The 240824-nt window shown below is 44.7% G+C and overlaps 1 protein-coding gene across 1 annotated transcript; it reads left to right on the forward strand.

Moving 5' to 3' along the window:
- EGFLAM (EGF like, fibronectin type III and laminin G domains) lies at positions 17531-220828 on the forward strand. The gene is given in 24 exon segments (XM_021076641.1): positions 17531-18258; positions 88657-88765; positions 90062-90144; positions 103903-104020; positions 105294-105429; positions 124085-124179; positions 124182-124250; positions 158864-158979; positions 159552-159870; positions 160550-160650; positions 162154-162254; positions 164537-164681; positions 167662-167851; positions 178221-178346; positions 179435-179678; positions 183576-183687; positions 188289-188405; positions 191357-191537; positions 199921-199999; positions 203479-203622; positions 212884-212912; positions 212915-212966; positions 219251-219354; positions 220346-220828. Coding segments are annotated over 21 exon segments (2667 nt in total). The 5' UTR covers positions 17531-18258; positions 88657-88765; positions 90062-90144; positions 103903-103968; the 3' UTR covers positions 220501-220828.

Below are 240824 nucleotides of genomic sequence, written 5' to 3' on the forward strand. Positions count from 1 at the left end.
AATTCTGTAATTTTTTTTTTTTAATTTCACTCCACTGTGTATTGGGGCAAATTACTTAATCATCCTGAGCCTCATTCTGCACCTCAAAATGAAGATAATAATGTATCTACCTTAAAGAGTTATAGGAAGTGTTAGGTTAAATCATATGAAACAGCTGATACTTGATCATCTTTTGACTTATGGACATGGCACACTGAATTGGTTCAGTGTCGTATGAAACTTCAGCATTGCGCCTGACAATACCAAGCACTCAGGAAATGCTTGCTCTGAAAGAATGTTAAGGAAATACAGAGAGAACAAATTTAAAAATGGGAAGGACATAATATGCAATTTTTTTAAAGCTAGGTTTCTGGAGCTATAATTTGCATATAGTACACAGTTCCAGAAAAGCTAACAAACATGTACAATGGGGTAACAGTAGTCAAGATACAGAAAAATTCCATCATATCCGAAAACGCATCCTGCCTCTTGTAGCCAGCCCCTCCCCCCACAGCCTTGGCACCTGCTGATATTTTTCTCTCTCTATAGTTTTGCCTTTTATGTGAGTTTTCCCTCCTTACTTTAATTACATCAATGTGCCATTTGGTCCTTCCTTTGTGGACACTTTCAGTGGCAGAAGGAAAATCCCCTCCCTCTGGCCAGCCATGAAAGAAGTTACTTGAGCAAAGCCCCTTTTAATTTGCTCGGAAAGGTGAAGGATGCTGGGGTTTAATTTGCTTGGAAAGGTGAAGGATGCTGGGGTTCAGGGTGGAGAGGCAGGACAGGCATCTGTTGAGGCTCTACTTCCAGAGAAGTTCATTCCTCATGAAAGGAGGCAAGAACATGCTCAGCCAGCCCATTTTTGGCTCCTTTTCCTGGGATCCAGAGTTTTGACCTCTGATTTTTTTGTTGATTAAAACATGTACACATGCTTGTCAGAGGTCTCAGGACCTAAGGGTCAATTTAAATTCCATATCTCCAAACAGCATTTAGCCAAGAGCCCTCCTCTGTCAGGTTCTACTTTTAGAAATGTGCCCAACCTGTGGCTGTAGGCGAAGTCCTTCTTTTCTGGATTCTGGGTACTTTTAGCAGGATCAAGCTCATGCTCATGCTCTTTGAGGTATTTTTTCTTGCCTTCTTAGCATCTCTTCATCATGATGTCACTTGGCTGAATATAATTGCCAAGCATCCAACTGACTGATCGTCATCATCTTGAAAATAAAATGTCACCCCCTTGTTATGAGTCTACAGTGGCTCACCAGATGAAAACTGAATTCCTTTGCCTGGCACGTAAACCCTTCACAATCTGACCCCATCTGGATTTGAACAGCAACATTATGCAGTTTTGATTTTTCGAGGACTTTGGACAACTGCAAGCATAGGTCACTTGTTCCCCAGAAAACAAATTACAACAAATAAATTTTAAAATGTTGGTAATGGAGTTCTGTTGTGGCACAGTGGGTTAAGAATCGGACATAGGTCCGTGAGAATGTGGGTTTGATCCCTGGCCTCACTCAGTGGGTCAAGGATCCAGCATTGCCGCAAGCTGCAACATAGGTCACAGATGCAGCTTGGATCCCATGTTGCCACGGCTGTGGAGTAGCCCTCAGCTGCAGCCCTGATTGATTTGACCCCTGGCTTGGGAACTTCCGTAAGACACAGGTGCAGCCATAAAAAGAAAAAATAAGTCCAAATGCAGCAGTTTGAGTTACTGTGGAGGTGTGGGTTTGATCCCCAGCCCAGAACAGTGGGTTAAAGGCATTGTTGCAGCTGTGGCTTAGATTCAATCCCTGGCTGGGAAATTTCCATATGCTGGGGGTGCGGCCATTAAAAACAAATGTTGGTGTCAAGGCTGCTTCATGCAGTGGAAAAGTTAAGTGCTCAGACTTGAGAGTCACCCCCCTTTCTTTGGATCCTGACTACCTCCTACTAGCTCTGTGACCTTGGGCCAGTTACTTAAACTCTCTGTGCCTCAGCCTCGTCTGTGAAGCTCAAAGGCTTGTGGGGAAGAAAACGGTAGTTCCTTCATCATGTCACACTCTCCCAGGATTCTCCACCTTTGCACCTGCTGTTTCTGCCTTTTCAAACACACAGGGAGTCTTCTGGGCAGCTTTATTGAATGGAAGTTGTTGAGATCCCACCTCCTTACCGATCTGAACTCTCTCTGAAGTAGGAATTGCAACCAAACTTAATGGCTCTTTACTCAATACCAGTATTTACTGAGTTCTTATTACAGGTAAGGCATTATTCACCTTTTACATATATTAATTCCTGTATGTCCTTAAATACTCTATGAGTTAGGTACTGTTATTTCCCCTGCTTACAAATTGGGAAACTGAGCCGATGTAATTTGTCAGACTTCACCTAGCTAGGGAGAGGTTGAGATGGATTCAAAGAATTCATGTTTGTGGAGTTCCCCTTATGGCACAGTGGAAACTAATCCGACTAGTGTCCATGGGGATGCAGGTTCGATCCCTAGCCTCGATCAGTGGATTATGGTTCCGGCATTGCTGTGAACTGTGGTGTAGGTCGCAGGCATGGCTTAGATCCTGTGCTGCTGTGGCTGTGGTATAGGCAGGCAGCTGTAGTTTTGATTCGGTCCCTAGCCTGGGAACCTCCATATGCCGCAGGTGTGGCCCTAAAAAGCAAAAAATAAAAAACTAAATAAAAAAGAATCCATGTTTGTAATCATTGTGCTATATTGAGATGTGGATCAACTAACTAAATAAAAATGATAGTTCAGTGCTTCTTAGATAATTGTGCCCAGGAGTCACCTGGGGACCTTGTGAAAATGCAGATTCTGATTCCATAGGTGTGAAGCAGCACCAAGATTCTGCCTTCCAACAGGTCCCAGCCAATGCTGCTGGTCCGTGGACCATACTTTGAGAAACAGAACTTAGACTAGTGATTTGAAGATTTTTTTTTGGTCTTAGGGCCCTTTTACACCATTAAATATTATTGAAGACACCAGGGAACTTTGTTTACATGGGTTATACCTTTTAATATTCACTGTAATAAAAATTAAAACTAAGAAATTGAAAAAATATTTTAAAAATATTGAAACATTACACATTAATATAAATGACACATTTTAATTAAAAATGACTATTTTTCAAAATAAAAGTTAGCACAACATTTTAAATCAACTATACTTTGCTAAAAGAATTAAAAATAAATAAAAATTGGAAAAATCAGTGAGAAAAATGGCCTTGTTGCACATTTCTGCAAATCTCTTTAACATCCAATTTAATAGAAGAGGGTTGCATGCTCACATCTGCTTCTGTGTTCAGTCTGTGGTGTTATAATGTGACAGGCAGCCTCTGAAAAACCCCACCATACTCTCATGAGAGAATTCAAATCAAAAAAGGCAGATGGTGAGTTCCCATTGCAGTTCAGTGGGTTAAGAACCCGACTAGTATCCATGAGGATGCAGATTCGATCCCTTTCTTCACTCAGTGGGTTAAGGATTTTGCATTGCCAAAAGTTGTGGCATAGGTCACAGATGAGGCTCGGATCCAGCATTGCTGTGGCTGTGGTGTAGGCCTGCAGTTGCGCCTCCCATTCGACCCCTAGCCTGGGAACCTCCACATGCCACAGGTGGGTCATAAATAGGAAAAAAAAACTACCAAAAACACAAAAAACCCTGTTGCTCTAAACAACTCTTAAGAATACTAGAAAACTCTGAAAATCATTACATTCATTGTGGAATTGGGCTTTTCGTAAAATTTCTGATTTCTAGAATTCTGTGAGGATACTCTTTCGAATCTAAAAAGTTCCAAGTTTATAGCAGGTCTTCTCAGGTGAGTATTTGAGTAGGCTCCTGGGTTCTTCGGTCTGAGTTCCCCTTTGAGCTCTGAAATGTTTCCTTAGCTCATGCACCTCTCCACTGGGTCTGGATCAAGCTGACTCCTCCAACTGTATGTCAAAGGACTATGCTCATTGGCAAATTTGTTCACCATCAGGTCATGGCTCGGGAAGTGGGATCCTGCAAGTTCTCCCTGGAAGAATAGCTCCTCCAGCCTTTATGCTCTCAATTTAGAGAATCATAGAATCTTAGCATGAGCAGGGATCTTCAGGTCATCTAGACCTTTGTCACTCAAGAGTCAAGGCACAGGTACCAACCTGAGAACTTGTTAGAAATGCAGAATCTCAGGAGCCATTCAGATCTACTGAATCAGAATCTTCCTTCTAACAAGATCCCAAGAGATGAGCATGCATCTTTTTTTAAATTACTCAATGCATTTATTACATTTATAGTTGTACAATGATTATCACAATCCAATTTCATATCATTTCCATCCCACACCCCCAGGTCTGACAAGTGCTGCTTCAGGCCAGCCCCTCATCAGATGAAGAAATCCTATCTGCAGCATCTCCCCCCCGCCCCCCGCCACCAGCTGCCCTCCAGTGCTCATAAGTTTTCACCGTCAGCCTTTGGGACACAGATCGATGATCCTAAATCAATGATTCCCAGCTTTGATCGCACATTAAAATCACTTGGGGAGCTTTTAAAAATCCCAAAGTTGAGGCTTCACCCCTGACGAATAAAAATTGAACCATTGGTATTTTATGACGTTCTTTGCCATATTCTAATGTGTAACGAAGTATGGACCACTGGTCAAGAGCTATGCATTTGCATCTTAGGCCATTTAGTTCATTCCTTGCTTTGATTGTCCGTGAAAATGCAAATATCCCCTCAGAAAGGAAAAACTTTATTAATATCTCACTTACACCTTGCCTGGAAATATTTTTTTTAAATCGGTATAATAATTTACGGCAAACTCTTTAATATCATACACTAGGAGGCTTGACAATTCACACAGCCACTCTCCTTTGGCCAGCTCACTCCAGTCCATCCTCTTGCTTTCACTTTCGTGGTCCTCTGGGGTAAGGGATGAACAGGAAGGCAAGAAGCTCTATAGCTGCCAGGCTAGTGGGCTCCATAGCTGCGCATGGGGTTCCCAGTCTCGTCCTTGGCCTGATATGTCTAAGAGAAATTTTGCTAATGTCATTCTCTTGCTGGCCTCAAAAGTGGCTGCTTATTTTTCTCCACTCAGTACCCCTCTTGATTAATAAACCCTTTTGCTTGTGATGTGACAGTTTAAAAAACTGACATCTGTAAATTTTTTTTTTTTGCAAGATTTAAGGAGAATGATTTTGCTGACATCAGCTTTTAAACTATCTAGTTTTATTTTGATAGTAGTGCATTAGGCTAATTGTTGCTTGGAAATATATAAACTATGTTAAGAGTAATTCTAAACAGACTAAATATGTGATCAAATCAAAGATTTGAGGAGTACGGAGAGAGTGTTAACTTAAAAGGAAATTCAAAATGCTACCCATAGTCATATTAATTTACTATAAATAAAATATAACATAAAATAGAGTTCCCATTGTGGCACAGCAGAAACAAATCCGATTAGGAATCTTGAGGTTTAGGGTTCAATCCCTTGCCTCGCTCAGTGGGTTAAGGATCTGGCATTGCCTGAGCTGTAGTGTAGGTTGCAGACGTGACTCAGAGCCTGCATTACTGTGGCTGTGGCGTAGGCCGGCAGCTGTGGCTCCGATCTGACTCCTAACCTGGGAACCTCCATATGCCACAGGTATGGCCCTAAAAAGTAAGTAAATAAATACATAAAATATATATATAGCATAAAATAAACTCAATAATAAATTTGGAAGCTCTCACATTCTGAGTATCAGTCACATATGAGAATCAAATTTGGAAATGTACAGCTTACAAACTTTCCTTTATACACATTTATTTTGAAAACTAATATTATATTATATTATAGTTGAATTATTGGATATTTGAGGATAAAATACCATTACATCTTCTCCCTCCCATCCCCTGCTTACCTAACCTTCAAATCTGGCTCAACGTCTTCAAGTGTTGTTTCGTCATGAATCTGACCCATTAGACAGATGTATAGAGTGTTAGTGTTTTCAAAATTTGATTCCCATTTCTTTAAACATCCCAGCCAGTAGTCTTTGAGATAGCTTGTTATTAATGTTCACTCTGTAGACTAAGCAAGTATCGTAGGAAGAGAGGATTGTGTTTGGGGTGCCTGAAAGATAAGAGAATTTTGAACATTTCTGCTGTCCATTAAGGAACAAGTGGTTTTGCTTCCCATGAAAATGTGAGTGAGGAAGATGAATATTTCAAGAAGGATATTTTTTCTAAGCATAATTCTTTTCTTCTAATATTATAATACTTGCATTTAGAAATTTTAAATGGAATCTCAAGTTTGGTACATATGTTCTACTTTTTCACTGTAGAAAACGCTATATTTTTATATTCGAACACATATAAACTGAAATTGAAGCTAACACTTTAGCTTAATTATCTACTCTATTCTCCATTAAAACATTTGGGAAATCTCCCTGTAGTGACTACTTTCTAAATTTTTTTTTTAATCATGAAAAAAAATCCCAATCATCCCCTCAAACAAATCTTTTTTTTCTTCTTCTTCTTTATAGGGCCACACTTGTGGCATATAGAAGTTCTCAGGCTAGGGGTTGAATCAGAGCTAGAGCTGCCAGCCTACGCCTACACCACAGCCACAGCAACACAGGATCTGAGCCATGTCTGCAACCTACGCCACAACTCACGGCAATGCCAGATCCTTAACCCACTGAACCCAAGTTCTGAACCTGCATCCTCATGGATACTCATCGGGTTCTTTACCTGCTGAGCCACAGTGGGAACTCCCGCCCCAATGAATATTTTACATGTATTCAGATTTCTTAAACCTGAGTGCACCTATAAAGAGCTACCTATTTGAACTGGCAATTTTGTTTATCTTCTTGACTTGTTAAAATGTTGGAATTTGAAATGGTGTTATCTAACCTGTGAGCGAATTCTGTGGACGTTTGGAACATAGGTGAGAATGTTCTTCCTGTTCTCTGTACTTTCCACTTCTGTTCATTTCTCCCAATTTGTTTCCTTGACTTCAGGGTTTCTTCTTTATCCTAACTTCCTTCCACAACTTCTCTACTGATTGAGAAAGCCCAGGTGTGCACCTGCATAGGTGGGGATCCACAGGGACACTTTCTTACATATTCAGAACAAGGTCATTCTATTGCTATAGTCTGCTGGTCACCCCTGGTGAAAGTGAATAGCTCATATTGTGTGTTGTTATTATTTTTGTTTCAACTAAACTTCTGATCATAATAGAGCCTGAGACCAAAGAGCAGTTAAAGCCCTCCCTTCTCTTCACCACACAAATGCTTTCTGGACTGCCTTCTTCAGGCACATCAGCATCTTCATATTCTCTGCTTCTTGGGTTTTTCCACCATCTGGACTCAGCAACCACTCTGTATCTATTCCTTTGGCTCAGATACCAGAGTCACAGTAGCATTTCCCAGGATAAACCGCTGGGATCTGGACATCATTGAGGAGGATGTGCCTGGGGCCACCATGTCCAAACATGGATGCAAGAATGTCTGAGCTGGGAAGGATCTTGTACTCCATCCAGTTCAGCCCAGGAAACAAAAGTCAGGCAGCCACTGTGACTCATCCAGGGACATATAATAAGTAATAAACAGAGAAGGAAACAGGGAACATGGAAAGCACACATACTGGATCAATTAAGAGGTGCTAAAGCTAAAAGAAAATATGAATGGGGCTGGATGTTCCCAGGAGCAGTGAGAATTGGTGTCCTACCAGTTGTAGGTATAAACTGCGTGTATCTTTATTTATTTTGATGGCTCAGTGTTTTGATTCTTTCCTGGAAGAATCCCTAAGGAGTATTTCATTATCTTCTGGGAGATCTTTCATTGTCCCCAAATTCAAACCTTGATTTTCCATTGTTTCCAGTTTACATTGAAAGTGTCTGGAGCAAAGCTTTATCTTTGGCCTCAAGTCTTCTTTGCCATCCCAGCAATAATCCACTAGTGCTTCTGGACTTTCACTCCAGAGAGGATTTAGCCTGTCTCCGTGATAAACACGAGAGGGATGGAATGGAATAAAGCCAATATTCAGTGAATGTCAAGGGTACAGTATGGCCAGTGCCCTGGGTTACCCCATCTGATGGGCACAGCCTTTAAAGTGGGTGGTCATCCCATCATACAGGGAGGAAACCTAGGCCAATGTCTCCCTCATCCTTCACTGCTGATCTTTCTTTATTGACAATTAACTTCAAAACCTGGATCTAGGCCATCCCCTCTCACCTTTGGGCATTTCCTTTGAAGCTATACTATTCCTCCTTCTTCCCATCGTAACTGTCATCCTTATAGACCACACAACTTCTGCTTCAACTTTTCCTTCTCACACCTCGCCTCCCTGGGGCTGGGTATAAACCCAGTCTCCCCTTGCTCAGCTATTTTCACCTCCTTGACACCTCCCACTTAGTGACATTAGACGATACCTTCAAATCTCCCAGTCCCTGCCTCCTTAACTTCCACTAAGAAACACCCAAATACAAATATAATCATACTCAGATGGAGGAACTGGCTGTTTGCTTCTTTTCACAGGTTTTCTCTTGGCATCAGAAAGTCAGTATGTATTTGCACTGTCATGAAATAACCTCGAAACTGAGCCAGCATTCCTCTGCCTCCTCCGCCCACCTCCCCAGGCTGGTCTCCCCTGCCCCTCCCTTTCACACCTCCCCATTTCCTCTGTCTGGGTGGACTGGATGTGGCCAGCTTGGAAACTGTGAGTCTGCTTCCTACAGCCTTGTCAGTGCACACGTGCATGCGTGCATGCATGCATGTGTGTGTGTGTGTGTTAAATGTTGCATTTTATGTTGTCGCTTTTTCATTTGTTCCTTTCTTTCTTTCTTTCTTTTTTTTGGTAGAGGGGAAAGGCAAGAGATCAATGCTTTCCAACTTCAAAGTTTTTCTAAGAAAAAACCTCTTACAAGTGTTCTTGTTGTTTTTAAGTAATGACATCTGTTTGTCCTAGGGAAAGTAAGAGGTCTTTCCATGGAAGCTGAGACCATAAGCTGTAGGACAAGGGCAGACCACATCTCATCAACACCCTCATTTGATAGAGGAGGAAAAAGGGTCTAAAGCTGTCCGTTGAATCACTCAAGTCCCATTGACTGTTTGAAACAGGGCTAGAGCCAGAGGGCAGGGCTCCTGACTGCTAACCCACTGAGATTTCTTGAGATCATGGTCATTGCACAAGCAAGCCCTGCATTTTTTTCATATATCTTTTTAAAAATTTTAATTTGTTTGGCGTATAGTTGACTTACAATGTATCAATTTCAGGTGTACAGCAAAGTGAATCAGTCACATATATAAATATATCCATTTTCTTTGCCCATACAGGTTATCACGAACTATTGAGTAGATTTTCCTGTGCTGTACAGCAGGTTCTCATCAATTTCTCCTTTTGAAGGTGCAAGTTGGCTCTCGAAATGGACGCCTGTTAATATGCTGAGCAGTAGCCTGTGGCCACTATAGGGCACCTGCATTTTTGTTGTGTTGTGTGTGTTCACAGGTTGCTGGCGACCACACAGCCCTGGAGATCCCTCCATCTTCAGGGTCTCCCTGCATTTCCAGGAAAATGGTAGCTCTGGCTCCCTTTCTTACATTAAATCTGGCAGCACCAGACAGAACCACATCATCTGTGAGGTCTGCGTTCCTGCCCCCCTCCCCTTTGTGAATGCCTGTCTCAAACTTCTTTTCTTCTTCTAAGATGTCTGGGACTTGCATCTCTTTTCTTGGTTTCTTAGTCCCTGGCATGCCTCCTGTCCCACCAAGTACTCTACCCAGGCTGCCCCATAGTCTTTAAAATGCCTTCATACTTTCTTTTTAGTCCAAATAAAGACATTCCCATGATTAAAAATATAAGTGGCAGGAGTTCCTGTCATGGTGCGGCGGAAACAAATCCGACTAGGAACCATGAGGTTGCGGGTTTGATCCCTGGCCTCTCTCAGTGGGTTAAGGCTCCGGCGTTGCCATGAGCTGGGGTGTAGGTGGCAGACATGGATCGGATCTGGAGTTGCTGTGGCTGTGGTGTAGGCCAGCAGCTGTAGCTCTGATCAGACCCCTAGCCTGGGAACCTCCACATGCCTCAGGTGCAGCCCTAAAAATTAAAAAAAAAAAATTAAAAATAAAATAAAAAATATATAAGCAGTGAAAATACTAATAATGCTAACGTCCCCCCCATTCATCCAGACCTCCCAGTCCCCTTTCCACATTGAATTAACACCTGCACTCTGTTCTGCATCTTGCTTGGTCCACTTTGTTCCTTTTAGGCACATAAAGCCCTGATTGTTTTATTTGTTTGTTTATTTTATTTATTTACTTATTTATGTGGCATATGGAAGTCCCAGGCCAGAGGTCAAATGGGAGCTGCAGCTCCCCTGCTGGCCTACACCACAGCCATGGCAATACCAGTTTTGAGCTGCATCTGCAACTACACTGCAGCTTGTGGCGACACTGGAACCTTAACTGACTGAGTGAGGTGAGGGATGGAACCTGCATCCTCACAGACACTATGTTGGGTTTTTAACCTGCTGAGCCACCGTGGAAACTCCTGATTGTTTTGTTTTGTTTTGTTTTTAGATGGCTATAGTACTCCATTATATTCCATAAAGTATTTTACCAGTTTTTCCTCTAGTAATGGATATGTTTATTGCTTCCGGGGTTTTGCTATTAAAAACAATCCATTTTCCACATCCTGAACCTTATTGCCACCAATTCTCCCTTTCCAAATCACTATCAAACTTGTATATTCTATCTGGTGTAGACGCCAGAACTGATATCCTAGGTGTCAGCTAAATTAGCTAATAAATTAGTATGTACAAAACAGGCACAGTATTAGTGAGCTCTTCCTTCCTCTGCAAGAAGAATACATCCATTTTAAAAGGGACCAGTTGGGTAAAATTCTTAAAACATCTCTCTTCCACTTCTCTCCAATGCTCTTTGGATTAGAAGGGATGTACGTTACAAACACAAGTCATGCCTTTAACCCAGGAGTATTTCAAATAGTAGAAATTCAAGGAAACCAAGAAACCAGTAAGTGAGACACTTGGGGTGGGGGTGGGGACGGGGCGGGGGGATGGGTTTTGTTTATGCTCCAAAACGTGTAATGCAGGATGGCTCTCTGCCCAGCTTATTCCAGGTGAGAAGTACAGTTGCAGTTTTAGTCTTGAACATCAGCTTGGCTGATGCTTGCCGAGGAAAAGACACACTACAGGGGCTCCATCCTGGAAGCCATAACTCTTCCCTGTGGAGATGCAGCAGCCCAGATCTAAATCAGGAGAGAGCATCTAGCCAAAAAGGCTGTGAGCACTAGCCACAACATACGCAAAAACCTACTGCAGAGCTAAATGTGGAAGGTAAGCAATGAAGCTTTGAGAAGAGAACATGGGCTAGTATCTTTGTGATCTTGGGGTGAGTACAGATTTCTTAAATAAGACATAAAAAGTTAACCATTAATGAAAAAAATCCATCAATTGTACTAGGGATTTTGTTCATTAAAAGTCATCATCAAGGAGTTCCTGTCATGGCGCAGGGGAAACAAATCCGACTAGGAACCTTGAGGTTGCAGGTTTGATCCCTGGCCTTGCTCCGTGGGTTTGGGATCCAGCCTCGTGGTGAACCGTGGTGTAGGTTGCAGACGTGGCTCGGATCCTGCATTGCTGTGGCTGTGGTATATGCTGGCAGCTGTGGCTCCAATTTGACCCCTAGCCTGGGAACTTCCATATGCTGTGAATGTGGCCCTAAAAAAAAAAAAAGAAAAAAAGTCATCGTTAAGAGAGTTAAAAGACAGAGTAGGAAAAATATTTTAAATATAAATATCCAACTACAACAAAAGGACTCCTAGGACATATCCAGAATATATAAAGAACTTCTACAAATCAACAAGAAATAGTTAGATAATCCAGTAGTAAAATGGGCAAAACACATGGATAGGCCCTTTGCAAAATAGGATATATATAATTGCTAATAAACAAGTGAAAGGTATTGACTTTATAGTTTTCTCAAGGAAACACAAATTAAAATCATAGTGTGATATTATTGCATACTCATCAAAATGACTAAAATGGAAAAGACAAACAATGTCAAGTGTTGGTGAGATTATGGAATGGTTAGACCTCTCATATGCTGTCAGTGGGAGTATAAACTGATATAGCTGCTTTGGAAAACTGCTTGACATCATCTTCTGAATCTAATGCCTACCACATCAGTAATTCTGCCCACAGGGATACATAGTAGTATACATGCTTGTATTTACCAAAGAAACGTATTGGAATGATCACAGAAGCATTTTAGGTTGTAGCTCTAAATCAGAATCAACCCAAATATCTATCAGTAAGAGAATATAAACAAATTATAATATACATGTGTATATAAATAAATAATACATACATAAATAAAATGGAATGCTATTATATACCAATGAAAAGGAATAACCATGCAACTTGGATAAAAATCTTGAACATAACATTGAGTAAAAAAGGCTAGACATCATAGAAATCACAGAAACTGAATAAGAAAATATGAAAAAGTAGTGTATGTAAAATGAAAACCTAAGTTGATGTTCCTAGAACTTTTGCTTTTTTATTGTACTTGGAATTGTAAATCAAAGAGCAAAATTAAAGATGGTTTACAAAATATTTTTTGAAAGGTGAGATATAAATGATTACACTACTGGATTAAATTACTGGATTCTGTTATATAAGGTTCAAAACCAGGGAAAATTAATCTAGATGTTAGAAATCAGGAAATGTTTTCCCATTTGGTTGTGGGGTAGATTATGATTACTAATGCTTTTAGGATCTGGCCTTGTTCTGTTTCATGATTTGGGGACATATTCCATGGGTGTATTCATTTTGTGACAATCCATTGCATTATTTTCTTAGGTTTTTTGCATTTTTATACTACATTAAAAAGTTGACATTTCAATGTAAGGATGAAGAATTATCAGATTGCCCAACTTAACTATAATACTCCAGTCTTTTTTTTTTTTTTTTTTTTGGCCATGCTTGTGGCATATGGAAGTTTCCAGGCCAGGGATGGAACCTGAGCCACAACAGTGACAATACTAAATCCTTAACTGCTAGGCCAACAGCGAACTCCTTCCCAGACTTTTTGTTGTTGTTGGTCTTTTTGTCTTTTTAGGGCCACACCTGCAGCACATGGAGGTTCCCAAGCTAGGGGTCCAATCGGAACTGTAGCCTCCAGCCTATGCCACAGCCAAAGCAATGGGGGATCCCAGCCATATCTTCGACCTACACTGCAGCTCATGGCAATGCTGGATCCCTAACCCACTCAGTGAGGCCAGGGATTGAGCCTGTGTCCTCATAGATGCTAGTTGGGTTCCCTAACTGCTGAGCCACGACGAGAACTCCCCAGACAGTTTTAACTGATTCTGCTAGAAGTGTATGCAAAAGGAATGACAGATTTGGAAATACCAGATGATACACCCGGGTAATTCCAGTTCCGTCCCTGGTGAATCCTATTATGTGTATAAACATGATTTAAGCACTCATGATGCTAATGGCTGTATATTAGAGTAGCTGATTACACAGTTTATCAATTATAACATAGGGCCTTCCTCTCCTGACACACCAACAGTATACTGCTTGAACTCTGATCTGGTGTTTCCTTTGTTCTGCTTTGTAAAACAGTTGGCTGTGCAACTGTCTTCTCTCAACAAAATTGTGGTCTTCTTGAGTGCACCAGACAGTGTTGTCTTTTCTCTCCTATTGTTGTTCTATTCTCAGCACAGAGCCTTGCACATAATGAGATCGCATCTCAATGAATGTTTGTTTCGCATTGAAGATGGAGAGTTTTTACATTTTTGCTGATCCAACTGTGTGTATTTTAATTAAAAGTGAATGGGAGGTTTGAACTCTCCTTATTCTTCTTCAAAAATATATACACCTGGGGGGAAGCATGAGGAGGGATCACTGGGGGTGCTGGTGATGTTCTAATTCTTGGTCTGGGTGGTAATTATACACGAGTGCTCTCTTTCCTATAACTCATCGAATGGCACACTTATTTGTGTATATTTCTTTATATGCTGTCTATTAAAATATATAATATATAGTTCTAGTTTGATAAGACACTGCTGGTGAGGGTTTATGGAAATAGGCTCACATATTTCTTGTGGGAGGATTGCACACAGGCATTGTACAATCTCCTTGGGAGAAAATTTGGCCAAACTATCAAAAGGAAAAGGTGTTACCCTTTGGTTGAGCAGTGGCTAGGCTAGAAATATACCCTAGATCTATTCTAACATCTGCAAACTGGTATACATTCAAGATTATTCACTGCAATGATGTTTATAATAATAAAATTGGAAACAACAGAAGAGCAAATAGATTGTTGCACATCATACAACAGAATTTTATTCAGCAGTTAGTAATAGGGAGGCAGATCTGTACCTGCTGATTTGAAAGGCTCCTCAGGTTCCAAAGCCTGCACAAGATGCTCTGTTTGTGTTAAGTATATGTATATATATTTGCTTGTATGTTCACAGAATAGCTCTAGAAGGATACACAAGAAAATAATAATAGCCATTGTTTCTGAGACAGAAAGGGGTGAAAGGAAACTTAATTCTTTCACTATATACTCTGCTTGATGCACATTTCAAATTTTATATGTACATATAACCTACTCAAAAATTAATTAAACCCAAAGCTGCTTCTTTGCTGCTCTTTTCCGCTCTAATTTAGGGACTTTCTAAACATTCTATAGTTGGTAAATTTGCCTTTACTTTCTTCTAACAGCCTCCAAATCCACCCCGTGGAGGCAAGGTCATACTCTTCTTCCCTGATATTGAGCAAAGCAGGCAGGTCACTCTTATGCTGGTGACCTTATTAATTGAGTTTAGATCTCAAGTGACTTCGAACAGATTTTTTTTTTTAATGAAACAATCAAAGCCTCTTTGCCCTCTTTAGTTCCCCTCCTCCCCAAAGGCAGGAAGACAGTGAAAGACAAGTGTTCCGTTTGTTTTTAATCAGATTTACAAGTGCAATCAGATTTACAAGTGCCCTAAACTGGTTGTCAAACTGGAAGAAGAGAGAACCTTGGGGGATGTGATCTGACTAGTGAAGGAAGGGAATAAACAAGGAATAAGTCCTGTCTAACCTGTGCCCTAGATTTGTAACAAGCAGAGGGCGAGAAGTAAGGTTTTATCTCAATGGCCTAAGGATCAAGAGTGCTTGGAGGCACTCAAAAGTAAAACGTAACAATTTAATCAAAGGTAATCCTTGCAAAGAAGAAACAAAAGGCCTCTGAAGAAACTAAGCAGCTTCCAAAACGCCCATGGCCCTCTGCAGAGGGAGGGAGGCAGGGTAGGGGCCAGGGCTGAGGAGGTGGTATGGACACATGTTGAGAATATCAGCAAGAAGCCTGAATCTCAGGCTTGCAAAATTCACAATGGACAACTTGTACAGGTTTTTGAAAAGGCACATTCAGAGCAAAAATGGCCTGGATTGGATGGTGCTGTTTTATTAGATAACAAAGAGAATGCAAACCCTGGAATTTAGCAATGATTTCATTCAGCCCCTTCATGGTGCCAAGATACACTATAGGCAGGGCCTTGTATTAAACACGCAGATCTCATGATTCTTGGTGCACTGTTCTAATCTGCTCTCCACCTGTCTTTTTAAAAGTCTGGACTCTGGAATCAGACCACCTGGATTCGGCGGAAGCTCTGTCTCTCAGGAGCTGCATGATTTGGTGCAGGTTACTTAACTTTTACCCACTTCAGTTTCCTCATCTGTTATATGGGGATAATAACAATAACTACCTCGTATGGTTGTTATTGGGATTATATAGTACTTCAAAGAGGGTCTGGTACATGGCAGGAGCTATATAAATGGGAGCCATAACATTAATGGTTATTACTTCTGATTTCTACATCAGGGAGAATCTTTTTTTTTTTTTTTTTGTCTGTCTTTTTGCCATTTCTTGGGCCGCTACCGCGGCATATGGAGGTTCCCAGGATAGGGGTCGAATCAGAGCTGTAGCCACGGGCCTACACCAGGGCCACAGCAACATGGGATCCGAGCCGCATCTGCGACCTACACCACAGCTCATGGCAACGCTGGATCCATAGCCCACTGAGCAAGGGCAGGGATCGAACCCACAACCTCATGGTTCCTAGTCGGATTCGTTAACCACTGCGCCACGACGGGAACTCCCAGGGAGAATCATTTTTAAGTGGGAATGAGCAGAACCAACCTGGGAAGTATCTTTATGGTAGCAATTGCTTGGTTCCAGGTGCCACTTTAGGTCCGCTCTAAGAAATGCCTTTCTCATAAAAAGAGCGATCCGACAAGTTTGGCCTGGTGGTGATGTAGATGTTCCTTGTCACAGGTGGAATTCGGGCCAGGGATGATGAAGGGCAGATTCCTGTGTGGAATAGTGGCAGGGCCTAGATGATCCTAGGGGTCTAGGATTCTGCTACCCTTGAAACTAGCAGCCTTGAGGGCAGTCACATTATTGGCTCCCAGACATGAGTTTGTCATCGCTTTGGAAGTGAAAAAGCACGGTCTGTACAACTTTTCCCCTCCAGCTCCATGTAAAAGGCTAGCCCTGGTGTCACATCTAAGATTCCAAGACTTCAGTGGGAGTGGATTCTGAATTTCTTTAAGGACAGATGCACATCTGAGAACGCCAACACATAAGGGAGCGCATTCTCAGCGCTGCTAACGAACCAGATCTGGCTCACCACAAACCCTCAAGCCAGGGGATACTTCCTTCCAAAGGAGGAGCAGAAATCTTATGGGGGGTGGGGAGTGGAGGGAGATACTCGAGTCAACATCATTTCCTACAGCGCTCTCAAACCAGGATAACAATGGAGGGCCCAGGACGCCGGGAGCCTCCGCTGCGCGCTAAGGTGGGGACGGGGCGGGGCGGGCGCGAAGTTCCCTCCGCGAGCGGCCGCGGCTCCCTCTGCGGGGTACTTCCTAGGGCCTTTGATCTTTCCCCAGCAATTGGCGAGGGCTGCGTTTTCCTCCAGGTTTTTTCCCTCTTGGTTTATTTATTCTGCGTTCTCTTCTCTCTGGCTTGAAGACCAGCACGCCAATGTGCAACCGGACTTGAGTCCCGGGGTCTCCTCTCTCGCAGCGCCACCGGGAAACCCGACAACAGGCACGTTTTATTGAGTCCTCGGCAGCAAATCCGGAGAAGGGCCTTTTCCGGGCCAGGAAGCCGATCGGCCACAGGGATCAATGGCCAGGGCACCTTGTTGGTCTCCAGCCCCAACCCCGTCGGCGTGCGCCCCTTCCCAGCCGGGTCTTCCAGGTCAGCCCGGGGGCTCGAGTTTGCTTCTTCACCCGACGCCAGGTTAACCTGGAGCTTCGTCTCCTCCCTGGAGGGTCTCAAGTTGCTTTCCTGCGTCGGAAGGGCACCCCACTCTCCCGCGCCAGGCCCTAATCTCCATTGGGCGTTTCCAACAGGGGGCAGACTTCAGCTCTCCATCTGCGCGCCTTAAATCCCATTTATCTTCTTAGCGCCTAGGTCCCGGCCGGCCCCGCCCCCTCTTCCTCCTACCCTCCTCCACTAGCAAATCATAGACCCTTCCCCCTCGCCCTGTTATTCCCCTTCCTCCAAATGCAGAGGTCTGGCTGGGAGCAACCTTTGGAGGTGTCGGGGAAAGTACTCAAGGACGGTGGTAGCGACCTAGAGGGGCGCGGCCAGAGGAGAGTATAGAAGGGGAGGAGGCGGCGCCGCAAGATTTGCGGATCAGGACCAAGACCGAGGGTCCTGGACTCGCAGTCACCTCAATCCTGCCCTGCATCCCTAGTGGTTGAAGTTGGCCCCTCCTAGCGCCCCAATCTAGGTCACCAGCGGGGGAGGGCTGCGCTGGGGGTCGCTAGAGAGGTGATAGGCGGGCTCTCTGCCCCAGGGGTAGGCGAAGAGTAAATTGCCTCAGGGCCTGCCCCTCTCACTTCCACTCGATTGTAATTCCATCCCCGGGCCGGTCTAGCTTCCCTCCCTCCCTCGGCCAGCAGGTCCCTCCCCGTCGGCTTCTTTCGCCGCCCCCGCCCCTCCCGCCCGAGAAGCCCGGCCGCTCGCTGCCGGCTTCACTCCCGCACGCCGACCTCCTGCCTCCTTGTTCTCTCCAACGTTCCTGGTCCAGCTCCCTCAGTCTTTCGCCTTCTACGAGAGTCAGAGGATCCGCAGTGGCCGCGTCCCCCCACGTCTCCCAGGAGACGCCCTTTCCCTGTGCGCCCCGGACTTGGTGAAACTTTGCCGGCGCCCGTGGTGAAATGGATTTAATCCCAGGCGTCTTGCTCCAGCTCTTGCTCCTGGTTTCCAGCCTCGGACCCGGCGTGGTGCCGCTCAGAGCAGCTCTCAGAAAACCAGGTAATGCGCGCAGTGCTTCGGGGGGCACCAAGCTCGGAGCTCCCAGGTCCCGGTCCATAGCGAGAACGCAGAGCGGCAACTCTCCGCTTAACCGGGTTCGTCTCTGCCCAGAGCTGGGGAAAGAGGCGAACCTCGCCTCCCCCTCCCAAGCCCAGGCGGTTCCAGGGATATTTGTTTGTTTAAGGAATGATCTATTTTCCAGACACCGTAGAGGTGGAGGGCTCCGTGTTTGACCACAGAGAACTGGGAGTGGGGGCAGCGATCATGCTGTCTCAATTACAGAGGATTGCAACTGTGCAGGAAAAGTCAAACAGCTCCTCCTGTGTTTCCAAACAGCTTATTGAATTCATATTGTCCAGAGCCTCGTCGTTTCCTGTTAAGTGTCTTGAAGATTTGCCTGGTGTACCCTGTGCCCATCTCCGGTCCTTCCCACGCACTTTGTAGGGATGTGGCCTCTGCCGTTGGGACCCTCTTCCACTCTAGGGTCGGTTTCTCAAAAAGGAGCGCCCGGGGGCGTTAATTTTTTATCGTGTTTTGGGCTCCAGTCTTTGCTCTGCGATTTAAACAAAGATGTATGGCGTTGCAGGCTATAACAATGGAGGGAGAGAACTTGAAACACAGTAACTTGAATTTCCTCTAGTTACACAGGTGAAAAGTCTTGGTGTGTTTTTGTCGACTTTTGGCCTGTGTTGTGAGATGGTTGAAAGCAGAACATTCTAAGCAAGAAAAGTTCTAAACATTTGTTTCTCAAATCATGATTTTTATTCTTCTTTGCTGAGACTATATTTAGAATTCAGAAAAATCTGTTTTTTCTTAGTTTACTTTGTAAGCAGGGTTGTCTTATGGGATTAATTATATTTTAAGAACAATGGAAAACAATATAACTTTATTTGAATGCAGTGTGCAAAACTTTGCAGAAAGCGCAGTTTGTCTTCCAAATAATGTTTCTCTAACAAAGAGACAAACCGGAGGGAATTTATCAGAGGGCAAAGAGAATAATCTTGGCAGGTTCCCATATAGCTGCTTAAATATCTTCCCTGCTCAAGGATCTCTCCCTTTGGAAATGTGACTTGTTGCCTCTCAGCTCTGGAAGACACCCTTTACCCTTCAAGTTGTATCTGTTATCACCTGCGCCTTACTACCTGCCTTCAGATTTATAGTCATTATCATAATCTGAAGCACACCTAAATTATGAGCTGTTGTATTTCCACTGTTTATTCGTTTTGAAGAAAATAGCAGCAGTCCAAAGTGATATTTTATTGTTTCTTTGCCTACATGCACACAGACACACATGTTCAAGGATTTCAGTGAAGGACTTCTTTCTAACTCTCCTCCTTAAAATAACCGCACAGTGATCAGTTGCATTCTGTGGGTTTATTCGCATAAAACCAGCTAATCGTAATTTTTAAGCCATGCACAGTAATATCTATAGTTCTTAAGCACCATCAGTGTATGTAATGTTCTTTTAAGGATAGATTTCAATTCATGCAAGCAGAGTTTTTTTTTTTTTTTAAGTATTTCACAAAAGCTTGCTGTATAAAACTCATGCTCATATGGTTCACCATATTTCCTTTCTTATTTTTTGTAGTTCTTCTCCTAAAAATATTTCCTACCTGGTTCATCCAGGGTCTTATTCAGTTCTTCATGCTATGAATATGTAATGTTGGCCTCATTGGTTTTATTTGAAGCATAGATAGAGTTTTCATAGTGGGAACTCTACCTTTTAAATATTTTGGCACATTAAATATATCAAATCTGAGGTAGAAGGAGTGTTTGGACTAGGTTCAGCCTAGAAGAGTTTCTCATTACTTTATAATATAATTTTATCCAGACACCAGCTTTCGGGTTGGAAGGCCGCTCAGATTAAAATGACAGCTACTTCATAAACTTCAGGGGGAAAATTTCCTCCTGGGCTCATTTACATCCCTTGGAAAGACTAGTTTTTGATCGGGAAAATTGGTCCAGATTAAAAACGGAATGTGCCCCACTTGGCTCTGATGTGAACAGCAGCCAGCTAATTTATAATCTTCCCCAGACACCAGCAAATCCTGCTAGTATCCAGATGGGAGTTTCTTTGTACCTTGTTTCCTCAATAGAAATAGGTTTGTGTGCAGTGCTTTGAAGGTAGCATGGCTACCACCTAAGGCATACTGAAACAGTCCTGTTTTATTTGGATGACCCTGTCTTTCTCCTCACACTCCTAAGCCTACCTTTGACAAATACAGCTTTGTTGGAGAAGCCTTGGATTCAAAATCCACCTGAAAATTCCCCATCCTCACCTCTGGAGAAAAAAAAAACAAGTAGCAGCTTCAACTACTAGTCTCATTCGCCTCCACTGTAGGCAACCTTTCCTTCCACCCCAAAAGAACTACTCCTCTGTCACTGAGCATTAATATAGAAAACTCTGCATTTGCTGAGACTCATAAGAAATGATAGTTTTCAAGTTAGGTCAAATTAATAATAGTCGTTTAGGAGTTCTGTTGTGGTGCAGAGGAAGTGAATCTGACTAGGACCCATGAGGTTGCAGGTTCGATCCCTGGCCTCACTCAGTGGGTTAAGGATCCGGTGTTGCCGTGAGCTGTGGTGTAGGTTGCAGACACCCGTCGGATCTGGCGTTGCTGTGGCTCTGGCGTAGGCCGGTGGCTACAGCTCCGATTTAGCCCCTATCCTGGGAACCTCCATATTCCGCGGGTATGGCCCTAAAAAGACAAAAGACAAAATAAATAAAAAGTCATTTAAATGTATTTCACAAAACAGAAATAGGCTTATAGACACACAAAACAAATTTATGTTTACCAACGGGGGAAAAGGGGGAGGGAGGGATAAATTAGGAGTTAGGATTAATAGATACACACTACTATACATAAAGCAGATAAACACAAGGACCTTTTGTATAGCACAGGAACTATATTTAATACCTTGTAATAATGAATAATGCAAAAGAATCTGAAAAAGAATATATCTGAATCATTCTGCTGTACACCTGAAACTAACACAGCATTGTAAATCAACTTTAAGTTAAAAAAAATAAACCAGTAATAATGAACACGAGTTAAGTACTTGCTACCCTGGTCTAAGAACTCGACACATACTGATTCAATCAACCTAACAGGTCTGTGAGATGGGTGCTGCTACTAGTGTGAGGCTGGAGAGGAACTTGTGTCTTAGAGAAGTGAAATATCTCCCCCAGGGTCACACAACTAAGTAATGGGGGGAATGGGAATGTGGGCTCGATATCCAGGACCAGGAAGGAGTCCACGGCAGCCCAGTTCCAGAGGTGTTCAGCCCTTCAGGGACGGCATCTTCCTCCTGCATGAACGAGGGAGCTCCCACAGGGCTCCCAAATTCAAGTCACAGACCTGGCAGGAAGGGAAACACCCGAGTTTTATAGCCAGGCTGAGTGTGACCAAGTTAGCCTTAAAAGCTGAGCTGGGACTAGGACCCAGATCCTCCTGAGTGATCTCCAGCACTTCTTTCACCCAGAGTCTCACCAGGACATGCAGGCAGGACTGTTGTTGTTCTGATGTGGGGCAGGAGGAAGGGAAAAGGAAATCTGCTTATGTGGAGCCACGTGTGCCCCCCTAGGCAGGTTGGGAACACCTGGTGCTCGCTTAACTCTCTGGCTCAGAGAGAGGGGCTGGAAGGGTGCTGGAGGGCTCTGCCTTTCCAGCTGCCTGAGGTCCCAGGATCAGTGGTACAAGGTCAGCCCTGGAGGGGGTTAGCCTTTGAGGGGAGAGGCAAGTCTCTTATCTTTGCCTTTCCACTTTTCCCTGCACATTTCCCTACCTGAAAAGGTGGACCAAATCGAAGCTCTAGGGCAATTCAGAAAGAAAAGACAAAAGCCTGGGGGAGCAGAGCAGAGTTAGCTCAGGGGCAACGTGCCTTGTTCATTGATGCTGGCCAAGACCTGCGTCTCCAGGTGGTTTCTTTCTTTTCTTTTTTCTTTTTGCATTTTAGTAGTGCACCTGCGGCATATGGAGGTTCCCAGGCTAGGGGTCTAATCAGAGTTTCAGCTGCCGGCTTACACTACAGCCACAGCAACTTGGGATCCTTAACCCACTGACCGAGGCCAGGGGTTGAACCCTTGACCTCATGGTTCCTAGTTGGATTCGCTTCCTCTGTGCCACTACAGGTGCTCCTCCAGCTGGTTTCTGCTGCTACTAGTGTGAGGCTGAATGGCTCATATTCAGGGGTCATCTGGTTCAGTAACCTCCCCACCTCAGCATCAGGAATAACCTGATATTCACAAGAGACTGGTTATGCCCTTGCTGCAAGCTCTTATCCAAATCCTTTTCCCAAAGCATGTAATTTGGGGTGCTCAGATCTTACGGATGCCACCCAACTCCCTTTCCAACCAACCCTGCTCCTCCACGAGGCTGATCCAGATTATCATGCTTGAAAACTGGACCACACAAACACCATGGGGGGGGGTGGCCTGCCTCTCTATCTGTCTATCATCTCTATGTCATCCATCTGTCTGTCTGTCTGTCTGTCTATCTATCTCCCCTCCACCTAGCTCCTAGTATCCCATGCAGTTCAGGCACTATAACAGATATATTTCCACCTGATCCTTCCGTCCATCAGCCTTCCTACCTTCCCATTTGTTTCTATGTCACACATAATCCCTATAAATAAGCCCCTGCTTCTTTCTCTTTCCTTCGATTCTCCATGAGTTAAAGGGACAGAGAGGTCACAGTGAAGAGTAAATACACATAATTCTTTCTCATGAAAGAGTGACTTGACCAGAAAGGAACTGAGTGGTGCTTTTTGTTTCTTATCCTGAGCCCAGGGCTTTAAGAACTTTATAATTCTTTTGGGAGTAGTTGTCTACCTGTTCATGGGTTACTGTAGCTCAGAAGTGGTCCAGTGACCCAGAGATGGATTTCTGGAAAACAGGGACACAGGTGTCTGAGGCAGAGGTGGGATATCAGCTCCTGCAAGGCTATCCTGGGAAGACCCTGCTTCACCTATTCAGCAAGCAGGACTGTTGTTTCTCCTAATGGACTAAATGAGTGATGTGATATCCTGATTGCAGTAGAGAATCATTTGAGCTGGTCAAGACCCCTGCCACTTGTTTTGGTCACAGCCTGACAAGCTACAGGTATTTGACATGCACCTGCTTTTTCAGGGCTAGAAGAAAGGAAAAGGTGAGATGCTTCAGAGTTTAAATGGCAGTTCGTAGGGGAAACCCCCCAAACTCACTTTGATTCCATTTGGTGTGGACTGCCGCTTTGAAGAAGAACCCCAGCGTGTGGTTTCAGCCTCCTGAAATGAACTGGAAGACTTTTGCCTCCTTGAGGAACCCCTGATTTCATGGGATGGCGTGGCTGGGCTTGGGGAGCAGGAAGAGACTCAGGTGAAAGTCAAATCAAAGTGATGCCAGCAGAGGGCGCACTTTCCAGAGCTGACCCAGGCAAGTCGTTCCTGAACTTCCGTGTGAATAAGAATTCTTGGAGTGCCTCCCAGACATCTGGTTTTTTAACCAGAACCTCGGGTCACTTGGTTCGTGTGGTTCACAGTCCACACTGAGGGACAGGACAGAAGAGAACTTGGGCTCCTCCCACTGCCTCCCTTCCCACAGTACCTCCACCGCAGGCACTCACCAGTACCTAAGGTCTCCACTTCCACAACACGCATCTGTATTTTAACCAGAACAACCTAGGGCTCAGACTTTCTGCAGGGTTTTTGAAGATAGGAGTTGGGACTTGAGGGCTTCTGAAAGCCCCTGAAGGACACAGGAGGGACACCCTGCAGTGGAATCAACAAGAAGCCAGGCAGGACTGTATGTGACCAGCCCCTCAGTCCCATCTCTCCCAGATTCACCCCCCCACCCCACCCCACGCAGTTCCTTCCTTCAGCCTGGTTTCTCCTGGCCAAGCAGGAAGGCTTGGGTGAAAGTACAGTCTGTTCTTCCACAAATTTGGGTTCAAGTTCTGACATTGTTTTCTTCTCTTTTTTTTTTTTTTTTGCTTTTATAATTTTTTTGAAATTTTTTATTACTCAAATGAATTTAATGACATTGTTTTCTTAATTAGTTACAGGGTGACATGGGGCTAGTTATATTAGCTCTCTAAGCCTGGGCTTCCTTGTCTGTAAAAATAAGATAAGGAAAGAACCTACCATTTAAGGATTAAATGAGGTAATGCATTTACCAAGACATTAAAAAGGATTAGAAACCTGAAGCTTGAAGGCAATGTTTATGAAATTGGGATGATTTAATCTGGATTGGTGGGGGGGATATGTCTGTTTCTAGGTATCGGAATAATTAACACAGGCACCTATGATTGATAACACGATTTGTCCTGAGTTGTGCAATTTTTTAGATATATTGACAAATCAGAAAGACTCTGCGGTCAACCACATGCCTTGATTGGGGTTTGGAAATGTGGCCGTGAGGTTTGTGGTCTTGCTTGAGTGGATTCTTCTGAGAAACAGTAACTCCAAGGGTGATGGACAATTTTTGTCTGGAAATTGTCATGTGGCGGGTTTTGCCGCGTGTGATGGGGAGAGCAGCTGTTCCTGAAAGAGAATTATCCAGACTGACCTGTGACTGGGTGTCCTTGAAAATCTCAGTGAAGCTAGGAAATGGTCAGGTTTTGCTCATTGATTAGATTTGGAGTAATTTATAAGCCACTGCTTATGAAAGAGAAGGATAGAGACGAGGCTCCAGTGGGCTCTTCCTTTTTCTACTAATGATTCTGGCATTTCCAGAAAAAAAGAAAAGAAAACCCCACTTACCCAAGATAACCCCACCAGCTTATTTTAAGAATCAAAGGAAATAAAGCAGACTAGTGCTTTGAAAGAACTGAAGTGCTACACAACGATAGGATATTATTATCTACCAGTAATCACAGTAATTATTATTACCTTGACCAGCCAAGGATATACTTTCTGAAGCTTTGATCTCTTTTTCAGTCTCTTCCTCCCCATTCCCCTAAAGACATTTGAAGATTTTTCTTTGTCTGACTCTGCAAATCCTGAGCAAAATCTTAACACTTGTGTTTGCTGACAGGGCACCCAGAACCCCGAATCAAATTTAATGCAATGTTAATGCTATTTATTTTTCTTGGTGCAACAAGTTTATATGAACCAGTTAATGGTTTACATTTTGCAAAAGGAGTTGTATCAGCAGGCAGTTTTCTGTAACATCTGGGCAGTTGGAAACATAATACTTAAATACAACCTGAGTTTAAAGCCTTTCTTGGACAGATGGCTAATTTTATTGATCTAATCTTACACTTACGAATAAGTCCCATGATCCTTTGCTGGTAATTCTTAGAGTGAGCAGAGACATAAATAAACTGCATGACGGCTGTGAATTAGATGCCTGTTTGTAATTTATTTTTTATTTTTTTGTCTTTTGTCTTTTTAGGGCTGCACCCGTGGCATATGGAGGTTCCCAGGCCAGGGGTCGAATCCGAGCTGTAGCCGCCAGCCTACACCACAGCCACAGCCATGCCAGATCTGAGCCATCTTCAACTTACACCACAGCTCAAGGCAACGCTGGATCCTTAACCCACTGAGTGGGGCCAGGGATCGAACCTAAAACCACATGGTTCTTAGTCGGATTCATTTCCGCTGCACCATGACAGGAACTCCTAATTTATTTTTTAAATACTTCAGTATAAACAGTCATGGTGTGAATTACTTTAATCTCTAGTCTATGGGTGCTTAAGTAACATTTGATGTAATCCAGGATAGAAGGTACCACTCCAGCATTAGAGTTTACATTTATTTTAATTGATTGTTGACTGTGCATACCAGTGGTTACATATTTTGAACTTCACCTCTGTACTGGCCAGGAATCTACACTCCAGGGCTGATTGGTTACCACTTGAAGAACTTTCCTACAAAGTCCACTCTCAAAGGTGGGTGGGAAAATACTTCAAATGATGTTAACAAAAATCCAGGCTAGGAGTTCCTGTCGTGGCTCAGTGGTTAACAAATCCGACTAGGAACCATGAGGTTGCGGGTTTGATCCCTGGCCTCACTCAGTGACTTAAGGATCCGGCGTTGCCGTGAGCTATGGTGTAGGTCGCAGACACGGCTCGGATCTGGAGTTGCTGTGGCTGTGGTGTAGGCCAGCGGCTACAGCTCTAATTAGACCCCTAGCCTGGGAACCTCCATATGCTGCAGGACAACCCAAGAAATAGCAAAAAAGACAAAAAAAAATTAATTAAAAAAAAAATCCAGGCTAGAGGGTTTGTTAATTGGCACAAATTGTGTTAGAAATAATGTCTTCATTGGTGAAATAAAGGATTGGCTAGAAAGACTGTGCACGTCCCTCTATTTTTCCATGGACAAAGAGTAACAATCCAGCAAGCCCGAGAGTGGAACTGCTTTGGTGCTAGGCTGCAACTGAGCTCCATTCAATCCTGAATCTTTCTCACTGAACAGTAGACTCATTTGCCTGGTGCCCTTCGATGATTTCCTTATCCTGCCTGATGTATCTGCCTCGGCAAGTTGCTTGCTGCTGTAACAAACAACTCCACATCTCAGTAGCTTGACATAAAAGTCATTTACACCAAGTGCAAAGTGAATGTTCCTCGTTGGGCAGTTCTCCTGGGTTGTCCTCCTCTGAATGGTGACTGGAAAACCTGAGTCATTCTATTTTTAATAACTCTCTCTTTAAAATGGATCATAGAAGGTAAAGAAAAAGGAGACTTGTGTGGGAGATGTTTATGACCGGGCCAGAATATGGTCACAGCCCCCTCCCCACCCCCAGCTGTAAGGAGCCTGGGAAATGTAAGTCAGCTGACACCCAGGAAGACAATGACCAGAGGTGGTGGTGGATTGTCTCTGATGTAGTGCTTTGGAGATCCTAAAAGGACAAACAAGAATGTTAAAAGAATAAGTTATTTGAGAATTTTTGTGACTTCGTACATATATGGCAGAATTTGGCCTAGAATTTGCTTTCCTTGTAGTGTATAACCTTGTTGAAAAGCAGGATAGGAGTTTCTACTGTGGTTCAGAGGATTAAGAACCCGACATGGTGTCCTTTGATCCCTGGCCTCGCTCAGTAGGTTAAGGATCTGGTGTTGCCATGAGCTGTGGTGTAGGTTGCAGACATAGCTCCAGATTCTGCATTGCTGTGGCTGTGGCATAGGGCCGAAGCTGCAGCTCTGATTCAGCCCCTAGCCCGGGGACTTCCATAGGCAGCCCTAAAAAGAAAAAAAAAAAAGCTGAAAGAAAAGGAAAGGATAGGTACTACTTATATTACTTGTTGGAGACTACCACGATTTAATAAAAGAATCTAAAAGCCAAGCGGTCAAATTGACTTGCATCAGTTTGCAATAATGTCCAAAATTTGGTGTATGTTCTACATGCTATTTGTAGCTACATATTTCCTACAAAAAAGTAAAATTAACCCATTTAAAAAGTAAAGTAACTATCCAGTGGGTTAAATAGAGTGAGTTTCTAAGGCACATTGACTAGAACTCCAGTTTTTGCCACAGTTTTCTCGAAGCTCCTTCTATTTGTGTCCCATAACAAAAAGGACTATTCATGGTAGAATAATTTATTCAGTGAGAGATGCATCTTAAAATATAAAAATCATTTTTTAGACACCGCAGCCTGCTTTGATGGGGATGAAGATGGTGTGGACTGAGCCCCCCAAAATAAATCGATACGTTGTGTTGAACACTGCACTTTTCAGAGCACTTTCATAGAAATGCTCTCACGTGATCTTGTACCCCTTCCTCCACTGGGAAGTCAAGAGCAAATGACTTAGCAAAGGAGAAACAGGCCCAGCGAGGACATTGAATCCAGGTCGATCACCTCTAGCTCCTGATGCTTCCCGTCAATCCAAGGGGTGTTCCTGCAGCTAATGGCCAAGAGCGTGGTTGTTGTGACGTGCCAGAGTCCAGCTCTGCAGCCAGGAAGGGACCTCGCCCCTTTTACTTGCAGAGGCTCCGTGTATATCTGGGAGCCTCTGCAGAATGAACTGGTAGTGTGCTCAGTCATGCTTCAGACTGGTTGATGTGTCTTTTGCAAAATATGCGATGACCGAGGGGCTGTTTGCAAAGGGGAAAGAAGCAGCTGTAGTGGCTGGAGGAGTGCTCCAGAATCCTCATGTGTCTCCTATGGAAGATCCTTTCGGGGTCTTAGGGACACTCAGGAAACAGCCTGGCTTTGTACTTCCTCCACTGTTCCTCCAAGCTTTCCATTCCTCCACTCTTTAGACATCTTCTTTAGGGAGGTGATATTTGCTAGACCTCCAATGCAGCATTTTCCAAGATTTATCATTCAAGTCTCAAGGTTTTCTGTCTTAAACATCTCTGTGATGCTCTAAGGGTTCCTAGTGGGTGTAGTTCAACCAGCAAACTATTAGGTTAGAAAAAGAAGCCTTCCTTTGACAGCTGTTTTAAAGTAATTGGTAGGCTTTGACCACAACCTGCACACATAATGCACATCCCTGTAGCTTGGAGGAATTGTAACAGGAAGCCAATCAAACAGACTTGGGTTTGAGTCCTAGCTTTAAAAGTTATGACTGTTGATCCCCAATAGAGTACTTAATCTCTTTATGCCTTAGACTTCTATCTGAAATTTAGGATTCATAATACCTACCATGTTGGTTTTATCTGATAAGTCAGTGAAATAGTATAATGACTGGAAGTGCGCTAGGGAGATACTCATACATTTGGTACATAATGGGCACTCCAAAGTTAGTCCATTTTAATTAGGTTCATTATAGTCCATGGAGTTTACATAGTAGGAGAGATGGTAGTTTTTCCATATTTACTATAACCCCAAATATTACCAACATTAACCCAAAAGTGTAATTGAGCTTAGGCTCCCATGAGAATGGAATTGAAAGGAATTTCATTTCTTTAATTTCATATTCTAGAGTCTTGGAGTTTGTGTCATCAGATGATGATGACTTTTGATGTCTAGATCAGTCATAAAGTTCATGTTATTGATGACAGATCAGGAGTCAGCTTAGAGTTTAATAAAAAAAAAAGAGCTAATATTCATTTTGGGCTTTGGATAAAACCAAGAAGAAAGAATCAAGATCCTGTATGAAGATTATATATAGCTGCAGTAGTAGTGATAGATTTTCATGTATCAGCTGTATGGCTCCATACCCAAAGAGAGGTTCTTTGCAGTTAGAGCATTAAGAAAAATTTCCTTAGCTCCCTTTCTCACTGTGGCGTTAAGAGAATAAATATAAAAGATGCTATTTCTATGATAGCTGCTCTCTCCCCATTTTTGAATCAACCATCCTCTCTGCCAGAATAATCCTTCTAAAATGCAGTTCTAATCCTGTCCCTTTTGTGTTTCATATTCTTTTCTGACTCCCTACTGCCTTCCAAACTCAAAAGCTGAGCATCCGAAGTCTATCACAGTATGGTCCCCCCCTTACTTTTCCTGTCTTCTCACTGAATAGATCATCTGTATTCTAGTGAAGCGTAGACTTCCTCTTTGCTTTCCTGATGCTGAACATGTCCACATGTTGATCTCCCACCCCCTGGAATATCCTTCCCTCATCGCTGCCCAAAGAAATGCAATGACCATTCCAAGCATGGCTTGGTGGCCCCTATTCTGTGAGGTCTCCATGTATCCTCCCAGCCAGAAGCCATTTCTGGTTTGTTTTATGTTTGGGGTGTACCTGGCCCAGGTCCTCTCTTAGATCTGTAGCTTTGGCAAGGAAAGCACTATGTCACCTCTGTGTCCCCCCCCATCGCCTGGTGGAGTGTCTTGCTTGCAGTTTGGCCTTTCCCAGTGGATGGACTCGATCTGGGCAAATACATTTGAACACAGTGTGATTAATTTGATTGGGCTCCCAGCTCCCAAATTCATTCCGTTCCTCCATCACAATACAGAAAAGGTGTCACTTCTCTGTGCCAACATTTTTTTCTCAACCTGAGCAGACATTTGAAAACCCACACTGCCGTATGATTTAGAGAAGGAAATAGCCCAGGAGTCAATCTGCAGCCCTATGTAATTTAAGTCCTACCTCCATGCTGCCAGAGGCTATTGGAGTTGTGGATTTTTAAGAGCGTCTGATTGAGTCCATACTGGGAAATACGCCATTTTTGATCCCGGGGGCAGAGGTAGAGTTTGAAGTAACCTGGGGGTCTGGCTCAGACCTGCCTTTTGGTCATGTTTTGGGAGGATAAGAAGAAAAGGCCACAATGCTGTTTACTCGTACATCCAAAGATAGTGGGGGAGGTGGCGTTAAAGCAGTCCAGTGCTCAGTCCCCCTCCTTCTTCCATCCGACTCTGAAACCAAAGGAACATGAGACTTGTGTGGGAATGGCATTGGCAGTGTGATCGAAAGGTCAGGTTGCAGGAGAAGGGATAAAGCCCGTCCATCTCTCGTAATGAGATCTGACTGCCAGGTCGGGAGGAAAAACAGTCCTCAAGTTCTTCAACAGTCTCTTCAGTTTTATTGTGCTGACCCTGGCTTGCTTACGGAGATCGATTCTGTCATCCCTGGAAACTAAAGCAGCCAAAAGCTAGAGTGTTTGCAAAGGTTTTTCTGGTCTTTGTTTTCTAAGGACTATCACGCCTTATATATATAATATATAATGTGTAATATATAAATATATAAATATATATATGTATGTATATGTAAATGCAGCTGGAAAATAAGCCACATTGTAGTAGCAATTAAAAATGAACAAAGTAGGAGTTCCTGTCATGGCTCAGTGGTTAACGAATCCGACTAGGAACCATGAGGTTGCAGGTTCGATCCCTGACCTTGCTCAGTGACTTAAGGCTCCAGCGTTGCCATGAGCTGTGGTGTAGGTCTCAGACTCGGCTCGGATCTGGCGTTGCTGTGGCTGTGGTGTAGGCTGGCGGCTACAGCTCCGATTCGACCCCTAGCCTGGGAATCTCCACATGCCGCAGCTGCGGCCCTAAAAAGACAGAAAGACAAAAAAAAAAAAAAAAGAGCAAAGTAGGTGCTCCTGCTGTGCCACAATGGGATTGGTGGTGTCTCTGGAGCGCTGGGATGCAGGTTCGATCCCTGGCACAGCACAGTGGGTTAAGGATCTGCCATTGCTGCAGCTGCAGTGATGTAGGTCAAAACTTTGGCTTGGATCTGATCCCTAGCTGGGCAACTCCATGTGCCAGGGAGGGTGGCCAAAAAGAAAAAAAAAAAGAACAAAGTAAATGAGGGAGTTCCCTTGTAGCTCAGTGGGTTAAGGATCCAGTGTTGTCACTGCTGTGGCCTGGATCATTACTGTGATGTGGGTTCGATCCCTGGCCTGGGAGCTTCCATGTGCCGTGGGCACGGCCAAAAAGAAAAAAAAAAAAATGAGCAAAGTAAATGACATGATGCTAAAGTATGTAAGGGGAAGTGTCCTGATGTCTGACATTTACTTTGAAATACATCAAAAATCAGATTCACTGATGGAGAGAGGGGTCGGGTGTTGATTCCTGTGCGATGAAGCAGGTGTAATAAAATGTTCCTGGTAGCATCCGTGTGGTGATTATACACATGTTCATCTAAAACTCTTGCACTTTTCTGTGCTGTTTGGTTATTTTCATAATAAACTGACAGAAAGGGGTGAAATAAGTATTAAGGAAACAAAAGAAATGGCTACATTGTTTATCCCACAAAGAGTGAGGATCTAGCGTATTCTGCTCTGCCCCCAGATTGCGGTGGGTTTTCTACTCTCGTCCTGCTCCTCCCTCCATGTTTACCCGCTGCCCTGCTCCTTGCTCCCTGGGGCTGGCCTGGCAGTATCACCCAGACAGCATCGTCCTTTGGCTTTTCTGGGGTTCAGCTGATGGGAGGCATGAGAAGGGGTTCAGAGAAAAGCAGGGGAGAGACTCTGTTGTACTTTATCCCTGGTTCCTCCCTGCTTTGGTCCTGCTCTTCCGGCAGCAGCTGCTTGTCTCTAAAACCACGTGGCCCTCCATGGCTTCCAGCTCCAGCTGGCTCCGTATTTTTCTCCACTTGCATCTTCTGCCCTGGTGCTGGTCTCTGGGTGCATCCCTACCCCTAATTGTTCCTCAAAGCTGTTCACACCCCTGTAAATAGTCTTTTTTTTTTTTTTTAAACCTAGGATTGCCACATTTTTTTTTTAATTTATTAAAGTGTCGTTGATTTACAGTGTTGTGCCAATTTCTGCTGGACAGCAAAGTGACCCAGTTGTACATATAAAATATGGAACGCTTCACGAATTTGCACGTCAGGCCATGCTGATCTTCTTCTCTGTATCGTTCCAAAGTTAGTACATGTGCTGCCAAATTGAGCACTGTAGGTAGGCTTTTCATTACAATCTTTTAAAATTAAGTAAATTCTTCTTCCTCGGGGACCCTAATTGCTACCCTTGGTACCACTGCTTTGTGATAAATGCACTGTTTTTACTATTTTCCTCCTTAGTTGTAGCCATGAGGTTTTGATTAGTGTTTAGCTTGCATTCAGAACCCTCTGAGATCAGGTCTGATTTAGCCTAAGGATGCCTGCTGTAAATCACAGAGGAGCTATGAGAGCAATAGAAACCTTGATCTTTTGAGAATGGGCCCAGATCTGCTGGCTTCTTGGCTAAGAGCACATTGAGCTTGACCTATCCATTGCTGTGTGGTGTTGAGAAATGATTGCGGTCATTCTAGGACTCTTAATAGAAATTCTAGGAACTCAGGAGTTTCTGGAACACATATGAAATGAATGGAAGATAATTCTTCATCTCTTGAGAGAGTCACCATGAACCCAAACTTACCTCTTGTAACTCCAGGGAATTTGACCTCAAGGGACCACATCAAACTAGGGCTTTCTCCCACTTCCGTTAGGTTTGTGGCTGGTTTTGATGCCAGTGGTATTTTTTCAACTCTGTTGTGATTTCTTCATTATAAATATCTTGTACCCAGTATTCTCCTGATCTGTAGAGTTGAAAATGCTTAGTATTCAAACTTTAAAGAATTCATTAGGTTACATCCATGGCCATTACTTGGATTGACCAGTAACAGACCATAGGATAAGGATTTGATTTTTCTTCTTTTTTTTAAATTACTCAATGCATCTATTACATTTATATTTGTACAATCATCATCACAATCCAATTTTATAGGATTTCCATCCCACAACCCCAGTGCATCCCCCAACCCCCTGTCTCCTTTGGAGACCATAGGATTTTTCAAAGTCTGTGAGTCAGTATCTGTTCTGCAGAGAAGTTCAGTCTGTCCTTTTTTCAGATCCCACATGTCAGTGAAAGCATTTGATGTTGGTGTCTCATTGTATGACTGACTTCACTTAGCATGATAATTTCTAGGTCCATCCATGTTGCTAAACATGCCGGTATTTCGTTCCTTTTTATGGCTGAGTAATAGTTCATTGTGTATATGTACCACCTCTTCTGGATCCACTCCTCTGTCGATGGATATTTAGGTTGTTTCCATGTCTTGCCTATTGATAATAGTGCTGCAATGAACATTGGAGTACATGTGTCTTTGCAAGTCATGGTTTTCTCCGGATAGATGGCCCAGGAGTGGGATTGAAGGATTTGATTTAAAGTGGTTTGTTTGAGGATTCCCGTCGTGGCGCAGTGGTTAACGAATCCAACTAGGAACCATGAGGTTGCGGGTTCCATCCCTGCCTTTGCTCAGTGGGTTAACGATCTGGCGTTGCCTTGAGATGTGGTGTAGGCTGCAGACGCGGCTCGGATCCCGCATTGCTGTGGCTGTGGCGTAGGCTGGCAGCTACAGCTCCGATTAGACCCCTAGCTATGGGGAACCTCCATATGCCATGGGAGCGGCCAAGAAATGGCAAAAAGACAAAAAATAAATAAATAAATAAATAAAGTGGTTTATTTGAAAAGTAAAACAAAGCCAAGCAAAACAGAACAACATGGATAAGTGAGACAGGGAGTCCACTGAGAAGACAGATAGTGAAGGTTTTCTCCTCAGGCAGGTTACTCTGTGGATGATGAGAGCTTAGACTCATGGAAGAGTCTAACTCTAGGAGATGGTGTAGAACACATGGCTCAGGGTTATCCTATCTAAGGGCCAGAGAACTGGGGTGTTTATATCAATTCTGTCCTTCTCCAGGGGAGGGCGGCTTCCAGGGTGGGTCTTAATCCCCTAGCACCTCCTGCCTGTCAGGCTTATGGGCAGAGCAGTTTTCTCTGTCTTCTGAGAAACCTCTCAAGCCAAGAGTTGTAGAGGTTAGTAGCTGGAAGTGGGCTGGCCAACATTGAAGGGCAAAGCCTGAGGGATTATGGTGGCTACTAACAGTTCTTCGCACCCATAACTGACTACTTTTATTTGGAAATGCAAGACTGAATGTCACTTACCATTTTGATGGACAACTTCCCACCCCCCAAGGAGTTTATCATGAAAAGAAGGAATGTTTGAAAACTCCAAGGAAGCCTCTTTCTTAGTCTCAACCTATATCAAGATTTTTGGGGGTGGGGCGGGACTTTTTCCATTGCAGTACAAAATAAAGACTTTTGATTGAACCAGTTCTCCAGTTGGAGATATTCAGGAAGGGTGACTGCTTGGGTTTTATTTATTTTTTATTTTTTTATTTTTTTGTCTTTTTTTGCTATTTCTTTGGGCCGCTCCCACGGCATATGGAGGTTCCCAGGCTAGGGGTCCAATCGGAGCTGTAGCCACAGGCCTACGCCAGAGCCACAGCAATGCGGGATCCAAGCCGCCTCTGCAACCTACACCACAGCTCACGGCAATGCTGGATTGTTAACCCACTGAGCAAGGGCAGGGACCAAACCCGCAACCTCATGGTTCCTAGTCGGATTCGTTAACCACTGCGCCACGACGGGAACTCCTGCTTGGGTTTTAGATTCAAGACCACCATCAGCACTGACCCTCTCAACCCCACTCCCCCCAAAAGCTTTATTTGTTAGTGCTAATTAGAAGGCCAATAGAAATTGCAGTCTTCATGGCTTAAGGTTATGCTTTGTTGTTTAGAACTTGAGTTCAGGCTGTTGATTATTACAACAGGGAAGAACCCACTTTTACATGTAAAGGCATGACCTCACAAAGCGGTAATGAGAGCTAGCATTTACATAGTGCTTGCTATGTGCCAGGCACTGGTAGTAACTGCACAGCCTCCTAAGACTGGCATCAGAGAATCCTAGAATTTTAGCACTAGAAGGGACCTGAGGGGTAACTGTGTAACCCTGTACAGTCTAGAGAAGTTAAGTCACTGGAGAAACAAATGACCTGTGCAAAGGCAGCCCAAGCTACCATCTCTGCTCCTCATGGTTTGCTCCAAAATACAGGGTCTGTGAGAAGCACCATCTTTTAAGCCGCAGAGATCCACAGGTAGGCAGACAGGGCAGAGAAAGGAGTACATTTGTAGAGCATCAGAATTCCCTTCTGAAATGATCTCCACAGCATTAAATGAATCCTTCCAGGAGGCACCCTTGAAGGGGAAATTGAGGGGAAATTTGTGTCATAAGACTGTGTCAGTGGCTTAGTTAATCACTTGGCTTGCTTCTCTTTGTTGGGGATAACCTTGAGGAATTAATCCACTATGGCAGAGTTCCAGAACATTTAAAAAAAAAAAGCCCCACAATTATAGTCATACCTTGTAGAGTAGTGCCTTGTACAGAATTGATCCTTTAGAGCAGAGGTTAGCAATCTTTTTCTGAAAAGGGCCAGATGGTAAATGTTCTTCTTTTGTTTTTATTTATTGGGTCTATATTGCAACTATTCAGCTCTGCCATGGCAAAGCAAAAATAGCCATAGGCAATACGTAAGTAGGCAATGTTTCGATAGGACGGTGTTTCAATAAAACTTTATTACAAAACAGGCTGAGGGCCACATTTTGCTGGAACCCTAGTCAGCCTAAGCTTTCGGATAATATACTTCAGCAGGCCTGCTGCTTTCTTTTGTTTGCTCCCTCTGTGGTGTCTGTATTCATTATTTACGTAATTGATATCCTTTTTTTCCTGCTGAAAGTTTGTCTTGTCTTGGCAAATAGCTTGACCAGTTCCCAAGTTCCAACAAGGAATTTTAGAGCAAGTCCAGGGGAGTTAGGCTTAGATAAATGTCAAGTTATCACTCAAGCTCTCACTTGATGTAGATAGTGGGCCATATATGACTATGTCTAAAATACACACACATAGAAAGCATTATAGACCTGACCCATATCCTAGAAGCCCCATTCTGCTCATATTTTAATATAATGACAGTAGAGGGTTCCCCTTTGGCTCAGCAGGTTAAGAACCCGATTAGTATCCTCAAGGATGCAGATTTGATCCCTGGCCTCACTCAGTGGGTTAAGGATCCAGTGTTTCTGTGGCTGTGGTGTAGGCTAGCAGCTGCAATTCAACCCCTAGTCTGGGAACTTTCATATGCCACAGGCATGGCCCTAAAAAGCAAAGCTAAATAAATAAATAAAGTAGGGAGTTCCCATCGTGGCACAGTGGTTAACGAATCCAACTAGGAACCATGAGGTTGCGGGTTGGTCCCTGCCCTTGCTCAGTGGGTTAAGGATCCAGCGTTGCCGTGAGCTGTGGTGTAGGTTGCAGACGCAGCTCGGATCCTGCATTGCTGTGGCTGTGGTGTAGGCTGGCAGCTACAGCTCCGATTAGACCCCTAGCCTGGGAACCTCCATATGCCGCGGGAGCGGCCCAAGAAATAGCAACAACAACAACAACAACAACAACAACAACAGCAACAACAGCAACAACAAAAAAATAAATAAATTAAGTAATGACAATGGGTCTGTTTTAAAGGAAAAATAAGACTCAGTTGTCATCAAGACTGACTATCATATCATTGCAGTAGAAACTCTCCTCTCCACTTTAATTTGGATTGGTCAGTTAATTAAAAGAGTCAGTTAAGGGGACAATTTAAGTATAGATACTTTTTTTTTTTTTTTTTTTTTTGTCTTTTTGCCATTTCTTGGGCCGCTCCCGCGGCATATGGGATGTTCCCAAGCTAGGGGTCTAATCAGAGCTGTAGCCACCAGCCTACGCCAGAGCCACAGCAACGCGGGATCCGAGCCGTGTCTGCAACCTACACCACAGCTAACGGCAACGCCGGATCATTAACCCACTGAGCAAGGGCAGGGACCGAACCCGCAACCTCATGGTTCCTAGTCGGATTCGTTAACCACTGCGCCACGACAGGAACTCCCTAGATACATTTTATTTTCAGTTGAGAGATAGCAATGGGGGGTTTATTTGACAATGTTGGGATGTAGGTGTAATGCTTCTTTTTTTAATCCTGGGCCCACTGATGGGAATTCTTTTTTGTTGTTGTTGTTGTTTAAATATAACATCTTTTTATTATCAGAGACAGTATCTACAGTGATAAATAATAAAGAAAATTAACATTTATTTGAATCTAGAAAAAAAATGGTTGTCTGATTACATATAGTATATGGATGTCTTCCAAACAAGTTGAAGACATCCATATACTATGGGGAAGTTCTTGATCATCCTTTAAGCATAAATGCCCTGCCACAGGAGGGTGTTATCTGAGTGCAGAAACCTCCCAGAAGTTTCAGAGTTGCTGCAGTTGTTGCTTAGAAAACCCCTTTATTGAGTCAACCTAGTCAAGTTATTTTTATAGAAACAACTTTTTCTTGTGTTTGTATTTCATTCTTTACAGAATGAAAGATTGTGTCATTAAAATAACAACTGGGAACAACACAGCCGACCCTTGGTAAGCAAACCATCAACTGTGAGGGGAATGGATGACCAAGGGCCATACAGAGAGAGGAGCCTGCTGACCCAAGCCTTGCAGGGACACTGGTGGCGGTCACCTTGAGTACACTTTAGAAGGAATGGAGGATGCTGGTTAATACAGGAAATAAGTAGACTTTCTTCTTCTCCCAGTGCTTTAAAAAGTCGTTTTGTTTGGGTTTGTTACAAGTTTCCTGCCCTCTTTTCCAGACTCCTGTTTTGCACAGGTGATTTCTTCACAGTAGACCATACACAGGCTTCTGCCAAACCCTGATGAAATTGTCCACTAATTTTGCCTTGGTGGAGTTCAAATGGATGAAATGCCTTCCAGTTGTCCATGAACCTGTGTCTTCTGTAATGACATGTGTACGTTAAAAAAAAAAAAACATGATTAGTAAACTATTTCAGAATTTTTAAAAACTTAAATGTTCATCCAGTTTTGCTGCATGCAACTATTCTTTCAAGTGCTTAGAAATAATATACTTTTATTCCTTTTAACATCCCTTAGATGTAGGTCTTATCCTGGGACCATTTTGCAGATGAAGAGACTGAGGCAGAAAGTTGAGTGGCAGAGCTGGGTTTTGAGCAAGGCAGGCTGGGCTTTCTTCTTAGCCATTTCTTTCTGTCTCTCCAGGGCTGAGGTTGACCCGCAAAGATGGGTTGACCCCAGTGAGTACTCTGACACCGAAATATTTTACATCTTACAGTCCACTCCACTAAGCACCCAGGGTATCATGAGGTCTCCGCCTGGGGGGTGTATAGCAAGTACAACTTCCCGAGTCTCCAGTTCCTCAAGGACGACATGCTTGTCTTGGTGGCCGTGGTAGACTTCTAGTCCAAAGGAGATCTTTCCAGGGCATGAGCAGCCTGGAAGAGGTGTTGACCAAACCTCTTTAATCCTCAGCTATGGACCCTGAAACACCAGCATTCTTAGCTTTTATAGATATGAAATTGCCATTAGAAAGCAGTATCACTGCACTGAGTATCTGAGTTCAGGGTACTTTGCTATAGCACCAGCTTGCTGCACTTTCCCCAAATTATAAAATTATGAGCAGACGTCACTCCTGAATAGTGACTTGGTGCCTATGAAATGATGACAGCACACGAATATGCTCAGACAGTTGTGTCTGAACTAAACACCCTGGGAAGGAGTAGAGCCCAGCAGGCCTGGCCAGAGCCTACCACAGAGATCCAGCAAAGTTAGGCCTCCGCCAGTGTATTAAGTGGTTTTTGCTGCCTTCAGACAAGAATTATGTATGGAGACAACAATAGAAATATAGGAGACTGAGATTGTGAGGTTGATAGTTCTTATGTATCTGATGCTTCAGAGTCTGATGTATCAGACAAAACTCTTGTCTATATCTATTGCTATTATATCTGTATCTATATCTATATATAGTCTATATCTAATTGCATTGCTATCAGTGATAGATTTTGGAATCAGAGCTGTCTTACAGTCCTGCCTCTTAGATTTTGGGTCCAGTTCCTTAATTTTTTGGAACTTCTTTTTGTTTTTTTCCCACATATGAAATGAGGATAAATCCTTTCTTTTTAGAGTTTCATGCATTAAATCCTATAATGTCTATGATGTGCCTAGCACAGAGCCTAGTTTGCAGTCGGTTCAACGATTCTCTTTATGTGGAGAGTCATGGGAGCGGCAGGACCTGACCCACATCTTCCGACTCTTACTTAGATCGGTCGCCTTTGCCCTTTATCACACATTCTCGGGAGGCAGGTACATGTCTCTTTAACAAACTATAAGGCAAAGGAACCATCTAGTCAGAATGGACACCTAACTGATCAGAAGAAAATGGACCAGTGCTCTCAGTTAAGTCACAGAAGTGAGTATCATTCGTGCCCTGAGTAGGGCAGGGGTGGGAGTAGGGCAGAAAGCAATGACAAATAGACATGCTTTTGCTAATCACTTATTTATGATTTCGTATTCATTATTTATTCAGCAATTATTTATTTAGCAAGGACCATATACCAGGTATTGTGCTACCTGCTGGGAATAAAAGTGAATAAGAAATATAATCATTTCTCTAAAACTCATTAATGCTCTGCAAAATTCCAAAGGTATAATGATTCTTGTTGGAAATAGAAATTACTTAGTTTGTAATTTAACTATATTAGATTTAAATCATCTGATCACAGATTACAGAACTAATTATAAAGCTGAAAGGTACATTATGAACTGCGTTTTCAGTGTAATTTCTTAATATAGACCTTTATTAATGTATTTTTATATAAATGGAAATTCAGTGCATGGGTTAGATGGTCTGCAGATTTAAAAAGAAGCTTTTAAAGATAAAAAGCCTTAAATATACGGTGAGGCTGTTTTATTGTATTACTCCATTTTCTTGACATCTTCTAGCACTTTTAATATAATTAGTTAAATAGCTGTAACTTCTGGGGTTATGAAAGATTAGAAAATGAAGAAAACATATTACTGGGAATGAAAGCACCTCCACTTTGATATTATTTATTATTCATAGTATTATTTTCATCTTCTGGTCAAATAGAAAGCCCTCATTTTGCAATGGTATTTTAACTAGAGAAACTAAATAATTTCATAAAATTTAATAATTGCAAAGAGTCTGAGGGAGCAGTCCACATCTAAGGTTGAGAGTGGGGTTTTGAGTTCCTGAGATGTTGGTCCACAAGTTGAGAAAATACAGGGCTCCCATCATTTCTTAGAAGTGGTATTTGTTTCATTACGTAATGAAGCTTAGGACAGCCTACAATGTAATTTTTCTTGTGGTAAAACACTCTCAGACTGGAAGAAGGAAAAAGATGACAAGTGTTTGCTTTATTTTCCTTACAATTATATAACTCAGTTGTCTAGACAATATCAAATTAACCGCATTGTTGAGCAACCCTTCCTCTGGTTTTGTAGACCAGATATGTGTCATTTCTTCAACATTGTCCCAGTTTGGGGGTTGGAAGAGTACTGGCTTATAAGGCAAGGACCTTAATACAGGGTATTCCATCATTTTATGTGATAATTGATTCTCTTATCACCACACATTTTTATGAGGAAAATACTAGGGAAACCCTGTGGCTGATCCCATTATTAACCCCCAATTCCTTCCTCGTTTGGGAGGGGGCATAGAAAGTCCTCTTTTGATGGTATGAGGTAGAACATCCTTAAACTAATGTCTTATATCAAACCAGCCTCTTTAGGATAGACTCGTCCTTTAGACTTGCCTTTTTCTTTCAAGATATCATGTTCCTTCCAATTTTCCAAACTTGAATCCATAGAGTCATCTTTAAGTCCTTTTCTCCCCTACTTGCTGATTCTTCATCCTTGGAAATTCCTCTTTTATTTCCCTCTCTCCCACATTCCAGTTTCTAGATCTTATCTCAAACTCTTTTTACTCGAGATTTGCAATAAACCCCTAACTAACTTGCTTTCTGTCATTCTGCTTAATTTCCCTTTGTATTAGTCAGGGTCAGCTAGGTTATGCTACAGTAACAATCAGAAAAATCTCCGTGGCCTTAAGCCACAAAATTTACCTTTGGTTTATGTTACGTGCTCATCATAGATGCTAGGGGTTGATTTTCATAGCATCTTCAGTCAGTGACCCAAGCTCCACTCTTCAGAATTTCATCAGTTTTCCAAGAAGGGGGTGCTGGATGGTCTCGCACTGACAATTAAGTGTTCTGTCACAGAAGTGAGACACTAACTTCTATTCACAGTCATGCAGAAATGTGGGGTCCTTTCGTGCGCTTGCAACAAGTGGAGAAATGGACATTGGGGAGCATGAGGAGGCTACGATGTTCCATCCCAGAGTGAAGGCCAGAATCTCCGTTAAAGACCAGGTTCTCCAACGAAGGCCACTGGAGTCTCCTCAAACCTCTCCTTTACTTAAAATCTTTATCGGTTCCCCCCCATCTCTAACATGTATTGAATAAACAGTATTTCTTAAGCCCTTGCTATGTCAGGTAACCTGCTACATTTTTTAATCCATTTCTTAGCTGTCTCTCCCAACAACTCTTCAAGGTAGGCGTTATTATCCCCAGATGACACATGAAGAAATGGAGGCTTAAAGAATGTCCCAGTTTGGGTTTCTCCAAAATCAGACCATGTAGCAAGGACTTGGATACTGGGACGCCCAGTGAGGGAGGGGGGTGTGATAACAGCAAAACAGGAGTGTCATGGGACAGTGGGATTATAGGATAATGAGTGGGTTCCCACAGCGGGGGCAGCCGCAGATCCTCTGAGATACTGCAGAACAGAGCTCTCCACTGTGGGCCAAGGGACTGGGCTTGTTTCCCACCAACTCCTATCCGCCATTGTTTGAGGGTTGCTCTTGAGATGGTAAGTTCCCTGGTGCCTTTGCCCTGCCCTGCCCACAGCCAACCACATGGGCCCTCCTGCAGAGGCAAGCCAGCTGACAGTCTTCTGGAACAGTGTTGATTACCTGAGGGAAATTGGCAGCTTCTGCTACAGAGAGATGGAATTACTTGCACGAGGAATACAGTGAATAAGATTTAAACCCAAATGCTCTTGTTCCTGAACCTACTGTCTGCATCCACCTCTCGCTACTTACTAACCAGCCCTGGAGATGGGTCTGGGCTCCACACAACACGAATCACCGGCCATTCTTCAAACCATCTTGTCCTTTTTCTTTCTAGTCCTGTGTTTGTACCATTTCTTCTGCTAGGAGTTCTCTTTGCTCTGTGCTTCCTGTTTAACTGCTACCCCTGTTCTCTGTTTAACTCATTCAGTGCCTTCTCCATGAACCCTTATTTGATTATCCAAAGTTCTCCCTCTCATCTCTCAACCCTACCATAGTCAGCAGGGTTACACTCTTTTAGCCCCTTCCTGTCCTGTCTTGCATGGCCAAGATGTATGGACAGGTCTTTCTCTGGATTAGACTATAGGCTCATGAGGCTGTGAAATTTTTTTTTTTTTTTTCCACATCTGCTGCATTCGTAAGTTCCCAGGCCAGGGATAGAAGCTGCTCCATAGCAGTGACAACCCTGGATCCTTAACCCACTGAGCCATCAGGAAACTCTGGTATTTTATTCAGTCTCTTCAAATGCTGGGTGGAATAAGGCAGATAATATGACCGTACAGTAATATGACAGTACACGTGCACGCATCCATATGCACATTCATTTCACTTCAGTTCCGTTTGACTGGCTTTGCCAAACACCACACTGAAATCTGAATTTTGGGGGGAGGTGGTTTTCTGCTTTTCTGCTTAATGTGCCACCGTGAGCATCTCTACTCACCTGATGTCTGACGTCTGTGTTGCCACTTGCAGTGTCCCTCCTGAGAAGTTCAGGAAGAGGAGTTGCCTGATGAGGGCAGGGCAGTTTCCAGCAGCCTATGGCAGGGTCCCCAGAGCTGTCATTTCCGGGAGATGCATACCTGTCCTTATTCCCATTTGGAATGGCAGTGGAATGAAGATGTTTTGTCTATTCAGGTGACACGGCCAGGAGCATGCAGTTGACCTTCAAGGGACACACCGTATCACCACAAACCATATGCCAAGGGCTCCTCATGGTTAGGCAGCCACCAAAACCTTCAGTTTTGTGTGACTCAGAACTAGGAAGAGGAGGCGACGCAAGTATCTTCACCGTCACTCTTTGTGGTGTGGCCTGAAGGAGGAAATCCACCTGGCTCCCCCTCGCTTCCAAAGATATGCTCTCAGGGAGTTCCCTGGTGGCCTCGTGGTTAGGACTCAGTCAGAGCTCTCCCTGCTGGGGCTTGGATTCAATCCCCAATCTGGGATCTGAGATCCCACATGGAGCTGTTGCATGCCGAGGCCAGAAAACAAACCAAAAAACAAACAAACCCCAAAAGCAAAAAAAACCAAGGAGACACCTTCGTGTTACTGAAGACTGGCTTTCAGGTTTCCATGGCAGCCCAGGGCTCTATGACCGGAAGTTACAGCAGAGTCAATGGCCCTGGTCTCATGCACAGGGTCCCTGTCCTTGGTTGTACATCGTGCGGTTTCCTCACATGGCAACCCCAACCCCTCCATTTAGTTTGGTTTTTGGTTTTTTGTTTGTTTGTTTTTTGTCATTTTAGGGCCACACCTGCGGCATGTGGAGGTTCCCAGGCTAAGGGTCTAATCGGAGCTGTAGCTGCGGGCCTACACCAGAGCCACAGCAATGCCAGATCCGAGCCGAGTCTGCGACCTACACCATAGCTCACAGCAACACCAGATCCTTAACCCACTGAACGAGGCCAGGGACTGAACCCTCAACCTCATGGTTCCTAGTCGGATTTGTTAACTACTGTGCCACAATGGGTACTCCCGCCATTTAGTTTTGAAATGCTAAGCCCAAAGAGAAACTTTGGCAACTGGTGGAAATTCATTCTAAACAAAGATGGGTGACCTTGCCCATCTTTTTAAACTCCCCACAAGTGTAGAAACAGATTATCTTCTTAGTCAAATCCTTTTTGAAAAAATTATATCTAATAACTCACCTTAACAGTTTCCTGCACAACAAATTCTTAAGTTAGTTACATGATGCACCAAAAAAAAAAAAAAAAAGAAGGCACTTTCTTTTATCCGTTTTAAATGGGTTGCCTTTCGATTTCATTGACTGCTCCTTTATTCTTACAGGGCTAAGGCTTTGAAGAATGGCTTTGTCATATTTCTTGTAACTATCTCCACGGCCTAAATAAAAGTCTAAGGAAAACATTGAGAAAAAAAAGAAAAATCAGCTTTTAGTTGTGAATTTCTCTTGCAAGAGCAGATAACCTAAAAGTTTGCTTTTATCTTTCTGATTCGGAAATCCGTCGCATTTATAAGTCACTCATGTTCTCTTATTTGCTGATGGACACTCACTAGGTACCCCGAGTCAAAGAGTTAACGATTATCCCTATATCAAAATCATATACAGATTACAGATATGCAGAGGGGCCAGTGCTCACAGGTACATGTATAGGCAATTCAAGTCTGCTTTGCAAAGGTTTGTGTTGCTATTAGGAGAATTTTCTATGTACATGTATAAGTACACTGGCTGGGGCTGGGAGGGCTGGCAGTGATTAATCAAGGAGAACTTTCTGGAGGAGTCGAGGTCTGTGTCAGTGTTAGCAGAAACGGACATAATTCTATAGTGGGTCATTTAAGCATTTATTATTATTATTATATATTATTATATTGGTGAAATACTTGATATTTCTGTGGAGAACCATTAACAATTGTAAAAAAAAAAATCAATTCTTGCTCTCTATCTATTCCTTTCTCTATGAGGTTTGTCCTTGTGAAATACTGCTCTGTCGGAAAGCACCTTTCCTGTGTTCTTTGTTTTTAGGTGGCAGCTTTTATTTCTGCCTTTAAGGCTCTGATTACATATGTTTTTCATTTCTACTCAGAGGAGTTTGAACTGCTCGTCCCTGAGAACTTCTAGTCTAATTAAACTTTTAAATTTTTTATTTATTTTTGTTTTATTTATTTATTTTTTTGTCTTTTGTCTTTTTAAGGCCACACCCATGGCATATGGAGGTTCCAGGCTAGGGGTCTAATCAGAACTACAGCTGCCGGCCTATGCCACAGCAATGCCAGATTCTTAACCCATTGAGTGAGGCCAGGGATCGAACCCACAACCTCATGGTTCCTAGTTGGATTCGTTTCCACTGTGCCATGACAGGAACTCCTTTATTTTTGACCTTTTAGTTTGTTTAGTGTTCCAAAGTATGAACCCTTTGCTTTCTAATCTGGGCTGTGTTGCTGTTGTCTTCATATGTGATGTGGTGGGAAGAACATGAGATCTGAAAACAGAAGACCTGGGTTTGACCTGGTTTGAGTCTCAGTCTCTGCTGTGTGACTTTAGACAAGGCCTTCAACCTCTCTGAACTTCTGTCTCCTTGTTCGCAAAATAAATATGGAGAACAATACATATTGCCCCCAGAATAACAGTAAGGATTAAGTTTAGTCATATGTCTGATATAAATTTTAAATGTATTATTTTAAATGATTAGTGCTGTAATTGTACAGGTACCAAATAGAGACTTGGCTGCCAAGAATTTCCTCCTTAGTGTCTTATTCCATTCCTGAAACACTTTAATCATAAAGTTATCCACACTGAAAGCATACTTTTCCTTAGCAGTTACCCTTTACCAGTCCCCAAAGGTGGAAACTTTATGTGTGGTTCCTCAAGATATTAATGATGGAGTTACAGGTTTTATGGGTTTATTTCCTATTATCAGTGCATTATATCAGAATTGCACAATGGAGTTCCTGTTGGGTTCTAGTGAGGACCCGGCTAGTTTCCATGAGGATTCAGGTTCCATCCCTGGCCTCGCTCAGTGGCTCGGTGGGTTAAGGATCCGGCCTTACCATGAGCTGCCATGTAGGTCACAGACAAGGCTCAGATCCTGAGTTGCTGTGGCTGTGGCGTAGTCTGCCTGCTGCAGCTCCGATTTGACCCCTAGCCTGGGAACGTCCTTATGCCAAAGGTGTGACCCTAAAAAGAAAAAAAAAAAAAAGAATTGTACAAGAAGTCAGCGTTATTCTTGAAAGTCTTTATTATTATCATTCATCAAATAGAGTATGTGTGCTTTGACGTCTACACATGTGACTCTCCTTTAGGGAGCTATTTGCAGGAAAAGTATTTCTCTTCAAACATTCTGTGGGGTTGATACTCACCCTGGGAGATGCCAGGGAAAGTAGATTCCAGAATCCCATCTCAAGCTCATCCAGGTGCTCACTCATTAAGCACCCTTTATATTGATGTTTCTTTCTTTTCGTTTTCTTTATTATGCCATCTGTCAGCTATTACTGGATAGCAAACCACTCCAAAACTCAGTGATTTATGAGCTATCATTTATTCTCACTCCTATCTCTGCAGGTTGGCTGCACCCAGCTGGGCAGTGCTCTTTCAAGGTACAGGTTCTTCTGGGCTTGATTTCTTGTAGCAGGTTAGGCTCAGGTCTGCCCCACATACGTCTTATTTCTATTCTGAGAACCCAGACTGAAGGGACTGTCATGGCAGTGACAGAGGCATGAGAGGCAAACCCAAATGCACAGAACATACCAAACCTCTTATGGCATCATGCCTGCTAACATCTCATTGGTCAAAATAAGTAACATTGCTAAGCTTAAAGACAAGAAGTGGGGAAATAGATATACCCTGATGACCATGAAGCTAAAGCAAAGCACATGGCCATGCCCAGTTCAAAGGGGCAAGGATGTATTCTCTTTCCATGTTGGAGTGCGGGGAGGTTAAATGTTTTTTGTGAATAATTTAATTGTTCTAGTTCCATGTGTGTAAGTTGAATTCCTATAAATAAAACGCATATGTAAAGGGCATTATTTTATTCTTTTTATGGCTGAGTAGTATTCCATTGTATATGTACCACATCTTATTAATCCATTCATCTGTTGATAGACATTTAGGTTGTTTCCATGTCTTGGCTATTGTGAATAGTGCTGCAGTGAATATAGGGATGCATGTATCTTTTTCAATGAAAGCTTTGTCTGGATATGTGCCCAGGAATGGGATTGCTGGATCGTATGGCTACTCTATATTTAGTTTTCTGAGGTACCTCCATGCTGTTTTTCATAGTGATTGTACCAACTTACATTCCCACCAACAGTGCAGGGGGGTTCCCTTTTCTGCATACCCTCTCCAGCATTTGTTATTTGTAGACTTACTAATGACGGCCATTCTGACTGGTGAGAGGTGGTACCTCATTATAGTTTTGATTTGCATTTCTCTGATAATTAGTGATATTGAACATTTTTTCATGTGCCTGTTGGCCATCCTTATGTCTTCTTTGGAGAAATGTCTATTTAGGTCTAATGCCCATTTTTCAATTGGGTTGGGTTTGTTTTTGTTTTTTTGCTGTGGATTCGTATGGGTTGTTTGTATATTTTGGAGATTGCACTAAGTGGAGTGAGTCAGAAAGAGAAAGACAAATACCATATGATATCACTTATATCTGGAATCTAATTACGACACAAATGAACCTATGTGTAGAAAAGAAACAAACTCATGGACATGGAGAACAGACTTGTGGTTGCCAAGGGGGAGGGGGAGGAAGTGGGATGGACTGGGAGTTTAGAGTTAGTGGATGCAAACTATTGCGTTTGGAGTAGATAAGCAATGAGATTCACTGTATAGCACAGGGAACTATATCCAGTCACTTGTGATGGAACATGATGGAGGATAATGTGAAAAAAAAAAATGTATCTATGTGTATAACTGGGTTACTTTGCTGTACAGCAGAAATTGACAGAACATTGTAAATCAACTATAATAAAAATGAAAAAAAGGAAACATAATGAGATTATATGGCTGGCAGGCACCTTATAGGGAAGTTAGTAAATATCTAGTCAATAAATAAATAAATATTTGTTGAGTAAATGAATTTTAAAAATGCACATGTATATTGAGACTTACAGTATAAATATAGAAGGTCTAATGTCCCTTTACAGTGGCCAGCCTGATGCATAGAAGATGGTTTCCCATTGCCACTGTTAAAAAATATAAGAAAGGCTGCAGGTTTTACAGGTCTGTCTTGGGTCTAGCTATAATTCTACCATTCCAATCCCTTTCAAGGAAGTATATCTACCTTGACATGTTAAAAATCAAATCATTCTTAAACTTTCATATTTTAGGTATGATTCATCATTAATTGCTCTCAGTAAAGCTCATATTGATGGCAGCATACCATGACTAAGAACCAAGCTAGGAGTTCCCACTGTGGCTCAGGGGGTTAAGAACCTGATGTAGTTTCCATGAGGATGTGGATTTGATCCCTGGCCTCACCCAGTGGGTTAAGGATCCAGTGTTACCACCAGCTGCGGTGTAGGTCATAGATGTGGCTCAGATCCAGTGTTGCTGTGGCTCTGGTGTAGGCCTTCAGCTATAGCTCCGATTCGACCCCTAGCCTGGGAACTTTATGCTGCAAGTACAGTCGTTAAAAACAAAACAAAACAAAGCAACGAACAAACAAAACCCCACAGCTAGATTCACTAACCATTAACCATGACACCTGGATAGCTGATTACAGAATGAGGCCCATGGAACATTGTAGGGATCTGGGCTCTTTTGATAAACTTTTTATTAGTTTATGCTTGAAAGAAAAGCATGTTTGTGGTAGTAATTGAAACAGAGAGAGGATCATGTTTGATCTTTGAATAAATAGGTATTTTAATATAACGTATTTGAAAAAAATATGTCTAATGGGAGTTCCCATTGTGGCTCAGTGGTAATGAACCTGACCAATATCCATGAGGACATGGGTTCAATCCCTGGCCTTGCTCAGTGGGTTAAGGATATGGAGTTGCCATGAGCTGTGGTGTAGGTCACAGACAAGGCTCGGATCTGGCATTGCTGTGGCTGTGGCATAGGCCGGCAGCTGCATCTCCAGTTGGTGTGGCCCTAAATAGACAAAAAAAAAAAAAAAAAAGTCTGATGAATAAGGTACCGATGGACAAACTATCAAATAGGTTTGACCAAATATGTCATCCTTCTCTTCTTCCATTTGCGTGTTAGAAGAGTTCCTATATTTCACATGGAAAAAGTTAGAAAAGAATCCATGGCAAATATGAATTTAGTTGATTTTTTATAACTTTAGTCTGGAACTGAGAGGTGGATCCCGATTTGACTGTATAACTGATAGAACTGTATTCCTTTCTCCTACCCAAAGTGCACCTAGGCAATAAATAAGATTATGGTGACAGTTATCATACAACTAGTAAAAGCTCCCTTCTGAATTTCTAGTAGGAAAAAATGCCTATGTAAAGGAGAATGTATTCCATTGCCAAGCTAACCTCCTTTTTCAGTTGATAGTGGGTTGAAACACCATAGTTTTATACTTCACCATTGTGAAGGCCGGGATCACAGTATAGGTAGTACAAGTAGTAATTCCTAAATAGAGAGGAATACGTGGTGTGTATTTGGGGTTAATGCAGTTTAAATCAGAAGCAAGCCCATGAATAATTGTTAAGACACTTTAGGGAGTTTACCATGTCTACTTCTAGTTATACCCGGCACTCCTGGCCATGCAATTCTTTCTTTCTTTCTTTCTTTCTTTCTTTTAGGGCCCCAGTTGTGGCATATGGAAGTTCCCAGGCTAGGGGTCAAATCAGAGCTGCAGCTGCCAGCCTATGCCACAGCCATAGCAATGCCAGATCTGAGCCTCGTCTGCGGCCTATACTGCACCTTTCGGCAATGCCAGATCCTTAAGCCATTGAGCAGGGCCAGGGATCGAACCCATATCCTCATGATTTGTTTCCGTTGAGCCACACCAGGAACTCCTGGACATGCAATCATTTAAAAGTGATGGGTGGGTAAGAAAATAGTGTCTGTGGGGTGTTGATAGAATTGGGTTAGAGTGAAGAATAGTCTCCATCCAGTTCCTTTTTAGGAGAAGCCAAGGCAGAAAGATAAAAAGAAAATCTCTCAACTCTTAATTGCTTTAACTATTCTAAACCAAGCTAAAGAATTGTCCTGCAGGAGGCAGGTTTTAATTTTGGATGATGGTGGTGATGATGGCGATGAGAGAATCAACTTACCGAAAATGTACCCTCGTAAATTAAATAGTTCCGATACAGGTCAGTTTAACTTCAGTTTAACTCTAAAGGCCATTTCATCTAGATTTAGCAGCCTCACAGTGTACTGGGCTGCATCTTACTTAAAGAGAGTCGCATCTTTCTTACAAAAGAATTCCAGTTAATAAATGTCAAAGGAATGAGAGAAATAGAAAATCATTATTAGTCAAATACTGCAATAATAATGAATCGAGGTAGGCTCCATCAATAGACTCTTCATAAGTTTGAAGAGAAGCAGGATAACTCCTAATAACAAAGTATCTCCCTTCCTAAAGATATTGATTAATTGCAAAGGGAAAATAGTAACTTTACAGTGGAAAAAGTTGGCACCATACCCAAATGAACAAGGTTAATTAACACCACATATCGACATAAGACATATCGACATTCTCTACCTCTCGATAGGAGGCATTAAGAAGAGCCTTGCTTCTGTGCAATTCTTGCCCAAAGTGTATAACCTCGTCTGACCATGAAAAAACATCACAAAGCCAAACTGAGGGATACTCTACAGAAGCTGACCAATATTCTTCAAATGTGTCAAAGTCACAACAGACAAGGAAAGATTTAGGTAGAATTGTTGCCGGTTTGGAGGAGATTAAGGAGATAGGACAACTTAACACAATATTGGATTGGATCCTAAAACAGAAAAGGACATGTGTGGACAAAAGGGCAAAGCGTGAATAAAGGCTACAGTTTAGTTATTGAACTGACATTAATTTCCTGGATTGTACCCCTTGTGCTAAGGTTATAGAAAATGTTGATATTAGGAGAAGCTTGGTGAAGGGTTTCCAGGAACTCTGTACTATTTAGCAAATTTTCTGTAACTCTGAAATTAAATAAATACAATGTTTAGAACAATAAAGATAATGCCATAGGTTCATTAACAGTCTAAGGATCTTTTTTTTTGTGGTGGGGGGGAGTGCCCACCTGTGGCATATGGAAGTTCCTAGTCTAGGTATTGAATGGGAGCTGCAGCCGCTGACCTACACCACAGCCACAGCAACTCCAGATCTGAGCCACATCTGTGACCTATACCACAGATCCCTGTAATGCCAGATCCTTAACCCACTGAGCAAGGCCAGGGATTGAACCTGCATGTCATGGATACTAGTCAGGTTCGTTACTGCTGATCCACAATGGGAACTCGAGTCTGGGGTCTTGTTGTATTATTAAAGAGTTATCCTTTTACCAAGGAAAGACCTTCATTGTCTATTATTTACTTGTTCAGAAACAGAAATTCCAAGGATTTTTAAAATATCTCGTCTCTTGGCAATGAACTTCAAATTGCCCAATTTTGTTTTAGCATTAAACCGTCAGGTAATTTATTCCTTTTGACTTTGCCCTGTGAATTTTGGACTCTTTTTCAAAACTTGGCTATATGAACTGTAAATCACATCAGAAATGGAAGGAAGCCTTTTAAGGAACACTTCTGTCCTACCCCAAATTTGCTTGGGTCTCTGAGGTCTCTCCTGCCTTAGTAGTCATTCCCTGGGGTTTAAAGTCACTTCTCAAGCAAAAGAGCCAGCGAGAACCATTCATTAGTAAGTGAGATTAGTACTCCAGGGCTGCGTGTATTGTTCCTGGGCACCAGGAGGTGTTCCAATAACTTCTGGGCACTGGAAGCCTCAGACCAAAGAGTCAGAGCTCTATCTGGGCACCCCCCTGCCCCGGGTGTCAGGTAGAGAGGAGCAGCCAAGGAGGAGACAGCCTGCAGGTGAGATCCAGTCTCCATCAGCGTCCAAAGGCAATGTTTGTTCAGTGATTTCTGTCTGGATCCAGTGCCATTCAGCCTAAATCCCCACTGCGTGTAAATGACGCCGCTGGAAGAATGGCCTCAAGAAAACTTAAGTCATTGAGGGCTTATGAAGATTCAGGCAGAAAACATCTCCAATCTTGATAAGGTAGATTATAGAGGAGAAGGAGCCAGGCGATTTTCTAACATGCTCTACCTAAGAATCTTCTCTGGTGGTGCGTCTGTCTTTGATGTTTTCTTCGTGCAGACATCGGCATTATTTAAAGGCTTTGGTTTTAACTGACTGTGGCTCCAGCTGTATCTGGACACTGTCTGAGTTATCTTTGGAGATAACTTCCCAGCTACTCTCTTCCAGGGCTGTCTGATTAGGAGAGATGTAAAACATCTCAGCTCTTTTAAAAAGAAGCCCTCCTCCAACACTGTTAGTAGAAATGTAAATTGACAAAGCCACTATGGAAAACAGTATGGAGGTTCCTTAAAAACTTAAAATAGAGTTACCATATGATCCAGCCTTCCCACTCCTGGGCATATATCTGGATAAAACTATTATTCAAAAAGATACATGCACCTCTTATGTTTAGAGCAGCACTATTCACAATAACCAAGACAACAAAACAATCTGTATCCATCTACAGATGAATGGATAAAGAAGATGTGGTACATATATACAATGGAATACTACTCAGCCGTAAAGAGAATAATATAATGTCATTTGTAGCAACACGGATGGACCTAGAAATTATTGTCCTAAGTGCAATAAGTCAGAAAGAGAAAGACAAATACAACGTAATATCACTTATGTGTGGAATCTAAAGTATGACACAGATGAACTTATCTGCAAAACAGAAACAGACTCATAGATGTAGAGAACAGGCTTGTGATTGCCAAGGGAGAGGGATAATGGGGGAGGGATGGGTTGGGAGTGTGGGATTAGCACATGCAAACTACTATATACAGAATGGATAAACAACAATATAGCACAAGAACTGTATTCAATATCCTGTAATAAATCATAATGGAAAAGAATATGGAAATGAATATGTGTATACACATATATAACTGAATCACTTTGCTGTACAACAGAGATAACACAACATTGTAAATCAATTATACTTCAAAAAAATAAATTAAAAAAATCCATATCAGCTCCTTGTATTTCTCTGTTGCTCCTTTGTAAGGCAGCACCCTATAGATAACTCACTTTCTCAATCCTAGTGAGTCCACGCCTTACCAAGACCCTAGCTTTGGATAATTTCTGGGGCTATCAAACACTTACAGAAGCTCTTGTGTTGGGTTTTAAGTACTTTAAGACATTAGGTACTCCACTATATAGCTATTTGAATGCCTGTGAATATGAAAGTTAATACTTCTATTATTCAAATTATAAATATGAAACCTACATGTATTTTTACCAAATATTAATCAATTATTAAATGTTTATTATAGATTAAACGTTGTTTTCAGTACCTCACACTAGCTAATTTAACCCTTATACAAGCCTGGATAGAGGTACAATATTTATCCCCATTTGATAGTTGAGAAAACGGAGGCACAGACAGGAAATTGCCCTTAGTCATTATAGCTGGTGAATGATTGAGGCAGGTTGTGCATCCAGGCTCGCACGGCCCAGGGGTTGTGTTCTGGGTCACTACAGTGGACTGCCCCTGAGGGGCTCTGGCTTGTGTTCAGCAACACAAAAGATGAGTGCAAGCCAGACTGTGGTTCTTCAAATGCCCATTACCATGAAAAAAAAAAAAAACCCACAGAAAACTCACAACTTTTTCTATAGTGTTCCCTTGTCTACTTGTTTTTCTTGACATATAAAGCATCCGTGTACTATGTGTCTTACATAAAGAAGCTTACCTAAACCCCAGTGAGTTGGAACAGAATTCCAGATACCATGGCAAGACATGTGCGTGAGGCTTAGCTATGACCAGTCCTCCTAACCAGGTGATAGACAGGATTCACTTGACATGTATTTATTGAGCATATGTTATGTGCTGGGTACTGTTTGAGGTGCAGGAGATGCCTTAAAGAACAAATGAAGACACTGACCTCTGCTGTCATGGAGCTTCTATTCTAGAGGGAAGAGAGAGACAATAAGTAAATCATAGATGGATACTAGCAGTGCCATAGAAAAACTAGAGATACTGCGGAGCCAGGGGATACGAGGGACTAGGCAGGAACAAATAGGAGCTGTGATCTTAAACAGGGTGGTCAGGTTGGTCTCACGGAAAAGATCAAAAGACTCCAAGGAGGCCAGGGAGTTAGCAAGATAAAGAACAGCCAGTAAAAATGTCCTAAGATGGGAGTGTGCCCAACAGCTCCCAGGAGCATCGGGGAGGCCAGAGCGGCTGGAGCTGAGTGGTGAGAGGTAGGAGGACGTGGCTATAATCAGGGGTCAGATCAGGCAAGAGCTCCAGTGTCAACATGCTGCATAAATAAGGAGCCACTACAGGGTTTCGGACAGAGGGAAAACCTGGTTGGATTCTCTTTGTAAAATAACACTCTGGCTGCTGTGTGGAGACTAGATATGTGACAGTTAAACTAGCAACAGGGAAACCTGTTAGGAGGCCATTGCAGTAATCCAGGAGGGAGAAGGTGGTGACTCAGCCTGGGGTGTGGCAGCAGAGGTGGTGAGGAGTGCTGGAGTTGGGGCTTTAGTTTGAAGATAAAGCCAAGAGGATTTTCTGATGCATGGGATGTGGGTGTGAGTAAAAAAGAGGAGGCAAGAATGATGCCAAGATTTTTAGCCTGAGCAACTGGAAGGAAAGACTTCACATCAATTTGGATGAAGAAGACTATGGGTGGAGCGGGTTTGATGGTGGTTGGCAGACGAGGAGTTCTCTTTTGGGTGTGTTACGTTCCACGTGCTTGATAGACATCCACGTGCCAGGAAAGCAGTTGAATGTGAGTCTGGAATTCAGAGGAGAGGTTGAGGGCCAAACAGTGGTATTTAAAGCCAAGTGTGGAAGAGATCAGCAAGAAATGGAATGCAGGTACTAAAACATCAAGAAATCAGAGAAATAAGGAAGAACCAACAGAAGATGCTGAGAGGGAGTGAGGTGAAACCAAGAGGAAGCTAGGAAAGGGTGGTGGCCTGGAGGCCAAGTGAGTGAAGTGTGTCAGGAGGACAAGTGATCAGCTGGCAAACTCTGCTGAAGGTCAGATGAGGTGGGACAGAGAACTGACCACTGCCTTAGCAGAGATTGAGGACACTGGTGACTTTGAAGAAAGGCACTTCAGTGGCAGGGTAAGGGGAAGTCCTGACTGAGGTGGGCTTAAGGGGAAAATGAGAGGAGGGGAGACAGTGAGTATGGACCGCTCTTTTGGGGGAATGGTGTTGGCAAGGAAGGAAAAATGGATGATAGTTACCAGAAAAAATTGAGTCAGGAGAATTTTTTTAAGATGGGAGAAATAACAGTAAGTTTAATTGGCTTATAGCTCAAATCCTTTAAATAGCATTATGACATCTAGAATTCACATATATTACTGCTGGTGTCATGTGGGGATTGGAATTGGGGGAGGATGGAACAAGATGGAAATGATAATGGGAAGGGAGAGAGCGAGCTGAGGATTGACACTTGCTAAATTCTGTGAGTTTGGGGAGAACTGGTTTCCAGCAGTGTCTATGTCAACCCAGTGTCTTCTGCTGGGCAAGTTGTCCGGTCCCTGGTGTGCAGTTGATGTCAGTCTTCCCAGACTCTCCTGACAGTCCCAATGGTGCAGCTTAATCCTGTGATAGAGAGAGAGCACTCTCAACTAGATGTATAGACCTCAAAAGATACACCTGAATTCCAAAGCCAGGATTCCTCTTAGATGGTAGTGATGGAGCTGGCATAGACTAGGGAGTCAGGCAAGCTAACATTCCAGTCTCAGCTGGACCCTCCCCTGCTGTGTGTACTTGGACACAGCTCTGCACCTTCATTTTCTTTTCTGTATTATGGGAAGAATAGTAATGACCACCTTATAAGTTGATTAAAAAATTTAACGAAAGAATAAATATGCCTGGGAATTCCTGTCGTGATGCAGTGGTTAATGAATCCGACTAGGAACCATGAGGTTGTGAGTTCAATCCCTGGCCTTGCTCAGTGGGTTAAGGATCCGGCGTTGCCGTGAGCTGTGGTGTAGGTTGCAGACGCAACTCGGATCCCCCATTGCTGTGGCTGTGGTGTCGGCTGGCGGCTACAGTCCGATTAGACCCCTAGCCTGGGAACCTCCTTATGCTGCGGGAAGCGGCCCTAGAAAAGGAAAAAAAAAAAAAGACAAAGACTAATATGACCATAAATATTGGCACACAAAAAAGAGCCAATAAATTAATTTCCTGCTCCCTTCTAAAATATGAATTAATTATATTTCCATTGCTTAGGTTCATTTTCTCCCAGCAATTCAGAGGCACTTCTTCACTCAGACTCTTAAAATTTCAGACTCTATTTCTTTAAGAGATTTGCTTTTGGATTGTCTGAGAATCAAAAAAAAAAAAAAAAAAAAAAAAAAAAAGCCTTCTCTCTCTGTCTCTATGTTCAAATAACTGTAAAATGGACTGTATGGATTTTTCAAAAGCTTTGCTCACACCTGGTAAGAGACAAAGCCTCAGTTATTTCCACTCCAGGGTAATTTTCTGATCAGGAAAATTATGCCTAAAGAGAGAATTCATGAGTAATCTCTACTCTTGCTATCCCCTAGCTGTCCTCATGCCCCAGTAGCCCACATTCAACGGTGAGCTCTCTGTAGACTCTTAGAATCCCAAGGTTTGGCAGGAATCATCTCAGAATGCACAGCTGTTCATGAGGAAAGATCAGGGGAGGGTTTTCATTCCCATTTCATAGAGGAAGTAAGAAGAACACTAGCAAGTTGTGGATTTGCAGAAAACATACCCGTTGTCCTTGAGATTTACCCAGAACACTTCTGGGATATCTTTAAAGACTTCTTAAAGAGAAAAACATTTCCCACATCTAATTGCCCTTCTCAGTCTGCTGTCGTATTCTCATTAATCTTCAGTCAGTGAGCAGGTAAGGGGAGGAGGCAGCTGAGCAGTGGCCTGAAGAGTGCTAGGGAAGTAAAAATTTCACTGGAAATATAAGATGAAGGCAATTGTAGTTATCAGAACAGCTCTCACAGAGAGAACTTTATAATTGGGAAGCTTCATTTTGATAAAGACACTTTGGGATGGGGTGGATGGTGAAAACCCTCAAGGAGAATTCTTACCAGCAAAAGAATTCTTGAAATACCCTTTAAGGAGAAGGGTTCATTTATCCACAGGGCTTCTAAGTTTTGCTGACTGAGCTGTGCAAGTTTGGGGCCAGAGCTTAATTGTTGGGAAGACAGCTGAAGCCAAAGCCTATGGATCACTCACTCTTCTTCATCCCTCCTCCCAACCCCTCAGGCAGTGAACAGCTTGTCCTAAATAAGTGTTGATCATAAATGTAAAGTTTGAGCTTCTGCTCAAATGTTGGGAGCAATGATAGAGGTTAAACACACAACACAGCTACTTTTACTCCTCCTCAAAGCCTACTAAGATGATTGCAAAAGGATTTAAAGGCTCATCAGAACTGGAATAGGGACAACATTCACAAAATTCTTGAAGCTGAAACATATATAGAAGAGTAATAAATGATTTAGTAGACTTAAGAAACTCGAATCCTAGTAAGGAAAGCTGAAAACCTACCAAATTTACAACTTGAAATCTCCTGAATTCTCAGAGGTTGGTAGCACCAGGTATTCCTGAAAGTGGGAGGTAAAGAGGAAGCTAAAATAAAGAAGACTGACTGGAAGTGTGATTAAGAAGTAGTGGGAGTCCCAGATCTCTTTTTAATACCTGCACCTGGCAATTCCAACCTCTTCCTTCCCAGAAGACTTGTAAAGCAAAAGTTCTGTGGACTGGGGCCACTCATCACACTTGGGGAATGGGCACCATATACAAAAGTGTATGTACAGGATGCTGAGACCTCATAGTCTTCTTCCTTAAGCAGCTCCCATATTTTTGGCAGACAGACTTCCTCCTTTAGGTAGAATATTGGAGGATCCTTCTCTGGGATTTAACTAGACTAAAAGGAAGGAATTAATGAAAACTCTTGAAACAGCCATAGTAAAGTTCATAGTCAAAAAGTGCACTAACACACAAAGTTTACTATGAGCTTTGAATTTCTGAACATTTAAATATGGGCAGATAATCAGGGCTTCCCAGGCATCTAAAAAATGCCTCTAACATGGAAGATAGAAACCAAAATTACAAAAACAGAAATAAGCAACTTGGAAGAAATAGAGATTGTGAGAAGACAATGTAAAAGATACTCATCGAAGAATTATTCACCCAGATCCCTAAAGAGATAAGATGTTGCAACCATGAAACATGAGCAGGATAGTATATATAAAAGGAAATAATAAGCAGAGGGCAAAAAGAGCTCTGGGATGTTAATAATATGATAACAGAAATCAGAAATTCACTATAAGGCAGATTAAAAAGAGAAATCTTTTGCAAAGTAACAGAGATGGCAAAAAGGAAGCAAAAAAAAAAAAAAAAAAATAGTGCCCTGTCCAGGACATCAAATGTACAAATAGCAGGCATTCTACAAAGGAAGGACCGGGGGGTGTGGGGGGGGAAGGGACAGCAAAAAACCAGAGGAGATGTTACAAATGAAGTAGTTTAGAAATATTTCCCAGAACTGAAGGACATGAATTTATAGATCAAAAAGGCCTACATACACAATGGATGGAAATAGACCCAAACCAGGGAGTGAAGAGAAAATGATACAAAAAAATTCCAGGGCAGAAAAACAAAAGCACCGAAAAATTCAAGGCTTAGAATAGATTGGGACTTCAGCAATACTGACAGCAAGAAGACTGTGGAGCAATTACTTCACAAACTTCTGAAGGAAAATGATTTCTAACTCAGAATTCCATACCCAGCTAAATGATAAATACTCACTAGATGAAGAGGACAACCAGTCCAAACTAGAACAGGTCAGGAGGCTCTGGATAATATTTCTTCAGCAAAATAAAATTGATAAAGTATCCGACATGTCTTACTGTCTTGAGATTTAAAAGACTGTTGTTTGGAGCTCCCACTGGTACAACGGGATTGGTGGTGACTTGGGAGTGCTGAGATGCAGGTTCAATCCCTGGCCCAGCAGAGTATGTTAAGGATCTGGTGTTGCTGCAGCTTCATATTAGGTCTTGACTGTGGCTCAGATCTGATACCTGGTCCAGGAGCTGCATGTGCCATGGGGTGGCCAAAAAATAAAAATAAATAAAATAGGAGTTCCCATTGTGGTGCAGCAGAAACGAATCTGACTAGGAACTATGAGGTTGTGGGTTCGATCCCTGGCCTCGCTTAGTGGGTTAAGGATCTGGCGTTGCCATGAGCTGTGGTGTAGGTTGCAGATGTGGCTTGGATCTGGCGTGGCTGTGGTGTAGGCCGGTAGCTGTAGCTCCAATTTGACCCCTAGCCTGGGGACCTCCATATACTGTGGGTGTGGCCCTAAAAAGCAAAAAAGAAAAGAAAAGACTGTTGAGTTAAGTACTAACAAACAAACAAACAAAAACAACAACCTACTAACAGTAAAAATTGTGCATTTCTCCAGAGAATCCAAATGAGGGATATTGAAATACTAGGTTTTCTCATATAAGACTTTCACACTGTGACCCTAGAAAGGTTTCCTTCACCAAGGCAGTGAGGAAAACATTCATTAGGTGAGCCCTGGCATCCTTGAAGGGCTCTTATGTGTAAGCCAGAAATGACAGTGGGAACTGCTGCCATCAAACCAGGCCCTTGAATTCAGGGATGATGGGATTTCAGGGCTACAGGAGCCAAGAAGCAGTACTTAGTCACAGAGACTTGATGGGCGAGGTTATCATAACTGACCGCAAGCGAGCAGTCGTCAGAACTGTCTTCCTACTTGCAGAGATCTTGGTGTTGGCTAGTTCATCATGGCCATAGATGGGAGCCTACTAAATTATCAACTTGATTTGTAAAAGTCTAGGTTTCGTGAACAGACATCTTATTAGAATCACCATAATTTTTTTTTTTTTTGAAAAATAGTCTTGCTTAGAAGGGGCACCAAATTATTATTCAATCCACAAGTCTAAGTTCAACATTCAGTCACTTGGTAGTATCTGTTCTAAGACAAAGGGACCCAGCAAAGCATACATTTTAGGCCCAGTGGCTGCTTGGTTTAGGCTGACATTCTGGTTGTTTGTGGCTTGGCCTCTGGGCTCACAGGGAAACTATAGCTCCTCCCCAACATTGGCTATTAAAGTTCAATGTCTTATATTTAGGGTCACTTCACTGAATTACAGTTGGTGCTATTGTTGCTGTTCTGTAATTTATATTCTTTTTGCTTTCATGTAACTCTAATTTTATTTATTCTGTTTATATATGCACTGAAGTTATGCTGCTAAGCATATGACATTTCTCAGACTAGTGGGAAAAGTCACCTTGTGCTGGTCAGTTGACATTGGCAACCCCCAATGAACCATGCCTCCCTGTGAATATTCATGCACTTCTACTGCCCTCTCCTAGAACCTAGGCTGGCCCTATGATTTGCTTTAACCAACAAAATGCAGAGAACCAAAAGTTCAGCCAAGAAGTCCTGAAAGCACCTGCTTTTTTGCACTTTGGGGAAACTCAGCTGCATGTAGGAAGTCTCACTGCACCAAGAGCACCATGTAGTGGGGAAGCCCAATGAAAGTACCACATGAGGGGCTGCGTGTAGGGGAATCAATAAGCCCAGCTGGCAGTGAAAATCAAGAACCAAGACCATAGGTTGCCAAACCCAGCTGAGCTCTGATCCAACAGCAAGACCAGTGAGCCACCATGCGAGTAAGCCAACTTGGCTTCGAGGCCAGGCCAGTTGACACTGGGGTGAAGACAAGCGTGTCTTAGAGAACCATGAATGAATAACTAGTAAGCTTAGTTTAAGCCATCGAGTTTGGAGGTCGCTATTCAGTAACAGATAGCTATATTACTGTTTTTGTTTGTTTTATGTCTGTTTTACTTGGCACCTGATGTAGCCTGTGAATCTGTGTTTTTCTCAAGTAGCTATGAAAAAAATTGCTAGTTGTAGTTCTTTTTGTTGCTCTTTACATATAATTCTCTTGGCAAAGATCTTTTGTCCAACTAAAGAAAGATCTCCTACTGCTTAGATATTCAAGGGAACATATGCCTAAGAGTCTATGAACTCACTAGTCAGAATTTTCTAGTATTTCGGACCGCCAGAGACACACTGCCCTCTGGCTTTATAGCCCAGTCTGGCCTGAAGGCTGGACATGGCTCCCTTGACTTGGACTGCTCTCTTGGCATTTCTCTGGTCTGCTCATACTCTTGGTTCTGTTTGCTCTCAGCTTCTGGGGAAGGTCTACTTCTTCCATCCCCCCAGTTTTGTGTGGGAAAGAATAGTTTTCCAGAAAAAAAAAATGTTAGATGTCTTCTTAGGAATAAACGGATTTCTTCCTCCATGTTCTTTTTAAAGTACTCCCTTTGAAAAACCTCTCCCTTCTCACAACTGCTAAATAAAAGACAGAAGGGTAGCTTTTATTATATAAAAGTGGCACAACCAACACACTCTTTTGAACATTTGAAAATCACCTGCCACATGCCAGCCCCTTTTATTCCATCCTCCTCACCACCACTGTGGCCCCTGTCAGCACCCTCACAACTCTCTCTTTTCTCTTGGTAAAGGCTTGACTGGTGCCTTCTGCTCCTAAGACCCTCCACGTGCTGAGAGCTGGGTTGGTCCAAGAGAAAGGAAGCTTGGCAACTGGGTGCGTGGAAAGAGCCCTAGTTTGGGAACCAGATAGATCTGCATCAGGATCCTCACTCTGGCATTTCTCTAGTTGTGTGACCTTAAGCAGTTACCCAAACTCTCTGGAGTTTCCTTATCTCAAAAGTATCCAATTTTGTTGTTGTTGTTGTTTCTTTTTGCTTTTTAGGGCTGCACCTGCAGTACATGGAGGTTCCCAGGCCAGGGGTCAAATCAGAGCTGCAGCCACGAGCCTACGCCAGAGCCACAGCAACCCCAGATCTGAGCCGTATCTGCGACCTACACCACAGCTCATGGCAACACCAGGTCCCCAACCCACGGAGCGAAGCCAGGGATTGAACTCACATCCTCATGGATCCTAGTCAGATTCGTTGACCACTGAGCCATGAAGGGAACTCCAAAACGATCCGATTTAGTGCTTACTTTATAGAGTTTCTCTGAGGTTTAAAAGTAAATTGTGTTAAGAACCCAGAGTGGATGGTTGGTGAAAGGTGGTGATAATGAAGATGGTGGTGATGATTGGCTCTAGAGAAAGAAGTAAGGGCCAGAGAGCTCTTAAATGCTTCTTTCTAGCAGAGGATCAAAGAGGACTGGAGAAGAAGAAAGGATCTGGAAGGAAGAACCAAGATGTGCTGTGGTTTGCCTCTCACCCACAGGTCTGCTGTATCTTGTTAAGCAGGTTGGTCAGTGCATGGCCTACTGTACAGTGACTACCTGGGGATCCAAATGCAGTGGTGGCAGCTGGGTGAGATTAAGAACAGTGGTGTGCTGGGGCCAGCTCCTGCCAGCTCCTCAGAGCCAAGTGCTAAATTTTCAGGAATTTTGCCAGCTGTCAAGCACAGCTATTATATCCAATTTAAATTAAATGAACTTAACAATCAAACCTTCAGAACTTATCTCTGTCTCATTATATATGGCACTTTGGATTGTCTCTGTTCTTGAGATTATTTCTATTGAGTACTGGTACTGTGGAAATACTGCATAATGATGTGCTCCTGCAACATCTCTTTCCAAGTCCATGTTTGACAACATTTCATTGGCGACTTAGATTTGGCCATGGTGTGAGTATTTACACTACGGTAGTTGGCAAGCGCTGCAAATGAAGGCATTTTTAAAAAGCTTTAGACATGTTAAGGTAAGAAATAGGACTAAAAGCCTTTCATTCTTCTGGAGACCACAGTGTGTTGATTATCCTTAAGCCAGTCACTAACACTAGTGAAAAGAAAGGAAGAAGAAGAAAAGAAGGAAGGGGGAAAGAAAGAAAGAAACACAGGGGTGAAAAGAAGTGAGATTTTGCTCCATCCCCAGGAGCCTGAAGTGTAGATTGCTCTGCCCTCTGGCCACCTGACAAGCCCAATGTACCCTGTCCACTGACAAGCCCACCACCACCGACGGGTATATTCAGCAGCGGTGGAGGAACTACTTGGGAAATGTCATTGAAGCCTTGAGTGGAGCACACTGTGTTTGAACCCCAGCTGAACCTGCCTGGTGGGTGGCCTGGGGGTGCTCTTTCTCAGCTTTGATCCTCGCTGGCACTTGGTTAATCCCTCTCCCTCCTCTGATACAACGTGTAAAGGCAATGGACCATCCACTGCAGGACAGAAAATTCATTTCTTTGGGGGCAGCGAAAGTCCAACTTGCCTCTCACCGCAATGCATGATGATAAGCTAACACTACACAATGACACCAGGGGCCACCACCACAGCACCAGGCGTGGGCTGTGACAGAGCAATGGCTTAAATAAGCCATGATGGGTAATACCAAGTTGATGATACAATTCTGAATCTCAAGGGCCGCCAATTGCTTGAGGAATACACAAAGCACAGACACGTGGTGGTACTGCTTCCCAGAACAAAGAGGGTGATAATTTTCAAGGCCTTAAACAGATCTGGATGACCTTTCACCTATGCTTTTCCAGTTCATAGTTCTCCAGATTCTCTCACAAGCTAATCTTCCCTTCTCTCCACTTATTTAAACCATTGATCTGCTCTGCGGTTGCTTTCTTTAGATTAGCGAAGTGGTTAAGAGCTATGGGCTCGGGGATCAGGCAGAATTTGCCGTCACATACCAGCTGCCCAACTTTGTATCACATTTTCCTCATCTGTGAAATGGGGATGATAACACCCACGGCGTGAGATTATTGTGAGATTCAATTAGGCGTATGTATTAGCTCACTGAGTTAAATCACTCAGACCCTGCGTGACACACAGAGCTCAGAAAGTGTCCACTTTTCTTTATTTTCCTTTGAAGCCATTCACCCTTCACTGCTGTAAAATTTTAACCTTCCTGCCTGCCTCCTTCATACCTTTTGCACCTTCTCTAGGAATCTCTTTGTTTGAATGTTATAACGTAACCACTGAGAAGAGGAAAAAAAAAAAGAGGTATCAATTTTTTCCTAATGCCTTAGCATATATATTCAGGCTATTATCATCTCCCTTTCTGGTCTAAATTGGCAGACAGTTTTCAAAGGTAACACAAAGTTGCAAATGTAGTGACGGACATTGATCTTCCTTAAGGTTTTAATCTCGTAGGCATTTTATCTGACATGCCACTATTGCAGCCAGTTTGGCCAGTAACCTCTCCAGCTCACAAAGAGCTGCTCACAGGTGAAAACTGCTGAAGAATGGTCTCAGGGGGCCTCGTGATGGTGCCAGCCCTGGGACACTGCTTCCGGAGGTGCCCAGATGTAGGGATAAGCATCTCCCCTTTGTTCAGTCTCCTTCTGCACCCCCCACCCTCACTCTGCCTGCCCCTTGCCTTTCTCCCTCCTACTTAGAACCATGCGGTGTGGGTGATGGGAAGATGGGAAGGTCACTAATGGCATTGTGTAGGCAGCAGCCAACTGTCCCTTTTTGTTTTCGTATTTTCTGTTTTAATGGAAGCAAGAATGGAAATCAAGACATTTATGAAACATTGTAAAGTGCTTACACTTTTCCTCCCTACCAAGGTCTTGATCAACTCATGAACTTGGAGCAACATTGGCAAGCCTAGAATTGCAAATGCTGAGAAAGGAAAGCAAAAAAGACAGACAAATGGAAGGAAGCAATGACTCTTAAAGGTCTTGGACAATTCACACCCTGAGCAACTGAGAGTGTAGTTTTGTACCTAAGGGAAAGGGGACCACAGAGGGAAAAAGAGAAAAGCATGGGAGCTGTATGTACTGGTTATTTAAGGCAGCATTGTGTCCAGTGGCCAGGATAGGGATTTAGGGGTTGGGGGGAGAGGGATACCAGAGTCAGAATGCTCACGTTCACATATGAGCTCCTTTCTTGCTAGTCTTGTAACCACAGTCACTTAACATACTCAAAGCCTTAGTTTTCTCATCTGTAAAATTGTATCCCTCAGGTTGTTGCAATGAGAAATGCAGTAGTCACTGTATAGTTTACAAGAGCTGTCTTTGGAGCCAGTCTGTCTTGGTTCAAACCTTGGCTCCATCATATATTCCCAGCTGTGTGATTTTGGAGAAGTGGCTCGATCTCTCTGTGTCTCAGGTTCTTATCTGTAAAATAGGGATCCCAATAAACTTGATGATAGGATATTTGGGGCCAGAGAGTATCTGGCATCTAATGCGTGTGAGATGTTCTTCCGCTGCCTTTAGCTATACCTGCTTCGGCCTTAATGTACCCCGTATGGCACCTGACACAGTCCACACTCAGTTATTACCGTCAGTTAATTAAGATGCTTATTTTTCTCTCATAAAAGTATACATGGTCTTTAGAGAAAATATAAATATGTGGGAAAGTAGAAAACATTAATCACTTTCAGGCAACTTAAGTGAACTTTCGGATGATTTTTTTTCCTCAGGGTTTTCTTTTGCATGACTTAGTGTGTGCATTCATTTCATGGACTGCCTTGTTTACATAACATCGTAACAGAAGTATTTCCTCCTATTATTATAAATGTCATTTTTATTTACTTTTTTTACAGTCGCACTAGTGGCCTATGGAAGTTCCTGGGCTGGGGGTCATGTCAGAACTGCAGCTGCAACCTATGCCACAGCTTGCAGCAGCGCCAGATCCTTAACCCACTGAGCAAGGCCAGGGGTCGAACCCACATCCTCTCAGAGACAATGTTGGGTTCTTAACCTGCTGAGACACAATGGGAATTCCAAAACATCATTTTTTTTTTTTTTTTTTTGTCTTTTTGCCATTTCTTTGGCCGCTTCCGTGGCATATGGAGTTCCCAAGGCTAGGGGTCCAATCAGAGCTGTAGCTGCCAGCCTACGCCAGAGCCACAGCAACGTAGGATCCAAGCCGCATCTGTGACCTACACCACAGCTCACAGCAATGCCGGATCATCAACCCACTGAGCAAGGGCAGGATCAAACCCGCAACCCCGTGGTTCCTAGTCGGATTCGTTAACCACTGCGCCATGACGGGAACTCCCTAAACATCATTTTTATGTTAGACCATCAGTTATATATGTTACTATAATTAAATTTTTTTGGGGGGGGGGTTTGCCTTTCGTCTTTTTAGGGCCGCACCTGTGTCATATGGAAGTTTCCAGGCTAGGGGTCAAATTGGAGCCACAGCTGCCAGCCTATGCTACAGACACAGCAACACCAGATCCAAGCTGTGTCTGTGACCTACACCACAACTCACAGCAACGTGGGATCCTTTAACCCACGAGCGAGGCCAGGGATGGAACCCACATCCTCATGGATGCTAGTTGGGTTCATTAACAACTGAGCCACAACGGGAACTTCTGAGATTATTTTTTTATGATGGACTACAGAAGTATAAATACTAGGTTACATTTGTATATATTTAAGAATCCTCAGACATTGTCCAATGACTTTCTAAAAGCGTTATACCGAGTAAACTACAGTCAAAATGTACAAAAATACATCTTTGCAGAACTGGGTTTTACCATTTAGAAAAATCAGTTTCATTTATAGGTGAGCCACTTACAGTGGCCCTCAGTATTGCTGTAAGTTTTACTTTTGCAATTACTCATGTGTTTTGAATATTTTTCTGTATGTATGTTTTCAAAGTTTATCTTTTTTCAGCAACTTATCTGTTCATGCTTTTTGTCCATTTTTCTCTATGAACCGTAAAATGTTGCCACTGTGTTTTGTATAAGTTTTTTATATATTAAGTAATATTAATCTTTTTTTTCTGTCTGTAAATATTTGTCCCCAGGCTGTATTGTAACTTTAGTTGTTGTTCTAACAGAAAAATTGTTTTAAAATGTTTGTTCTAGGGAGTTCCTGTTGTGACTCAGAGGTTTATAAACCCAAATAGTATCCATGAGGATGTGAGTTCAATCCCTGGCCTCCCTCAGTGGGTTAAGGATCTGGTGCTGCTGTGGCTGTGGTGCAGGCCAGCAGCTGTAGCTTCGATTTGACCCCTAGCCTGGGAACTTCCATATGCCACAAATGTGGCCCTAAAAAAAAAAAAAAAGTTACATAGTCTGTTTATTTTGAGTATGATTTCTTCTAGATAAATAAATATGCTTGGGTAGATGGGGGTGAATGGGGATAATCTTGTTTTATGGCTTTACAAATGTAAATTTCTCTAATTCTTTAGTCCATCTCAAGTTAAAGTTATGTTGGTGTATAGTATGAATTAAGGCTAGAAATTGATTTTCTCTTCTAATTTGCCAACCAACTGTACTCATGTCATCCTTTGAATAATTCTTTCATTTCCCATTGATCCAAGATTCCTTTCTTATCATAAATTAAGTTTTTATACATTCCAGGGCTATCTGTTCTGTTCTATTGATCTGCCTGTCCGTTTCTATGCCAATACCATGGTCTTTTAATTATGTTTGAAGGGTATTTTAAGTCCACTATTTTAAGAGAGAACCCTGCAGAGCCAGAACAATTATGTAAATGTGAGGATATGGGCAATAGATACTTATAAATGCCTAATAGCTTTGTTTTTCTTGCTGTCTTTGGGCTCTGAGCAGGTCACAGAGTAATTGGTATTTGTTGAAAGGAGATACTCAGGGATGCAGATGTCACTAGAAGGCCTCCAGACACTAGCTCCCCTGGACAGGGCCTACTTGTGTACCCTTGTCATTTGCCTCTCTGACTCTGCTTTTTCTCTGTTCCATATAAATCCCCACTCCTCCACCAAAGGATAGCATCTTTCTTCACCTCTTGATACAATGCTGTTGTTCATCTGTGAAGGTGACTTGTTGAACTCAGGTGGGGCCATGTGACTGGCTCCAGTCAATGAAAGTAGTGACCTGGATCACCTCTGAGAAGAAGCTCATGAGTCAGAATATGGTTCACCAGCTCCAGATAAAGTTACTCCAGTAGCCTGGACCCCACAGTGGGGATAGTGTGATTTTGCAGGATGAGTGATAATTATATGCTTGTTGTTGTAAGCCAGTGTATTTGGGGGTTTGTTTATTATAGCAGCATGACCTAGCCCATCCTGATTAGTTGCAGGAATCAAAGCAGTTAACAAATGGTATGACACGAGCATGGACTAATCAAAACAAATACCAGCCAGGGCATGTGGAGGTTCATGCAGCAGGATTGTTAGCCTTGTACTTTATTCAAGTCTTATTGTTCCATCTCTTTAAGGTGACTTTGCATATCTCAAGCTCATTTACTGGGTATTGATTTTCAACTTGGATTTTATTGTCCTTAGCGATTCCAGCCCTGCTTCTCTGTTACCTATGACATGATTTGCTGGACGAGACAATAGACAGCTCTTCGTATTTTATTGTTTCAGTTATGTTTTTCTTTTCTCCCCATTCAGATCATAAGTCCTGATAAGCATGGTCAATGTTTATGTCACTTTTGTCCCTTCATAGACTGTAGTGCCAAATTGGACCTTCCTTCCTTCATTCCATGAATATGTGTTCTGTGCATGCTATGTTTCCAAAGTCTATGTGTGACATGCTCCTGTTCGACTTTCTTAATTAATCATGCAACCTATTGCCCCTCACTAAACGGACCTGCACAGATGGTCTGAAACTAGAAGCCTTAGAGGGGAAGGAGAACATTGACATCATCTGCAACAAGAGGGACTCCTGTAAAATACAGTGATTGAAAGGCTTGGTGTCTGTCTAGCTGACCTGGGTTCCTAGCTGCCACTTGCAGGGTGTGTGATTGGGGCAAGTTATTTTATCTCTGTCATTCTCAGTTTCCTCATCCATGAAAGAGGATTCTTTTTGCAGATTAGATGAGAAAATATGTACAAATTGCTTAAGTGCAGAATCTAGTCCTTAAAGCAGTTACTGTATTTTTGCTTTTATTACTAGTATAGCCCAGATGTCTTTGTTCCCCCCTCCCTGTTCCTTGGTTGGTCTGTCAAATTTGGCACCAGGCTCCACGTGTTTCTTATTCCCCAAGGCTCTGGAGTTGTCCTTGGCTCTGGTCTGTCTCCATCACTTTGGAATAGCTACTTAGCCTCTCTCATTCTCAAATTCCTCACCCCCCAAACTAGACAGTAGTCATGCCTCCTGGAGCCACAGAATTGTTATGAGGATTAATGACTTAATACATCCAAAGCTTATATAACTGTACCTGACATATATGAGGTGATCAACAAAATTCCACTGTTGTTATTCTCCACTTCCACATTTTTGTCAGTTTAGAATTTTTTTTAATTTTTATTTTTATTTATTTATTTATTTATTATTTTTTTTGGCTGTACTCGTGGCATATGGAATTTCCTGGACTGGGGATCAAACCTACACCTCAATAGCGACCTGGGCTGCTGCAGAGACAATGCCAGATCCTTAACCCACTGCACCACAAGGAAACTCCATGTTCAGCATATTCATTGGTGATTTGGCATCCCCTCCATCTTGCAGTCTTTTGTGTGTGTGTGTGTGTGTGTGTGTGTGTCTTTTTGCCTTTTCTAGGGCCACTTCCCAGGCTAGGGGTCTAATCGGAGCTGTAGCTGCCAGCCTATGCCAGAGCCACAGCAACGCCAGATCCGAGCCACGTCTGCAACCTGCACCACAGCTCACAGCAACACTGGATCCTCAACCCACTGAGCAAGGGCAGGGATCGAACCCGCAACCTCATGGTTCCTAGTTGGATTCGTTAACCACTGAGCCACAACGGGAACTCCATCTTGCAGTCTTAATTCCTTACACTCTCTTGCCTTCCAAACCCCACATCCTGCAACATGACCCTCATTTCCTCATGAAGCTCCTTGAGACTTGAGGTCCAATTCAGCTGCTCCCATTATTTTTCTTTCGGGGAATAACCTTGCCAGTCAGTTTGCCTCCCAACCCCAAATCAGGGGAAATACATTTTTCCCATTTTCTTATATTACCTTTTAAGTAGCTGCTAGGAAAGAGTGGAGGGTCAGGGCAGACTTGCTGCTTTGGCCCAAAGGCAAAATAAGCAGGATATGATTTTTGCCAGCAGTTACTGCCCATGCAGTAAATCTCAGTTTGTTCCTATCAACACTCCAATGGTTCTTCCATCACGTAATCCTGAAAGTAATTGGAAACGTCTATTTAGGAATCAGAGAAGCCTGAGGTCAAATCCTGGCTTACTCCATTTTCTATGATCTTGACTATGTCAAATAATTGTCTGTCCTCAGTTTCCTCATTCAGAAATAGTGTAATGACATCCACCTTGTAGAGCTGTTGAAAGAATTAAAAAGAGTGACTTACATAATGTTGGGCCAATTGTTTGCAGCCAAGAGTTGCAGAGATCTAGAATCCAGTTTGGGATTGCCTTGTTAATTCAGGAGGGGTTGAAGATGCAACTGCCTGGGGGCAGAAATTCCATCCTCTTTCCAGGCCTTGTGCCTGACTTGGGGGCAGGGTCTGTGTGTGCTAAAGGGGGAATCTTTTTCCTCATTTCTTAAACATGTTCTATAGGTTTGAAGTGGTGAAAGGGACTCTTTGTCTTTAATTTTGGTTAGTTTGATTAATAGGTGTCTTGGTGTATTCCTCCTTGGGTTTATTTTATATGGTACTCATTGTGCTTCCTGGATTTGAGTGAATGGTTCCTTTTCCATGTTAGGGAAGTTTTCAGCTATTATCTCTTGGAATATTTTTTCTGTCTCCTTCTCTCTCTCTTCTCCTTCTGACACCCCTATAATACGGATGTTGGTGTGTTTCACGTTGTCCCAGAGTTCTCTGAGACTCTCTTTCAATCTTTTTTCTCTTTTCTGTTCTGCATCCATAATTTCCACTAATCTGTCCTCCACCTCGCATATTTGTTCTTCTGCCTCCTGTATTCTGCTGTTAGCTGCTTCTAGTGAATTTTTTATTTCAGTTATTGTATTTTGCATCTCTTCTTGTTTAAATTTTATATCTTGAATCTCTTTGGTCAGTGTTTCCTGTAAGTTATGCATCTTTCCCTCCAGTTTATTTCCGATGTCTTGCATCACCTTCAGCAACAACAATCTAAAGTCTTTTTCCTGGAGGCTAAGAATCTCTTCACCACTTAGCTGATTTTCTGGGGTTTTTCCTTTCTCCCTCATCTGAGTTATAGTTCTCTGTCTTTTTATTTTTATAGGTTTTTGGTGTGGTGACCTTTTTATAGATAATAGAGTTGTAGCCTCTCTTACTTCTGGTGTCTGCCCCCCTTGTGGCTGAAGTCAGTATGGGGGCTTGCTGTAGGCTTCCTGATGCAAGAGACTGATGCCTGCCCACTGGTAGGCATTCTAATCCCTCTGGTGGGTGGGGCTTTGTCTCTGGATGGGATTAGAGGTGGCTATGTGCCTGAGGGGTCTTTAGGCAGCCTATTTACTGAGGGGTGGGGCTGTGATCCCTCCTGTATTGTTGTTTGCCCTGGGGCTTCTCAGCCTGACTGCTGGGTGAGGCCAGATTTTCCCAAAATGGCCCCCTCCAGAGAAAGGCAGCTGCTGAATATTCCCCAGAGCTTTACTTTCAATGTCCTTCCCTCACAACAAGCCACGTTCACCCCTGTTTTCCCAGGATGTCCTCCAAGAACTGCAGTCAGGATTGACCTAATTCCTGTGGAGACTTTGCTTTGCCCTGGGACCCAGTGGACGTGAAAGTCTGTGCAACCTTTTAAGAATGGGGTCTCCTTTTCCCCCAGTCCTGTGGAGCTCCTGCGCACAAGCCCTGCTGGCCTTTAATGCCAGATGCTTCAGGGGCTCTTTCTCCCACTGCTGGATCCCCGCAAGTGAGGTTTTGATATGGGGCTCAGAACTCTCACTCCTGTAGGTGAGTCTCTGTGAACCAGTTAGTTTTCAATCTGTGGACTTCCCACCCAGGAGGTATGGGGTTGTTTATATCGTGAAATCGTCCCTCCTACCTCTTGATGTGGCCTCTTCTTTTTCTTCTGGAGTAGGGTATCTTTTTTAAGGTTTCCTGTCCATTTGGGTGGAGATCGCTCAGTCTTTAGTTGTGAATTTTGTTGTTTTTAGGAGAGAAGTTGAGCTCCAGTCCTTCTACTCCACCATCTTAATCCTGTCTCCTGAAAAGGACTCTTTACAAAATGCCGATGAGTGCCAGCTTGGAGATGGTGGTCAGCAAATGATAGCCGTTGTCATTCTTAGCAAATTCATACGCCAAAACTATGAACCTAGTGAATTTAAGTTTTCTAGTATTTGGGGAAAAGGGAAGTGATTGGTTTTATTTCCATTTTAAAGGACTGTTAATCTCCATTCCCTGAAGGACCAGACGTTTTAAGCCTTTTGTGATCACGTACAAGCTAATGCAGTGTATGATCCTTAAGCTTCAAGTTCTGCAAACCCAAGAGCCACAGGTGAATTTTTGGCAAGATGCTTCTTGCTGCCACCCTGAAAATCGCAGAGGCCAGATTCTGATCAAACACTAGGTATAGCCTGGGCACCCTGACTGGGTGTGCTGTGCTGCTATATGGTGCAGGACCCCTGCTGGAGGAGGAAACAGGAGAGAAACCCCATCCTTGAAATGAGAAAGAGCCAATGCTGTTCTCACCAGCGTCACTACGGCTGCACGGATGTTGCCAGTGGGCAGGGATGGGTGATACCAGCTTTCTGTTGCTGATTTTCAGGGCTTGGCACAGTTGTGCTCCAGGAGGGAGACAGCTTTGCCTGGGAAGGGGCCCCTGCCGGAAAGAAAAGGGTCTTCTTTCTGGGATTATAGTGAAAAAAAGGAAGGATCTACGTTTTTCTATAGTATTTTATTTTTGGATTCGCTTTAGATTTATAGAAGAGTTGTGGTGATGTATGGAGTTTCTATATGTCTTTCACTCAGCTTCTCTGGATGTGAATGTGTTACACGGCTGTGGCACATTTATCAAAGCTAAGATGTTAACACGGTTTCAATGCTATTAGTGAATGAGGAGTCCTTTTTCAAATTCGATCAGCTTTTCACTAATGCCTTTTTCTGTAGCCTGGGATCTAATCCAGTGTACCACACTGCATTTTGTGGTCCAGTCTCCTTGGTCTCACCTAATCTGTGACCTATTCTCTGTCTTTCTTTAATGACCTTTATGCTTTTGAGGAAGGTTGGTCTATTATTTGGTTGCGTGTCATTTGATTTGGGTTTGTCTTGTATTTTCTAATGATCAGACTAGGGCTGTGCATTTGGGGTAGGAATACCAGAGATATGAGTCATCCTTCATATCCCATCCCGTCTGGATGAATGATGCCAACGTGGTTTCTCACTGGTGGTGGTAAGCTTGATCACGTTAACCACATGTTGCCTGCCAGGTCTGTCTCCACAGTAAAGCTACCATTTCTTCCTTTTCATATTCTGTTTATTAGATATGAATCACTAACTCCAGTCCACACTCAAGGGGGGGGGAGAGGTAATTTCCACCTCCTGGAGGAAGAACGTTAAAGAATTTGTGGACACATGTTAAAACCACCACAGTAATTAGTAGTAGGTTTTTTGTTTTTTGTTTTTTTCTGTCTTTTTGCCTTTCCTAGGGCCGCTCCGCGGCATATGGAGGTTCCCAGGCTAGGGGTCAAATCGGAGCTGTAGCCACCGGCCTACACCAGAGCCACAGCAGTGCGGGATCCGAGCTGTGTCTGCAACCTACACCACAGCTCACGGCAACGCCAGATCCTTAACCCACTGAGCAAGGGCAGGGACCGAACCTGCAACCTCATGGTTCCTAGTCGGATTCGTTAACCACTGCGCCACAACGGGAACTCCAAGTAGATGTTTTTGATGAGATATTTGAGGCTCTGTAAATATTCTCTTTATCAAAGTTTCACCCACTAAAATTTGCTTTCGTGGATTTTGCCTGCAGCAGTGATCACTGTAGTGATCTAATGGTGATTCTTTTCTTATGAGGACCCTCGCCATAGTTACAGTAACCCCAAGAGTCCATTCATCTAGCAGTGGGGCCTGGGGGATTACAGGGAGGGCTGCCCTCTGTGAGCACAGGTCATTTTCTCTAAGGTCATCTCAGAGAACTTTATAGGAGGCTTGTTGTAGACATCGTAACCCTTAGCCTTTGCAAGGACCTCTGCATGGTTGTGACTTCAGCCCTATGAAGTGGGAAGAATTAATAATAGGAACACATATCACCCTGACCCTTCCCCCATGCCCCTTCCATGCCCTCTTTGGAAAGATGACCCTGTTTCCTGCAGCAGATCTCTCTGCATAGGGGTCTCTGGAATGAAGCTTTCTCTTGAGCCCTCTCACTGGGAATGACCTATAGGTCTCAGCAGGTCTCTGACTTGGAGCAAATAGCCTCTGGTCCCAACCAAGACAGTGGCGAGGAAGTGACTCACTCTTGTCCCCCATGGTTTCTTCTTTCTAGCGATCATTGTGATACCTGGGGCACCCAGGAGAGCAAATTCAGGTTTGTGGCTAATTTGGGATGTTAGTAGTTTGATAGAAGGTGGAACCAAGATCATGGCAGTAGCAGTAAAAGGAAGATATGGATTTATTTGGCGAGTCATTTAGTCAATCAGGTAGCAAATATTTATGAAATGCCTGTTACATTCTAGAGACTATTATAAATACGAAGAATAAAGAATGATCACAGTCCCGCCCTCATGGAGCTTACATTCTGTGGGCTATTGGAAGTAGCAGGTGGGTGCATTGTATTTGGAACATAAGAGAGAAGGAAGAGTTGAAGATGCACCCAGATTGTTAGACCCTGCGAAACATGAGAGAGGAGATTTGGAGACTGAAGGTGATTTGGGTCTGGAACATTTGGAGTGTGGGGTGTTTATGAGCCATCAAGGCTGAGATGCCCAGTTAAATATGCAGAGCTTACTTGAGATCTGGGAGTTCTGTTGTGGCTCGGAGGGTTATGAAACCAACTAGTATCTGTGAGCATGTAGGTTTGATCCCTGGCCTTGCTCAGTGGGTTAAGGATCTGACACCAGAGCTGCGGTGTAGGTCACAGACATGGCTCAGCTCTTGCATTGCTGCGGCTGTGGCGTAGGCTGGCGGCTACAGCTCAGATTCAACCCCTGGGCCGGGAATTTCCATAAACCATGGGAGTAGCCCTAAAAAAAGACCAAAACAAAGGGAAAGAGACATCGGGCACGTACTTGGGGACACTGTGGGGATGGATGAGTCCACCTGGAGAAATGGGACTCCCAGAGGAGCTCAGCCAGGGCCAACTGTACATCAGCACCACCTGAAGGGTGTCTTCACCCTCCATGCGTCAGTGTCCTTGACCCAGACTTTGAAATACCCCTTAGGGGCATCCCCCTAAATTCCCACATTGAGATGTCCTCTAAGGGGCATATGACCATGTGGAAGCCAACAAAAAGGGTTGAGAGTTACTGATACAAGCTGAGAGGAGGCCAGGGTTCAACTGAAAGCCAGTGCAGCTTCGTGAAAGTCAGAGACATGTGCCAGGTTCTTCAAAGCTGCTGGCTGGGGACTGAACACATCAAAATCTTAGTGTTAGTCTTCACTAGCTCTGTGATCTCACTTAGCTTCTCTGAGTGTTGATTTCCCCATCATTCAAATGAAAGGGTAGGCCACTCCAGTGGGTCTCACACTGTGTTAGGGACCAGCCGCATCAGCACCTCCAGGGAGCATGTTGGAAATGCAATTTCTTGGAACCCACCCCTCACCTGCTGAAGCAGAACTCCAGGTGGGGCCTTTTGGGTGATTCGGATGCTCCCAGACATTAGAGAACCCCTGGATTTGAGAAATTTGGAGCTCCTTTCTTTTCTTCCTTGCTTCCTTCCTTCCTTTCTCTTTCTTTCTTTTGTCCTTTTAGGGCTGCACCTGCAGCATTTGGAGGTTCCCAGGCTAGGGGTCGAAATGGAGCTGTAGCTGCTGGCCTACACCAGAGCCAACAGATCCGAGCCGCGTCTGTGACCTACACCACAGCTCACAGCAATACTGGATCCTTAACCCACTGAGCGAGGCCAGGGATTGAACCTGCATCCTTATGGATGCTAGTCATATTCGTTTCCATTGCCACAGTGGAAACTCCTGGAGCTCCTTTCCAGTTTAGACCTCTGCTCCATGTTCTTGTCCAGATGCTTTTGTCAAGTTTCACAGTCTAATCTTCTTTGTCCTCCCCTGTGTTAAATGATCTTAAGCATTTAATCGTTGTTAATAATGAATCATTGTGAAAGGATTTAAGTGATTTCTGCTTGGGAAGAGGACATGCGTGTGTGTGTGTGTGTATGTGTGTCTGTATGTACACGCATGTGCACGTGTGTGTGTGTGTGGCAACAGGAGGTTGGCGAATGGAGACTCACAGCCTTCCTGAGCGCTTTCTTGGATGACGTGGTTGGAAGGGAGATCTCACTAGTGACAGCAAAGGGTCACAGTGGATGATCCTGTACACAGTAATCATGCAAAAGCTGGTTTTTGCCTTAACCCTCGCTAACACAACTGGAATTAGGGTAGAATTGTACCTACGCATCTGTTGTCTAATTGTTACTCTAGAAGGTTGTCAACACTCTGATGCCACCTCCCTCTCCAGCATCCTTCTCCGTTTCTGGCATCTGTCCTCTGTTCAGCTGGCTGACTGATTCTTTTTTTTTTTTTAATTAATTAATTTTATTACATTTGTAGGTATACACCAATCATCACAACCAAATTTTATAGCATTTCCATCCCAAACCCTCAGTGCATCCCCCCACCTCCCAACCTGTCTCCATTGGAAACCATAAGTTTTTCAAAGTCTGTGAGTCAGTATCTGTTCTGCAAAGAAGTTCATTGTGTCCTTTTTTTTAAAGTCCACATGTAAGTGATAGCATGAGATGTTGGTGTCTCATTGTCTGACTGACCTCACTTGGCTGACGGATTCTTAGCAGGAACTGTGGTTAGAGGCTCTCAGTCTAGAATTCCCTCTGCTGGAAGTCCCCAGCTGGGCTGGAAGGAGTCCTTTGCAAGATCTCTCTCAGCCCAGTTGCACCCCACTTATGAAGCAGTCAGATGTTCCCGCCCCCAGGGCAAGTGCATCCAGCACAAAAGTTCGAATGGACACATACCTACCACTTGTAAAAACTTACAGTTTGTTCATTAAACACACTCTGAGATACATTGTTATCTCTCTGCCCTGGCAAATATACTTTCATAATGGCCTGGAAGACTAGGTTCAAACTGAGATTGCTCAGACACCTTGAATTTGTACTTTGAAAGGGGCGGTATGGACAGAACTGGTCCCCGAGCCCTGGTCTGCTGCTCCTCTTCTGGTCCCTCTCTCAAGGGTGCTCTGTGCACACACATGGGCGGCCCAGACACCACCCCAGCTCTGTCCTCTGCCTGTCCTGGCCAACAGCGACCTATTGGTCACCCCCTCTCTGAGGGTGCACACATCATCAGCAGGGCCACCCTGAGAAGGACAGACTCAGGGGAGAGACCACTGAGGACCAGGCAACAGGCTCAGGACTATCCGCCAGGCAGGGAATCCAGGGTCTTGGGTGCTCAGGGAGTGGTCTGTGATTGGAGGGGCCCCAGGCTCTTATAGGCATGTCCTCATGGACTGGGACAGTACTCTATAGCCACGAGGCATGGTGTGGCCAAAAGAGGATGAAACCCAGGTCTTCTAAAACAGGGCCCATGTTGGTCTGGGTCTAATTGTGCCAGGAACTGCTCCCAGTGATTCTCTTTCCTCTTACCTTTAGAGCTCTATGGATGCTCCTCCTTGTGATACTAGAGAGCATCATAGAATGTCAGAGTAGGAGGGACATTAGAAATTAGCTAGTCCAGGAGTTCCCTTTGTGACTCAGTGGGTTATGAACCTAACTGATATCCATGAGGATGCGGGTTCAATCCCTGCCCTTGCTCAGTGGGTTAAGGATCTGGCGTTGCTGTGAGCTGTTGTGTGGGTCATAGACATGTCTTGCATCTTGAGTTGCTGTGGCTGTGGCCTCGGCTGGCAGCTACAGCTCTGATTGGACCCTAGCCTGGGAACTTCCACATGTCACAGGTGCAGCCCTAAAAAGTAAAAAAAAAAAAAAAAAAAAAAAAAAAGGAAGAAGAAGAAGTCAGGTAAGGTGGGTTCGGTTCTGGGCTTATACTCTGCAGGGGCTGCTTACATTCTGAAATTACACACTGGAATGGGGGTTTCGGAGGAAAGCATGATTGGGATATGAACCATAAGCCCCTCAACAAAGAGAAGCGAGAGGGCTCTGAAAAACACTTTATGCTGCTCCTCAGTGTCTGAGAATTTTTTGAATCCCCAGGTAACTAGAACAAACACTGTTCTGTGTCTTAAACCCACTTTTTACTGTCGCCTTGAAGGCGTCACCTTGAAAGCGGCTCTAGTGGCAGATTCTGATTATATATTCATAGTGCTGCTTTAGTAATAATAGTTGGAGCAAGCTTCAAAAAGATGGAAATGGGTTTTTTTCCTACTCAGACTTTCCTGATTATTTTTAGTTAGTCTGGGCATTTTCCATTTCATCAGTGAAGGTAACTTGGTTCCTTCTGTGAAAATCAAATAACTAAAAAGCTAGCAATGTATTTCTGTCACAGATGATATTTTTGTTTGCATTTTGGAGTGTTTTTATGAATTGGATTACCAAACTAATTGAATCAGAGATGAATTTTGCTCAGGAAGTCGAAGTATTTTATGAAATGAAGTTACCATAAGAAATGGACCTAATCATTCAGAAGTTTCTAATGCAGCAACTTAACACAGTTTTGAAAGCTCTCCAAAGAAAGCCCAAGCATACAGCTCCCTTATGACAAAGAAATACACTTTTTATTTATTTATCTCTTAGGAAATGTAGCTTTTGGCTTACAAGAACACAGCTTTAGGACTTGCTGTATCAATGCATCATACTAGTTTTAAAGGCTCCAGTTCTTAAAACCAGTTTGCTGTTGCATAATATATTTTCCAACATTGTAACCATTGTTGGTTAAATATGAGTGTTATTTTTGTATTTAACAGCTTGAATTTTGTTTAGTCCACATATAAGCGGCCTATACTTACTTTTTTTTTTTAATATCGAGGAAGCACCAGTATGTTTTTATATCACCGTAGATAAAATCCCAGAAGACCTCAGTGGTATAACCATTATCAAAACTGTTTTGTTTCCTTAAGAGTTTTTTGAGCCAGTAGCTTGGGCTTGACTTGCCCTGTCCAAAGATCGGACTTTCTCCTGATGACTCAGAAGTTGTAGGGATGTTAGGAAAGTCTCTTTAGTATCACGCCTAATCTTTTACTCCTCTAGCTGGAAGAGATTTAGAGAAATTCTTTGGCTCACTTGAGTTTGGACCACGCTCTACTGTCCCCTTATCTCTAAAGCCAATACCGGGCCAAGCCTCAGGCTGGGTTCTCAGGTGTTTCTGGGTCTGTCACCACCTACCTGGAATCTGTCTCCAGCCCAGAGGGGGCTCTACTGGGTGCTTTGCTCCTGCCTTCAGCCACCGCCACCCCCCTGCTCATGTATAGTCCAGTAACCATACAATCTCTGTATATATTGCGTTTCCTCTGTGAATACAGCTTCAGGCAGCCCCGTCTGGAGACCTGCCCTTCCTTCAAGGACAATTCAAAAAAACACAGAGAAAAATGCTGTGCTCACAATGCAAATGTGTCTTCAGACAAGGCTCTGATGCTTCCTTCCAACCAGATGGCCTTTCGTCCGCCCCTCCTCATAAGTTTTAGAGTCACCGATTCTATGGCCTTTGACTGCTTTGCAGAAAAAAAATTCCATTTAGTTTATTAACACACACTCTTCAGAAGAGGGTGCAGACTGTGGGAGCTATGGGAGGGAAACTGTATTCCTTAGGGTCTAGAAAGATCAGAGAAACCTGGGTGGGGGGAAATCTTAACAAATGGAAAATAAGTTCCATTACAGGCACAGCTCTGAAAAATTGGTGGTGGGAGTTCCCGTTGTGGTTCAGCAGTAACGAATCTGACTAGTTCCATGAGGATGAGGGTTTGATCCCTGGCCTTGCTCAGTGGGTTAAAGATCCGGTGTTGGAGTTCCCGTTGGGCTTAGTGGAGATGAAGCTGACATCCATGAGGATGCAGGTTCAATCCCTGGCCTCACTTAGCAGGTTAAGGATCCGGTGTTGCCATGAGCTGTGGTGTAGGTGGCAGACGTGGCTTGGATCTGGCATTGCTATGGCTGTGGCGTAGGCCGGCAGCTGTAGCTCCGATTCGGCCCCTAGCCTGGAAACCTCCATATGCCGTGGGTGCGGCCCTAAAAAGACCAAATAAATAAATAAATTGGTGATGCTGCTCCAGGCTGCTGGATTGAGGAGGATTCTGAGGCCTCCATGATTAGGAGGATTGGACACTGTGATCAATTTGATGCCGAGCTTGACTTCTAGGTTTCTGGCGGTCATGGTGGATGGGGATGCTGTTTACCAGGACGGGGAGTCCTGGAGGGGCTCAGGTTAAAGAGAAAGATGAGGAATTCAGTTTTGACGTGTTGAATTCGAGAGGCCCATGTGACATCTGGGTCCGGCGGCAGTTGGGTACATAGACCTGCCCTCTGGAAGAGGGGGCTGGCTGGGAAATGGACTTGTTGGGGGGGGGTACATGCGGTAGTGACTGGAGAGGATGAGAACTCCCAGGAGAGAGTATGGTGGAGCTGAGAAGAGGAGGTTGGGCAGAACCCCTGAGAACACAAATTTAATCTTCTTCGTTACTCACTGTCTCTGTCTCCTGCCCCATGGATATGATCTTATCAATAGACACTAGACCTCAGTTTCTTCATCTGGTAAATGAGAGTAACGTCTTCTACCTCTATTGCATAGTGTGATGAAGATCAATTGATTTCTGGTGAAACATGGTGGATTGAACAAACATATTTACTACTCATTCTTCTGAAGCCCCAGGAAGATGCTTGTAAATTGGGACAAAGAGTTTTGACCAGTAGGACAAAAGGAAACAGACGGAAGATGGCAGTGATGAAGTTTTGTAAAATGATGGCAGTGGTGAAACTGAAATGCCTGTGGACAAGTGGCAATGAATTTATTTTTATTTACTTACTTATTTGATGCCTGCACCCACAGCATATGGAAGTTCCCAGGCCAGGGACTGAATCCAGCCACAGCTGCAGCCTACATGGCAACTGCGGCAATGCCAAATCCTTTAGCTATATACGCTCTATATAGCATTATACATTAGGGGTTAAATTTTTTTTTCTTCTTTTTTTGTCTGTGCCCTTGGCGTGAAAAAGTTCCAGTCCAGGGACTGAACCTCCACCACAGCAGTACCCAAGCCACAGCAGTGACGCCGGATCCTTAACCTGATGCACCACTGGGAACTCCTGTGTGTTAGTTATTTTGAGAAAGGAGAAAAAAATCTTCCAAATCAGTATTCAGGAACATGTGAGTGGGTACAGTGAAGGCAGCCTGCTTGGAGCACTGGGCTTCCCCACCAGCTCTAGTTTAGAATCTTCATGGTCATGAGCCCATCTCTCCTCCCTGCACACTGTTTTTGATTTTTAGGGCTGCACCTGCAGCATATGAAAGTTCCCAGGCTAGAGGTCAAATCAGAGCTGCAGCTGCTGGCCTACACCACACCCACAGCAATGCCAGTCCGAGCTGTGTCTTCAGCCTACACCACAGCTCTCAGCAATGCCGGATCTTTGATCCACTGAGCAGGGCCAGGGATCAAATCTGCATCCTCGCGTATACTAGTTGGGTTCGTACCGCTGAGCCACAATGGTAGCACATTGTGAGATCCAGCTGGACATGATTGTGACACATAATTTAGGATCAGAACTGCCCTAGAGAACCCAGAACACAGAGAACGAAAAATTGGGGGACATCCCGTTATAGATTATGGCCAGCCACGAAAGCAGGGTGGAGCAAGACAGTGCCTGTTCTGTGACCTTCACAATATCAGGACCCCCATGAGCTCTTCATTTGCGGATGATTGACAAGTCTGTGTGGCATTGTTTACTGCAGCAATAGCCTCCTTCCTGGACATCTTCGTTTTGCTATGATAGTTGACTTCTGATACGTATACTGTTTTACACAGGTACATTACCTTTGGCTAAGAGCTAATAAATCTTCGTTATGAAACAATTTTTGGCCTTGCGGTTAAATGGAGAGAGAGACGGCGAACCTGAGACAATGCCACCTGCCCTCACCTGACTGACCCACGCATTTTGAAGATTTCCTTCAGTTACAAGGGGAGCCTCGTCATACCAGCACCCATGCACCACTTGGTCTTTGAATATCAAAATACATTGCAGAGTAATTTTTTCAAATCATGGAAAACAATATAATAACATTCTGCAAAGCTTACCAAAGAGAATAAAACAGGGAGAAAATCATCCTTAATCTCAGCTACCCTAACATAATGACTAGCCTTTTACTCTCGCCTTCCAGTTATTTTACAAATAAGTATTTCGTATGATTCTAATAACAGTATTGATGGCAGTTGGGTAAACTTTTTATGTAACCCCACATCATAATTGTTGTACAGAGTGATATAAACCTAATTATTATTATTATTTGGGGGGGGGGCTGTGCCTGCAGCATGTGGATCAAACAGGCAAGGGATCAAACCTGTGCCAGAGCAGAGACCCTGGCCATTTCAGTGACAATGTGATCCTTAACCCACTGTGCCACAAGAGAACTCCAAACCCCATTTTTTAAATAAACTTTTAAGTTTGTTTGTGTTTTTGTTTTTGTTTTGTCTTTTTGTCTTTTTTCTAGGGCCGCACCCACGGCATATGGAGGTTCCCAGGCTAGGGGTCCAGTCGGAGCCATAGCTACCGGCCTACGCCAGAGCCACAGCAACGCCAGATCCGAGGGGCGTCTGCAACCTACACCACAGATCACGGCAACGCTGGATCCTTAACCCGCTGAGTGAGGCCAGGGATCGAACCCACAACCTCATGGTTCCTAGTTGGATTTGGTAACCACTGAACCACGATGTGAACTCCTTTTTTTTCGTTTTAAATTACTCAATTTTATTGCATTTATAGTTGTACAGTGATGATCATCACAACCCGATTTTATAGCATTTCCATCCCAAACCCCCAGCCCATCCCCCCACCCCCCAACCTGCCTCATTTGGAAACCATAAATTTTTCACTCTGTGAGTCAGTATCTGTTCTGCAAAGAAGTTCATTGTGTCCTTTTTTTTAGATTCCACATGTAAGTGATAGCATGTGATGTTGGTGTCTCATTGTATGACTGACTTCACTTAGCATGATCATTTCTATGTCCATCCATGTTGCTAAAAATGCCGGTATTTCGTTCCTTTTTATGTCTGAGTAATAGTCCATTATGTATATGTACCACATCTTCTTGATCTACTCCTCTGTTGATGGACATGCAGGTTGTTTCCATGTCTTAGCTATTGTATAAAGTGCTGCAATGAACAATGGAGTGCATCTGTCTTTTCAAGTCATGGTTTTCTGTGGATAGATGCCCAGGAGTGGGATTGCTGGATCAAATGGTAATTCTATTTTTAGTTTTCTGAGGAATCTCCATACTGTTTTCCATAGTGGTTGCACCAAATTACATTCCCGCCAACAATGTAATAGGGTTCTCTTTTCTCCACACCCTCTCCAGCATTTATTGTTTGCAGACTTTTTGATAAGGGCCATTCTGTGAGGTGGTACCTCATAGTTGTTTTGATTTGCATTTCTCTAATAATGAGTGATGTTGAACATCTTTTCATGTGTTTTTTGGCCATCCGTATGTCTTCTTTGGAGAATTGTCTGTTTAGATCTTCTGCCCATTTTTTGACGGGGTTGTTTGTTTTTTTTGGTATTGAGCTGCAGAAGGTGTTATAAATTTTGGAGATTACTCCCTTGTCAGTCACTTCGTTTGCATATATTTTCTGCTATTCTGTGGGTTGTCTTTTCATTTTGTTTAGGGTTTCCTTTGCTCTGCAGAAACTTTAATTAAGAATAAACTTTTAATTTTGAAATTAGTTTCAATTTATAGAGAGTTGCAAAGATAATAGAATTCTTGAATACCTCTCACCCAGTTTCTCCTCATGTTAACATCTTATATAACCATGATACATTTGTCAAATCTAAAAAAAATTTAGCTAGTGCTAGTACTAAGTAGTAGAAGTATGATATGATCCAATAAATTATGGGCTGTTTGGATTTCACTTGTTTTCCCACTAATGTCCTTTTCCTGTTCCAGATCCCAAGACACCACATGTGTTTAGTCAAGTCTCATTTTTAATGTGTGTATACCGGTCCATCCCAGTAATGTGCTGTTACTGACCTAGTCCACTGTTTCTAAATATTTATATTGTCTATGACTTTTCCATGTCACAAGCGATTCTCTCTCTGAAGAACATCTTCATGTGAACAGGCTTCTCTTCTTTTAAGACTTTTTTCCTCATGACAGACTGTAATCCCACGTCTGAGAGTCCAGGAGAAGGAACGTGCTTATGACTCTGGATATTGCTGCTCTTAGCCAAATTGTCTTCCAAAATGCCTGTGCTCATTTATACTGCCATAAGTAATTTTTTGAAAGTAGCATATTTATGTACCCCTGTCAGCATTAGTTACTATCACTTAAATATTTTGGCTAATTTAATAGGTGAAAATGAGATCTCAATTTGAAGAATTTGTATTTATTTGATAACTAGCAAATATGAATATTTTGCCATGTGTGTTTACCAGCTATACTTTCTCTTTTGTGAGTTGTCTGTTTGTATTTTATTTATTAGGGTCTGAATATATTTTTTCTCAATATGTATGAGTTTTATAATAAAGTTACCCCTTGGCCGGTCATTTTGCTGCAAATTATTTCCCCTTTGATCTGTCATTTTGATTTTTTTCTTTTGTAGTTTTTGAGGAGCATCATGAAGGTTTTATGATGTAGAATCTATCACTTCTCTTTTGATTTCTTTTCTCTACCTCTTTTAGGCTAAGAAAGGTTTATCTTCAAAAAAATCAGATTTTAAAATTCAGTTCATTTCCAGAGTTTGATTTTCCATCTTTAACCATTTGACTCATCTGGGATAGTTTTGGTATTTGGCCCAAATGTCTGACCTGGCCACCTCTCCCTCACCAGCTGCAAATGACCACACCTCCTACATCAGCAGCAGGAGCAGCTGCCTCAGTGGCCCTAGATGAGTAGAAGGCACACAGCCCCTTCCCTGTGCTGCCAAAGGCAGAATCCTTGGGGCTTTCCTTCCTCTTATTCACCACCCACATCCACTCAGCCATGGTGCCCTAGTGTTCTATTATGTGGTCCTTCCCCAGGCTATGAGGAAGCAAGTGTACCACTTCCTCTGCTTGGGTTGCTTCTCCAGCCCCACTTTACCTCTTTCCTACTAGTCTGTCAGGTGGAGTCAGGGTGTGTCCTTGCCACCAGAGTGTTCCATACTTCTTAAGCTCATCACACCCAGTTGTAATTTCCTGCTCACCTGTTTGCAGTCCCTGTCTCTCTGCATTATTAATGTAGTTTCACCACTAAGCCAATGTCTGATAAACATAGGAGCTCAATAAATATTTGTTAGGGCTGTGAAAGATTGAATAAATGAATTAATATAGACATGAAATAGAAGTCACACCCAGCTGTGTCCCAGCAGGAGTTGATTTGAATACCTTCCTAGAGAATATGAACGTTAAAGGCCATAGTTTATTGGAATTCAGGCTTTTTATGGTACCAGGATATCATGGATACTGTGGATTGATTTGTTCACCAACATCCAGTCATGCAAAGACTGGAGAAATAAAAACATCTCCCCAGTTGCCTTGCAGTCAGTCTTCTGGAGGTAATTAGGTTCCAACAATTAGATGGTACTTATGGAAGCCAGGAGCGGGATGAAGGCCACTTTCTGGCTGCTCTGTCTCCTGCCATCAAAGCAAGAGATATAAAAAGGCCATCAAAACATGAGAACTCATCATTCCAAGTGGTTCACTGTCACTTTTGTGTGGTCTGGAGGCAGTTGTGGTGGCAGTAACGGCAGGATTGAGTGTGAAGGCAGAGACTTCTTAGTTTTGAATCACCACTATAGCTAGTAGCTAGTTATCATCTGTCTACCTATTATCTCTTGCCCTCATCTCTTAATGTATCTATAAAATAGAGTATGGAGACTCCTGAATTCCATTCCCCTGGTCTTTCCACCAATTTCAGAACCACCTTTCTGCTTAAAATACCTAGACTGTTTTCTGTACTGAACCACAGCAGATACACGCGGTAGGACTGGTTCCCAGTCATTGACCCAAGTTGCTTGCCTTGATCAGTAGTATTTTTCCCAAAATAAAGAGAGTGTTGCTCTTCCTAAAACGGGATTGTGCCTACTGGTTATTCTACGATTCTGTGAGGGTTCTGTAAGTCATTTCTACTATCTTCCTCCCATTCCCGGCTTCCTTAGTGAGTTTGTTAACACAGGCCTCTACTCAGCATTTAAGCTGGTCAGTAATAAATAATCGTACAGTTGGACCCAAAGGTAAAACTTCACAGGAAAAAATATATGTAAATGATTCAGATCTTTAACATATTAAGAGATTTTTTAAATCAGTGAGAAAAAAATTAACCCATATGAAAAATGTCCAAACACATGAATGGAGGAAGACACATAGCCAAAGAAGATATGAAACTATTCATCTTTTTTTTTCTTATCAATTTAGCAAAAAATTTAAAAGAATACTCAGATCTGATAAAGATGTATTCCTATACTGGGCATTCTTATATACCTCTGTAAGCTTCTAAATTGATTCATTCTCTAGATGTAAGTTTGGTTACACTTATAAAGCACTTTAAAATATTCATTTTCTTGGATCAGTTGTTTTCAGCTGGAGTCAGTTTTGGCCCCAGGGGACATGTGTCAGTGTCTAAAGATGGTTTTGTTTTTCACAACTAAGGTTGGGGGGTGATACTAGCATCTAGTGGGTAGAGATCAGGGATGCTTTTAACACCTTTTGTTTTGGGGGGGGGCTGCACCAGAAGCATATGGAGGTTCCCAGGCTAGAGGTCTAATCGGAGCTACAGCTGCCGGCCTACGCCTCAGCCACAGCCATGCCAGATCTTAACCCACTGAGTGAGGCCAGGGATTGAACCCCCAACCTCATGGTTCCTAGTCGGATTTATTTCCGCTGTGCCACGACGGGAACTCCTGCTTCTTAACATCTTACAGTGCACAGGAGAGCCTGCACAAAAGCTATATAGCCCCAAACATCAGTAGTGGGAGTTGAGAAATTCTGTCTTAGACGTATGAGTAAGTGGAAAATCAAAATAGTCTTCCATTTGTTAGACTATGTGCTCTGAACAGGACAAACCTAGTTTCTGCCTTCCTGAAGAATTATTTAAAATAACACAATATTGGAAATAAATTGTGTCCAACAGTAGTGAAATGTGATACACTGTAAATTTTAGTCCATGCATTATGTGAAAGAGCTAACAGACATTAAAAATAATTTTTTTGTCTTCTGTCATTTTTTAGGGCCACACCCACGGCATATGGAGTTTCCCAGGCTAGGGGTCAAATCGGCGCTGTAGCCGTGAGCCTACACCACAGCCACAGCAGCGTGGGATCGGAGCCACATCTGCAACCTACACCACAGCTCACGGCAATGCCGGATCCTTAACCCACTGAGCAAGGCTAGGGATCGAACCCGCATCCTCATAGGTACTAGTTGGGTTCTTTAACTGATGAGCCATGGCAAGAACTCCAAAAATAATTGTTTCCATCAGTAAATGCATACTGTCAATTTATGTATGTATAATATATGTTAAGTGGAAAAAGATTTAGAATCATTTTATAAATGTATATATATATTTATTATATATATTAACACAATAAATAAAAATTATAGTTACATATGCATTATATAAATAAAAATATGTACATATGCGAGTATATATATCTTTCAAAAATTTGCATGTAACCAAAAGGAGGTATACTCTATTAAAATATTGCCAGGACTTATTTCTGAATGATGGAAATTTTCATGTGAATTTTTTCAATTTTGAAATCTGAGTATGTTGTTTTTATAAAGATGTAGTTTATTATTTATAACCATAAAATTATTAAAGGTAATGATAGAGCAAAACCTTAGAGATTCCCTAACCCCATTTTACACCAAACCACATTTTTGAAACATTCTGCAATAAGAATATACAAGCCATATAAACACTTATGTCTATATAACATATGTATATAAAACATATATATATATATATGTTACTGAGTTTAAAATCACTATCTTGCTTTGATATGTTCCAAGCTCCTAGAGTCAAGCCTGGGTGTTTGGTCTCTGCTACTTTGAACCTCCCTTTGCTGGACCTTGAGGTTTTAGGGGTTATGGAAGGGACTGTGGGCCGTAGCTGGGCTGATTCCCTCCCACTGGCTGGTTGGGAGGTGATAGCAGAGGTCTGGTGAGGTCAGCTGATGCAGATGTGGCAAACTGGAGAGAGGTCTGCAGTTTTGGCCTGACATCATCTCTAAGTATGCTCTCCATCTGTAAGTGCACTCTCTTCTATCTTTTGGAAGTATACTCTAGGGGATGCATGGAGCTTCTAACACCATCTCTTTTGTTTTGGGGCAGGCAAGGTGGGGCCACCTCTCGATATCATACTGGATGCATTGAACTGCACAGCTTTCAGCATCCAGTGGAAAATGCCAAGACATGCTGGAGCTCCATCATGGGCTATACTGTGAGTACCTGGGCACAGGGGTTTTAGTGGGTGTGTTGGGGTAACCATACCTCCTTTCCTTTTTTTTTTTTTTTTTTTGGTCTTTTTTAGGGCCACACCCGTGGCATATGGAAAATTCCCAGAATAGGGGTGAATCAGAGCTGTAGCTGCCAGCCTACGCCACAGCAACTCCAGATCCGACCTACGTCTGCAACCTACGCCACAGCTCACAGCCATGCCAGATCCTTAACCCACTGAGTGAGGCCAGGGGGCAAACCTGCATCTTCACTGGTACTAGTCGGGTTCCTTAATGCTGAGCCATGATGGGAACTCCTTCCTTGCCATATTTGCTCCTTCTGTATATGGCTTCCTGACATCACCCCTCCCATGTTAGGCTGTGAAATGAGAGATGTTTCCCTTTTAAGGGCATTTGTAAGGGCCCCGAAAGGCAGTTGGCTCTATTGTTCAGGGATGGGAAAATATAAACTCAATAGAAGACATGCTTCCTGCTTTCCAATGGCCTGTAGTCACATTTGGAGACCAAAGAGAAACATGGGAAATAGTAGGGAGCTACTGTGGAATGTTGTCAATAAGGACAAAACATTGTCGCATCCTAGTGAGAGTAGACAGGCAAAGTGGACAAGGGAACAGAGAAGTCATTCCTACCTGTCAGAGGTTACACATCAGCCTGATTTCCGTTCACTGAAATGTTGTCTTTGAAGAGTGTTTTTAAAAATGAGCCACCTTTTTAAAAAGAAAGAAAAAAAAACGTGAGTTCCCCCTGTGGCAACAGAATTGAATCTCTGGAGTGCTAGGACACAGGTTCAATCCCTGGCCTGGCACAGTGGGTTAAGGATCCTGTGTTGCTGCCACTGTGGCATGGGTAGCAACGGCAGCTTGCATCTCATCCCTGGCCTGGGAACTCCATGTGCCATGGGGCAGGCAGGAAAAAAAAAAAAAGAGTCAATTCTTACAATTTAAGAGACTTGTGGTAAATATTTGGGAATATCCAGAGAGGGCAGGCCCACCTTTCTCTGGGCCCCAAGCCCACTCGAGCTGAGCTGTCTGCCAGGATGTAAACCCCTCATAACACCTCAGACCCATCACTCCTTCCCGTCTCACCTTCACCAAGGGAGAGCAGCTGTTTATCGTGGCCCTTGTCCTGTTGTCATCTTGAAGTAGAGAAATGTTTTTCTGGACTCAGGTACAATCAACTGTGGGAAACTGAAAGATTACCTAAGAAAGCTGTGGTTTGGGGAAAAATACTAGGATGGGGTCCCGCCCTCTCCGTCACACTTTACTCTGCATCTTTCCCAGGTCTTTTACTCTGAGGTCGGTGAGAGAAAGCCCTGCAGGAGTGGTCCCACACTGTGCCACTGAGCCTGGATGCCCCGACCACTGTGAGTACCTCCATCCTGGTGGCACCCCCAAAAGCGCACCCCCAGCTGGCATGTCCCTGATATTCAGAAGGATTTCTGATTTGGTGTATATGTGCGCCGCTGTATGTATAACCTAATAACAACCACTGGCGTTTGTATAGTCCTTTGGAATTTAGAACATCTTTCGTGTCTGTAACCCCATCTCATGCATCCGTATCCCCAGAAAGGCAGCCGTGTAGGAAAGACTTCTGGCATAAGCGCTTCCATCCTGGTCTAGCCAACCCCTTTTATCCTGCAGAGAAACAGCCATCTTACAGCTGTTTTTCTCCCCTTTTTTCCTCCACAAAATTCAATTCTGATTTTTTTTGAAATCCCAATAAAGCTTTATAATTAAATATGACACATTCGTATCTTCTCAACTGCCTGGAGACACAATGCAAAAGAAAATGATGCAATTTGAAATGTATACTCAACCGATGCAAGTTGTTTATTTTTCTTCTGCAGCCGGCATCCTGTCCTTCCACTAACCAAGTGTGGGCTCTTCATCTATTTCTTTTCTGTTTCCTGTCAAGGTCTCTTGGGGTGAATTTCTCTGCCTTAGGCATGTTCTTTTTTCTTTTCTTTCACTTGCCTCCTCCTTCCCCACTCTCCTACAATTCTTCTACAGGCTAGAGCCTTTTTAATTGCTCTGCAAGGAGTCGGCACCAGTGCCCCGAGTACCCTAGCCGTAACGGTAGTGGTGGTGGAGTTGGTGTTTGTAGCTCCCATTTAGTAATTGCCTGCTGGGCTGGTGCACCTAGAAACTTGCTTGTCATCTGTGATGAGTACCTGTCACTTATTAAGAGTCTGTTACCTGCCAGGCACTGTCCCTCATGCTTTACTTATGTTTTTCCATTTAATCTTCACAACTATCCTGTGACCTCATTTAACTGACAAGGATGCTGAGACTCAGGGAGGTGAAGTAAGAGTCACTGTAAACCCAGGGCAGACTGGATTCTGCACTCTGCTCTGGCTATTTTTACCAAAGCTCTCATGACTCGAAAAGAAGAGCTGCACATCCTCAGCTTGTCTGTATTTTGAATGCCACACATGTATTCTCAGCCTTTTGCTTAAGCACCCCTCATGTGCCTCAGGGGTCCTCAGCCCCAGCCTCTGTGCTTTTACTCTATCCAAAGAGGGGGACATTGGCTTGGCCCCATGACGCCATTCCTGGTAGAGGTTCCATCTCCGCTTGACATCACTGGAACTTTCCACTAGCCCCTGGACCTCACCAAGGGGCTGGCACCATCCCCAGCAGTGTCCCTCAGCTGCCCAGCCTCCTGTCCTGCAGGGAGTGTGGGTCACAGCTCGCACTAGAGCAGCCTGGGCAGAAAGGGCACAGTGCTGGTGACAGGGGTCGTGGAATCCGCACAGCGCCTTTGAGATCAAGGTCCTGCCCGTCACATGACCCGGGGGCTGACCTGACATCTCTGGGAAGGGCCAGAGCAGTGCAAACAGAAAGCAGAGGCCCAGGCTGGGCAGCCCCCGTGGCTTCCAGACCACCTTCCTCCACTTACAGGTTGGGTAACTTTGGCCAAAGCTACTTAAACTGCCAAAGCTTCAACTTTCTCCCATGCAAGGGGTATGATAATTATGGTCTTGTGAGCCGCACATAAAATTATTCATGTAGGAAGTTCCCGTTAAGGCTCAGCGGTCACGAATCTGACTCGTACCCATGAGGATGCACGTTCAATCCCTGGCCTTGCTCAGTGGGTTAAGGATCCAGTGTTGCTGTGAGCTGTGTTGTAGGTTGTAGATGTGGCTCAGAGCCTGCATTGCTGTGGCTGTGGTGTAGGCTGGAAGCTATAGCTCTGATTTGACCCCTGGCCTGGGAACCTCCATGTGCCATAGGTATGGCCCTAAAAAAAAAAAAAAAAGAAAAATTGTACACATAAAAAAGCATTTGGTAAAATGTAAAGAAGCTGTGTAGATGTTAGGTGTTACTCCTTGAAGATCAGTGCCTTTATGTTAAATATATTCTCTCCATTAATTACACCAAGCTACTAGAATATGCTACCAAATTATGCCATCATTTGATTACCTCGCTGATTTCAACAAACCTTCATAGTTGCTGCTGTTTGCTCAGCACAAGATAACCCATGGTCGCTGTTCCTGGGCAACTTTTGGTCTTCCTGGGCAAACCGTGTTCACACTGATAAAGCAATTAGAGACCAAATGCCAATTACAGGCCACTTCATAGACAGACTAAGGTTTTTGAAGAGGGGGAGATTGGTGTAGGAATGAGTGGGCAAGGGGTAAAATTTGGGGCTGAGAGTTGAAGCAGGGGCAGTTTCTGAAAAGGCAGAGAGGGAGGGGAATTCAAATCTTTTGACCCAAAGGAATGAATGCGCGTGCGCTTGTGTGTGTGTGTGTGTGTGTGTACATGCGCGTGTACATGTGTGTTTGGGCGGGGGTGGGAGGAGGTGCAGAACACACAGGAGAGAGAGCAAATGATGACTAGACATAAAGGCGGTGAGCCACAAAGAGGGGAGGGGAGGGATCTGGTGTAGCAGAGTAGGCTCTGCATTCAGACGACTCACGTTCGATTCCTAGATGACAGCCACCCATTGGGGAACCTTACTGGGTCTCAGGTCCTGTATTGAAAAAACAGATTTGAATAGACCCTATGGGAGGAGCATACCTGTAGTTCCCAGCCTGTGTGCCCGGTGCTCTAGGCTCTGCAGGAAACTCTCAGGGGCCTCGTGGAATATTTGAACTTTTCATGGGAAACAGCAACCTCTGTGTCAAATCTTGGGCATAGAGCTATTGAATAAATGGAACTAGGCGTTTCTTTTGGATGAGAGGTTCCACAAAGGTATTACTGAGATGCTAATGGTGCTGTGAACGGAGAAAGTTTGGGGATCTCTGTGCCTTATCACATCATCCTATAGCATAAGATGCTGTGGGTGTTAAACAAGGTTTTGGGGGGCAGTGGTAGAGCCCCCAGCACCATACCTGGCCCAGAGTAAGAGCTGAGTGAGCGCTCAAGAGGATTCACGTTGCCAAGGTGTGTGTTTGCTGCCCCAGGCTGTACCTGGCGGAAGGGCACCTACTCTGCAGGTTCATTTTGTTTCTGCAAGCTTCCCTTTCTTTTCATACTGTTTTGTTTTTTTCTCCTCTCCAGGGACGATTGGATCATCAGGTGATTTTTGTAAGTATGCTTTAGAAAAGCGCACCCCTTGCCCCAGCCCAGGACTCAGGAGGTCTCTTTTCATCAAAATGTTGATTTTCCTGCCTCCGCTCATACTGACTAAAGCCCACGGAGCTGGCTTGGTTCTGATCGAAGCAGGGATGGTGGACCATACCAGGTGAATTTTTAATCATTGAGAAGGAAACTGCTTTTATCTCATTTGGCAGAGTAAGGTGAAGAACACTATTTTTAAAGGTTGAAGTCATTGAAGCTCTGTTCCAAGCCAGGTGGAAAAGATTGAAAAGGAGAGAAAATATTTATACTAGCGAGCACTACTGTGGGGGGAGCTTCCCCACTCCCCCCCACCTTTCTTTTTTCTTTCCTCACTTTTTTTTTTTTTTTTTTGAAACAATTCCAGACCTTCTCAGTGAGGCAGGACCAGGTCACCTAAAGCTGGTTGATTGACTTTCTGGATTGAATGCCAACCAGAAGATTGGGTTGACACATGGCTCATCTGAGTCCAGCGAAGAAATGACCAAAATAACCTGGCAGATTATGTGGAATGTTCTGATGCAGTCTTTGATAATCTGCCGATAGAAAGGCTTCTGATTGGATTTGCGTTTGACACTTAGCCTTTGCTTAGAAGAACAACCTGCAGGTTTCATCTTGGGAAAATCAATAATAAAACATATCAGGACTGTTTGGTACATTTTTAGAGTTAGAGATAGAAATGGATATTTTATTTTATTTTATTTTTTTAGGTCATCATTTCCTTTTAATTGAATGGTAGTGGAATGAGGAATAGTTTCCATTGGAATTAGCAAGATTTTCCTAGATTTTATGAAAAAATAGGAAGTAATGCTTTAATGTAATGTAAAATCTTTAAAGAAATGTGATGTTTTTTTTTTTTTTTTTTTTTTTTTTTGTCTTTGTGCTATTTCTTGGGCCGCTCCTGTGGCATATGGAGGTTCCCAGGCAAGGGGTCGAATCGGAGCTGTAGCCAGAGCCACAGCAACATGGGATCCAAGCCGCGTCTGCAACCTACACCACAGCTCACGGCAACGCCGGATCCTTAACCCACTGAGCAAGGGCAGAGATCGAACCCACAACCTCATGGTTCCTAGTCGGATTCATCAACCACTGCGCCACGACGGGGACTCCTTTTTTTTTTTTAATTTTTTTTTTAATTTTATTTTCCTACTGTACAGCAAGGGGATCAAGTTAAGAAATGGATATATAAACTGGTGGTCTCCACACTTTTGGATCAGGCATATCCTTGGTGAAGAAATGTTTGAACATGTACCAGTATATGTATATTTATGTATTTATTAATTTTACATATGCTGCTCTACTAATACATTATGCACATTAGAAAATCCCACAGAATTTTAAAGGCGGGGGAAACATAGAAACAGCAAGTTCTGGAGTTCCTGTCGTGGCGCAGTGGTTAACGAATCCGACTAGGAACCATGGGGTTGCGGGTTCGGTCCCTGCCCTTGCTCAGTGGGTTAACGATCCGGCGTTGCCGTGAGCTGTGGTGTAGGTTGCAGACACAGCTCGGATCCCGCGTTGCTGTGGCTCTGGTGTAGGCCAGTGGCTGCGGCTCCGATTCAACCCCTAGCCTGGGAACCTCCATATGCCGCAGGACGGCCCAAAGAAATAGCAAAAAGACAAAAAAAAAAAAAAAAAAAAAAAAAAAGAAAGAAAGAAAGAAACAGCAAATTCTTCTGTTTTCTTCTGCCATCCAATAGATTGTCTGGGCCATCTAGTCCCACCACCATGCTTTGGAGGCCACTGGTCTGGCTGACCCAGAAGAGTGATTCTCTTTGGCTCTTATCCAAGGTCAGAGAGAGAAAACAGCCAGGAATCGTGAGGTTTGCATCTAGTCCCAGCTCTGTCCCTAGAGCAAGAGGAACCTGCTTGGCCAAGTCACTGAACTCCTGTGAGGCACTTTTTGACTATATAATGAAGGGGCTGATTGTAATGGTTCTCAACTGGTGCTTCCCTTGTTCCCTGTGGGCATATGCAGATATGTGTGGGTATTTGAGTGAACAAGCTTCAGGGATACTGACTCTCCTGCAATATGCAAGGTAGACCCATACGAGGAAGATTTGTCCAGCCCCAAAGCCAATGCTCCCTCTCTTGCAAAACCCCGGATGATATTCTCTAACTTTCCATGACCACTCAGGGAATGGAAATGCCTCCAACGCCTCCCTCCACTCTGGCCTGCATGGCCTTCCTTAGGACCTTTGGGAGAAGTCTGTTTGGAAGATGTTCCTTTTCTGTTTCCCTGTGCCTTCTATCTAACAATGCTAAACAGTCCCAACTTTGACTAAGGCAACTAAGACCCAGCCTTGACTTGTAGCATCAACTGTGAAGTTGAATCCAAGGTTACTAGCTACCAGTGAAGGGTATTTTAGAAGAATTACAGAATTTCTACATTGAAACTTTGGCCCAGAGAAGTTTAAATGGCATCCCCAAGACCACACAGCTACTGTGGCTCCTAGTCCAGTGCTCTCTCCCCCTTCGTGCCTCCCCTCAGCTCTGCTCACTGAATTCTAACCCCAGCCCACCTCACCCCTGCCCAACCCCATATAGGAGCTGAATGTCAAGACTAGTGAACAAGACACCGTCCAGCTTCATTTCTGGAAACAATGACCAACCTGGGTTTCCAGCTGTAGGAGTAAAGTAAGGCGTAGAAGCGGGTAAAGGTGAGGTCTGATTCAAAGTCAGAGATTTAAGTTCAGAACCTTACAACACGGTTTCATCATCACAAGGTGAACAGGGATTCAGTTAAGAATAGCCCCGTCTTTGCAGAGGCTCCTCAGCTATCCAGGTTGTTTTAGTGATCAGGTCAAGTACTAATTAGGATGAAAGTTTAGAAGTCCCCAAACTCAAAGTAACAGTGATCCTAATAAGATATGCATTCATGTTTCCCCCATGTAACCATGTAGATATAACCACTTTAAGGTGCTTTTGGTGGCTTCCCTGTGCCAGGATTCTTCCATTGTTCTGCCAGCCCTTTTGGCCTGCCTCACCAGGGTCCCAAATAGCTCACTGCCACATCCACATTCTAGCCAATAGATGAGGAAAAGAGGAAAGCGAACACATCACTTACTATTAAGGGATAGTTCAGAAATTTCCCTCAGCATTTTTGCTCTCATCTTGTTGGACGGAATGTAGTCACATGGACACACACAGATGCTAGGCATTCTGGGAAATGTAGTCTTTGAGTAGCCATGGGCCAACTGAAATATACAGGGACCTATTAGAAGAAAGGAGAGAATGGCTACTAGAGGACCAAGAATCATTCTTATCACAGACCATGAATGGAGGGAATGTGTCTGCAGACACAGAAGAGGCAGTTGGACATCTGAAAAACAAGGTGCCAGCCTGAGACTTAGATGTGCTCTGTCTGGGAATCAGGCAATTGAATGCATGTTAAGTTGTGCTTTTCATGAGGGAAACCAGACCCACTGTTGCTCCTGAGAGTAGTAGTTCTATAAACTCTTTGGGTCCAGTTTCATCGTCCGTAAAATGGGGACAAGACTGACATCTCAGGGCTGTTGTGAGAATTAAATGTGGCATGGGTGTGCAAGTGTTTTATAAATTCAAAGTAGAGTGTAAATGCAAAGTATTGTTTGGTGATACAATCATAAGATGAAAGTTTGGTGTTTCTGGTGGTCTCTGAGGGAGGCAAGCGTCCTGGGGAATAGCTCACTTGGTTGTAAAGTGGTTTGAGCTTTCTTCTCGGGCTCAATGAACTAACTAGCTAGCGTTCCTTTTTTCTTCTATAGATATAAATTCTCTGATCATGTGACAGCCACCGGTTTTGTTAAAAGACAAAGAAGGCAACTTTTGGAAGGGGTTTTGTATTTCGGAAAGGGATAGATAAATACAAAGTAGGGTTATTTTGCAGCAATGCACCTAGGTTTGCTCTCCCCACCAAAAAAAAAAAAAATTATGGGAGGGGCCAAAGAAGACTGGAATTCACTTGGGCCTCTACTCCAAGAAAGCAATTTCTCTTACTTTGCTTATCACCGTCTTGTGCAGAAAGACATCCAAGAGAGATATGTATTTTGGCTTGTTTTCAGACTTCCACAAGGCAACAAAACACTTTGTTTTTCTACTTTGAAAAGCCTGTATTTAGCACTTTATCTAGTTTGATGCAAGGCTGAAGTAGTGGCCATCAGACATTTAAGGACAGAAATAGAAAAATTGTGCAGCATTTTACTAAAGAATTCGAGGGTTATCACAAGTCACACTATTCTGAGGGATTTCATTTGGGAGGCGTGATGTCAGAGGAAGAAGTGACAGTTAAATCATTGAATCCAGCCCCTCTTTTTTTTCCCTCTTTTCTTTTTATGGCTGCACCTATGACCTATGGATGTTCCCAGGCTAGGGGTCGAATTGGAACTGCAGCTTCCGGCCTACACCACGGCCACAGCCACACTGGATCTATCCCAGCCGCATCTGTAACCTATGCCACAGCTTGTGGCAACACTCTATCCATTACCCACTGAGCCAGGCCAGGGATTGAACCCGCATCCTTATGGAGACTATGTCAGGTTCTTAACCTGCTGAGCCACACAGGGAACTCCCCAATCCCTCTCTTTACGACCCCATTTGCTCAGTCCCTTGACTCCCTTATGCTAACCTACCAGCCCCTCAGCTCAGGAGAAGAAGAAATAGTTAGCTTCCCACAGGGTGACCCTCTACCCCTTGGAATATCCCTGGGCTAAAGCTAGCAGTGATTTTCCATATGTAACAAAAAGTTTAGTTATTTTTTAATCTACCTTAAGAACTTCATTGATCACTTTTAAGTTTCTGATATATAAATTTCAATATTTTATAGATAAAATAATCCAATCTTCAGTGTTCAGGATAAGTATTTCTTGTTGACTTAAATATTACTTAATTTTTTCATATATGTATTATTCATTTAGTCCCTGGGAATTCCTATTGTGGCTCAGCAGTAACGATCCCAACTAGTATCCATGAGGACCCGGGTTCGATCGCTGGCCTCACTCAGTGGGTTAAGGATCCGGTGTTGCTGTGAGTGGTGGTATAGATTTCAGATGCAGCTTGGATGTGGCATTGATTTAGCCCCTGGCCTGGGAACTTCCATATGCCATAGTTGCAACCCTAAAAAGAAAAAAAAAAAAAGAAAGAAAGAACTTGGTCCCCGGAGTCTATCCCACCTTGCCACTTAACACGTAAATTACCTTGAGCAAATCATTAACTTCAGAGGTTAAATTTTCTCCTCTGTAAGCACAAATAAGAGTGATACCTACCTCATAGGACTGAGAAAGAATTAAATCAGGGCTGTATGTTCCTGGAACAGAGGAAACAATAAATGGTTACTAATGGTAGTTGTATTCGGTATTGGCTTATAGCTAATATCTGCAATAATCCATGAAACCACATCACCACCGCCATACTTTATGCTGCTTAATGACTTCACAAGAGGAAAGAATCCTAAAGCAAAGGCGTGTGAGAGCATTGGGTGGATTCGAAAGTGTCTTTCTGCTGCCACCAGAAAAGCCTGGGAGTGGCAGTTGGGAGAGGGGTAATACACCCACTACTTCCAGCCCCTTAACCACCCAACTTGACATGAAACCAGGGGACAGATGGTAGACCTAGGATGCACAGATGCAGAGAATTAGACCAGGGATAAAGGGCAGGGGTCAGGGAGCTGTGAAAGCAGGTCCATCTGTTCAGCCAAGACCCCTTGTGCAGTTACATGTAGGATGGAACCAGGGGAGAGAGGAAGGAAGGAAAGCTAGGAGACAGACACCTTCTTGGAGGCTGGAGAAATAGCTCAGGCAAGGAGTCAAGGGAAGTGGAAGAAGGGGCAGGTCTGAAGAAGATGTGGAAGTGGCTGAGGGGGAGGTGGGGAAGAGGACATCAGCCTTGTCTATGGGGTGATGAACTCCACATCTGGGACAGAGATACAGATGCTCTTCATCCAGTAGGAGGGGTCAGGAGGAGAAGCTGGTTCATGATGAGGCTCTCTGTTTATATCAGACATCTTGGCTTGATTTCTTTCTTTCATTCGTTCCCTGGTTCATCTAATCATTCATCCAAAAGCATTGTGTGAGCATTTGCTACATGTCTGATAATGCTATGCTAAGCTTCTGGATGCCAGAGGAATAAGAACTTGCTTCCTGTTCTCGAGTGGGTGGGAAGAAGGTGACCAATAAACAGACAATTACAGTAAAAGGTGAGTGTTGCTGTGATCGAGGGACACCAAGGAAGCATCGAGGGGCGCCTAACCAGACTGGGGGCTGCAGGTCAGAGGCATGATGTAATGTCTCAGCTGAACTGAGTCATGAAGGATGAGCAGGGTGATCCAGGCAGGAGTGGGGAGAAGGGCATTTCATGTAGAGGGGGCAGCAGGTTCAAAGGCCCAGAGGCAAGGAATTGAATGGCATAAATTTGAGCCCTGCCAAGTCCTTAAGTATGACTGGAATGTAGATTGCAGGAAAGGAGGTGGCACGAGACGATGCTGGAAGGATAAACAGGGGGACGCAAAGATGCTATTGTAAGGGGCAAGGGACACGATCAGATTTGGGGTTTTCCAAGATAACTCAGCAGTGGAGTCCAGACTGGATGTGTAGGAGGTATTGGTGGCCAGGAGAGTCAGAGCCGTTGTTATTATGAGGACTTGACTTGAATGGCTGTGAGGATAAAAATGACATAAACAGATTCAAGTGTTATGAAAGAGTATTGATGGAATGATGGTTAGGGAAGAGGGGTGAACACAAAGAGGAAAAAGCCCAGAATTTCTGGTTTGGGTGATGAGACAGAACACACAGGTGAAGCACTTTTTTGGTTCTGTTTTTGGTAGTTGAAGGAGGCATGATTAGTTGAGTTTTGGTTATGCCGAACTCGAGGTGCATGGTAGTTGTGGGTAGAGAAGCTCAAGAGGCAGCCACAAACCCATGTCTGGAGATGAAGAGACAGGTTAGAGCTGGAGATGGTGGGAGCTGTCACATGAAGATGCCAGAAGCTAAGAGAATAGTCGACGAACCCACCTAATCAAGGCTACAGAGTAAGGGAAGATGGTGAGGGGTGAACTTCTGGGACAGACCAACACCTAAGGAGCCAGCAGAGAATGGGGAGTGGGTGGAGGATTGGGGAAGGAGCAATAAGAGAAATAGAAGGGGACCAAGGAGGAGCAGTCTCCGTTTCTAAGGGAACCAGAGATTTAAGAAGCAAGGGGAGGGATAAATTAGGACTTTGGGGTTAACATATACATGCTGCTGTATATAATATCGATAACCAACAAGGACCTACTGTATACACAGGGAGCTCTACTCAATATTTTATTTTATTTTATTTTATTTTATTTTTGTCTTTTTGCTATTTCTTGGGCTGCTCCCCAGCATAAGGAGGTTCCCAGGCTAGGGGTCGAATGGAGCTGTAGCCACCGGCCTACGCCAGAGCCACAGCAACGGTATCCGAGCCGCGTCTGCAACCTACACCACAGCTCACGGCAACGCGGATCGTTAACCCGCTGAGCAAGGGCAGGGACCGAACCCGCAACCTCATGGTTCCTAGTCGGATTCGTTAACCACTGTGCCACAAAGGGAACTCCTACTCAATATTTTATAATAACCTCTAAGAAGGAAAAAAAGAAAAACTCTGAAAGGAATCTGTACATGTTACTGAATTGCTGTGTGGTACACCTGAAACTAACACAACATTGTCAATCAACTGTACATCAGTTTAAAAACAAAAAGAGGAAGAAGTAAGAGTGAGCAACAGGATGGAAAGCTGCAAACAGTCAGGTAAAGATGGAGCTATTTCCATTGGGTTGACTGCAGCGTGGTTGTGATGACTTTCGTAAGAACATCTCAATTGTGTGTAGTGAGGAGAGGCCACAGGGCAGGCAGAGTGAATAGGAGCAAAGGAAGTGGAGACGACGGCTTCCAGAAGGGGGTCTCTGTGCTGTGGAGGCAGGGGCGCATGCGCAGTGGGGGCATTATTGATTGTTTTTTAAGCTGAGGGTGACTTGAGCACAGGAAAGACTTACAGAAGAATCAGGCAGATAAGGATGAGGATGGAGGACAGGAGAAAGAGAGAGGATGGGGAACAGACGGCATTCAGAGGCCAGGAGGGGAGCCACGCTCTAAACCAGTGGTTCACAAACCTGGCTGCCCACATCAGCATCCCCTGGAGAGCTCTAGACAAACTGACGCGTGGACCCTGCCCCCCAGAGATGCTGATGTGAGTGGTCTGGGGTGGAGTCTGGGCGTTGCTATTATTGTCAATCTTCAGAGGATTCTAATACGCTTTCATTGTTACAGTATTCGATAATTATTGGTTGAATCCTTTTAAAAGGTTTTGTTGACCAGTGGATTAGTTCTCCTTAGCAACAGTGCATGTTTAATCATTTGCTGAGGATGTTGTGAAGAAATGCAAGACAGGAGCCCTGCTCTCAGGTGGCTTGCAATCCCATAGGAAAAATAGAAATAATTTGTAATATATGTCAGTGCTAAATTAGTAGTGCAATACCTGTTAGGGCAAGATCAGGTCCAGTGTCACAGGGAAGATTTGGGCCTCAGAGAGGAGGTGGAACCTAAATAAGCAGGGACAAGGAGGGCTTTCACATACCTAAGGCAATACTCATTACAACCCTGTTTCTCGAGGACATCCTTGGTATCAGCTACTTTATGTACACTATCCCAAATATTATAATGATGCCAGATAGTTCTATATCATCGCCATTTTATAGACAAAGAAAAACTGAGGCTCAGGCAATTTAATATTGGGGCTGCAAGTGGCCAAGTCAGGATTCAAGCCCAGGACTGATTTTTTTTAAAAAAATGTTTGAAGTATAGTTAATTTACAATGTTGTGTTAGTTTCTGCTGTATAGCAAAGTAATTCAGTTACACATATACACATATCCATTCCCATATGAGTTATCACAGGGTAGAGTTCCTAGTGCTATACGGCAGGTCCCTGTTGACTTTCCATTCTATATACCATTGTGTGCAAATGCCATCCCAATCCTTCTCTCCCCCACCCTGCTCTTCCCTTTGATAATCATAGGTTTGTTTTCAAAATCTGTGAGTTTGCTTCTGTTTTGTAAATAAGTTTATTTGTATCATTTTTTAAGATGCCTCATATAAGTATTATCATATGGTCTTTGTCTTTCTCTATCTGACTTCACTTAGTATGATAATCTCTAGGTCCATCCATGTTGCTCCAAATGGCATTGTTTCATTCCTTTTTATGGCTGACTAATACTCCATTGTATATAAAGCCCGAACTGATTGATTCCAAAGACGGTATCCTTTCCACCACAGTGTCCTGGGACCGATGGGACCTAGGCTCCCACTGTATTTAACACTGTAGCCTCAAGATGGAGCAGTCCTCTTCAGCTGGGGCTTTCTGGTCGGGACCTTTATGCAGGTGAAGTTCACACACACACATCCATCATCAGTCCTATGGTTCCAGCAGCAGCAACACTTGGGAACTTCTTAGGAATGGAAATTATCAGGCCCCTTCCCAGATTTACTGAATCAGAAATGTTGGGGGCCAGGTTCAGCAGTTTGTTTCAGGAAGCCTTCCTGGTAATTCTGATAAAATTTAAAATTTGGAAATCAGGAGTTCCCATGGTGGCTTAGCAGAAACGAATCTGACTAGCGTCCATGAGGATGCAAGTTCCATCCCTGGCCTCACTCAGTGGGTTAAGAATCCGGCATTACCAAGAGCTGTGGTGTAGGTTGCAGACGAGGCTCGGATCTGATATGGCTGCGGCGCAGGCCAGTGGCTGCAGCTCTGATTCTACCCCTAGCCTGGGAACCTCCATGTGCTGCAGATTTGGCCCTAAAAAGACAAAATGAATGAATGAATGAATGGATAAATAAATAAATAAAATAAAATTTGGAAATCAGGAGTTCCCATGGTGGCTTTGCAGAAACGAATCTGACTAGCGTCCGTGAGGATGCAAGTTCCATCCCTGGCCTTGTTCAGTGGGTAAAGGGATCTGGTGTTGCTGTGAACTGTGGTGTAGGTTGCAGATGAGGCTCAGATCTGACGTGGCTGTGCTATGGCTGTGGCGCAGGCCAGCAGCTGTAGCTCCAATTCGCCCTGCAGCCTGGGAACCTCCATATGCCACAGGTGCAGCCTGAAAAAGACCAAAAATAAATAAATAAATGTTGGAAATCAAAGTTTGAGTCTCTATAGATATAAATCAAGACCTCAGTTTGCTGTTGTGGTTAGTCCCCAGGATCTTGATGTGTAAATGGAAAGGAAGAGCTGGAGGAATTCAGCCCTAGAAAAATTGTCAGCTGAATTTCAGCAGCCTGGTACTCTGATCAAAGAACTCAGATGTTAAGAGCAACATCTGATACGGTGAATGAGTCCAATCTTAGGGCAGTGTATCGATTACAATGAAAGGGTAAGTCTGGAGTCTTGGGAAATATGTCCTGGTGCTTTCCTCTTTGCAAATTAAAAAATGTGACCAATCCTAGAAGAAGCAAGACAATCTCCTAAGCAATTCTGCAGGGGCCTCGAGATGCAACCCTCATGTAAATTGTCTGGTTTGCCTCAAAAGCACTTCTGATTCTTGACACATTTCCTGTTTGGTCGTTGACAGGAGGAAGTGATTGGAAATTTGAAACCAGGCACTGAATACCGAGTGAGTGTGGCAGCTTACAGCCAGATGGGCAAAGGGCGGCTTAGCTCGCCTCAGCATGTTACCACTTTGCCCCAAGGTAAAATGCGTTTAACTCATTAGTCCTAGGAAAGTGATGGGTGTTATTCATTCTTTCCTTTACTCCACATATATCACTGAGGACCTGCTAGGTACCAGGCACTGTGCTAGGCTCTGGGAGTTCAATGGTGAACCCAAACAAGCAGTCTCTGCCCTCTCAGAACGTAGCGGGGTGAGTCAAGACATTATCTAATTCATGTGCAGCCACAGATAGTGATAAGCGCTTCCTGTGTTGCTGTACGATTTTGCCTGTAAGATCAGATGTAGGAATGTGGTAAAGATTCTCTGAGGAGATGTCTGGGTGGAGAGCTGATGAGTAAGTGGGTAATAAGAAGGTGAGGAAGGGGAGTGGGAGAAGAGATTGTATAGGCGGCCGGGGGGATCCGACAAAGGCTCATTGAGGTGGTGGCTGCCCTGGACACTGGGGACAGAGGTGTCTGGAAGACATCGTTGCTCACAGGAGCTCATTGTGGAGGGAGAGGCAAGTGGTAGGCAAGCAGCTGCAGTGCACCTGAGGTCTGCCCGGCTGGCTCTGGTGCACTCAGAGGATCGCTCCCTCCATCCCAAGACTCAGGGAGGGTTTCAGGAAGAATTGTATCTTTGGCTCGAGTTGAAAACTGCGTAGGATTTTGCTAGGAAGAAAAGGCAGGGAAAAATGCTTCTGGCCAAAGCAATAAGTAAAGACAGGCTGGAAGATGTGAGAGTCTGGGTATGAAATAGTGACAGTAGTTCCCTTCAGGTGGGGTCATCTTACATCTTTACACAGGAGGGCATTGTCCAGATATCCTGCCATTGTCTGTACTCTGATGATGGGAGGAGGTGGGGAGACAAACACACACACACACACGAGAATTGAAAGCTAAGCGACAGTAAGGCTAAGCGTTTAATTTGCCTTGTAGGTAAATATCAATTCCAACATGCAAACAGAGATGAAAGGTTGTTAGGAAGTGGGACGTGATTGAATGTTTTAAAGGGTACGCATCAGTGTGCATCCCAGGGTCAGTGATCCGGATATAAATTCTTTGGGTTTCCAGCCAAGGGTGCTTGGGGAGGGAGAGAAGCCCAGCTCTCATTGACTCAAACCTTACATGAATCCAGTTGTGATTATTTGTGCGTGTTTATTTTGTTCGGGGTTTGAGGCTGTTCTGCACAGAAATGTTTAGGCTATAGAAAGAACACTTGTTTATATATTTTATACACACACACACACATATATAAAACCTCTCCAGCAGCAAAGACCAGAGCCAACTGTAGTTATTTGCTATCCTGCCTAGATTCCTGCCTGCCACCAGCAGCACCCCAGCAGCCGCATGTCACTGTTGTTTCTGATTCCGAGGTGGCCCTATCTTGGAAACCTGGAGAAAGTGAAGGAAGCTCCCCTATTCAGTACTATTCTGTGGAATTCATCAGGTAAGTTTGTGGGTCACATTCTAAAGCCAACAGTATTGACCTCAGGTATTCAAGCATGAAAGAAGTCTCTACTGCGTGCGTATTTAGGAGACGGCAAAGGCTTGGAGACCTGTGTTTGTATTCTGCCTTGGGCCAGCACCTGTCCCCACTCCCCTTTGGTGGTGGGTCATCTGGTAAACCTGTCCATCCTCATCTTACCTTTTCCCCATTTCCTTGTCACAGTCAGACTTTCCTAGGCTCTGAAAACTCCCAAGGCACTGCTACCCACAAGCCTGCCTGCCTGCCTTTCAAACTTGAAACTTGCTTCCCTGGCTTTGAAACATTATATTTGAAGTAAATATTTGATGGTGACTTTTCTCAAGGGAGGGGGAAAAAAAATACTTTAAAAACCAGTATGATTCACTGTTTCTTTTGCGTCCATACTGCCGTGGGGCAGTTGTCTTGGTTGGATTTCAGCTTTTTTCTCTCCTCTACTCCTCCAGTTCTTGTTTCCAGCTTATCAGAGGGTAGGAGAGTGATTAGTTCTTAGAAGTTCTTCTAAGAATTTACAGATGTAAAAACATGGATTCTTTAAAAAAAAAAAAAAAAAAAAAAAAAGAGGTTTCTCAATGCCACTGTGTAACTTTAAGCAAAAACAAAAACCAACCAACCAAACAAAAAAACCCAACCACCCGAACAATAAGCAAAAGTAATTCCCAATCTAGGACCTTTACTGTGAACTCTAGTTGCAGGTGAATTTCGAATTGAAGCACCTAGCTGATGAAAACAATGTTTGTGGAGTTAGTGTTCTCTACATTAAAGCGGGTAGCGTTTGTCTGAGGCCAGTCGCCTCATGGATTCATAAAGAGACTTGCTCAGCATCTCATTCCTGAGGCTCTCTGAAGCTGGGACGAAGGGTTCTGCCAAGATTTGATTAGCTCTGCTTCTGTTTCTTGACTTCCTAGCCTATTCCTTGGTCGTAGAAAGCAGATATTTGTTTCTTCAGAGAAGTACTGCACTGAGTCTCTTTAATGCTTGCTTACAGAGCTTGTTTCAGGCAGGACTTTATTGAATTGCAAGTGGCAGATGCTTGAAGGAAGATAAGGCCATGATATATTCACCCTCATGACTGGAAACTCCAGTGGCAAATCGAAATTCGAGGAAGACTAGCTCTGAGTCACATCCACAGTCTGTCTCCAGCCCTCTCTCTGTTATTCTCCCCCTTTACTGGCTTCATTTTTAAGCATGTTTTGTGTGTGGTGGCAAGATGGCCACCAGGCGCTGATGGCTTGGTATCTATGCTTAGCTTCCCAACAGAAAGAGGGGCTTTTTCTCAGTGGACCCATTAGAGTCTCAGTATTCATTCTCATTGGCCAGGCTTCATTCTCTGAGCCAATCACGGTGGCCAAGAAGAAGAGTACACTGATTGGCCAGGCACTTGTCATATTCTAAGCTCTGGAACTAAGGATGGCTGCATCATTCAGACCTTGAAGAACACAGATTGAGGGTTCAAGAGGGCTGGTTCCTCAAAGGAAAGTTGTGGTGACATTAATGGAAGAGAGAGGCACAGATTGTGGGAAAATTAAAAAAGAAATGAATAAAAGATGCCCACTGCAAAGCACCAGACCAGTGCTCTCCATTGAAGATAATCTACAGTCTCACTGTTGGAGAGATTTGGTAGGCAACGCCTGGGACGTGTCTGGAGTAGAAAAGATTCTAAGCCTGGTTCTAAGAGTAATTAAACATAGAACAATGGAAAGTCCTAAAACTTCAGCTTTTTCATTTGTTAAACTTGGAGTGAAATTTAACATTTCTCATTGACTTGTCTAACACCAGCAAAGCAAAGCATGATACTTTAAAATTGTGAAAAATGTGCAGTTTTTCATAGTAGCCTAGCAGATCATTTTATAACCCCAACAATGATGATGGTTATCATTTACTATTTTGTACTAAAACATGTAGTTTTATTTTATTTATTTATTTATTTTTGTTTTTTATTTTTGCTTTTTAGGGCCACACGTCTGCGGCATATGGAAGTTCCCAGGCTAGGGGTCGAACTGGAGCTACAGCTGCTGGCCTACACCACAGCCACAGCCACGCCAGATCCAAGCCATGTCTGTGACCTACACCACAGCTCATGGCATTGCTGGATCCTTTAACCCACTGAGCAAGGCCAGGGATCAAACCCCCATCCTCATGAATACTAGTCGGATTTGTTTCTGCTGTGCCACAATGGGAACTCCCAAAATATGTATTTTTAAAACTTAAGTCTGGAATATTGGGAAAAGGTGGAAATTGCAGTTTCTAACCTTTGTGCACCACTGAAAGTAGATGAAAGGGATCTGTTGGATTTAAAACTAGAAGAACTAGAAGGGAGTGCCTGCTGTCTCTTTTACTGCAGAAGGGGGCGCTGTACAAGTTACTTTCCATCCTCAAGACTCAGTGCCTCTCATAGTTTGAGGTTCCCCAAAGAAGAGCATTTTACAAGGACTTGGGTGCAAGTAGTTTATTTTATTTGCAAGCAAGAATGAGAAAGAAGGAGAGGAAAGAAAGACAGATGACTGTGTGCTACTCATGGCATCTCTATAGGCAATGGCACTTCCGTGGGTGCTTGATTGCATGGAGATCTCTCTGGAGCATGCAGAATTCCTCTCGAGTTTGCCTATCAAAAAGACACAGCCATTTATTTACACACTGACTTCTGTCCTCTTTTTGTTGTTTGATGGTCCCCCAGGGGTATGACAGCAGGTCCTAGGATGGACGGAGTGAGGTAAGCACAGCGTGTGCTTGAGGTTCAAGGCTGGCCTTGCAAGGCAAGGTGGGCTCATGTGAAACTCCACATCACAGCTGCTGCTGAAATCAGAAGTGGGACAAGGTGCCCAGAGGCATTGACTCAATGTCCTTATCTGCCAAATACGGGTGATAACTTCTGCCAGCCTAAGAGTGCATTGGTAGGAGGATCAAGTGAAATCACAAGTGAGAGAGCTTTGTAGATATCAAAAAACTATACTAGTTAAAGGTGTACGTGTGTGTTTTTATATGTATGTATGTATATATATCTATATTTAATAATTATAATCCAACAAAAAGGAGTTTCTGTTGTGGCTCAGTGAGTTAAGGATCTGATGTATTTCTCTGAGGATGTGGGTTCAATCCCTGGCCTCGATCAGTGGGTTATGGATCTGGCATTGCCTCAGGCTGTAGCATAGGTCACAGATACAGCTTGGTTCCTATGTTGCTGTGGCTGTGGCATAGGCTGGCAGCTGCAGCTGCAATTCAACCTCTAGCCCAGGAAATTCCATGTGCCCAGGTGTAGCCATAAAAAGGAAAAAAAAATTAGAATTCTTCTCCAACAAAAATACATCTTAACATTCAGAACTACCTCTAACATTTGAGGGGCTCAGGCCCCAAATTCTTGTGTATAAACATTTGGCAGATACCATTCTAACAAAAGTGTATACCATTCTTACAAACTGTTAAGTATTTTAAAACTCTGTTATCTTAACAAATATACTTTTACAATGTCCTAGAAAACTAGCTTCAAATTTAGAACTCTTGGATCTCTCAATGTTCCAAATGGAACATGGTAGAATGGGGAAAACCAGCTCCTGGTTCCAGCCCTTGTACTAGGAATTCTGCTTCTGTTATCACTTCCAGAATATGTAACCTTGGTCAAGTTAGTTTATCTCAGGACTCCCATTTCCTCATGTAGAATATCAAGCTCATGCCACCCTCACTGCAGGCTTGTTGCTCATAGTTCTTCATAAAGTGTTTATACATAGTAGACATTCAGTATCTGTTTGTTTCTTTCCCCCCATAGCACTGTTTCCCTTTTACAAAGAAAGAAATTGAGGTCAATGGCTTCAGTTGCTTTGCCAAGGTAAAATGATACATTAGGGACAGAAAGAAACTTAGAACTGAAGTCTCCTGACTTCCAGCCCAGAGCTTTTTCCAAAACTCCACGTCCCCTTCATGCCTGTGGTCCACCTTCAGAGATGGAAGCACGGACTCAGCCTGCCCGGAGACCTGCTGGCCGAGGAAATGGGTAGCCTCACTTTAGGCTGCTGGTGGCTGTTATTCCAAAAAGAGAGCTCTCCTAGCTTGTCATGGCATTTCATGGCTGGCTGCAAAAATAAATCCCCACATGTATTTGTAAACATCTCAGAGTCTACCCCATTTCAGTTGAGAGCCCGAGGGTGTGTGTTTAGAGAGAACTTTCCTGGGCTCTAAATCAGAAACTGCAGTTAGTGTGAAAACCTTTGAGGGGGTCGTCAGTTATCTCTTTTTCCCAGAGAGGTCTGTTTAATGTTTAACTCTTTGCCCAGATACCTCCTGTGGACAGAAACACCTGTGACAGGTCTCTGTGTGAACCCAAAGTTTCTCTTTAGATCCAAGAGGCAGGCCAAGGCTAGGAAATTGTAGAAATCAGCAATGATCCCCAGATGTCACCCATCATACTGGGAAGTTCTTGCCTGAGTTCCATCACTGGAAGATGAGATTCCAGTTCTTTCTCTGTCTTGGTGGGCGCTTATACGTCGGTTGCTCTTCTTGGTCAATGAGGATTATGATAGCAAAGACATTGTTAGGAAGTAGTCTAAAAACACTTGTATGGACATATTTAACTGGCTAATAAGAGATTAACCTGAAAAATTACACTAGACCTGGGTATGGGGTACTGACTGCTTATTTGCTAGGGTTTTTTTTTGGCGTTTTTTGTTTTTTGTTTTTTGTTTTTTGTCTATTTGCTGTTTCTTGGGCTGCTCCTGCGGCATATGGAGGTTCCCAGGCTAGGGGTCGAATCGGAGCTGTAGCCACCGGCCTACGCCAGAGCCACAGCAACGCGGGATCTGAGCCGCATCTGCAACCTACACCACAGCTCACAGCAACGCCAGATCGTTAACCCATTGAGCAAGGGCAGGGACCAAACCCGCAACCTCATGGTTCCTAGTCGGATTCATTAACCACTGCACCACGACGGGAACTCCTTATTTGCTAGTTTTGATTATATTTCAGGTGCACATTCCATGTGTTTTTTTAATTTCATTTTATTTATTTATTTATTTATTTTGTCTTTATGCCATTTCTTGGGCCTCTCCCTCAGCATATGGAGGTTCCCAGACTAGGGGTCCAGTCAGAGCTGTAGTTTCCAGCCTACACCAGAGCCACAGCAGTGTGGGATCCGAGCCACATCTGCAACCTACACCACAGCTCACAGCAAGGTCGGATCCTTAACCCACTGAGCTAGGCCGGGGATCGAACCTGCAACCTCATGGTTCCTAGTCGGATTCATTAACCACTGAGCTACGACGGGAACTCCCATTCCACGTGTTTATGATGCTCTCATGGGTTCATGGGCTTAGAACCAAGCAAATTTTTGTTCCTCGTCCAGCTTCTACCAGCCATACACAAGGATACCCGTGGGGTGAGCACCTTGAGGGGGTGTTCTTGGTGATCGCATCAGAGGGGTGGCTTGGTCTCTGGCTCAGGCAGGATGAGGCTTTTTGATGACAGTAATCTTCATAATCGCTCCCAAAGTTAGCCTGGGGGCTATTCATCCGCTTCCTTATTTACAATAGACTTTAAATTTTTAATCAGCATAGAAAAGGCTTGAAGAGGCAAATTCTAAGTAAGCCTGCAGGCTGTAACATATTTTGCAATGTTTTTGAATCTTTTTCCTCCTGCTTTTCTAAAACAGAAAAACCATGCGTTTGAGGTGAAGAATATTTTATTTCTAAAGTGATACGGAACATGTCTTTATGGGCAGCAATCTTAGTGTTCATTAAAATAAGAACCAAGCATAAATATAGCTACCTATGTTTTGAAATATTTCGGTTATAAATATCTAAGACACATTCCTCCTTCTGCCTAAGAATTTCCCCAGGGTAAGTGCTTTTCTCATAAGTGAAAAATACATACTTTGGTGACAGTGAAAACCCAAAGGCCTGGAAAAATATCCTTTACCTCTGATGTTCCATTCGAGGTACCATGTTCCATATATGTTATCTTGCAGCTTGGTTAAAGGTGAAATAGCTTTCATTTAACTTGCCTAGAGTTGGTTTTTTTTTCTTGGTTTTTTGTTTTGTTTTGTTTTTTGGCCCCCTCAGGTCATATGAAAGTTCCCAGGCTAGGGGTCAAATCAGAGCTACAGCTGCCACAGCCACAGCAATGCAGGATCCAAGCCACATTTGCAACCTACACCACAGCTCACAGCAACAGTGGATCCCTAACTCACTGAGTGGGGCCAGGCATCGAACCCGCATCCTCATGGATACTGGTCAGATTTATTTCCTCTGCACTACAACAGGAACTCCTGCCTATGGTTTTTTTTGAAAGTGTAACCTGATTGGTTAAAATTGCTTCAGAGCTTTGCATTGTTGGAAAGGGCAAATTAAAGCTTTCGCTGGTTATTTTCAGTAAAAAGTGCACCACTGGCCCATTTTGGGGCACATCTGGAAGTTCAGACTATTTCTGTGTATGTTTTACGGTCAAGAAATGTTGATCTCTCTATCTCAGCCTGAGACATTATACCAATAAATGGAAAAGGGCAATGCTTCCTCTCTTTTCCCTTTCACACCTCTCTGCCTAAATAATTCCTTGGTCCTTTGCAGATGCCTTCTGTAATAAGACTTGCAAAATTCCTCTTCACGCAGAGCTGCTTTTAAGCTGATTGCAGTGTCTACATATCAGTTTTACTTGAGAATTTCAAGGTCATGCACACCTGGATGGGCTTTTAAAATTATTTTACAAATTGGTATTTTTGTCAAAAGGCGTCTGTCTTCCCATCCCATCATAAACTTCCTCAGTCTACAAATAACGAATGCATTTAATTAGTTTCCTCCTAGGAAGTGACCCTGCAAAGGCTGTTACTGAAATGCAGATCAAGTCTGGGATTCAAAGAGGAAGCTGAATGGATTATGGATTTTCCTTGAATAGTTTTAAGGGATGATGTGATTTGACTCATGGTCAGGGTCACAGGCTGTGAAAGTTAAAGTTTTTCATTCATGATCGAGGCTTACAGTCCAATGAATGGTATCATCTCTCGGGTTTAAGTTTGTCCAAATGTGGAATCGGAAGACACAGCTCTGAGCTGACTCTAATCCGGGGGACAAGTGGCTTGATTCCAACTCTAAGCTCCCTTATGTATGAAATAAAGCTGTACGGTTTGACCTCTAAAATCTGGTGACTGATTTTCTGCTCTCATGACAAAGGTGAGGCAGTATGCATGCTTTACTTCCCAGGCTGTGGACCTAGCTCCCTGGTCCAACCCTTGCCTCCACCACTCTTAAACAGTCTTAGTTGATTCTCTGTGCCTCAGACGGAAGAATGGCAATAACAATTTACTTACCTCGTAGAGTTATTATGAGATTGAACAAGTTTATGCACATGAAATGTACAGAACAGTGCCTGGCACACAGTAGGTGCTCAAGCAATGCAGCTATTCCTATTAAGGCTTTTGTGATGAGTCTTTTGTGCTTTCTTTAGAGCCATGTTCTTTCTTGGCTAGAGGTCTGTTCTCTGCCAGGTTAGTTCTACTTCTTTACCTAGCTAAGTCTTGTTCACCTTTCAGGACCCCTGCTTAAGTGCCACTTCCTCCAGGAAGCCTTCCCTGAACCCATGCCCCCTCCTCAGACTAAGTTAGGTATACCTGCAATATTTACTTGCAGCACTCGGCACACTTGTAGTTAATCACTTGTTCAAGTTCTGTCTTCGTTACCAGGACATGAGGGCAGTGTCTTGACCTGTTCCCTCTGTGGAATATGTGTAAATACCATGTGTCAAATGGGTGCGGTGGATACGTGCACGCAGGCAGTCAGGGGATGGAATCTAGAGGAAAACAATAGCTCCTTGCACCTTGCACGAGATCCTTAACCTAAGCTTACTCCCCTTGGCTGTAAAGTAGGGATGATAATAGTGGTTGCCTTGGGAAGGTTGTAAAGATAAATAGATGTCTGTACAGTACTCAGAAGAGTAGCCTATGGAGGATTTTGTTTTGTTGTTTTTGGTTGCACCTGCAGCATGTGGAAGTTCCTGAGCCAGAGATCCAATCTCAGCCACAGCTACGACCTATACAGCAGCTGCAGCAATGTCTTAACCTATTGTGCCAGGCTGGGGATTAAACCCGCACCTCTGCAGCAACCTGAGTCACTGAAGTTGGATCCTTAACCCTGTGTGCCATAGCAGAAACTCTGGAATTTTTTTTTTTTTTTTTTTTTTTTTTTGGCTTTTTAGGGCCGCACTTGCAGCATATGGCAGTTCCCAGGCTAGGGGTTGAATCGGATCTGCAGCTGCTGGCCACGCCCACACCCACACAGGATCCGAGCTGCATCTGCAACCTACACAACAGCTCACAGCAATGCGGATCCTTAACCCACTGAGCGAGGCCAGGGATCCAACCTGAGTCCTTGTGGATACTAGTCAGGTTTGTTATCGCTGAGCCAGATGGAAACTCCGAAGATTTTTTTTTTTAATGTCTATTCTTTCCCTTACCCTGAGCTGCATGGCAATGTATTGCCTTATTAGTCACAGGAGAGTCAATGAATCCTTTATCACTAATCTCCGGGGCCACAACAGTAACCACCATCCTTCCTTACCAACTGCAGAATTAAAAGCCAGGCAAAACCCAATATAGATTTGTATGCATGTTCCTTTTCCCTACCGCAACCCAAAGTTATTTATTGCCTTTATTTCCTCATCATAAAAGGGATATTGCTATGAGGTAAAGCTCCAAATAACACCTCATGTATAAGACGAACTTGAAAGCTCCCATTGTGATTTTATTTCATATTGATAACTTGTGTTTTGGAGCTCTCCATAACATGCAAGTGAATTGCCAACTGTTTTCATAGCAATTTACTAGAATTTATAGTAATAATCAGGCAAATGGATGCCCTGTTTAACAGTGATGTAGCCCTGTGTTGGTTTTCCTGCCCTCCAAAGTATAGAGCTTAACATAAAGAACTATATACAATTAATTAATTTGGAGGGCGAACCTTTCTTTTCGAGAAAATCTTTAGGAAGTTGTGCTGTTTAAGAATGTGCCTTCTGAGAGTTCTGGTTGTGGTGCAGCAGAAATGAACCTGCTAACAACCGTGAGGATTCGGCTTTGATCCTTGACCTTGCTCAGTGGGTTGGGGATCCAGCGTTGCTGTGAGCTGTGGTATAGGTCACAGACCAGGCTCAGGTCCTGTGTTGCTGTGATTGTGGTATAGGCTGGCAGCTACAGCTCTGATTCAACCCCTAGCCTGGGAACGTCGATATGCTGCAGATGTGGCCCTAAAAAAAAAAAAAAAAAAAAAAAGGTAAAAGAAAAATGTGCCTTCCTTGCCACCAACAATAGAAATGGAAAACAGTATGAGTGGGCTTGTTGGATGTCAGCTGACATTTCATGTTAATGAGTGAAAATTCCTTTTTGTCACCTTCAGTTTCTAAATTAAGAGTCTCAGAACCACCTTCTGGACTGGTGCCTCCTCCCAGAAGTTCTGGTAGCCATCTCGTTCCTCCACTCAGGCATAAATGGAAGGGCGATTCTGATTGTTTTTGTAGAAGTTTGACCTACAGTTCTACAAATTGATCCCTTACAGCTTCCATCCCTCCTACCGTGAGCTTTCCTGATGTAATCCCTGGTCAGATTGATGGGAGCTGACACAAATTGAATTCTTGTGTACCGGCGTTGGGAGCCATTTGTAAGCGGTAAATGAAAGTGTGCTCTCCAGTTACCCCGCCAGGGACAAATTGCCAGCTGAGTTTATCATTACCCCATTCTATCCATCTGTTTGTCATTTGGTTCGGTCAAATGAATTCATAAAGAAAGAAAGAAGGCTGAGAGCTGAAGGTCAAATAATAGGTCTTTTTTTTTTTTTTTTTTTAACTGTGACTGCTTAGTGGTGTTGGACTTTCCTCTGCAATTCATTCCAGTGTAGAGCAAATCTTGCATAAAAGCGAGTCTGTAAAATGGAGAGAGACTTGGAGGCTTTTCCGAGCCTGAGGTTTGCTTTTACTCTTGTTGCGATCACCCCGGATAATCTGTGGGATCACATGTTTTTCCTACTTAAGCCACAGTCTGCAGATCCCCTGGGGGTTCATGGATAGAAGCCAAAGGGTCCCTGAACTTTGGGTGGACAAAAATTACATTCTTAGTTGTATACACTGAAATTGAAGGTTTTCTTCAAATATGAATGTAATCAAGTAACCACAGTGGCATTAGCAATTCCTGTGACTTGGTCTCCGATAGAATCATAGATATGTGTTTATCCCATTATAGTTATCACCTATACCTCAAGATACCATTTATGCTTATCACTACTATGAAATGATTGTAGCTATTAAATCCATTGCAAGATATGGTTACTTAATGTGTTAACGACAAAGTATATATATATATCATAATGTTTTATTGTTTTGGAGACGGTATTCAGTGTAACTCGTTTCCTTTGTTGGCCTATGCATTTTATATTAGGCATTTAAAAATATTAATCTGAGAAGGGATTCAGGCTTCTACAGAATGTCAGAGTGGCAAAACAAGATTCAAGACGGTTGTCTGAGACGAGGAGTAGCAGACTTTTTCTACAGGGTCAGTTGGTAAATATTTTGTGCTTTGCCAGCCACATGGTCTCTGTATTTAACTATTGAACTCTGCCACTGTAGCAGGAAAGCTGCCATAGGCAGTACCTAAACAAAAGGGTGTGGTTGTGTTCCAATAAAACTTTATTTACAAAAACGAGCAGACAGCTGAAATTTGCCACCTCTTGGTGTAGGGCATTGTGTTATTCCTAATCAAATTCTGAGGATAGTTCAACTGAGCTCAATTCACCCTTTATTAGATACTTACTACGTGCATACATTCATCCAAATGTGTACATATTGAGTATCTTCCATGTGCAAATCATGTGCAAGAGATTTGGGAGCAAATTGGCTATTGCCCCTGCTTGGGTAGTCCAGTGGAGAAGGCGGACAAGCAGAGAGTCCAAAGCAGTGAGTGTTGCAGGCAGGGGTGGGGACCAGGGGCCTTGAGGAACAGATCCTTGACATCTGATCCAGTTTTGAAGGAGTCTGGAAAGGCTTCTTGCAGGAGCTAAGGAGGACACATCAAGATAACCAGGCAGAAGGGAAGAGAGGAAGCAGCATGAAAAGGCTTAGGCCAGAAGAAGCTACTTGAGCAGTGGCTTGGAGGTTTAAAAAAAAAAAAAAGTTCCTGGAATTGCTTAGAAGCCTGGAGCTTTGTGTGGCTAGAGATAAGGCTGGGTAGGAATGCAAAGGTTGGGCAGGAAAGGTATTATAAGGGAGCTCGGGTTTGTTCTGAAGGGAATAGGGCGCTAGGGGAATTGTCTAGCAGGAAAGGGACTGATAGTATCTGCCTTTTGAAAGATCGTGCAGCCATTCCAAGGACCACAGAGATAAATAAGACAATCAGCATGTTAATGAGCTCACAGCCTAGTAGGGAAGGCAGAAATACAAACTTACATTAAAACGTGATCTATCCAGTGAAATAGTAGAATCAGACTTAAGGGATGGGGGAGTCCAGAGAAGAATCAATTTTGTCTCTGAAAGGATGCTTGGAAGGAATAATATAAAGGGGAATATTGAAGGAAGGTGCTTCCAAATAACTCAGGGTCCTTCAGAAGCCATTAAAGCATGGAATGGTCCCATATTGAGGGAAGGAGAACAGGCATACCTCTGGTTGTGCTGCAGTTAGGCTTTTGGTGCACTTGGTCTCAGCCACATAGAGTGGCCGCCACAGTCGAGGCCATCCTAGATGTTCTGTGGATTCCCTAGAGGGCTGTTTCTGCTCCAACAAATTCCACTCTTAACAGTATTTTCTCAGCAGAATTTAACCATCCCTAGCCCAGTTTCCTAGTTAGTGTCTATAACATGCTTGAACTTCACTCCTCACCTCAGCTTGAACTTTCCACAAAAGAAAGTCTCAACCTGTGGGTTGTGACACATTAGAAGGCACTGAAATTCAGCTGAGAGGGTCCTGACCAATAGCTTTTCAAAAACAAAATGGAACAGGAATTCCTGTTGTGGTGCAATGAAAATCAATCCGACTAGTAACCATGAGGATATGGGTTCGATCTCTGGCCTCGCTCAGTGGGTTAAGGATCCAGTGTTGGTGTGAGCTGTGGTGTAGATCACAGATGCGGCTCAGATCTGGTGTTGCTGTGGCTGTGGTGTAGACTGGCAGCTGCAGGTCTGATTTGACCCCTAGCCTGGGAACTTCCATATGCCACAGGTATGGCCCTAAAAAGAAGAAAAAAAAATCAAAATAGAACAGAAAAGAAAAATATCAGAGGGTATCACACATAACATAAATAAGAATTATTTTGTGAAACTTGTTTCAATTCCTGGGTGGGTGGAGTGTTTAAGGCTTATGATACTGTGTCACCTGCAAACAGAGACAATTTAACTTCCTCCTTTCCAATTTGGATGGACTTTTATTTATTTTTCTTGTGTGATTGCCTTGGCTAGGACTTCTAGTACTACTTTGTATAGAAGGTGGTCAGAGCGGATACCTGTGTTCACCCTTTTTCCTGCCCTTAGAGGGGAAAAAAAAAAAAAAAAAGCAAAAAAACCTGTTGAGTATGTTAGTTGTGGGCTTGTCATCTACGGCCTTTATTATTTTGAGGTAAATTCCTTCTATACCTAATTTGCTGAGAATTTTTATCATGAAGGGATGCAGAATTTTATCAAATGCTTTTTCTTCATTTATTAAGATACCCTTCTATTTTTTATCCTTCATTCTGTTAATGTGGTGTATTAGATTTATTGCTTTGCTTATGTTAAACCATTCTTGCATCCAGGGATAAAATCTACTTGATCATGTGAGATTATTTTAATGTGCTGCTGAATTTGGTTTGCTAGTATTTTTCTATTTCTGTGAAAAGTACCATTAGAATTTTAATAGGGATTGCATTGAATATATACATTCCTTTGGGTAATGTAGACATTTTAGTCATACCTGTAATATAGCAGCTTCAATTTCTACCTACAGGTTTTTCAAGCTAAAAATTTAAAGTTACATGCCAAGTTATCTGACTGCAAAATCCTTAGAGAATTTTATCTTCTTCTTTTCACTCTTTTACAGTTGTGTTGCTTTCACTTAGTTTAAAGGCAATTCTGCTTTAGTGGTTTAGCTTAACTAAGTCTTTCAAAACTATTTAACATAGCTATCACTTAATATTTTTTACTCATATTCACTAGTTTATATAACATTGCATTAAATAACATAATTATAACAAACACAAAAGTTATAAATAAACTTGAAAATAACCACAACTAACTTTTATTTATTTATTTATTTTTTAGGGCCGCACCTGTGTCATATGGAAGTTCCCAGGCGAGGGGTCGAATAGGAACTGCACCCACTGGCCTACACCACAGCCACAGCAATGCCAGATCCTAGCTGGGTTCGCAACCTACACCACAGCTCACAGCAGTGCCGGATAGTTAACCCACTGAGGGAGGCCAGGTGTCGAAGTAGCATCCTTATGTATACTAGTTGTGTTCATTACTGCTGAGACACAACAGGAACTCCCTAAACACAACTAACTCTTGATAAGCCAGGTATTGAATTAGTGGGAACAAATGAAGATGATTAGTTAGTCTGACAAATTGGTAAAGTAGAGGTTGATAAGGAAAGCTTTGACTATATGTGATATGCAGAGAAGTGGGATATATCCATTGATGTACTTATGGCTAATGTTTTTATATGTTTTACCCATATTTTATGTAGATTAATTGATCACTCATATTAGGAACCCATTTATCTACTCTTTTGGATATCTCACACTATATTTTACATGTAGTTGCTGCTAAATTTATTCATATCGTGGGAGTTCCCATCGTGGCGTAGTGGTTAACGAATCTGACTAGGAACCATGAGGTTGTGGGTTCAATCCCTGGCCTTGCTCAGTGGGTTAAGGATCTGGCGTTGCCGTGAGCTGTGGTGTAGGTCACAGACGCAGCTCGGATCCCACGTTACTGTGGCTCTGGTGTAGGCTGGTATCTACAGCTCCGTTTAGACCCCTAGCCTGGGAACCTCCATATGCCATGGGAGCAGCCCTAGAAAAGGCAAAAAGACAAAAAAAAAAAAAAATTTACTCATGGTACATAGAGATAATGCTGCACCCATCTCCACTCAGAGATGCTCTATTCCTTTTCAGTGATCAAAATCCCAATATATTAGAAATCTAACTTAGTTCTTCCTGGTCTCATATACTTTCCCCAGAATACCAGTTCACACTGACCCATTCAAATACAGCTCTTGAAATATGTGGCTTTGCACTGACTTCCTGCTGGTCCTTAGATGTATTATCTGCCAATTAGGTTATAAACTCCCTGAGAATGGAACTGTGCTTATAGTTCCTTGGAGCCTCCTAGAATATAACTTCTGTGATGGATGCATGGTTGATAATCATTAATCACTTGCCAACTGAGTAGTCCAAGGCAGCCACCTGCTGGGTTTGATGGTACCAAGAAAAATGATTGTCCACTAAGGGTAGAGTTGGCAATAGACAAAGTGGTTGAAATGCCACATGAAAGGGAATAAAATAGAAAAATGTACCACCCAGTGGTTTTATAACTTTGGATAAATTATTTTTCCTCAGTATCCACATGTCTAGAATGAGACAGTGGACTAGATAGTCAAAAATTTTGGGATCATGCTTTTATCTTTGAGAACCTGATAAGAAGCTGAGGACAGTTTACTTTGGAAAATAAAATGATGTTCACACATAAAATCTTGCATGTAATTTCTGAGTGCCTTTAGACACTTGGACCAAATGATCTGTAAGTTTCCTGATAACCAGACTGGATGCTAACATAGCCAATGGTAGTGCTTTTTCCCACCAAAATGAACCAGGGAGTGAGTGTTGATTACTCAAATCAGCTAACTGGGTTTCGAATGGCCACTGCAGACTCAGTTGTATCTGTCCCATCTGAACTGACCCACCCAACCACCTTCCAGAGGGGGTCCTACTGAGATACAAGATGCCCTGCAGGCTGCCCATCTTAACCATCTTTCTCCCCCCGCCCACCGCCATTTCTTCCCCCTCCGAGTCTTTTCCTTATTGTGGAAATTGGCAGTCTGGTGTTGCTATGGTGATCTGACTGGTAACTTTATAGTTCAGATAAAATGCTTTTCTTTGGTGGAAAAAGATAAAGCTATTGTTTGAGAGTGATCTAAGACAATACTCTTGCCTGATTCTCTCTCTCTCTCAGCCTCACCTTTGCACTCTGGTACCCCAAGAGACATTTAAATGCAAAACCTATGACAAAATGAGAGGCAGAATGTTAAAGGTTTTGAACTGGTTTTCAATCTTCATGAGCTTTCCTCTCTCACCATATGCAATGAAATTGAATGTTAATGATGTCAGTCTCTTATTCACTGAAAATATAGTTTTCTTTCTTACATTAAATGAACAAATGCAAGGTAATCTTTTTGGTAGGAGGGGGAAGCTGTAATTTTTATGCAAAGATTGTTGCAGATGTTGGCAGGTAGCCCTGGGTAGACAATGGCACATTCTGAGAGCAGTTACAGGTCCTTTCCTCTATAAATGCCACGTGGGAATTAGCAAAGGATGATAGGAGAGTTTTATCTAAAGATCACATCTTTTCTGGCTTTACTGTAGGTATCCTCTGCAGCTTTCCTCTGTGAAGTGCTTTTTGTTCTAATTTGAGTTTGCAAATGTGTTTCCTTCCACTCACGGAGGTTTTCTCTTTGATGACAGAGTTAGTTTACATGACAAGTCCATCTTTAGGGAAAAGATACCCAGAAAGAGAAATGAGCCTCCCTTCCTCCAGGGGCCATGCCCTGTGACCTCTCCTTCCGCAGACACATGAATTCTTGTGAGATATGGGCCCCATAAACTCCTCAGCAGCATGGTGAGCCACAGAAGCATCTTTTACTTAGGCTTAGGGACTTAGGGACTCCATCTGGCTTTCAACGATTCTTGCTAATGAAAAACTAGGAGAGCACAAATTAGAGAAATCCATGTACAATCCAGCCATCATCTCCTTTTAGCAAAGAGAGTCTTTATTTCCTTGTCTATTAAGTTGTTCATAAAGGACAAACATCCATCTTTTTTGCTTCTTTAAATATCTGTGAGGAGGTGTTTAACAATAGAAAAACCGAGAGGTTCACTGAAGAGCAAACTAAAAGATGGAGAATAACCCCTCCCAACCATGAGCACCTCAAATTTTCATTTGACATCAAGGATCTTCTTTTTTTTCCCCCGCTGAACAGCATGGGGACCAAGTTACACTTACATGTATACATTTTTTTTTCTACCCATTGTTCTGTTGCAATATAAGTATCTAGACATAGTTCTCAATGCTACACAGCAGGCTCTCATTGTAAATCCATTCCAAGAGCAATAGTTTGCAAAGGATCTTCTTAATTTAACCTTCCCCCACCAACCCAAGTTGGTCTCACCATTTATCAGCTGTGGGACCTCAGGCAAGTTACTTATCCATTCTGTGCCTTAATTTCCTATCCAAAGAAAGAAGGGTTTTTCATATTAGTATCTACTGTTTAGGGTAATTGTGAGAGGTAAATGAGTTAAAGTTTTAGAACGATGCTTGATACTTCACAGGGACTTGATAAATGATAGCTATTATTGCTTGTTAACATAGAAGCTCCACTCCAGTTATGCCTTTTGCACTGTGCACCCCCCTTCCCACCATGCACAAATATTCCCAAATTTCATTTAGTAATTCTTCTTTTTTTTTTTTTTTTTTTTTTTTGGCCACACCCATGCATGCAGAAATTCCTAGGCCAGGGATCAAACCTGTGTCACAGCAGTGACCCAAGCAATAGCAGTGGTAATACCAAATCCTTAACCAATAGGCCACCAAGGAACTCCCATTTTGCAGTTCTTATTATCTGGAAAGCTCACCTTTTCCCCTCCAACCAGGAAGTCCACACAGAACAGCACTATCCAATAGAAGATGCAAGCCTATAAGAAAATTTAAATTATGGTTTATTTTGGCTGCACCCAGGGCATCAGGCCAGAGATCGAACTCTCCCCACAGCAGTGACAATATTGGATCCTTAACTGCTAGCCTACCAGAGAAGTCTGAAATTTTAAGTTTTTTCATAGAGGCATTTAAAAGGTAATAAAAACAGGAGTTCCTATTGTGGCTCAGTGATAATGAACCCAACTAGTATCCATGATGACTTGGGTTAAGGATCGCACATTGCTGTGAGCTGCAATGGAAGTCACAGATGAGGCTTGGAGTTGGCATGGCTGTGGCTGTGGTGTAGGCCGGCAGCTGCAGCTCCCATTCAACCCCTAGCCTGGGAACTTCTGTATGCTGCAGGTGTAGCCCTAAAAAGCAAATCCAAAATATTATCATTTCAACATGTAATCAATATAAATATCAATGAGATGTTTTATACCTAAAAAAGCCATTGTACACTCTACATGTACAGTACATCCCAGTTCAGACGAGCCACATTTCAAGCACTGACTAGCCCCATGGGCCAGTGCCAATGCATTGGAGCTCACAGGCACAGAGGGAGCAGGTGGCCCAGGGTAGCCTGCCAGCTCTGGGAGGTGGGCACGTCCCTCACATAATGGCTAATCTGTGCTGAGCCTTTACAGCGTGAGGCCAGGCATGGTACTGAGACGATGTCACGCATTTCTCTTTTATGATGGCCCTTTCAAGTAGGTGCTTTTTTTTTTTTTTCCGTCCTTTTTATCTAGGGCCGCACCCGCAGCATACGGAGGTTCCCAGGTCTAATCGGAGCTATAGCCACTGGCCTACGCCACAGCCACAGCAACGTGGGATCCGAGCCACATCTGCGACCTACAACACAGCTCACGCAACACCGGATCCTTAGCCCACTGAGCGAGGCCAGCAATCAAACCCGCAACCTCATAGTTCCTAGTCGGATTCGTTAACCACTGAGCCACAACGGGAACTCCTAAATAGATGCTTTTGTCACCCCATTTTACAGATGAGGAGCTAGAGACCCGAAGTAGTGAGACAGCAGCTAGTAAGCAGTAGATGCAGGGTTCAAATGGTTCATTCCAGCTCCAGAGTTGGTTTCTTACCCCCTCCCTGTATGTTGCCCCACAGATGGAAGCTCTAAGTCAAGTTCTACACTTTTCATGCAGTTCTCGAAGACATGGGAACATTTGGCAAGTTGGCTCAGTTGAACGGTTTTTGTGAAGAGTAAGAATGGCCATGAACAGAATCTTCTTGGGTTTTCTCATGGCAGTTCATGCAATTAGTCACCCTATAAAATTTATATTTGTTTATTTTGTGACCAGATTGTGAATAGATAGAATCTGTGCTCCCTTGACCTCTGGGAATGGGGACTGTCAGGGGAAGGCTTGTTTACGAAACATCTGGAAGGCAGAGTCCTTGAGACTGAATTCCTACATGGGGATCTTTTCACCGCAGTCAAGGCCATGCAAGGAGAAGCATGTGATCTTTAAACAGTGCTTAAAACTGGCCCTAAAAATGATCTACTCGCTTTTATTGGCAAGGACTTAAAAATTATGACCTGTGATTTAAAATCAGGATGACTTTTAGATAGGAAATGTTCATTCATTTTTATAAGTATTGCTCCCAGGGTTCTAATGCTGTTAGTTTACACAGCCAGCAAGCTTGCCTTCCCTCAGCTATGCCTGAACTCCTGTGTCTGTTCTGTTTTGTTTTTTAATCAATAAAGGCCAGATTTGGACAGGAGTTGGACCTTAATCCAAGAGCGGATCCAGATGGATTCCATGGTTATCAAGGGCCTCGATCCGGATACCAACTACCAGTTTACGTGAGGGCCGTGAATCCCCACGGCTCCAGCCCCCGCAGCCAGCCCAGCGACACCATCCACACCACCCGTGAGTACTGCGGCCCTTGGCCATACAGGCAAACAGACAGATGTTCCTGGTTTGCTCAGGTTGCCCCAGGAGGATCCACTTGACCGGGTGTCTGTAGCGCCCTGCAGGAGGGCAGCGTGGAGTGGGGCTGTCCTCAGCCTTTCCTGCAGTGGTTTTCCCAGCCCTTTGGAAGTCAGAGGCGCTCAACAGGGACAGGCTGTTTCTATGCGCAGAAGGTCATCGGATTTATTTTTGCATTATCCTTGGGGAGTCGGAGGTCTGTTTTCTTCCATGAGCGCGGAACAGACCACATACCAAGATGATGCGAAGCCTTCTCCCCACCCCCTTCTCATCTTTTGAGGAAAAAAAAAAAAAAAAAAAGCGTTTAGCTTCGAGTCATGGGAGAAAAAATACTGCTCCCAGACCCTACGGGGTTAATCTGCACCAGCAAATCAAGGCTGCCCAAGTAGAACCAGCCCCTCCAATGGACGATGGACGGTGTGGGAGTCAGAGCTGCTGGCACGCTGATGTGTAGCTGGGGGTCCAGCCCAGGGCCTAGACTCCTGTCTGTCATAGGGCCTCTCTGGGGGCTGTGGGCCAGTCCATCAAATCACCTGGGGGTTTTCTGAAACGTCAGATTCTGCTTATGGTCTGAGGTTTAAAGAGCTCCCACATGACTCAAAAACCACTGAAAAGCTCCCTCGTCTTAGACTACCTTGCGAATCTGGCTTCGAAATCTTTGCCTTCTGGAAGCGAGCGATACATTTACGTAAACCTGGAACCCTGTGTAGTGGGAAGATCTCAGAACACAACTGTTGGTACTTTTTTGGTTAGAAGACTGTAATCTATTCAATTTTGCTGGTAAAATCCTCCAGCCTTACTGTCATCCCTGGTCCTCTTTATCTGGGAAAGGAGCTCTCAGAAAAGAAGCCCACCGAACACGGTCAGAGGCTGGCCTGGGGCCGGCGCAAGGCCCTCTTCCCCTGTTCCTATTGGTTCGTTGATCTGAATAAACTCCTCCCCTCTCCTCACACTCCATCGCACAGCTGACCTCTGTGCCCACCTGCTGCTTCTAGGCAGGGCGATTCAAGTTCCCCAAGTCCTAGGAATTTTGGTTCTTCTGCAAACAACCCTTGCCCAAACCTTGAATCTTAGGAGATATGGGGATGTGTGTGGCCACACCACACACACACACACACATCGTGTCATAGGGCGCATGTGTGCCCTATCACACGATCACCCAGCAATTGTTTCCACTGCTCTTCTTTAGAATTTGGAAGCGAAAACTCCCCAGGCATGTGGCAAGGGATACAACTCCTTCTATCTATAGGAAATGTTAATGGTTTTATTTCGGATCGAAGAAGGGCCTCCCTCCACGCCTGCTGGATGACACTGTAATCTCTGTTTCCCCTTTGTGACGCATGGCCACATCCTGGGGCGACCGTGGCTGAGGCAGACTCAGGATCTGACTGTATTGGGAAAACGCGTCGTTTGTCTTTTTGTCTCATGAGCTGAGCAGCATTGGGGTTGCCCACCCATCCCACCCCAACAGCGAATGCCTCTGCTCCCATTTCGTGAGCTATCCTGGGCTCGGCGCTTTCCTTCTTTCTCTTACTGTCTCCTTCTCCACAGACGAGGGAGTAGAAGAAAAATGAGCTAGAACAACCCAGCTGGCCCCGGACATGGGTGTGGAGACTGGGCTCAGGGAGGAGTGAAGGGAGGGCTGTCTCTTGAACTTTTTCGTTTTAAACAGAACCACGAGTCTGGTCCTGGAGTTTCTGATCCTTGTTTCCCCATCCGTGGATGCCAGTTTTTGTGAATTAAGTGGGCTGAGGTGTGTGAAGGCGCTTTAGGAATATGTGACATTTCATTACCAGGGGTCACCCCTATAAAGTAAGTTTTATTTCAAAGGAATTGTGTGCAGAAGTGGCTGATTCAATGAAGACTCTCAATTATGAAATATTCTTTCTTTTCTTTCTTTTTTTTTTTTTTTTTCGGTCTTTTTGTCTTTTCTAGGGCTTCACCGGAGGCATATGGAGGTTCCCAGGCTAGGGGCCGAATCGGAGCTGTAGCCGCCGACCTACACCACAGCCACAGCAACGTGGGATCCGAGCTGCGTCTGTGACCTACCACAGCTCAGGGCAACACCGGATCCTTAAGCCACTGAGCGAGGCCAGGGATCGAACCCGCAACCTCATGGTTCCTAGTTGGATTCGTTAACCACTGAGCCAGGATGGGAACTCCCTGAAATATTCTTAAATAAATACAATTTAACTTCTTTTACACGGATACAGTCACGCAGATCAAGATAACAGAAATAGAATTTATTAGGAGGCCTGTTTCCTGGATATTTAAGAGTGGGCTGTATTTGGTATTTCCATTGTGATTTTTTTTTTTTAAAAGAATGTCTCTTTTATTATACACTTACATAATGTTTATATAGATTTTCTTCCTTCCCTTTTTTGGGGGAGAGGGGGTGCACCTGAGGTATGCAGAAGTTCCCGGGCCAGGAGTCAAACCTGGGCCACAGTAGTGAGATAAGCCACAGCAGTGACAACACCAGGTCCTTAACCTGCTACGCCACCAGGGAACTCCCTTCCATTGTGATTTTTTTATCATGGTCATTTCTGATGTGTTCTGGCACATTCACACTTCTTGTTCTGCTGTCTGTCTAGGCTATTATTTTATTTCCCAAACCCACTTTTCCATGTATAAAAATGCCTAATTACCAAATAGCCCTTCTTGGAATTAGAGCTACCATGGGGGAAGTTTCCTATGAGCTGGCACCCTCTTGAGTAGTTACCTAGGAGACTCCATATTAATCTTTGCAAAAACCCTGTGCCCAAGGAATAGTATTCCTTTTTTTTTTTTTTTGTCTTTTTGCCTTTTCTGGGCTGCTCCTGGCATATGCAGGTTCCCAGGCTAGGGGTTGAATCAGAGCTGCAGCCGCCGGCCTATGCCAGAGCCACAGTAACGTGGGATCCGAGCTGCATCTGTAACCTACACCACAGCTCACGGCAATGCCAGATCCTTAACCCACTGAGCAAGGCCAGGGATCAAACCTGCAACCTCATGGTTCCTAGTCGATTGTTAACCACTGAGCCATATGGGAACTCTAGTATTCTTTTTAGAGAGTTTTTAAAAACTGAGTCTTTGAAAGGTCACATATTTTGCCAAGATAATACTTGTAAAGGCAGGATCCGAACTCCAGTTTGGCCGATTGCCAGGCCACTTCCCTGAGTGAGATCCATATTAAGGAAGATTCTTATTCTAGTCCAAAGTAGCACGAGAAAGGTAACATCAGCCATTAAATAAGGACAGGGGACAGTCCTAGTTGAGTCTGTGGACTAAGGGAGCTCTGATAGCACAGAACAAACCTATAGGAATTGTTTTTTTCTTTTAAAACCTGTCTTGTTCATATAAGAACAAGAATAAAACATACATATATAGGCCTGAAATCCTACTAGTAAGCATCAGTATGGCCCTGGTAGTTTTTAGCCACCAGCCCTTGTAATTGGTCAGACCCAAGCGAAGAAGTTGTTGACTTTTTTTAAAAATTTTATTGGCGTATAGTGGACTTACAATGTTGTGTGAGTTTCAGGTGTACAGCAAAGTGAATCAGTTATGCGTATACATATATCCATTCTTCCAAAAAGATGAACACTTTTGATGAACATACACAACTCTCAATCTTTGGTGCTATATTGACAGATACAGAGCACGATTAGATTCTAATCTTTACGAAACACATACTATACGGTCAACGTAAGAAAAGTTCTCTGTCAAAGTGTTTATTTATTTATTTATTTACTTTTTAGGGCCACACCTGCAGCATGTGGACGTTCCCAGGCTTAGGGGTCACATCAGAGCTGCAGCTGCCGGCCTACACCACAGCCACAACCACACTGGATCCTTAACCCGCGAGCGAGGCCGAGGATCGAACCCGCACCCTCATGGACACTAGTCGTGTTCGTTACTGCTGAGCCACAAGGGGAGCTCCCTAACTTTAAAAATTTTATTGGTGTATAGTTGCCTTACAACATTGTGTTAGTTTCAAAGTGTTCTTTTAAATTTTTTTTCTCATTTTTTTTCAAAGTTTTACCGAGGAGTGTACATGTATAAATGGAATCACTTTGTTGTTGTACTGCAGAAACTGTCACGATATTGTAAACCACCTTCAAGACGTTGTTGAATATTTTGAACATTCACATCCTGAAGGAGTTTGCGAGGCAAGTGTTCCCACAGGTTGGGCTTCCCTTTCTCCCAGCTCCCACTCCTCCCCACCTCCAGGCCCTACCCTCGTGGAGGTTCTTTTGGTTCACGTTCACTTTGCTGCCTGAACAAGGAACCTCAGAACAGAGTTCAAGGTGACTGCCAAGTGCAGGGGGCCCCGTGGGAACCCTTAGATCCCATCCGGGACATCACCAGTGGCTGGGCTCCTCTGTCACCTGTTTTAGGCCTGCATCTACCTCCTTTTAGTAAAAAATAAAACACATCATCGCTGGTAACTCACAAAGCGTGGACCTCTCCTGGATCTCTTAGTGCCTGACCCTGTTGGCAGCTCAGTTGCTTAGCTGGGGTGGTTGGCAAACATTGGGTGCTCGTGTCTGTAGATTCTGGAAGGCAGGGCCGCTGTTTTCCTTAATTGGTGCTCAGCCTGGGTGAGGACGGGTGAAGGTTTGGATGGCTTCACCGGGGCATGGTGAGGTGCACGCAAGGTCCCCATCTCTGCTTAGCTCCACAAAGACACAAGTAGAAGGGGCAGGAAAAATTAAGATGTTTTAGTGTCCACATCCTCTAATTTCAGACCTTGAATAAGAAACATGCCACCCTGCATTGACTCCCTTCATCTCTGGAGAGATTTTCCACCCATGTCAGCCCCTATTCTGTTTCTTGAAGAACATACAAGGAAGACAAAGATCATGATTCCTTATACTTGACCACATCCCATTGAACTTGTTTCCTTCGAGAATGAAATGCCAAGGAGTTCCCATTGTGGCTCAGTGGTTAATGAATCTGACTAGCATCCATGGGGACGCAGGTTCGATCCCTGGCCCTGCTCAGTGGGTTAAGGATCCAGCGTTGCCAGTGAGCTGTGGTGTAGGTTGCAAATGCGGCTTGGATCCTGTGTTGCTGTGGCTGTGGCATAGGGCAGCAGCTACAGCTCCAATTCGACCCCTAGCCGGGAATTTACATATGCCGTTGGTGCGGCCCTAAAAAGCCAAAAAAAAAAAAGAATGAAATGCCAACAGTATTATAATTTGCCTATTATTCCATGGCGTTCTTTTTGCCCTGTGATTAACGTTATAAATCAGCCACTCAGAACAGGGGGCTTCTGGAGCCTTAGGGACACTAGTGGACAGGTGTCTTTGTAGTAAGACATGTATCTGCCCCAGCTGGTGGTCACTTATTCTCTGGGATCCCAGCTTAGCTTGATCAAGAAGTATGGGACAGGTAATAAAGGACATGACCTGTAAATAAGAGAAAAGGCAGAAGTCAGAAAGTCATGTATTTTCTTTCTTTTTCCCAAAGACAAATGGAATGAAGTGAAAAATCAGTCACATGTGTGACCAGCTCTAGGCTTATATAACCTTCCCTAAGAACTCTGTCCTACCACCCTAAGCCATTTAATTTCTCATCTTCTAGCCTCATGATATAGGCACTTAAGTTTTCACTGAAGTGAAATTGGTATCCTCAGGGCAGTCCTCGATAGAAGGTATTCTTTTATTCCCAGCAAAAGTCATTTTGCTCTTTTCTGATTCGGCGCTTTTGCACCTGCTAGACGTCTCCTCTGCCTGGCACTCTCTCTCCCAGATTGTGCCATGTCCCATGACTGCCCCCCTTTCTTCTTCTGTCACCTCCTTAGATAGACTCCCCTAAACTCTGCCCCCTGTTACCTCGGCCCACTCCCTTTTTCTCTATGGCCCTTTCACTGCCTGAAAAGATCTAATTATTGGTCTTTGCCTCCAGAATAAGCTCCATACTGGAGTTGGAATGACTCTTCAAGGTTGTGCTCCCATCACCCTGTACAAAGTAGGCTGTCAATAAATATTGATTGGGTACCTGAATGGCAGTGTGTTTTCACAAGCCAAAAGCCCATAACTACGATGGAGGCTGGATAGCTTTCCACTGCTCCTGTCTGGAAAGTTCAAAGAAAGACAGGAAGAGAAAGTTGGTCTAGAAACCCATCAGACCAAAAGTGTGTTCCCCATTGGCAAGGTTCAGAGGCAAAGTCAAGCGTCCAGAATTGGAATGAGACCCAAATAAGAAAATAGTAAAGGGAAGGAGTTCCCGTTGTGGCTCAGCGGTTTAGGAACCCAACCAGTATCCATGAGGGTGCAGTTCCATCCCTGGCCTTGCTCAGTGGATTAAGGATGTGGCGTTGCCGCAAGCTGCAGTGTAGGTCACAGATGCAGCTTGGATCTGCTGTTGCTGTGGTGTAGGCTGGCAGCTGTGGCTCCAATTTGACCGCTAGCCTGGGAACTTCCATATGCCGCAGGTGTGGCCCTAAAAAGAAAATTAAAATAGAGATTACAGGCTATTGGAAAGGCTTCAGAATACATTTACTAGTCATGCGTTACCAGAAGGTCCTTAGAAAATGCTAAAGTGAAAGAGTGAGGGAAGGAAGGAAGGGACGAAGTTTAAGTTCAAGGCCGTAAGGATGGAAAAGAGGCCTGTGAGAAGCAATTTCAGTGATCGAAAGATTGGCTAATAAAGCGAATGAGGAGGGGAGAGGCATTTTCCAGCTCTTTCAAATGCAGCCGTCACTTCTCTTCTGTGTTCTTTCTGGATCATTAGAATATGCTTTAACATTTCTATGCTGAATTAGAGTACATTTTCTCTCCAGTCCTCATACGATTGCGGTCTCAGATCCTCAGAGCCTGAACAGGGAGGAGGGAGAGATGCTTGGTTTGGGTTTGGTTTTTGCCACACTCTTCACATCGATCAGATTTCTACGATAAACCTACTTCCACGATGCCCTTCACCTCCCCCGCCACCCCATCCCTCTTTGCCCATCTCGGCCGTCCTGCTCTCTTAGACATTGCTCTGTCCAGCTGTTGCGAATCTGTTTATGTTCTTCGTCACACAAGTGTCTGTGTGTGAATCTGGCTTTTGCCCAGTTTTGCTCTGAGATTTGGGCCCTTGTGTTTAATTGCCTGACTGTCTCTCCAGAGACCAGCTCGCATGCCTGGGAACATGTGCGCACATATGTAGCCACGGGATAGGTTTCCCTTATCCCCAGTCACAGTGCCCTGGATTAGCGGCAGCAGTGAGCAGAGAGGAAGCAAGTGGGGACAGAAGGCAGCTGCTTCCCTCGGGATGGGAGAAGCATTCAAGAAGGTACTGGAAGGAGTTCCCGTCATGGCGCAGTGGTTAAGGAATCCGACTAGGAACCATGAGGTTGCGGGTTCGGTCCCTGGCCTTGCTCAGTGGGTTAAGGATCCAGCGTTGCCGTGAGCTGTGGTGTAGGTTGAAGACTCGGCTCGGGATCCCACATTGCTGTGGCTCTGGCACAGGCCGGCGGCTACAGCTCCAATTCGACCCCTAGCCTGGGAACCTCCATATGTCGTGGGAGCAGCCCCAGAAAAAGGCAAAAAGACAAAAAAAAAAAAAAAAAAAAGAGAGAGAGAGAGAGAGAAGGTATTGGAAGGAGTTCCCATTGTGGCGCAGTGGAAAGGAATCCAACTAGGAACCATGAGGTTGCAGGTTCGATCCCTGGCCTTGCCCAGTGGGTTAAGGATCCGGTGCTGCTGTGAGCTGTGGTGTAGGTCACAGATGTGGCTCAGGTCCTGCGTTGCTATGGCTGTGGTGTAGGCCAGTGGCTACAGCTCCAATTCAGCCCCCAGCCTGGGAACCTCCATATACCGCTAGTGTGACCCTAAAAAAAAAAAAAAAAAAAAGCCACAGAAGCTCCTGGAAGTAGCTTCCTCCAAAATTCATCACTCTCCAGCACATTCCATACAGCCTGCTGCCTTCTTTGGTCACTGTCTATGAAAAGTCCTCCTTGCCCCCCAAACACTGTCCCTTTGAACAGAGCAGAATCTGGCAGCCATGTTTACATCTGAGGTCCAGGAGAACTGACTTCTTATTACCGTATTGTAAGACCTTCCTGGGAAAGTCACTTAATATCTCTGGACCTCTGTGTCCTCATCTCTAAAATGGGTACAGTACTGTCTGAGGCAGGTACTGTTTTCTACTTCTCAACATTATTTGGAGGAAATGCATATGAAACAGAGCCTATGACATCTGCCCACTTTTCAAGATGAAGAAGAGGTGGGTACTTATTTCTTCCACCCTTAACTGTTGAAGGATGGTGTGAGCGACCTGGGTGACCGCCAGCTGGTCTATTGCTTTTTCTTTATGGCTCTCAGCCCTGAGCTGTGCTCTTGGGACTTGCGGTCATTGAAATGTCAGATTTCAGAAACAAAGGGCCAAGAGCAAAAACTTCCCTTAGTGGAAGAATAGGAAAAGCCACACGGATTAGGTCAAGTAGAATCGTGAGGGTGGGTTTTAGTTCGTTGGTTGGTTAGTCTTGAAAGCTTGTAGCTTTAGAAGACATCAGAGAGTTAACACTGAAAGGCACAATGAACAATATACACTAACAATATCATTTCATAATTTTCACCGCTCAGGCACATCCTGGATTCAGGCAAAGAGAAAGGAAGGAAGGAAGGGAAGGAAGAAAGAAAGAAATCGAGAGAGAGGGAGGAAGGAAGTGAGGAAGGGAGACCCCACAGAGTTATAATAATGTACTTCTCGTTTTCATTTATTTAATTCTTAATCTTCCAAAAGTTAACCATTTACTTGACAGGATCAGCAACTTTTTCTATAAAGGGCAAGATAATAACTATTTGGGGACTTCCAGGTCACCTTCTGTTGTAATGTGAAAGTAGCCAAAGACAGTAAATAATACGCGTGACTACATTCCAATAAAACTTTATCAGCGGACAATTTATCAGTGGAAATTCAATTATAGTGAATTTCATATAATTTCCATGCATCACAATGGAGTATTCCTTTTTTTAACCTTTTTTCATCCACTTAAGAATGTAAAAGTCCATAACTTGTGACCTGTTAAAAATGAGTAAAGGGAGTTCCCGTCGCGGCTCAGTGGTTAACGAATCCGACTAGGAACCATGAGGTTGTGGGTTCGATTCCTGGCCTTGCTCAGTGGGTTAAGGATCCGGCGTTGCCATGAGCTGTGGAGTGGGTCGCAGACTCGGCTCGGATCTGGCGTTAGTGTGGCTCTGGTGTAGGCCGGCGGCTACAACTCTGATGATTAGACCCCTAGCCTGGGAACCTCCATATGCTGCGGGAGCAGCCCTAGAAAAGGCAAAAAGACAAAAAAAAAAAAAAGAGTCAAGACAATTGAGACGATACAGACACACTAACATCTCATGAAGTAGACGGTCTCCATTCTCAAAGGTGGGACTGCAGAATGGTGCAGGAGGCAGGAAGCCTTTACAGGGTAAAGAATGAGGAACAAAGAGGAAAGGAGAAAGTGAATAGGGAAGAAGAAAATAAGGATAGTGCTCAGAGTTGGCTTGGTGGTTGGGGATCCACTGATCCATTTTCCATCCACTGCTCTGCTCTAAACAAATATCACGATAATGTGAGTCAATGTTTTGTTTTCCCAGTGCCTATAAAAGTTATGTTTATACTAAATTGTAATCTATTAAGTATGCAAAGGCACTATCTCTAAAAAAACAATTTACATACCTTAATTTAAAAATAATTTATTGCTGGAGTTCCCATCGCGACTCAGTGGAAACGAATCTGACTAGTATCTATGAAGATGCAGGTTCAACCCCTGGCCTCGCTCAGTGGGTTAAGGATCCGGCATTGCTGTGAGCTGCGGTGTAGGTCACAGATGTGGCTCGGATCTGGCTTTGCTGTGGCTGTGGTGTAGGCCGGCAGCTACAGCTCCAATTTGACCCCTAGCCTGGGAAGCTCCATGTGCCTCAGGTACAGCCCTAAAAAGACAGAAATAAAAAAAAAATTTTAAATAAAAATACTTTATTGGTAACATGCTAACCATCGTCTGAGCCTTTAGTGAATCATAATCCTTCTGGTGGTGGAGGGTCTTGCCTTGATGTTGATGGCTGCTGACTGATCAGGGACATGGTTGCTGAGGGCTGGGGTGGATGCAGCAATTTCTTAACACAAGGTAACAATGCGATTTGCCGCATTGATTGACTTCCTTTCACGGTTGATTTCTCTGGAGCATGCAATGCTATATGATAGCATTTTAGGCACAGTAGAACTTCTTTCAAAATTGAAGTCAGTCTTCTCAAACCCTCCTGCTACTTTATCAGCTAAGTTTATGTAATATTTTAAATTCTTTGCCATCATTTCAACAATTTTCACAGCATCTTTACCAGGAGTAGATTCCATCTGAAGAAATCCCTTTCTTTCCTCATCCATAAAAAGTAACTTGTCATCTATTAAAGTTTTATAATGAGATGGCGGCAATTCAGACTCTAATTCACATCTTTAGGCTCCACTTCTTTTTTTTTTTTTTTTGTAATATACATTCTTTCCCCACATTATCCTCCATCATGTTCCATCACAAGTGACTAGATATAGTTCCCAGTGCTCTACAGCAGGATCTCATTGCTTATCCACTCCAAAGGCAATAGTTTGCATCTATTAACCCCAGATGCCCAATCCATCCCGCTCCCTTCACCTCGCACCTGGCAACCACAAGTCTGTTCTCCAAGTCCAGGAGTTTTAGGCTCCACTTCTAATTCTAATCCGCTTGCTGTTTCCACCACATCTGCACTTCCACCTCCTCCACTGAAGTCTTGAACCCCTCAAAGTCATCCGTGAGGGTTGGAACCAACTTCTTCCAGACTCCTGTGAATGTTGATATTTTGACCTCTGCCCCCAAACCACAAATGTTCTTAGTGGCATCTAGGATACTGAATCCTTTCTAGAAGGCTTTCAGTTTACTTTGCCCAGATCCATCAGAGGAATCACTATCTATGGCAGCCATAGCCTTACAACATGTATTTCTTAAATAATAGGACTTGAAAGTCAAAATTTATTCCTTGATCCATGGACTGAAGAATGGATGTTGTGTTAGCAGGCGTGAAAACAACATGAATCTCATTGTATATCTTCATTAGGGCTGTTGGGTGACCAGGTGCCTTGCTAATGAGCAGTAATATTTGAAAGGAATCTCTCTCTCTTTTTTTTTTTTTCCTGAAAAGTAGACCTCAAAAGTGGGCTTAAAATATTCAGCAAACCTTGTTGTCAACAGATGTGCTGTCCTCCAGGCTTTGTTGTTCCATTTGAAAGCACAGGCAGAATAGATTTAGCTTTTTTTTTTTTTGTCTTTTTGCCATTTCTTGGGCCGCTCCCGTGGCATATGGAAGTTCCCAGGCTAGGGGTCCAGTCGGAGCTGTAGCCCACCAGCCTATGCCAGAGCCACAGCAACTTGGGATCTGAGCCACGTCTGCGAACTACACCACCGCTCACGGCAACGCTGGATCCTTAACCCACTGAGCAAGGCCAGGGATCAAACCCGCAACCTCATGGTTCCTAGTCGGATTCCTTAACCACTGCGCCACGAGGGGAGCTCCTAGCATAATTCTTAAGGGCCCTAACATTTCCTAAAGGGTAGATGAGCATCGGCTTCAACGTCAAGTCACCAGCTGCATTAGACCCTAACAAGAGAGTCAGCCTGTCCTTTGAAGCCAGGCATTGACGTCTCCTCTCTAGCTATGAACGTCCTCAATGGCTTCCTCCAGTGTAAGGCTGTTTCATCAACCTTGAATATTGTTGTGTAGTATAGCCACCTCCACTGATGATCTTAGCTAGACCTGTGGATAACCTGCTGCAGCTTCTACATCAGCACTTGCCGCTTCACCTTGCCCTTTGAAGTTATGGAGACAGCTTCTTTCCTTCAACCTCATGAACCAACCTCTGCTAGCTTCAGACTTTTTTCCTGTAGCTTCCTTACATTTCTCAACCGTGTTCCGGATTAGGCTTTGGTTTAAGGCAATGTCGCGGTTGGTTTGATTTCTGTCCAGACCGCTAACATTTTCTCCGTATCAACAGTAAGGCTGTTTTGCTTTATCATTTGTATATTCACTGGAATAGCACTTTTCATTTCCTTCAAGGACTTTCCCTTTGAGTCACAGTGGGCTACCTGTTTGGCCCAAGAGGCCTAGCTCTTGGCTCATCTCAGCTTTCAAGTTGCCTTCCTCACGAAGCTTAATCATTTCTAGCTTTTGATTTAAAGTGAGAGATGTGTGACTCTTCCTTTGACTTGAACACTTAGAAGCCACTGCAGGGTTATTAATTGACCTTAATAACTCCATTGCTGTGGAGTCTCAGGGAATAGGGCGGCTGGAGGAGAGGGGGAGAGACAGGGGGACAGCTGGTCAGTGGAGCACGCAGAGCCCAGGACACCTGTCGATTAAGTTTTCTGTGTTATGTGGGGCCAGTTTATGACACCCAAGACAATTACAGTAGTGACATCAATGATTACTCCCATTGATCACCACAACAAGTGTAATAAGAATGAGAAAATTTTAAATATTGCAAGAATTACTAGAAGGTGGCAGACATTCGAAATGAGCAAATGCTGTTGGAAAATGGAGCCAGTAGACTTGCCTGACACCGAGTTGCCACAAACCTTCAATGTGTACAAAGCACAATATCTGCAAAATATGATAAAGGGGAACCTAATAAAACAAGGTGTGCCTGTAGTCTATATTTTGGTCAAGAGGGACATTTTCAGGGACATGTAAGTTACCTAAGTTTTGGTTTGCTTTGCTAAGGTGGCCCTCCTGGCAGAAAGGGCTCCGTCTTGGACCTAGAAATTTATTTCGACGATACAGAAACAGGTGGTGGTCCAGATCTGGCCTGTTTGCTGACTTCTGCAGTATACTACTGCTGGGGTTTTTCCCCGGAATTTTAGGAGGTTCTCCAGGAGGTTTGGGGAAATCCTCTCTTTGGTAGCAATTTCGTCAAAATTGGAGGGAATCAATTAGCGCCTTCTAAGGAAATTGTTCTCTTGATAGAAATCCCTGCAATTTAATTTTCACATGGACGTTCTGAAATAAGTAAGAGACCTGGAGAGCCGGCTGTATAACTGCCTTGGGACCCCGTCTGTGCTCTTCTCCCCAGAGACAGAAACAGAGGGAGGGAGGGAGGGAGAGAGAGGTGGGGGGGTAGGGGAGAGAGAAAGCCGCTTTGCTTGGCATCACTCCAGGAGCCTGGGATAGGCGTATAAATGGGTGAGCTTCATGGATTTGTAAATCTTTGGAATGCGAGATGAAAAAGCGAACAGGAGGAAGAAGAAATCATTTGTTTCACTCCTAGCCTGGACAAATCTGCATTTTAAATGTGCAGTTTGTGCAGAAACATAACTTTAAGTGGGGTTTTACATCCAGGTGCCCTCCTGGTAATCGCTCTATTGATGTGCTCGTGCTGCGATGCCTGTAAATCTGAGTAACACTCATTTGTGCCACTTTATTGGTTCTAAAGGGAATGATTCATTTGCTGCTTAAATACCTGCTACCTGCTAATTGCTCTCCTGAGGCCTTCGTAATCCTTCATTACCATACTTTGCTTATAATCAGTGCACCGATATTTCACCTCCTCTGGCCAGATAGGGAAGAAAGCCCAAGACAGATGATAAGAAAACACAATTTTCCGAAGAAAAGGCACTCGTGGTGCTCTAGTTTCAACTGTGCTGTCTATTCAGTCAGCTGGTGTTTTGCGGCCACACAGTGAGCCAACATATACGCTTGATTCCATTCTGTCTCAGTGGGTTTTTAAGTGAGTAATGCCCAAATGTATTTAACTCTTTTTCTTTTCGTTTCCTTCTATTTCCTTATTTTTCATTTTTGTTTTCTTCTCTTTATACTCACCATCTCAGGGTTAATCTGTTCTATTCTTTGGAGTCCTCCTTTTTTTTTTTTTTTTTTTTCTTGTTTTTGGAGTACTTCTTGCTTTGCCACAATTTTCCACTGGGATCTTTTCTTCACATCTAAATCCCTGAATCACGTAGGTGGTTTGGCCCAGAGAGGGGGTGTGCAAAATCAGCTTGACCCAATCAGTGACAGACATTTGGGAGTCTGACACAGCTCAGTCCGACGGATCTCATCTGATTATGCAACCAAATGAGAAACAAATAAGTAAGAAGGAACCAGGGGAGAAAAGATGGTTTGGTTTTTTTTGTTTTTGTTTTTGTTTTTTAAATGATCTCAAGTGTTATCAGGCTCCCAGCAGGAAACAGAAGCACGGGCAATTGGGTAATTTGAAGTGAGGTTGGCAAAGGAACAGTCTGGAAAAGTTTGGATGGGTGGATATGAAGAAACCGAGAGGGAAGAGTAACCAGCTTCTGGGGACAGACAGGGAGGCCGATCGGGTTAGCGCTGTGACCTTCACACACCTGTCGCATGACAACCTCCTGGGGTGGAAGTCAGAGAACAGATACTCTGATGCCTGCCTTTGCTCCCTCCTTCACTCTACTCCTGGGGCATCTGGACTAGAAGCCAGACAGCTCTGCCTCCCAGGTCCAGGGCAGAGGTGGGCAGGGGCCAGAGGGAAAGGATGGGCTACAACCAGTACAGGTATCACCTGACCTAATAAGAGAATGGTACCTTTGCATGGAATGCACAAATATGGATAATTTTTTGGTCTTTCAGTCTTAGACAGCACAGACCTTATCTCATTTGTCTTTGCCTGGGTAGCTTATTTCCTTGAACACGGGAAATACTGAGGTCTCACGGCCAATAGTCATTTACTGAGGGTTTGTAAACTCATGGAGCTGGAAAGCACCACCCCCTCGTTCAGCTCATGCCAGAGCTGAGGCCCAGGACGTCTCAGCAGCCTCTCAAGGTCACTGGGTGGCAGGTCCTGGGCAAGCACCCAGTTTGACGATTACCTTGTTTGCAGCTGGATTCCTTATGCTAGTGGGATTCCTGTTTCCTAAAGAATCCGTTTCCTGACTTATTTTACAATATATCCATTTATTTTTTCAAACAGATACTTCATGCCTGCTGCGTGCCAGGCACTGTTTCAGAGCAGAGATCAAAAAGCATCCTGACCTCACAGACCTTAAGTTCTAGTCAGGGCAGCTGCAGGTGAACAGATGCATTAATAATGTAGATGCATGTCAGGTGGTGAAAGGGCCGTGGAAGAAAACAGAACAGGGAAGCGCACGGGCAGTCAGCCTCCTGAGAGGGTGACCTTTGAGTCAGAAGGTCAGGGTGAAGTCTCTGGCTAGACATACCCGGGTTGATTGGTCTGTCTATCATCCATCCAGTTGTCTGGGGGGAAAGTGCTCCTGGTAGATGCTGGGGTGTTTGTGGAAGAGCAGAGGTGACAGTGTGGCCAGGTGAGGGGATGTGAGGGAGAAAAGGGGATGAGGCCTGAGAGAAAGAGGTTGGAGTTGGTGGAAGCTGATTAACCTTGGAGGCTATCAGAGGCCACTGGACTTTGCTGTTCTCAGAAAGAGACGGGAGGACTGAGTGGTGGGGGGCAGGGTGGGCTTGCCCAGAGGAGCCAAAAGACCTTACTTAGGTCTCAGCAAAATCACCCTTGCTGGAGTGTGACAAGAGGATGGTAGCTGGGCAAGGGCGAGGACAGCAAGACCCACGGAAGAAAACCATTGCAATAACCCTCAAGCAGAAATGGCATTTCTATTGTCTCTAAATGGTAAAAGCAATCCATACTTATTACTGGAAAAAAAAAAGCAACAACATATAAAAATGTAAAAAGCAAGAGGAAAATGATCTCTCATCTCAGCATCCAGACATAACCACTATTAACATTTTGATACATAATTGTTAGAATTTTTTAAAAATCCAGTATGAGGAGTTCCCATTGTGGCTCAGCAGGTTAAGGACCTGATGTTATCCCTGGGAGGATGCAGGTTCAATCTCTGGCCTCCCTCAGTTGGTTAAGGATCCAGCATTGCTGTGGCTGTGGCATAGGCCTAAACAGCTACAGCTCCGATTTGACCCATAGCCCAGGAACTTCCATATGCCTCAGGTGTGACACTAAAAAATAATAATAAATAAATAAATATCCAATATGAGATCATAGTAATTAGCTTATTTCTGTGGCATAAAATACTATACACATCTTTAAATACAGACCTACATTATTAATTTTAATGACTGCAGTATATATATATATATATCATTGTAAATCTCTACCACATTGAACTCATTCTTTATTGATGGACAATTAGATTGTTTCACTATTATGTAAAAATTGGGCCACTTAATAGTTCTCTTACTTATCTTTTGGCTTGTCCAGGTTAGTATTTATCCCTTTGGTATGTCTGTGGGGGAGGATGGGTCAAGACTGTTAGCTCTCACTCTCTCATGTTTATCGATGGATAGACTAATATAAATTCATAAATGGATAGCATTTGAAGCCCAACTCTCTTCCTGCTATTGTTAAATGTTTTGACAGATCCCACCCGTACTAAAGCATGGTGTTGATACACACTTTTGAGACAGAAATCTTAAATCCTCTGCTATAAGGTTGAAACTATTTTTTTTCCTTTTATGGCCACATCTGCAGCATATAGAAGTTCCCAGGCTAGAGGACGAATCAGACCTGCAGCTTCCGGCGTATACCACAGCCACGGCAATGCCAGATCCGAGCCACATCTGCCACCTATGCTGCAGCTTTGCGGCAATTCCAGATCCTTGACTCACAAAGTTAGACGAGAGATCAAACCCACATCCTCATGGATACCATTCGGGTTTGTAACCCACTGAGCCACAATGGGAACTCCAGGATGAAATTATTTTTGAAGCTTAGATCTCATATTGGAAGTTGGTGGTTCTAGCTTCCTGTTCTGTCTTTCATGAAGACCCATTAGTGTTGCCGTCTAACTCCAACCATGCCATCTACCATACTCAAAAGTGTAATTGTGTATCCATTATGGCCCAGTGAAATGTTTCTCCCATCAGTAATTTTTTTGGGGGGGGGGGCAGGGATCAAACCCGTACCATAGCAGCAATCCAAGCCACTGCCGTGACAACACTGATCCTTAACCCGCTGAACCAAGAGAGAACTCTCTCCCTTCAGTACCCTTGGTCACATGGCTATGGGGTGATTCCAGAGAGCCATAGATTCTGAGGATCATAGACATAAGGGAATGACCAACAACTGGCCCTCAGGAGGAAGGACAGAGACTGAGCCCCAGCTGGTAGTTCACAAGTCACCCAGCAGATGGCAATAGTTCACAGCCTTTCAGAGCCCAGAGAGCCCTTTAGAATCCATTTGGAGTTGCTTGAGGTGTTGAGATGAGGACAAAACAGAGAAGTTCCATTCTATTGATGATTGACTTCTTCCACGGTTAACTAGTCCCACCAAATGGAAGATGACAGTTAATTTTAGATTTTACTTTTCGCAATAGAAAGAAAAGTGTTCATAAGCTGAAACTGAAATCTCTCCAGTGATCTGAGACCTTTATAGCATCTTACTTATAATCAGTGCTGAACCTTAATGGTAAAAAGAACTGATGCAATACATTTCCCTCTAAAACAAAATGAAATAAAGGACTGTCAAATTCAGAAAGAGGTAGAACAGTGAAAAATAGAAGAGTGAGAGATAAGAAAAGCTACAAACAACTGGGAGTTAAAGTCAGGCCTTTTTGGATTGGTTTTGCGTCACCACTGGTAATGAGTTTACATTAATTTGGAAAATGTCTTCATGATGCTCAAGAAAGTAAAGAATTTAGTGTCTGAGTCTACCATGATTATTTCATTTGCTTAACATTCATTTACCAATTCATTTGAAAAATGTGCATTTAATGTCTGTAACCTGCCAGGCAGTATCTGGGTGCTGGGGTCCTAGCAGTAAGTAATATAGGCATTTCCTGTCCTTATGGAAATGTGGGAGAATCAGTCCCAATAAGTAAGTAGGTAATAAAATAATATTAATTATATTATCTTATGTAAGTAATGTCTTTAATGATAATGTTAAGAGGAAAAGAGAAGGGGTGAGAGGGCATAGAGGATTCAGGAGCTGCTGTTTGGGTCAGGCTATCAAGGAAGGCGTCCCTTCAAGAGAGATCTGAGCAGAGTCCTTCTTTGTGGCAGAAGCAGCAAGTGCAAAGGTCCTGGGGTGAGGACAGGCTTGGGATAGTCTGCAGACAGAAAGGAACATGGTCAGTGAGACGAATGATAATAAGGTCAGAAAGGTAGCCAGAGGCCAGGGTTAGATCATACCCAGTCTTGCAGGTTCTGGTGAGGACTTTGGGTTTCCTTCTAAGTTAGATGCAAAGATCTTGAAGTATTTGAGCAGCAGAATTTTAAACAGGATCACTATGGCTACAGTGTGGGGAAATCAGCAGAAAGAAGGGAGACTGATAGGCAATTTTATATTGCTCACAGGAGAATACGTATAAAACGAGAAGGTAGAAAAGCCAGCCAAAAGCACAGAATTTGAAACCAGCAGATAGTATTGGACCTAGACTTCCAGTATTTTTTGATAAGGAACTGAAATATCCCTGGGCTATGTGACAAGTTCTAGGTCACAGTTAGTTATCATAGTGTTAGATTCATTGGACTCTCTGTCCAGTGCTCCTGGCATTTCCTCCTCTTTGTGCAGAGACTCCACCTGCAGGCGTGGTTGGGCTCTTCCGTATGAGAGCAGGTCACTTCTGGCACAATTTCTCACCCATCTCCTGAATGCATGTAGCTCCTTCCTAGAGCAGGAAGGACCTTCCACATGAGTTTCCTGAGATGCTTCTTCCATTGCAAGGTTCTACTTCTTTCAGCTAGAAGTCCTGGGATTCTTTCTGCACTCTTGGCACTTCCAAGAACACTTGCTGACCCTGAATACTTGCTGTGTTCATGCACACGCTTGAAATCCTGAGGCGAGATCAGTGGCACTCTGTGCAGTCCGACAGGGGTGCAGAGGGACTTGGCTGTAAACCTGATGGAGATTAAGAAACTGGGGATCAGTGGTCCCAGATCTTCTGTGGCAGTGGGCTCCCATGGAATCTTCACTTCAGATCTGTCTGATGCATTTCCTAAAGTCTGCCTGAATGCCCTCCATTATATTGGGTACCATGGGCTACGGGGTACAGTTCTCAACTAAGGGTGATTATGCCCCCTATGGGACAGAGGCGTCGGGAGACATTTTTGGCTGCTTCAGCTGGGGGGAAGGTGCTCTGTCATCTTATGGGGAGAGGCCAGGGAGGCTGCCAAACACCCTATAATACACAGAACCCCACTCTCAGTGCACACACACACACCCCAAAAAGTGATCCAGCCCCAAATGTCAGTAGAAACCCAACTATTGAGGCTGAGAAACCTAACTACAGCACAAACATAAAATTAGAAAATCTAAGCCCTGCTCAAAATAAAACAGCAGTCAGGCTGGAAAATTAACCAACATTCAAAAAATCAACTAGGATGAAGAATTTTTCTCAAAACATTTTGGGACTGCAGGCCACAGAAAGAATCTACAGTTTGCCCTGCTCCCCTCCCCAGTGCACACAAAACATATCTAGAAATACATGGGTGTGCGTGCAAATGCCTCACAGAGCAATATTCCTGCTAAAATCAGAGCTTTATATTTTTATACCATTTGGTTCCATTTTTAAAAAAATGTTGTCAGGCTCCAGTGAGTTATTTTTACTCTCTACTAATGGGTTTGAAATGTGCAGCTTGAATAATACTGAGTCAGATACATAAGGAAATTGAATACAGTTTCATATAAATGACATATTAACACTGACATGTTAGTATAGAGCCATAGAATCCATAGGGTGGATTCCGTATGGAAGTAAAATCGAAAGGATCCGTCATTAATTTCAATTCTTTGACACACCCTTTTCAAAGAGAATTGGAGCCAGTCCTTGCCTTCCAGGGTTCAGGATACAGTCCGGGGAACAGACGTGACATGCAGCACACAAATGTGCTTTACAGCACAGCAAAGAGGGAGTGGATCAGGGAGCTGGCAGGTGGGTTGGCAAAGGTTCCACAGCGAGGTGACATTGGGCATGGCTGTAAGGGTTGAGGAGCATTTCCCCAAAAGGACAGAGGATGAGGAACAGGAGAATCCAGCAGAAGTTTTCCTGGGTTGAGTGATGAGCGATATTTAAGCATGTGCTGGAGGCCAAAAGGTTTCAAGGGGTGCAGAGGCAGAAAGTAAACCCCTTGCGCCCCCTGCTGGGCTAATGTAAAACCACCTCCATGAGCCTGTTCCTCTCCTGCTCCCCCTTGTTCACAGATAAAGGCCATGCTTCTTAACCCAACATCTGATATCTTCCACAGTCTAGCCCCCAACAACCTGTCTGCCTTATTGCTCCTGACTTCATAGCATCATCCCTACCTCTCCACCCCACCCCAGCAGATGGATCCCAGCCACTCCCCCATGGGGCTGCTTGTTCTGTTGCCTCCTCCTTTTCTGATCCCTCAGCCGACTTCAGCTAGGTGGTATTTTCTCAAGATGTAGGTTTCAAACCCCTGTAGAAATTTTTGCTTTAGAAAATTCTCCATGACACCTCCAGTGGATGATGGCCATTCAGACAGGATTTCTCAGCCTTGGTATTTCAGGATATTCTCTTTGATGGGGGCTTCTGTGCTTGGAAACCCTCATCAGCACCTGGGGCTTCTCCTGTCTCTGTCTCTCGGTTTAAACAGTATGCCACAGTAGCTATTGAACATGAGACTAAATTACTCTTGCTTCTCGTGTACTTTGATGTCTTGGGCACAGCTAATATCATGGCCCAGAGAGAGGCTGGCTTGCTCCCGACACAGACTCGGCAGAACATTTGGTTAATTGTTGGGCATTTCCGCTCTGGTGCAACAGAGTCAGCAGCGCCTCTGGAGCCCTGGGATGCAGGGTCAATCCCCAGCCTGGCACAGTGGGTTAGGAATCCAGCATTGCTTCAGGATAAGTCAGCTAATTGTTGGGCAGAACTGTGGGTCAGAGTGAGGACCAAACCCTTCCCTGATTTAAGACGGGCTCTACGATGACAATATTCACGAAGCAGGAGTTGTTTTCATTCTAACAGGACGCTGATGGGACCCTCCCTAGCTTAGTGATCACCAAAGGTCTCTTCTACAGTGTGGGTGTCTTCTAGGGCCATGCAAGCTTTGGGAATGTGAGCTTACCCAAGACACTCGGATGTGCTTTTCTGTTTTTTTTTTTTTTAGTTTAGTGAAACACCCATCATCTCATCTAGATATAAAATAAGAACTTAAAGAAATAGACTCACAAATACAGAGAAAAGCTAGTAGTTATCAAAAGTATCTTTATTCTTTCTAGTTCAGACACGCTCGCTGAAGATAGGAGAACTTCTTTGTCTTTCCCCTTCCCCCTTTGTCTTTACTAAGCCAGACATAATCTGGATTAATCACCTTCAGGACTATGTGTTTCAACATCAAGTATTTCTTCCTCCCCCTCCCCCCCCCCTTTGGCCACCCCCGTGTCATGTGGAAGTTCCCAGGCCAGGGATCAAACCCGTGCCACAGTTTTGCACCACAGCTGCAGTAAGGGCACATCCTTAACCCACTGTGCCCATGTGAATACATGAACTTCAGCCTCATGTCTTTCTCCACTTGCCCAGCTGCTTGTCCTCGGAGATGGCCATCTCGATTCCTAAAGTTTTTCTTTATCCTATAGAAATTCTGTCAGTTTATGTCTAGGTGTAGATCTTTTGATGCCAGTGGAAATAATTAGCCCTCTCAGAATATCTTCTCCCAATTTTTTGCAGCTCAGACAAGGTATATTTTTATGTTTTTGATTCTGGTGAATACCAAGGAAACACCCATAATCCCTCAGCTTGGACTTTTTGCTCTATATCTGTATCCATATCTATTATTTTCTCTCATTTTTTTTGTTTGTTTGTTTCTTCTTTTGTTTTACCTCTGACATTTTTCTCAGCGTGCTGGGAGAATTCTTCATGTTTATCTCCCAATCGCTGGTTCAACTTTCAACAGTATCAATTTTATTCCTTACCCACCCTAGATGCAGATTTTCAGTCTCCTGATAAAATTCAGGCTTTGTTATATTGCTCCAAATTTGTGCTTCAGAGTAATTTTACCAGAGTTCCCATTGTGGCTCAACAGAAAGGAATCTGACTAGTATCCATGAGGACGCAGGTTCAATCCTTGGCCTCGCGCAGTGGGTTAAGGATCCGGCGTCGCTGTGAGCTGTGGTGTAGGTTGCAGACGCAGCTCGGCTCTGTTGTTGCTGTGGTGTAGGCTGGCAACTACAGCTCTGATTCGACCCCTAGCCTGGGAAACTCCATATGCCGCAGGTGTAGCTCTAAAATGTAGACCAAAAAAAAAAAAGTAATTGTACCTGTCTTCACTCCCACTGGCAATGTGTTCAAAATTTTTCTTGCTGTATGTCCTTGTGGCACTTGATATTATCAGGTTTTTATAGCTTTATTAGTCAGCCTATGATTGTTTATATATTTTGCCTATTTTATTGAAATATGTACATATACATTAATTATATACATAGTGTATAATTACATGTAAATAATAATAAGCTTCAATATAGATATCGAAATACTAATCCTGAATCAGAAATGTGTTGCAGATATCTTCTGCTAGTCTGTGTTATCCTTCACTTAGAATATCAATGTTGGGAGTTCCTGTCGAGGCGCAGTGGTTAACGAATCCGACTAGGAACCATGAGGTTGCCGGTTCGGTCCCTGCCCCTGCTCAGTGGGTTAACGATCCGGCGTTGCCGTGAGCTGTGGTGTAGGTTGCAGATGCCGCTGGGATCCCGCGTTGCTGTGGCTCTGGCGTAGGCCAGTGGCTACAGCTCCGATTCGACCCCTAGCCTGGGAACCTCCATATGCTGCGGGAGCGGCCCAAAGAAATAACAAAAAGACAAAAAAAAAAAAAAAAAAAAAAAGTAGAATATCGCATGTTGAATATCAGTATTTTTTCGATGTAGTTAAATATCTCAATTTTCTCTATAATTTCCTGAATTTTTAAAAAATTGCTTCCTCGGAGTTCCCGTCATGGCACAGCAGAAACAATTCCAACTAGGAACCATGAGGTTGCCGGTTCGGTCCCTGCCCTTGCTCAGTGGGTTGAGGATCCGGCGTTGCCGTGAGCTGTGGTGTAGGTTGCAGACGCGGCTGGGATCCCACGTTGCTGTGGCTGTGATGTAGGCTGGTGGCTGCAGCTCTGACTGGACCCCTAGCCTGGGAACCTCCATGTGCTGTGGGTGCGGCCCTGAAAAAAAAAATTGCTTCCTCTTTCCAAGAACATTTTGAGGATTTCCCCAAATCTTCTATTTTATGCTAAAAGTTTGAAAATTCTCCATTTCATATTTAGGACCTTAATGTATCTGGAATTTAGTTTTAGGTATGAAAAAGTAGGAGCCTAATTTAGTATTTTTTTTTCCAAACAGATAACCACTTGCCCCAGCACCAATTATTTAATTGTTCATCTTTATTCCTATCGATTCACAACAGCATCTTTCTCATGTATCAGATCTCCATACATCTGTGAATCTGTTTTCTGGGTCCTAAAGTCTTTATCCCTATGTCAATACCACACTTAGTTTCTGCAGCTCTGTAAAGTCATGATATCTGGTAGGTATTTCTACTCCACTGTGTTCTTCAAAATTGTCTGGTCTGTTCTTGACCCTTTGCTCTTCATTATAAATTTTAGAAGCAGTTTTTCAATTCAGTGAAAAACACTGTTGGGATTTTAAAAATCAGGATTATGTTGAATTTTAAAAATCAGAGTTATGTAAAATGTATAAAACGCTTTTGGAGGAATAAGTATCTCTGGATATGGAATCATCCAGTTCATTGCTGTTATAGCTCACCCATTTATTTGGATTTTTTTCTAAAGACGTTTAGCAGATTTTTAATATTTTTTTCCATAAAGGTCCTTCATGGTTTTCATTAGATAGATCCCCAAGGCTTTTAGATTTAGAAGTCTGTTTTAAGTTTTTTTTCAATCTGTGGGATTTTCTTTTCTTTTTTTATAGTTACAATTTGAAGATCATGCACATTTCCCGTGTACTTTTGTAAAGAACGTGCATTCTCTTATTTTAGTGTCTATGGTTCTACATGTGTGCATCTGACCAAGCTTTTCTAATATCATTGTTCAGATCTTCTAAATTTTCAGCTGGATTTAGCTATTACTGAGATAGATACATTAAACTTTTTCACATATATCTCCAGTTTAGAATCATTTTATATTCCTGGTGATACCTTTCATCATTACTTAATAACTATTTTTATCATTAATAGTATTTCATTTTTCCCTTAAAATTTATACTGCCCAATAATTAGATCTACTAGCTTTATTTTAGCTATTGGTTATAACATCTACTACTTTTTAAAAAGTTTTTCATCTCTGTTTCTTATGTTGTGGGTACTTTTGGGAAACAACATGTAGCTTAACTTTTATTTATTTATTTATTTATTTATTTTTTTCTTCATAGCTGATTTACAGTGTTCTGTCAGTTTTCTACTGTACAGCATGGTGACCCAGTTACACATACATGTGTACATTAGCTTAACTTTTTAAATTCCAGTCTGACAGGCACTGTGTTTAAGTGGCAGATTTATTACATTCGGTTATTATAGTTGTTGAATATTTATTTCTACCACCTTACTTTGTACTATTTACTCTGTTTTTTCCATTTTCTTGGAGAGGGATTTTTATCTTTGTTCCTTTCCTACTTTCTGTTGAATTGACTACATCTTCTTAGTCCTCTTTCTTCTCTCTTGGGATGAAATTACATATTCTTTCATTTACTACCCATAAATTAACTTCCAAACTTTTATGGTCTAAAGTTAATCAATAGCTATTCCCCTCATCAGAAACAATAAAAGGACTTTTTTTGTCTTCCTTCTTGTCTTACATTTACTTTCCCTTTCTCTTTTTTTCATTTTTAAAATGTTATTGATGTATAGTTGATTTACATTGTTGTGCTTATTTTGCTGTGCAGCAGAGTGACTCAGTTATACATGAACACACAGCCATTCTTTTTCAAATTCTTTTCCCACACAGATTATCACAGAACACTGGGTAGAGTTCCCTGTGCTGTACAGCAGGTCCTCACTGGCCAGTCATTCCGTATACCTCAGTGTGCATATGCCAGTCCCAAACCCCTAGTCCATCCCTCCCCGACCTATCCCCTTTGGTAACCATAAGTTAGTTTTCAAAATCTTTGAGTCTGTTTCTGTTCTGCAAATAAGTTCGTTTGTACCCCCTTTTTAGATCCCACGTATAAGTGATATCACATGCTGTTTGTCATTCTCTGTCTGATTTATTTCATTTAGTATGATAACCTCTAAGTCCATCAATGTTGCTGCAAAGGGCAGTATAGAAAACTGCTAGAGCTCATCGATGACTTCATTAAAGATGCAGGATACAGAATTAATACGCAGAAATCTTGCATTTCTATATACTCAGTGATTAAGGAAACAATCCCATTTACCATTGCATCAAAAGGAATAAAATATCTAGGAATAAATCTACTTAAGGAGGCAAAACTGTAAAACACTGTTGAAAGAAATCAAAGATGACATAAACACATGTTACTTTTCAACGTTTTTGTCATTTCACCTTGTTTAATAGGCACAGGTTTGGGCTTTTTTTTTTTTTTTTTTTTTTTTTCTTTTTTACAGATACAGTTGTTTGGGTTTATCCATGCAGTTCCTCTGCCCACTACTCTTTGCATCTTACTCTTTCCTTCTTCTTACAGTATACTTCTCAGTAAATCCTTGAAATGCTGTTAGGGACCAACTGCCTTGGGCTCTCTCTTTTGCTTTGCTTTTACTTTTGAACAGTCATTTAATCAAACATAGAATTTTGTGGTGGTAATTATTTTCTCCTAGCACCTTTTCTCAGAGGAGAAAAAAGGGATGATAGAGTGGAAGGCAAAAATATTTGCCCATCAGAATACCTACCGGGGAACTGAATTGCAGTTGATGCCCAACTGTGAAGCCACTTTAAGGAGCACAGAAAACCAGACACTGGAGCTCAGTCTCACTGAAGCAGCAGTCAGCCTGCCCTGCAGTTGTAGGTGTATGTGGACTGTGAGCCACTGGCGAGCTGCATCTCCTCTCAGGCTTTCCGTTGTACCTCCTGTTGCCACGTGTGAGATCTGAACCAAGCCCTTACTTGTACTGGGTCAACTGGAGATCCCACTATGCATGTCCAGTTTTTGTTTGCTACCCCCAGTCTCTCCCACGTGATCCATCTTTCACTCTGCTTTTCCAGCTCATTCTCATCAGCCTACAAACATGTATTCCATACTCACGGAGAAGACTTCCTTGACCCCCATAGCCCCTCCACCTCCCATTGCAATTCAAGGCTTTCCTCAGGCTAGAGTTACTGTGTTATCTATGTTTACTGTTACAACTTTTTGCCCAACCTCCTATTAATTTTTCACCTCACTCCAGTCTGTCCCAACCACGGAGAGGCAGAGCGCCAAGGATCTCCATATTTCCAAACACAAATTCTTCCCATGAACATAGAATACACCATGACCTTTCTAGTAATAATGTTTACATGATAATGCGTGTTTTTGATACATCTGGCTATTTTCTTAGGACGGATTCCTAATAGCAGAATTACAAGTCAAATAACTTAAACCTTTGATATCTACTGTTAAATTATCCTGCAGAAGGAGACCCGGGGTGGGGAGCAGGGTGGGGCGAGAAAGAGAAGCTCTCACTCTTTAAGCCCCATTATTCTCCTGACCCCATGGACAATGGTTTTCTACTTTTTTTTTTTTTTTTGTCTTTTTGTCATTTCTTGGGCCGCTCCCGTGGCATATGGAGGTTCCCAGGCTAGGGGTTGAATCGGAGCTGCAGCTGCTGGCCTACACCACAGCCACAGCAATGTGGGATCCCAGCCGCGTCTGCAACCTACACCACAGCTCACGGCAACGCTGGATCCTCAACCCACTGAGCAGGGCCAGAGATCGAACCCACAACCTCAAGGTTCCTAGTCGGATTCGTTAACCACTGAGCCACGACGGGAACTCCCAATAGTTTTCTACTGTTAATACTATTAGCTGGGAATTACCAGTAAACTCCCAGCAAAAATGACTGATTAGACACTTAGAGTATCACCATAGACCAGATTAAAGCTGAGATCTTTCAACAAATATTTCTTTTGCTTTTATCGTGTGCAGAACCCCTTGTTAAGAAGTTTTGACTCTTACAGAGAACATTCACTCATTCTCTTATCTAAAAAAATATGTATTGAGTATACATAACACTGCCAGCCACTAGTTCAGCTGCTTACTTGCCTGTGTAAATTGTGCACCTCCCACGCCACCTCAAGTCCTGAGGTATCCCCACAGAATGTTGTCAGTAAATTATTACTCATTATTCTCTGAAGTTGCAAAGATTCCACACCTGAAATTTTCAGCACACCATGATGAAAACATGGCCCTCCATTGTCCTGCTGTGTTCACAGCCACCTCCCAAATTATGTTTGCCTAGGTATCCCCTCTATCAGCAGGTAGTAGAAAAACAGGTGCCTGACACCTTGATTTCTGGCCATCTGTTTAGCTTTCCACAGTCCCATTATCTGTATAAGGAGAGGCTCCAAGGGAGAAGGATACAGTGGCTTGTGGTTGGTTGACTGGTTTATACTCTCTTCAAAAGAAAACACTCCACAGGGGTTATGCACAGTTGTCCCCTCATCTGTGTGTGCAGGCATAAAACTAAAAAAGGAGTCGAGGAAGCTTGGAGGAGAAGGCTCTAGAAAGTGACGGCTCTGCCTGCGGTGCCCTTCTTGGGCTCTAGTCAAATAAGAGTTTCATGAAGCATGATGAACAGAAAAGAACAAATATACCTGCCTATGGTTGGTTTTTTTTTTTAGACCCACTGTCTCTCAGTAATCCCACCCATGTCATCATAGAAACATACCCTTGGATTAGTTAGGTTGGCTCAGGTTGGAGAAAAAGAATCAGGCAGATTATTTCTGTGAAAGGGAGGAGCAAAGGAAACCATTCAGCCTCCTCAAAGACCCTCTGAGTCCCTGTGTTGCCTAGGCTGCTAGGGTTTTGAGTATGCCCAGTCAATAACACATCCTCGCTTTGTCCATTTTCTGAACCAGTTCAGAAAGAAGACAGCACACTCTGAAGATAAAGAATTGAAAGCCATCCTTATTTGTGCTAAAGGCTGAGTCAGAGAACATAGCTTACTCTAAGCACAAACTCCCTTTTGCAAATCCCCTTTTGTCCAATCCAGGCGGTGGAACCTGCTTGAGGCAAAGTTTGGGATCATACTTGCTTTGGAGAGCAAAGGTGAGAGGGACTGAATTTGTCCCCAGTTCCTCCTCCCTCCTCCAGGTCCTTTGATAGATGAGCTTCACTCAGTTCAGAACTATGGACCAAATGCTTCTCTTCATCATCTCAGTTTATGTCTCTCCCTCTCTAGGGAGGAGAAAAGGTTGGACGAGCATCCAGCAGTATTTTCAGAAACTCTTCTTATGATGCAGCTTCAGGAGTGGAGAATAAGTGTCCCTCTCTCATCGTTGCTAAGAGCTGAAAGAGAAGGGACCCAAATACAACCTGGTCCTTATAAATGAAGATGAGTTCTGATAAATGATAGGTCACATCTTCTAGGAGGCTTATAACATGGAACACAAAGCTGCAATTCCTAAGGCATGTAACTTCCTTGCTGAACTTTTTTTTTTTTCTTTTTCATCCACATAAGTGAAATCCCCTAGTTGTTTCTTTTTCAAATTTCACTTGGAGTAACAGATCCCTGCAGTATGTCTAAATCAAAGGCATAAACTTTAAGGCCACAGAATGTTAGTGCCAGCCAGTCATCAAATCCAATCCCATTCCTTATTTTATTAGAAACATGGTACCCGGGGGGATGAAATGACTCATCCAAGGTCATACAGTATTTGTGTCCATCTCCCATCCAGTCATTGGTTTCCATGAGCAGGGGTATTTCTAACTATTCCATGTTGATACATCAGAGGAACTTACTATTTATAGAAAACTGGTGATGCCTCTACAAAAACAAGCATACAGGTTTTTAAAAATAAAAATCATCCCTTACTAGAAATTTGCCTTTTGCGTATTAGTTTTTCTTACAGCAGAATAACCCTTGTACTTGTTTTGCATTCCGTCAGTGGTTTGACTTTTGTGGTTCTAAATAAATGACTTCTTTTTAATGTTCTCTTTTCCTAATTAGCAAAGTGCCAAGTAGAGAGAGATAAGTTATGCACTTTAATCACAATAGCCTCAGGCTACTGGGAGATTTCTTGTCCTGGCTTGGACTGTACATTCTGTGCTCACTTAGAAACAGCATTGGTAGAATCTTCAGGGAAGCCATGGATTTGAGAGCTGAGGTACTCAGGCCATCAGGAGACAAGAGCAGGGAGCTTCATTCCAGAAGTCTTCATGTCATACTGTGCCTGGTCCTCTCTGAGCTCATTTCGTTCCTATTTAAAAAAAAAAAAAAAAATGGGAGATGGCTATTAACCTGGATCGTTATGAGAGGCTGAGAGAGGTGCTGAGGAGAGTTATTGGAGTGCAGCATTGGGAATCCAGAATTCTAGATCAGCTCTGCCGCTAATGAGCCCTCTCTCTGGGCCAGTGTCATGGTCTCTTTGAACCTCAGTTTACTCCTCTTTAAGATGGACCTATGGTGTTACCTGATATCTGAGGTCATTCTATAAAAGTCAAGATGTCTTTGACTCTAAGTCTTTGTAATTCCATATCCTCTTCCCACCCTTATCTCATGCCCTTTGTTTCCCCATACTGAGAAGTAACGTCTGGCTTCAAGGAGATGTTATATACAGTGCCCAACAGAAGCAATGATTATAAAGACCAAAAAACTTTATCCATTGAACATGTGCCTTATTTTACTTCTCAATATGCGCAGAGAACCAGGAGTCATTTCCATTCTTACCATGGTACCGTTTCATACCTGCAGAAATGCATTCCTGGCCCTTTCCTCCAAGAGTTTCCTTCAAGATAGATATCCTAGGGTGGGTTAAGGGCCAGGATGAGAACTGAGCTACCTGCACACCAACCCTTGGCTTCCCTATATCCTTCTGGCTGAAGTATCTTAGACACCTGATATCAAAACATCTATATGTTAGAGTATTCTGGATATTGAACTAGGGGTCATATAGTCTGGTTCTGGTCCTGAGTCTTCCATCAGTGAGATGCGTGACCTTGGTTTTAAGTCACTTCTTTTCTATGGCTTGAGTTTCCACATTTATGAAATGGGAAGTTTGGAGCAAACGGTGTCTCAGGTCTTTTCCAATTCTATACTTCTGGTTCTGAGTTAGGGAAAGAGACAGGAAATGTCTTTGGATTTGGGGGCAGAGTCTCACCGTAGAAGGATTCATCCCCAGTATTCTGTCACCTAAGCAAGCCTGGCCAGCTGGGCCAGGATGGGACAGAAACAAGTCCCCCTATAGTGACGCACTGGGGGAGTGTTTCCCCTGTCTGGTGGAGGTCGTGGCTTTCAATGAATATGTGAAGTGTTAGTTAAATGGAGGATGGAGAGAGGGGTGTCAAGAAGTCTAAAATATAGTTCCCGCCTTCAAAGGCATTCACAGTTGAGTTGGGAAACACAAGGGTAGCATTCCAAGGCCAGGAGTCCAGAAAGTGCAAGTCCATCTTAAATATCCATTGATTGATTCCATCAAACTATGGAAGCTTATTCTGAGCTCATGATTAGGGGCATATATTTTTGGGGGGTGGGGGGGGGAGTCATCCCATCCAGGAGGAGATGGAGGAATATCCCAGATCTTGGCTACTCCACCTTTTCTGAAGTCGCCATTTTTTTTCCCTCAGAAGAGTCTGGTGTTGTCTTTTTGAAAGGTCACTTGGTGGTCTTTTGATTATATACATTCATCTCTGTATCCACAAATGCATGCAGCTGGAAGGGTGAGTAGACCATATATAAAGATATAAGAGAGGGAAAAAGAGGATGATGTGGAGAAGAACATTCACCAAAATCCTGGAGGAAGAAAACACAAGATGTTTTTATAAGACAACTGGTAGACCAGCTTGTCCATTGATGCTTTGGAAGAGGGGAAAACGAAGAGTCAAAATTACAACTTGGAGTCAGATTAAAAGTGACATGATGTAATCAGAAAAGAGGCCAAGGATAAATCTAGGTCTGTTGTTTACTGTCTGCATGTCTTTGAGCAAGTGATTTAATCTTTCTCAGTTTATACCTCCACATGGTAAAATCGGTGTACTCAAACCACTTTCACAGGATTTGTGAAGATTAATAGAAACAATATTTGAAAAGCTCCTGGCACAGTGAAAAGTATCAATAAATGTTAATTTTCTAAATGCCAGGCTCTTCCTTCCTCCACAGTGACTTCTCCTACAGGCACTGGGAGAGCAGCCACCAGACAGACTTGGCTTTGAGTTAGACTCAGCCAGTCACAAAATCTTTGAACTTGGTCAAACCACTTAACTTCCCTGACTTCAGCTGACTTCTGTACAAAATGAAATTTAACACACTTACCTTGCAGGATTATTGTACAGTTTAGAAATGTGTGATAGGAAGCACACAACAGTACCTGTCAATAGGGAAGAGGCAGTAGGTGTCAATAAATAATGGTGATGGGAAAGGGGAAGAGAAGCTGTGATCATCGGATTCTTGAATTCTTGACCAGGGAGCCTTGGCATCTATCTTGTAGGCAGTGCGAGTCTTTGAAGATTTTCTTTCTCCAGATAGGGTATTATGCGATGAAATGCAAGAATCTTGACATTGATGAGAATAGTACAAGAATGGCTAGAATGTGCAGAAGGCAAGGGTGAACACCTTGGAGGTACAGAGACCTATCTACTGAAGATAAAACCCAGCTCTCCTCATGCATGTTCTACATAATTCCTTTATTACCCAAAGAATTCCTTCTTCTGAAATATAACAAATCTGAAAATATGAGCGATACAGAGATAGAATGGAGAGGGAGAAAAGGCAAGAAGAGATGCAGAAAAAGAGAGAGAGGGGCAGAGGAAGAGGTAGATACAGAGAGATGAGGTTGGGGAAGCTGTCTTCAGAGACCTCCAGGCTTTTTGTGTGAAGACTTCTGGCACACAGCTGTGCTGGCTGGAGGCAGGTGGCTGAAGAGAATTTATATCCGAGTGTAAATCTGGCATCAACAGGCTTGAATTTTCAGCTGGCATGTGGGCTATTTTAAGTAAAACTGGGGGATTGGTGCGGAGGTGGTGAGACCACCACCTCTCTTGTGTTAGCCCACTTCCACCACGATGTGCCTGACACCTGAGAACAGGTCCTGCCCCGCTGTCTGTGGATCACCTGCTGACCAGGTTTCCCTCTTCCTGGTCCAGGAGATGTCTTGTCAGCAGCATGCCCATTGAGCAAGCGTCCCACACCCTGTCTTTGTCATTTCCTTCACTTCACGTTCAATCTGCTTGCTATTTTGCTCATGGAGGGTGAGTTTGCTTTTGTGAGACAGCTGTTTGGCATAGCTCATTCTGAAAGCAGAATTATCTTTAAGTTCAATTTATGGCTTTTTAATGTCATTTTCTTTACTTTTTAAACTAATCACCCAGTAACTAATGGGCATCCGCCCCCTGCAAAAGTCAGTTTCTGTTGCCAGAATTGTTACAGTCTTAAAGCCTGGTGCCTCGTGTGCTTGTGTCTACTCAGACCCACCAGGAGGAAATGGGGGCGCTGTGGAGCAGCATTTGAAAGACTCGTACCCTGGGGGTAGGGCTTCTTGTGTCCAGCCTGAGTCAGGACTGCTGTGGATCAGTAGACTTTGTGGATGACAACTGAATAAAAATATTAATCTGACCATCCCCCAAAGAACAATACCCTGTATTGTCCCCTCTGAGTTTTCTCAGCTTACCTTCCAGTCCTGAAAGCTCCCGTTGTTCTGCTAACATGGATGAAAATAGTTGACCCCTCAGATGCCACACAGGGCCCCTTTTTTGCTGGATGTGGGAGTGTTTGCTCTAGTATAGTGTCTCTTTCTTATTGAAAAACTTTTAATGAAATATTTCGGACAGCAAATATATATATACATATACTTATGCTTTTATACATATTATTTTTATGCTTTTATGTAACATTAAAAAAAATACAAACACTCTATTCAGAAATAGTGGAGCCCAGCATCTGTCTTAAGAAATAGAGTGTTTTAGAGTCCTTTCAAAGGCCCCTGCATGTTACGCCTCGTGCACATCCCTCTTCTAACCTTACCCAGGTATTTTTTGTCATCACTTTACTTAAAAGCTTAACTATATAGTCAGGCCTTATCGATCCATGGTTAGTTGAAGCTGCTGATGTAGAATCTTTGGATGCAGAACCCACAGATACCAAGGACCATTTTATGTAAGGAACATCAGCATCTCAGATCTTTTTTTTTTAGTGGTTGCTCCTGTGGCATATGGAAATTCCTGAGCCAGGGATAAAATCAGAGCCACATCTGCAAACTACACCACAGCTCATGGCAACACCAGATTCTTAACCCACTGAGCAAGGCCAGGGATCCAACCCGCATCCTCAAGGACATTATGTAGGGTTCTTAACCTGCTGAGCCTCGATGGGAACTCTGTCATGGCTCTCTTTATTTGCCGGGCTTGGGGGGGGGGGGCGGTTCCTGTAACCAAAACCATGTGTGGGATACCAAGGGACTAGGGACTATATCCTTGAATAATATATAGTTTTCCTTGCTGTTGACTTTTATATAAGTGGCATCAAACTGAACAGGCACCTTTGCAAGTTGCATTTTTTGTGCATAACATCATGTGAGATTAAATCACATTGATACCTTAAATACCCATTCATTCATTTCCCCTATTCCGTAGTATTCCATTCCATAGATAAACTAGAATTCATTTATTCATTCTCTGTTGATGGATATTTGGGGTGTTACTACTTTTATAAATAACGAATTTGGCGGGGTTTTTTTTTTTTTTTTTTTTTTTTACTGTTAGAAATTCAGATGCGATGAATATGTTATGCACACATCTTCTGGTACACACATAGAAGAATTTCTCCAGATTTTGTAAGTTGGGGTGAGATTGCTGAGTCAAAAGTTATGAACACTTTCTACTTTATTAAATATTCCCAAGTGTTCTGCAGCGTGGATGTACCAATTTACACATCTAACAGTTAGGGTCTGAATCTCCCTTGACCCCCATCCTTGGCAATATTTTTTTTTTATTTCCCAACTTTGCTGTTTGCCGGTCTGGTCGCTATAAAATGACAGTTCTTTCTGGGTTTAATGGGCATTTCCTTGACTGCTTATGAGATGAAATGTTCTTTGAATTTTTTTGCTCGTGGCTGCTTCCTCTTCTGCTTTTTTACTTGTTTGTTTGGGCTGCACCTGCGGCACATGGAGGTTCCAGGCTAGGGGTTAAATTGGAGCTGTGGCTGCTGGCCTATGCCACAGGCAACGACAGATCTGAGCCTCATCTGTTACCTACACCACAGTTACTGGCAATGCCAGATCCTTAACCCACTGAGCGAGGCCAGGGATCGAACCTGCGTCCTCATGGATGCTGGTCAGATTCGTTTCCACTGTGCCACAGCAGGAGCTCCCTGCTTCCTCTTCTATTTTGAATCCCTGTGTGTTTCCTATACATCTCCATTCATTGAGCACAGCTCTGTATGTGGCTGAATTAGGATAGAAAAGGGAGCCAAGGCCTATGTTGACACACTGTGCTGCTTTTCTCAGAAGGCCCTGAGGAGTCAGGAAGTGGGCGCTATGGACCCCATTACATGACCGACACAGAAGGCGGTGAGGATGGTGACGGATTTGAAGACGACTTAGATTTGGATATTTCCTTTGAGGAGGTAACCAACAGTACTGCTTTTAAAACCTTGGTGTTTTGTTTTCTTGTTGAACAAGGCAATTTGGTCAATGGACAACAAACATTTTCCTTAACACTTAATTAAATTGGCTCCTTTGCTTTTAACACTTATCTACTTCCTCTGACTATTAGGCTCCCAGTGATCACAAATTAATAGTAACTCAGCACCAACCATGCTGATGTTCTGTAGTTAGCCCTTGCCTGCTGACTTCACAGTCTGGCAAAAACATTATTTAGTCCGTTTACATAAGGGAATAAGCAATTCCTTGACAAAGGAATGCATTTGGTGATGTCGTAATAACGATAAGTCATATGATAGCAGCTTTAGCACTGACTTTCTGAGTAATACAGGGCAAGGTGCCTAAAATCCTTCAGCCTCAAGTTCTTTAACCATAAATTTCGATCAGTAGTATCTGCTCCCTCTGCATCCCAGGCTTTGGGGAAGTATCAAAAAAATGACCATGTTTTCAAGTATTGGGCATCAGCTAGAAGTAAGGCAGGCTCGTTACTGTGCTCTGTGTTAATCCTGAATTTCTTTTCCTTCTCTGTCTTTAGGTTAAACCGCTTCCTGCTATCAAAGAAAGGAATAAGAACTTTTTGGTAGAATCCAAGATGGCGCCTAGATCAAACCCAATGACCATTTCCAGGCTTGTCCCCCCTACCCCGGCATCTCTGCCTATGACTACGGTGGTTCCCCAGCCCACCCCAGTGGAGAGGAAGGGGAAGACTGGTGTGGCTCTGATGCCCCGGCTCTTTGACATGTCTTGTGATGAGACTCTCTGCTCTGCTGACAGCTTCTGTGTCAATGACTACACCTGGGGGGGCTCTCGATGCCACTGCAACCTGGGCAAAGGTGGTGAGAGCTGCTCAGAAGGTAGGCTCTTGGTGTGTGTGTGTGTTGGGGGGAGGATGGAACATGCTGATGAATTGGTCACACTGGGCGCCAGAGGACAGTTTTGCAGTCCACACCTGGTTCCTACAAGCCCTTTTTCTAAGATAAGCCCCTTCTTCCCATTTTAGTCATTACATTAGCTCCTTAGCTCTACAGGGCAAACATGAGGCAACTCCCATTGCTTCTCGTTAGATAGCAGCACTATGTCTATATGTGCCAAACATGTCGTCCTTTTGGAGCAATTAATAAATCATCCTGATGGCACCCTGGGGTGGGCTTTACTTTTCTCACACCTCTGCTGAAAAAAATGCAGCAGAAACATGTGCATAAATGTTAAGAAGGAAAATAATTGAGTCAACTTCTGTTACACGCAGGGACAGCTGGAAAGCAGCTGTCAGTGGCCTTAAGGCCATTGATTTCTTTTGAAGGTGGCAAGTAGCAATCTCCAAAGATGCAGTTTCTCTCTAAGAAATCCAGAAGCTCCACGTCCTCAGGAATGAGAATCCTAGGGTAAAGAGTAGAGAAAAGAAGATGGTAAGCTAGGCTTAACAGACTTCCAGTTTTTACTTAATGACATCCAGGCAATGGTGTGTATTGATTTTGTTGCATTTGAAGAAGTAAGGAAAGAGCGTTCTTTTGTTTTGTCCTTTTCTCTTTTCAGATATTGTTATACAGTATCCTCAGTTCTTTGGCCACTCCTATGTAACCTTTGAACCTCTGAAGAACTCTTATCAGGCATTTCAAATTACTCTTGAATTTAGGGTAAGAAGAATTAATTATTTGATGAGAGCCTATTGGAGACCTTAACACAGCAGTGGGGCTCCATCAAAGGGAGGAGGAGGGGAGAGGAAGCAGGGAGGCAAACCCATTCACAGGGTAGTGAGAACAGTGGGCACATTTACACACTCAAGGGTGCCGGCAAGGGGAGAGTGGGTTGGGTTCTGCATATTACTGGGCTAGGGAAACAGCTGGCCTGAAGGTTCCCAGGGAGAATGTTTGTGTCCCTGCCATGTTGCTCATGTCAGCTGGAAAAAAAAAAAAAAAAAATACACCACCTAAAAGTTGAAAATAGTATTTGGCAGATTTGCTGAGGACTTAAGTCTGATAGTTGTGAGGGACTAACTCCCGCGCTTTAAATCCTCAGCAAGTTAACACTCATAATAGGGACTCTTCCCAGCCAGGGTTTCAGAAGCCATAAATGCACTCTTCATCCCCAAATACCTTTTAAACAGAGCCCACACAACCTTCATTATTATTACTGTAACTGAACAAATAGAAAATCCGGGAGTTTTCATCATGACTCAGTGGTTAATGAATCCAACTAGGAACCATGAGGACACGGGTTTGATCCCTGGCCTCGCTCAGTGAGTTAAGGATCCGGTGTTGCTGTGAGCTGTGGTGTAGGTCGAAACACACCTTGGATCTCATGTTGCTGTGGCTGTGGTGTAGGCCAGTGGCTACAGCTCCAATTACACCCCTAGCCTGGGAACCTACATGTGCCATGGGTGCGACCCTAGAAAAAGACAAAAAAAAAAAAAAAAAAAAAAAAAGAAAAGAAAAAAATCTGATATATGAAACCTTGGCATACAGTAAGGGTCCAATAAGTGCTAAGTGATCGGAATTAGCTGTAAGTCAGAATTCAGTGCTTTCAGCTTAAAGTGATCCTTTTGGGTATCTCGGATGATGGAAAAAGGTTTGGAATATGGAAACAAGTCCCCTTTGAGGTCATGGTCAACGTGTTGAGGGTCCAAAAGACGATCTATCCCAGTCTAGGATGGCCAATCTGGGTGAAAACCAAACTGGTCCAGCAGCTGGGCTGTTTGTATTGTCATGTTCTCCTCAAGGAAGCGAAGAAACAAATTTGCATGGGAAGTAAAACAAATCAAGGAAAAAGTAGAATGATCATTGGTGAGACTAGAATTTGATGAGCCTGCGAACAGTCCCTGTGTGACCATGGTCTCTGTGCTCACAGTTTCCCCTGAGGCTCTGCTGGTGGGTCCACAAAGCCAAGGAAAGAGTGGGTCAGACAGGGCGGTCTTCTCTCATGTCACTGCCAAATTCCTCGAACGCTGTTTATCTGCTGCCCTTCGTTTATTGAAAATGAATCGGGACCGGCTACCTGGGAATTAATGGGAATCCACATGCTTGTAAATAGGACCACCCAACAGTGGAGGTGCTCAGGTTTCATATTCATGAGTGTTTCCAGGTGGTGCTTTATGGAAGAGGAGGTGTTCATTGTGTGCGTGGCTTTTGTTTGTATAACAGGCAGAGGCGGAGGATGGCTTACTGCTCTACTGCGGGGAGAATGAGCACGGGAGGGGAGATTTCATGGCTCTGGCCATCATCCGGCGTTCACTCCAGTTCAGGTAACTCCTCCCCAAAACCCCTAGGATTTTCACTGCTGGTCTATGCGATGTTTTCTTTTTAAAATCTCTATAGGATGGATTCCTGTAAATAAAGGAATAGTGTGTATAAGATGAGCATGGACCAGTTTACTAAATACTGGAGTATCAGGATTGCAGGATAACCTCTGATATTTAAGTCTCAGAACCTTGCAACCATTCATTCATTCAACAGCAAATGTTCCTGAGCCCTTGAGGTGTTCTTGGCACGGCTGTAGTGCCTGCTGTAGCATCAGTGAGCCAAAGCAACCGAGTCCCTTCTCTCCTGGAGCTCCAGTGGATGCAATGGGAAGAGGGCTGGAACCTCCTCCTTGTCCCCTGTAGATACAGCTGACAGCCATGGAGAGCAGAGAGGAGTCCACGGTTGTCTACGGGTTCCCAGAGGCTCGGATCCCATCTTCGTCTTCCTTTGGGGCCGTGGCGAACTGTTTGACTTAATTCCTCTGCCCTAACATACCTTGGAAGCCATCTTTGGGGGGTGTGTGTGTGTGTGTGTGTGTGTGGTTTTCTGGAGGCAGAGTTTTGTGGACACATTTTCACCATCCTCCTGGAGGTGTACACAGCGCTATTTAAGAATGACCAGTGGGGATCAGCCTTGTGCTTCTCCATGGTGTGCTGGTTAAAGACCCTGATGGCACCATTCCCCCTGCCTGACCTTCAGCAAGTGACTTAGCCTATCCCAGCCTGCATGTCCTCCCAAGGCCATTGTGAGAGTTAAATGCCTTAACATATCAAAGTGCTTAGAGCAGAGCAGAGCGTGACCTATGACAAGCACTCTGCAAGTATCAATCGTTACTGTCTTTTGATTATTTCAGCACAAAAATTACTTTTGGTTAAGTTTGATAAGGCTGTCGAGCATCCCACGTAGGGTAGAAAATGCCATTCCTCCCCTACCCCACCTCCCGCCTCCCACCCTCACCCCCACTGCCATCCTTTGCTAAATGCTTTGATTGATGGGAGACTAAGGTTAGCCAGCAGGATCTGGGGCTGTGGCCCTAACCTGATGGGGCTTTAATAACACTTGGAGGGCCTGAGAGACTCCCACTAGCCCTGATGGTCACTTGCTGGTGGTAAATAACCCAGCTCTGCAGCTCCTACCGCATGATTCTGATATCCCCCCTCTAGGTGAGCCTGTTCTGCAAAGCCTCTTGATCCCATTCCACACTCCTGAGGATCAGGAGACAATGGGAGGCCGTGAGAAGTGGGTTGCAGCTAGGGAAAGCCCTCATAAGGACAGCACCAGCCATGCTTCCTTCTCCCCTCGGTCTCAGGACCTATGGGGAGGTGGCGTGGTGGCTGCTTGGTAGTTGCCTGGAAAGGATCAGAATTCTAGATGTCAGGCATAGTGACCACTGGGCACCCTGGGCCATACAGAGGTCGGGGAAAAAAAAAAGAATAACGCAACTGTCTGAGAATGCCTGTCCTCCACCCACACCCCCCTGAGCCAAGCTTCCCATGGAAACCACACCTGCACTCGGGCCCAGCTGAACACAGATGGCAGTGCTGGCCAGCTTGCCAAAATGAGTGTGAAAACCTTTTTTTTTTTTTTACACCATTTTATTAATATCACTGAGCCTGTCATTTGGGAGTTGTGGGAAGTCCCCAGAGAAATCCTGGGAAGCAGAATGACTCAAGCTGTAATTCTCTGCACCCTGAGTCCGCGTTTAGCATCGGGTCATCACTGAGATGGAGAGGGAAGATCTTAGCTGCCCAGGATTCTCCAAGATGCAGAGAAAATCAGATTAAAGAAGGCCTCCCAGGGAAGGGTTCTATGGGCAGATGAAAGACAACTAGGTTGATGTCATCCCAGGGAGGAGGCGCCTAGTTTTTCCACGTGTACATTTTAACCGCTCTTGATATTTGCAAAGCCGACTGAACGGACTGGCTCTGAAAGAAGCCATTGCCCTGGTGGCAAGGTACCTGCTCGTGGTGAACAGGTTGATCAAAGAACCTTCCTGGGAGTTCCCGCTGTGGCTCAGCAAATTAAGAACCCGACCTTGTGTCTATGAGGATGCAGATTTGATCCTGGCTTTGCTCAGTGGGTTAAGGATCTGACGTTGCTGCAAGCTACAGCGTAGGTCACAAAGGCAGTTCGGATCTGGTGTTACTTGTGGCTGTGGTGTCGTCTGGCAGCGGCAGGTCTAATTTTGACCTCTAGCCTGGGAATTTCTATATGCCGCAGGCGTGGCTATAAAGAGAGAGAGAGAGAAAAGAACCCTCCACCCTTTCCTTTTCTCCCCCCACAGGTTTAACTGTGGAACTGGAGTTGCCATCATCACGAGTGAGACCAAAATCAAACTAGGGGCTTGGCACACCGTTACGCTCTACAGAGATGGGCTGAATGGGCTGCTGCAGCTGAACAATGGTACCCCAGTGACAGGCCAGTCCCAGGTGAGTGTGGGCCTCACTCCCTCCCCACCCACCCAGCACCCCCAGCAAGCATTCTGGGAGGGTCCCATTGCAGAGAGCTGGCGGCCCTGGCAGATGGGCTGTTTTTCATGGAGAACCCATGCAACCTGGTCTTTCCATTCAAGGTGGGGCTTCAGGGCAGGCATCTACCCCACACTGACAGAAGAAGAGGATGGAATTTGCCAGCGTTGTGCTCTTGGGTGCATGGGGACAGGCAACAGGTCTCTTTCTATAAGGACATCAAAGCCACGGGTGGAAGAAGGCCCATCTTAGAAGAATAGAAGCCATTATCAGTGCCAAGCACAAAGCTTGCTTTTAAGGCAGGGGTGTTGCAATCTTGTGGCTTTAGAAAATCATCCCGAAAGGTTCACTTGGTTCAAAATGCAGGAATAATCCATTCATCCACCTTTTTTGGGGGCCATGATTATAGGAAGTGGTAAAACAATTTCACCGTTGGACCACTCAGCAAATCACCTAGGTATTCACATATTTGTCATGCTCTGAGCAATTTTAGGACTGTGTTTAGAATAAATAGTTTGGATTAGCAACCTGCCAAGGAACCGAGCCTGTAATTATAATCAGGCAGGTGTCTGTATTCTCTGAGGAAAAATGTAGCAAGAAAGTCTTTGTGTGTATGTGTGTATGGCTTTTCCCTTGCCTGGGCTCTTCACTGTTTTGCTGACAAGACATGTTATATAAAGGGTCATGACTTGCTGTTTTAAAAGAAAGAATAGAAAAAATAAATCTCATTCATTTGGACCCTGAACAAGAATCCAAAGGAACAAGAATCCAAATATGATAAGTGAGCGTGAATGCGGGAACATCACTTACGCATATATGCATATATTTCTAAGGAAGGAAAAGACAGGAAATATGCACTGCAGAGTCACATAAATGCCAGAACAATAGGCCTAATATGATTAGAATTAAATTTGATAGAATAAAGAAGATTTGAACTTGAGTCCAAATGTTAGCATGCATACAGGATGGAGAAGCTGTAACAGAAGGAACATGTGAAAATGTCTTATGGTTTAAAATAAGGGAATTCAGTAAAAGTTAATAAATAGGGCCTTGTGGTAACAACAAGCTAAAGAAGTTACAGGTTGCATTAATAGAGGCATAGCATCTAGAAAAAAATAGAGGTAATAATCTCTGGTGCTTACGTAGTGCTCTAACAGTGGCTCTAATCCTAGAAGAGGATTGCATTTGGAGTCTATGATGTTAACAAATACGAGAATTAATTGCAAGAAACATAATTTTATGGATACTCAGGGCAACATCTTCCTCTCTGCTACCAGGTTTACTAAGCAAGTTGCCTAAGTAGGACCGCAGATGTGGGGAATGTTTAATAAAGTGTCTTGGGAGATAGTGACTTTGTCCTATGTAGGGGTTCCCCCAAAACAAACCTGAGATAAGGAATCCTCTGCAAATGATGCATTAAGAAAATGCTCTCATAGGAAACCTGTAATAGAGGGGATTAAGATGGACAGGAATGGGGCACAACTCAGCAAGAGTAAAGTCTCAGGCAGAGTTCATCAGGGTCTTGCTTCAGCATAATCCCACCAGGGAGCCCCAGCGTGTATGTTGTACCTGGAATTATTCCAGCACCAATCAAGGGAGCTGGACTTTCACACTTAAGCACCCATTAAAAACTGTTAAGTGCTCTTCCGGGGAGCGGGGGATGCAAACTCTAGGGCACCACCAATTCTTTGAAAAGGCAGGCAAAGCAAGTTCCAGGGGCTGAAAGGCAACCCTCATCCAAGGGAGATAAAGGCCAGGCTCGAAGACTCTTTCTTGGGATGTTGTGATGGGAGCCTCAGAGGAATCATTCACCCCCAGGATGTACTTAATGCTCGGGAAAAGGAAAGGGATTGAGCTGTCAGGCTCCTGCTGTGGTCCTGGATCAGGGAACATGGCCAGAGGGGTGAAGATGGGACCCAGACGCAGTGCATTCTGAGGATCTTGATGAAATAAGCCAACAGGGGACTCAGTTCATCTAAGAAAAGCTGTGTGCCAGTGACTAGCAAATGATTAATCCTTAAAATGCACTGTGAGTACTTCAAAGCTGCCTATCTCATATTTAATATGCTGTTTACAAATGGTTCTTATCTGTTCCTTAGTAAAGATAAAGCAATGATTAGATGTTTTACCATTTGATAACAAAAGCATAAAGGATAAAGATTACATTTCAGTGGCTTACATTCTGGACATTTTATAACTTCCGGCAGCATGCCTTTCCCCACCCACTTTAATCCAAACGAATGAGGTATTTCTGTGATAAAAAAAACAAATAACCAAGGGCACCTTAATTTTGTCCCACCAAATGTTCAGCTCTGTTTTTTGTAACCTCGAAACCTACAATCCATATTGTGGTCTAGTCTAAGATTGGAAATGTCCCTACCTCGCTGTAATAACACTAGAAATAAATTGGGTCCATGAGCAAATTTCAAAATATTTTGCAACTCAGTCTTGGCAATTTCCCTGTCCCTCACAAATGCCTCTTGCAGGATATAGTATAATGGTGACGAGGATGGTAAAAGGGTCAATGTTAGCCCACGTATACACAAAATGAGTATTATCACCTTTTAAGACACAGCATAGTCCTATGACCCATCCAAGATACACAGTAAATTGGTGTCAGGAGTGGAAAGAGAAAGGTTTTTTTTGGACGCCCAGCATAGTACCCTGCCTGTTGGGTTGCTCTTGGCTCTGACCTGCCTTCCCTTCCCTTCTAGGCATTCCAAAATCATCCTTTCTTGAAACCCAGCCCTCTGAGAAGCTGAGTTTCCTATGGTTAACTGTGGGCTTCATTTTCCAGTAGGACAGTGACGTAAAGAAAAGTACGGATGGAAGAAAACACTGGGGCTATAAACAGCATCTTACCCCATGTCCCTCATGAAACTCTGTGGTGTTTTAGCTTTTGACTTTGTGTAGTGAGTTAAGGTTTCCATCTTTCTTAAAGGGCCAGTACAGTAAAATTACCTTCCGGACTCCTCTTTATGTTGGTGGGGCTCCCAGTGTTTACTGGTTGGTGAGAGCCACAGGGACAAACCGAGGCTTTCAAGGCTGTGTACAGTCGCTCACTGTTAATGGGAAGAGAATGGACTTGAGGCCCTGGCCCCTGGGGAAAGCGCTCAGCGGGGCCGATGTGGGTAAGTGGTTGCTGGGCAGGTGGGGTGCCCTTGTGGGATTGCCTTTCTGGGTGGGACCAGGGAGGGGAGCAGCTTCATGGGCCATAACCCTGGGCTGAGCTTCAGGAAGGAGGTGGTTCTAAGGGGTCAGGTTGGGGCTCTGCAGACATGATGACCTTGAACCTGAACACCAGGACATGGTAAATAACTCTTAAGCATGCCCCAAACCCTTGGTTGGGTCCTGCTGCCATCCTGGCCTCTTCATGAAACGTGGCCTGGACTCATCCGACGAGGCAACAGCAAGTCAGCCTTTCCACCCTTCGTCACCCAAGTCCAGTGGAAAAAGCAACACAATCATGTAGAAGGATCTTTCATCTACTCTCTGCTTTTAAAGGAAGTGGTCACATTCGAACTCTTGACCACTGTGCCAGACGTGTGCTTGGAAGTCCTCTCATTTATTCCTTACACTCACTCTCGGGGACGGCGGGGGGCAGGGGAAATTATCATCATACTTATTTACACATGAAGACAGGGGGACTTGTAAAAGTTGAAGAACTTATCCCAAATGGGGCAGAACTAGGATTATGGGGCTTTTTTTTCTTTGTTTCTATTTTACTTTTTTTTAAAAATAAGACTTTGTTTTTGAATAGTTTACGATTCACAGTGAAATTAAGGGGAAGGAACAGAGATTTCCCCTATCCCCTCCTCCCTCACACATACCTAGGACACCCCCCCAACACACACACACACACACACACACACACACACACACACGCGCACACACGCACACACGCACACACACACGCACACACGCAGTTATCAACATCCCCCACCAGAAGAGAATCAGAGAGAATGGATATGCGTCTGTGTATGACTGGGTCACTTTGGTGTATAGCAGAAATTATCACAACCTTGTAAATTAACTATACTTCAGTTAAACTTAAAAATAAATAAACAAACCCATCCCCCACCAGAGGGGACATTTCTTATAACTGATGAGCCTATTAACACATCATAATCACCCCAGATCCATAGGTCACATACGGAGTATTTTCACTGCCCTAAAAATCCTCTGTATTCTGCCTGTTCGTCTCTCTACTCCCTCCATTCCCAAATCCTTTTTTTTTTTTTTTTAAGGGGCTGTACCCACGGCATATGGAAGTTCCCAGGCTAGGGGTCAGTCCAAGCTGCAGCTGCTGGCCTATGCCACAGCCACAGCAACACCAGACCTTAACCCACTAAGCGAGGTCAGGGATCGAATCCGTGTCTTCATGGATACTAGTTGGGTTTTTAACCCAATGAGCCACTATGGGGACTCCCCCACTGATCTTTTTATGGGCTTTATATTTTTTCCTTTTCCAAAATGTCACATGGTTGGAATCATACATTATGTAGCCTTCATAGATTGGCTTCTTTCAGTTAGTTATATGTGTCTTAAGTTTCCTCCATGCCTTTTCATGGCTTGAGAGCTCATTTCTTTTTAGCACTGAATGCTATTCCACTGTCTGGGGGTACCACAATTTCTTTGTTCACTTACCGAAGGACATCTTGGCTGCTTCCAAATTTTGTCAATTATGAATAAAGATGCTAGAAATATCCATGTGTAGGTTTGAGGGTAGACGTAAGTTCTCAACTCTCTTGGGTAAATAAATGCCAGAGAGTGTGATTGCTGGGTCAGATGGCACGAGTATGTTCAGTTTTGTAAGAAACCACCAAAGCGTATTCCAGAGTGACTGTACCACTGTGCATTCCCACCATGAGTGCATGCGAATTCCTGCTGCTCTGCATCCTTGTTGGCATTTGAAGCTGTCAGGCTTCTGTATTTCGGCCATTCGAATAGGTGTGTAGTGGTACCTTATTGAAATTTGCTTTTCCCTAATGACATATGATATGGAGCATTTTTTCACATGTTTATTTACCATGTGTATATCTTTGGTGAAGTGTCTGTTAAGGTCTTTGGCCCATTTTTTAATTAGCTTGTCTCTTTTCTTATTATTGAGTTCTACAAGTTCCTTATATATTTTGGATGACAGTCTTTTATCAGATGTGTCTTTTGAAATTTTTTTTTTCCACCTGTGGCTTGTCTTCTCATTTTCTTGGCATTGTCTTTCACAGGGCAGAAGTTTTTAATTTTAATGAAGTCCAGGTTATCATTTATTTCTTTCATGGATCATGCCTTTGCTGTTGTATCTAAAAAGTCATCACCTCACCCAAGATCATCTAGGTTTTCACCTGTGTTATCTTCTGGGAGTTTTATGTTTACATTTAGGTCTGTGATCCCTTTTGAGTTAATTCTTATGCAAGATGTAAGCTGTATGTCTAGATTCATTTTTGTGTGTGTGGATGCCCCGTTGTTCCATCACCATTTGTTAAAAAGACCAGGATTGTTTTTAAAGCAATAAGGACATTTTATGGAGTTCCCGTTGTGGCTCAGCGGGTTCTGAACCCGACTAGTATGCATGAGGATGCGGATTTGATCCCTGGCCTTGCCCAGTGGGTTAAGGATCCAGCTTTGCCGGGAGCTGTGGTGTAGGTCACAGAAGCGGCTTGAATCTGGTGTGGCTGTGGCTGTGGTATAGGCTCCAGTTTGACCCCCAGCTTGGGAACTTCCATATGCCACAGATGTGGCCCTAAAAAAGCAAAACATAAAAAAAATACAATAAAAAAGCAGTAAGGACATTTATTCCATTACCAAAGGAAGCAGGTCGATAATTCTAAGGTTGGTTAATTCAGTGACTATTTTAGTCAGTCAGGGCTGCCATAAACAAATACCAAAGACTGAGTGGTTTAAACAACAGAAATTTATTTTCTCACAGTTCTGGAGACTAGAAATCCAAGATCAAAGTGTTGGCAGGTTTGGTTTCTCTGGAGGCTTCTCTCCTTGGCTTGGAGATGGCCACCTCCTCCCTGTGTCCTCACATGGCCTGTTGTCTGTGCTTGAACCCCTGGCTCTTCCTCTTCTCAAAAGGACTCGAGTCAGACTAGATTAGGCACCCCCCCCTCACATGACCTCATTTAACCGTAATTACCTCCTCGCAGGACCCAACTCCAAATACAGTCCCATTGGGAGTTAGGACTTCAACCTTTGAGGTTTGGGAGGACCCAGTTCAGTCCCTAACAACGACTCGGTAATGTTAGCACTCTAGGTTGGTATCTCTGTGGTTCTCTTGCTTCTCACTCGTAATCCCAAGATGGTACTGCAACTCTGAGCATCACATCCTCATACAACATTGTTGTGGGAAGAAATGGCAAGGCCCTCTCTTGGGTTCCTTTTTTCTCCATCTTCGAGATGTTATTTTTGAAAGAATGCATGGTAAACGCCAGGTTCCCACTCCCTAGATTCTACCCTTCACATTTGGCTGCATTTCCTTATCACATACGATCCTATCCCTCCCTCTCTCCATTCCTGGATCAAAGCTTGGATTTGGGACTCCAGGGATCGTTTTGTTTCTTTGTTTTGTAGCTGATATTAGTTGAGCAGCTACTACATGTAGCCACCATTCTGAACTACTTTAATCTTCTGAAATTCCTACAACGGGTGCTATGATTAGTCTCAGTGTTTACAGATGAGAGTTGGTGGTACAGGATAGTTAAGTAACTTGCCTGAGGTCACACAGCTAGTAAGTGGTAGAGCTGATAAGCTGTGATCTCAGGGATTCTGGCTCCAGTGTCTGCCCCCAAGCACATTTGCCTCATCAGTCTCCTGAATTGGCTTCAAATTGCTTCCTTCTAGCTTTCTCACTCCCAAAGGTGATACCATTGTTAAAACTACAGAAGATGGGGTTTACTTGAAAGGAGAAGATTACTCTCCACCTGTTATTTCCTCTGTTACTTTTTCCTCAGTTGATCATTTAATCAAAGCAAACAACCAACAGTAATGACTTAAACTATTACAAGGCACGTCCTGGGGCAGGACGATGTCTCCAAAATCCCTCTTCTTGAATATCTGTGATGATTCAGGATGGAAGAACCAGCAGGCCCATCAGAAACCCCCTGAGGTGTTGAAGAGTTCAGACTCTGAGGTTGCCTGGATTTGACAGATCCATTAACTTCACTGGGACTCAGTGTCCCCATCTGTAAATAGTAACTGCCTCATAAGGTTATTTTGGCTGCCTGAGTTGTGGTTCCTATAGAATACTGAGAATAAAGCCTTGCACATAGCAAATCTATTATAAATATTTCCTGTTAATATGATTATTAATATTCTGACTCCGCCATCCACAGGGCATGAGTTTTTTCTTCTCTCTTCATTGAACTAAGAGGGAAACAGGCCTCAGGACAGATCTGGGAGTTTCGAGGCTGCAGTGACCTCTGATAGGTAGTTAAGAGGTTGCAAAATTGAGCAGCGGCTGGTATCTGATGGTGTTTTAAATTCTCATGTGGAAAAATGTCAACTAGCATCTCCATTGAGCAGATGAACTAGGAGGGCCCAGCTTGCTGGCTCCTTTCCCTGGTGGCAGCTATTGCGTTATTCCATTGCTCTCTATGACCTTAATGGCAGGCATTGGTCACATGGCCTTTTTTAAAATTTCTTCCCATTTTTCCCTCTGGGGTATGAGAACAGGATTGGCTCCCCTTCACCCAACATGTTTGCTTTCTTTTGAGTGAGTCCACGTGAAGTTCAGGTTCCTCTAAGTTAAATGCAGTCTCAGTATGGGGGAGACTGGGCCCTTTGCAAACAGTGATGAATTTCTGTGGAGATACAGGCTTCCAGAATAGGGTAAGGACAGTCCTTGCGTCCCAGCTCCTCCCTTTGATCTCTACCTTGGCATTCCCGTTACCGTCTTCAGCCACAGCTGTTTCACTGTCCCACCTCCCCACTCCCACTAAACCTTTTTCCAGGGGGCCTTTCGTTACTCAACCCCTCCCACCTCATCGCCTTCATTAGATTATTTCCGGCTATTGGACTCTCTCCGAACTCACATTCGAGAATACTCAGCAATCTCAGCAAATTGTTGCATTCTCTGGCCCAGCCTTTTCTTGTATTATTTCCGCCCCAATTCTCAAACCTAAACCACCACCACTCATTTTTTCTAGTGCCATCTTGGGTGCTATAGACCCAACCTACCAAGTTATTGGAAACAAGAGGTCTGCAGTGGCTACGAGTCTCACCATGGCTTTTCACTCTTGCTTTCTGCCACTCAGTAAATACTTATTTAACTTCCTGCTTAATGCTGGTCACAACACTGGGTTCCGGAGATAAAGTAATGAACAAGACCGACAGACAGGATCCCAGCTCATCCCTCATGTACCTGCTACAAGGAGAGGCCAAATTAATCAAATAATCATCTCAGAAATAAATGAGTACGGTTTCCAAGTAAGTGTTACAAAGGGGAGGTAATGGGGAGTTCCTGTTGTGGCTCAGGGGAAACGAACCTGACTAGTATCCATGAGGACACAGGTTCAATCCCTGGCCTTGCTCAGTAGGTTAAAGGATCTGGCATTGCCGTGAGCTGTGGTGTAGGTTGCAACACGGCTCGAATCTCCAGTTGCTGTGACTGTGGCCTAGGTTGGCGGCTACAACTCCGACTGGACCCCTGGCCTGGGACCTTCCAAATGGCTGCAGGTGTGGCCCTAAAAACACAAAACCAAAGAAGGGGGGGGCAGTGATAGTGCAACACTAGAAAAATAGGGGGATTTATGGGCCGAGGGTCAGGAAAAGCATTTCTGAGCATGAATGTGAAATTGAGATCCGAAGCAAGAGTAGGGCTCAGAAAGCAGAGACGAGAGAGAAGTGCATTCCAAGCAGAGGAAATGGCTTGTCCCAATGGGAGTGTAAGGGGAAGGCAGGTTCCATGAACTAGTTTGTGTTTTGAAAAGATCCCTCTGACTACAGCGGCTCATAAGACAATATCTTCGGCTTTGGTGGGGGGGCATGTTGATCAGCTGAGAGGCTATGCAGTAGTTCGTTTTAAAGACGATGGTGGTTTGATCCAGGGTGATAGGGGTGGCAGATGTGACAGATCTTTAGGAGCGGAAATAGAGAAGCCTCATCATGGGGCTGAATGGGGAGACAAGCAGCAGGGAGATGGCTCATTGTCCACGGTCTTAGTATCTTCCACTCCGCCTTCTCTTCCCTCTTTGGGAGCCCGATTTCTCTCCTGCCGCTCACTTCATTATCTTGCATAGACCAACACAAACGCGGGTCTGCAGTGGGTGTAATGTCAATAGAAGATTTTTGGTTTATTGATGATGAGGTCCTGCTCGTTCCCTATAAATACGATCTTACACCTCCTTCTTCCAACTCTCGGAGGTGAAAGTTTTCCTTCTCTCTAAAACTAACCTATCATCTATGCTCTGCACCCATCCTTCCCTCCGTCCCTGGGATTTTGCTGCCAAGATTGTCTCTTCCCAATAACCCCAGGGTTCTGACACCTTTGTGTGCCATTGACCCTGTTGGCAGTCTGGGAAGTCTACGGACCTCTTCTCAGAAGGATGTTTTCAAATGCAGACGGTATACATCATAGGAAACAATTATTTTGAAATGAAGCTATATAATGAAGTTTCATTTTAATAGTAATGTGTGTGCTTCTTTACATTAAAGAACGGAATCCTTTCATGGTGGGTGCAACAACTACCATGTTTCCAAAGTAGCGATGGGCATAAATGGTATTTTGAGATTTCGGTAACAAAGGGAAAGTGATTCACCCCATTCTCAGGTCCACTGGGCATAAATCATGAGAACTGCCAATACTGGCGGTTCATGACCTACATTATTAATTGAAGGAACGACTCAAGTTTGTTAGAGATCATGGAATATAAAGATGAATGTGTTTCCCATCAAAGTTCAGCGACCCCCTGCTCTAGCCTATTCACCTCTGCTCCAGCTTCAACCAGAGCCCTGTTTGCGGAATCCTGGACCCTTCCAATTTGGGAACCCTGGGAACCTCTTCCCTCTCTTTCAAGACCTGACTCCAGCACCCCTCCGGCCCCCTGTCTGAACCTCCTGTGTTGGGGTTCTGCCTTCCACCACTGTCCTGAAGCTGTGAGTGGTGCTCTCTTTGCCCACCCCTCCTGGAGCTCTCCGGCAGTACTAACTTGACTTCCCTCTTTGCTCCTGCTCCTCCCTGAGCTTCTGGGAGCCCACCCTGTCTGGTGGTCCTTTGTCTGTTCTCCCTTTGCCTTCTCTGCCAGCTGCTCAACCCTCAGTGGTTCCCTGGGGATTCCAAGGGCCCTTCCATCCCACCCTCTCTCAAAGAGCCCAGAACCCATCTTTCTTTCTTTTTTTTTTTTTTTTTTGGTCTTTTTGCCCTTTCTTGGGCTGCTCCCTCGGCATATGGAGGTTCCCAGGCTAGGGGTCGAATCGGAGCTGTAGCTGCCAGCCTACACCAGAGCCACAGCAACAAGGGATTTGAGCTGCATCTTCGATCTACACCACAGCTCACGGCAACACTGGATCCTTAACCCACTGAGTGAGGCCAGGGATCGAATCTGCAACTTCATGGTTCCCAGTCAGATTCGTTAACCACTGAGCCACAACGGGAACTCCAAAGAGCCCATCTTTCTTGCTGTCAGGGTCCCCCACCCCCACCGCCCTGCTGCTGCTGCCCCTCCCACCCTCACCTGTGTGCAGGAGCCCTTCCTGCCGTGGGGATCAGCAGTGGACATTTCCACCATCCCCTGACGCTTAAGTTGAACAAAAGCCAACTTCTCCTCTGCTCCTCAGGAACCAAGTCCTGTTCCAAGCGTCCCTCGTTTCTTTCCTCCTGCACTCTCCTTTCAGACTTCCCAGCTAGAAGCCTGGAGATTATGCTAGAGTATCCTTGACCTTCAATCTCTAGGGTGAACTGCCTACCCCTTGCCCTTTATCTCTTCTCTTTTTTTTTTTTTTTTTTTTTTTTTGGTCTTTTTGTCTTTTCTAGGGCCTCACCCATGGCATATGAAGGTTCCCAGGCTAAGGGTCTAATCAGAGCTGTAGCCTCCAAGCCTATACCAGAGCCACAGCAACACCAGATCCAAGCCGCATCTGTGACCTATACCACAGCTCATGGCAACACCGGATCCTTAATACACTGAGCGAGGCCAGGGATTGAACCCACAACCTCATGGTTCCTAGTCGGATTTGTTCGCGATGCGCCACAATGGGAACTCCTCTCTCTCTCTCTCTCTCTCTCTCTCTCTCTCTCTCTCTCTCTCTCTCTCTCTCTCTCTCTCTCTCTCTCTCTCTCTCTCTCTCTCTCTCTCTCTCTCTCTCTCTCTCTCTCTCTCTCTCTCTCTCTCTCCGGGGATTGCATCTGAGCCATAGCTGCGACCTACACCACAGCTGTAACAATGCCATGTCCTTTAACCCACTGCACCCAGCCAGGGACTGAACTCATGCTTCCTTAGCAGCCTGAGCTCCTACAGATTCTTAACCCACTGCACCAGGGTAGAAACTCCTGTATTACATCTCTCTGATTGTTCACTTTCTCTCTCTTTCCTCTGCTCTCACTGTCTCCAGCCCATTTTCTTCCCCATAGGACTTCTCTCTTCTTTCCCACCCCCATAACTCACAATCTATCTTGCGTACTGTATGTAGCCAGCACACTCTTGCTGAAACACTGCTTTCATCAAGTAAATAATTCTGGCTGGTTTTCAAGCCTCCACCCCCTCCTCCTACTTATACCAAAGAGTTGCAAAGCAAATTTGTAAAATAATTTCTTCCATGTGTCTCTAAAATGACCCAAGGACCCCACATCTTCCTGTGGGACTAGCTCTTCTCTGAGAAAGACTCTCGCCCACAGAAGGTGGTGGAATGTGGGTACTTGTGAGAGGCTGGCTCTCTAAAGCCAAGTCAGCCTCTGTGTGGAGGCTTGAGTGCTGGCCATGTTCTCCAGACTGTGGCTGGGGAAAGAAAAAAAAAGACCACCGATCACTTCTGCTTGAACTTCCAGTGGCCCCCAGCTGGAATTCACAGAGGCCAGCCCACCCGGCTGGAGGGCAAGCCTTATGGAAGGGCTGTAATTAAATTCTGTTATCAGCTCTTGAAATCCATCTCCTCTCCTGGGTACGCAGTGTGCCCAGCCCTTCCCCCTCCTCCGAGGAGGCTTTTGCAAAAAAAAAAGACTGGATCAGTTCAACCAACACAGATGACTGATGGGAGAGGATAAGAGACTTACTCTGCAGAGGTGATACAATCAGGCCAGCAGGCTGCTTCCTCTCATGGGAGGCAGCTCCTGGCTTGGAGACCATGGAGTGTAGACCTGGATCCCTCATGACTCGGTCAGAGATGCACCCCCTTCGCCTCCACCCCTCACCTATGTAGTGCTGGGCCTGTTTGTGGCCCAGCTGTTTTATTTATTAGACACAAGGAGAAAAGGAAGAGCCAAGATGCAGCAGAAAAGCAGCCCAGCAAAAGTCACTCTGTTTGTTTTCACTTCGTCTGGTGACCTGCACTTGAAAATGACTATGTGTCCCTATCTAATTTGTGTTTGGTAAAGAGAACTAACCCACCTGCTGTTGAGCCTTTCAGCACTTTTTACTTCTGGTCACCTTCCTGTCTGTCATGAGATTGTATCTTTAAGCTTCGAAATAGGGATTCTGGGAGTTCCCTTCATGGCTCAGTGGTTAACGAATCCAACTAGGATCCATGAGGATCTAGGGCTTGATTCCTGGCCTCGCTCAGTGGGTTAAGGATCCAGCATTTCCGTGAGCTATGGTGTAGATCAAAGATGCGGCTCAGATCCCGTGTTGCTGTGACTATGGTGTAGGCTGGCAGCTATAGCTCCGATTCGACCCCTAGCCTGGGAACCTCCATAAGCCGAGGGTGCGGCCCTAAACAGCAAAAAAAAAAAAAAAAAAAAAAAGGATTCTGGGACCCTTCCCCACCCTCCCTTCTCCTGCTAAGGTGTTAGGGAGCCCTCCCCCCGGTCCTTCTCTAATTCAGACAGAGTCAACAATCAAGGTCAAGGCCAGCTAATCAGCTTAGACTTGGCCCCTCAACGGCTTCTTTGCTTATCTTGCTTGCCTCAACTTTCAACCATCAAGGTGGGTAGCACTTAGGCAATTGGGGCCACACAAATGAGAATGCTTTTAAATAAACACTCTGCTGATATTGGAGGGATTGACACACACTCTTGTGGGGGGAACAGTGAGATGGATTAGAGCAGAAACAACACCATCATCCCTGTCAGGGGTCCTAAAATTGCCTGGTAGTTTATTATTGGATTTACTGTGTCCACCGTGTTTTAAAGCTTCCCTGTGGCTCTTCATAAAGAATAAGGCGAAATCGAGTTTAAATGAAGGGCTGGTGCAACTGATCCTGAAAGCGGGTTTGCAGTTGTGCAGAGGAGCAAATCCACATGGGTGGGGCGTGAGCTGTGTTTGTTCAAGATTGTGAGCTGTTGGGTGTGGTCAGTCTTGCCCTGGTTCACATGCCCTGGCTTTGTGGTTCTCCTTGTTCTGTATTTAGGGGAATGCAGCAGTGGGATCTGTGATGAAGCCTCCTGCATTAATGGTGGCACCTGCACGGCCAGCAAAGCCGACACCTACATCTGCCTCTGTCCCCTGGGATTTAGAGGTCGGCACTGTGAAGATGGTGAGAAAGAAACAAGTTGATGGCGCTGTCTGCATTGTTAATTCTTGTTGAGGTCATTTCTCATCGATGTACTTTGAGCAAGGTCCCATAGATTTTGATGGGATTAACATTGCTTTGCTGGGAGGGATGGGAGGATCTTTGTATTTATTTATTTTTTACCAGGTTGGAGCATCTTCAGGTGGTGATGAACTAGCCAAAGACAAGTTCATTTTAAGATGTTCTTGGGCCAGGCTTTGGTGGGCTCCTCCTGACCCTCCCATAACTTTGGGGAACTCTGTGTGGTTTGTATCAGAATTTGAAGCATTCACAGCTCATGTTCCTTACACTATCTGACAGTTTCAGAGAAGATGTTGGAGAGGTATGCACAGTAATATTAACAAAAAAGTGCTATTTCTTTTTCATTGTACTTTTCTGCTGAATTGTTCCACCTCTCACTACAGTATATATTGATTATATATTATGAGTGTATATACTCACATATGTATATATACATGTAAATACATATGTACATACCAACACACACATAAGAATAGAAACTTTTAAACATTTAAAAGATTTTGGAAAACCAAGCAGGGTTGACCACATTTTAACTTTTCTACCAGTGATTCAGTTTTGACCCTAAGACACCATCCTGGGGAAATGTTTTTCTCACACTGTATAATCTCAAATCTCTGGTCACCTAGACAAGGGCATTGTGAGTCAGAACAAGCCAAAGCCAAAGCTGTTGTGTACCATCTTCATATTTCCAAAGCATAACATAATAAAGGTTGGTCCTTGCTCACATCCCTGCAGGTCGGTGGTGGGAGGGGCTGGCTCTGCTCCACATAGTCATTCAGGGATTCAGGTGCCTATGTTCTAGTGGCTCTGTTAGGGCTTCCTACATCCAGCCAGCTGGTGAGGAAGAGTGAGTGGACAGAGGGACGCTTCAGAGGCTAGACCCGGAATGCTGCGGACTGCTCCACAGTTCCCCTGGCCAGAACTCAGTGACACCACCCACCTACCTTCAGAGCAGCTGAGAGGTAGAGCTTAGCTCTGACCAGGGAGGAAAAGAACATGAGGGATTTCTAACCACGTGCTTGTTTTTTCAGCTTTTACCTTGACCATTCCTCAGTTCAGAGAGTCTCTGAGGTCCTACGCTGCCACACCCTGGCCACTGGAGCCCCGCCATTACCTTTCATTCATGGAGTTTGAGATGACATTTCGGCCAGACTCAGAGGACGGCGTCCTCCTGTACAGCTATGACACGGGCAGCAAAGACTTCCTGTCCATCACCATGGCGGGGGGCCATGTGGAATTCCGCTTTGACTGTGGCTCTGGGACAGGTGTGCTCAGGTAAGGGCTGAGACCGTCAGGGGATCCCTCCCCTCAAAAGCCAAACAGCAATCACTTTGGGGAAAGACAAATTGGTCATCTACCAGTTGGCTCTCTTTCTGTCTTCTGTACACAGTTATCTTTTCTGAAGCCTGTCCTCATTCCTACAGATGACATGCTTCCTAGAGACAATGCTCTCCTGCCGGCAAGGTTTCCTTTTCTCAGGTGACTCCCCAGCAGGTAGTGACTCTCTGGAAAACTGGGCTGGCTTCAGATGGGGGTAAACCATCTTCCATTCACCTGAGATCACGCAACCCAATCAACAGAAACTTGATAAATTGTCCATCAGCCCCTTGCTCAGAGTGTCACTTGGTGGGTACTTGGCCAATATATGACAGCTAATAAAAAAAGTCCTAATAGAAATTTAATGTACAGAAATGTCCTTGGTGACCCAACTTTATTTTTTTAATTTTTTTATTTTTTTTGTCTTTTTGCCTTTCCTAGGGCCGCTCCTACAGCATATGGAGGTTCCCAGGCTAGGGGTCGAATCGGAGCTGTAGCCGCTGGCCTACACCACAGCCACAGCAACGTGGGATCCGAGCCGTGTCTTCGACCTACACCACAGCTCACCACCACGCCGGATCCTTAACCCACTGAACAAGGCCAGGGGTCGAACCTGCAGCCTCATGGTTCCTAGTCGGATTTGTTAACCACTGAGCCACGACGGGAACTCCAACCCCACTTTAAACTTTAACTTTCCTCTTGCATTATTTCTTAGGTGGTAATTAGTTACTTAGCATGGCTCTTTCTGTTATCCATAGATAGAAACTGACAGCCAATCATGGGCACTTGCAAAGACCCTTCCCTACCACTGTGCTCGGGAGGGCTGTGTGATGGCTGGTTTCAATAGCATGAAGTTTCAATAGTTTACAAGTTTCTCAAGTGCTTGCTGGTGTCTGCAGACTTGGTTCTGGGTCGTCAAAAATGCCTTCTGTTCTCTAGTTGGTGCTCTTCATCGATTCAGCAGATCCGTGGTTCCTGCACAGTGTGGCAGGATCTCTGTGAATCCCTCAGAGCCTGCAGTTGGGAGGCGCAGATGTTTTTCTTAGTTGTTAATGTCTCCTTCTGCTTACCGTGTTCTAACCGGGGTAGTTCTTACCTTGGAGCCGGAGGCCTGCTCATCTAACGCAGACCTACTTCTTTCCTCCATTTGGCGATTTCTACTCTTTTTGAAACTCACTGGCGTGTTTTGTTCCATGGCGCCCTGCAGCAGGAAATCAGTTAGTCTTTGTTGTTGTTTTAAAGGAAATTGTCGGCACTCGTCGGCTGTATTCAATCACAATGCATATTGCTGGACTGTCATTTCTAGAAAGTGTTTGTTGGTGAGATGTTGCAACAAGGCATTGCCCTTAATTGCTGATCATTTTTCATGGCTGCTGGGAAATACTTGCTGCCTTAGGTTTCAACAATTTTTTTTTTTTTGTCTTTTTTTTTGTGTGTGTGTCTTTTTAGGGCTGCACCTGCAGCACATGGAAGTTCCCAGCTAGGGGTCAAATCAGAGCTATAGCTGCCTGCCTACACCACAGCCACAGACAGCAATGCCAGATCCGAGCCACCGCAGCTCATGGCAACACCAGATCCTTAGCCCACTGAGCGAGACCAGGGATCAAACCTGCTTCCTCACTGATACTAGTCAGGTTTGTAACCCACTGAGCCGCAACGGGAACTTATGGTTTCAGCAGTTCTTAAAAAGGACAGTTCATTTTTGTCCTTAAGGCTGAAATTCCTACACAGCAGTGATGCCTCCCTTGAGGGATGGACAAACATTTTTGTACCTTTGGTTAGGCAAGACCATCCTCTGTCTTGAGACAACTTTGGTGGGTATTTCATTGATTCAGTTTACATATGATTACGCAAAACAGTCTAAGCACTTCACTTAGAACCATTTGTCAAGTTGAAAAGGGAAGACACCTTATCCTTTCAAATGGCCTCCTCCTGAACAAGAAATGATCAGGAAGGGCCAGGGAAGGTTGGGGCTTGTCCTCTCTCCTCCTGCACAGACTGCCCCCTGCCCCCTGTCCCTCTGCTGTGGCGGCGCCAGCTGTGGGGTCACAGACACGTGGAACCTTAGAAATCCAGCCTTTCTCTCTTTCATAATTCTGTGCCCATTTTGGACAAGAGGCATTTAAAAAAAAAAAACTTTTTTTTAAGACATAAGTTATTGCTTCCCAGCCTGTCAAGAAGGGCTCCTGGAAAAAGGAATTCTTGAGTATTAGGTATGATAAATAGAAGCAAGAGCTCAGAATTTCTCAGGGACTCTGTTCCCCTGTGTCATCCCCTCTCCAGGGTAAGTGACAGCAGCCTTCATGGTTAGTGTTTCTGATGGCCCTTTGGAAGATATTTATTTTGAAAACCATTTCAAAGACCTCCCGCTTCCTTGAGACCATTCAGTGAAAGACTGAATGACAGGAAATTGTGGGATCAGCCAAGTCATTTTACATTTAGGAAAAAAGGATAAGGCGGTCTGATTTATGATGAACTTGATTCAAAACTCGAGACAATTGAAATGAGCTCATGATGGCCGTGATCAATATCACTGTGCTGAGGGAGGCAGCATATCGACAGGGAATGACCTCTGCAGGACAAGAACAGGCTCGGGTGCCGTTAGTTATTACGGAGATGGGCTGCTGAAAGAGAGCTTTAGTGCATATTGATTGAGCCAAGGTGATTAAATTCTAATTGCTAAGGACAAATCACAAAAGCATTTGCCAGAGCAAAAAAACCAAGTGAGGGGGTGGAGACCTTTCAATAATTGTGCCCCTTGGTATTCCTGATGGGTTTCTAAAGATGATCCAGGACGAAAAAATAATTGGGAGGTTCCGTGAAGGCCAGGAACTATGTATAATCGTTAGAAACACACTATAAATACATCATTAGATTCTTTTTGCGCACCTGGCTGTAAAATGTAAGGTGTAAAACTCCTATCAATATCATTTAAACGCCAAATGTTTTAGTCTTGCATTAATAATTAAGTTTTTTAAAGCACCTTTAGTCCTTTTCACAATATCAGATAATGTAGAATCTGTCCCCTTGATTAGTTTATTATAAAAAATTTCAAACATAAAGAAAAGTCAAGGAGTTCCCATTGTGGCTCAGTGGTTAACGAATCTGACTAGGAACCACGAGGTTGCGGGTTCGATCCTTGGCCTCACACAGTGGGTTGGGGATCCAGCGTTGCCGTGAGCTGTGGTGTAGGTTGCAGACACAGCTCGGATCCCGCGTTGCTAAGGCTCTGGCATAGGCCAGCAGCTACAGCTCCGATTCAACCCCTAGCCTGGGAACCTCCATATGCCATGGGAGCGGCCTAAGAAAATGGTAAAAAAAAAATAAAAAAAAAAAATTGAAAGACTTGCACAGGAAACACCCTTTTACCCACCACTTCTGGTCTACAGTTAACGTTTTGCTCTGTTTGCCTGTTTGATCACCTTATATTCCCCCATCCCTCCATCCCTCCATCCATCTTATTTTTTTATGTATTTCAAGGGATGCTGCAGACATCAGTGCATCAAAGAATCTGTTTTACATCATAGACCATTTAATTTTCTCATCATCCAAGCTTGTGGGTAACTCTGATCGTGTTTTACCCTCATGTCACCGCTCTTCTTGCAAACCAGGCTAATCCTACCCACATTTCAGGCTTGTTGTAAGAAGTAAAGTGATACATGCGGCACTCCTGCTGTGAAAGGGTCCAATCAGTGGAGCGAGCGCTGCTGTGTTTACTAAGGAGGAGTGACGCTTTTCTCTTTGCTGAACACAGTGAGGTGCCTAAAGTTGGCGCATTTCATCAGAGCTGGGTTTTGGGACGTTATCCACGATGCCAGCCCTGCTAACCCACGCTCAGTTTCCTTCCTTCAACAGGAGTGAAGAGCCCCTCAGCCTCGGCCACTGGCACGACCTGCATGTGTCTCGAACAGCGAGGAACGGCATCTTACAGGTGGATAAGCAGAAGGTGGTGGAGGGGATGGCGGAGGTAAGAAGGACATCGCCTCCTGATGGCGGGTGTGAGCGGAGTTGCTGTCGCCTTCCTGCTTGAAGGCTAAGGCAGCAACAGAATGGTTGTACACCTGGGCTCCAGGGCCAGCCGGCCTGGGCTAAAGCCGAGTTCCCCACTGGGCGAGTTATGTAACTTTGCTATTCCTCAACTGAGCGGGGATGATAATAGAGGCCTCACAGAGTGGTTGTAGAGATGAAGTGAGCTACCAGTGCAGCATTTAGATAACTGCCTCTCACCTCCTCACCTCCCTGCCATTGTTCATGTCACCACATGAGGAAGGTCAGAACACAAGTCCAAGGTAGGGCCCGTGATGGGAGGAGGTTGGTGAGTTTCACACATCTGACAAGAGCACAGACTCTGCAGCCAGCCTCCTGGGGTTCTGTCTAGCTCTTTCCTTACCAGTAGTGTCAACCCGGACCAGTAGCTTGACCTTCAAGTTGGTGTCTTTGCATCTAAAAAATGGGGATAATAGTGTGAATCATAGTGTCACTTAATTGTGAGAATTAGAATCACTGTATTTATGAAGGACCACAGAACCTGGCATATGGTCAGCGCTGTGTGGCTTAACGAACTGTTAATAGGGTACTGTCATGAGCTCAGAATTTCCACTCAGGCTTATCACTTCCGTCCATGGTTTTATTTCCAAGGTCGCTATGCTGTAGGTCGCAGATGTGGCTCAGACCTGGCATTGCTGTGGCTGTGGCATAGGCCGGCAGCTGCAGCTCCAATTAGACCCCTAGCCTGGGAACTGCCATATGCCATGGGTGTGGCCTTAAAAAGCAAAAAGGGGGGGGTGTGTGCGTAGAATGGAAGTCCTGCTGGTACAAACCAGAAAATCACAGCGGACTTTAGTGCAACAAAGGATTAGAAGCTCTCAAGTGCAGATCTGACGTATATTGACTTAGTAACAGAAATGCAAAAAAAAGCATCATATCTCTCTGGACCTTAGGTACCAACATCTGTAAAGTAGTAATAAAAGCTTAGGGTGGGTGTGTTTGTAAACAGCAGGGTTAAGGCCTTTGATTACAAATAAGATATTCCGCAGGACGCAGTATTTACTGTGTGATCCTACAGTGAAGAGGAGGCACAGTAGTAAACCACCGCCCCTCGGGTTCTGTTACAGCCAGAGCAGGGAATGAGGAGTAGACAGTGTAGTGGAGCCAGTGTCATCCCTTTTGGCTTTAAGAACAGATGGAGGAGTTCCCGTCGTGGCTCAGTGGTTAACGAATCCGACTAGGAACCATGAGGTTGCAGGTTCGATCCCTGCCCTTGCTCAGTGGGTTAATGATCCGGCATTGCCCTGAGCTGTGGTGTAGGTCGCAGACACGGCTCGGATCCCACGTTGCTGTGGCTCTGGCGTAGGCTGGCAGCTACAGCTCCAATTCGACCCCTAGCCTGGGAACCTCCATATGCCGCAGGAGCGGCCCAAGAAATGTCAAAAAGACAAAAAAAATAAAAATAAATAAATAAATAAAAAAGAACAGATGGAGATGCAAGCTATTGCCTTTGGAATGGATAATCAATGAGATCCTGCTGTGTAGCACTGGGAACTATGTCTAGTCACTTAGGATGGAGCATGATAACATGAGAAAAAAGAATGTATACATATACGTGTGACTGGGTCACCTTGCTGTGCGGTAGAAAATTGATAGAACACTAAACTAGCTATAATGGAAAAATAAAAATCATTATAAATTAAAAAAAAAAAAAAAACAGATGGAGCTGAGGATGGAGCTGACTGGAGGACAGCCCACCTGGAAAGCCATGTAAACAGGCAGGAGGGAAGGCATGGCTACTCGGGGTGCATTGGAGGGTGCTTCTTGCCAGGCCACCCTGAGATGGGGCAGGAGGGCCCCAGCTTTGATCTCAGTGAGTCGAACCTTCATCGGAGCTCCCTCGAGGGGTTTCTGCCTCCCCCACCCCCAATTCCAGCATTCCATGCCATGTTCAGAGGTGTGGCTGCCAGGGGCGGCAGCCTTGGAGATGGGTAGGGACAGAGATCAGAGGACACTGCTGGGGGCTAACCCAGCCCCTCTGGCTCCAGATTACACCAGATTGCTCAGCCAGCTGCACTGAGAAATACCAGCTGCTCAGGTTGAGCCGAGCCATGCAGACTCCGAGGTGGGGTGGTGCTTCTGAGGGTTTCAGGAAACCCTGACCAGGGGCTTTGCTCAGTTTTCCCAACCACTTCCAGCTAAACCAAAGTGGCAGATCCAGGCCTGGAGCGCCTCATTTTGGAACAGTTCCCCCCCTCCTGTTGCTATTTGCTTCTCCCCTGCGGTTCCTCATGGGTGTGACCACTGCAGCCCTGCCTCTGGTCCACAGGAGGAGGAGGGTGGCGGGGGAGGACTTGGATGAGCAGCTCAAAGGAACAAGCTCTCACCCCAATGAGACCCCACCCAGTTCACTGGATACAACCAAGTGACTCAGAGTTTCTTCCAAACAGCCTGCTTCTTGGAAATCCCTTAGACCCTGCTGCCTTCCTCCTTCCCGTCTATTAATTTATTTTCATGACAAGATGGAGATGGGCGCCTGTGGGTGTGCACTGGCGGCTCCTGCCTGCTTCTCTGTTCCAGCGGGGCCACGAGAATTCCCAAAAGCCCTTATTCGATGACCCCCCTCCTTCTGGTAGTGAAGTAATAAGAACCCTCAAAGCTGCCTGAAGGTTACTGGTGGAAGGCAATTCCATCTGTCTCATCCAAGACCTCTCTGCAGCCACCTCGATGGACCCAGCACTGGGAGCACCCCCCCAGAGGGAGCATCCTTCTCTCTGCTCCCCTGTCTCCCCTTCTCTGGTCCAAGCAGACCCTAAATCCATTCTCCTCCCTCTGGCCAGTGATATTCCTAAATTACAGACCTGACTCTTCTCTCTCCTGCTTAAAACTCATTGCTTTTGGGGTAAAGTGCAAATGTCTATCCATGTATGATCTGGACCCTCTTTGCCTCTGCCTCGTACCTACATGTCCAAGCCCTGGGTCCATCTAGGTTCAATAGTTCTAGCTCTTCCTAGTCCACCCTTATATATGTCTGGGGTAGAGAATGAGACGACCCCTCCCGGCCAGGTCACCCATAGGCACCCCGACACACCTCACAGGGCTAACCCACTGGCCCATTTACTTGTCTGCATCCCCCCAGTGTAAGCATCTGGAGGGCAGAGACCTGCTGTTTCTGATTTACTGCTGTTTGTGCAGCACTTAGTACCCAGGACGCAGTCGATGCCCAATAATATTTGTTAAATAGTTGAAAGCTGTTACTGTTTGTATTTCTTTTAACTGTAAATCAAAGGAAACAGTAACTTGTGTTACCCAAAGTATGTGTATCCCCAGAGATGTCAGATTGTAATTTATCTCCGTATGGTATCTTTAGACACTTTAACCTTTTGCTTGAGACTCATGTTTGGCAGTTCCCCTTGTAGCTTAACGGGTTAAGAATCAGACTAGTATCCATGAGATTTCGGATTCAATCCCTGGCCTCACTCAGTAGGTTCAGGATCCAGAGTTGCTGCAAGCTGCTGTGTAGGTTGCAGATGCTGCTCTGATCATCCCTCATGGCTGTGGCTGTGGCTGTGGTGTACATACGCCAGCAGCTGCAGCTCCGATTCAACCCTAGCCTAGGAAATTTGATATGCCGCATGTGCGGCCCTAAAAAGAAAAAAAAAAAAAAGGACGCATGTTTGAAGGGGATTAGGTGTTAAATATCACACACAGCTTGTCATCTGGCCCAGCTATTGGCGTTTAGGTTGTTGAAATGACCAGAAGCAGGGGGGAGACTTTTCGGATTGACAATGGGGATTTCTCCGAGAACCTGGAAACATTTCTCTGCCCTTTGGATTTAATAATAAGGAACGCCTCCCACCTACCATGCTTTCCCTTTCTCTGGGCCTAAAGGCATTCTGTCTTTACCCATCAGTGAACATCACAATAGCTATACCATCCTGGAATGCTGATCATGCATCCAGCTCTGGGCAAAGTGCTACATCAGTGGGATCTCAGCCACCAGAACAGGCTAGACTGTGCTGTAGTCAGGCACACAGAAACTCCAAACAGCAGCAGCTTATAATAAGGGTTTATGTCTCACTCACGTTACATGTCCATCAGTGGTCAGCTGCCAGCTTTAGTCTGAGACCCAGGCTGAAGGAAGAGGGGGCCGGGGAGGACGGCAAAGTGAACCACTCCTGGCTCTGAAAGTCTCTGCCCAGAAATGAGTCACTTCGCTTCCACTCATGTTTTCTTGACCAAAGCAAGTTACCTGGCCCCACTTGAGATGGACAGGTTAAGAGGCAGTCTTCCTGCAGGGGGAGGAGTTCTGGGGATGGAGCGGTCTACCGCACTCACTTCCTTCTTATAGATGATGTAACTGCGTCTCGGAAATGTCATGAGATGGACTGGCCGTCAGACAGGTGGTACGGAGCCATGCAAAACAATGCAAAGGTCAAGCCGATGTGGAGCCAAATTGTCGCAATGAGTCTTAAAACTGTCTTTGCCATTTGGTTCCTAACAGGGAACCAAAGATACCTTTGATCGTCTTAACCATCTCTTCTGAAGTTATGCTCTGCTTCATTTTTAATCTCTTGGCAGGGAGGCTTCACCCAGATTAAGTGCAACTCGGACATTTTCATTGGTGGGGTACCCAGTTACGACGATGTGAAGAAGAACTCGGGTGTCTTCAAGCCGTTTAGTGGGAGCATCCAGAAGGTACAGGCTTCCCTTCCTCCTGTGTGTTGTGTGACCTTGACGATGGAATTGAGAATTGTGATCAGTGCAACCTACTGCACCCGAAAGCAAATCTTGAGAGAATCTTAACTTTTTTTTTTTTTTTTTTTTTTTTCCTTTTTAGGGCTGAATCTGCAGCATATGGAAGTTCCCAGGCTAGGGGTCAAATTGGAGCTGCAGCTGAAAGCCAAGCCACAGCCACACCAGATCCGAGCCACATCTGTGTCCTACACCACAGCTTGTGGCAACGTCAGACCCTTAACCCACTGAGCTAGGCCGGGTATTGAACCCGCATCCTCATGGGTACTAGTTGGGTTCTTAATCTGCTGAGCCACAATGGGAACCCTGAGAAAGTCTTAACATTTTTAAGATTTTATTTTTTAATGCTCATAGCATCGCTTTCCAAGCCTGCTGTTTTATAACATCTGTCCTGGGTCTATGCCCAGCAGACCTTCCATGAATACAACTCAATGAAGATGCTTTTTTTTTGTCTTGATAGGGCCGTGCCTTGGCATGTGGAAGTTCCCAGGCGAGGAGTCTAATTGGAACTGTAGCAGCCGGCCTATACCATAGCCACAGCACGCTGGATCTTTAACCCACTGAGCGAGCTCAGGGATCAAACCTGGGTCCTTATAGATACTAGTCGGGTTTCTTAATCACTGAGCCACAGTGGGAACTCCCTGAAGATGCATTTTTTTTATAACAAATCCACTAGAAGTTCCTGGGATTGGGTGGGGGGCGAGGGGGCAGGAACTGGCACCAGGTGGCTGCAGACACCTCTACAAAAGGAACGGAAATGAATGGAGTCTCCTAGTGACTCTTGCTTCTCTTTGGGGTCACTTGATTTTTGCTCAAGGCCAGAACCAACTGTACTCCTGCCTCCACCCCACCCCCACCCCCACGATTTAGCAGTTGTTCATCAGTCATGTAACCAAACTCTTAAGAACATAAACGTAGGAGGTCATGGCTCAGCAGTTAATGAGCCTGACTAGTATCCATGACAACATGGGTTTGATAGATTTAAGAGTCTTTCCAGGAGTTCTGTCGTGGTGCAGTGGTTAACGAATCCCACTAGGAACAATGAGGACTCGGGTTCGATTCCTGGCCTCGCTCAGTGGGTTAAGGATCCGGCGTTGCCATGAGCTGTGGTGTAGGTCACAGACACGGCTCAGATCCCGCATTGCTGTGGCTGTGGTGTAGGCCGGTGGTTACAGCTCCAATTAGACCCCTCACCTGGGAACCTCCATATGTCGTGGGTGTGGCCCTAAAAAAGACCAAAAAAAAAAAGGAGTGTTTCCATAGCAGTTTCAAAAAAAGCCCACTCAGTTAGTAAGAGACAGGGCGCTGACCTCATTCATATCTCTCTCTTATTCCTTCTCTTGCTGCCCATGGTCTCTCCAGTCATGAGAATATGCTCTGTCTGCATCAGACACGTAGGCTGACTCACAAACACAGATTCCCAGAGCCACTGCTCGCTGGGGGAAAGGGATCTGAAGAAAAGCCCATCCGGTTCCTGGATGTTGGCGCCCTCTTGTTTCCCTTGAGCAGCCAGTGGTGGAATGTGAGCCCCGATCCTTCTCAGACCTGAGGTGAAGTGGGGACGAGCTAAGGGGATGGAGGGGCAGTGAGAGAAGGTCCTGTCACAATTTGCACATTCGGGCTCTAGGAAGGGTCCCTGGGCCGTCCTCTGTATCCCCATGTGGGTCCCAGAAAGGGGTCTATGCAGTGTTTCCTCACTCTGGTCGGCTTCCCTTTGTGGCCGAACGGTGACGTCAGTGACACCTTGGTTCAGACCCTTGGCCCCTGCGAGTGGGATCGGCCATGTTTCATCACAGGTTTGAAATTCTCACTTAGGAAGCAAGCCAAGATGCCAAGAGGTTCACCTGCCTTCTCACATGTCAGGCTTTGCCCCCTTTTCACATGGCACACACAAGCCTTTCCTCCTCCCTTCCTGGAAAGGCCCCCTCCCCTCCCAGGGACCCTGTCATGGGCTGTGCCCTGTCCTGCTGTGGATGGCACCCTTCTTGGCTTGGTCAGGTAAACGGCTCCGTCTCACAGTCCTTTACTTGCAGCAGGAAGAGGGGGAGATTGTGGAAAGATCCTGGTTTTCTCTGGTAGCTTCTGAGATTCAGGTCTGGGGAAAAGTTGTCTCCCAGCTCTCCCGACACTCTCCCGCAAGCAGGCCAACCTGAAAGTGCCATTGCTAACCTCTAAGGACCCCCGGCACGGTGGAGGGTCCCCCAGGAGAAGTTCTCTCTGTCTCTGAGGTCTGCAAAGCCTGCAAGACATGAGAGCACCAACAGCTCAGGGCCAGTGCACACTCCAGTCCCTAGTGGGGGCCCAGCAACCTCTCCCTATAATTCATCAGTTTTACCAAAGCCCTAGTGCAGGGAAGTGGGGTGAGAGCAAAGAAGTCTCTCTCTCTCTCTTTTTTTTAACTTTTTTCCCCCCTTACAACAGGCACTTTTATTTTTATTTTTTGTTTATGTTTTGGCTGCCCTGCAACATACATAGAGAGTTTCCAGGCTGGGGCAGGGGATGGGGAGGGGGGTGGTGGGGATTGAACCAGCATCCCATTGCTCCAAGAGGCCCCTGATCCCGTTGCACCACGGTGGGAATTCCAAAGGACTCTCTTGTCCTGGTGAACACCACAGCAGTGCTAAGAATGTGACCTGCGTGGCCAGGTCTTCCGGAACCAGAGGAAGTTGTTTATATAGTCTTGCAAAGGATGCAGAGTCTCCCAAGCACCAAATGTAATCACTTCCCTTCCTGCATTGCTTACAAGACTATAAAAGCAACTGCAAGACTTTCTCTCGTTTTTTTGGAAAGCTTCCTCCCTAAACATGGTTCGGGTTGGGGTGTCAAGGGAAGTTGTCGAAGACCTCAAAGACAGTTTCCGGATTCCTGAATAGCTTCACATTTTCTCTCCTAAGATCATCCTGAATGACCGGACCATCCACGTGAAGCATGACTTTACCTGGGGAGTGAATGTGGAGAATGCAGCTCACCCCTGCGTGGGGTCTCCCTGTGCCCATGGGGGCAGCTGCCGGCCCAGAAAGGAGGGCTATGAGTGTGACTGTCCCTTGGGCTTCGAGGGGCTACACTGCCAGAAAGGTATGAGGGGGGCTCAGGCACTGTTTCCGGGAGCAGAGGGAATGGACAGACTATTTTGGCTGGAGTGGGGGGGTGTGGGAGATGCCACTCTTTTTTTTTTTAATACCCGCACCTGTGGAATATGGAAGTTCCCAGGCTAGGAGTCAAATCGGACCTGCAGCTGCTGGCCTACACCACAGCCACAGCAACGATGGATCTGAGCCACAGCTATGCTGCAGCTTGCAGCAATGCTGGATTCTTATCCCACTGAGCAAGGCCAGGGATCAAACCTGCATCCTCATGGATACTAGTCAGGTTCTTAACCCTCTGAGCCACAATGGGAACTCCAGGGGTTGTCACTGTTTAAGGGCTGGTTGATAATTCTGGCAGTCATTTTAATCAATAATGTTCATAACATAATATGCTTAATTATATGTAAACTACTATAATTATTTAATAAGAATTAAAATGCTGGAACACTTCTGTAAACAGTAAGTGAATGTCTCCTCCTCACCTGCCCTGGCTCCTTTCCTGAGAATCATGATCTAGAAACCAAAAGACTACCTCAAGGTATGGCATGGGGGCAGTTTCCAGGACCTCTGCATCTGAGCCACTCCCAGGTCCCATCCTGGCAGGTGGATATCTAGGCTTTATAGGCTGATGAGTATTTTGACAATTTTTTTTTTTTTTTCTGCTGTTTAGGGCCGCACCTGTGGCATGTGGAGGTTTCCAGGCTAGGAGTCAAATCAGAGCTACAGCTGCTGGCCACGGCCACAGTAACTCAGGGACTGAGCCATGTCTGTGACCTACACTACATCTTATGGCAATGCCAGCTCCTTAACCCACTGAGCGAGGCCAGGGATCAAACCCGCATCCTCATGGATACTAGTCAGATTCATTTCCACTCTGCTGCAACTGGAACTCCTTGCCTACATATTTTTGACTCCTACTTATGAATGCTAGAAGGAGAAATCTTGCCAAATATGGCAAACTATGGATTGTACATTCACTGCTCCAAACTAAAATATGAACCACCCATTAGAATGCTATTCTTCATGCTATGTTTCCTCTGTGCCTCAGTTTCCCCCTCTGTAAAATGGAAATAATAACAGCAGTATCGCCTAACATAGAGAATTGTAGAGTAGATTAATGAGGCAATGCACATTCCTTAGATGAGGGGTGAGGCAGTACGGATTCCTTAGAAGAATACCTGGAAGGTACTCAACCAAACCTGTTATTATTCTTGGTGAGAAAGATAAAATCCACCAGGAGGTGCTGTGAGCTACTCGGCTTCCAGCCTGCCCTTGTCTGAAAGTAGAGCAGGTCCCAGCCTTGCTAAACTGAGCTTTCCACACCTGCTTAAGGGGTTTATTTCCAGGCTCCTGATTTTTTATCAGAAGTAGGGCTTAGAGGAAAACTCTAAACCGCAGGTAGTATTTCAGTATATGGGATAATGGGAAATGCTGTTTTGCAGCAGTATTGGAAAATCTGAAAGATGCCAATTTGCCAGTTGGAAGAGTAAGTGGTATTATATGGAAAGGAGTGTTGAAAGCTGCATGGCACATCATTTGAAATTTATGAATTGACATAGTGCACCTTAGTGATGCACTAGTGTGTGATCCCCCAAGAGGAATGGATCCGTTTGTGAATGATCCTGTTTATAACTCTAAAAAGCAAATTCCTTTTCAGCTCTCAGCATATGCTTGGAGAGATTTAGTTCAATGTGTCCCATTCATTCAGAAAATTGGATCTGGATTTCACACATCAGAGTTGGAATCTCCTGGGTCCCCCATTTTACCACAGGCAAATTCAGGCTTGCTCCGCCTTAAACGCTAACACACTCTCAGATCACGTCCAGGCTTAAAGGAACATTTAGCTCTGGGAATTAAAGGAGGAAGGGAAGGACAGTTTGTGATCTTGTTAACCCTCGTTTCCTGTTACAGGATATTAGACTACAGATATCAAGTGCTCGCATGTATAGGTTTGTAATTCTAGATGCAGGTTTAATGAGAAACAAATTTCCCCCGAATGAGGAGTGAGGTCGCTGGTGAGGGCTTGGGCCTCCCGGCATGAGCCAGGTGGCAGACAGGGGGCTCTGAGGGGCATCTAGGCATCTTTTTTGCAACATCCTGGGCTAGAGCCAAGATGAAAACCCAAACAGACCATCAGCTGTCCTCCAGATGTATCAGTATATTTCCACGTTTGAAGTAAAGATAGTGTTTCTGGCCAAAAGGCAGCTGTTGCCAATCCTAGGAGGATTTGTATATAAGAGGCGCGGCCTGTATCACATAATTTCCTCTCCAGTTGGGTGACCCGAGAGGATTCATGGGACTCTGAGTGCAGGTTAGCCCTGCTACAGACAATTTTTCCAGGCCCCAGCAGACACACAGAGGTGCACAGTTACTGTGCAGACTGCTGTAACATCGGGGTGACCATCTAGTCTTGGGTAAGGATTGGAAGAAAGGGGGAGAGAGATGGGCAGCTACATGGTTCCAGAGAGATGCAGAGCAGTCTAAATGTTGGGTATATTCTTAGTGGGAAAGACAAAGAATGGTTAAAAACCATCTTGGTTGTCAAAGAGAACCCTGTCTCTCCAGCAAGGGGATTCTCATAGCCACATATATTTAAAGGTTTGATTTTTTTCCCTTCCCTGATGAACAGGTCCTGCTTCAAAAGCGAGAACGTGTTCCTAGTGCCCCCATGGAAGTTAAACCAGCCCTTTTTCAGCGATCGCACCTAGCACCAGGCCTCAGTGCTAGACGCTCCTAGCACCAGGCCTCAGTCAGTCTGCACCAAGGGCCACCTTGTCCGTTAGGAAATTGGCTTGGGGGATCCTCAGTGAGTCTGGTTTTCTCTGGCCTCCTCAGAGGGGGGTTGTGGGAGGCAGGCAAGTTCCATGCACTTGTTCTCCCCCGCCTTGGTGTCCAGAAACTCAGGCAGATCCTGAAGCCATTCCAGGCTCCCAGACCATCAGACCATGGTGGTAGTTTCGAGACCTGCCTCCTGCCCTTCATCTCTGTGAATCAGAGGCAGGAGCAGAGCCTGAGCCCAGATGAAAGTGGGCACCAGGCTTGACTGAGCTGCAGATAAGTGAGCCTCAGGGTTCTCGCTGTGGCACAGTGGCAGTGGGTTAAGGATCCAACCTGGTTTGGGTCTCTGCGGAGGTAAGGGTTCAATTCCTGGCCGGGCACAGTGGGTTAAAGGATCTGGTGTTGCTGCAACTGTCGCGTAGTTTGTAGCTGTGACTCAGATTCAGTTCCTCGTGTGGAAATTTCCATATGCCGTGGGTGTAGCCATTAAAGAAAGAAAGAAAGAAGGAACCTCTCTTTCCCAGCCTGGGGCGGGAGTGGCCCAGAGGCTCATCTGATTCCCAGCCATGACCTCAGTCAGGTATCAGTAAAAATCAAGGCTTGGTGGTCCCCTCTCCTGCTGTTTGGGGGCTCCTACTTTTAATAGCCTTCTTCCATTTCAAATCCCAGCACCCCTTGCTTCACCCCAATAATTGAGTCCCCCTTCTTATCTCAGCAGCAGGGTGTCAGAAAGCCTCCCTACCCCAAAAGATACTTCCCACCCTTGGAGGTTTTTTTTCATCATTCTCTCTACTCTTATCCAAATGTACCCACCTTGCATCCCAGCCCTTCAGAGCTCTTATATCTAAATGGTTACTAACGAGATCAAGCAGAATTTACAAAGCACATGTAAAAAGTTTAGTTCTGAGGAATATGATTGGATGTTTTGTGCTCATTGCAGAGAGAGAGACAACATGCATTCACATATACAAAACGGGAAGGGGGTTCTGGGGTCAATTAAGTCTGGGTAATCCTGGGTGAACAAACTGCTCTCTCTTTTCTGCGGGACTTCTCAGAGCCTTTTCTGTGCTCCGAGTGTCCAAGACAAGGGTGCAGGGTGCAGCTGTTCCCTCCTGGAGTTCCCACAACCAAAAGCAGACAGCCCACTTGGGAAAGAAGTCTGAGCCTTGGTCCTCCCTTCCCTTCCCTGCATTACTGAGTTGACTCAGATCTTGCAGAACCCCTGCAGACCACTAGATGGCGGTGTCTCTCTGTAGCGAGTGAAGCTGTTCCACACTCACTACTGACACAGAATGCCCCTGGCTTAGGTCACACTTTGCACAGCCCTCAGAGATCGGAACCTGCCTGATCTGTACTGCTCAACCATGTTGTATTTACTAAATAAACATTGTATTGCTGGGTCTGATTTGGGTGATTGTTGGTGGAGGAGGGGGGTTGTGTGTGTTCCAGTGCATTTAAAAAAAAAAAAAAATAGCTTCAGTAAATAGGGGCTGCAGTTTAAAAAAACTCAATATGAAAAAGCATAAATGAATAAAACATAGAAATTGTGCCTACTCTAGGAGAGTTCTTTTCTTGGGAGGGTGTCATTAAAATTCAGAGGCATTCAGCCTAGATGTCAATCTTTAGATAGTCGAAGGCTAGTAGTGTAGAAAAAGATGTTTTTGCGGTTGTCCTATTGGTAGCTGCAGAGTCAGTTTCATGTAACTGAGACGTCTGCACCAAGTAGAGCTGTCCAGCAAGGGAAGGTGCTGCCCCGTGGGCCAGTGAGCTGTCCCCCCGACAGCACCCCCTGCCCCCATGAAAAGCGTTCTCTGGGGTTGGGTGGCCATCGCTCAGGATGTTGTTGAGAGGAGTCCTGGTTGCGGGGAAAGCTAGATTACAACACCCTCAGGTCTTCCTTCACTGGTCCTGGGGCTGTATGAAGGAGCCAGCACTTTCCTTTCAACTCTTTACAGTCCGTGGGGAATTTCAAGTCCCTCCAGTGGCATATTTGCTTTGCCTGGCTTCCAGGCGGCTACTCTTTGGGGGTATCATTTGTGTCACCAGATGGCACAAGCTTTTAGGTCTAAATGTGAAGAAACACCAAAACCATTTTTTGATGAGTGCCTTTGCCACAGGAAAAGAAAAAGACAATGCAAAAGAAATTAGATATAAAGGATCAGGAAAAAATACAGTCTTTTTTAAAACATATAAACAGGAGTTGCTGTTGTGGTGTAGCAGAAACAAATCCGACTAGGAACCATGAGATTATGGGTTCAATCCCTGGCCTCGTTCAGTGGGTTAAGGATCCAGCAGTGCCACGAGCTATGCTGGTCACAGACACGGCTCGGATCCTGTGTTGCTGTGGCTGTGACGTAGGCTGGCAGCTGTAGCTCTGATTATGCCCTTAGCGTGGGCACCTCCATATGCTGCCAGCCTGGCACCAAAAAGCGGAAATAAATAAATAAATAAATAAAATATATAAACAAACCTCAAAGGGCCAGAAGGGGTTAGATGGTCATTTCTAGCTGTGATGTTTTAGGACGGAATTAATATTTATCCACATATACTGTCGACACTGAGTACATTCTCACCGTTTTTGTATTCAGTGGCATCATTTCTGGAGAGTTCTCTTGTTCCTTTGTGGATCACAAAAGGACCAGGGCTCTGGAATCTTGCCAAGGGGGTGGGGTGGGAATGAGGGTGATATTTTCCACCACGGGGAGAAAAGAAGCAGCTGGCTGGCTTATCATGCCTTTTTCGCCTGCAGCCTAGAGCCAAGAAAAGTAATGGTCAATGACAAGGTAAGTAACTCTTTAGCAAGGAAACCAGGTTTGGATTGAATGAGGATCAGCAGGTGAAGGTCAGGGAAGCCTCAGAGGTGTAAGGCGATTTCTTATCCACATGTCCCGCCACCCACACCCCCACAATTAGGCTGGGTCTGAAGGGACTTAGTGACAACCAGGTTGAGAAAAGATTTCCAGTGGTTCCTGTTGGGCATCAGATTCACGTTGCCTAAGAGGCATGTGAATTCCTGCAGGGCTTTCGTGAGGGCAGCAAGGCTGGTTTCCAGAGATCTGCAACCGAAGTAATTGGGATTTTACAATGACTGTGAAATTCTGACTTTGCCTGTTCTGTTTCATGCTGGCACCCGGCAGAGTGTGGGAACTACTGTCTCAATAGTAAGTACAGTGAGTCCTCTGAGAAAGTGTGACGGTGCCCTGGGCCCGTGCCAGGGCAGGCTCTGGCCAGGCTGTGGCCACAGTGCAGGCCAGCCACCTGCAGAGGGTAACTGGGGTAGGCCGTGCGCGACTCGGACACACCTGCCAGGGTGGTGAGCGTCCTCCTTCCAAAGGCTCCGACCGTGGGAACATACTTGTCTTCCAGCTGGACCTCGGGAGGCACTGAGCTCCTGAGCTGGGGGGCTTAGCAGCAGCAGGACGGGCCTCCCACATACCCCTTTGAGGGTCCGTGTGCAGAGTATGTCCGGGCCAATTCAAGGGGTCAAGGGGGGCGATGACTATTGGCCACAGGCCCACATCCATGGCCAATGACAGTGGGGGCAGGGGGGGCTGTCTCTAAGGCTGAGCCAAACCCAGCAGGGGTGCCAGGTTGCATTTGGCTCTGGGAATGACTGTTGCTCCTCTCCTCTCAGAGCCAACGGTCTGCAGGTTCAGGCCTGGCAGCACAGCTAAGAGCTCCCTTGCTTCCTGCATTTTCACACTCTCACTTCTCGTCCTTCTCCCAGCTCATGTCTGTTTCTGCTCCTCTGGGTCCTCCTCCTGGTCTCGCCCTTTCCGCCCCCTCTGCTTCCCCTGCCCAGGCTACCATCCACCGGCTCTTCTCTCTTTTCACTGGGTCTCCTCCTTTGCTTCCCTGGTATTTTCTTTTCTCCTTTTCCGGTGTCTCCTTAATTGGAGCTACAGCTGCTGGCCTGCGCCACAGCCACAGCAACGCCAGATCCAGATCGAGCCACATCTGCGATCTCCACCACAGCTCACAGCAATGCCAGATCCTTAACCCCCTGAGCAGGGCCAGGAATCGAACCCACAACCTCAGGGTTCCTAGTCGGATTCGTTTCCGCTGCACCACAATGGGAATGCCGCTTCTTCCTCCTATTCACTTTAACCAGAGGGCGACAAGTGGGGTGGGCCAGAATTTAAACTGCCCGAGCCTTTCACTTCTGTCTCTAAGAGACCTTCTGGCCCAGCGGGCCCTTGTCCTGGCCTCTGCCTCTTCAGAGGACATAAAGCAATTTCTTGTATAGATACCTCAGAAATTGTCTTTTAAATTTTACCTCTCTTCCTCTGCTTTTCTTTTTTTCTCCCTTTCTTTCTTCTTTTTCTTTTTTATGAAGTTTGCAAACATGCTGTGTGTGACCTGCCCACATAGAAACTTATACTTGGGGGCCCAGTGTCATTAGGTTTTGTGGTGTGCTGTTACCTCTTCTTTCTTTCTTTCTTCCTAATGTTCAGAAGTTAAATTTAAACTCTCTGGTCATCCATAGTGTCCACAATCACACATTTTTCTTTCCTGGGAGTGGAGTCCTTAGTTCAGTGTCTGCTTTGCACCAACCACATATTTATAGTTTTGTGAAACTATAACTGATTTCCTCAGCTGGCTTATTTGCTCTCGTTTTACACATTTCTTTGAACATGAAGTTCATTCTACCTTAATTTCTTTATACTCCCATTTCTGGGTCTTTCAAAAGAGAAAAGAGATATTGCTGTTACGTCTTTAGAAGAAATGCCCTGAATTATCCCTAATTTGTGACACCAAACACAACTGCTTAACCTATTCTCTTGCTAACTGGTGGAAGAGGGTGATTCCTCAAGAAAACGAAGTGACGAGAGGTTGGGAGGAAGGAAACACACTTGTAAAATATTAGAAAGTAAAAAGTGGGCTGAGGGCCAGAAGTGAGGAGGGCCAGACTGGTTCGTGGTCTGTTGCGCTCTGAGCTGCATGAGCTTGGGCAAATCCTTGGTGGTTCTGTGCCTCACTTTCCTCTTCTATAAAGTGGGGACAACCACCCCTCCCTTCCCCCATGCCCCCCACTTCTTCAGGTGATTGCGATGAAAAGCTTGTGACATTGACATGGGAAGGTGGCTTGCAAAAAAAGTCAAAACCTCGTCCCTCTTATTTCACCAGCATCTGAGGTCATGGCTAAAGGGGTTCTGGGCCAGATTGGCTTCAAATAAAGAAATCCTGTGGGGAGTTTGCTGGGGGATTGTTTTCTCTGCCTCCCTAGAGAACATAACACAGTTATTCCCCAGCTGCTCCCCACGTGACCCAAGACCTGCTCTTTGGCTTCCAGGAATCGCTGGGCATGGTTCAGGTTTCAGCATATTGCAAGGCCTTTTGGTAATGCTGAAGCCAGTAGCAGTGGCAGCCAGCCCCAGGGAGGGGACAACGGGGAGACGCCAACTCCAGGCCTTCAGGTCCCGCAGCCCCGAACCGGGCCAAGTGCGTGTGCTGCCAAGAGGAAGGGGCTGACAAGCTGATGAATGTCCTGTTTCCAGGAGCTGGCTTTCTTTGTGTTTTCCTGCCACGGGGTTGAGGGCTGGGGGTCAAGAGAACTACAGACCATGTAACCTCCGTTTTCTCTTCTGTCTCAGCCATCACGGAAGCCATTGAGATCCCGCAGTTTATCGGCCGCAGTTACCTGACGTATGACAACCCAGCCATCCTCAAGAGGTAATAAGCTTCCACCAGCATCTTCCTTATCTCCTGGGGGGGGGTGTCGATTTCTCAGTCTCTTCCGCAGAACTGTTCCTTATCTTGCATGCCAGAAGATAATTCTCCAAGAAGGCACGAGAATTTAGCCACAGTCCCAGGGGAAAAGAACACACAAAATAAACATAGAAACTAGAACAAAACAACACACACGAAAAAAAAAAAAAAACAAACTCAAAAATGCAGCCTTTCAAACAAGCGCCTGACAAACAACTCATACCCTTTCTGGTCAAAGGGCATGGAGAGAAGAGTGTACCCAGACCCGGGATTGCTACCCTTCAGGCTTTGAGAAGCAGTGAGAACTTGATGCTCCAGAAGGCAGGGTTACATGCACTTGCTTCCCCAGCAGGCAGTCAGCTTCCTGCTGTGCTATGGCCAGGGTCTGCCTGGAACCAGTTGCAGAAGGGTTCTGGTGCGCCTCCGCCGCATAGACAGCTCCAAGTCCATGTCCCACTTCGTGTTTTCATCAGCAAGGTCCACTGTCCTCTTCAGGCTCTTACCAGTTCGATGAGGGGCTCCTTAGCTCTCTTCATGTGGAGCATGGCCCAAGGAGATGCCCGAGTCACAGCTGTGGCTCTTTTTTCTTTCCTTTCTGACTGCACCCATGGCATATGGAAGTTCCTGGGCCAGGGATCGAATCCAAGCAGCAGCTGTGATTTACGCCACAGCTGTGGCCACCCCGGACCCTTAGCCCCATGCTCCAGGCTGGGGATTGAACTTGAGCCCCTGCGGAGACAATGCTGGATCCTTAACCTGCTGCTTTACAGTGGAAACTCCACAGATGTGGCTTTTAATTGCTGGTGGCAGAAGCTCCAGCCCCACTCCGAGTCCAAGCTCCTGGTTTGGAATAGCCAACTTACACGACAAGAGAAAAATGGACTCTAGGCAGAATCTTCAATCCAGTGAGTCTCCTCTTTGGCGCTTTTGCTTTGACCTTTTCTCTTCCTTCTCCTTCCCCCAGCTCTTTGTTGTTGATAGCCTGCCACCCCGCACCCACACCATGGTTCTAAGATTTTTTCCATCCCCTTTAGGTTGCTCGCATCTTCACAGACCAAGGCACTTTAAGCCAAAAAAGTATCCAGTTCTTAGGGTGGAATCTGGTGGCTTTTCAAGGAACAAAAGTGGTTGAGAGACATTATCCTGGGCACTGGATGTCCCTCTGAACACATGCCAGACAGACAGGGCTTTGTTTCTCTAATCCCACATTGCATTTATCGAGGTTATCTTTTATTTATTTATTTTTTTTAATTTTTTATTTTTTTGTCTTTTTGCCATTTCTTGGGCAGCTCCTGTGGCATATGGAAGTTCCCAGGCTAGGGGTCGAATTGGAGCTGTAGCCAGCCGCTGGCCTACACCACAGCCACAGCAATGCTGCATCCGACTGCGTCTGCAACCTACACCACAGCCCACAGCACCACCGAATCCTTAACCCACTGAGCAAGGAGGCCAGGGATCAAACCCACAACCTCATGGTTCCTAGTCAGATTTGTTAACCACTGAGCCACGACGTGAACTCCCGTATCGAGGTTATCTTGCATGGGCTTTAGGCAAAGTGGTTTCCCAGCTGAGAAACCCTCTTCCTTCTTCAGCCTTTTTTCCTCAGAGATAAAAAGGCATTCAGTCCTCAGAAAACAGGAAGTGCGAACAGGGCCCAAGTCTCCAGCCCCCTCATGCTTCGTGAGAGGCAGCGGGTGATCTGGGGGAATAGAGGGGTTTGGTGAAAATAAGAGGTGCCAGGCCCCAAAGCAGAACAGCTCAGTGGTACCTGTGTGCATATATGTAGGTGCATGTATGTATGCATGTGTGTGAACTTGCAGGTAAAAGTCAAGTGCAGGGTCTGTTTCAGTTGGATGTCATTAGCTACAAGTAACAGAAAACTCAGCTCAAAATGCCTTAGATATGAAGGGTATTTATTATTTCCTATAACAAGCTGTCCACACTTAGACTGGATCCAGGATGATGGATTCAGAGATGAGCTGTATCATCAAAGACTCGTCTTTCTTCCTTGTTGTCCTCGGCATATTTTCCAAAGGTTATGCCCTTTGTGGTTATAAAACAGCTGTTCATAAGATGCTCATTAAATGGTTATAAATCATGGCAATACTAGTACAAGTAAAAAACTTTGTTTTCATATGACTCTTTTAAGAGGAGAGGAATCTTTCCTAGAATCCTTTGATAAATTTCCTCATCTCATTGGACAACAGTGGTCACGTGCCCACCCCTAAACCCGTCACGCAAGAGAAATGGAACCATCATGATCGGCTTGTACCAATTAATGTATCCAAGGCATGTGAGAGAAGGAAGGAACCTTAAATAAAAGTTGGGGAAAGCAGATCTCTAGGGAATGGTTCCAGGGCTGGATAGAGAAGTCAGCCTCATGGACCCTACTCCTTCTCACGCACACTCTGAGACCTTGCATGGGGAGGGCAAACTCCATCTCTTCCTGTCTCAATCAGACTCTGGGTTGCCTTAGCCAGAAGTCCCCTCCACTGTTCACTACGGAATGCACTCTACAGCTCCACGGTCAGGTTCATGAGACAGACAGGGGGACGGCACATGGGCAGGAAAATAGAAAAAGAGACTTTTCCAGGAGTGCCAGCTTCGTAGCAATATTAAGGTATATTTTCTCCTATCTCATCTTTTATTTAAGGACCCCATGGTTGCTTTTCTCCCTACATACAGACGAAACACTGGTCACTTCCTAGTGAAACTAGATCTCTGAACCAGTCTAGTCCTAAGAATGGATGAGAACACCCCAAGAATTGATAGGGACACAGAAGCACATGATCCTATCCCCAGGCCTGGCTGTAGGGCTGGGACCTGACATTCCTGAGCTCCTGTCCCTTCCTCTCGGTTTCTGGTTCCTGCCTCTGCCTCTGTTCCAACACCTCTCAAGATCATTATCCCATCAAGGCATCTTCTTTGTGTGACACTCTGCCCTCTCTCCAGTCACTCCTCTTCTGCTCTCAAGGACAGTCATCTGCAGAGAGGGCCTCCCACAGCCATGATTGTCGCCCCAAACATCTGCCAACTTGAACCTCTTGGTAATTAAGGAGACTATTTCTTTTTGAGGAATAGGGAACACTCTCCCAAGGACCCTTGAGTGATAGGACAGGAAAGAAGGAAGACTGAGGTGTGGCCTCAAGGTGCAGGCTGGGACCATGGCATTGGCCAGAGTCTGGCTAATCTGTGACTGGTCACATGCCCTCCCATGGGGTTTCAGCACATGTGGGGAGAGAGACACCACTGCCCAGTGATAGTTCAGACTTTTAGACCCATTGCGTGAGTCAGGGTGATGATGCCTCTTTTAATCTCCTGGTGGTAAGTGTCAGAAATGTCAGATTATTCCTTATAATTGGCAGACAAAATCAGGATTACTCAGGAACAGATGCTTGTGGAGACTGATTGATTTGCAGCAACTATTTGTGTATTTTCTCCAGGGTTTCGGGATCGAGATCAAATGCATTCATGAGGTTTAAGACAACTGCCAAAGATGGCCTGTTGATGTGGAGGGGAGACAGCCCCATGAGACCCAACAGTGACTTCATTTCCTTGGGCCTTCGGGATGGAGCCCTGGTGTTCAGGTAACCCCTCCACCGGCTGCCTTCAGCATCACGTGGCTGTTTTTCTCAGACAGTGTAGATCAAGCCAAGGAGAGGGTTGCAGAGGGAGCCAGGACACTGTCTGCTAGGATTAACTGTTGCCTGAAGCTCTGGGTGTATCTAGGCTCCTGGTCTTTCTTCCCAACATCCATCTATAGGACAGCAGTTGGCCAACATTGACAGCCTGACAGCCAAATCTGGCCCCCCCCCCCACCCAGTTTTGTAAATGAAGTTTTACTGGAATACTGCCATGCTCATTCATTTATGTATTGTCTATGACTGCTTTCGTGCTTCAGGGATATACTTGAGTAGTTTCAATGGGACTGTATGGCAACAGCTAAAATATTTATTACCTGGCCCTGTGGAGAACAATTTTATGACCCCTGTTCTAGTAGGTTACTACCATATATCGTCCCCTGACCCTCACAAATTGGAAAGTAGTAGAAAGAAGACTTTGATAATGCCAAGCATGAACATGGCCCAGTGCTCCCTGGCTCTGGCAGATCTGAAGACCTAAAGTCAGAGACCTGCCATTATATTCTTGACTCTGCTCCCCACTAGCTATGGAGCCTTGGGAAGGAGAATGCCTGCCTATTTTCCGATCTCCCACTGCAAAGAACAAAGCACAGATGCATCTCTCAAGAGAGCAACCCTGGAGTTCCTGTTGTGGCACAGTGGAAATGAATCTGACTCGTATCCATGACGATGTGGGTTTGAGCCCTGGCCTCGTTCAGGGGGTCAGGGATCCAGCATTGCCATGAGCTGTGGTGTAGGTCGCAGACACAGCTCAGATCCTGTGTGGCTGTGGCTGTGGCTGTGGCACAGGCCAGCAGCTATAGCTCCCATTTGACCCCTATCCTGGGAACTTCCATATGCCACAAGTATGGCCCTGAAAAAAAAAGAGAGCAACCCACCATTTGGATTTTTGCAAGTGATTTTTGGATGCTAACGGATAAGACACCTTCAGAAGATCTGACATCTTTTGAGTTTAGACTGTTCTCAGCCTTGTCAGATGGGTAACTGTGAAGTAGCTGCAGGATTACCTGGACAACTTCTTTCCACCCAGAGCTGGTGGATGGAAGCAGGATTCCCAAGAGGCAGGGACCAGCTGTGTGACATGAAAAAGCTTCTCTAGAGATTTTGATGTCACAGTCTGACCTGAGGTTAAAAATAGCTCAGCTTTTTAAGAATTTGACTAGTATCCATGAGGACCCGGGTTTGGTCCCTCGCTCAGTGGGTTAAGGATCTGGCGTTGCTGCAAGATTCCATGTAGGTCACAGATGTGGCTTGGATCTGGCACTGCTCTGTGGCTGTGGCATTGGCCTGCACCTGCAGCTCCGATTTCGACCCCTGGCACAGGAACTTCCATATGCCACAGGTGCATCCCTTAAAAAAAAAAAAAAAAAAAAAAAGAGAAAGAAAGAAAAAGAGTTTGTCTAGCCATTGATTCTCAGAGCGTGGTCCCTGGACCAACAGCATCAGCATCACTGGGACCTTGTTAAAAATACAAATTTTTGGGCCCCACCCTGATCTACTGAACCAGAAGAGCTCTAGGGTGGGATCCAGCAATCTGGTAACTGTTTCTGCAGCTGAATCTGACACCAGCTAAGGTTTGAAAGCCCCACTCGCTCTCTGGAGCATTTGCCCACGCGCCCCCCCCGGGGGGGGGCAGGAATTTCTCTGGCTTTGCCTTCTTTAATCTCCCCTCTGGTGACTAGCACAAGTGTTCACTAAATAATATAGAATGAATTGGAATTGAAATAGACCAAGGCGAGGTAACGGAACTACGGAGAAGATGAGGGCTTAATTCCAAGGCATCAATGGGTCGTGAACTGGGACTGCTGACAGCCAGGATAGAATAATGTAAGCTTTTGCAATTTTTTTTTTTTTGTTTGGTCTTTTTTTTTTGAAATTTCTTGGGCCGCTCCCGTGGCATATGGAGGTTCCCAGGCTAGGGGTCTAATCGGAGCTGTAGCCACCGGCCTATGCCACAGCCACAGCAACACCAGATCAGAGCCGCATCTGCGACCTACACCACAGCTCACGGCAACGCTGGATCGTTAACCCCTGAGCAAGGGCAGGGAACGAACCCGCAACCTCATGGTTCCTAGTCGGATTCGTTAACCACTGCGCCACAACAGGAACTCCTAAGCCTTTGCAATTAAAAAAAAAAATTTTTTTTTATTAAAGTATAGTTGATTTACAATGTTGTACTAATTTCTGCTGTACAGCAAAGTGACCAGTCATATATGACTGTGTGTGTATACATATATATATATGTGTGTGTGTACACACACACACACACACACCACACACATTCTTTTTCTCTTATTATCTTCCATCATGGTCTATCCGAAGAGACTGGATATGGTTCCCTGTGCTGTACAGTAGGACCTCATTGGGCATTGCGGGAGGAAATGTCCCTTGTCCAACATCACACTTGCCCCTACACAGCAGAACATGCTCAGCGATGCGACCCTATGTTTGTTGGGGACTTCTGAGTGTGACTGAAAGCTAGAGGCTGCCAGAGAGAGCAGTTTTCACCCCCTCCCAGCTCCCCCCTGGCCCCAGAGGTCAAATGCTGCCTCTTCACACCCCAGTTTCAGGCTGGCTGCCTCAAAGCCATTTTCTCGTGGTTTTCCTGTGGTTAACCTCGCCAAGGCCTCAAGTACTTGATTGTGCCCAGAAGAGGGAACTGAAACAGTAGCTCAGCCGAGGGTGGGAGGCCCAACTTCCCCCCTAAACCGCCAGCGAAAAGCCGGACACAGAAACTCGATCTGCTCTGGGCCGCCCCGCAGCCCCCTCCCGCTCTCACACCCAGGCCGGCCGGACTCCCACGGCCCGTGGGCTCCCTTCTGACAACTCCACTCCATCCCAACATATTTCTTTTGTTAGCACCTCTTTCTCAGGTGTCTGGAAATTGGCTCCGTGTTTTTCTTTGAAGCCTGGAGTCTGGCGGTGTCCTGTGTCCCGGGTGCAGGGCTCAGCCCCCGCGGCGGAGCAGACATCCGCACTCATCCCCGGGCCTGGAGCCCAGCGTTGCCGCTTTGCTGCATTTCCTTCCTCTGGGCAGTTATTTCCCCACCTCATTTGCCCAACCCAGAAGGAGGGAGGCATCAGGGAGGCTGGGCACAGAGAGGAATTCGAGTGTGGTCCGTGGTTTGAAATCGTCAGCATAGAGAGAGTCAGCCGCGGGGCTTGTATCAGAGATTCTGGGGGAGGAGGACCCGGTGGGCGCCAGAATTCCATTGGAAGCAATCAGGCACCAGGCCTTGAGAAAAAGCGTCCAAAGTGGTCAAAGGGCTTCAGGGTCAGACATGCCGAATTCCCATGGCCACGGGATTTCCTGCAAAGTTACCCATCCTCTGAAAAAGGAACAGGCTAGTCATGAGAACTGAATGAGTTAATTCATGTACAGGACTTAGTGCAGCGCCTGGCATATCTGGTTATTAGAGATCACGACGATCAAGTTACTGTCTTTGATCAAGTGTTTTCTATTCTCTAAAACTCAGATCTCTAGGAGTTCCCACTGTGGTGCAACAGGATGGGCAGTGTCTTGGAAGCACTGGGACACTGGTTCAATCCCCTGGTCAGCACAGTGGGTAAAGGATCTGGCATTGTGGCAGCTGTGGCTTAGGTCCCAATTGCAGCTTGGATCTGATCCCTGGCCTGGGAACTGCACAGGCCGTGAGGCGGCCAAAAATGAAAATACATAAATACTCAGATCTCTAATATATATATTATATGTATATATAAGGAACTTGACTCAAAATATCTGCTATCTAAAATTTAGCTAAAGAGACAAACAAAATTTAGCCATTATTATGATTTTCCTTTTTCGGGCCATACTGCAGCATATGGAAGTTCCCAGGCTAGGGGTCGAATCAGAGCTACAGCTGCCAGCATACACCACAGCCACAGGAACTCGGGATCTGAGCCATGTCTGCGGCCTACACCACAGCTCACCACAACACCAGATCCTTAACCCACTGATCGAGGCCAGGGATCAAACCCGAGACCTCATGGTTCCTAGTTGAGTTCATTACCACTGAACCATGATGGGAACTCCTAAACTTTAGCTATTATTATTGTTATTGTTGTTATTATTTTAAATAAGGTCCTACCCTCAATCAACTTAATATCAGGAACCCAGGGAGTGAATGGTTTATTAGGCAGATGAATCATTTTTGAGGTTTTGGCATTTGATCCAGGTCCAAAGCAATTAGTAGGCAATCTAAGATAATACAGTATAGTCTCAGCTTTTTTGACTTTTTGTTCACCTAAATTACCCTTTTGCTAATTTAGTGCCGAAAGCGCTTCTGCTAGAGAATAAGAAAGAGTGATAGAATTGCTTTAAAAAAAATTATGGTTTGGGTGCAAGATTAAGTAAAAGAAATAGAAAGTGCTCAGCTAAGATTGTGGGGGTTTTTTGGTTGCTTTTGTTTGTTTTATGATTATATATGGGTCACAAAATCAGGTGTGCAAAACTCATTTTACTGGCTATCTTTCGCACTAATTTCCGTGTGACCTTGATAACATCTTCACGTGTCAGAGTAAAGGAAGCAGTCTGATTAGCAGAGTACACTTTGCTATACTTCAAGGGAGGCACAACCAAGTATAAGTACCACCGTGTGGAGGCAGTCAAGTGGCGTCTGGGAGGCCTTACCTGATGGCATTTCTTGGTGGTCCACCTTGGTGCTCAGCCTCTTTAGCCTTTCGTGCACACCAAGTTGAGTGGGTAAACTCGGATCAGGATAACTAATTCATGCTAACCAGACTCATAAGACACTGATGGAGAAACCAGGCATACCTTTATTTTGTTCATTTCTTCTTCATTCAGTTATAACTAAGTGAAATAAGTCAGAGAAAGACAAATATATAGTATCACTTATGTGCGGAATCCAAAAAATGATACAAATGAACTTATAAAGCAGAAACAGATGCACAGACTTCAAAAACAAGCTCATGATTACCAGTGGGGAGCGGAGGAGGGATAAATTAGTAGGAGTTTGGGATTAACAGATACACCCCACGGTATATAGAATAGATAACCATCAAGGTCCTATCGTACAGCACAGAAAACTGTATTCAATAGCTTGTAATAACCCACAGTGGAAAAGGATCTGACAAAGAATATAGATATATCTGAGTCTATCTATTTACCTATTTATATCTGAATTTCTTTGCTTATACCTGAAACTAACACAATGTTGTAAATCAACTATACTTCCAATTTTAAGAATTGAGGTGTCGCTTACATAAAGTGCACAAATAGTAGGTGTACAGCTCAATACACTTGTTAATATGTAAATGCCTGTGTAACTACCACCCAGAACAGGATATAGAAAATGTCCCCCACCCAGGAAGACTCCCTCATGCCCTCTCCCAGTAAAGGCAACCACTCTTCCTGGGTCATTTGTTATTGTTTAAAAGAAAGAGGAATTCCAGGCTGAGGTATCAGGCATTGGGGAAGCAGGAGAGGTAATTTGAAGGGTCTGCAATCAGGGGAGGAGGGGGACTGCGAGTCAGGCTAGATGTGCCATCTGGGCCACCCCTCCACCTGCAGTGGTGGCTGGATTCCTCTGCTGGATTCAGTGTTCTCTCCCTTGAGTACAGTCTGGCTCTTTGCAGGAACAGGCATGTTATCAGACTGGAGCCATCATCCTTTATCCAACACAAGTGGAATGGTTTCCATTACGTGGATTACAATCATATTCGGGAGTTCCCATTGTGGCATAGTGGAAATGAATCCACCTGTATCCATGAGGAGGTGGGTTGGATCCTTGCGCTGCTCAGGGCATGGGGGATCCGACATTGCCATGAGCTGTGGTCTAGGTCACAGACGTGGCTCAGATCCCTAGTTGCTGTGGCCATGGTGTAGGCTGGCCACTACGGCTCTGCTTCGACACCTAGCCTGGGAACTGCCATATGCTGTAGGTGCAGCCCTAAAAAGCAAATAAAATAAAGTAAAATAAAATAAAATTTAAAAAAAATAGGAGTTCCCATCGTGGCCCAGCGGAAATGAATCCGACTGGGAACCATGAAGTTGAGGGTTCAATCCCTGGCCTTGCTCCGTGAGTTAAGGATCTGGAGTTGCCATAAGCTGTGGTGTAGGTTGCAGATGTAGCTTAGATCCTGAGTTGCTGTGGCTGTGGCATACGTAGGCCGGCGGCTACAGCTCTAACTGGCCCCCGAGCCTGAGAACCTCCATATGCCACAGGTGCAGCCCTAAAATGACAAAAGAAAAAATATGTATACAATCACATTGCCGTCCATGTTCACTACAGCTAGACCCAAGTCACCGTGATTCTCGACCTGGGTGTTCCCAAATGTTTCGTTAAATATTTACAGCCTGTTGATTTACTCTCACACATGACTACTCTTCCAGGAGAGGCTTGACCAGTTTAACTCTTAGTGGCAACTTTTTCCTACTGCTAGTTCCTCCTGGTGTGTTGTCAGCACTGTACACATGCTGCATTAAGTACTGCACATATTTGGGGTGGTTTGACTACTTGTTTTGCTTTTACTATGTGCTGTGCTCTTTACATATGTGATTTACTGGCTCCTCCCTAAGATCCTCCCATTTCACAGATGGGAAAATTTAGGCTCAGGGAAATGAAGCAAATTGCCCAAGCTCACAGAGCTAGTAATTGGCAAGGCTGGGAATCGAGGCAGATCCTTCTGATCCAAATGCCGAGGTTCTTTGCATCACCCTGTGCTTCTTCTCCTAAAAGCCCACGTAGTAATTCCCCTAAGTTTCTGCCAACCAGCTTTCAGCCCTGCTCTATATTCATTCGTTTCTTCGACAAGCATTTAGCCACTAAATAATGAAGCTGAAAATTCCACCTCTGGGTTGCTTCATACAAGAAGATGCTTGATGTGGGAAGATGCATTAGGAAACAGTGGGTTTTTCCAGGTCAGAGCCACAGCTTTGTCTCATAGTTTGTCAGTCTCCCGGGGTTCTATTCTTGGTTCAGTGTCAATGGGCTGTGTGACTTCTTTGAGGCTCCGTTACTAAAGAAAGGACCCCTAGTGCTTTCCCCAGGGGAAGGCAAAGCTTTCTATTCTTACTCTTTTCTCAGACCTAAGTGCATGCAAGAGCTCAGGGACCAGTCCGCATCTCCTCTCAATATTCCTACGTCTTGGCCCGTGAGCTACAGGGGAGACAAGATGAGGAGAGGGTTGTCTGGGTGGAACACATTTTCCTTCAAAAGCATGATCACAGAGGCTTCATTAGATTATCAAGGGGAGGTCTAGGCAGTTGGCCCAGTGCCCAGCCTGGAATAGCCACTCACTAAATATTTGTTGTATTGAATTAAGGTAGAATAATTGAATGAACACTGGCCTGAGAGGGATAACATATGCATGTCTTCTGATACCCTTAGCATATCAAGGTATCTGGCAACTGAAATGGAAAATAGAAAGCTACCGAGTGGATCCGCTGTCCGAGTAAAACGTGGCGCCAGGGTGGCGGTGGCAGGTTGACAGATAAGACCTCCAGTTCAAGTCCTACACATTGGCTTTGGGATCTTAGGCAAATTCCCTTCATCTCTTTGGGGTTCAGCCATGATTTTTTTTCTTCTTTTTTTGAAAGGTAAAAACACATGTATTAGCTTCTGAGGACTACCATCCCCAGTGACCACAGATTGGGTGACTTAAAACCATAGAAATGTGTTCTCCCACAGGTCTGAGGCTAGAGGTCCAACCTGGAGGTGCTGGCAGGGTTGGTTCCTCCTGGGACCTCTGCGGGGGGATCTCTTCTGTGATGCTTTCCTAGGTTCTGGTGGTTGTTGGCCAGCCTTGGTATTCCTTGGCTTATAGATGCATCACCCCAGTCTCTGCCCCATCTTCACGTGGGGTTCTTCTCCATCTGTCTCTACCTCTGTGTCCACATTTCCTCTCTCCCTAAGGACACCAGTCCTGTTGGATTCAGGGCTTCCCTAACCACGTATGACGTCATCTTAACTAATTACATATGCAAAGACCCTGTTTCCAAATAATGGTACATTTTGAGTTCTTTTTTTTTTTTGGTCTTTTTAGGGCCGCACCCACAGCATATGGAGGTTCCTGGGCTAGGGGTCTAATTGGAGCTATAGCTGCTAGCCTATGCCAGAGCTACAGCAACTCCAGATGCGAGCTGCATCTGCAACCTACACAACAGCTCACAGCAATGCTGGATCCTTAACCCACTGAGCAAGGCCAGGGATGGAACCTGCAAGCTCATGGTTCCTAGTCGGATTCGTTTCCACTGCGCCACGACGGGAACTCCTACATTTTGAGTTTCTGAGAGGACATTAATTTTGGGAGGACAATATTCAACCTAGTACAACACATTACAAATGGTAAAGAAAGTATATGCATATATATATATATATATATGACTCTTTTCTGTGCAGCAGAAATTTGCAGAGCATTGTAAATCAACTATAATTTAAAAGAATGATAAAGCCCTTCTTGTTCCTTATGCCATAATACTGTATGTGGGACCTAAAATAAATCAGCCTCGAGGACATTATGCTAAGTGAAAAAAAATACACAAAGCTCACAAAGAGACAAACACTGTACGACCTTACTTAATGCAATACCTAGGGTGGTCACATTCATGGAATAAAAAGTAAAATGGGAGTCCCCCTCATGGCTTAGTGGAAATGAATCTGACTAGAATTCATGAGTATGCGGGTTCGATCCCTGGCTTCACTCAGTTAAGGGTTAAGGATCTGGCATTGCCACAAGCTGTAGTGTAGGTCGCAGACACGGCTTGGATCTGATGTTGCTGTGGCTGTGGTGTAGACTGGCGGCTATAGCTCCAATTCAACTCCTAGCCCGGAAACCTCTATATGCCATGGTTGGGGCCCTAAGTAGACCAAAAAAAAAAATGATAATAAAATGGTGGTTGCCAGGGGTGGTGGCGTGGCAGGGAGAGGGAAACGGGGAATTGTTGTTTAATGGGTACAGAGCTTTACAAGATGCAAAAGTTCTGGAATTGGTTGTACAGCAATTAGAGTATACTGAACATGACTGAACTGTACACTTAAAAAATGGTTAAGGTAGGACATTTTACCACAAATAAAAATTTTTCAAAAAAGTTGTGATCATTCACATCCTTATTTGGGAACCTCATGTCTCTATAACATTGTTTTATTTTGTGTTAAGGAAAGTACATTCTGAACTACTAAGAACTTTCACAGTGAACGCCATTTGTGAGTGATCCTATCTCTGTTTGTTCTTCTCCAATACCTTTAGCTATAACCTGGGCAGTGGTGTGGCATCCATCTGGTGAACGGCTCATTCAACGATGGCCGGTGGCACCGAGTCAAGGCTGTTCGGTGAGTACCTGCCACAGCGTGAGACAGAGCTGATGGGGTGTGCTCCCCCATCCTTTTGGTCCTGCTCCCTGTTTCCCAGCCTTGCCTGGTATCCAGGTCGTTAGGGCAACTTGGTACCAACTCCCACCTCTGCCCAACACTGGCAGGCCAGAGAGGCTGAACTCCCTAAGTCAGCTCAGTGGGTTAAGAACTGGCTATATCCATGAGGACTCAGGTTTGATCCCTGGCCCTGCTCAGTGGGTTAAGGCTCCTGCGTTGCCATGAGCTGTGGTGTAGGTCACAGACATGGCTCAAGTCCTGCTTAGCTGTGGCTGTGGCATAGGCCAGGAGCTGTAGCTCCGATTCTACCCCTGGCCTGGGAACTTCCATATGCCATGGATGTGACCCTAAAAAGCGGAAGAAAAGAAAGAAAAAAGCTTTCATTGCTTTGCCAGGCAAAGGAAGCCGCAGCAGGCTAATACCTTAAAGACCATGCCCTTCTCTGCAGGAAGAAATGCAGGGAGTTTTATGGTCCAAAAGGAGAAAACAGGGTTTCAGATAAGAATCAGGATTGGCGGGGACATGCATTCTTCTTTCTTTGGGGAAACCTTAGCCATTGAAGCTGGTGTCAGGAGATCTCAGAGTGATGCTGATGTGGTCTTCTGGGTTATTGCTTACAGTAACAGTAATTGTGAAAAGAGCATATAGATCAGAGATTAGAACAAACTAGGAACGTTCTTAAAAAATATCATGTGCTAATAATCTTTAACCCACAGGTAATTGTGCTCAGGGTGTCTAATCTTTAGCTTACGGGGGATTGTGTTATGGTTCCGTCAAATGAGGGAGAAGCACAAGGAAAAGTTTCGAGCTGTTCAATTTTAAAGTATTCATTTCTGGAGTTCCCTTCGTGGCTCAACAGAAATGAATCCAACTGGGAACCATGAAGTTGCAGGTTCGATCCTGGCCTTGCTCAGTGGGTTAAGGATCTGGAGTTGCCGTGAGCTGTGGTGTAGGTCACAGATGTGGCTCAGATCTAGCATTGCTGTGGCTGTGGTGTAGGCCAGTGGCTACAGCTCCTATTTGACCCCTAGCCTGGGAACCTCAATATGCTGCAGGTGCAGCCCTAAAAAAAACAAACAAAAAAATAATAAAGTATTCATTTCTAAAAGAAGCATAAGGAATATAACTTTTCTCTTAGGTGTATAAGATGCCTACATCATTATGTGTCTCCCTTGAGAGGGAACCAGGATCCTTCCCCATGGCTGCACGATTGTTGCTTGGCTCTTCCTCCCTTGTCTTTGCATCCCCCCCTTCCTTCATCAGCAACTGTCTGACCCTGTCCCTTGGAACTTAGGGAAGATCATGGAGGCTGAATGAGGCCTGTTTCCTAAAAATAAGAAATGGGGGGCCCAGAGAGGGTTTTGTGCCCGGAAGCCCCACAGAGCCCTGCTCAGTTATAGTTTCCTACTCAGCTCACATAGGGCTGTGATGGCAGTAGTTTTGCTGGACCTCATTCTCCTGTCCACTCTGCCTGTCTTTGATGCTCAAAGGTTGTGTCAGGATACGGAGCCAGATCTCTGCCCATCAGCTTCCTGAGTGGCTTTGAGGGCTCTTGAGAGACAGTGATTTTGATGAAGGCCTAACCCTGACTTGTTAGAAAGTAAACGTGTTACCATAGTGAATATTTACAGGAGTGATCTCAAATGTAAGTTAAATGCTCATAATTCAACTCAATTCCAAGATTCTTCAGACCCTGGCTTCTAAGTTCTTCATTTCTCTCTTCGTCCTCTTTAAAAGGGCTCACTCGGAAACATCCAAAGGAATACAAAATGCTTGACCACATGTGATTCCTCTAACCCCATCCTGGGAACATCAGGGAATTCAATGTCCATGAAAAGAAAGGGTCTCCATAAAACATGCAGACACTGTGGAAGGATTTTTAACCCCCCCAAATTGTTACAGTTGATTATGTGCATCACACACCGATCGGGATTCCAGGCAGTTCCTAGACATCCAAGGAAACAGATGTGAAGGGACTTTCCCAAGACTATACAACTCTTTGTGGGCTGAGCCAAGATTAGAATCCTAGATGAAAGCTCTTTTCATCCTGTCCCATGGTGCAGTGCAGCCCACCCCCTCAAGAATTTCAGATGTTTGGAGGGATAAGACAGGGAGTGCTCCACCCTAGAAACTGCAGATGTCACAGCATTAAGCTCGGCGCCATGAAGATGGCTTAGTGGACTTGGGTCTTATTACTGTCTCTCCAAGAGGGTCTTTGGTTGCAGTGAGGGCTGAACAGAAGGAGCTGAGATAGATGGGAGGATCCAAGCAGATATTGTGAGTTATGTTCCAGAGAACCAGACTGACCTAGAAGGGATGGTACAGCAGATCTAAGCAGGAAGTGGGTCAAAGCCATGGATATCAACTGTGGCAGGAAGCATTGAAGGGATACCTGAATTCTCTGCCACAGGCTCCAGGGTCAGAGACAGAGGAACTGATGAAGAGGAAATCTCCAGGTGGGGGTGGCCTTTGCCTTATACCTCATCTTGCTCTGAATAATTCTAGTCTTGCAGAATTATTATTAATTATTTAATAATTATTAATTGTTATTAAATATTATAATTAATCCTAGCAGAAAAGGGAAAATCTTCATTTATTAGGCATCTTCAGGATGCCAGGTATTTCACATACTTTATCTCAGTTAATATTCTCAGGAGCTGGGGTTTTATACTCTTCCTTTTATGGATGAAAATGATGATAATACTGAAAAAAATAGCAACACACTCTTCTACCACTCTGTATGGAGCAGGTAGGTATCAAACACCACGCTCTGTGCTTGGCACCATAATTTCTGATCTTGACAGTAGCTTTCGAAGATAGGCGTAGTTATTTCCATTTCCGACGAGGATGCTGACGTTGCCCAAGGTCACTCGTTGGGTCATCTACTACTATCAGCCATGTGCTATTCCAGACACATGAGATGCATCATCGAATAGTACCCACATCCCTACCCTGAGGGTCTTGTACTCTAGTGAGAGGCCATAGACAAGAAGTAATGAACATAATGAAGAAGTCCAGGAGTTCCCGTCGTGGCGCAGTGGTTAACGAATCCGACTAGGAACCATGAGGTTGCGGGTTCGGTCCCTGCCCTTGCTCAGTGGGTTAACGATCCGGCGTTGCCGTGAGCTGTGGTGTAGGTTGCAGACGCGGCTCAGATCCTGCGTTGCTGTGGCTCTGGCGTAGGCCAGTGGCTACAGCTCCGATTGGGCCCCTAGCCTGGGAACCTCCATATGCCGTGGGAGCGGCCCAAGAAATAGCAACAACAACAACAACAACAACAAAAGAGACAAAAAGACAAAAAAAAAAAAAAAAAAAAAGAAGTCCATTACTTACTATGTACATTAGTAAGTACATGAGCACTTGGCAAGCATATTACCTACACTTACTATGTAGAAGATGATACCATGTTTTGTCGTGTTGTTTTTTCAAATCTAAGATGCCATTGATTAGAGACAGATCCTCATTTCGGAGATGTAAACAATGAAAAAGTCTTAGAACTGATCAAATACAGTGGGAGAATGGACTTTTTTAGAGGAATGAGAAAAAAAAGAGCAGGCAAGGCATTGCCCATCACAGTCTTCAGGTATGAGATTCGGAAAAAGCATGTCCAAGATGGGGAGGCAGGGTGGGCTCAAGGGTGATGACAGAGGAGGAGAAATACCCTCTAAAGCTAGTTGCTAGAAGAGTTGCTATGAGAAGCGAGGTGGAGGCAAGTAGATTTCTGTCATTGCACACGCACCCCTTAACAAAAGGCGGTAGAGCCAAGAAACTTTGGAAGGTGAATGAGAGGCTGAAAGCAGAAAGATTGACTTAAAAATGTTACCTAAGTTTTCTGGAGGAGCTAGACCCCAAGCCCCTTCTCTACTGCATGTAGCTGGCACACTGCCCTTTCCCGATCTGTGAAGACGGTGCAAGTCAGTTTTCTGGAGAATGAGAAATACGTGTCTCTGGAATGGGAGACAGAAGGTAGAACTAAATACTGGATGGTTCCATACTAGTCCAGTATTCACTAATACTAGGAGGAGTTCCTATTGTGCACAGCAGGAAACAAATCCAACTAGTTATCCATAAGGATGCTGATTCTATCCCTGGCCTCTCTCCGTGGGTTGGGGGTCTGGCGTTGCTGTGAGCTGTGGTGTAGGCTGGCAGCTGCAGCTCTGATTCGACCCCTAGCCTGGGGACTGCTGTATGCCTTGGGTGTGGCCCTAAAAAGCAAAAAAATTAATCAAGTAATTAATACTGGGAACTACATGACAGTTCTGTGTTGAATATCTTTTTGTTTTGTTTTGTTTTTAGGGCCGCATGCAGAGCATATGGAAGTTCCCAGGCTAGGGGTTGAATCGGAGCTACAGCTGCCAGCCAATACCACAGCTCATGGCAATGCCAGATCCTTAACCCACCAAGCAAGGCCAGAGATGGAACCTGTATCCTCATGGATGCTAGTCAGGTTCGTTACCGCTGAGCCGTGACAGGAACTACCTCTGTGTTGAGTATTAAGAGTCCCATAATTCTTCCCCCATTGAGTTCCAGAATGCTGTAGGCCTATACCCTACAGTAAGAAGAGTAGAAAATCCAGCTATTACCCAAGGAAATGAATAGGCCAGATCACAGCACAGTCAACAAAAGCCATCCTGCACACAGGACTTCCAGTCTGCTTCTTAGTGCTCAACACTTAACTATGAAGTGAGAGATGGGGGTCAGGAGGCATTTGAAGAAAGTTTCCAGTATGAAAGCTGGATATCAGAACAAATAGACATAATAAAGCACCTTGGAGGAAACAGAGACTATGAATGAAAAAATGATGTGGATTCCCTGGGGGCTCAGTGGGTTAGGGCTTTGGCATTGTCACTGCTGTGGCTTGGTCACTACTGTGGTGTGGGTTTGATCCCTGGCTTGGGAACTTCCACACACAAAAAATGATGAAAACGTTAATATCATTGGTGAGATACAAGAGGCTATTAACCCAAGAAAGGAGTTCCCGTCATGGCGCCGTGGAAACAAATCTGACTAGGAACCGTGAGGCTGTGGGTCCGATCCCTGGCCTCGCTCAGTGGGTCGGGGATCCAGCGTTGCCGTGAGCTGGGGTGTAGGTCGCAGATGCAGCTTGGATCCTGTGTTGCTATGGCTGTGGTGTAGGCCGGCAGCTGTAGTTCTGATTCGACCCCTCGCCTGGGAACCTCCATATGCTATGGGTGCAGCTCTAAAAAGCCAAAAAAAAAGAACTCTTCACTATAAAAAAGGAACATTAAAAGACCAGTAAAGAACTTGGTTTAGGAGTTCCCGTCGTGGCGCAGTGGTTAACGAATCCGACTAGGAACCATGAGGTTGCGGGTTCAGTCCCTGCCCTTGCTCAGTGGGTTAAGGATCCGGCGTTGCCGTGAGCTGTGGTGTAGGTTGCAGACGCGGCTCGGATCCCGCGTTGCGGTGGCTCTGGCGTAGGCCGGTGGCTACAGCTCCGATTCAACCCCTAGCCTGGGAACCTCCATATGCCGTGGGAGCGGCCCAAGAAATAGCAACAACAACAACAACAACAAAAGAACTTGGTTTAAAAAAAAAAAAAAAAAAAAAGTGTGGCTGGTTTTTGGAAACCACCTTAACTCTGTGGATCCTTCAGAAACTAAGCCATTCTTAGTCCTCCCCTGGAATGGTCTTCTACCTGCAAAGGTGGCTGCATTGGCTTCCCCTGGGCTTAAAACAACATCCACACTCGCCATGTACCTCCAGGTCACCACTCCTCATCCCCTTAAAGTTCTTTCTGGTTCCTTCTCGTGTTCAGGGTAAATTCTGACAAAGCCCCTTTTGCCCCTCCCCAGGGGCTGCTGGCTTCATCTTTTGCTACTCTGTTCCCGCCTCCAGAATTCTCTAAGCTCTGTCTTGTCTTTTCTGTCTTTGCCGTTGCCACTTCCTGTTTGCGTTCACCTCCTTCACCTGACAGACCCAGCCCTCAAACCTCATCTCAGACAGAATCTTTCCTGAGGCGCTTTTTCTGGCCTCTCCCCCGCCTGTAGAATTCCACGGCACCCAGGCGTCCTTCTGCGATAGCGTGTATGACACTGTGTTGTCCTTTGCCATATGGTTTTTTGTTTGCCTCGGGAATTTGGGTGGTTCTTCTTTTTCTGATTAGTGTGTTTCATCTTTTCCTCCAGTGTTTAGTATAGAGCCTAGTGCACAGGAAGGACGTTAGGATATTATTACTGAAATGAATGAATAATTGAATGAAGCTCCCAAACTGGTGGCTTTTACAGGGATGGCCAATCCGGAAAGATAACTGTGGATGACTATGGGGCCAGAACGGGCAAGTCACCTGGCATGATGAGGCAGCTCAACATCAATGGAGCTCTGTATGTGGGTAAGTGACCTTGGCATTTGACCAACCCTGAATTATACCAATGCTCTTTCTTGTTAGCCCTCCTTTTGTCATGCGGGGTCTTCCCGAAGCTGTGCACTTCACTGATTAGTCAGATATTTGGAAATCGGAAAGGTCTCCAGAGAGTCCATTCTTCCACTTTTTGAACTTCTGACTCATGGCTGAGGGGACAGGATGCACTCAGATGCATTTGTGCTGTGGACTGACCCGCCAGGAAAAACCCTGCTATTCTTGTTTATAGCACAGGAACCTGCTAAATATAGCTCCTCCAGTTCTCCTTAAGGAAGGAGGGTCTGTCACTCTGGCCCCTGTCAAAACTAGAATGAGTGGTATTTTTGAACCCACTCATGCAGACACGTAAACATCAAAAGATAACCTCTATCCACATGATATTTCCCAAAAGTGAACTGAGGTGAGAGACTCGGCGTCAGTGTATTGCTTTTGGTTTAAGGTGACATCACCTCTTCCCACACACTACATTGTGTTGACATTGTACAACCTTCTTTCAGAATGTACCAGGCTCCTTTTTTTGGAGAAGGAAGTGTTTATTATCATTTGTAGCAAAGCAGCAGCTCCCTGAATAGGAAAGTTGGGGAAGTTTTAAGCTAAGGGTACATGCATATTCATGAGGGGGCTTGAGTGGAGGAGAATTCGGCATGGAATTGGGGTGAAGGTGGACAGAGTCCAAGCTTCAGTTGATCGAAGTCAGGAAGGTCAGCCTCATCATCTTACCTGGTTTTAAGGGGACGACGAGGGTAGAAATCACGTAGGAGGTGGGACTTACAGGCTCTCGTCTCTAGTGGATCCAAGTCAGCTGGTTCCTTCCAGGATCATTATAAACTGGACAGATGCCGTGTACTGAGTTCTAGGTACCGCAGTCTCATGCTGTCAGCCAAGGGGCACCTGGGTCTGTAGGCACTCAAGAGACATCCTCCTCTTTGGCTCACGCCATCTCCCTCTTGCTTCCTGGCAGGTGGAATGAAGGAAATTGCCCTGCACACTAATAGGCAGTACATGCGAGGCCTCGTGGGCTGCATTTCTCATTTCACCCTGTCCACTGATTACCACATTGCCCTTGTGGAAGACGCCGTGGATGGGAAAAACATCAATACTTGCGGAGCCAAGTAACACCAGCTGGCCTTGCCCGAGGGACTGAGCCTTCTATCCTGAGAATCCCGGGGGGGCCCGAGACTGCCTGACGCCACACACAGAGGCACGGGGACCAGGTGTATTTCCTCTCAGCAAGGAGCAAGTACACCCTGATGAGAAACGAGGACCGAGACAGGAGCCCCTGTGTGGCCTTTCCTGCTGACACTCCGTGGGCCAAACCCAACGGAATGCTCTGTGTAGGAAGCATCAGTTGCCTGTGGAGTGGCTGCCAGAGATCACACGTCAAGGCGAATTTCACAGCCTGTCTGCTCTAGCTCAGTGACTGTGTTGTGATTCATAGTTCGTTTAAAAAAAAAAAAAAACAACAGAGAGGGAGACCCAAAGGGCAGTATTAAAATACTTCTCTCCTCTCCTGATTCATGACACTCTTACTGACAGCAGAATGACTGTGTGACCTTGAACCTGGAATTTCTCACCTTGGCCCATGGATTACTACGCTTAACCCCTTCCCCTCCTCACTGACTGGTTCAGCGTGCTCTGACTATGAAAATAAGGATGAAGGGAGACTAGAGATATAGAGATAGAATCATAATTATAAAGCTGCCCCCCACACCCCCATGTAGAGTTTACCTTTAATGCGAAATCCCTACTTTTTATAATGCAAATCTAAGAAAATGGGCACCAGGATTTTGTAGCTGTCCTTTTCTATGTGTATATTTTTATAGCTACAGATTGTCTGCACAGTATACTTTTGCAAGTTCAGGTGGACAACCTTGAACTCTTTGCACCCTTCCTAAGAATTTTCTCCCACAGGAGACTCGTGTGGGCCCTTTGTGGCATCAGAGGAGTGGGGTGGGCACCCTGGGGAGCTGCCCCTTCTCTCTCCGTAAATGATGATGGCTCAAGAAGGTGGATATGAAACGTCTTCCAAAATAAGCAGATGAAAAGGCACAGGTGTGAGCTGAGGTGGGTCACTGTCGTTTGGGTTTTAAGAGTGCGGGTCTGCAGTAACTTGAATAAAGGAGACGAGGAAGGCTCCAGGACGTTCATTTGGTCATTTGTTCCTCTGTGGATGGGTTACTGATCCCTCCCGAGGCTCTGGCAATGCAGGCTCAATCCCTGGCTTCGCTCAATGGGTTAAGGATCCAGCATTGCATGCCACAACTGTGGCATAGGTCAAAAATGTGACTCAGATCCCCTGTTGCCGTGGCTGTGGCGTCACCCTGCAGCTGCTGCTCCAATTCAACCCCTAGCCCGGGAACTTCCATATGCTGCAGGTACGGCCGTAAAAACTCCAAAAAAAAAAAAAAGGTGGAGGGGGGGTTCTACAGGAGTTCCCACTGTGGTGCAGTGGATTGAGCGTCTGACTCCAGCGGCTTGGGGCACTGCAGAGGTATGAGTTTGGTCCCCCACCTGACACAGTGGGTTGGGGGATCCAACATTGTTGCAGCTACAGCGCAGGTTGCAGGTACAGCTGGGATTTGATCTCTAGCCCAGGAACTTTCATGTGTTGAGGGTGTTGCTATTTAAAAAAAAAAAAAAAAAAAAAAAAATTCTACAAGATAAATTAACCAGAGACATTAGTCTTTTTTACTTTTTTAAATTAAAAAAAATTTTTTTGTATTTTTAGGGTCGCACCACGGCACATGGAGATTCCCAGGCCAGGAGTCAGATCGGAGCTGCAGCTGCCTGCCTACACCACAGCCACAGCAATGCAAGATCTGAGCCTCATCTTCGACCTACGCTACAGCTCATGGCAATGCCAGGTCCTTAACCCACTGAGCGAGGCCAGGAATCGAACCTGTGTCCTCATGGATGCTAGTCGGATTCATTTCCACTGAGCCACAACGGGCACTCCGAGACATTCGTCTTGAGCTTCAGCCTTCTGCCTCCTGGCTTTGAGGACCTTTGATGACCAGGATCCTTCCCACCAGACCAATAAAGGTAACAACAACAACAACAGGAAATCCCCTCGCCTACACATGTCACCTTGTGAGTGCAGAGGGAGAAAACCACATGGTAGAAAGTGGGTTTTACCACCTCCCCACCACCCTCACCTCCACGCAGCTTCCTTGGAGACATCTAGGGCCAGTGCTTCCCAAGATACAATAGAGTTGCTTTCACAACTCCAAAGGATTCACATTTTGAATTAATTGCCTCCAGCCAAAAAAAGAAGGCATGGTGATTTAAGCAAAATATCCAGCTGAGCTGAAGCCAGTAGAGTTGGGCTGTGGATGAGCTGTCATTCCCTGCAAGTGTTAGCCAGAGGAAAATGCGAGAAAGGGGTGGGTGGGAGGAGTGGAGCTTGGAGCTGCTGAGGGTGCAAAACACCTTCCCAGGGGTGGGAGAGGAGGGGGTGCAAAAGGGACTGGAGGGGGACAGGTGACATGAGGTGGAGTCAGGGCAGTAAAGATGCTGTGGATGAGAGGGCAGCAGCGTAGGGCAGCTGGTCACAGGGGAGGCTCAGGGTAGGAGAACAGGGTAAGAGACAGCATAGCCCAAGGTGGGGTGAGTGAGCTCTTGGACCCTCTCAGTGGCCAAAAATCAGGAGATGCAACTTAGAGCAGAGGAAGTTGGGAGGATATAACCCTTGTCCTGAAGCTGAGGGATCAGACCTGGGTTCAGATGGGCAGGAGAGCTAGCCCGGCGTTGTGGTCCCCCCGACCCCACCCCACCACCTCCATTTCCTCTGTGAATGTATCTGCTATCTATTGCCACAATAGTGCTATATGACAAATGACCACAAAACCTCAGTGGCACACCACAAGACATGCTGCCTGCTTACATGCCTTGAGTGGTCAGCTGGGCAGCTCTGCTGATCCTGGCTGGGCTTCACTAGGTGGCTCTGGCCTCAGCAGGACTTGTTCACTCATATAGGGTGGCTCGCTTAGCGTGGCCATGGCCGGGATGGTGAGGTGACTTGGGTCTGCTCCAGCCTCCTCCTGGGACCAGCAAGCCAGCCTGATGTGCCCTTTGCATGACCACAGGGGAGGCCGAGGGCCCTGGAATCGAGGTCTAAGGCCTTTTCTAGCCTAGGTTTGGAAGCACCTTGTGTCACTTCTGCTACATCCTATCAATCGGAGTCCATACATTCAAGAGATAAAGAAACGCCACCTCCATCATGATTACAGGTCGCCTGGCACAGGGCCTGGGGTACAGAGGAGGTGGAAAATCAGGGCCATCAGTGCAGTCAAAGCCCCACAGCAAGTCCTGCGCTGTTGAGGGCGGGGCTGTGAGAGGAGGAGGGAGTCCGCGGCTGTGGTGTGTCCGTAGGACCCTTGGAGCTGGGAGGGGTCCTGTGAGGTTGCGATGACAGGCCCAGCCCGGGGTTGCAGCTTCGGCTCCTCCAGCCCTGCCTACTGCACTCCCGTTTTTCCATTTTTCTGTTCTCCGGCCTGTGGCCTGATACTTGTAGGCCATGTTGTTGTGCGGAGGAAGGACTGGCGGGGGGACAGGATCTGTGTCATGGCTTTTGGGCAGCAGCTCTGCGCAGAAGGCCAGCTGGGCTCTTGGCTAGATGGAGAGGTTTGAGGAGCAGCCAGGGAGCGTGGAGTTGAAGGCAGCCCCTGATGGCTCAGGAAGGATGTCATGAAGCATAGGTCCCTGAAAAGCGTTTGTTCCAGTCAGGAGCTGAGAAAATTCCCCAGAACTTCCCGTGTGTTCTTGAAGCAAGGACGGCTGGGGTGGGGTCAGAGAAGGGAACGTTCCTGCTTTTCCCGCTAAACCTGACTTTGACAGCATGCATTTCCTCTAAGCCCAGCTTTGGGATCTCTCTCACGAAGGTTTGTGGGCTCTCTTTGGTCCCCAGGCTGCTCCAGAACCCGGGAAGCGGCAGCTCGGGCAACCCTGCCCTCAGGCGCCACTCTGAGCAGCTGTGCTGCTCTCCTGCCCTCTTGTTTGCCTTCAGTTTCCAAGCCCGGTCCTGCCCCGTCTCCAGGCCCCTTGGACACGAACAGGCCCTCTGGTTTCTACACACAAAGGGCCCTGGTTTCAGAGGGACCGGGGCTTCCCTTCCCACGTCCCTCCTCTCCTTCCCACCAACCCACCTCTGCTCCTCTCCTGCTTGCAAGGAGCTGCCTCCTCTCCAAGTGGGAGGAAGGATCTCGGAAACGTGCCCGGAGCTGGCAGGCCCAGTGCTTTCCATTTGGAGGAAATGCTGCATTTTTCACCTTTCACCCAGAAAAATATGGTTCTCAGCAAGCTTGTTTGTAGCGCTGAGAGTTCCCAAAGGAAGGAGAATAGGGAGTTGGGGAGGGGGTGCTCACGGCCCCTCGCAGGGCCCGAGGGCCAGCCCCCTGCCCCCGAGGCCGAGCTTCCCGGGGAGGGAGGCACAGGGGCAGCCTGCAATGGCCCAGCTGCTGGGGAAAATGAAGGCGGAGAATTCCAGCTCCACGTGGAAAGCTGAGTCATCCTTTAGGAGACCAAGCATTGGCTGTTTCACGTTCCCTTCTTGGCCTCTCCAGGAACACACAGTGGCTGCCCTTGAAGGTGGAGGTGGGGGTAGGCGGGTGCCGGTCCCTTAATGGAGAAGGGTTCTTTTGGCTTATCTTGTCAAAAGCAGGGAAGAAGTGCACCAGGCCTGCCATCCAGAAGGAGCCCACCAAAAAAGCAAATACAAACCAACAAACCGAAAAAGGAGTTCCTGCTGTGGCGCAACGGGATCACTGTCTTGGGAGCACTGGGACGCAGGTTCCATCCCCGCACAGTGGGTGAAGGATCTTCCGTTGCTGCAGCTGTTGCTTAGGTTGCAGCTGTGGCTCAGACCTGATCCCTGATGATATGGTCAGGGAACTCCTTATACCCCAGGGGCAGCCAAAAAACAAACAGAAGGAGCCCAGAAGTTCCTGTTGTGGCGCAGTGGTAACGAATGCAACTAGTACCCATGAGCACTCAGATTTGTTCCCTGGCCCTGCTCAGTGGGTTAAGGATCTGGCGTTGCCCTGAACTTTGATGTAGGTCTAAGATGTGGCTTGGATCCCGCATTGTTGTTGCTATGGTGTAGGCCAGCAGCTGTGGCTCTGATTCAACCCCTAGCCTGGGAACTTCCACATGCCACGCATGCGGCCCTAAAAAGCAAAACAAAAGCAAAAACAAAAACAGAAGGAGCCCAGAGGGGAGAGGGCTGCCAGCAGGGAGTCAACATCGGAATCCAGAAAAAGGAATTTGGGCTGCTTCTGCCCACTCCACCATAGTTATATCACCAAATGGAGGAGGCAGGGTCATTCAGCAGCATCGGAAGTAGCTTTTTCTACAGCACACGTGAAACAGACAAGGGCAATATAAGCAGCCCTGCCTAGGTCAAGCATTTGAGGCTGAAGGCATTTAAGCCAGGGGTCTTCGTCCAAGTGACAGGCTGTCCTTAGGAAGTCCCAGCTGATAGGTGGTGCTATTCAGGCAGCAAAATGACTAATCCAGTTCAACAGCCGGGTCTGGCTTCTGAGAGAGACCCTGTGAGTAATTGCACTTCAAACTCATGTTCAAAGAATGTTCACATATTTGATCTCAACAACAGCCCTCCTTTGATGATGGCAGGAGCAGATGGCAAGGCCAGTCTGACTTGGGAGGATGGAGGCTGGCCGGAAAGGCCAAGAGACTTGCCTGTGGTCCCACCACGAGGACACAACATGGTGCTTCACTAGGGACCTTTCTGCCCCTTACCCGACCTTCAGTCAGATGCAGCGGCCCATGGACCCCAGGCTTGTTCCGTGGCATTCTGGGGCTCCCTGAGGTGAGCTGTCATTGGCCGGGGAGTCTTGTGGGTGAGGGGATTTCGGCAGAGACCAGTCCCCCTCGTGTCTGCTTGCCAGGCTCATCACAGCTCCAATCTGCCTTCTTCCAAAGCTCTCCTATTATGAGGACTCTGGCTTGAACAAATCCGAAAGCAGAGACCAGAGCTGCCCCTTGGGTGGGATGCAGGGGTCCCCTCACCCCACTTGCAATGAAGTCTGGGCTTGAAGTCTTTTCCTTCTGGCCTTGGCCTTCTCCATGAATACCCTCCAGCGCTCAGGGGAGTGGCTACAAGCTAAGTCTGAGCACCGGTGTGCTCCCCTGGGCCTCCGCCTGGCCTGTAAGAGCAGGGCGGGCAGTGGGGAGCTCTCCGCCGCTCCTCCTCCCCCCCTTGCTAAGATGGCTTTGTCCTAGAAAGTGCATGGTTTCCAGGAGTTCACGCCTTTTCCTAGAAAGAGGTGAGAGGAGCTCTATGTCTCAGCATTTGGGATGAGTTGGCTGCCTTTCTCTTTGTCTTTCTGAGTCTCTGACTTGCTCAAGATCCAGAGGTTCACCAAACACCGTGAGGTCTTCAAACATGTGGTATGTGCCCCCCCGACCCCCTGCCATGTTCCAGCTGCCCACCTCCAGCAAAGGGCCTGACCTGGGGCTAAGGGGGGGGCTGCACCTCCGCCTTGGCTGAAGGAGGACTTGGATGGGAACATCTGTGAGAAGGAAGGCCAAGGAAGTGCAAGGAATTTGCTCATCTACACTCATTCAGAAACAGAAGTAACAGGCAACAGGCCAGGGACTTAGCTGTGGGAAGCCCTGTTCGGAAGTTGGCTGAAGGAAAGCAGAGGCAGAGTAAAGGGACTCAGACCAACGGGGCTGTAGAGGATGGGAGCTGGGGTTCCAAGCCCTGCTGCGTGGTGACCTCTCAGCTCTGGCTGCAGGCATCTGAGTCCTCATGGAACTTAGGGTTCAAAGAGCAACTGTGGGAGTTCCCATTGTGGCACAGTAGAAATGAATCTGAATAGGAACCCTGAGGTTGTGGGTTCGATCCCTGGCCTTTGCTCAGGGGGTTAGGGATCTGGCCTTGCCATGAGCCGTGGTGTGGGTTGCAAATGTGGCTCAGATCTGGTGTGGCTTTTGCTGTGGCTGTGGTGTAGGCAGGCAGATGTGGCTCAGATCCAGCCCAAGCCTGGGAACCTCGTATGCCACGGGGGAGGCCCTGGAAGGCAAAGAAGAAAAAAAAAAAAAAAAAAGCAACTGTGGGGCGGGGATGGGGGGGGGGGTATGAAGGGCAGGGCACTGTCAATAGAGCAGAAGTGCCTTTAGTTGTCCAGAGTGCATTTTCACCTCAGCAATAAAATCAGCTGGTTGATGTCCTGGTCCAGTCCCTCAGACAGCGCTTGGGAGGTAAAATGACTTGCCCAGGTTTGAGGCCTTATTCCCTGTCAGAGGACTGCCTCTGGCTTGGAAGCCTGAAGCTCCTGGAGTTGGATGGGAGGCTTTGGGGTTGTTAGAATGGAGGGTGGGAACGCAAAATGGTTTTTTGGGTGCTTCTCACAGCATTGCTGAAGCAGGCACTCACTTTATGCCAAACCAGATAGTGAAGGTTCTCTTTCTTCCCGAGGGCTGTGGGGTCAGTGGAGGTTCAAGGCCCTCTCCCAAGCCCACTGGGTTTCAAAGTCAACAGGAGAGCCCCTTACTGAAAGGCCTGGTCTCTCTTGTAAGAACTATCCTGATTAGGTTAGACCCACCCTGGGTGGCATCCCTTTTTATTAATGCAAAGTCAGCTGACTCAGGCTGGGCCACACTCCAGGGCATGGGATTGTACCTGGGGTGTGCACCCAGGGCCAAGAGTCTCAGGGGGCATCTTAGACTCTAGCTCCTCCACCACTCTTCAATCCTGACTCCCAGTCGATAAATTCACCAGAGACCAGCTTTGTTTCTTTCTTTTTTGGTTTACTTTTACTTTATTATTTATTTATTTGTTTTTTGGTCTTTTTGCCATTTTCTTGCTAGGGGTCTAATCAGAGCTGTAGCCGCCAGCCTACACCAGAGCCACAGCAACATGGGATCTGAGCTGAGTCTGCGACCTACACCACAGGTCAAGGCAACGCCGGATCCTTAACCCATTGAGCAAGGCCAGGGATCGAACCTGCAACCTCATGGTTCCTAGTCAGATTCGTTAACCACTGAGCCACGACGGGAACTCCCAGCTTTGTTTCTTTCAAGTGTACTTTATGTACTGTCCACTTAAAAAAAACAAACAAAAAAACCCACAACCTGGAAGTTGAGAGTTAAATTTTCCTTGGGGCAAAATTAGGACTAAGCCTGGTAGAGAGCATCTCAGGTAGCTCTGAGGCAGTCAGATGGCAGTGGGTGGGTGGGGGGGAGCTAGGATATAAGAGTTTAAAAACAAAGGGCAGGGAACAGGAACAAAAGAGGTCTGGGCTCTCTGAAATCATTCCTTTTGATATGCACCTCCACTACAGGGCCAGTATCCTGAGTTTTTACAGCCTGTATGACTCAGGGGCTCTCACCCTTGGAGGTGATTGCATTCACAAATCAGATGACCTGTGACATTCTTTGTTTTATCCTTAACTAGAGACGGGGCTGAAACACCACCCAAGGAGGAAAAGGAGGAACATCAGGATGTGATAAAGGGGAGGAGGAGGGGCGTGCAGCCAGGCGCACATTTTACCAAAGTTGGTGGCTCATCTGAAGGTGACTACCAGTCACGGGGAGCAGACATCACCATGAAGGATTTTAGGGTTTTTCTAGATATGAGGCGATGCAAGAATTGGGCACTTAAAATCTTCTCCTAAAAATATCTGACTATCTGTTGGAGAATGGCTTGGATCGTCAGTGTCGGAAAATGAGACACATGAACCTGGGGAGATCTCGACAAGGCTCTTCTGCAGAAGGGCGTGAGTACACCAAAACGCACGTGCAAAGAGGAAAACACCCTCCCTATTTATCCCCGACACAGGTGATGTACTGTCCCCTTCCCATTGGTCAGGTCAGAGCACAGGTTCTTCCTGGTTGGCTAATTGAAACAAACTGTTGCTGGGAAAAGAGGTGACAAGCAGGGGGCCGCAGGAGGGCGTTTCAGCCAAAACCAGAGCAAAATGGAGTAACCAAGATGTCCTTTGATAGAAAAGACATTGTGTTACTTTCCACATATCTGAAGACTTCATCTTCCAGTTTTCCCAGAGCACAGAGTGCCTCACTCCCAGCGTTCACCCTGAGCTCTGCCCAGGGAGTGCTGTGGGTCAGCAGCTGCAGTGGCTCATGATTAAATCCATGTAGAGGCTGACGGCAAGTGCCAACCTTCAGTTCACAGCAACTTGCATCACATCCCATCTAACGAATGAGCCTTACTGTCTGCCCCCCGCCCCCCCGCCCGATCCCCGTAAGTCAAGGCAGGACCCCTGGGTAAAACAGCTCCTGTTCCCAGAGAGCATAATAATCTTTCAAAATCCCTCCTTATAGAAATAAATATTTTAAGTTCTGTTTCCTCTGGGTGCTGGAACCCCTCATTAATGACTAGGGGCCCAGCAAGGGGTTCTCATCATGGTGCAGCTGATAGGGATGGAGTAGGCACAGGTGGTATAGAAGTCCCAGTAAAGGATCATAGGGGAATCTAGGGGATGGTGCGAGATCACTGCAAGTTAATAAATTGCTCAAAAAAGCCATCAGAACAAGGCAGGCTTGCTGGACTAGTGGAGGTTGGAAAATTGCCTCAGGTCATTGGGTGGGGGATGGGATGAAGTCTGCATTCAGATTCGGACCTTGGGCAGGAGTTTGAGGACAGAACTTCAGCTGATTTGAATAAGCACGGAGACCAGATGCCAAGGAGGAGCTACTACTCGAAGAAACAGGAAGAGGCGGTCTTTTCCAATCCCCACTCCCCTTGGATAATAAAACTGAGAGCCTCCTGGCCTACCCGCTTGCATCTCTCACAAGCTTCCTATCCAAATAAGTCTATTTCTTGCCTATCACTTTGTCATTGGCTGAATTCCTTCTGCGCAGAGGCATAAAGAACCTGAACCTCAATAAGTCCAGACACCAACGGGTGAGTGATTCTAATTTAAATCTGTGGGTTTAAGTTCCAGTCTGGATTTTGGCTGGATTCAAATCCTGGCGTGTGGGTTCAAGTCCCAGTTCATTTTCTGGCTAGGTTCAGGCAGTTAGTGCTGTCAGTTTCACAGCGGAAACGAACACAACTAGCATCCACGAGGATGAGGGTTCAATCCCCGGCCTTGCTCAGTGGGTTAAGGATCCAGCATTGCCCTGAACTGTGGTGTAGGTCACAGAAGTGGCTCAGATTCCCGAGTTGCTGTGGCTGTGCTGTAGGCCAGCAGCTGTAGCTTAGATTCTACCCCTAGCTTGGGAACTTCCATGAGCTGCAGGTGCGGCCATAAAAAGTAAAAAAAAAAAAAAAAAAGCCCAGCACGGAGTTCCATTGATGATGGGGGTGCCCTCGGACTGTTCCTGGAGGTTAGATTCTTGTCTCATCACAGAAAGAATTAAAAAACGAGATGGAAATGAGAAAGAAAATTGAGGATTTATTTAAGCGAGAAATACAACCTTTTAAGGAGAGGTGGGCAAAGAGGCGAGCAGCTGCTGTGCGTTTTTTGGCACACCGGTTATATGGGGCATCTAATTGTATGGGCGGGATATTCACTGGCAAGGTGAATTTTCATCCGTTTCACCTTCCTGAAGGGAGGAGGGATTTTTGTCCTTATGTTGGGGAAGAGTGACTCTGGCTCAGATTGTCAGTGTCGGAAAATAAGACACATGAACACAGGGAGATCTCAACAAGGCTCTTTTCTTCTGCAGAAGGGCGCGAGTGCCCAAAAAACGCACACAAAGACGGAAGACCCCCTTATTTATCCCCAACGTGGGTGGTATACCTGTCCCCTTCCCATTGGTCAGGTCAGGGCGCACGTTCTTCTCGGTTGGCTAATTTGAAACAAATTGTTCCTGGGAGAAGAGGGAAAGAGGGGATGAAGAAGGGATGTCTCAGATGAAGCCGGAACAAAATGGAGTAGCCAAGACTTCCTTTGATAGAAAAGACATGTGTTAATTCTCACAATTATTGGCTTTATCAGAAGTGTCATGGTGTTGGTGTTTGGGTACTTCTTATCTGCATAGCTAATTTTATTACAATTTTGTTATAATGAGGGCATAATGAGCAACAGGTTACACCTGGACGTTGGAGATTCATGCCCTTTTCCAGTGTTCTTTGCACCCAGGGCATTTATCACCCCAAAAGCTGTGGTTTCCTATCAGTCTGGAGGTTCTGGCTCTTCTTTGTTTACCCATGGACCCTGCTGTTTGCATGATGTGTGGTTTCCTGCAATCTGGCCCAGTGCCCCCTTCTCTGCTCAGGCCTAACTATCTGCCAGCTGTAACAGGACCAAGGAAGCGGAGCTAGGCAGCTTCCATTTCCAGTGGCTGCTCAGCATAAATCCTGAGCAGCCCCCAGCCTGAGCTCCTTCTGGCCACCCCATCATCTTAAAGGAAATGGCATGTGAGCAGTAAGGCTCTGGATTGGGTCAAAATCACCAAGTGGTGAAGCTGGTGGTGAAAGCCACATTTTATATGTAGGAAAGGTGGTTTGGGAGTTCTCAAATGCCCTGTGCAATGGCACCTGGTGTGAATTCAAGTGTTGCTTCTTAGTCCCAAAGAAATCAGTGCCAAACAGCTTCACTTGAACTTTTAAAGTCATCCGTAAATGAAAAGTGTGAACAGTAAAATGTCTAGAATGCTGAATTTAAAGAAGTCATCCATACATTGGAATTTTATATATCCATGAAAGGATAATATCGTTTAAATATTCTATTGATATGCAAGGAATTTCAAAATGTTACATAAAACAATCAGTTCCAAAACAGAATGTCCAATATAACCCTTTTACATATATGCATACATATATGTACACATACATGAAAATATGTATAAATATATATACATAACGCATTCATATAAAGAAAATGAAAGGGTAAAAATTAACATGTCAAAAATAGCTAATTCTGCATAAGAAGATTGAATGATTTTTTTTTCTTTTCCTTCTGTTTTCTGTTTGTTTTGTTTTGTTTTGTTTTTTTAGGGCTGCACCTGCTACATATGGAAGTTTCCAGGGTAGGGGGTCACATCAGAGCTGCAGCTGCCAGCCTACACCACAGCCACAACAACATCAGGTCCTTAACACACTGGATAAGCCAAGAATCAAACCCGCATTCTCATGGATACTAATTGGGTTTGTAACCTGCTGAGCCACAACGGGAACTCCTCTAGTTTTTCTTCAGTGAGGCTGTACTAGTGATTGTTTTGTCCATTCGGAAGACCATTTCTTTTCTTTTGAGGGACTCATCCTCTTCCACCTCTAACCCTGTGGTACTTGTGAAAGTGGCCTTTGAATAGAGCCTCCGTTGGGCCAAAGGACTGGACTAGGGGTGGGCAGGTGACACAGGCCAGGCCAACCAGAGTCCTTGCTGGAAGCTGGAAGGGCACCCCCTGCGGTGTGTAAAGCTGTAAACTTGGAGAAGCCTGGAATCATGGGGTTCTGCTCTTTGGGGACGTCTGGCCTGAGAGTTTTGGGGGAAAGAGCTCTGTGTCAGTTCTGGATGGCCTAGGAGGCTATAGCCCAGTGCAGCCTTTGCCAAGTACCAGGGCTTATCTACCCACAAAGTGAATGCCCTGGAGGCAGGTTAAGGATTGTTGCCTTGAGAAGCAGATATGCCCTGGGGGAAGAAAGGTGGGGATAGGACTCTTATGTCTTGCAAATGATCACTTTGAATCATGTAGAGGACTTGAGGCAGAGTAAAATACATTTCATAGCAGGAGGAGGTGGGAGATGGGCAGAGGGTGGGAGAAGGGCTCTAACTGTGGTCACTTCAGTTAAAGCCCATTTATCTCCAACTGCTCCTCACAGAGATAAGAGGATGAGAGCAAATTTCCTTTGAGGGAGAATAAAGGGTAGCTGCGTTCAGTGAATACTGGAGCATCTACCTTGAACAGAATCTTTCCCAGCTGACCTGGGAAGCCTCCTTCCTCTCCTGAGGCAGCTAGCTCCATGAGGCCTCTCCTGTCTTTCTGTCCTTAGAGAATATTCTATATGTGGGCCATCCCTCTGTAAGATAACATTTCTAATGTTAGATAGTATTTCCCTGGGAAATACTAGATAATATTAGAAACACACCAAACCGTTTTCTTTCAAGGCACAATTATTATCAAGCACTGGTGATGTGACAGGGCACAATTATTATCAAGCACTAAGCTCTGTGGATGCAGCAGCCACTGTGCTGTTGTTCAATGCCTGTTATCCATTGAAGCCCTGTGCTGGGACATGGAGAGGTGGGGATGCTGGGAAGGCATCGGGCTCCTGGGATGCTGGACAGACTTAATGAGCAGCACTGCTTAAAACGAGACCTGGAAGAAGTTACCCAAGTGAAGAAAGGTGAGGACCAGAGAATCCGGCCCCTGGGAAGAGATTCTCTGTGTCACCTAGCAATTCTCCTGCTGGCTAACTGCCCTCTGGGTACCTGAGGGATGTCACTAAGGTGCATCTATGCCAGTCTGAAAGCATTTATACCTTTAAGATGCTGGTCAGAAAGTCTGAGGTGCTCCTGAGGTTTCTCAAGGGACAGAGGTGCATATAAAAACCCGACATCCGTTCTGTTGGGGGTGTTATGTATGCTATCTGGAATCTCCACAACTAGGCAAAGGTAGGTTATCCTGACCCATAGTCAGAGCTGGGGAGAATGGGATGAGAAGTGGAGGAAGTTCTCCGAGGTTGCCCAGGTAGTAAGTGGTGGTAAAAGTGGCTGGGAGCCAGGGCTGTGCAGCTCACACAAAGCAGCTGCTGCCCTGGGCTTGACATCTGCAATAGCCACCACGGGAAAGGAAAGGAACCATAAATGGTCACTGAGAAAATCAAGACTCCAGGTATGTCTCTGAGGGGTGTGCGTCGTCTGCGTCGGTCCTAGGTCTGGGCAATCTGGGACCAAAAGGGGTCATGTGTTCTCAATGCTCTGCTTCCTGACTCTTGCATTGATGGAAGGAAGGTATGCGTGAGGGTGGTGAGCAAGTCCTCTGGTGCCAGGAGGAGAACCCGACTGTCCCTGACTGGGAAGGCTGTGTCTGAGTGAATTCCTAACTCTTCTCGGCCCTGATCAAGATGGCTGGGTCAGGGGAGGCAGAAGATGCAAATGTGAGCTGAGACTTGAAATTCTTTCTTAGCTTTCAAACATTTACAAGCTGTCATGAACTCCACACATGGCAGCTGTACTCATTTTAACATGATTTCCACTTAACAGTATTTTTAATAGCATTTTTATTACTCAATTACATGTATAGTTGTACCACAATCATCACAACTCAATTTTATAGCATTTCCATCCCAAACCCACAGTGCATCCTCCCACCCCCCCAAACTGTCTCCTTTGGAAACCATAAGTTTTTCAAAGTCTTTGAGTCATATCTGTTCTTCAAAGAAGTTCATTGTGTCCTTGTTTTAGATTCCACATGTAAGTGATAGCATCTGATGCTGGTGTCTCACTGTCTGACTGACTTAGCATGGTAATTTCTAGGTCTATCCATGTTGTTGCAAATGCCGTTATTTCTTTCCTTTTAATGGCTGAGTAATATTCCATTGTGTATATGTACCACATCTTCTTAATCCACTCCTGTGTCAGTGGACATTTAGGTTGCTTCCATGTCTTGACTAGTGTATACAGTGCTGCAATGAAAATTGGTTTTCTGTGGATAGATGCCCAGGAGTGGGATTGCTGGATCAAATGGTAATTCTATTTTTAGTTTTCTGAGGAATCTCCATATTGTTTTCCACAGTGGTTACACCAATTTACATTTCCACCAACAGTGTGTGAGGGTTCCCTTTTCTCCACACCCTCTCTAGCCTTTATTGTTTGTAGACTTTTTGATGATGGCCATTCTGGCTGGTGTAAAGTGGTACCTCATAGTGGTTTTTATTTGCATTTCTCTAATAATTAGTGATGTTGAATATAATTTCATGTGTTTTTTTGCCCATCTGTATGTGTTCTTTGGAGAAGTACCTGTTTATATCTTCTGCCCTTTTTTTTTTTTTTTTTTTGTCTTTTGTCCTTTTAGGTCTGCACTTGCAGCATATGGAGGTTCCCAGGCTAGGGGTCTAATCAGAGCTATAGCTGCCAGCCTATGCCAGAGCCACAGCAACCCCAGATCCGAGCTGTGTCTGTGACCTACACCACAGCTCATAGCAATGCCAGATCCTTAACCCAGTGAGCGAGGCTGGGGATTGAACCCGCAACGTCATGGTTCCTAGTTGGATTCATTTCCACTCTGCCATGGTTGGAACTCCGCTTCTGCCCATTTTTTGATGGGGTTGTTTGTTTTTTGGTATTGAGCTGCAGAAGGTGTTTATAAATTTTGGAGGTTAATCCCTTTTCAGCCTCTTCATTGGCAAGTATTTTCTCCCATTCTGTGGGCTTTTTTGTTTGTTTGTTTAGGGTTTCCTTTGCTGTGCAGAAACTTTTAAGTTTAAGTCTCATTTGTTTGTTTTCATTTTTATTGTCATTACTCTAGTGGATGTGAGAAGATGTTGCTGTGGTTTATGTCAGTGTTCAGCCTATGCTTTCCTCTAAGAGTTTTATAGTATCTGGTCTTATATTTATGTCTTTAATCCATTTTGAGTTTATTTTTGTGTGTGGTGTTAGGAAGTGTTCTAATTTCATTCTTATCCGTGTGGCTGTCCAGTTTTACCAGTACCACTTATTGAAGCAGCTGTCTCTTCTCCATTGTACATTCTTGCCTCCTTTGTCATAGATTAGTTGGCTTTCAGTGTGTGGGTTTAGTTCTGGGCTTTCTATCCTGTTTCCCAGATCTATATTTCTGTCTTTGTGCCAGTACCATACGGTTTTGGTTACTGTAGCTTTGTAGTATAGTCTGAAGTCAGGGAGCCTGATTCCTTCAGCTCCATTTTTCTTTCTCAGGATGGCTTTGGCTATTCCAGGTCTTTTGTGCTTCCAAACAACGTTAAAATAGTTTGTTCTAGTTCTGTGAAAAATGTACATGGTAATTTGATAGTGATTGCATTGAATTTGTAGATTGCCTTGGGTAATATAGTCATTTTGATGATGTTGACTCTTCCAATCCAAGAGTATGGTATGTCTTTCATCTGTTTGTGTCATCTTTGATTTCTTTCATCAGCATCTTACAGTTTTCAGAGTACAGATCTTTTGTCTCTTTAGGTAGGTTTATTCATAAGTATTTTATTCTTTTGGATGCAATGGTAAATGGGATTATTTCCCTAATTTCTCTTTCTGATCTTTCATTGTTAGTATATAGAAATGCTGTTGATTTCTATATATTAATTTTGTGTCCTGCAACTTTGCCAAATTCAGTGATGACCTCTAACAGTTTTCTGGTAGAATCTTTAGGATTCTCTAGGTACAGTACCATGTCATCTGCAAATAGTGATAGTTTTACTTCTTCCTGTCTAATATGGATTCCTTTTATTTCTTTTTCTTCTCTGATTGCCATGGCCAGGACTTCCAAAACTATGTTGAATAATAGTGGCGAGAGCAGAAATACTTGTCTTGTTCTTAATCTTAGCAGGAATTCTTTTTTTTTTTTTTTTTTTTTTTTTTTGTCCTTTTTGCTATTTCTTGGGCTGCTCCCATGGCATATGGAGATTCCCAGGCTAGGAGTCCAATCGGAGCTGTAGCCACCAGCCTACGCCAGAGCCACAGCAACACAGGATCCAAGCCGCGTCTGCAACCTACAGCACAGCTCACGGCAACACCGGATTGTTAACCCACTGAGCAAGGCCAGGGACTGAACCTGCAACCTCATCGTTCCTAGTCAGATTCGTTAACCACTGCGCCACGACGGGAACTCTCTTAGCAGGAATTCTTTCAGCTGTTCACCATTGAGAATAATGTTAGCTGTGGGTTTGTCATATATGGCCTTTATTATGTTGAGGTAGGTTCCCTCTGTGCCCACTTTCTGAAGGGTTTTTTATCAGAAATGGGTATTGGATTTTGTCAAAGGCTTTTTCCGCATCTATTGAGAGGATCATATGGTTTTTATTCTTCAGTTTGTTAATGTGGTGTATCACACTGATGGATTTGCGGATATTGAAGAACCATTGCATCCCTGGGATAAATCCCACTTGATCATAATGTACAATCCTTTTAATGTATTGTTGGATTCAGTTTGCTAGTATTTTGTTTAGGATTTTTGCATCTATGTTCACTAGTGAAATTTCCGTTTTTTGTGGTATCTTTGTCTGGTTTTGGTATGAGGGTGATGGTGGCCTCATAGAATGAGTTTGGGAGTGTTCCTTCCTCTGCAATTTTTTGGAATAGTTTCAGAAGGTTAGGTGTTAGCTCTTCTCTAAATGTTTGGTAGAATGTGCCTGTGAAGCTATCTGGTCCTGGACTTTGGTTTTTGGAAGTTTTTTTAGTCAGTTTCAACTTTCCTATTTCGTCTTAGTTTAGTCTTGGAAGGTTGTACTTTTCTAAGAATTTGTCCATTTCTTCTGGGTTTTCCATTTTTTGGGCATATAGTTACATGTCATAGTCTCTTTATGACCCTTTGTATTTCTGTGATGTCCACTGTAACTTCTTTTTCATTTCTAATTTTACTGATTTGAGTCCTCTCTTTTTCTTTGTTTGTATTTTTTTTTGTTTTTGTTTTTGACTTTTTGCCATTTCTTGGGCCGCTCCCGTGGCATATGGAGGTTCCCAGGCTAGGGGTCTAATCAGAGATGTAGCTGCCAGCCTACGCCAGAGCCACAGCAACGCAGGATCCGAGTCGTGTCTGCAACCTACACCACAGCTCACGGCAACGCCGGATCGTTAACCCACTGAGCAAGGGCAGGGATCGAACCCACAACCTCATGGTTCCTAGTCGGATTTGTTAACCACTGTGCCATGACAGGAACTCCCTCTCTTTTTCTTGCTGTGTCTGGCTAAGGGTTTTTAAATTTTGTTGATCTTCTCAAAAAGTTTCATTGATCTTTTAGTTTCATTGATCTTTTCTGTGGTTTCTTTTGTTTCTATTTCATTTATTTCAGCTCTGATCTTTATGATTTCTTTCCTTCTACTAACTTTAGGTCTTGTCCTCTCTCGAGCTGCTTGAGATGTAAAGTTAGGTTGTTTATTTGGGCTTTTTCTTGTTTCCTGAGGTATGCTTGTATTGCTTTACCCTTCTCTCTTAGAACTACTTTTGCTACATCCCATAGTTGGAGTGTTGTACCTTTGTTGTCATCTGCTTCTAGGTATTTTTAAATTTCCTCTTTGATTTCTTCAGGGATCTGCTTGATTTGTGGCCCAGAATGTGATCAATCCTAGAGAATGTTCAGTGTGCACTGGAGAAGAATATATATTCTGCTGATTTTGGATGGAATGTTCTATATATATTAAGTCCATCTGGTTTAATGCTTCATTTAGGGCCCGTGTTTCCTTGTTGATTTTCCATCTGGATGATCTGTCCATTGCTCTAAGTGGGGTGTCAAAGTCCCCTACTATTATTTTGTTACTGCCAATTTTTCCTTTTAAGGTTGTTAGCAGTTGTCATATATTGAGGTGATCCTATGTTGGGTGCATATATATTTACAATTGTTATATCTTCTTGGATTGATCCTTTGATCATTATGTAATGTCCTTCTTTGTCTCTTATAATCTTTATTTATTTTTTAGCTTTTTAGGACTGCACACGCGGGATGTGGAGGTTCCCAGGCTAGGGGTCCAATTGGAGTTATAGCTGCAGGCCACAGCCACAGCCAGAGCCACATGGGATCTGAGCCACATCTGTGACCTATACCACAGCTCACGGCAATGCCACCAGATCCTTAACCCACTGAGTGAGGCCAGGGACTGAACCCGAAACCTCATGGTTCCTAGTCGGATTTGTTTCTGCTGCACCATAACAGGAACTCCATTATTCTTTATTTTAAGGTCTAATTTTTCTCATATGTGTATTGCTACTACAGCTTGTTTTTGATTCCCATTTGCATGGAATATTTTCTTCCCTCCTCTCGTTTTCAATTTGTATGTGTCCCTAAAAGTGAAATGGGTCTCTTGAAGGCAACATATACATGGATCTTGTCAGCCAGTCTATGTCTTTTGGTTGGGGTATTTACAACATTTGCATTTAAGGTAATTATTGATATGTATGTTCTTATTGCTATTTTATTAACTGCTTTGGATTTGTTTTTGTTGCTCTTTTTTCTTCCCTTCTCTTGTTCTCTCCTCTTGTGGTTTGATGACTATCTTTAGTGTTGTATTTGAGTTGATTTTTCTTATTTGTGTATCTATCAATTGTAGATTTTTAGTTTGCAGTTATCCTGAAGTTTTGATATAGGAGTGTGTGTGTGTGTGTGTGTGTGTGTGTGTGTGTGTGTGTGTATCTATACATGAGATTGCTTTAAGTTGTTGATCTTTTAATTGCTGGTGCATCTCCAGTGTCCTGCATTTGTACCCTCCTCATGATTTCTGATTTTGGTAGCATATTTGTGTGTGGATGATTTCCTACCTTTACTGTATATATGCCTTTACTGGTGAGCTTTGTCATTTGTGGTATTTTTGTTTCTAGTTGTGGACTTTTCTTTTCTGCCTAGAGACATTCCTTTATTATTTGTTCTAAAGCTGGTTTAGTGTTGCTGAATTTTCTTAGCTTTTGCTTATTTGTAAAGCTTTTGATTTCTCCTTCAAATCTGAATGAGAGCCTTGATGAATAAAGTAATCTTGGTTAGAGGTTTTTCCCTTTCATCTTGTTAAGTATATCATGCCCCTCCCTTCTGACCTGCAGAGCTGCTGCAGAAAAATCTTCCAATAACCTTATCGGGGTTCCCTTGTACATTACTTCTTTTCCCTAGCTGCTCTCAATATTTGCTCTTTGTCTTTAATTTTGGTCAGTTTAACATGTGTCTTGGGGTGTTCCTCCTTAGGTTTATTTTATATGGTACTTGTGCTTCCTGGTTTTGAGGGAGTGGTTCCTTTCCCATGTTAGGGAAGTTTTTGGCTATTATCTCTTGGAATATTTTTTCTGTCCCCTTCTCTCTTCTCCTTTTGGCACCCCTATAATACGTATGTGGGTGCATTTAACATTCTCCCAGAGTTCTCTTAGAGTGTCATTTCTTTTCAATCTTTTTTCTTTCTGTTCTGCATCAGGGATTTCCACTAGTCTGTCCTCTACCTCGTTTATTCACTCTTCTGCCTCCTGTATTCTGCTGTTGGTTGCTTCTAATGAATTTTTTTTTCAGGTATTATTTTTTGCATCTCTGCTTGCTTAAGTTTTAAATATTGCATTTCTTAGCTCAAAAATCTTTGCTGTAAATTATCAACATTTGCCTCCAGTTTATTTACAATATCTTGCATCATCTTCACCATCATCAAAGTCTTTTTCCTGGAGACTGATAATCTCCAGGTCACTTAGCTGTTTTTTTTTTTTCTTGCTCCCATATCTGAGTTATAGTTCTCTGCCTTTTCATTTTTATAGGTTTTTGGTGTGGTCTCCTCTTTGCAAACAATAGAGTTGAAGCCTCTCTTCTGATGTCTGCTGCCCTTGTGGCTGAAGTTGGTATGGGGGCTTGCTGTAGGCTTCCTGATAGGAGGAAC

This window comes from Sus scrofa, chromosome 16 (assembly GCF_000003025.6).
Source record: "Sus scrofa isolate TJ Tabasco breed Duroc chromosome 16, Sscrofa11.1, whole genome shotgun sequence".
NCBI classification, from domain to species: domain Eukaryota; kingdom Metazoa; phylum Chordata; class Mammalia; order Artiodactyla; family Suidae; genus Sus; species Sus scrofa.